At 44.1% G+C, this 284,345-nt stretch overlaps 2 protein-coding genes across 4 annotated transcripts in view; one reads left to right on the top strand and one right to left on the bottom strand.

The window, feature by feature from the left end:
• The window catches only part of LOC124736701 (zinc finger protein 91-like), a 168,667-nt gene extending 154,375 nt beyond the window's left edge, over nucleotides 1-14,292 (top strand). For 2 of the 3 annotated variants that reach the window (XM_047248577.1, XM_047248576.1), the window contains one exon: nucleotides 9,901-14,292. In XM_047248577.1, the coding sequence (XP_047104533.1) occupies nucleotides 9,901-10,660 (760 nt within the window). In that variant the 3' untranslated portion in view covers nucleotides 10,661-14,292. The remainder of the gene's footprint in view (nucleotides 1-9,900) is intronic. The other variant, XR_007009446.1, reaches the window with a different exon arrangement.
• A 57,488-nt stretch (nucleotides 14,293-71,780) lies between these two features.
• Nucleotides 71,781-238,276, bottom strand: LOC124802990 (protein Tob1-like). The gene is made up of 6 exons (XM_047264095.1): nucleotides 238,141-238,276; nucleotides 159,016-159,083; nucleotides 110,811-111,151; nucleotides 94,613-94,677; nucleotides 94,271-94,543; nucleotides 71,781-76,797 (listed from the first exon to the last, which is right to left on the bottom strand). The coding sequence occupies exons 3-6, from the start codon at nucleotides 111,087-111,089 to the stop codon at nucleotides 76,434-76,436; spliced, it is 981 nt and encodes a 326-aa protein (XP_047120051.1). The 5' UTR covers nucleotides 111,090-111,151; nucleotides 159,016-159,083; nucleotides 238,141-238,276; the 3' UTR covers nucleotides 71,781-76,433.
• Between the last annotated feature and the right edge of the window lie 46,069 nt (nucleotides 238,277-284,345).

Raw genomic sequence — 284,345 nt, 5'->3', positions numbered from 1 at the left:
CTCTCATGAAAAGGATTAACATTGCAGAACGCTCCAAGAATCACAATCCAACACTGATGAGCATTCTTTCTGTTCTTTTTGTAGCAGTTTTGGCTCCAACACAAAATATTGTGTCATCTGTGAACAAAAAGAAATATAATCTGCCAGAAATATAATAAAATGGTGTAGTATTTTGTTTTACTTAGGTTGTGCACTTGTTAAACATATCTTGTTACAGTTATTTGCTAAGTCATGGTTAAACACCCTAGCTGGCCTTCTTGTGTGCAAAGTGTTGGCTGCCCATGTGTGAGCAGTTTCTCCAGCCCTCCCCAACTGTGCCCAGGAGTGCCTGTCATGCTATGGGCAAGCAGTTAATCTGGAATAGTTGGACCTAAGAAGTATTCCTATTCTATGAATATGTATTTAGTTTTCTGAATTTATTGTGGTAGTTAGTGTATGTTAATTTTGTAGAAGGCTCTAATACACATAGTTCATTAATCTCTGCACAGCAACCAGCAACAACTCCTGTTGTGTAATGGTGTTCATCCTTAAGTTGTAATTTTCTGATGATATCTTCAGAACGCATAAAGATTATCCTACCACAACAGGTTTAAATCTCATCACGTGGACAGCCTTATACACAGTTTGTTTGGAGGTCTGTTGTATTAACAAAGTAGCAGTTTTGTATGGGATTCCTGTGGTGTAGCCGGTCTTTATGATTTGCTGGATAGAGTTCATATTGCATTTTACACTACAGTGTTGCATAAAAATGATTTTATGTGGGAAATCTAGTTTTAAATTCTTTTTGGTAGTGGGAAAAAGCACTAAAGTGACAGAAAGGAGAGTGGAATTGTAATCTGGTGAAGTCACTAAGAACAGACAATTTATTCAGGAGAGCTGTGGTTATTGGGATGGTATTTGTTTCAGGCATGGAATTGATCATGTGGACAATGTATTATCTGTTGAACACATGCAGGAAATTGACCCAAGGTCAAAGCTGTTGCCTACGTTTAGCTTTTCTGTATTGACCTAGCACTCTGAATCTTCTCTTTGCTGTATTATGTGCCAATTTCCTGTACACTTTTTTCAGATTTATTTTTATGTCCCACAAAGCTCAAAAGCTGCACCTAACACTGCTTTATAGTTCTGTTTAACTAATCTGGCTGTGATTTTGAGAGCAGTATTACAGTTAAGATCTCTCTCTCTCTCTCTCTCTCTCTCTCTCTCTCTCTCTCTCTCACTCACTTACACACACACACACACACACACACACACACACACACACACACACAAAATGAAGTGTTTTCAGGAAATTACTCATGTGTGTTACAAATTCTTAAAACCACATGATCTGTAAAATTTACAAGGTGAATACAGCTCCCTGTTGTTGAAAATGATTGGCAGTTTACTATTTTTAACAAGGGATTCATTGCCGAGTTTTGATATGGCGTAATAAAAACTTAATTAGATTCACACCAAATCTTGAAAAACAAAACTTTAGTACTTCATATGCGCCAGTAGAACTGCTAAGAAAGAGGTATTTGAGGACTAAATGGAATTTTATACTTTCGGAGCTAGAGGGGAGTAATTCACGAAGGGACACAGGGTAATTCTTCTCAATGAGAGGCAGGGCAGCCAATAAATCATTCAAAACTTGAATAAAGGATGGGCCAGATAAAGAAAAAAGCGGAGGAGCAAAATAGGCAGAGGAGCATAGCTGATGAAATCAATGAAATTCTCATTTTGTATATATTGATGTTAGAAACTGCATAGTCAACAGTCAAGACTGCAGGTAAACTAATGCAGAGGGAATCAAGAGAATATACATTCACTTCTGTGACATTGTGTACAGTCCCCATTAGTTATGATCTCTTCTCTTGCTCTCTGTTGTTAAGTGTTTCAATGTGATCTTTGACTGTTTATGTTACTTCTACTCTCTCTCTCTCTCTCTCTCTCTCTCTCTCTCTCTCTCCCCCCCCCCCCTCCCCCCTCTCTCCCCCCCCCTCCCCCCCCCCCCCCCTCTTCCCCCCCCCCCCCCTCTCCCCCCCCCAATCATGTTACTGACATGTTTGTAATTGAAGCCAACCAGTGCACAGAAATGAATAATTATATGGTCAATGTTAGTCATGATACATGTAAAATGTACACCAAAGTAAAAAAACAGTATTCTGGAGAGCCAGTGAAATTGTAGTGCCTTTTCATGTGCAGTGGAAATTGTGAACCAGAAAGTGTGCAGATAAACATAATTGTGCTGTTTCATTTTGAAATGGTTGAACAGGTTTACAGGCTCCAACTTGTGAGATAATTATCTTGATCAAGGGAAGAAAAAAAACCTCTGAATTAAGTGGACTAATGAAAATATTGAGAAAATAGTCCTGACTGTGGTGTCGGGTTATTAGAGATTGCAATCTTTTAGGAAATATCAATGTATCAACTTTTCAGTAAATAGTTGAGTGATATGAATGCCGAACATATATTGGGAGGTAAAATAGTGATACTTTTGATATATTGGATTTTAAATAAAATAAAAATAAGAAAAGTAGGGAGGTTTGAGACAGGAATATGCAGTTTGAATTATTGTATTAAACATCTGTGGTAGTGTATATCTACAAAAGTTTTTAAAGATAAATGTTTAGTTTGTATAGGTAGTATTGCATTTAAAGTTAAGGAAATTTATAGAGATGGTTTATTATACTGTGCGTATGTTAATTTAGATCCAGAGGGAAAGTAATACTTGCAGATTACAAATAATAGTGAGAAATAATGATATTAACATTTCTATGTAATTAAAGCATGGCCCAAATGAATGATCTTCAAAAATATCAGTTTAAATACTAACAGAAAATATCTCCAATGTAAGAATATATTTGTTCTTAAAAAACTGAAAATCATTTAACATTGCTCACAGTGATGATGTTTCCAGGTTGTAGCATGGCTGTTTGGCTGACTTGAATGAAAGTTGTCACTAGATAATGAGGCTGCCACCCTGAAATTTTAGTAAAAAAGAAATATATGATGGACAAGTGTGAGGAGGACTTGTGCTCTGGGGGTTCTGTACCAATTTAATTATGTATATAGACAATAATTTCATATCGCTCAATGACCTGGGGCAAGTCTTTCTGTTGGGCACCATTTCAGCAATTACTCCAGTTATCCGACAGGGGAAAGGGGACTTACCGTTTAATATGGAATTCAAACCCCATATTGTTTCTGGTGACTCCTTGCATCTTGAGAGGTGTAGGCTAGGCTGAAACGAAGACTGAAAAGTCTATGGCCAAAATGAGATTCCCTCCTGCAGCCTCTCGGTTTCTAGGTACATTCTTCCCTGCTAGACCACCAGGCCCAACCTGGGTATAGACAGTTTACCTATAGGTTTTGATGAATGAGTTTGCGAGTATCAAAATATGTGACATGTGGCCATATCTTTTGATTGCATTGACTTGGCAGCTCAAAATTTTTTACACCACTGAGAACAGTAGACTTTAGTGTGCAACATAAAGTTCATTGTGCTACCTGTATCAGTTCCTGAGAAAAAAAAAAAAAAACCTTAACAGTAGGACAGACTTACTGACAGGCAACAAAGTGATCCTATAAGGGTTCCATTTTTACCAATTGATGTACAGAACCATAAAAAGTGAAATGTAACCGTGGAACTGTTATTTAGGAATTTGCAGTGTCTCTTACTTATCTTTCATTTGTGTTGTGCATCAATCTGATATTAGAAATACTTAATGACTCTTAGTTTTGTAAATTTTATTCAACAGAATGAGTGGAAAAAATTTGTTACTTACATCCAATAACCAGTAAAAACAGATAGAAAGCAGAATTATGAAAGCCCAATATATTCTGTAAATTTATCAATATATCGTTGCCACCTTTATAGTATTTTACATGTAAAGAAGATGGAAAAATTTAATTAGCAGAGAAAGCTAAAGAAGCCTTATTTCATCTTGGAAGAACTAACATAAGACGTACAGTTATGGGAACTACGATGCATCACACCTCATGAACCATGGATATTCCAAGGGAGGTGGATTGCACGCCTCAACAATACGGATAACTGTACCATATGTGCAATTGAAATGGTTGGGTATCTGTGGAGCGGCCAGTTAACCTATGGTCCCTGAAGAAGGGCAGCAGCCTTTTCAGTAATTGCAGGGGCTACAGTCTGGTTGATTGATTAATTTGACTGTGTAACATCATGCAACATAGCCTTACTATGTTCATAACGCAAATGGCTGAAAGGAAAGGGAATATAAAACAGCCATTATGTTTTCCAGTAACATGCAGCTCGGTTGTATGAATTAATAATGGCATCCTCTTTGGTAAAAATTTAGAGAGGTAAAACAGTTCCCTGTTCATATACCTGGGTGAGGACTACCGAGGAGAATGTTGTAATCAGGAGAAGTAAAACTATCATCCTAGAAGTTGGGGTATGGAACTTTAGATCTCTTAATGAGATAGATAATTTTGGAAATTTAAAAAGGGAAATAGATAAACTGAAGTTAGATATAGTGGGAATAGCAATGCCGGGAAGTACAGGACCTGTGATAATGTGAGTATAGGGTTGTAAATACAAAATTGGATAGGGTTACTGCAGCAGTAGATCTAATAATGAATAAGAAAATAGGAACATGAGAAAGCTACTGTGAACCACATAATGAATGCATTACAGTACTCAAGTTGCACATGAAGCCAACACACATTATAGTAATAAAAGTTTATACATCCAAAAATTACGAGATTGACATAATGTGTGGTGAGATAAAAGGAAGTAGAGGGAGGCAAAAATTTAATTGTGATGGAGACCTGTAAATTGATATTATAGGAAGGAATAGTGATTAGTATTTAACATCCTATTGTAAGGTTAATGACAATATTATGAAAAGGATAGTTGCTACTCACCATAGAGTGGAGAGTCTGTGGTTACACTGTGACCAGACTGCAAGCAGCTGCACTTGATGGGCGAAGCAGCTGGGTGGTAGGGATAAGGAAGAGGCTTGGGCAGTGAGGGGTAGGGATAGCAGGGTAGAGGTGGAGGGGCAGTAAAATGCTGCTGGTGGGAGCGTACCGGGGTGAGGTAGAGAGAGATCAGGGCAGCTGGGTGCCATTTGGAGGCTAGATGAGTGTGGGGGGGGGGGGGGGGGGGAGTTAAATGACAGTGGGTGCGTTGGTGGAATAGGGGGCTGTGTACTGCTAGAATGGGAACTGCGAAGGGGCCAGATGGGTAAGGAAAATGACTAACAAAGTTTCAGGCCAGGAAGGTTACGGGAACATAGGATATATTACAGGGAGAGTTCCCACTTGCACAAGCTGTGAAGCAACCATTGAAATGAAGAACATTGTGTTGGGGACAGGATCAGCAACTGGGTGATCCAGTTGTTTCTTGGCCGCATTTGTCAATGGCCGTTCATGCAGACAGACAGCTTGTTGCTTGTCATGCCCACATAGAATGCAGAACACTGGTTGCAGCTTAGCTTTTGGATCACATGACTGATTTCACGGGTAGTGGCCCTGCCTTTGATGGGAAAGGTGATGCCTGTGACAACAGACTGTAGTAGGTGCTGGTGGGAGGATGTATGGAACAGGTCTTGCGTCTGGGTCTATCACAGGTATATGAGCCATGAGGCAAGCGGTTGAGAGCAGGGGTTTTGTAGGGATGGGCGAGGATATTATGTAGGTTCAGTGGGCTGCAGAATACCACTGTGGGATGGTTGGGAAGGGTAATGGGTGGGATATTCCTCATTACAGGGCGCAATGAGTAGTAGTCAAAACCCTGGCGGACAATGTGATTCAGTTGCTCCAGTCATGGGTAGTATGGAGTCATGAAGGGAATGCTCCACTGTGGCCGGACGGAGGGACTTTGGGAGGTGGTGGGTGACTAGAGAGATGCAGCCCAGGAGATTTGTTTTCGTACAAGGTTGGAATGGTAATTACGGTCTGTGAAGGCCTCAGTGAGACCGTTGGTATATTTCGATAGGGAACTGCTCATCACTACAGATGTGATGGCCACAGGTGGGTCTGCTGTATGGAAGGGACTTCTTGGTACAGAATGGGTGGCAGCTGTCTAAGTGGAGCTATAATGGTCAAACTGCAATCCACCGTCTAAAAACTGATCCTGGCCTTATAATCCTACCTGCTGACAAAGGCTTCACCATTTGTTTTGGAATGCAAGGATTACCCAGCATAAGGACTCTCGCCAGTTGTCAGAGTCATCCATATACAAACTGTGCCACAGTGACCTCATTTCAGAAATCCAGCAGGATCTCCAGTTTCTCCTCAAATCCTTGGATCCATCCCAGAACCTCTACCTGGAGTCCAGTTCTCTCTTCACCCCTGCCATTCTCCACACTCCTACCTGCTACATGCTTCATAAAGTCCATAAACCCAACCACCCAAGATGTCCCATTATGACCGGTTACTGTGCCTCCAATTAGAGAATGTCTGCTCTCATAAACCATCACCTTCAGTCTATTACCCACGATCTACCCTCCCACATAAAAGGTACCAACCATCTCCTCCACAGTTCTGGTTCCTGCACCTCATGGTGCCCTGCTTGTCACTGTTGATGCCCTTCCCTTTACACTAACATACCTAATACACATGACATTATCACTGTTGAACACTACCTTTCCCAACACCCAACTAATTCCAAACCTACAATCTCCTTCCTAGTCACCATGACCAACTATATCCTGACCCAAAATTACTTCTCCTTTGAAGGCATTACCTACAAACAAATTTTGGGTACAGCTATGGGCACCCACATGGCACCATCCTATGCCAACCTATTCGTGGGCCGTTTAGAGGAATCCTTTTTAAACCCCAGAATCCCAAACCCCTCACCTGATTCAGATTCATTCATGATATCTGTGTGATCTGGTTTGAGGGTGAGGACACTCTATCTACATTCCTCCAGAACCTCAACACCTTCTCCCCAAGTCACTTCACCTGGTCCTCCTCAACCCAACAAGCCACCTTCCTCATTGTTGACCTCCACCTCAAATATGGCTACATCAGTACCTCCGTCCATATCAAACCTACCAACCACCAACAATACCTCCACTTCAACAGCTGCCACCTGTACCATACCAAGAAGTCCCTTCCATACAGCCTAGCTGCCCAAGGCTATCACATCTGTAGTGACAAACTATCCATCTCAAAATTTACCGAGGGTCTCGATGAGGCCTTCACAGACAGTAATTACCTTCCCAAACTTGTACAAAAACAGATCTCCCGTGCCTTATCTTTCCAGTCAACCACCTCCTCCCCAAGTTCCACTGTCCAGCCACAGAGGAGCATTCCCATCGTGACTCAGTACCAGCCAGGATTGGAGCAACTGAATGACATTGTCCGCCAGGATTTTGACTACCTCTGAAATGAGGAATATCCCACCCACTACCCTTCCCCAACCATCCCACAGTGATATTCTGCATCCCACCAAACCTACACAATATCCTTGTCCATCCCTACAAAACCCCTGCTCTCAGCCCCTTGCCTCATGGCTCATATCCTTGTAATATACCCACACGCAAGACCTGTCCCAAACATCCTCCCACCAGCATGGACTCCAGTCTGGTACCACAAGCATCACCTCTCCCATCAAAGGTAGAGCTGCCACCTGTGGAATCAAGTCACATGATCAGCAAACTAAGCTGCAACCAGTGTGCTGCATTCTACTTGAGTATGACAACCAACAAGCTGTTTGTCCACATGAATGGCTACTAACAAACTGTGGCCAAGAAACAGCTGGACCGCTCAGTTGCTGATCATGCCGCCTAACATGACGTTCATTTCAGTGACTGCTTCACAGCCTGTGCCATCTGCATCCTTCCCAACAACACCAGTTTTTCTTAGTTGTGCAGGTGGGAACTCTCCCTGCAATATATCCTACGTTGCCCTAATCTTCTTGGCTTCAAGCTTCACTAGTCATTGTTCTTACCCATCTAACCACTTCCCTGTTTTCATTCCAGCACTACACAGCCATCTGTTCCACCAATGCACCCACAGTCTTTTTACTTCTCTCATTTTCTGCTACCCCCCCACCCATCCTCTCTCTATCTCGTCCTTATATGCTCTCACAAGCAGCACTTCATCGCCCCCTACACTGCTGTCCCTCACCCTCCTCCTTACCCCCACCTTCCAGTTGCTTCTCCCATCATGCACTGCTGCTTGCAGACTGGCCTCAGCAGCCACAGACTGTGGTCGTGTGTGTGTGTGTGTGTGTGTGTGTGTGTGTGTGTGTGTGTGTGTGTGTGTGTGTAGTTTATTTCCGATGAAGCCTTGTTGGCCAAAAGCGTACTTTCTGTTGTGAATAGCAACTAACCTTTTCTTAATACTGTCACATTCCATCCTGGATTTTTCATTATTATAAGGTTAATTCAGATGAAGTCATATCTCATTTGGTTAAAGCCGTAAGATGAATTGGTCATGGCTGAATCAAAGGAACTATTTCATCATTTGGTTTAAGTAAAAACATAATCTGGGTGACTGAATGGTGACTGGACTTGATTAAGAGTGTGTTGTCACAAGAACTGTGATACTGCACTTGGTGTATTATGAGTACCCCTCTTGTTACATAGGTTTAGCTTCTTCTCCAAGGCTTGTGACTTAAGCCATGGTACGAAATGGGTCTGACACTCCTGAGAATATTCTACCACATTTCAGAGAACTCTATTGCTATCCATGTAACTCACACAATACTTGTCATGCAACACTGTATGTGATTTACTAATTTATGCTGTATGTCATTTAAATTTTGTTCACTGCTCCAATCTTGTGCTTTGAGCTTCATCATGTCACTGACATAACATACTTAATTATAGGGGAGGAATTATTATCATCTGATTGGTTCAAAATTTTGCCAAAATATTCTCCCTATCATGGTGCTCTACCACAACACCTCCACACGTCTCCAAAAGTAAGAAGGTTAGAGCCTAATGTGTCATTGGAAGTGAACTCTTTGGAGGAAGGCTTCAGGTTTGGTACAGCCACAGGAACATCTCAACATTTGCCTGAAATGTGCTAGCAAAACTGTAGGAAATCTAGAGATTACAAAACTAACTTGTTTGCAAAAAGAAGTCCTGTGCTTTAACTACTCTGCCTCTTTGCCCAGTGTATGCCTCCTGTTACGTATTTATTTCTCTCTCTTTACGCAAGCTCCTTTTTGTTTCAGAAAGTTCCATCTTTTACATTTTATTTATTTTCACTCTTTTCTCTCACTGTTCATTTTAGCTTTGCTATGGCTTTCAGTTGTCTTTCTACCTCTGTATTTTCTTACCAGTTCGTAAAACTATTAGCTAAAGCTGTCTCGTCCCTGATCAGATATTTTGAGCAGCTTTTCTTTGTTTCTGTCACAAATTTTATTTTACTTGACCTTCTCATCTGCTTTCTGCTTTTGTGTAATATGAAGTAACTACATGTAACTTTTTTGTGTGTAATTTTTCATGCTTTTACTTTTCGTTTTTAATGTTTATGTACCGAAAATGAATTTTGAATGCATTTCTAAATGACAAAGACCCCAAAATGATGGGAGGGAAGTGGAAGTTCATAATTTATTTATTCACTCATATGATATATTTCTTTTTCAAATGGAAAGTCTCTCTGGAGCAGTTTTAATTAGAGTGAAATCTGGATTCACCTTCTTTGAACTATTAGTGACAGCAGTTAAAATTTCTTTATTATTCTGAATGACTTACTGTATCTCTCTGCTCAATTTAACTGGTATAGTTTTTTCATTTCTTGATATGAACAAATGTATGTAGTTGTCAATCTATCCAATCAAACCATCAATCAGTAGGTTGCTGAAATATTATTTCATTTTGTAACATTTATTTCTGTAAGTATTTCACAGCATATTGTCTAAATTTTTGTGATTTGGTATGTGCAGTCTATTTAATCATTTGTAACTTTGACTTTCAGGTGCAATGCATGCTGGAGAACATTTAGTAATACATCAGCATTCAGGAGGCACAAATGTCTTGCTCAAGATGATCTAATGATTCATAGAAGCACACCAAGCACTCAAAGTACTCCTCAAGGTGGTGGTGTCAGTTGCCCAATTTGTGACCGAAAATGTTCAAAGGAAAAATATCTCCTACAGCATATGAAAATCCATACCACTCCAAATACTCCTGGGGGCAGTACAGCAGCAAATGGCATGGTAAGCACTTCAACAACAAATGCTCAAAACTTCCAAATGAAAGGAAGTGATCCTGGAACAATTACCATGAAAGATGATGATGTAGATGTCACTACAGTTGATGATGATGACGACGACGATGATGATGATGGTGATGAAGAAGGCCCCAATGTTACTACATCAGGGGATGGTCCTGGCATCACTTGCCAGATCTGCCAGCGACAGTTCAAGAAGGAAAAATACCTCATACAGCATGTGCGAATCCACACAGGTGAAAAGCCATTTTCGTGTTCTGAATGTGGCCGCTGCTTCTCTCGTCAGTCAGTCCTGTGGAAACACAAGAAGTCACACAAAGGTCCATACAAATGTCCATCATGTCCTCAAAATTTTTTTCAGCCTGAACTATTGCAGAAACATTTAGTTGAGGATCATGGACAAGTTAATGGCATTGATGCTGTTGAACAGTTGCAGACTGTTACAGAGAATGGCATTGTCTGTACAGAAACATCTGCTGGGGAATCTGAGTTTGAAACTGATTAGAAATGTTTTTTCTAACTGTGCCTACTAATTACTCTTTTCGTTTGCTTTTGTTATAATTATTGTAGAATTTTTGTAATTGAAAGGATGTTGAGTCTAAAAGTAAATGTGCACGAGGGCTGCATAACTCCCATTCTTGACTGAGTGCAGTTGCAGCAAGTGAATGGTAGGATGGTAGATTCACTGTGTGCTAATGGCTGTACACATTTTTGTGTGAGTTTGTGTTATCAGAACTGCTTTGATGCAGACTCTTCAAATCCTTCTAAATATTTGCAAAAAAAGTACAGTTAAGATATTTGTGTAGTTAGAAGTACTGTAGGCCATGTGGTGATTGTACTGCACTCTCACAAGGGAAGATTGTTATTGAGAAGAATGAGACAAGGTGCTCCATCGGATATGAAAGTCACTAATCTGTGAAAGGTCTGCTGGCTTTGGTTGAAAATGGAGCATTGTGTCTTGTTTGGCTGAGCCATGAATTATTTTCCCCTGTTCATTTCAAACTTAGGGTAAGCCAAAACTGTACTCAGTTTTGTTTTATTTTTTAGTGTGTTGTTTCTGCAAGATTGCAGTAGTCATTGTGCTAGAAAATAAAGAGAAGAAAGCAATGTGTTAACTGTATTGGTACTCATTACAGAATTGATAAGATTTTTTAGAATGCTTTTGATCTACTATATGTAATATTACTATATAAACATTTTGTACACATGTGTGCATTATACAATATTGGAATTGGTATCTCTGGTTTTACAGAGACACTTTGTTCACTTAATTGGCAAGTTTTACTTAGTGTTAATTGGTAGTGACTTTTATGCAAGGTGTGACGATATTCAGAAAAGAAATACGTGAATGCAGGCTTGTTTAGAGCTATTTCTGTAATAATTATGAAATGTCTCTAAACAAAGTTTGTTGTAACACATGATAAAAAATTTCTTTTCTTTTTTTTTTCTTAGAATAAGGAGCCTACATTTGACGGGATTGTAGTAAATAACTTCTCCTGTGAAAAGTGTGTGTGTGTGTGTGTGTGTGTGTGTGTGTGTGTGTAGGCGCACGCGTGTGTGCGTGCACATCAGTTTGTGTGTAGACAGGCGTGTGTGCGTTGTGTGTTCTAGTAGCATTTACTTACAGACCAGACGACAAATTAGCACAGTCTTAAAATTAAGTGTGTGAGATCAAAGTGTTACACAGAACCTCATGTTTCTTTGAAGTTATGTACATTAATGCAGTATCAGTGTGTAATGAAATTACGTGGTCTGGCCAGTAGATATTTGTGATGTGTTTTTTGTTGTGCAGAATCTTCACCCTGCATCAAAATTTTGCTTACTTATACTTGCCTATCTCACGAAATCTTTAACTTGTATTGCAGTGTGAAGTGTTGTTATTATGAATGACATTTCAGTGCAAGAACTATTGTTTTAAAATATTCATCAGATCATATTTATACAGTTTGCCTGATTATGAAATAAAAAGAAATACTTCATTAGAAACTTACCATCTCCATAACACGTATTGTATTTTGTGCTGCCATTTGAGAGGACAACGTCAGCTGAAAGTTCACTGTTACTTCCAAAATCTTCAAAAATTTAAAAAAAAGTCAATGCATTCTTTCAAAACATTGTGTTCTTCAAGAAGTATGTTGTTCTGTTGAATTTGCTTAATTTTGCAAAAGAGTTGATTGTGGAAACTAAGTAATAGTGTTGCTATATGGTGGTTTCTCTGTTCTTTCATATATTGTGTACTGGTACACGAGGGGGGGAGGAGGGGGGGAACCTCAAGTACTCAATTGCTGAGTTATGATGCTGTTACCCACTGACTTCATGTTGTGTGGAGTGGTGCAGAGGGACACCAACATTGTAAGATAAATCCATCAACTCCTTTGTGAAAATTGTTAGCGAACATTAAACCAAATTTTTCCTTCCTTCTGTTGTGAAGGAGTTTAGTAGACTTGTAGAGTTTTAATTTGATTTCTCCTGCTTTGCTGTTGTTGATAGATTCTTGTAACAGTGCCCAGCGTTACTTAATACATAGTTTTGCATATCTGGAGAGATGTGCTTGGCCTTACCAGTATTACACAGCTTCAGAAGAGTTTCGTGTAACTGATTCCAGTTTGTGAGAGTTCTTTAAATGCAGCATCATGTGTGACACTTTTGAACATTTCAGCATTCTTTGTTGGTTACAATTAAATGTAACCAAAACAAAAATGGAGACATCTGCATGTAGGTATTTACGAGTATTCAGTTACAGAAAATATTGAGAGCCGTGGTTAAATTTTAGAACTGGTAAGTTACAGCAGAATTACGATCAGCGTTATTCATTTGTTAATCTGCTGGAATTGAACTGGAATGATTTGGTTTTAATTTATATCTGTGTTGCTGAATATTTTATCAGTACTGTGGAATCACAATCCACTGTTGAAAGATTTTAAATTTTTCTCTTATATTTTACTGCTGTGCTGTTACTTTTTTAAGTCATTGCATCTGATTTATTTGATCTTCAGGGATAATTGTAGCTCCAGGTAGACTTTGTTAGCAATTTCTCACTTCAAGATTTTTGTTAACTGTATGCTAAATTCACCTTATTATTGTTTCATTTGTGTATTGTAGAAACTTGTGTTATGTGTAGAAGTGTTATTTTTCCACTGGCTAACTTACTAGTTAGCATCAGCATGAGAATTGAAAAACATGCACAGTACAGTAAAATTTATGGGAAACATTATATTCCAATGAAATTAAATGTATAGTTATTTATCTGCACTCTTTCGACAGAAAGCATTATTTTGATGGTATGTGCACAAGAAATCTACTCTTTAATTTAACTTATTGCTTTGTTCTGCACATTGTGGTTGTTTTGTTCTCTTACTCTTGTAAATGCAGAGTTTGTAACTGCACTCAACTGAGCAATACACACTGCAGATGTAACCAGGAAATTTATTCAGTAAAAGCAATGTTTGTAAACCAAAAAACTGAATGTCCATAACATCTATAGAAAACAGCGGATGTCACGAGAGAGAGAGAGAGAGAGAGAGAGAGAGAGAGAGAGAGAGAGAGTCAATACAAACCAAAATTAAATGAGACAAAAAATGTTTTTAGGAATAGACATACAACCTAACCGTAACGAAATATTTTTTTTTTATGGAACGCAAAGTATAATTGTACTTTGGCCTTAGTGTGATCTTAAAAATTGAAGAGGTTGTTATATTATCACAATTCAAGAAGTCGAACTATACTTATGTTTCGAGAACTACCACAACACCTTAAAAAAAAATTGTTTAAATGGCTCTGAGCACTATGGGACTTAACATCTATGGTCATCAGTCCCCTAGAACTTAGAACTACTTAAACCTAACTAACCTAAGGACATCACACAACACCCAGTCATCACGAGGCAGAGAAAATCCCTGACCCCGCCGGGAATCGAACCCGGGAAACCGGGCGCGGGAAGTGAGAACGCTACCGCACGACCACGAGCTGCGGACACAACAGCTTCAACTCTGTGGGTTCTACAACTGTGTGTTCTTTCTTTCTTTTGTCCCTCTCTTCTGTTTTTCTTTTCTTTCCCTTTTCAGTGTTTTTTGGCTATGAATATGTTAATACTATAAATAAAATTTATCTGTAACATAAAAGACTTTTAGAAAATGATTCGCATGTGACAAATCACTTATTATTACTGTCAAACTTCCATTGTTTTGTTTCATTCAAATGATTTATCTTTCCATCTGAATTCAGTAAAAGCCGTTCTGCTTTTGTGACTTGATTCAAATCCTGCATAATGTATTAGGCAGTAAAAGTTCAGGTACCACTTTATGGCTGCACATGCAACAAAGAGAGAGTTGATGTCATCTTTGACCCTAGGATACTCAAAGTAATTCCTAATGTTTATAACAATATTTCGTTACTAGGATCTAGGAACATTAAGCAATGAAAACAAAACCTGCTGTTTAACGTGATTGCACAATTGTTGGTGTAATGAAGGCCAGCAGGTTGTGCCCTTAAAACCAACAATTTAATCACTAACATGTTACAACTATAACATAATTAATACAATAGTTCAATGGGATTAGTTGTTTCTCATCCCTTTGATGATAGCTGTTTTTAATAATAGTGTATTTTTTGAGTTATGTACCAAATTGATAAGTTACCAGATGACACATTCACATTCAAAATGTAGATTACACTCTGTATGTGCACAAATTTAATGGAATCATTACATCTTTTGAACTTGCGTGAGAGAGATATTACATGTGTGACCTCCCCCCCTCCAACCTCTCCCACACACACGCAGAGAATAATAGATACAAACATTCCACATGCGAAAAATATATTAAAAAACAAAGATGCTGTGACTTTCCAAACGAGAAAGCGCTGGTAGATAGACACAATAAAAAAAACACAAACACACACACAAATTTCAAGCTTTTGCAACCCATGGTTGCTTCATCAGCAAAGAGGGAAGGAGAGGAAAAGACGAAAGGTTGTGGGTTTTGAGGGAGAGGGTAAGGAGTCATTCCAATCCCGGGAGCGGAAAGACTTACCTTAGGGGGAAAAAGGGACACACACACACACACACACACACACACACACACACACACACACACATCCGTCCGCCCGCACATATACAGACACAGGCAGACATATGTAAAGGCAAAGAGTTTGGGCAGAGATGTCAGTCGAGGTGGAAGTACAGAGGCAAAGATGTTGAGTGACAAGTGATGTACGAGGGGGGCAAATTGAAATTAGCGGAGGTTGAGGCCTGGTGCGTAACGGGAAGGCTTCACAGTGTAGGCAGGTCAGTTGGTAAATCGCGTGGGTGCTTTCACACGTGGCTCTGCCTTTGATAGTGTACACGTTCCGGGTTACAGGACTGGAGTAGGTGATGGTGGGAGGGTGCATGGGACAGGTTTTACACCGGGGGCGGTTATAAGGGTAGGAGCCAGAGGATAGGGAAGGTGGTTTGGGAGTTCCCATCTCTGGGTGTAACCCTTCTTTCCATCAGTTCCAAACTGAACAATCCATAGCCCTCACCCACCTAATCCTTCACCTACACATCAACTCAGCCAATGAACACACCCGTCAACTCTTCCCCCCCCCCCCCACCCCCCTCCATCAGTCTACTGACTGGTTTGATGCGGCCCGCCACGAATGCCTTTCCTGTGCTAACCTCTTCATCTCAGAGTAGCACTTGCAACCTACGTCCTCAATTATTTGCTTGATGTATTCATTCCAATCTCTGTCTTCCTCTACAATTTTTGCCCTCTACAGCTCCCTCTAGTACCATGGAAGTCATTCCTTCACGTCTTAGCAGATGTCCTATCATCCTGTGCCTTCTCCTTATCAGTGTTTTCCACATATTCCTTTCCTCTCCGATTCTGCGTAGAACCTCCTCATTCCTTACCTTATCAGTCCACCTAATTTTCAACATTCGTCTATAGCACCACATCTCAAATGCTTCGATTCTCTTTTGTTCCGGTTTTCCCACAGTCCATGTTTCACTACCATACAATGCTGTACTCCAGACGTACATCCTCAAAAATTTCTTCCTCCAATTAAGGCCGGTATTTGATATTAGTAGACTTCTCTTGGCCAGAAATGCCTTTTTTGCCATAGCGAGTCTGCTTTTGATGTCCTCCTTGCTCCGTCCGTCATTGGTTATTTTACTGCCTAGGTAGCAGAATTCCTTAACTTCATTGGCTTTGTGACCCTCAATCCTGATGTTAAGTTTCTCGCTGTTCTCATTTCTACTACTTCTCATTACCTTCGTCTTTCTCCGATTTACTCTCAAACCATACTGTGTACTCATTAGACTGTTCATTCTGTTCAGTAGATCATTTAATTCTTCTTCACTTTCACTCAGGATAGCAATGTCATCAGCGAATCGTATCATTGATATCCTTTCACCTTGTATTTTAATTCCACTCCTGAACCTTTCTTTTATTTCCATCATTGCTTCCTCGATGTACAGATTGAAGAGTAGGGGCGAAAGGCTACAGCCTTGTCTTACACCCATCTTAATACGAGCACTTCGTTCTTGATCGTCCACTCTTATTATTCCCTCTTGGTTGTTGTACATATTGTATATGACCCGTCTCTCCCTATAGCTTACCCCTACTTTTTTGAGAATCTCGAACAGCTTGCACCATTTTATATTGTCGAACGCTTTTTCCAGGTCGACAAATCCTATGAAAGTGTCTTGATTTTTCTTTAGCCTTGCTTCCATTATTAGCCGTAACGTCAGAATTGCCTCTCTCGTCCCTTTACTTTTCCTAAAGCCAAACTGATCATCACCTAGTTCATTCTCAATTTTCTTTTCCATTCTTCTGTATATTATTCTTGTAAGCAGCTTCAATGCATGAGCTGTTAAGCTGATTGTGCGATAATTCTCGCACTTGTCAGCTCTTGCCGTCTTCGGAATTGTGTGGATGATGCTTTTCCGAAAGTCAGATGGTATGTCGCCAGACTCATATATTCTACACACCAGCGTGAATAGTCGTTTTGTTGCCACTTCCCCCAATGATTTTAGAAATTCTGATGGAATGTTATCTATCCCTTCTGCCTTATATGACCGTAAGTCCTCCAAAGCTCTTTTAAATTCTGATTCTAATACTGGATCCCCTATCTTTTCTAAATAGACTCCTGTTTCTTCTTCTATCACATCAGACAAATCTTCCCCCTCATACAGGCTTTCAATGTATTCTTTCCACATATCTGCTCTGTCCTCTGCAATTAACGGTGGAATACCCGTTGCACTCTTAATGTTACCACCGTTGCTTTTAATGTCACCAATGGTTGTTTTGACTTCCTTGTATGCTGAGTCTGTCCTTCCGACAATCATATCGTTTTCGATGTCTTCACATTTTTCCTGCAGCCATTTCGTCTTAGCTTCCCTGCACTTCCTATTTATTTCATTCCTCAGCAACTTGTATTTCTGTATTCCTGATTTTCGCGGAACATGTTTGTACTTCCTCCTTTCATCAATCAACTGAGGTATTTCTTCTGTTACCCATGGTTTCTTCGCAGCTACCTTCTTTGTACCTATGTTTTCTTTCCCAACTCCTGTGATGGCCCTTTTTAGAGATGTCCATTCCTCTACAACTGTACTGCCTACTGCACTATTCCTTATTACTGTATCTATAGCATTAGAGAACTTCAAATGTATCTCGTCATTCCTTAGTACTTCCGTATCCCACTTATTTGCGTATTGATTCTTCCTGACTAGTGTCTTGAACTTCAGCCTACTCTTCATCACTGCTATATTGTGATCTGAGTCTATATCTGCTCCTGGGTACGCCTTACAATCCAGTATCTGATTTCAGAATCTCTGTCTGACCATGATGTAATGTAATTGAAATCTTCCCCGTATCTCCCGGCCTTTTCCAAGTATACCTCCTCCTCTTGTGATGCTTGAACAGGGTATTCGCTATTACTAGCTGAAACTTGTTACAGAACTCAATTAGTCTTTCTCGTCTTTCATTCCTTGTCCCAAGACCATATTCTCCTGTAACCTTTTCTTCTACTCCTTCCCCTACTACTGCATTCCAGTCGCCCATGACTATTAGATTTTCGTCCCCCTTTACATACTGCATTACCCTTCCAATATCCTCATACACTTTCTCTATCTGTTCATCTTCAGCTTGCGACGTCGGCATGTATACCTGAACTATCGTTGTCAGTGTTGGTCTGGTGTCGATTCTGATTAGAACAACTCGGTCACTGAACAGTTCACAGTAACACACCCTCTGCCCTACCTTCCTATTCATAACGAATCCTACACCTGTTATACCATTTTCTGCTGCTGTTGATATTACCCGATACTCATCTGACCAGAAATCCTTGTCTTCGTTCCACTTCACTTCACTGACCCCTACTGTATCTACATTGAGCCTTTGCATTTCCCTTTTCAGATTTTCTAGTTTCCCTACCACGTTCAAGCTTCTGAAATTCCTCACCCCAACTCGTAGAACGTTATCCTTTCGTTGATTATTCAATCTTTTTCTCATGGTAACCTCCCCCCTTGGCAGTCCCCTCCCGGAGAACCAAATGGGGGCTATTCCGGAATCTTTTGCCAATGGAGAGATCATCATGACACTTCTTCAAATACAGGCCACATGTCCTGTGGATACACGTTACATGTCTTTAATGCAGTGGTTTCCATTGCCTTCTGCATCCTCATGTCGTTGATCATTGCTGATTCTTCCGCCTTTAGGGGCAATTTCCCACCCCTAGGACAAGAGAGTGCCCTGAACCTCTATCTGCTCCTCCGCCCTCTTTGACAAGACCGTTGGCAGAATGAGGCTGACTTCTTATGCCAGAAGTCTTCGGCCGCCAATGCTGATTATTTATCAAAATTTAGGCAGTGGCAGGGATCGAACCCGGGACCGAAGACGTTTTGATTATGAATCAAAGACGCTACCCCTAGACCACGGGTACATACCGTCAACTCCTATCCCTAATCAAAGTCCTCAATCTTTCCTCTCCCACATCCACATCGGCTGTTCAGAGCATCCTCCTACAGGCCAACTGCAAGTTAGAACAGCATGCCACCCTCCACCTCAAAAAACTATCCAATCTCCTGGTTTCCCACCTTCGGAAAGGCAACTCACTTACCCTCCACAACCTTTCCAACAAACCTCAACCTCCTCTCATTGCAGTCTCTCCCATCTACTCAATCTCCCACTTCCAGCTCCACTCCCCCCAAAACCTCAAAATTCTAGTCAACTCAATCTGGAACCACAGAACCCCAATTCAGTAGTTAACCTTTCCTCCAAACCTCTCTCCCAATCCAAAACCTCTGTCCTATCCAAAGGCCTCACCTTCAGCCCCACTCCCAGATTCAACCAAACAGCCCTCGTCAAAGATTTACTGTCCTACACTTGTATTCTCTGCTGGAAATATCACTTTGCCACAAAGAAAAATAATCCTAATCTTACTCCTAATGATCCAACTCCTCAACACACTATCCAAATTGAACCCTGCCTGGAACAGTTCTGTCCTCCAGCACAGTGGGACCCACCTCCTCTTCCTCAAAATCACCCTCTCCAAACCTTCCAGGAATTTCTCATTTCCAGCACTGCATCTCAATCTTTCTTGAAAAACCTTAATCCTACTCCCAACATCACCACAGCTGAAGCCCAGGCTATCCGTGATCTGAAAGCTGACCGATCCATCGTCATTCTTCTGCGTCAGCTTTCAGACAACACTACATACAAAGTTTGCCAAGGTAATCCCGTTCCTGATGCCCAGGCGGAGCTTCAAGGAATCCTCAGAACCTTAGGCCCCCTACAAAACCTTTCACCTAACTCCATCAACCTCCTGAACCCACCGACACCCCGCACCCCTACCTTCTACCTACTTCCTAAAATTCACAAACTCAAACATCCCGGCCGCCCCATTGTTGCTGGTTACCAAGCCCCCACAGAACCTATCTCTGCCTACGTAGATCAACACCTTCAACCCATTACATGCTGTCTCCCATCCTTCATCAAAGACACCAACCACTTTCTCAAACGCCTGGAATCCTTACCCAATCTGTTACCCCCGGAAACCATCCTTGTAACCATTAATGCCACTTCCCTGTACACAAATATCCCACACGTCCAGGGCCTTGCTGCGATGGAGTACTTCCTTTCACGCCGATCACCTGCCACCCTACCTAAAACCTCTTTCCTCATTACCTTCATCCTAACTCACAACTTCTTCACTTTTGAAGACCAGACATACCAACAATTAAAGGGAACAGCTATGGGTACCAGGATGGCCCCCCTCGTACGCCAACCTATTTATGGGTCACTTAGAGGAAGCCTTCTTGGTTACCCAGGCCTGCCAACCCAAAGTTTGGTACAGATTTATTGATGACATCTTCATGATCTGGGCTCACAGTGAAAAATTTCCTCTCCAACCTCCTTTGGTTCCATCAGATTCACCTGGTCCTACTCCAAATCCCATGCCACTTTCCTCGACATTGACCTCCATCTGTCCAATGGCCAGCTTCACACATCCGTCCACTTCAAACCCACCAACAAGCAACAGTACCTCCATTGTGACAGTTTCCACCCATTCCATATCAAACGGTCCCTTCCCTACAGCTTAGGTCTTCGTGGCAAACGAATCTGCTCCAGTCCTGACTCTCTGAACCATTACACCAACAACCTGAAAACAGCTTTCTCATCCCGCAACTACCCTCCCGACCTGGTACAGAAGCAAATAACCAGAGCCACTTCCTCATCCCCTCAAACCCAGAACCTCCCACAGAACAACCTCAAAAGTGCCCCACTTGTGACAGCATACTTTCCGGGACTGGATCAGACACTGAATGTGGCTCTCCAGCAAGGATACGACTTCCTCAAATCCTGCCCTGAAATGAGATCCATTCTTCATGAAATCCTCCCCACTCCACTAAGAGTGTCTTTCTGCTGTCCACCTAACCTTGGTAACCTCTTGGTTCATCCCTATGAAATTCCCAGTCCACCTTCCCTACTCTCTGGTTCCTACCCTTGTAACCGTCCCTGGTGTAAAACCTGTCCCATGCACCCTCCCACCACCGCCTACTCCAGTCCTGTAACCCGGAACGTGTACACGATCAAAGGCAGAGCCACGTGTGAAAGCACCCACGTGATTTACCAACTGACCTGCCTACGCTGTGAAGCCTTCTATGTGGGAATGACCAGCAACAAACTGTCCATTCGCATGAACGGACACAGGCAGACAGTGTTCGTTGGTAATGAGGATCACCCTGTGGCTAAACATTTCTTGGTGCATGGCCACCACATCTTGGCACAGTGTTACACCGTCCGGGTTATCTGGGAACTTGCCCTTCAATATATCCTCTCTTCCCGTCACCCACCAGGCCTCAACCTCCGCTAATTTCAAGTTGCCGCCCCTTGTACATAACTTGTCACTCAACGTCATCTTTGCCTCTGTACTTCCACCTCTAGACTGACATCTCTGCCCTAAAACACTAATCATCATCATCATCATCATCACCATCATCATCACATCTCTGCCCAAACTCTTTGCCTTTACATATGTCTGCCTGTGTCTGTATATGTGCGGATGGGTGTGTGTGTGTGTGTGTGTGTGTGTGTGTGTGTGTGTGTGTGTGTGTGTGTGTGTGTATACCTGTCGCTTTTTCCCCCTAAGGTGAGTCTTTCCGCTCCCGGGATTGGAATGACTCCTTACCCTCTCCCTTAAAACCCACATCCTTTAGTCTTTCCCTCTCCTTCCCTCTTTCCTGATGAAGCAACTGTGGGTTGCGAAAGCTCAAAATCTGTGCATGTGTGTTTGTGTGTTTTTTATTGTGTCTCTCTACCAGCACTTTCTCGTTTGATAAGTCACAGCATCTTGGTTTTTTAATATATTTTTCCCATATATATATATATATATATATATATATATATATATATATATATATATATATATATATATAAAAAGAAAGATGATGAAACTTACCAAACAAAAGCGCTGGCAGGTCGATAGACACACAAACAAACACAAACATACACACAAAATTCTAGCTTTCGCAACCTATGGTTGCCTCGTCAGGAAAGAGGGAAGGAGAAGGAAAGACAAAAGGATATGGGTTTTAAGGGAGAGGGTAAGGAGTCATTCCAATCCCGGGAGCGGAAAGACTTACCTTAGGGGGAAAAAAGGACAGGTATACACTCGCGCACACACACACACATATCCATCCACACATACACAGACACAAGCAGACATTTGTAAAGGCAAAGAGTTTGGGCAGAGATGTCAGTCGGGGCGGATGTACAGAGGCAAAGATGAAGTTGAAAGACAGGTGAGGTATGAGTGGCGGCAAATTGAAATTAGAAATTAGCGGAGATTGAGGCCTGGCGGATAGCGAGAAGAAAGGATATGCTGAAGGGCAAGTTCCCATCTCCGGAGTTCTGACAGGTTGGTGTTAGTGGGAAGTATCCAGATAACCCGGACGGTGTAACACTGTGCCAAGATGTGCTGGCCGTGCACCAAGGCATGTTTAGCCACAGGGTGATCCTCATTACCAACAAACACTGTCTGCCTGTGTCCATTCATGCGAATGGACAGTTTGTTGCTGGTCATTCCCACATAGAACGCTTCACAGTGTAGGCAGGTCAGTTGGTAAATCACGTGGGTGCTTTCACACGTGGCTCTGCCTTTGATCGTGTACACCTTCCGGGTTACAGGACTGGAATAGGTGGTGGTGGGAGGGCACAGTGTTACACCGTCCGGGTTATCTGGATACTTCCCACTAACACCAACCTGTCAGAACTCCGGAGATGGGAACTTGCCCTTCAGCATATCCTTTCTTCTCGCTATCCGCCAGGCCTCAATCTCCGCTAATTTCTAATTTCAATTTGCCGCCGCTCATACCTCACCTGTCTTTCAACTTCATCTTTGCCTCTGTACATCCGCCCCGACTGACATCTCTGCCCAAACTCTTTGCCTTTACAAATGTCTGCTTGTGTCTGTGTATGTGTGGATGGATATGTGTGTGTGTGTGTGCGCGAGTGTATACCTGTCCTTTTTTCCCCCTAAGGTAAGTCTTTCCGCTCCCGGGATTGGAATGACTCCTTACCCTCTCCCTTAAAACCCATATCCTTTTGTCTTTCCTTCTCCTTCCCTCTTTCCTGACGAGGCAACCATAGGTTGCGAAAGCTAGAATTTTGTGTGTATGTTTGTGTTTGTTTGTGTGTCTATCGACCTGCCAGCGCTTTTGTTTGGTAAGTTTCATCATCTTTCTTTTTAGATATATTTTTCCCACGTGGAATGTTTCCCTCTATTTTTTTTATATATATATATATATATATATATATATATATATATATATATATATATATATATATTTGTGTTTTTGTAAGATTGTGCCCTGACATTTGTTAGCAGCCAGGTAAAAATATATTTATGGAACACTGTTATTTGTCTCATTAAAATTCCGCTGTTCAGAAATAATGCGATTTCCAGTTTTTTGTCAATACTGCTGACAAACTATTCTTCATAGATGATTAATAAATGTGCTCAATGTCTCCAGCTTATGATAGAACTTTCACGCATACGTATTTATGTTCATTGTGGATGCTATTGGATTCCAGGAATATGAGGAAGCAATTTTCTGGTGATAAGCATCACTGATTTGAAACTTCCTGGCAGATTACAACTGTTTGCCAGACTGAGACTTGAACTTGGGACCTTTGCCTTTCGCGGGCCGGTGCTCTACCATCTGTACTACCCAAGCACGACTCATGACTCATCCTCAGAGCTTCAATCCGGCAGTAGCTCATCTCCTACCTTCCAAACTTCACAGAAGCTCTTCTGTGAACCTTGCAGAACTAGCACTCCTGGAAGAAAGGATATGCGGAGACATGGCCTAGCCACAGCCTGGGGGATGTTTCCAGAATGACATTTTCACACTGCAGTGGAATGTGTGCTGGTATGAAACTTCGTGGCATATCCTTTTTTCCAGGAGTGTTAGTTCGGCAAGGTACACAGAAGAGCTACTGTGTACTGTGAAGTTTGGAAGGTAGGAGATGAGGTACTGGCAGAATTGAAGCTGTGTGAACTAGTCATGTGTCATGCTTGGGTAGCTCAGTTAGTAATACCTGCGAAAGGCGAAGGTCCCAAGCTAGAGTCTCGCTCTGGCACACAGTTTTAATCTGCCAGGAAGTTTCATATCAGCTCACACTCCACTGCAGAGTGAAAATTTCATTCATCAATGATTTGACTTGTCACATTTGTTAAGTTTATTTTTCTTATTTGGATGCTAAGTAACATTTCCATACAAATTCAGAATGTGGGATTAGTATGTTGGGTTTGAAACAGCAAAACAATGTAAGAAAATTGAAATTCTGGAGTTAATGGAACACTGCCAAGGAGAAAGCAGTTAGAAGTGCTGGTGAGGCTGCACAGCACTGGAAAAGAGGGATGAGGTGGGGGGGGGGGGGGGATAAATATAGGATTGAAGAAGAGAAGAGCCTATCATAAAAGGGGTTTGTTGAAATCTACACAAGGGATGTCATGGGTACCAAGGGCATGCTGCTCAGCATGTTCAAAATTGTAAAACTGGGATGCCATTGCTGGGAATGACCATAAATATGGCTTTTACGGTAAACAGATGGCTATATTTCTGTTCCTTCATGGAAAGAATGTTCTGCACCAGAGAAAAAGTTTACTTGTATTCCTACATTGTAAGAAATCACTTGACAGTGTATTGGGTTGCTGTTGTCCCTTGCCTGTAGAATGAAGAACATTCTTTATGGCTCCTTATTCTGCAAATATATTCTTTTATTTTTGTTTCCTATCTATCTCTTTGTATTTCTTCTTTCGCTCCCTTTTCATCTCGTGGTTCTCTCTGTTTGTCACTGATCTGTCTTACCTGACAATTTCTGACTTTTCAGTCTAATCGTCCCTTGTATAATTATGTTCATATTCCTGTCACTAACAATGTAACTGGTGACAGTCATTATCTTTGAAATGGCCTACAAGAATGTAATATGGTGGTGTTAAGACATGTTTCCTGCGTGTGAAATATATTTTTAACTATTTCTGACAGCCGTATTAGTTCTGAATGTGTCTGTCTCTGTGTATTAATCAGATATATTTTCTTTTGTGGCAAGTGATTATGACTGGTTACATGATTTACTCTCTTTTTCCTTTGTTCGGTTTAGCTTGCAAGATTTTTAACATCCTGTTCCGTTGAATTTATACCATTCAGTTTGCCATACTACAGTTTAGATTTGTGCATGGAGTGAATTCATTTAATTTAATTGCAATATTGTGTCAGTGTACTAGTTTGGGAAGGTTGAATGATGTACCTTTTACATAAGATACCAACTGGAAAACTGTTGTTGAATGATGCCATGTCACCAACATTTTACATTCCGTCACCAATACTTAAGACTGCAGTTATATTTGGAATAAAGAAGCTGTATTCATATGTAGTAGACACTTAATAATACTGAGAAAATAGAGTACTGACATGGGACATGACAACATTATGTGGCATCGCTTCTTATTTTGTTTCAGTACTGACTTGTCAGTTGCTTGCTTAAAATATAAAATTCAGAAACCTGTTTGCGAGAAAGGTAAAGGGATTTTGTGTCCTGTGGTGCGAACATTGCATCGATGGCTGCAGAATAACTAGGTCATTGAACACTAATTTTTAATATTCTGTAAAATTAAAGCCATATCTCTGTCACAAATTCAGAATGTGGGATTAGTATGTTGGGTTTGAAACAGCAATTATATTTCTTCCAGTGTTTGTTGAGTGGGTTATTCATGATTCGGCAACAGCTTCATTTGAAGTTTGTAAACCAGTTAGTTCATGGTGACAGTGATCTTAACAGGAAAGGTGTCTGCAATCTCCTTTCTTCCAGGAGTGCTAATGCTGCAAGTTATGGAGGAGAACTTTCGTGAAGTCTGGAAAGGTAGGAGTTGACGAACTGGCAGAAGTAAATCTGTGGGACAGGTCATGAGCTGTGCTTGGATAGCTCAATCTGTAAAGCACTTGCTCACAAAAGGCAAAGGTCCCAATTCATCATACTGTTTTAATCTGGAATTTTCAGGTTGGTGCACACTTCACTGCTGAATGAAAATTGATTCTGGGAGGTAAGAAGTGAAAGTTATCATATCAGAGTAGCACCACAATTAGATTTCAGTCTGATTTACAAAGCCAATATGTAGCATAAAACTGCAGCCTAACAGTTATGCATCTACACTGAAATTAATGAGTCCAAATTATGTGAAACAGGAAGTAAAATAAGGTAGGACTTCTTCAAAAAGAAACCCCCCCGCCACACACACACACACACACACACACACACACACACACACACGTGAAGTGCTGTACAATGTGAACATCACTGGTATATCTTTATATGCAGCCAAATAAAAATTTTCACCAGCCATTTTCTTGTGTGCAGTTCATGAATGGAAGTTCAAAGATAGTTAGGTGTAGGTAGGTATGTAAAATGAGCCAAATACTCTGCAAATATGAGTTACACCATAAAAGTTTAAGGGAAAAATTTGATAATATATGACTTTTCACAATCTATAAAAATAGCTAACTTAAACTCATAACTACCCACTTGTCTGAAAAATAACATACCACATCTGGAAGTGGCATTATGAACTGTGTGTTCTGTAACCTCCATAAACTAGAGTCCTTTTGCTGGAGTAAAAAGCTGAGTGGGAGGACTATTCTCTATGCTTCTATGGATGAAGATAACTTTTTTGTGATAGAGGAAGGGGAGGTACAATATGGCTGTAGTTTCTATGGATGAAGATAACTTTTTTGTGATAGAGGAAGGGGAGGTACAGTATGGCTGTAGTTAATTTTATCAGCAGCTGTTCATTCTCTCTTCCAGCCTCCCACCCATGCAGAACCTTCTGTCATGACAAAAAGGAACATGACAGTGAAATGACGTAGCACTCAAGTGAGTAAGCTGACAAATTGGTTAAGACACTGGGCGTGCTTTCAGTCCAGCCATACAGGTCAAGGTTTTTCATAGTTTCCCTAAATTGCTTAAGGTAAATGCTAGGATGGTTTCATTGAAAATGACACAACTGAATACCTTCCCCAATCTGATCATATGCTCTGTCTGTAATAGCCTCTTTTACTGACAGGATGTTAAACTCCAATTTTTGTTTTTCTTCCATACTGTTTAATACAATATCTCTGCAACATTCCTGTGGGTCTTCGTACAAAACAAGACATCTTCCATTGTGTTTGTAGCCATAGAAGGTAGTACTGTTTTGGATAATTTTCTCTTCTATGTGCAACTGGTGAATCACTTTAGAGAGCACTGAAGAATTCTGAAGTGACAAAAAGTTATTCTCCCTACTGTGCATTGTATATCCCAGTCCATTCAGAGTTATATACAGCTTTGTTGTGAGTGTATCAAGATATGGAAGGCAAAAATTAAATACAATCAGAAGTGCCAAGAAATCATTATGTTTACGTTTATCACTACATGCAGTATTAAAATTATGGAGCTTATTTATCATAATGTAAAATGGAGATTGAAATATAAATTTGGAGTAGCTAACTTTTCAACTTATTCTGGTTTAATTCCTGAAAAAATAGTTCACAGGTCAATGGCCAGGTGTCCAATGGGCAAAATGTTTTGGCAACTGACCACGTTGCTATCATCATCAGGTACGCTGATGATGGGTACCTGGTTGCTTGCCGAAATATTGTGCTCAGTTGGACACAACATCTGGCCATTCACCCATGAACTGTTATATCAAATTTGTAGTACATTGGTTTAGAAATACTGTTAAGTATGACATCTTTATAGGCAAATGGGGGTGCTGTAGTGAGGTGTAGGGGCTACATAGTATGTTTTTTATAGGGACTGCACTATGCTATTTGCTGGCTAATGTAAAGCAGTTGTGCTGCTTGCAGTTCCAGACAGGACTTTGATAGCAGGAAAAGGAAGAGTAGGAAAAGTAGTAGGTGAATATGGAATGGGGGTAAAGAATGAAAGAGGAAGCCATCTGGTAGAATTTTGCACAGAGCATAACTTAATTACTTGGTTTAAGAATCATGATAGGAGGTTGTATACGTGGAAGAGGCCTGGAGACACTGGAAGGTTTCAGATAGATTATATAATGGCAAGAGAGAGATTTGGGAACCAGGTTTTAAACTGTAAGGCATTTCCAGGGGTGGATGTGAATACTGACTGCAATCTATTGGTTATGAACTGTACATTAAAACTGAAGAAACAGCAAAAAGGTGGTAATTTATCCAGGTCCCATCTCCTTAAACTGAAAGAACCAGAGATTGTAGAGAGTTTCAGAGAGAGCATTAGTGAACTATTGACAAGAATGGGGAAAGGAGTACAGAAAGAGAAGAATGGATAGCTTTGGGAGATGAATTAGTGAAGGCAGTAGAGGATCAAATAGGTAAAAAGACAAAGACTAGTAGAAATCCTTCGGTAACAGAAGAGATAGTGAACTGAACTGATGAAAGGAGAAAATATAAAAATGTAGTAAATGAAGCAGGCAAAAAGGAATACAGACATCTCAAAAATGAAATCTACAGGAAGTGTAAAATGACTAAGCAGGTATGGCTAGAGGACAAATGTAAGGATGTAGAGGCATGTATCACTAGGGGTAAGATAGACACTGCCTATAGGAAAATTAATGAGGCCTTTGGAGAAAAGAGAACCCAAAAAAGAAAGTGCTAAACAAGTGGCTGTCTGTGATACATTATCTACATGATAAGTAGAACTCTATCCTTTTCATAATATTGTCATAATTCCATCCTGGATTTTCCATTGCTAGAATATTGTTTTTCATTCACACAGTTAAAAGTGCTCTGTGATTGTTTAAACAGAGTGCAGGCAGATATATCAGTTGGAAATATAAAACTAGTATGTTCTGCACACTTTTTTGTCATCAGCTTGCTTTAATTACTGGAAGACCATAAGAATAACAGAAATGTAGGTCATCCACGAGTAAGCAGGCACACTCGTCACTTCATACACTGTCAGCAGCAATTTCAAACGCTGGTCACATCTGGAAAATTAAGTCTGTGTGGCGGAACTTACATGGATTTGATAGTCTTGCCCCTCGGTAGCACCATTCTCAATCACCGCCAGGCTGGAAATTAATTGTACGTTGGATGGTGTTTGTTCATTGGTGTATGCACCACCATATTTAAGTTGACATTAACATGCAATTTTTTCTCTTTCAAAATCTGAATTCTAAGAATGGATACCATTTTTACACTACAGACAATTGTAACTCGATTATGCAGGCCAGCACACAGTCACAGTGGCAAAGATTTCAACTTTGGCACAAACTAAACAGTTCACATTTATCTACAAAGACACAATTCACATTTAGCAAAGGCCTTTAGTAATTGATCACATCATTTAAGTCGGTCCATAACTAACATCACCAAATCCAGCAGTCACCCGCTTCACTGACAGTAAGTAACCTTATACACTTATGATAATCAGGACGCAGTTCAGTCAGAATGTTAATTAATTTTACATCCTCAATTCACTCAAAACTAATTGAATATTAAAATTCATGAGCTTCAGGTGCATGTATTCTCGTGTACAGAATAAACGTAACGACAACTTGAGTTAAACGATCAGAGTGCAGTAGACACAGATGTTACACATCAGATCTGAACCATAGACCGCCTATTTTGAGTGACATCTGACTACTTATAGATGGGTGTAAGAACAAACTGATATTTGAAAAGTACATACATATTTAGAAATCTGGCTAGACAGGAACTATGAGAATCAATGGAACTTTGGATTGCAGAAAATGTTACTAGTTACAAATGTAGAAAAAAAGCATGGACACTGTTTTCTTCTGCAACGTGTTTCACCTTGTTTACATGAGTAGACACCATACTGAAAAAATCTAAAATATATGATATTATTAATTAGTAAGTTAATCAATACTGTATGAAAAAGTTAAGGTACCAAAAGTAAATAGCTCAAGTCCGAAATCTAACAGCAGTTTTGAAAATATCTGCTATGGAAAGTGGGTGTTTTGTCATCAGTCTACTGACTGGTTTGATGCGGCCCGCCACGAATGCCTTTCCTGTGCTAACCTCTTCATCTCAGAGTAGCACTTGCAACCTACGTCCTCAATTATTTGCTTGATGTATTCATTCCAATCTCTGTCTTCCTCTACAGTTTTTGCCCTCTACAGCTCCCTCTAGTACCATGGAAGTCATTCCCTCATGTCTTAGCAGATGTCCTATCATCCTGTGCCTTCTCCTTATCAGTGTTTTCCACATATTCCTTTCCTCTCCGATTCTGCATAGAACCTCCTCATTCCTTACCTTATCAGTCCACCTAATTTTCAACATTCGTCTATAGCACCACATCTCAAATGCTTCGATTCTCTTCTGTTCCGGTTTTCCCACAGTCCATGTTTCACTACCATACAATGCTGTACTCTAGACGTACCTCCTCTGAAATTTCTTCCTCAAATTAAGGCCAGTATTTGATATTAGTAGACTTCTCTTGGCCAGAAATGCCTTTTTTGCCATAGCGAGTCTGCTTTTGATGTCCTCCTTGCTCCGTCCGTCATTGGTTATTTTACTGCCTAGGTAACAGAATTCCTCAACTTCATTGACTTCGTGACCCTCAATCCTGATGTTAAGTTTCTCGCAGTTCTCATTTCTACTACTTCTCATTACCTTCGTCTTTCTCCGATTTACTCTCAAACCATACTGTGTACTCATTAGACTGTTCATTAAGTTCAGCAGATCATTTAATTCTTCTTCACTTTCACTCAGGATAGCAATGTCATCAGCGAATCGTATCATTGATATCCTTTCACCTTGTATTTTAATTCCACTCCTGAACCTTTCTTTTATTTCCATCATTGCTTCCTCGATGTACAGATTGAAGAGTAGGGGCGAAAGGCTACAGCCTTGTCTTACACCCTTCTTAATACTAGCACTTCGTTCTTGATCGTCCACTCTTATTATTCCCTCTTGGTTGTTGTACATATTGTATACGACCCGTCTCTCCCTATAGCTTACCCCTACTTTTTTGAGAATCTCGAACAGCTTGCACCATTTTATATTGTCGAACGCTTTTTCCGGGTCGACAAACCCTATGAAAGTGTCTTGATTTTTCTTTAGCCTTGCTTCCATTATTAGCCGTAACGTCAGAATTGCCTCTCTCGTCCCTTTACTTTTCCTAAAGCCAAACTGATCGTCACCTAGTTCATTCTCAATTTTCTTTTCCATTCTTCTGTATATTATTCTTGTAAGCAGCTTCAATGCATGAGCTGTTAAGCTGATTGTGCGATAATTCTCGCACTTGTCAGCTCTTGCCGTCTTCGGAATTGTGTGGATGATGCTTTTCCGAAAGTCAGATGGTATGTCGCCAGACTCATATATTCTACACACCAACGTGAATAGTCGTTTTGTTGCCACTTCCCCCAATGATTTTAGAAATTCTGATAGAATGTTATCTATCCCTTCTGCCTTATATGACCGTAAGTTCTCCAAAGCTCTTTTAAATTCCGATTCTAATACTGGATCCCCTATCTCTTCTAAATCGACTCCTGTTTCTTCTTCTATCACATCAGACAAATCTTCCCCCTCATAGAGGCTTTCAGTGTATTGTTTCCACATATCTGCTCTGTCCTCTGCAATTAACGGTGGAATACCCGTTGCACTCTTAATGTTACCACCGTTGCTTTTAATGTCACCAAAGGTTGTTTTGACTTTCCTGTATGCTGAGTCTGTCATTCCGACAATCATATCGTTTTCGATGTCTTCACATTTTTCCTGCAGCCATTTCGTCTTAGCTTCCCTGCACTTCCTATTTATTTCATTCCTCAGCGACTTGTATTTCTGTATTCCTGATTTTCGCGGAACATGTTTGTACTTCCTCCTTTCATCAATCAACTGAGGTATTTCTTCTGTTACCCATGGTTTCTTCGCAGCTACCTTCTTTGTACCTATGTTTTCCTTCCCAACTTCTGTGATGGCCCTTTTTAGAGATGTCCATTCCTCTTCAAATGTACTGCCTACTGCGCTATTCCTTATTGCTGTATCTATAGCGTTAGAGAACTTCAAATGTATCTCGTCATTCCTTAGTACTTCCGTATCCCACTTATTTGCGTATTGATTCTTCCTGACTAGTGTCTTGAACTTCAGCCTACTCTTTATCACTACTATATTGTGATCTGAGTCTATATCTGCTCCTGGGTACACCGTACAATCCAGTATCTGATTTTGGAATCTCTGTCTGACCGTGATGTAATCTAATTGAAATCTTCCCGTATCTCCCGGCCTTTTCCAAGTATACCTCCTCCTCTTGTGATTCTTGAACAGGGTATTCGCTATTACTAGCTGAAACTTGTTACAGAACTCAATTAGTCTTTCTCCTCTTTCATTCCTTGTCCCAAGCCCATATTCTCCTGTAACCTTTTCTTCTACTCCTTCCCCTACAACTGCATTCCAGTCGCCCATGACTATTAGATTTTCGTCCCCCTTTACATACTGCATTACCCTTTGAATATCCTCATAAACTTTCTCTATCTGTTCATCTTCAGCTTGCGACGTCGGCATGTATACCTGAACTATCGTTGTCGGTGTTGGTCTGGTGTCGATTCTGATTAGAACAACCCGGTCACTGAACAGTTCACAGTAACACACCCTCTGCCCTACCTTCCTATTCATAACGAATCCTACACCTGTTATACCATTTTCTGCTGCTGTTGATATTACCCAATACTCATCTGACCAGAAATCCTTGTCTTCGTTTCACTTCACTGACCCCTACTGTATCTACAGGGTGTTTCAAAAATGACCGATATATTTGAAACGGCAATAAAAACTAAACGAGCAGCGATAGAAATACACCGTTTGTTGCAATATGCTTGGGACAACAGTACATTTTCAGGCGGACAAACTTTCGAAATTACAGTAGTTACAATTTTCAGCAAGTGATGTGAAAGATACAGAAGACAACGCAGTCTGTGGGTGCTCCATTCTGTACGTCGTCTTTCTGCTGTAAGCGTGTGCTGTTCACAACGTGCAAGTATGCTGTAGACAACATGGTTTATTCCTTAGAACAGAGGATTTTTCTGGTGTTGGAATTCCACCGCCTAGAACACAGTGTTGTTGCAACAAGACGAAGTTTTCAACGGAGGTTTAATGTAACCAAAGGGCCGAAAAGCGGTACAATAAAGGATCTGTTTGAAAAATTTCAACGGACTGGGAACGTGACGGATGAACGTGCTGGAAAGGTAGGGCGACCATGTACGGCAACCACAGAGGGCAACACGCAGCTAGTGCAGCAGGTGATCCAACAGCGGCCTCGGGTTTCCGTTCGCCGTGTTGCAGCTGCGGTCCAAATGACGCCAACGTCCACGTATCGTCTCATGCGCCAGAGTTTACACCTCTATCCATACAAAATTCAAACGCGGCAACCCCTCAGCGCTGCTACCATTGCTGCATGAGAGACATTCGCTAACGATATAGTGCACAGGATTGATGACGGCGATATGCATGTGGGCAGCATTTTGTATACTGACGAAGCTTATTTTTACCTGGACGGCTTCGTCAATAAACAGAACTGGCGCATATGGGGAACCGAAAAGCCCCATGTTGCAGTCCCATCGTCCCTGCATTCTCAAAAAGTACTGGTCTGGGCCGCCATTTCTTCCAAAGGAATCATTGGCCCATTTTTCAGATCCGAAACGATTACTGCATCACGCTATCTGGACATTCTTCGTGAATTTGTGGCGGTACAAACTGCCTTAGACGACACTGCGAACACCTCGTGGTTTATGCAAGATGGTGCCCGGCCACATCGCACGGCCGACATCTTTAATTTCCTGAATGAATATTTCGATGATCGTGTGATTGCTTTGGGCTATCCGAAACATACAGGAGGCGGCGTGGATTGGACTCCCTATTCGCCAGACGTGAACCCCTGTGACTTCTTTCTGTGGGGACACTTGAAAGACCAGGTGTACCGCCAGAATCCAGAAACAATTGAACAGCTGAAGCAGTACATCTCATCTGCATGTGAAGCCATTCCGCCAGACACGTTGTCAAAGGTTTCGGGTAATTTCATTCAGAGACTACGCCATATTATTGCTACGCATGGTGGATATGTGAAAAATATCGTACTATAGAGTTCCCCAGACTGCAGCGCCATCTGTTGTTGAAAATTGTAACTACTGTAATTTCGAAAGTTTGTCTGCCTGAAAATGTACTGTTGTCCCAAGCATATTGCAACAAACGGTGTATTTCTATCGCTGCTCGTTTAGTTTTTATTGCCGTTTCAAATATACCGGTCATTTTTGAAACACCCTGTACATTGAGCCTTTGCATTTCCCTTTTCATATTTTCTAGTTTCCCTACCACGTTCAAGCTTCTGACATTCCACGCCCCGACTCGTAGAATGTTATCCTTTCGTTGATTATTCAATCTTTTTCTCATAGTAACCTCCCCCCTTGGCAGTCCCCTCCCAGAGATCCGAATGGGGGCTATTCCGGAATCTTTTGCCAATGGAGAGATCATCATGACACTTCTTCAATTACAGGCCACATGTCCTGTGGATACACGTTACGTGTCTTTAATGCAGTGGTTTCCATTGCCTTCTGCATCCTCATGTCGTTGATCATTGCTGATTCTTCCGCCTTTAGGGGCAATTTCCCACCCCTAGGACAAGAGAGTGCCCTGAACCTCTGTCTGCTCCTCCGCCCTCTTTGACAAGACCGTTGGCAGAATGAGGCTGACTTCTTATGCCGGAAGTCTTCGGCCGTCAATGCTGATTATTTATCAAAATTTAGGCAGTGGCGGGGATTGAACCCGGGACCGAAGACGTTTTGATTATGAATCAAAGACGCTACGTCTACACCACAGGTACTGAACCAAAATTTAAAGTTTAATTATTGCAGAAGAGAATTAGGTTTGGGCAATTTAAAATGCTTAAACTGTGAAACGGTGTAGGTCACTTCGCAAAATTATGCTGATTAGCTCTCAGTTTTTGCAGATAACAAACTGTTATGCTAATTTCATTTAACTGTAAATTTTAATTAACTGTGCTGTAATGAAACAATAATCTGAATAATAAATCCCAAAGAAATACAACCTAAATAAGAACTTGGGGCTTGTAGGTAACTGCTACATGTTCCTAAGTAAATGTATTAAAATTGAGATAAAATTTAGTAAAAAAGTGATGATTTATGAGAGCAGAAAAATAACATAGGAAGAATAACGGTTGTCACACTAAACAAAAATATAACAGAGATTTCATGAAACATAACTATTCAATAGTAGGACGATATAAATATAGAACAAAATCAAATGAAACAATATGATTCTGTGATGCTGTTAGAGTTTAGGGGGAATATGAAGAGACTGAATGTGAATAGGAGTTGGGATTGAGGAGGGAGACATGCTAGGGTAGTTAGTGCAGTTGTGTGAAGCCACTGTACGAGGGTGGCATTGTGACTGGCGGGATGTGCCTAATGATCAGTAGACCTGACTTCGAATACCAGCCTTTGTACATATTTCTTTTTATTGCTGCAGTCTACATGTATGTTTCTGGTACAAGAAGCCTCGTGTCGCAGTCCTGGCGCCACTACTCCATCCCAACTCACCTTACCACTCCCTCTCCCTCACCCCCTCTCGTCTTTGACTTGCTCCCAAACACACCACCTCCTACACCATCACCGCCCTCTCTCCTCACTCTCACCCTCCCTCTCTCCTCACTCCCTCCCTCTCTCCTCACTCCCTCCCTCTCTCCTCACTCCCTCCCTCTCTCCTCACTCCCTCCCTCTCTCCTCACTCCCTCCCTCTCTCCTCACTCCCTCCCTCTCTCCTCACTCCCTCCCTCTCTCCTCACTCCCTCCCTCTCTCCTCACTCCCTCCCTCTCTCCTCACTCCCTCCCTCTCTCCTCACTCCCTCCCTCTCTCCTCACTCCCTCCCTCTCTCCTCATTCCCTCCCTCTCTCCTCATTCCCTCCCTCTCTCCTCATTCCCTCCCTCTCTCCTCATTCCCTCCCTCTCTCCTCATTCCCTCCCTCTCTCCTCATTCCCTCCCTCTCTCCTCATTCCCTCCCTCTCTCCTCATTCCCTCCCTCTCTCCTCATTCCCTCCCTCTCTCCTCATTCCCTCCCTCTCTCCTCATTCCCTCCCTCTCTCCTCATTCCCTCCCTCTCTCCTCATTCCCTCCCTCTCTCCTCATTCTCTCCCTCTCCCCTCACTCTCTCTCTGTCTCTGTCTGTCTCTCTCTCTCTCTCTGTCTCTCTCTCTCTCTCTCTCTCTCTCTCTCTCTCTCTCTCTCTCTCTCTCTCTCTCTCTCTCTCTCTCCCTCCTTCCCTCCTTCCCCCCCCCACCTCCTCCTCCAGTCTCTCCCTCCTACTCCTCCTCCAGTCTCTCCCTCCCTCCCCCCCACCTCCTCCTCCTCCACCAGTCTCTCCCTCCTCCTCCTCCTACTCCTCCTCCAGTCTCTCCCTCCCTCCCTCACTCTCGCTTGCTCTCTCCCTCCCTCCCCATTCTCTCTCTCTCCCTCTCCTCCCCCTCTCTATCTTCCTCCCCTCTGCTCACCCTCGCCCCTCCCTCTATCCTCCTGCCCTCCTCTCACCCACTCCCCAACCACTATCCTCCTCCCCTCCTCTCATCCTCTCCCCAACCACTATCCTCCTCCCCTCCTCTCATCCTCTCCCCAACCACTATCCTCCTCCCCTCCTCTCATCCTCTCCCCAACCACTATCCTCCTCCCCTCCTCTCATCCTCTCCCCAACCACTATCCTCCTCCCCTCCTCTCATCCTCTCCCCAACCACTATCCTCCTCCCCTCCTCTCATCCTCTCCCCAACCACTATCCTCCTCCCCTCCTCTCATCCTCTCCCCAACCACTATCCTCCTCCCCTCCTCTCATCCTCTCCCCAACCACTATCCTCCTCCCCTCCTCTCATCCTCTCCCCAACCACTATCCTCCTCCCCTCCTCTCATCCTCTCCCCAACCACTATCCTCCTCCCCTCCTCTCATCCTCTCCCCAACCACTATCCTCCTCTCATCCTCTCCCCAACCACTATCCTCCTCCCCTCCCTCCTCTCATCCTCTCCCCAACCACTATCCTCCTCCCCTCCCTCCTCTCATCCTCTCCCCAACCACTATCCTCCTCCCCTCCCTCCTCTCATCCTCTCCCCAACCACTATCCTTCTCCCCTCCTCTCACCAACCTCTGTCCTCCTCCCCTCCTCTCACCAACCTCTGTCCTCCTCCCCTCCTCTCACCCTCTCACCAACCTCTGTCCTCCTCCCCTCCTCTCACCCTCTCACCAACCTCTGTCCTCCTCCCCTCCTCTCACCCTCTCACCAACCTCTATCCTCTTCTCTCGCCCTTTCCTCCTCCCCATCCCCCTCCCAACCTCTATCCTCTTCTCTCGCCCTTTCCTCCTCCCCATCCCCCTCCCTCCCTCTCTCCTCCCCTCTCTCCTCCCTCCCGCCCTCTCTCCTCCCTCCCGCCCTCTCTCCTCCCTCCCGCCCTCTCTCCTCCCTCCCGCCCTCTCTCCTCCCTCCCGCCCTCTCTCCTCCCTCCCGCCCTCTCTCCTCCCTCCCGCCCTCTCTCCTCCCTCCCGCCCTCTCTCCTCCCTCCCGCCCTCTCTCCTCCCTCCCGCCCTCTCTCCTCCCTCCCGCCCTCTCTCCTCCCTCCCGCCCTCTCCCCTCCCTGCCGCCCGCTCCCCTCCCCTCCCTGCCGCCCGCTCCGCTCCCCTCCCCTCCCTGCCGCCCGCTCCGCTCCCCTCCCCTCCCTGCCGCCCGCTCCGCTCCCCTCCCCTCCCTGCCGCCCGCTCCGCTCCCCTCCCCTCCCTGCCGCCCGCTCCGCTCCCCTCCCCTCCCTGCCGCCCGCTCCGCTCCCCTCCCCTCCCTGCCGCCCGCTCCGCTCCCCTCCCCTCCCTGCCGCCCGCTCCGCTCCCCTCCCCTCCCTGCCGCCCGCTCCGCTCCCCTCCCCTCCCTGCCGCCCGCTCCGCTCCCCTCCCCTCCCTGCCGCCCGCTCCGCTCCCCTCCCCTCCCTGCCGCCCGCTCCGCTCCCCTCCCCTCCCTCCCGCCCGCTCCGCTCCCCTCCCCTCCCTCCCGCCCGCTCCGCTCCCCTCCCCTCCCTCCCGCCCGCTCCGCTCCCCTCCCCTCCCTCCCGCCCGCTCCGCTCCCCTCCCCTCCCGCCCGCTCCCCTCCCCTCCCGCCCGCTCCCCTCCTGCCTCTCTCGCCCATACCTCCCTCTGTCCTTCCTGCCTCTCTCGCCCATACCTCCCTCTGTCCTTCCTGCCTCTCTCGCCCATACCTCCCTCTGTCCTTCCTGCCTCTCTCGCCCATACCTCCCTCTGTCCTTCCTGCCTCTCTCGCCCATACCTCCCTCTGTCCTTCCTGCCTCTCTCGCCCATACCTCCCTCTGTCCTTCCTGCCTCTCTCGCCCATACCTCCCTCTGTCCTTCCTGCCTCTCTCGCCCATACCTCCCTCTCCCGCCCATAGCTCCCTCCCTCGCCCACATAGCTCCCTCGCTCGCTTCCTCCCTCCCTGTGGAGAATACGCATACAATTCTCAATGCTGCCTATGGAATGATTAGGTCCAGATAAATGCTGTCCTAAAGCAGTTTTGTTCTGTGGCTGTGTGTTCTTTAAGGTTTAAGTTAAAAGAGCGACCTATTTTGCAGTACATTAGGACACTGTTTTTATAAAACAGAGGTATGTCTCTTCATACTTAAAGCGCACAAATGCATATATGTGTCAGCAGTACTTTTCGTTATGGTGTATTTATTGTTTTTACGCTGTATACAATCTGCGAGTGTATTTATGTTTTCCCCATATTTTGTGCTGCAGATCTGAAGTTGGTCATTATAGGCCGAAACCGGCAATCTGTGATCAAAAAGTTTGTGACCATAGACGAAAATTAAAGGAAATTTATTCTATATACGGGTCACTGTTTTATTCATGACAATGTCGCAGCTTGTGAAACAGCTGAGAAAGATAGCCAGTAACTGTTTAAGGCCCAAGAGGCCACTCTAGTGCAAAATTTTTGCACAAAATGTGTCGTGACTAGCGAAAATGACCTATTTCTGTGCTTAGTGAATTCAGATTTAGTTTTAAATGTGTTGTCAATAGGCCAGGGAACGGTAACTGCTGTATGAGGGAGGGAGAGAGAATGGGGGCGGCAAACGATATGTCTGTGATGTGAAAAAATGAAGGTGGGCGGAGGGGTCGCTTGATATGTTGCTTGTGTGAAAAAGTATTCTCGAAGCGGCACTGAAGATAGTGATATCATTGGGAAGGTCGGTTTTTGGTTTCTACCAGAGTCTTGAGCAGCCGGGTGAGTTATCTGTATGGTTTGTTTCCGATTTTTATTAGTAGGTACCTCACTCAGTGGCGCGAACAAATATGAAGCCTGTGACAGCGCATTTAAGTGTTCTTAGTTGATACGTCCTTTCCTGTTTCTCCGGCGTAAACCGACGATGTTGTCCGCGTCACCAGGAAATCAGTTCGATTTGCTGGGTAGTAAGTTGGGTACAGTTTGTAAGTGGGTACAGTTTTCACGCTTGTGCTTTGCACGAATATCTACCCATGAGGTGCGACTATAAAGTAATGGGACTGATGTGAAAAAGTGTTGCTTACCGTTTTAGTCAAGTTTAGTGTTGTCTCTTCAAAGTAGTTTCCTTCTGATCGCACACACTTTTTCCAGCGTTTCTGCCATTGGTGGTAACATTTCTGGAACTCATCTTCTGTAATATCCTCCAAGACCATTGTCACAGCTTTTTCGACATATTGTGTTGTTTGAAAATGGTGTCCCTTGACCGCCCTTTAGGCTCTTGGAAATAGGAAAAAGTCGCATGGAGCGATATCTGGTGAATAAGGTGACTGTGGTAGTATTGAAATTTGTTTTGAGGTTAAAAATTGCTGTACTGCCAGAGCAGTATGGGATGGCGCATTATCAGCAATGTTGGCACGGACATGAAGAACTCTTTTATGAAGTCTTTCTAAAATTTCTTTGTAGTAATATTGGTTAACTGTTTGTCCAGGAGGCACCCACTCTTTATGAACAATTCACTTGGAATCAAAGAAGCACACAAGCATGCATTTCACTTTTTACTTTGAGACGCGATCTTTTATCAGTCTACTTTGGCGTTTTGTCTAGGGATTGTACTGAAAAAAAAAGAACTTTCATCACCAGTAATAACACGGATCAACAATTTTGGATTGATTTCCGTTTGCTCTAACAGATTGGCTGCCACATTTTTCCGTGACGAGAGACAAAAACACGTGTTAACTTATTACAGCACAACTCACGACTGAGCTAGTGCATCGATGTGCCGCTTGGACTAGAAGCAGCTTATAGACCAAGGTCAAAGATATTGTGCCTCCGCAAGCCTGCAGGGTTCTTGCAAAGAAAATAAGTCTCATTACTTTATTGTCGCACCTCGTATGTCATGAACGTAATTTTGGAGAATGTATCAAGCTTTTATCATGATACCTGCAAAATTGGATCTAAAGTTAATTTCTTTTGGAATATTTGCCAATTTTAGTTTAAAACGACAAACGTGCATTACTCGTATTTTCGTGTATTGGAGAATCGATAATAGTTTTTAATTTTTTATGGTGATGCGTGAATCACATCACCGCACCTCCGAAGGTCCACACAAAAGAATCTGTAGCCAGTGTCAACAAAAACAGCAGTCAGTACAGCAGGTTAGGATGGACTGTTGGAATGTGTTTACCATCCGCAGCGCCGAGGATATGAAAGAAATTGGCACTTTTTTCGAAATTTTTGTATATTCCAGTTGCGAGATACCTGAAAGAGAAAGTAAATGGGTGCAAATACTTACCGTCACACAGTCATAATTAGTTAGACAATCATTTGTTTTTCTTTTAGGCAGTCCTTAAGAAATAGACAAACACTAGAGATTTATATTAGTAGTTTTTGGGAAAGTATGAAACTAACTGTTGTTGTAAATACCGAAATGAGGTATATATACGAATTTGTGGTGTCATCCGATAAGCCGGGCAAAAAAAAAAAAAAAAAAAAAAAAAAAAAAAAAAAAAAAACGGATTAATAGAATCTATCTATATCATACACCATAAGCCATCTAACGGTATGTGACGGAGGGTACTTATGGTACCACTAACTCACTCCCCTACCCTGTTCCACTCTCGAATGCTGCTTGGGGAGAATGTTTCTCAGTAAGCCACTGTATTCGCTCAAATTTCTTGAAGTTCCACATCGAGGTCATTACGCAAGATGTATGTGGGAGGAAGCAATATGATATCCGACTCTTCCCGGAAAGTGCTCTCTTGAAATTTCAATAGTAAACTATATGGTGCACGACGCCTCTCATGCAATGTTGTATGTCGACGATTTTTGCATCTGGTGCAGTTCACGTTCGGCAGCATCTGCCGAACGCCAGCTGCAAGGCGCCATCCAACGGGCCTCTGCGTGGGCCCTCTCCCAAGGCTTCCAGTTTTCTAACCTCTAAAAGCAGGTTGTGCATTTTTGCCGTCGACCCACAGTACACCCCGATCCAGAACATTATTTAGGCGACAAGTGCCTAGATGTCGTAGCACACACCTGTCTCTTGGGCCTTATTTTGGATAAAAAGGTGAAGTGGGTGGCCCACATTCGCCACCTGAAGGCTACCTGCATGAGGAAATTTAATTCTCTCCTCGTCCTAGCCCACACATCTTTGGGTGCAGACCATACTACTCTTCTCCATCTTGATTGCTCTCTGGTTTTGTCCAGACTAGATTATGGTTGTCAGGTTTATGGCTCAGAAGCTCTTTCTACTCTGAAACCACTTGACCATGTTCATCTTGTGGCTATCGGTGCCTTTTGCACTAGTCCAATCGACAGCCTCCTCACAGAAGTGGGGATTCACCCTCTACAAATATGATGGAGCCATCTCCTAGTTTCTTACAAAACCGCAATTCGGCGATTCCCTGACCGTCCCCTGTACCCCATCCTCTTTGCAAACAAGGGACATATCCCTTCTGATACCTGCTCTCAGATGGGACTGCCGGTTGGAATGCATCTCACTACCCTCCACTCATTGGCATGTCTCGAATTAGGACCCACCTAGCCGGCCGCGGTGGTCTAGCGGTTCTAGGCGCTCAGTCTGGAACCGCGCGACTGCTACGGTCGCAGGTTCGAATCCTGCCTCGGGCATGGATGTGTGTGATGACCTTAGGTTAGTTAGGTTTAAGTAGTTGTAAGTTCTAGGGGACTGATGATCTCAGAAGTTAAGTCCCATAGTGCTCAGAGCCATTTGAACCATTGTTAGCCATCAACAGGGCCCTCCGTTTTTTTACTCATGCCTCCCTCCACAGTGTTTTAATATGTACTCATTCAATGAGCAGCCTGCAGGTTATAGACCGATGCAACTCTCGTCACTCTTTGGTCTCTGCTGCCCATGACCTTCTCTTTGACCTCGGCCGTGCCGCTTGTTCATTTGTCTTTCTTTTGGTCCCAAGTCATGTGGGCATCCCAGGAAGTGAACTGGCTGACTATCCGGGTAAAGAGGCAAATAATTGCTCCCCCCCCCCTCTCATTCCCTTTCGTTATTCCAGGTACAAATATATGGATATGCATCAAATCTCGCTTTGCCCGAAAGTGGAATGACATCTGGTGCGCTACTGCTCTCAGTAATAAACTCCTCCCAATCAAGGAGACTACTGCACTTTGGCACTTTTCCGTCTGCCCCTCTCGGAAGGAGTCTACGCACCAGTCATACTCGGCTCACACATTGTTTTCTCTTGCGTAACTAGCCACCCCCACAATGTGGCTGTGGAGCCAGACTGATGGTATCCCATATATTGGTGGAATGTTCCTTTCTTTTGGCCCTTCGTACTAAGTAAAGCCTTCCAGTTTCCTTGTCTTTAATATCAGCAGACGAGTCACGGTGGTTGAACTGGCCCTCAGTTTCCTACGTGAAACTGATTTTTGTGTTCAGTTAAAGGTTTTGCTTTACTCCTGGAGCAGCAGCTGGGACCCATTACCACTCCCCTTGCAAAGACTGCTCTTTTTCCCCTCTTTTCTCTTCTCCTGTTTTTAGATTTTCCCTACCCTTTTATGCCTCACTTTGTAGTTTGACTCCTCTAACTGTATCCGTCCACTTTCAGTGGACACCTCTATCTTACGCAAGTAACTTTTGAATCGCGGGAGTGATGACCTCGCAGTTTAGTCCCATAACAGCCCCTCCCCCCCTCCTTCAATCAATCAGTCTGATTTAATTTAAGGTCACTATGGATAGTTATTCCTAGATATTTTACGGAAGATACTGTTTTCAGCAGTTCGTCATTAATAGTGTAGTTGTGCAGTAACGGATTTCTTATTATTTGTATGCGCAGTATGTTACATTTATTCAAGTTCAGGGTCAACTGCCAGAGCCTGCACGATTCATCAATCCTCTGCAGGTCAGTCTGCAAGTTGATACTGTCTGCTGGCGTTGCTACTTTCCTATAGACAACCGCACTATCTCTGAACAGTCTTAAACAGCTTCCGACACTTTCTACTAGGTCGTTTATGTACACTGAAAACAGTAACGGTCCTATCACACTTCCTTCGTGTGCTCTGGAAATTACCTCTAGATTTTGTTCCGTTAAGGTCAACGTGTGGAGTTCTGTCTGCAAGGAAGTCCTGAATTCAGTTGCATATTTGGTCCGATACTCTGTAACGTCATTTTGTTTCTCAACCGGCAGTGCAGCACGATGTCAGATGCCGTCCTGAAATCAAGGAATATGGCATCAACCTGAATGCTGTTGTCCACAGCTCTGTGGATCTAATATGGGAACAGAGCGAGCTGAGTTTCGCAAGATGTCTTGTCTGCGGAATTTATGTTGATTTTTATGGAAGAGATTTTCATTTTCCAAAAACGTCATAATTCTAGAGCATAAAACATGTTCCATAATTCTGTAACATATTGAGTCAACGACAAAGGGCCTACGCATCTGTCCTACGGCCCTTCTTGAAAACGGGAATGATCTGCGCTTTTTTGCAGTCACTAGGTACCCTTCGCCGCTCCAGCGATCTACAATCACTGCTGCTCGAAGAGAGCAAGTTCTTTCGCGTAATCATTGTAGAATCTTATAGGTATCTCACCTGGTACTGATGCCTTTACGCAACTAAACCATTGGAGTTGCTTTTCCATTCAGCGATCAGAAATCTCATCCGCCATTTCGGCGTCCGTACGATGTTTGAAAGGAGCAACCGTGTTGCGATCTTCCGCTGTGAAACAATTTCGGAATACCGAATTCAGTATTTCGGGCTTCTCTTTGTTACCTTCCGTTTTGGTGTAGTACGGTCACGGAGTGAATGAACGGAGACTTCTAAACCGCTTACTGATTTTGCATAAAGCCAAAACACCTCTTATGTTTTTGATTGAAGTCGGTTGACAAAATTTTACTTCAGAGGCACTGAACGCTTCTGTTATTGCCTTCCGTACCCTCATTTTCGCCTCGTTCACCTTCTCTTGATCAGGTCGGGTTTTACATAACCTGAATCTGCGATGACGATCTGTTTGTTTACGTAGCAGTTTTCTAACACGGCTGTTAAATCACGGTGGACATTTCTCGGAACATACTTGTATCAGGCATATTGAACGGCGCTTCTGAACTTCTTCCATTTGTGCTCCATATCTTCGTTCTTAGCACTGAATATTTGATGCTGACTCTTCAGACACTCTGTCGCTCTTGTTAAGCAAAAATATCTTCCTCCCTTTCTTAACATTCCTTGTAAAACCTGTACAGTGCACTCAAGTTAGCCAAGCTGTGTCTTCGACAGAGGTAACCCTGCAAGTTTCAGCAAAGGCTGCACTAGGACCTCAATCAAGAAAATGTAAGGCGTAGAACGAAGCTGATTTAAAACTCCTCAAATATCTGCAGAAGCACCGATAATAATCCAGTGATCCATGCAGGTCTTCAATAAAATATTTCAATGAGGGTGATTCCATCAGTTTCCAAAAGGGTAGTGATAGGAACAACAGAATGATTTGTAGTTGCAACGACAACGCAAATACCCTCAAGAAATGAAAACAATCGGTTCAGTTGGCTTTTGGAAAACAACCGACTCATTCGGTTGTAATTTTACTTGTTGTTGCTGTCTTCAGTCCTGAGACTGCCTTGATGCAGCTCTCCATGCTATTCTATCCTGTGCAAGCTTCTTAATCTCCCAGTACCTACTGCAGCCTACAACCTTCTAAATCTGCTTACTGTATTCATCTCTTGGCCTCCCTCTACGATTTTTACCCTCCACGCTGCCCTGATGCCTCAGAACATGTCCTACCAACCGGTCCCTTCTTCTTGTCAAGTTGTGCCACGAACTCCTCTTCTCCCAATTCCATTCAATATCTCCTCATTAGTTATGTGATCTACCAATCTAATTTTCAGTAATCTTCTGTAGCACCACATTTCGAAAGCTTCTATTCTCTTCTTGTCCAAACTATTCATTGTCCATGTTTCACTTCCATACATGACTACACTCCGTACAAATACTTTCAGAAACGATTTCCTGACATTTAAATTTATTTTCGGTGTTAACAAATTTTTCTTCTTCAGAAACGCTTTCCTTGCCATTGCCAGCCTACATTTTATATCCTCTCTACTTCGACCATCATCAGTTATTTTGCTCACCAAATAGCAAAACTCCTTTACTACTTTAAGTGTCTCATTTCCTAATCTAATTCCCTCAGCATCACCCGACTTAATTCGACTACATTCCATTATCCTTGTTTTGCTTTTGTTGATGTTCATCTTATATCCTCCTTTCAAGACGCTGTCCATTCCGTTCAACTGCTGTTCCAAGTCCTTTGCTGTCCCTGACAGAATTACAATGCCATCGGCGAACCTCAAAGTTTTTATTTCTTCTCCGTGGATGTTAATACCTACTCCAAACTTTTCTTTTGTTTCCTTTACTGCTTGCTCAATATACAGATTGAATAACATCAGGGAGAGGCTACAACCCCGTCCTTCCCAACCACTGCTTCCCTTTCATACCCCTCGAGTCTTATAACTGCCATCTGCTTTCTGTACAAATTGTAAACAGCCTTTCGCTCCCTGTATTTTACCCCTGCCACCTTCAGAATTTGAAAGAGAGTATTCCAATCAACATTGTCAAAAGCTTTCTCTAAGTCTACAAATGCTAGAAACGTAGGTTTGCCTTTCGTTAATCTTTCTTCTAAGATAAGTCGTAAAGTCAGTATTGCCTCACGTGTTGCAACATTTCTACGGAATCCAAACCGATCTTCCTCGAGGTCGGCCTCTATCAGTTTTTCCATTCGTCTGTGAAGAACTCGCGTTAGTATTTTGCAGCTGTGACTTATTAAACTGATAGTTCGGTAATTTCCACATCTGTCAACACCTGCTTTCTGTGGGATTGGAATTATTATATTCTTCTTGAAGTCAGAGGGTATTTCGCCTGTCTCATAGATCTTGCTCACCAGATGGTAGAGTTTTGTCAGGACTGGCTCTCCCAAGGCTGTCAGTAGTTCAAATGGAATGTTGTCTACTCCCGGGGCCTTGTTTCGACTCAGGTCTTTCAGTGCTCTGTTAAACTCTTCACGCAGTATCGTATCTCCCATTTCATCTTCATCTACATCCCCTTCCATTTCCATAATATTGTCCTCAAGAACATCGCCCTTGTATAGATCCTCTATATACTCCTTCCACCTTTCTGCCTTCCCTTCTTTGCTTAGAACTGGGTTTCCATCTGAGCTCTTGATATTCATACAAGTGGTTCTCTTTTCTCACAACGTCTCTTTAATTTTCCTGTAGGCAGTATCTATCTTACCCCTAGTGAGATAAACCTCTACATCCTTACATTTGTCCTCTAGCCATCCCTGCTTAGCCATTTTGCACTTCCTGTCGATCTCATTTTTGAGGCGTTTGTATTCCTTTTTGCTTGCTTCATTTACTGCATTTTTATATTTTCTCCTTTCATCAATTATGTTCAATATTTCTTCTGTTATCCAAGGATTTCTACTAGCCCTCGTTTTTTTACCTACTTGATCCTCTGCTCCTTTCACTACTTCATCCCTCAAAGCTACCCATTCTTCTTCTATTGTATTTCTTTCCCCCATTCCTGTCAATTGTTCCCTTATGCTCTCCCTGAAACCCTGTACAACCTCTGGTTCTTTCAGTTTATCCAGGTCCCATCTCCTTAGATTCTCGCCTTTTTGCAGTTTCTTCAGTTTTAATCAACAGTTCATAACCAATAGATTGTGGTCTGAGTCCACATCTACCCTTGGAAATGTCTTACAATTTAAAACCGGGTTCCTAAATCTCTGTCTTACCATTATATAATCTATCTGATATCTTCTAGTATCGCCTAGTATGTCCAGCGTTCTTCCATGTGTACAACCTTCTTTTATGATTCTTGAACCAAGTGTTAGCTATGATTAAGTTGTGCTCTGTGCAAAATTCTACTGGGCGGCTTCCTCTTTCATTTCTTAGCCCCAATCCATATTCACCTACTATGTTTCCTTCTCTCCCTTTTCCTACTCTCGAATTCCAGTCACCCATGACTATTAAATTTTCGTCTCCCTTCACTACCTGAATAATTTCTTTTATCTCATCATACAGTTCATCAATTTCTTCGTCATCTGCAGAGATAGTTGGCATATAAACTTGTACTACTGTAGTAGGCTTGGGCGTCGTGTCTATCTTGGCCACAATAATGCGTTCACTATGCTGTTTGTAGTAGCTTACTCGTACTCCTATCTTTTTATTCATTCTTAAACCTACTCCTGCATTACCCCTATTTGATTTTGTATTTATAACCCTGTATTCACCTGACCAAAAGTCTTGTTCCTCCTGCCACCGAACTTCACTAATTCCCACTATATCTAACTTTATCCTATCCATTTCCTTTTTTAAATTTTCTAACCTACCTGCTCGATTAAGGGATCTGACATTCCATGCTCCGATACGTAGAACTCCGGTTTTCTTTCTCCTGATAACGACGTCCTCTTGAGTAGTCCTCGCCCGGAGATCCGAATGGGGGACTATTTTACCTGCGGAATATTTTACCCAAGAGGACGCCATCATCATTTAATCATACAGTAAAGCTGCATGCCCTCGGGAAAAATTACGGCCGTAGTTTCCCCTTGCTTTCAGCCGTTCGCAGTACCAGACCAGCAAGGTCATTTTGGATAGTGTTGCAAGGCCAGATCAGTCAATCATCCAGACTGTTGCCCCTGCAACTACTGAAAAGGCTGCTACCCCTCTTCAGGAACCACACGTTTGTCTGGCCTCTCAACAGATACCCCGCTGTTGTGGATGCACCTACGGTATGGCTATCTGTATCATTGAGGCACGCAAGCCTCCCAACCAATGGCAAGGTCCATGGTTCATGGGGGGAATTTTACTTATCGGTTAAATTATTCATCCATTCTTTTGAGTCAAACCACTGTATGGGAATATCTAGGAATAACCATCCATAGTGCCCTTAAATGGAATGATCATGTGAAACAAATAGTAGGAAAGGCAGATACCAGATTGAGGGGGAGGGGGCTGTTATGGTGTTATGGGACTAAACTGCGAGGTCATCACTCCCGCGATTCAAAAGTTACTTGTGTAAGATAGAGGTGTCCACTAAAAGTGGACGGATATAGTCAGAGGAGTCAAACTATAAAGTGAGGAAGCTAAAAGCACAGTAGAAGGCATAAAAGGGTAGGACAGATCTAAAAAGAGGGATAAAAGAGCGGTCTTGGCAAGGGGACTAGTCATGGGCCCCAGCCGCTGCTCCAGGAGTGAAGCAAAACCTTTAACTGAACACAAAAATCACTTTCACGTAGGAGACTGAGGACCAGTTCAACCACCGTGAATCTTCTGCTGATATTAAAGACAAGGAATCTGGAAGGCTTTACTTAGTACGAAGGGCCAAAAGAAAGGGACATCCAACCAATATATGAGATACCATCAGTCTGGCTCCACATCCACATTGTGGGGGTGGCTCATTACACAAGAGAGAAAACAATGGCTGAGCCGAGTATGACTGAAGCGTAGATGGGATAAGACAGGGGACTCCTTTCGAGAGGGGCGGAAGGAAAAGTGCCAAACTGCAGTAGTCTCCTTGATTGGGAAGAGTTTATTACTGAGAGCAGTTGCGCAGCAGATGTCATTCCACTTTTGGGCAAAGCGAGATTTGATGCATATCCATATACCGGGTGAGCAAAAAGTCAGTATAAATTTGAAAACTGAATATCACGGAATAATGCAGATAGAGAGGTACAAAGTGACACACATGCTTGGAATGACATACGGTTTTATTAGAACCAAAAAAATACAAAAGTTAAAAAATGTCCGACAGATGGCACTTCATCTGATCAGAATAGCAATAATTAGCATAACAAAGTAAAACAAAGCAAGGATGATGTTCTTTACAGGAAATGCTCAATATGTCCACCATCATTCCTCAACAATAGCTGCAGTCGAGGAATAATGTTGTGACCAGCACTGTAAAGCATGCCCCGAGTTATGGTGAGGCATTGGCGTCGGATGTTGTCTTTCAGCATCCCTAGAGATGTTGGTCGATCACGATACACTTGCGACTTCAGGTGACCCCAAAAGCCAATAATCGCACGGACTGAGGTCTGGGGACCTGGGAGGCCAAGCATGACGAAAGTGGCCGCTGAGCACACGATCTTTCACGCGTCTAGCAATATGGGATGGAGCGTCATCCTGCATAAACATCGTACGTTCCAGCAGGTGTTTATTAGCCAGGCTGGGGATGATGCGATTCTGTAACATATCGGCGTACCTCTCACCCGTCACGGTAGCAGTTACTGACGTTTTGCTATCCAGCGGCATCTGTCTGACATCTTGTGAACTTCGTTTCTTTTCTTTTTTTTTCTTCTTCTTCTTCTAATAAAACCCCATGTCATTCCAAGCATGTGCGTCAATTTTTACCCCTCTATCTACATTATTCCGTGGTTTATTAAGTTTTCAAATTTATACTGATTTTTGGATCACCCGATATTTGCACCTGGTATAATGAAAGGGAATAGGGGGCAAGTATCTGGCTCTAGCCAAATGGTCAGCCAGTTCATTTCCTAGGTTGCCCACATGACTTGGGACCCAAAGAAAGACTAATGAACAAGCAGTACAGGCGAGGGCAGAGAGGAGGTCATGGGCAGCAAAGGGTGACGAGAGTTGCATCGGCCTGTAGCCTGCAGGTCGCTCATTGAATGAGTACATATTAAAACACTATGGGGGGAGGCCTGAGTAACAAAACGGAGGACCCTGTTAATGGCTAGCAGCTCTGCTTTGAATATACTACATGATTCCAGCAGTAAATGGTGTTCCATGCTAGTAGGAGACATAAAACCATATCTATCGTTTGGAATCATAACTGTAGAAGATGGTAGCACCCTGAAACTCTTTAAGTATGGGAGATACAAGATACCGGAAAATTATAGGGGCGACAGAGACCTTAGGACCCTGGAATAGGTCGGTCCTAATTCGTGCTCTAGGTACCCTCCAAGGGGGGGGGGGGGGGTGAATCCCCGCTTCCGCGAGGAGACTGTCGATGGGACTAGTGCAAAAGGCACCGATAGCCAGATGATGAGCATGGTCAAGCAGTTTCAGAGTAGGAGGAGCTGCTGAGCCATAAAACTGACAGCCATAATCTAGTCTGGACAAAACCAGAGTGCAATCAAGATGGAGAAGAGTAGTATGGTCTACACCCAAAGGCACGTGGGCTAGGAGGAGGAGAGAAACTTCCTCATGCAGGTAGCCTTCAGGTCGCGAATATGGGACAGCCACTTCACCTTTTTATCAAAAATAAGTTCAAAAGCGTGTCAATGTAAATAATGTCTGATAATATTGTGAATAAGGTTTGTATTAATACGAGAGCTGTGTCGCTTACAGTTTTTTATTACATTTTTTTATTTTCCATTTCGTTATGATATTTTTACAAATTTTCTCGTTTAGAGAGTTCTACAGCATTTTAACAAATTATCAGAAAATCAAAATATTTTGCTTTTGAGAGGTATTTTTGTGAAACTTCGGCATATACTTTTTCAGAAAACTTTGAAATATTAATAATGTGACACATTCACTCTTGACCTGTATGATTTGAGATATAATGGTTCTGGGATGCCTCCTATGAAAAAGCATGGCCAATTTACTTTTCCATTCTTGAAACATTCAGAGTGTATGCTCCATTTCTAATGGCCTTGATGAAAACGGGATGTTAGACGCTGATCTTGCCTTTCTTTCCTTAATATAACAGCGATAACAAGTAGGAGCCAAGATCCCCATTGCACCTTGTTCAGCTATAAGTTGGTCACTATTACACACCTAATTTTATACGATCTTAGGAATAATTTTTCACAGTGGTGAGATTCAATTGAAGAAGCTACGTCTGCATTTTATTATCTGCGCATTTTGTTTGTAAGTGTGAGCTTCTGAGTGATTTTCTTATTTTTTTTCAAAGTTAGATTGCGTTAAGGAATTGTTTATAGGGGCATGAATTTGTTTTTAGCTACTCATAATTTCACTAAATCACAGTTGAGATATACTACTTGCATTGGTAGTGTAACACCAGAAAAAGTAGCCCATTTTCAAGCTCTCCACACTACTCTACTTCGCACAAGTCTTCTAATTTCAGCGTGGTTGCCGTATACTATATGCATTTAAATCTGTTCACTATTTCCAAGACGAGGGCTCTCGATGATTTGCAGCATTCTTCTCTAGCATCACGTTTCAAAAGCTATTGTTTAATTCTGTCTGTACTATTTATCGTCCTTTGTTTTACTTCCAAATACGGCTACACTACAATCAAGTGCTTTCAGATAGGACTTCCTAACATTTAAATTTATATTCGATGTTAACATATCTCTGTTTTTCAGAAAAACCTTTCTTGCTATTGGCAGTATAGATTCTACATCCTTCTTGTTTCTGCTTTCGTCGTTCACTTAGCTGCCCAAATAGTAGTATTGGCTTACTACTTCAGCACCTCATTTCCTATTCTAATCCTTTCAGCATCACGTTACGTGATTCGACTATAGTCCATTATCCTTGTTGCCTTTTATTTATGTTCATATTACACTCTCTTTTGGCAACACTATTCACTCTGTTCAACAGTTCTTTTCCGTCTCTGGCAGAATTACAGTTTCATCAGCAACTTTATTGACTGTTTCTCCCTGAACTTTAATTTCCTTTGTAAATTTATCCTTCCTTTACTGTTTGCCCAAGAAACAGATTGAATAACGCTGGAACGTGCCTACAACTTCACCCCATTCCTTTCCCAACTGCTGCCTCTTTTTCATATTTTTTGGCTCTATACTCGAAGCCTGATTTCTGCACAAATTGTGTTTAACTTTTCGGTCCCCATATTTTACATCTACATTTACATCTACAGCTACAGTGTGTCCCAAGAGGTATGGTCAATATTCAGGGATATGACAGGAAGGCTCAATGGAGCACAAAACTTCATATGGATGTAAGCTCTATTTCGAACGGTTTCCGAGATAGAACTCATTTAATGTACATTTGCTTTTTTGGCTATTGGTGCGCTCATATGTCTTAACCACCGAACATCTTTGACATTTTATTCTGGTCCAACCTACCTCGTGGCTTTCAGCCTTTTTATTGAGGTATCATTCTGCCATTAATGCGGCCTGTTGAGTGCGCAGTTGTCTATAGTGTGCTGTGAGTGAAGTAATGTGAGGAATTGAGAATGTATCAGAGAGATGCATCAGGTAACTATGTTTGTCTATGCACTGGCTAAAACGCCACACGTCTTCACTAACGAAGAATATGCAGATATGGCTTTTGTTTATAACTTCTACGAATGTAGTGCTCCTGCTACTGTCGAAGAATACTCTCGGCGCTTTCCTGCACTTCTAATTCCTGACCATAGAGTGTGTACCAGAGTTTTCAGCACATTGCATGAAACAGGTATTCTTCCAAGTTCCCATTTTTTTTTTACTGGAAGTGTAGTTCAACTATCCGTGGAGGAACAGCAACACATTGTTGAAAAGGGTTCAGCATAGTCCTACTTTCATCACATAGCGATAATGCTTAGAGGTAATTGTTTTGAAAATGCTTATTTTACAGTTGATACTCTGTGAAACGCATGTTGTTACGTTTACTAACTGCTGTACGTGTGTAAACCTAAAAATGTACTGAATAATACATAAAATAAATAACAATATACACACATCAAAAGAAGCTTTGCATCGCCTCGGTTCTGAGAGTTCCGGAACCTGCATAGAAAATTGGAATAGAGATGAACATAAACATCATTTCCTCCCTTTTTATTGCTCATGAAAACCACACATTGCATGTTGTACCATCTTACAGCGAGACCTTCAGAGGTGGTGGTCCATATTGCTGTACACACTGGTACCTCTAATACCCAGCAGCACGTCCTCCTGCTCTAATGCATGCCTGTATTCATCATGGCATACTAACCAGAAGTTCATCAACGCACTGTTGGTCCGGATTATCCCACTCCTCAACAGCGATTCGGCGTACATCCCTCAGAGTGGTTAGTGGGTCATCCCGTCCATATACACCCTTATTCAACCTACCCCAGGCATGTTCGATAGGGTTCATGTCAGGAGAGCATGCTGTCCACTCTAGTCGAGCGATTTCATTATCCTGAAGGAAGTCATTCACAAGATTTGCACGATGGTGGCGCGAATTGTCGCTCATGAAGACGAATGCTTCGCCAATATGCTACCAATATGGTTGCACTATCAGTCAGCGCATGGCATTTATGTATCGTACAGTTGTTACGGCGCCTTCCATGATCACCACATGTCGGCCCCACATATTGCCGCCGGCGCGAGTGGCCGAGCGGTTCTAGGCGCTTCAGTCGCAGGTTCGAATCCTGTCTCGGGCATGGATGTGTGTGATGTCGTTAGGTTAGTTCTAAGTTCTAGGCGACTGATGACCTCAGATGTTAAATCCCATAGTGCTCAGAGCCGTTTGAGCCACATAATGACACCCCAAAACATCAGGGAACCTCCACCTTGCTGCATTCACTGGGCAGCGTGTCTAAGGTGTTTCGCCTGACTGGGTTGCCTCCAAACACGTCTCCGCCAATTGTCTGGTTGAAGGCATATGCGACACTCGTCGGTGAAGAGAACTTGAAGCCAGTCCTGAGTGGTCGATTCGGCATGTTGTTGGCCCCTCTGTACCATGCTGCATGGTGTCGTGGTTGCAAAGATGGACCTCGCCATGGACGTCGAGAGTGAAACTGCGATTCGTGCAGCCTATTGTGCACAGTTTGAGTCATAACATGACGTCCTTTAGCTGCACAAAAAGCGTTATTCAAAACATGGTGGCGTTGCTGTCAGGGTTCCTTCGAGCCATAGTCCGTAGGTAGCGGTCATCCACTGCAGTAGTAGCCCTTGGGCGGCCTGAGCGAGGCATGTCATCGACAGTTCCTGTCTCTCTGTATCTGCTCCAAGTTCGAACAACATCGCTTTGGCTCACTCAGAGGCGCCTGCACACTTCCCTTACTGAAGCCCTTCCTGGCACAAAGTAACAATGCCGACACGATCGAACCACATTATTAAACGCCTAGGCACGGTTGAACTACAAACAACACGAGCCGTCTACCTCTTTCCTGGTGGAATGACTGGAATTGATTCGGCTGTCGGACCCCTCCATCCAATAGGCGCTGCTCATGCATGGTTTTTTTATATCTTTGGGCGCGTTTAGTGACATCTCTGAACAGTCAAATCGACTGAATCTTTGATACAGTATCCACAGTTTTGACATTCCACTCTACACGTTTGTCAGACATCAGCAAAAACGCCCTGTGAGTGCATTAGCAACTCTAGAATCAGTGACTGGGGCTGAGAATGGACCCTTATTCTAGGACAGAGCACATTGTTGTGTAGCTGTACACAATTTGTTTACTTTCTGAATTATTGTCAAAGAAGTTTATAGGTTGTGACATGACAATGTAAGTTGTCAAGATAACGCATCACGTCCTGTTTAGCCAAAATTACACTGAACACAACAATATCAAATTTAAATAGATGGTTCTCTACAAGTTTAAGTTGGCCAATATTACGACAAATCATCCAATTCTGGTTCTAAGCCCGATACTACTTAGGATGACAATCAAGTCTACAGAGGATGGTTAGTTTTTGTGAGAAGATGAGCAAAAGATTACTCAAGGTTGTTCGAGTTCACAGTGGACGCAATTTGGTGAAACAGCAAGTTTACACCTCTGCTAGCGACATTTACCTTAGCTGCGATGAACTGTCAACTGCAGTGCTGCTCTCACCCTCTGAAAATCCTATAAAAAGCTAATCAAAATCTTTACTGATTTTATCAGCAGAAACTTTCCTATGTTTCTCGTTAGGCGAGAAAACATGCAGTCATCCCTAGTCTGGAAATATGGCGATATACGTGTGCATAGATGGAGCAGCGTGTATACTACAATGCCATCAGTTCTCGCAAGAACAATTAACTACGTGGCTGTTTCGTTTCTCTGTTATTGGAGCTCAATGACTCAGCTAATTTCTAGCTGAATGTCAGCCGAAGTGAACGCAGTGTTCATACAAATTTCCTCTTTTGGCGTCGTACAGAGCATGAGGGACCCTGTTCTACATTTGACTCTGGTTCAGAGGAGAGTCCCCGAAGTTTTGGGTCTTGTGTCTTTCGTAGCAAACTGTCCCCCATCTGTGTCCTTTCGTGTTTCATGTCATGCCTTTTTCAGACCAATGGGAGCATTCCTTTCATCTTGTGGGAACTACCTATACCAATCACAAAGGGCTTGCCTTCAAACTGTGTCGAAATTTCACCCCTTTCTACTTCTTCCTAGTTTATTCCAGCCAATAGGACATTTTCTGCCCGCTCCTGACGCCTAAAAGTTACTCCTGTGGATCATGAGACCACCACGGGCATTTCACGTGATCAACTGCGTCGCTCTCCTTGATGTATCGCCCGGCGTGTTAGTTGTCCCTTTCGCCTCCAGTCACCAACCCCTTATAAAAGCTTTCCATTGTACTCGGGCTGTGACAATGCAACTCGCGTCTGTCCCCAAACTAAAACGTTTCCTCCAGCAGCTTTTTCGCCTTTTGTTCATTGACATGCAGGAATTGGGTTCGATGTGTTAACACCATCAAATCGAGTGTCATCCCTTTGCATTACATACTGTACATTTTAATAGGCAAATCTGCTTATTAACACTGAAGTATGTCACATGACGTACTCATCTACTTGTTATGACATATGAATTCTCTCGTGTAAGGTGCGAAACTGACATACATGCAATCTGCCACCTTACACAGTCAATGTCTGTCTTCAGGAGTTCTGCGAACCAGATTGATGCAATAAGTTTTTGATGTGTGTACAAAAAACGTGTTCTACCTCAGAAACCATTCGGAATAGGTCATATGCCCATATAAAGTTTTTTTGCCACATATGATCGTTCCTGTCATATCTCGGAATAATGATCGTTCCTCATCTACTTCACTAGTCACCTTACCTTATATTTTATGCAGCAGGATACTTTTGGTACTGTTGTCTTTATCCTCTTGCCTGTTAAATTCACGAATGACTCATGCGAAGAATAATTATCAGTAAACCTCTGTTTTAGTTCTAATTTTCGGATTTTCTCGTTATAGTCGTTTCATGGGACATACATGTGAGAAAGTAATATGGTTCTCGACTCTAACCAGAATGTACACTCTTGGAATTTCAATAGAAAATTTGTTCATGATGAACAATGCCCCTTACAGCGCCTGCAAGTGGAATTAGTGTAGCATCTTCGTAATGCTTATGCGCTGACTAAACGACCCAGTGACTAAACTCCCTGCTTCCTATTAGATCTTGTCTCTCTGTCTTCTATTATTTGAGCACGTAATGGTCCCACGCTAATGAGCAATACTCAACGTTCAGTAGACAAATGTTTCGCAAGCCACTTCTTTCGTGGATGAATTACATTTCCTTAAGATTCTTCCAATGGATCTCACCTGACATCCCTTTTTCTTGTCTGTTTTGTGTGTTAAGTCTGTCTTAGTCGCTACAGATAATTACCTTTTTTACACTAGTTACTGTTTTCGGTGATTTATCGCCAATTGTGTAATTGTAGACAAATTTTGAGCAGTACCATACGTCTATTTATGTTCAGACTCAGCTGCGAGTCCCTGCAACAATCGTAGATCTTCTGGTGTTGCAACCGTCTTACAGTCAACCGCAACTCTATGAAGAGCCTCATGGAGCTTCTGACGTTTTCCACTAGGGTTTCCACGAGGGCCATTCGGAAAGTAGAGAACGTTTTTTTTCGTTACGTAACCGCGTCTCCTCACCACCACCGTCGACCAACCACTGGCCTCGACACGCATCCACTTCATTTTGGCGGAAGCTACGATCCAATATGGTTGCTTACTGCATAGCTGTTCGACTTCAAATGTGTGACAAAATGGACGATTCCGCCAAGCGTGAGGTGCGCAGTATAAACCGCTTTTAAATGCGAGTGAAGTCCGACCCACCAAAATTTATAGACAGGTAACTGAAGTTTCCGATAATGCGATGAACGAAGCGTCAGTTCGAAAGTGGTGTGTCATGTTTAATGGCGGATGGATAACTGTTCACAACGAAGATCTCTCGGACTGGCCCTCAGTGGTGATTGACGGACTCAAAGCAAGGTTTGAAACAAAAATCCAAGACGACAGGCGTTCTACAATTAGTGGACAGCGTTCATTCTTTCCAGACATTTCTGGAACTGTGTTGTACGAGGTTTCTGGTGCAAATCTGGGCTATAAAAAAGTGTGTGCCAGATGGATTCCTCGAATATCGGCAGACGAACACACAACCAAACGAGTGGCAGCTGCACTGATTTTTCTCAGTCGCTGTGCTTCAACATCTGCCACACAATCCGGACTTAGCCCCAATTGGTTATCACTTATTGTACAAAGTTAAAGATTTTTGAGTGAAAAACCCTATGGAAGTCATGATGAACTTAAAGAAGCCATTAATCAGAGGTTTAACTACTTGGCGGCAACTGAGTTTGCAGACGGCATAGGAAAGCTGGTAAAACGGTACAGAAAGTGCCTAAATTTGAACGCTGACTACGTAGAAAAGTAGCTTGGGTACCAAATTCTATGTAAAATACAGTTTCGTTTAATTATATGAAACAAAAATTTGTCGAAAAAAACTTTATTTCCTTTCTGAGTGATTATCGTTTGTTATAAACAGTAACAGTTCTATCTCATTTCCTTGGGGCGCTATTGAAATTACTTTCTGGTTTGCCAGTTTTGTTCCATTAAGATCGATATGTTGAGTTCTGTCTGCAAGGAGGTCGTGAATCCAGTAACAAAGCTGATTCATTACTCATTAATCTCGCATTTTATTCATTAAATGACATTGTGTAGTTGTATCAAATGCCTTCAAGAATTTCGCAATATTTCTTGCAGGATATTTACTTGAAAAAGTTCAAAGAAAGGCAGCACGTTTTGTATTATCGCGAAATATGGGAGAGCGTGTCACAGAAATGATACAGGATTTGGGCTTGACATCATTAAAAGAAACGCGTTTTTCGTTGGGACGGAATCTTCTCACGAAATTCCAATCAACAATTTTCTCCTCCAAATGCGAAAATATTTTGTTGACACCGACCTACATAGGGAGGAACGAACACCACGATAAAATAAGGGAAATCAGAGCTCGTACTGAAAGATATAGGTGTTCATTCTTTCCGCGCGCTGTACGAGATTGCAATAATAGATAATTGTGAAGGTGGTTCGAACCTTCGGTCATTTTAATAATCTGTCCCAGGTGGTCTGTCAGAATGTGATCCCTATGAACACAGATATAGAAACTGATCTGTTGTACGACTGATTGAACAATGAAAAAAAATTTGGCGCTCATAAATGAGTCATGGGTATTGGTTCCTACAAAATAATTAAAGATTTTTGGATAATTGGAGGGGTCAACCATCTACGGAATTGATGACCTTGGTCCAAAATAACCCCAATTGTATAAAAAGCAAAGGGAAAGAGTACACATTAATAAGAATAGCAAGGATACAAAATAAACAAAAAGAATGGCAATCATTGACAGTAGCACAACTCAACTGAACGTTAGATCAGCTTGGCAAGGCCCGAAAGGGGTGGGAAGGATGAGAGTGACCATCGTGCCAACAGAGTATTCTCTACAATTTATAATCACGGCTGGACGTGTAATGATTGCTTTGATAGGAAGATGTAGATTCCACATGCCATGGATGAGTCCTGTCTTCTGCATCCTTACCCAGAATCCTCAAAAATTTATATTTCCTTAATGCAGTATACAAAATATGCACAGATGAGCTTCCACCAATAGTAATGGCTCGCTGATTAACGAATAAGGTTTTTCCGAGACTCTGCTCCAACACCTCTCCTAGGCGACATCTTTTAGTTGTCTACCGACCTGCCTTCCCATGCACGTTTTGAGAACCGGAATTCTAAACGCCCGCCTAGGTGATATTAACCAACAAACTGTCTCCCCACATTGTGTGTGAGAGAAATTTGCATCTATTATCAGTCCATACGTTGGCAAATGTGAACACCGTATCACCAATTCGGTGGATTTCATCGGAAGATTGAAATATTTGAGGCTGGGTCCTTCAGATTTATTAGCGAATTTTCATGTAGTATCTCTGTTTACTCGAGGCCCTCTGGAAGAGTCCCTTAGTTTGATTAGTGAAAAACTGGATAAGAGTTGGCGAAGCTTTATCGTCATGTGCTGACATCCACGTATTTTTTATTTAACGGTAACTTTTTTTGGATAGAATGACGGAGTGGCTATGTAGAGTCCATTATCACCCAGGGTCGCCAATTTTTTTGGAGGACTTCCTGGGCATGGCAATGAGGACTTCGGCTTTGCAACCAACGTGCATGCTTCTGGAGGTATGTGGATGAAACCTTTTTCGTCTGGCCACTTGGACGTGATGCTCTCAACAGATTTTTGGACCACTTCCGCTGTCTTCATCCCAGCATTAGATTTACCATGGAGGCTGAAAATGATGGGATGCTTCCATTCTTGGACGTATGGTTTACAAAAAACCAGATGATACTTTGGGACATAGTGTTCATCGAAAGCCGACGCACACAGATATCGGTATCTGTATTCTAAGCGTTGTCAGGCACCATACCAACGCAGTGGCGTCCTTAGGACTCTGGTACGCAGAGCATATGCCATTTCCGACGCGTACAGTTTGTCCCAAGAACTTGCGCATTTGATGGCTGTTCTTAAGGAAAATGGATACTCTGAGAAGCAGATTCGTCGGGCTATTGAGTTTGGACCATCACCGGAGGCGCATGAAGAGGAATATACACTCCTGGAAATGGAAGAAAGAACACATTGACACCGGTGTGTCAGACCCACCATACTTGCTCCGGACACTGCGAGAGGGCTGTACAAGCAATGATCACACGCACGGCACAGCGGACACACCAGGAACAGCGGTGTTGGCCGTCGAATGGCGCTAGCTGCGCAGCATTTGTGCACCGCCGCCGTCAGTGTCAGCCAGTTTGCCGTGGCATACGGAGCTCCATTGCAGTCTTTAACACTGGTAGCATGCCGCGACAGCGTGGACGTGAACCGTATGTGCAGTTGACGGACTTTGAGCGAGGGCGTATAGGGGGCATGCGGGAGGCCGGGTGGACGTACTGCCGAATTGCTCAACACGTGGGGCGTGAGGTCTCCACAGTACATCGATGTTGTCGCCAGTGGTCGGCGGAAGGTGCACGTGCCCGTCGACCTGGGACCGGACCGCAGCGACGCACGGATGCACGCCAAGACCGTAGGATCCTACGCAGTGCCGTAGGGGACCGCACCGCCTCTTCCCAGCAAATTAGGGACACTGTTGCTCCTGGGGTATCGGCGAGGACCATTCGCAACCGTCTCCATGAAGCTGGGCTACGGTCCCGCACACCGTTAGGCCGTCTTCCGCGCACGCCCCAACATCGTGCAGCCCGCCTCCAGTGGTGTCTCGACAGGCGTGAATGGAGGGACGAATGGAGACGTGTCGTCTTCAGCGATGAGAGTCGCTTCTGCCTTGGTGCCAATGATGGTCGTATGCGTGTTTGGCGCCGTGCAGGTGAGCGCCACAATCAGGACTGCATAGGACCGAGGCACACAGGGCCAACACCCGGCATCATGGTGTGGGGAGCGATCTCCTACACTGGCCGTACACCACTGGTGATCGTCGAGGGGACACTGAATAGTGCACGGTACATCCAAACCGTCATCGAACCCATCGTTCTACCATTCCTAGACCGGCAAGGGAACTTGCTGTTCCAACAGGACAATGCACGTCCGCATGTATCCCGTGCCACCCAACGTGCTCTAGAAGGTGTAAGTCAACTACCCTGGCCAGCAAGATCTCCGGATCTGTCCCCCATTGAGCATGCTTGGGACTGGATGAAGCGTCGTCTCACGCGGGCTGCACGTCCAGCACGAACGCTGGTCCAACTGAGGCGCCAGGTGGAAATGGCATGGCAAGCCGTTCCACAGGACTACATCCAGCATCTCTACGATCGTCTCCATGGGAGAATAGCAGCCTGCATTGCTGCGAAAGGTGGATATACACTGAACTAGTGCCGACATTGTGCGTGCTCTGTTGCCTGTGTCTATGTGCCTGAGGTTCTGTCAGTGTGATCATGTGATGTATCTGACCCCAGGAATGTGTCAATAAAGTTTCCCCTTCCTGGGACAATGAATTCACGGTGTTCTTATTTCAATTTCCAGGAGTGTACATCGGTGGCCTTTATTCTTATGCTGGGAGCATACCGTTTAAGAGTCGAAAAATTTTAAGGAGTTTTAACATTAAGTGTGTGCGTTCCGTCCACCCTTCCAACGTTAGGGCACCACTCGGCTCTGTGAAAGACGATTTGGGGCTTAGGAAGCCTGTTACACAGGGTGCAAATTTTAAGTTGACAAATCACAATAACTCGAAAAATAAGCTTCACACGAAAAAAATGTGTAGAATCCAAAGTTGATTATTTTCGAGGGGGACATGTGCTGGGGCTAAAATTAGCCCGCCACCCCAGCCCCATGGGGGTGGGGCGGGAGGCAACTTTAAAATTTCGAATGGGAACCCCCATTTTTTATTGCAAAATCAGATTCTACATTAAAAACTACGTACATTTTGTCTTAAACATTTGTTTTGATCCTTGGTAGTTGGCGCTGTAATTCAAGAAAATCCATGTTCTAGAGTTTTACAAATGTTGACCAAAATCTGCGGAAAAAATTAATACAGTATTTGGGTCAACATTTGTAAAACTCTGATTCCTCTCTCTCAAACCCCAGCCTAAGGGGAAAGAGGGAGAGTTTTAGCGAATCAAAATTTACGAAGTAAATAAGTATTTTTATTTATCCGTAACCATTTTCCACGCTAAAATGAGAACATGGATTTTCTTGAATTACAGCGCCAACTACCAAGAATTAAAGCAAATGTTTAAGACAAAATCTACGTGGTTTTTTATGTAGAATCTGATTCTGCAATAAAAAATGGGGGTTCCCATTCGAAATTTTAAAGTTGCCTCCCGCCCCACCCCCATGGCGCTGGGGTGGCGGGCTAATTTTAGCACTAGCAGGTGTCCCCCTCGAAAATAATCAACTTTGGATTCTACACATTTTTTCGTGTGAAGCTTATTTTTCGAGTTATTGTGATTTGTCAACTTAAAATTTACACCCTGTATACAAAATTCCGTGTCAGTGTGGGAAGGCTTACATTGGCCGCTCGATTCGCACAGTTCATGACAGGTGTGCGGAACATCGCCGTCATACGAGGCTACAACGGCCGGAAAATAGGCAGTAGCAGAGCACAGCTTAAACGAGGGACACGGTATGAAAGTTGACGAAACTGTGGTAGTTGCCAATACTTCCGGTTTCTTGGAACAATATAAAGAGGCAATTGAAATTATGATGGCGGACAATTTAATTAATAGAGACAATGGGTTTCCCCTTAGCAGGAGTCCTGTACTATCCCGCATCATAACAGAACGTTCTTCGTTGTGACGAGTCCGAGTGTTCGAAAATCGTCTCTAAGTGCGATATATCGCTACCGCCAGTGTTCTATTAATGGCGGCGCCACCTGCGCAGTCGTGATGGGCAGCGCATCCACCGTGTGCAGTACGGAGGCCAATACAGTATAAGACGTCGATCTGGAGCCTGACATCAGTTCTCAGCGGGACCCGTCTGCAGAAGCAGCGTTCTCCTGAAGATGGCGAACAGCTGTATCGTCATAATACTGAATAGAGTTGATTTTAGCATCCGGCAGAGACTGTAAAGAAATTTGCAGTCCACGTGGAATGGCATCCAGACATCGCCAAACGTCCCCACGAGTAGGACAAGAAAAATTTCTTAATAATGCCTGCCAAATAGCTTCCCACGTGAAGGCAACGAGATGGCTATCTTTCGGCCAACCTTGCTTCCCTCAGTTTTATGGGACGGCCGGCTGGCAAATGCACGGCATCAGGATGTCATTTGAGCGGAGACTCCGAATCGTAAAATAAATTACACTACTGGCCATTAAAATTGCTGCACCGAAAGAAATGCAGATGATAAACGGCTATTCATTGGAGAAACATATTATACTAGAACTGACATGTTATAACATTTTCACGTAATTTGGGTGCATAGATCCTGAGAAATCAGTACCCAGAACAACTACCTCTAGCGGTAATAACGGCCTTGATACGCCTGGGCATTGAGTCAAACAGAGCTTGGATGTGTACAGGTACAGCTGCCCATGCAGCTTCAACACGACACCACAGTTCATCAAGAGTAGTGACTGGCGTATTGTGACGAGTCAGTTGCTCGGCCACCATTGACCAGATGTTTTCAATTGGTGAGAGAATGTGCTGGCCAGGGCAGGAGTCCCACATTTTCTATATCCAGAAAGGCCCGTACAGGACCTGCAACATGCGGTCGTGCATTATGCTGCTGATATGTAGGGTTTCGCAGGGATCGAATGAAGGGTAGAGCCACGGGTCGTAAACACATCTGAAATGTAACGTCCACTGTTCAAACTGCCGTCACTGCGAACAAGAGGTGACCGAGACGTGTAACCAATGGCACCCCATACCATCACGCTGCGTGATTGCCAGTATGGCGATGACGAATACTCGCTTCCAATGTGCGTTCACCGTTCGTCATTGAGTAAACCATCGCAGGCGCTCCTGTCTGTGATGCAGCGTCAAGGGTAACCGCAGCCATGGTCTCCGAGGTGATAGTCCATGCTGCTGCAAACGTCGTCGAAATGTTCGTGCAGATGGTTGTTGTCTTGCAAACGTCCCCATCTGTTGTCTCAGGGATCGAGACGTGGCTGCGCGATCCGTTACAGTCATGCGGATAAGATGCCTGTCATCTCGACTGCAAGTGATACGAGGCCGTTGGGATCCAGCCCGGCGTTCCGTATTACCCTCCTGAACCCACCGATTCCATATTCTGCTACCAGTCATTGGATCTCGACCAACGCGAGCAGCAATGTCGCTATACGATAATCCGACCTTTATCAAAGTCGCAAACGTGATGGTACGCATTTCTCCTCCTTACACGGGGCATCACAACAATGTTTCACCCGGCGACGCCGTTCAACTGCTGCTTGTGTATGAGAAATCGGTTGGAAACTTTCCTCATGTCAGCAGGTTGCAGGTATCGCCACCGGCGCCAACCTTGTGTGAATGCTCTGAAAAAGCTAATCATTTGCATATCACAGCATCTTCTTCCTGTCGGTTAAATTTCGCGTCTGTAGCACGTCATCTTCGTGGTGTAGCAATTTTAATGGCCAGTTGTGTATTACACGGGCATGAGCATAAAACGTAATCCATAATTCTACAACACCTTGATGTCAGTGACATAGGACTATAATTACGTGAATCTAACCTACAGTGCTACTTGAAAACCGAAATGATGTGCGATCTTCTCCAGTCGTTTGATACCCTTCGTTGATTCAGCGGGCCAGTATGGTAGCTGAGCGACTAAATAAGTGATTTAGATCCGCTTACTGACTTTATGTAAGACTGAAACTGCTTAGTGATTTTAGTCGAATTGATCAGCAAAATTTTACTTTCGAATTCATTGAACGCTGATCTTATTGCACTCCTTACGCTTATTTTTGCTTCGTTCAGTATTTGTTTGTCAGTTAAACTTGGACTCCGCTTAAATCTGTGACCAGTATCTCTTTGCTTTCCTAGAAACTTTCTAACAGGGGCTATTAAACCACTGTGTGTGTCTCCCATCCCTTAAAAACTTGCTGGTAAGATACTTGTCTAAGGTATATTGAACGAAGCTTTTGAATTCTCTTCATTTGAATATTTGATGTTGGCCACTCTGCTTTTGAATTCTCTCCATTTGAATATTTGATGTTGGCCACTCTGCAATTCGTACCCTGTCACTCTTGCTAAGCAAAAATATTGTCCTACTCAATAGTTCTTGCAACACCGATAGTCGTTGAAGCTGTCACAACTTTCTGATAACTGATTACCTCCACTAAATGTTCACTGATTAGGAAAATTCATGCCTCTTTGTTGCTAGGAGGTCTAAGATGTTACCACCACAAGTACATTCTTTACCTATTCAAAGTAATTTTCGGACACGACATTCAGATTAATCTTGCACAAATCCTTGTCTGTGGCACCAATTGTGATCGCATGACTCTCCAATTCTACAGCTGGCAAACTGAAGTGGTCTCCTATCACAATAGCATGATCAGGAAACGTACGATATTCTGCAAGTTCTCTTAACGGCTCTGCCACTGCAACTCCTGATCAGATGTCTAGAAAAGCATTCGATTACCACGTTTGACGCACATTTGATGCTTAACACCCTGTATAATATGAAAATGAAACTCCATTCATACGAGACCGTTGCTTCTGCATGTTTAATTTTTTATTTTATTCTAGTGAAATTCCTGTTTTTGTCTATAGAGCTTGAACCGAGTGAGAGTGTGCTGTTTTGCCAGACTGACTTGTATTCGTGAGAAAGGAGGCTCTGCTCCCCATTTGGCTATCCTGACTTAGTTGTTCCGTGGTTCTCCTAAATCCCCTTCAGTAAATGCGGGAATGATTTGAATTACAAGGCTGCCCTTGCCAAACTAAGCACGTAAGGGTGCAAATTCCTGAATATACAATTCTTTCTTCGTACTCTGCAGTACAGAAATATTAATCTTTAACCGTGTATTGTAATTATATATATATATATACAAAATCTTATTTCATATGTCCATTTCTTGTGCACTTGACACGTTCCTCATCATAACAGCTACTGTACCGTGCGATTGATCAATGGAACACGTAACCAACTAACTAACATGGTGTCCAAAAATGAATGTCGCAGTGGCAATTGTACATTATAACGTTTAACAATTTACTACGATACATCAAGTTGAAGGTAAACTAACCTAGTTTTTCTTACAAATGTTGAATATGTGCACCTTTTGCTAAATGGCACACGTCCAACCTAAAATTAAATTATTCCCACTCTTTGGTTAACAAGTACGGAGCAATGGAAGCAATAACTTCTTCATTTCTGTATCTCAACTGTGGCAAATCATTAGTTAATGATGGAACATGGGCACATTCTTTTATGAAGCCCTACAGGGGAAAAAATCTCATGACAGGAGATCAGGTGAACGTGTAGGCCAGCGGAAAAGTGATCTACCATATTGTCCGTTACGACCAGTCCAACGATTAGTGACTTCAGCGTTCAACCACCCTCATATAAAGCGATGCCAATGGGGAGGGGCTCCATCTTGTTGCCAGATAAAGTTTTCAGGTTCACATTCCAATTGGAAAAAGAGCCATTGTTGCAATGTATCCAAGTAAGCCACCCCTGTTATTGTAGCTTCAGTGGAAAAAAAAATGGTCTGTACACCCGACGTCGGGACTCAGCTCAGAAAACGTTTAATTTTGGGGAGTTTTCTTGATATTGTACAGCATCATGAAGATATTCTGATCCCCAGATACAAACATTATGGGTATTTACCTTCCCGGTTAGGTGAAAAGTCGGCTTATCGCTGAACACCACATGATCAAGAGTCATACTCCCACTGCAGCACTTCACTTCCGAAGTTACAATATACACCGCAGGCATCTGGCTTTGAAGCATGTACCAACTGAAGCCGGTATGCAGGTGTGGGTAAATGTTTTGTTAAAATTTTCCAAACTGTCGTCTTTGGCAACTGAAGGTCAAGACTTGCTTTCTGAACAAACTTTTTTGGACCACGAAGGTAAAATGCTCTGGCACGGTCAACGTCCTCTTCATACACTTTTGGCTCACACATCTCGTCGTTTTGAACTGACTGTACCTTCGGCAGATGTTTTTGCCACATGGGCGATAACAATCAAACTTTATATGTAGATTGAAGGGGATCATTTGTCAGCTGGACATTAGGCGCAATCAGCGGTGACGAGCGGAAACGAGTACTGGACGGGGATCCAAACCCCGGATCTATCGTTCACCATGCAGGTGCTAGTCGCCGCTGATTCCGCGTAATGCCCGGCTGCAGCTGACAACAGTGATCCCCTTCAAATTACATATGTTTCGCAGCTGCTGATTCTCCATGTCCGGAAGAACAGGCACCACGCATTCCCGTAATTAAACTTTAAATGCACGCTGAATTGTTATTACTGATTCATTTTTAGCAGACTTAAGAACACAAAACGCTTTGCGCTCACGCCATTTTGCGTGTGTGGCGCTGCAAGCGGGAAAACAATGAACCAGCTTCCGCTTATCTAAATCTGTTTGAGTTATTCTTTAGCTGTAACCTTGAACCAACACACTACAACGCTTACTGCTGATACTATAACATTTTTTCATGGACATCCATTACGATGATATATCCAATATCGTTGTAACAGTGACCCACCGATCTACTACTACTACTACTACTACTACTACTACGCATGAACGACGTTACAAAAGAAGGCTCCTCATTCGAAACATTTCTGCCTCAGTACTGCTGTATTCTTTGACGTACACGTCAGAGTGGAAACCAAGTATTGTATCACTGAAACGATGCTAAAACGCAACATTTTATGCAGCCCATAGCTGCGGCCATTTGCTATGGCACTACATCTCTTTCCATTATTGTTATTGCCGTTGAGATTCACTCCCACCGTAATGCTAATAGTAACTTTAGATCTAAATTTGAACGTAAGTCGTGTGTATAATTTGTATGTGTAACTGTGTCGACGTGCCTGCGCAGTTTCTGAGTAGTGAATATAGTTGAGTGCGAGACAGTAACTTATTGCTCTAATGTCCACCTCAGCGAAAATACATTCTCTGTGTGATAGCAAACCTTTACATTTTTCTCTGTTTTAAAATCCAAGAACTCCATGTGAAGTTACCTGACAAGTTACCCAGCTCCTTTTTCATACTCGCCGTTTGTTCAGCTTCTTTTCGAATGACGTCCAGATTATTGTAATGTGAAACAGTTATGTTCTCGCCTGTGCAATTCTTTCATTCCTTCACCTAATCGTATATGAATTGCAGGTAAACGTGCTACTCGTTACTGGTTTCTCGTTTTATTACATCCAAAAAAGTGAAGAAAAATGGAGACCAACCGCATTGTTTCTTGTGCAGGCAGAACGCTGAGAACTGAAATTTTACGAGCCAATAAAATACCTGTTTCCTTGTAGCATTTACTATATCTAGATTATGTAGTTCCCATGCTGGGTACTTTTGTGTGACGGTGATGTCTGGTATATATAGTATACTGTAACTTGGATATTTGCAGTCATCTGGTTTCTGCTATGAAACGAATATGGACAAAAGGAAAAGTAAATAAAATGGAGGAAATAAGTAATAATTGATCCGATTTACACAGATTGAAAACGTCTCAAATTCTCTGCAGAACTTATACTAAATTAATAAATTATAATGCATGCTGTTTGATAACTAATAAAAAAGGCTAAGAACCACCCGTTCTGAGACGAGTATGAGCGTTTGATGCAGGGAGGAGCGGCCCTCTGGAATCTGAGCGTGCAGAATTTTTATTCATTACATGACTCTCACTCGTCTCGAACAATGCTTATTAGCAACTTGCCCAAACAAACCAGACAATATAGCTTTGCTGTATCACTTTTTCAGATTTGTTGTACCAGTAGACCTTTGATTACAGAAGACAGGAAGGTAATGTAGTAAATGCGTTGATATGATTTTTGTGAATAGGTCGTTGAACATCCTAGTTTTAATTAGAGATGCTTGACTCAGAAAGGTACGATTCATCTACGTTTTAATAATACAAAAAGATGATAAAATGAAGTATACTTACCATCTATGTATCAAATTAATCTACCTAAAACATTGTTGGTACCTAACAATCGTGAAAATTGTGTGTACTTTCTGTCATATTTATTCTTGGGTTGCCGATAGGTATGTCAATATAACTGAATCTACGGTACCAGAAACGGCCATTTTAGAATCTTGTACTCCCTTGTATACGTTTCTGTGGACTGCCATGGACACAAATCAAAACATACTACTTAGTAACACACAAAACTTGAAATCCTCTTTTACATTCTTCCCACTGTTGTGTAGATTAGAGGGCAATTAGTAGGCTAAGCAAATTTCGTCCCTTTAAACAATTTCGCGTGTTTACAAAATAGATAAGGTCTAGATTAGATTACGTTCTAACGAGACCTGAAAAATTGTTTAGATGGTTGCATTTCATCTGCAACTGTGAATTGGTTGTTTTACTATCATACAATTTCTGCCTCAGTCCACTTTCAAGTATTTGGGCATTTGTGGATAATACATCTGTCAAAAATCAGCAATATGTGCCTTACTAGTCTAATGGCACATAGTTTAATTAAAAAGTACGACATTTTCAGTCAAAAGTATAGTGGCCGTTGACACACTTCGTATGCAATCTGTACACGAGAGTAGAAGGACATAATGTGCTCTCCCTGATCTTCGGCAAATACACTACTGGCCATTAAAAGTGTTACATCACGAAGATGACGTGCTACAGACGCGAAATTTAACCGACAGGAAGAAGATGCTGTGATATGCAAGTGATTAGCTTTTCAGAGCATTCACACAAGGTTGGCGCTGGTGGCGACACCTACAACGTGCTGACATGAGGAAAGTTTCCAACCGATTTCTCGTACACAAACAGCAGTTGACCGGCGTTGCCTGGTGAAACGTTGTTGTGATGCCTCGTGTAAGGAGGAGAAATGCCTACCATCACGTTTGCGACTTTGATAAGGGTCGGATTGTAGCATCTTGCGATTGCGGTTTATCGTATCGCGACATTGCTGCTCGCTTTGGTCGAGATCCAATGACTGGTAGCAGAATATGGAATCGGTGGGTTCAGGAGGGTTAATACGAAAAGCAGTGCTGGATCCCAACGGCCTCGTATCACTAGCAGCCGAGATGACAGACATCTTATCCGCATGGCTGTAACGGATCGTGCAGCCACGTCTCGATCCTCGAGTCAACAGATGGGGACGTTTGCAAGACAACAACCATCTGCACGAACAGTTCGATGACGTTTGCAGAAGCATGGACTATCAGCTCGGAGACCATGGCTGCTGTTACCCTTGACGCTGCATCACAGACAGGAGTGACGAACCTGGGTGCACGGATGGAAAAACGTCATTTTTTCGGATGAATCGAGGTTCGGTTTACAACATCATGATGGTGGCATCCGTGTTTGGCGACACCGCGGTGAACGCACATTGGAAGCCTGCATTCGTCATTGACATACTGGCGTATCACCCGGCGTGATGGTATGGGGTGCCATTGGTTACACGTCTCGATCACCTCTTGTTCGCATTGGAGGCACTTTGAACAGTGGACGTTACATTTCAGATGTGTTAAGACCCATGGTTTTACCCTTCATTCGATCCCTGCGAAACCCTACATTTGAGCAGGATAATACACGACCACATGTTGCAGGTCCTGTCGGCCTTTCTGGATACAGAAAATGTTCGCCTGCTGCCCTGGCTAGCACATTCTCCAGATCTCTCACCAATTGAAAACGTCTGGTCACTGGTGGCCGAGCAACTGGCTCGTCACAATACGCCAGTAACTACTCTTGATGAGCGGTGGTATCGTGTTGAAGCTGCATGGGCAGCTGTACCTGTACAGTCTGTTTGACTCAATGCCCAGGCGTATCAAGGCCGTTATTACGGCCAGAGGTGGTTGTTCCCAAGATCTATGAACCAAAATTGCGTGAAAATGTAATCACATGACAGTTCTAGTATATTTGTGTAATGAATACCCGTTTATCATCTGCATTTCTTCTTGGTGTAGCAATTTTAATGGCCAGTAGTGTATGTTGCCTTCAAACGCCTAGATACTTGAAAATGACCTAAGGCCAAATTTTTACAAGTGAAGTAAAACAGGCAGTTGCAAGCGAAATCAACCATTCGAAAAATTCGCTACGGCTGTGGAGCAAAGTTCAATGAAAACCTTGAAAAATTTCGTTTCGTAAATATCTTTTGTGTTTTGATGGCTAGAGTTACGGTGGGATTGAGCTTTAGATGCTTCAATGGAGCTGTTCTCTAGCAATGCTGTCATATTATTCTGCCTTGTTAATAGATGATTGGATGCCGACTTTCCTTCGTTTTGGTATTTTCCCGTGGCTCTGCGAATATCTCGTGAATAAAAACCTGTTTCTACATTTGATCTACGTGTGTAGGAAGACTAGAGAGTGGTCGGAAGGGCAGGGGAGACGAGATGAAAATACGGCAAAAGTTTTATGAATGCACAAAACATTTTAATATAAACTTAAAAATTCGTACAACAATATGAAAAATTATAGACTATTATACACATGTATATTATAGTAACGGGATGGAAAAATCCGTTCTCACTATGACGGCGGCCACTATAAGAGCAAAAAACGTGGGTGCGCCGGCGAGCGGTCGCAACGGACGCAGGGCTTGCGACTGCTAGCCGCGCGAGATTAGAAGAGTCTGGCCTCTGCAAACCTCAGCCCGGCCACCACTCGCGCTGACGTCGACGACGGAGCGCGAGGGGTGCGTCGGGCTGCCGCGGGCGTCACTAGCATTTCCGCCCGTGCATCGCTTCACCTAATCAGCCTACTTTCCCCCTCTGCGGGCAACAATTTCTGCCGTTGTCGAAACAATGACGGCAGAAGTAGTTTGGGAACCACAAGGTTTTTCCCTCTGAACCTCGCCAGAGCTCAACACCCGTATCAATAGAGCACGCGAAAGTCATATTTTCAGACTCGACGTGTCGTAGTGGTTGCTGGGTGAAGATACGAACATCGTTTCCACGACACCAGAGTGGCATCTGCAAATATTCATCACCGACAACGGCGCAAGAAACTCCAAGGTGCGTGTTTTTCTGTTTCAGTACTTGTTACAGAGCGTGATTATCGAACATGTCTGAGATCACAAATTACTACTTTTATCACAAACATTGTGTACGTCGAGACAGCCGAAATAGCCGAGCGGGCCTCTTGCGACGCGACGTTAGTTCGCCCAGAGCTCTATCGGTCCAGATACACATCGGGCTCTAGACGATGTAGTTCGGCGACATTTCCAGGTTGAGTACTTTACTCTTCCGCGGACGCGCAACACGAGACGTCAGTTTTGGTGCCTACATTTTAGAATCTTGCCTCGAGGTAGCATTTTAAATCCTATCGCGGTAAGCTAAATTTTTCAGTAGCAATTAAAAAAAGAAGCAGACATCGCGATGAAGCAAGTGAGGCAGTAAAAGCAAACCGACCGCTGTATCATCTTCTGTCTCGAACCCGTATCTCGCAACCCACGAATGACTGAATTCTCATACAGACTGCAACTGGGTAACATAAATGGTCACGCGGATGCTTCGAGAATCAGCGTACCTGTTGCCCATATGGGACGCAATGTCTGCTTCCGAGTCCGCATTCAGTCACCCGATCACTCGATAGTTCCTCAAGTAATACAGGTTTAAGACGTCTCCGACGGTATTACTGTAGCTGTACGTGGTTACCACATCTCTGTCGTGCCGGCGACGCCAAATAAATTCTTACCAGTCCTCACACTAAGGCAAAATCCGCGACAATGTTTTGGGTCGAACTGGGGTTCGATGTAGCCGAACTGACTGCTCCGCTACGGACACGTTATACGCGATTTAGTTTTCGCGCTGGAAATACTGTATATGTGCCTCGCCTGCACATTAGTTTACCGACGGTCCATAGTTCGCGAAGCGACAGGCAGAACATTAGTCTCCTGGCGAACTTCGCACGAAAATGGTGCAAGGCGTCGATCGCCACAAGAAGCGCTTGTCGCAAACGACGGGAGCATAGTAGCCCCCCTGTATCACAGACACTGTGCGACTTCGGCCAAGTTCGGCGTTCTCGTCGTCCCTGCCTCGTCCGGTAGTGCGCAAATCGCCCGCTGGCTGCGCCACCTCCGCTGTAAGGCCGCCTTCCTAAAGCTAAATTCTACCTCGCTACTATAAATAGTTGTAATTGATATTGACACTGAAATCACGTTAGGTAAAAAAGATAGACCGTCGTCGCCGACTTTGCTATGCCCTATATATATATATATATATTTATATATGTGTGTATTTATTAACGTTACTTCTGTAGCTCCACAAAAAACGGGATGAAAAAGAAAAATCTGACACGGACGTTGTAGATAAAAAAGAGTCAATGTTGCCACTTTCTGAGTTGCTTCTCACAGAAGATATCCCTGTCACTTTCCTTTATTTGCTAGTCATATCTACCGCAAAAACAGTCGGCTGGGCGGAAACTGCTATTGCTTATTCAAAACCAGACGGCAGACGTGATTCGTCGGTTGTATTGTAGACGTGGGAACGACCAGCTAGTTATCTGCTCAACTGTGGCACCATTTTAACATTAAATAGTTTCCGTGGTTTCAGGAAATCATGTACTACAGTTGTGTCAAAAACTATTCTCTTTATATTGGTTTCTGGACTAAATAGAAGCCAAATACATTACTGCATGGATTACACTTATTTATGCACTGATTGTTAAAAGTTACCTAGGTTGCAATGATTTATTTGTCACACAGACTCCTTCTCATTCAACAACACCCACTAAATAAATGAAACCCAAGTAAATAACTGTTCAGATTGTATAACACTTACAACAAAGAACGATAGATCAGTTGAAAATGCTGATAGTGTCTTGAAAAGAGATAGAGATAAGAAAAGGGTAACTGAGGACTGTTGGATTAAGTCATGTGATGCTGAGGGAACTAAATTAGTAAATGAGACTCTGAAGTAGAAGCTGCATTGGTTATTTTGACAGCAATGTAATCCACGTCAGGAGAAGTGCAAAGTAATACACGCCAGGAGAAGGAAGGAGGATATGAAGTGTATGCTGGGCAATATCAATGAAAGCTTTCGCGACACAGAGAGACATGTTGTCGCTAAATGTAAATTTAAGAGCTAGAAGCCTTTTTGAAAGTATTTGTTCTGGGTATAGCCTTACATGGAAGTGAAATGTGGAAAGCAAACACCACAGACAAGAAGATAATAAAGATTTTGAAATCTGCTGCAGAATAATTTTGAAGATTACTTTGGTAGAGTGAATAAGTAATCATGAGATACTGAAATGAAAACGAGAGAAAAGAGCATGATGGCACAAGGGATAGGTTACGAGACATCCCGACGCATCGAGGAGTAGTCAATTTGGTAATGAAGTCTAGGAGGATAAAATAAAAATTGTGGAGGAAGACCGGGACTACACAACAGTAAATAGGTTAAAGTGGATATAGGTTGAAATAGTTATGCAGAGATGAAGAAGTGGACTAGTGTGGAGAGCTGCATCAAAACAGTCTTTGCACTGATGATAGCCCAAACGTCTCGTAGAAGCACAAAATAGAAAAAAATACGGACTATAGTTAATCACAATGCTTTTTGTTTGAGTGTAGTTGTTCGCTTACAAAAGGAAGAGGTGCTTGACACGAACAGCACTTTCAAGTTTTCTGTGCTATGCTTTGATGTTAAGGGAATTAGGAGCTGATTTGCTAAGAAATAAGCATTATCAAAATTTTGTGTCTGTTAATGTGTTAGATGTTGAAAAGCGGAAGTGAAAGCTGCACTGGTCACATATATTTCTGTTTCTAAACAGGTCTTATATTAAAAATAAGAAATAAACGTAACTTTGGTAACTCTGTTTTTATGGATTCTGCAGTATCAGTAGGTAAACGTTTTGCTTAGAGTGCATAGAATTTAGTAATGGATAGTTTGTATAAAATGTACTCGGACGTTCTTATAGGAACTGTGCACAACCGACGAACCCGCATCTCCCTCTGGCCCGATCTCAGTTTGCGTCCATCGCACAGGCAAGACAGCCTCCGCCTTAACACCAAATTTCTTCACCAACAACCGCAAACAACCAACTCGTCATTGCCTGACAAATGACTATTTTTCAGGTACCATTAACCATTTCTTCGTTTCGTTCAGCAACATTGTATTGAAACCAGACCCTATACGTACTTTGAAGTATTAATTTTAATATTATTATTAATATATTAATATTATTATACCAAACATAACAATAGTCAGTATTAAACAAAATATATTTCAATATAAAAACAAATAAAAACAATAGCTATAGCAAATCTATTTTATGTATATATATATCTCTTATGTATATATATATATAATCAGTGAAAAAATAAAGGAACAAATCAAAACAATATGTGTAGCTATGACTAATCTCTATACATGAAGATCTAGCGTAGAAAGTCGAATGGCGCCCGCGGCGGCTAGCGCAGCGGGCTACAATACTGATCCGAGGGCACGGTACAAAAAACTTGAAAAATATTTGAATCTTTCAGCTCCTCCGAACGTAGTAACAAAATAAAAAGCTTGAATCACCGGTGATCTTTTTTTATCTCCATTCTTGGTTTTCTTCTTTTGTTTCCTTTCACTCTCGCAGTTTCTATTTACATGTGGAAGGCGAGCTCGTCGCACACGCCCACCAGAACTTTTTTTTCATTTTTTTTTTTCGTTTTCAAACAACATCGAAGCTGCTCTGTCTGTCGTAATCGAAACACGGGGGCGTGCAGCGCAGGGACGCAATCGCTCAGCGACGCACTCCACGCGCCACGCCCCTTGGTGTGAAGATCAACATATCGTTACAATGTAGAAAAATGGGTAAAAAATATAGATATATTATAAAATATTACTTTCTAGTTTTACAACATAACAGTGGCTTGGCAAACCAACCAAGGAAGGAAAAATATATCATCATGTATGTATATATATTATGGTGTGTGTGTGTGTGTGTCTCAGTTTTTTTTTTTTCTTTTTTAGACGGTGTTGGTTCTAGAGCGACCCGAATCGTAATCCAAGGTAAAGGGTGTGCTCGCCACCCTGCGACTAGAAGATGATCAAGCCGGCTGCTGCTGGAGGGCGGGCCTAGTTGGCTACGAGCAGGTGCTGGTACGGGCTGTGCGCCTGGTAGTGGTGCGGGGGCGGCGGGGGCGGCAGCAGCTGCTTGGCCGACGAGGGCGGCGGACCGTCGGGGGAGGAGGCCGCCGCCGCGCCCGCGCCCGCCCCCGCGCCGGCGCCGGCGCCGCCAAACAGCTGGTGGTGGTGCGGGGGTGGCGGCGGGGGCGCGTGGTACAGCTCGTGGTAGGGGAAGTGCGAGCCGTGCGCCTGTTGGTAGCCCTGCAGGAAGTAGTCAGCCGGCGACAGCGGCCGCGGCGACTGCAGCTGCTGCTGTTGCTGCTGCTGCATCGCCCGCTGCTTGATGTAGTTGCTGAACTCCGTCGGCGACATCCTGCAACAATGTACACCACGTTAGCATCTGTCTCCAACTCAGCCAAAAATGACAGAGCAAAATCCTTATCGCCCAGCTACTGCGATGTTCCACAGTCTACACCAGTCGTTGGTAAACTCATTAGTCAACGGGCCAAATGTCAACAGCAGAATGACTGCAGTTTCTTTTGAAAGGCAACTTTTTTAAAACTTGAACTGTCTAGGTAGGTACGGTGTTATTAACTTAAGGGGGGTAGGACGTCAAACGGGCCATCTTGGAGCAGGAGAGACACCACAGGACTTTTTAATTCCCACTGTCTATACTTTTATGAATAAATTCATAAAACTTTGTCAGCAAGACCAGGAAGGATTCAGGATTCACACTCATAGCAGAGGAAGTTAAAAACATAACAAAATTAACTTTGTTTTACATGTGAAAGTTCATCATTTTTTCACTTAGTATTGGCTGCCCAAATTATCTCTTGTTAGTTCATTATTAACCTAATTATTTTCTTCTTTCGTCCGATCGTATACTTTTTCCCACACTTCAGGAGGAACAGTTTGCCGGCCGCCGTGGCCGAGTGGTTCTAGGTGCTTTAGTCCGGAATCGCGCTGCTGCTACGGTCGCAGTTTCGAATCCTGCCTCGGGCATGGATGTGTGTCATGTCCTTAGTTAGGTTTAAGTAGTTCTAAGTCTAGGCGATTGATGACCACATATGTTAAGCCCCATTGTGCTTAGGGCCATTGCCGGCCGCGGTGGTCTAGCGGTTCTAGGCGCTCAGTCCGGAGCCGCGCGGCTGCTACGGTCGCGGGTTCGAATCCTGCCTCGGGCATGGATGTGTGTGATGTCCTTAGGTTAGTTAGGTTTAAGTAGTTCTAAGTTCTAGGGGACTGCTGACCACAGATGTTGAGTCCCATAGTGCTCAGAGCCATTTGAGCTTAGGGCCATTTGAACTAACCTGTTCCCAAAACTATAGCGGAATAGATATTCCTTCCACTACTACATTTCTCATGAAATTCAGCACGTTAAAAATTACCTGACGCACCTGGCTTCGAAATATTGTCCACCTCGCACTTTCGGAGACATTGTCAGAAGCAGCAAAAGCGGTGCGGATGTCAGAGAGAGCACGTGGGCTGAGTCTCCCGTTTAGTTACTTTTTTAAAATAGACTCGTCCAGGCCGAAAGCGGCCTGGGTGGCCGAGCTGTTCTAGGCGCTTCAGTCTGGAACCGCGCGACTGCTACGTTCGCAGGTTCGAATCCTGCCTCGGGCATGGATGTGTGTGATGTCTTTAGGTTAGTTAGGTTTAAGCAGTTCTAAGTTCTAGGGGACTGATGACCTTAGGAGTTAAGTGCCATAGTGCTCAGAGCCATTTGAACCAGGCCGAAAACCGACCTCTGCGTGTGCCACGAAGTTCCAGTCACCCTTTATGTGAGCGCCGGCACGTTGTATTTTGAGGAAGAGCCATTCTCACAAGCGGACCATACGAACTCCCCCTCACTGATTTGATTCGTATTGACACGCTGTGTGGGGCATAACCAGGACTTCAATAAGTGTGAACGGGAAGACGCAACTCTCAACCATTTTTGAGAAAAGTCGAGTTTGAATATTATAGGTGTGCTTACGCCGTATGCTTTGGACCGCCGCTAGCGTTCACGTCAGCGGGCGAGTGAACAAGCGCTTTGACTTCAGTGACATAATCAATGAGTTTACATCGGTCAAAGCAAGGAAATGGAAAGTATAATTATAATAAAACTACAATTCTTGGAAAGAAATGCGTTCTCACCACTTAATTATAGCCATTCTTCTTTTTTCTAGTTGATTTTTGGACTATTAATAATTTATGAAGAGCAAATTAAATGTGACTTTTAATAACACATTATGTTTTCGTGTGGCTCAAAAATGGTACAAATGGCTCTGAGCACTATGGGATTCAACTGCTGAGGTCATTAGTCCCCTAGAACTTAGAACTAGTTAAACCTAACTAACCGAAGGACATCACAAACATCCATGCCCGAGGCAGGATTCGAACCTGCGACCGTAGTGGCCTTGCGGTTCCAGACTGCAGCGCCTTTAACCGCACGGCCACTTCGGCCGGCTTTCGTGTGGCAAGCACTTAAGTAAAAACGAATATAGGTGCGAAGACATCACGACAGACTTAATTACAATCTAGAAGATAGGTTAATTCCCAGAAAAAACTTTCTCATCCACATCGTTTGGTTGCAGATGACAAGCTACATGTAGTAATTAACACATAAGTGAACCAGAAAATTCATGCCCCCAAAATGTAAAGGTATTTACAAAAAGAAACGATCTATTGTTTGAACTAAACATCCACATAATTTTATAATCACTTAACAAAAATGTTCACATTACACAATAAATAAAAACGAAAACCCACTGACGATGGCACAGTGTTGGCGAAACATGTTTGGGTACTGAGAAACAACGGTGTTTTGCATAACTGGCGGACCTCACATCCAACAATTTTATCTGCAAACACGGCCAACACAAGGAGCTGCGAATCAAAATGATGAAGAAGACTGCGACCAGTTGAACGTAGTCACTGTGAGAGGCAGTGTCACAGCGCAATGGAGCAACGCGTAAACATCAAACTCTGCTACAAATTGGGGAAGGCTGCGACGGAGACACATCGAATGTTGGTGCAGGTGTACGGGAGGGACGCCGTGAGCAGAAAATGTGTTGAATGGTTTAAACGCTTCGGTGAAGGGAAGGAAAAAACTGGGGACGAGCCACGTTCAGGTCTGCCATCGACAAACAGAACCCCAGAAAAGATCGAGAAAGTACGAGAAATTCTGGCACAAGATCGGCGACGGACTCTGGGATTGATTGCGGAGGAATCGGGCATTAGCAAGAACATGGTGCACAACATCGTTCCGCTATGATTTGGGTAAGCGGAAGATCATCTCCAGATTTGTGTCACACGAGCTCACAGACGAGCCGGCCGAAGTGGCCGAGCGGTTCTAGGCGCTACAGTCTGGAACCGCGCTGCTGCTACGGTCGCAAGTTCGAATCCTGCCTCGGGCATGGATGTGTGTGATGTCCTTAGGTTAGTTAGTTCTAAGTTCTAGGAGACTGATGATCTCAGAAGTCAAGTCCCATAGTGCTCAGAGCCACTTCATTTCTCACAGACGAGCAGAAATAAAAACGGATGGAAACTGCTGGTGAACAACATCGTGGCCGGAAGCTGTGACCGAGCGGTTCTAGGCGCTTCAGTCCGGAACCGCGCTGCTACTACGGCCGCAGGTTCGAATCCTGCCTCGGGTATGGATGTGTGTGATTTCCTTAGGTCAGTTAGGTACTTAGTCCCATAGTGCTTAGAGCCATTTGAACACCATCTTCACGGGAGATATCTGGGTGCTATCAGCTCGATCCGGAATCAAAAAGGCAATCGATGTTATGGTGTTCACCGTCTTCCCCGCTACCAAAAAAAATCGTCTGTAAAAATCCAAGGTGAAAACACTGTTGATTGCTTTCTTCGATAACAACAGCATCATTTACAAAGAAATTGTTCTTACAGTTCGAACAATTAATGTTGTATTTTACAGTCCGTTTTGAACGATTGCTATAGCGTATCCGGCGAGTTCGGCCAGAATTTTACAGGACTGGAAAATGTACCCTGCTCCATGAAAATGCCCCTGTACACTGCGGGATCCGTTTGCTCCAGTTCCTGGCGTAGAAGATGGTAACTGTTCCTGAACACTCTCCGTATTCGCCTGATCTGGCTCCTGCGGACTTCTTCCCGATTGCCCGCTTGAAGGCGCGCATAAAAGGTGAACGTTGTGCGGACGTGATTGCCATTAAAGATCGCGTGATAGCCGTTCTGCGATCGATTCCACAGGACGCCTTTGCTTTCCAGAAGCTGTAAGAACGTTGTGAAAAGTGTGTTGTAGCGGGTGTCGACTATTTTGAAGGGCAATAAAGAACATTTGTTTGCAACCAATAACCGCGTAAGTAACGAGCAGCCCTTAGTGGCTCCCCCATCACAATTTTTTATCTTAAATATCTTTGTGACCAATGCCCTTTTGGCATATTTATTATTTTATAAATGGCATATAAGTAGTGCCAGTCTTTCCACGATGATTCTGTACTTATACTCTGTATCATACGGTTTTAGTCATAATTCTGTGACCATGCTATAGACGATTCTTTGATTTGAATTCTGAGGAAGACACTCCTAGCGGTGTTGAAACCCGGTTAATTCGTTAAAAATAGTGACCGAGGGCTGTTTTCTTTCAATTGTAACTATTCACAATCTCTGAACGTGCAGCCATGTACAAAAATTTGTGTGTATCTTTTGTTTTGTTTGTTGTCTGATAGCATTCACCGAACTTTTTAGAGACACCACGTACACAGGAGTTGGGTATGGAAGTCATTCTAGCCGACCGCTGTGGTCGAGCGGTTCTGTGCGCTTCAGTGCGGTACCACGCGGTTGCTACAGTCTCAGGTTCGAAAAAAAATGGCTCTGAGCACTATGGGACTTAACTGCTGTGGTCATCAGTCCCCTAGAACTTAGAACTACTTAAACCTGACTAACCTAAGGACGTCACACACATCCATGCCCGAGGCAGGATTCGAACCTGCGACCGTAGCAGTCGCGCGGTTCCGGACTGAGCGCCTAGAACCGCTAGACCACCGCGGCCGGCCTCTCAGGTTCGAATCCTGCCTGGGGTATGGATGTGTGTGATGTCCTTAGGTTAGTTAGGTTTAAGTAGTTCTAAGTCTTGGGGACTGATGACCTCAGATGTTAAGTCTCATAGTGCTTGGAGCCATTTTTGAAGTCATTCTGCACCTCTTGTATTTATATGATTCTGCGCCCTAAGATTTTCACCTTTTCCGCCCTCTATCGAACAATCTTCAAGGTACTTCGTTTTCTTATGGAAACGGGCTCAGAAAATGGCTCGATGACTTCTTCGTCTTAAAACCACGTAATTTCTACTGTCGCACACTCTGTTATGTGCACCAGTTGTGTTTACCAAACTTACAGGAATACGCTATGACCTTATGTTCCAAACCGATGCATGTCGGAATGTCGTGTAGAGATAAAATGACGACTCGACTGCGAGCGTAGGGACTTGTAAAGGAAGAGCGAGGCTGTGACTGAGCGGTGCGGTGTTGTGTGGGAGAGGCCGTGTGCTGTCCTCGCCTGCGTGTAGCGCCGCAGCCTTGGCCGGGATGGCCGGCGCCGACGTGCCTGGCCGGCACAATACCTCGCGACCTCGCCGGTCGCCGCCGCGGACATCCCGCGCCGAGCCGCCGCACCCCACTGTGACGGCAATCCCCATTCAGCCCGCATCTCGCTGCCAGTGAAACCGTTTTTAATCATCCCCTCAGGGCTTCATAAGCGGCACTCTTTCCCGCGACCTATGATCAGCCTCGGTAGGAGTTAATGAATAGCTCAGACTGATATCCACGGTAGGCAGGAAGTAGCATACAAACACATCAACAAGGCAGGACATATGGAGTATTTCAGAAAGACGAGGGTATCCGAAGCACTTAATAAGGTAGTATGGGCTTATATTAAAAAAAAAACCATGGAAAAAAGACTGGAACGATAATACACTCCTGGAAATGAAAAAAAGAACACATTGACACCGGTGTGTCAGACCCACCATACTTGCTCCGGACACTGCGAGAGGGCTGTACAAGCAATGATCACACGCACGGCACAGCGGACACACCAGGAACCGCGGTGTTGGCCGTCGAATGGCGCTAGCTGCGCAGCATTTGTGCACCGCCGCCGTCAGTGTCAGCCAGTTTGCCGTGGCATACGGAGATCCATCGCAGTCTTTAACCCTGGTAGCATGCCGCGACAGCGTGGACGTGAACCATATGTGCAGTTGACGGACTTTGAGCGAGGGCGTATAGTGGGCATGCGGGAGGCCGGGTGGACGTACCGCCGAATTGCTCAACACGTGGGGCGTGAGGTCTCCACAGTACATCGATGTTGTCGCCAGTGGTCGGCGGAAGGTGCACGTGCCCGTCGACCTGGGACCGGACCGCAGCGACGCACGGATGCACGCCAAGACCGTAGGATCCTACGCAGTGCCGTAGGGGACCGCACCGCCACTTCCCAGCAAATTAGGGACACTGTTGCTCCTGGGGTATCGGCGAGGACCATTCACAACCGTCTCCATGAAGCTGGGCTACGGTCCCGCACACCGTTAGGCCGTCGTCCGCTCACGCCCCAACATCGTGCAGCCCGCCTCCAGTGGTGTCGCGACAGGCGTGAATGGAGGGACGAATAGAGACGTGTCGTCTTCAGCGATGAGAGTCGCTTCTGCCTTGGTGCCAATGATGGTCGTATGCGTGTTTGGCGCCGTGCAGGTGAGCGCCACAATCAGGACTGCATACGACCGAGGCACACAGGGTCAACACCCGGCATCATGGTGTGGGGAGCGATCTCCTACACTGGCCGTACACCACTGGTGATCGTCGAGGGGACACTGAATAGTGCACGGTACATCCAAACCGTCATCGAACCCATCGTTCTACCATTCCTAGACCGGCAAGGGAACTTGCTGTTCCAACAGGACAATGCACGTCCGCATGTATCCCGTGCCACCCAACGTGCTCTAGAAGGTGTTAGTCAACTACCCTGGCCAGCAAGATCTCCGGATCTGTCCCCCATTGAGCATGTTTGGGACTGGATGAAGCGTCGTCTCACGCGGTCTGCACGTCCAGCACGAACGCTGGTCCAACTGAGGCGCCAGGTGGAAATGGCATGACAAGCCGTTCCACAGGACTACATCCAGCATCTCTACGATCGTCTCCATGGGAGAATAGCAGCCTGCATTGCTGCGAAAGGTGGATATACACTGTACTAGTGCCGACATTGTGCATGCTCTGTTGCCTGTGTCTATGTGCCTGTGGTTCTGTCAGTGTGATCATGTGATGTATCTGACCCCAGGAATGTGTCAATAAAGTTTCCCCTTCCTGGGACAATGAATTCACGGTGTTCTTATTTCAATTTCCAGGAGTGTAGTTGATAAAGCTGTGAGACAAGATTGTAGCTTATCGCCGACGCTTTTTAATATAGGTAAAGTCTGGTGATGCTGAGGGAATTAGATTAGGAAATGACACACTTAAAGTAGTAAAGTAGTTTTGCTATTTGGGGAGCAAAATAACTGATAATGGTCGAAGTAGAGCGGATATAAAATATCCTTGCAATGGCAAGGAAAGTGTTTCTGAAGAAATTATTAACATCAAGTATAGATTTAAGTGTGAGGAAGTCGTTTCTGAAAGTATTTGTATGGAGTGTAGCCATGTATGGAAGTGAAACATGGACGATAAATAGTTTGAACAAGAAGAGAATAGAAGGTTTCGAAATGTGGTGCTACAGAAGGATGCTGAAGATTAGATGGGTAGATCACATAACTAATGAGGAGGTATTGAGTAGAATTGGGGAGAAGAGGAGTTTGTGGCACAACTTGACAAGAAGAAGGGACCGGTTGGTAGGACATGTTCTGAGGCATCAGGGGATCACAAATTTAGCATTGGAAGGCAGCGTGAAGGGTAAAAATCGTAGAGGGAGACCAAGAGATGAATACACTAAGCAGATTCAGAAGGATGTAGGCTGTAGTAGGTACTGGGAGATGAAGAGGCTTGCACAGGATAGAGTAGCATGGAGAGCTGCATCAAACCAGTCTCAGGACTGAAGACCATAACAACAACAACACAGTGTGCAAAAGGATTAAGGGGCCACTTTTTTGAAACCCCGTCATTTTTCCCCACTGCAACGCAGAATTAAGAAATTTGGCTCAAATGTGCCTAAAGTCTTCTGTAATTGCAGAAATGTGTGGCGCCCTGTGACGTCACCCTCGGGCTCGACAACGCTTCAAACAGAATCGTGTTGATATACAGACTAGGGCTAAGAAGTTCATGTGAGGTGAAAGGTGGGTTAATGATGTCAAATTATCATCAAATTTCACCATAGTTCTGCTCAGCGCCATCGTGGAGTGTCGTACAATGGGAAGGTCGTCCGCACACTCCAAAACCACGCCTCACCCATTCGCTTGACGCCTCTGCAGTGCAATGCAGTGTCTGCATACCTTCGTTGATCATTTTAAAAATGAACCTGTACAGAGACAACCCTTGACAATTTTCTAGGCGCCTACAGGCAGGCAGTCCCTTCGACACTGCTCAGATTCCGCATAACCGCAAGCAGCCAATAGAGCAGCACTCAGCTGCCACTCAGCTGAATGGTGTCGAGGAGTTGCCTGCCTGTAGGCGTTAGGAATCGGTCAGGTGTTGTCTCTGTACAACCGCGTTTTTAAAGTGCTCATCAATGCTGTATAGTTGGCACCGATGGTCTGGGGGGTGTCAGAGGATCCCCTTGCTGTTTTATTAGCCTCAGACAGGCGCAAAGCAGGAGGGCTGAGAAACTGTAAATACTCTTTACTGCTTCGGATTATGTTCAAATGCTGTCCAATGGTTTTAAAGATCCCTAGTGGTTCCATCCTGTATACTAGAGTAAAAACTGCGATCGCGCTACACCCCAAAGGGGTCAGATGGCATTCAGTTGCGCTGCAACACCACACTATCCTTAAAGAAAGGGACTCGTCCAGGGGGTGTCAGCACTGTCATTGATTGTCAACAACGTCGTTCTGTTGGATACTGCATTGAAAACCTTCATTTTTGACTGTAAAACGTATGCAAATGGACGTCCCAAGGAAAGGGATGCCTCATTGCGCATTTCCTGTCACTTCCTGGGGCCTTTCTGCAACGACTCTGGGCGGCGACATGTCTGAAATGTTTTCTTCGCCCACCCATAAGAAAACTGACGATTTCAGTGCTAAGCACCATGGTGTGTTTAATTATTTCGCACAGTGTATAAAGACGACAGTTTCGCACAATGGAAAACAAAGATTAAAGCGATACATTAAAATAGGAAAAGCCCTTTCATAAAGACCATGGTATTCGCTGACGACCAAATAATTTTACAAGCGACTGACGACGGTATGCAAAGGGGAATCAACACATTGGCTAGACCAGATGTGCTATGACTACAAATTTAATATTTCTCACAAAAAGCCGAAGATTAAGGTTTTGAAGATAAAGTACTTCCAGGTTCTAAAATAGTACTGAACAGTCATGTTTTAGAACGAGTTTCTCATTGTATCATCTTACTCCTTAAGTTGCGACGTTACCTAAAGTTTGGAAGTGACCTGCAAAATAAATTAAGTAAATGTCAGATGATGTTTGGTATAACACAGGGAATACTAGGCGACAAAATACGGAAATAATAACAGAATTTCATAAAGTACTGGCTACATCTATTTTGACATGTGGGGCAGATTCGTGGGCAGTACGAAAGTAAGAGGAAACGTGTACAGGCCAATGAAACAAAGTCTCGGGTAAGAAATGAAGATGCAAGAAGAAAGACCAACAGCAGAGTAATTTGTAGACACAAATCTGAAGCACTTTTATCATTAAATTATTCGCAGATTGGTATAATGGCTGAAAACAGTAAGAAGACAAGTAACTCACGCGCTTGTGCGAATACAACAGCGAGTCGCGTGGGCGTTGTGCCACAGATGAACACGACCCATCGTTCTGAACATTTTTGATGAGTGCAATTATGTCACATCGCAACTGTAACTCACTTGAAGAGATCTGAACGACATAAATTTATTAAATCGTGTCACATGTTCAGTGCACTTATCTTTCTGGAATAATGTTGGTCAAAATTTTTCACTTCTGAGTAGGGGAGAGTGTTGTACCGTGAGGATGGTGTAACTAGGACCAATTGACGTTTCCTGGTCGATGTTTCAATCTAGTGGCTGATTACAGAATCACACGAAGGAATGCGCCCTATGGTTTTTGTTGTTGTGAGTTATCAGTTGTGTTTTGTGCACCGTTTCTAAATATTTTCAGGTCTACATAGTTAAATTCTGTATATTGAAGCTATTCGGAAATATTATTTATTTTTCAGTTACAGAATTTTATTATGAGCAAAATTCTACGTATTTTTAAAACTAATTATACCGTACAAGGAGTGGCTTGCTAAGCAATACTTCGTCAGTCGTACCTTGACATGGAAGCACGTCTTCTACAACGAAGCATGTGGTATTAGGAAAATAACTGAGTTCCTTTAATGTCTTAACAAATTTACCTGCCTTGAAACTGGATACTTGTATTTGTTTTCATAGTCTTCTATTTCAAAATGTATAAGGGGCGTTCAAAAAGAAACGAGCCGGAGGTATAATTACAGAAACCACTACCTGTATGTTGCAAGTATTGACCCTGGCTGTTGAGACACTTGGCGCACTGTGACACAAAGCGGTGAATGGCTGTCTCATAAAATTCCTGGGGCTGCGATTTCAACCAGTTCCGCACGTACAGCTGGACGTCGTCGTGTGAGGTGAATCGTTTGCTCCTTAGAGCCTTTTTTAAGGGGACCAAAAATTGCGTATTCACAGGGAGAGAGGTCCGGACTGTATGGAGGGTGGCCGAAAACCTCCCATTTGAATTCAAATGGGAGGTTTACGCCATTCACATCGGTAGAAGACTTCCAGCTGTACGTGCGGAACTGGTTAACATCGCAACTCCGTGAGTTTTATGAGACAGCCATTCACCGCCTTGTGTCACAGTGCGCCAAGTGTCTCAACAGCCAGGGTCAATACTTGTAACATACAGGTACTGGTTTCTGTAATTATGCCTCCGGCTCGTTTCTTTTTGAACGCCCCCTATCATTAACTTTAAACGGTTTTTGATAACATTTATATTTAATTTGATTTCATTTACTGGTTTTTGGTTTGTAGTAAAGTAATAAAGTAACAGATAAACTATTAATTACATTATTGACAAGATTTTATCGACTGGAATACTTCTAAATTTTAGTTGGTACATGACCATGGTGTACCTTGGAATATTTTTTCACATTTGGTTCAAATGGCTCTGAGCACTATGGGACTTCACATCTGAGGTCGTCAATCCCCTAGAACTTAGAACAACTTAAACCTAACTAACCTAAGGACATCACACACATCCATGCCCGAGGCAGGATTCGAACCTGCGACCGTAGCGGTCGCGGGTTGCAGACTGAAGCGTCTAGAACCGCTCGACCACAATAGCCGGCTTTCACATTTGGAAAAACCGCACTTTTCAGCAGGTGTTTTCGCAATTTCTGAAAAACTGCGGCACACGGAAAGTGGATGCCCTCGTTTAACAATGTAATAAGAAAATATATTAAACTGCCAATAAAGGGCTGGTTATAGATAACGGTCTGGAATCTATTCCAAGGCAGAACATTCTCCGCTACATGGTATCACTAGGTGCTGTATAACTGGTTTATTAATACTAGTACCGTTCATGAAACTACTAAAATGCGTATTTTGTTCCCGGTACACATTTCGTTTTATGCATTTAAGACATCACCAGTACTAGGATTTTCCAGTATGTTAGTTGCTAACAATGTTAATTTGATGTCTGCAAGAAATTTCCAATAAAAATTTACTCTGTGACGTTGGTGCTGTATATTAAACAAAGAGAAAAATGGCACACATCAACTTAGACCAGCGGACAGGCTGCGATGAGTACTGTGTAAGGCAATATTCTTTCGACGGCCAACAAACACAGAGCATAGACAGCCGTGTGGCGGAAGGAAGCGACAGTAAGGACTATTTATTTAGCCGCGTCCCGCTTCATACCTCGCAGACACTCTTTTTATCTGTGTACCGTACAATGGCATGCGTAGCGGAAATGTGGCTGATGATGCAGATATCTACATCTGTATCTACATATATACTCCGCAAGCCACCATTCTCTCCATGTATCTCTACTAATCATTACCTTTCCTGTTCCATTCGCAAATGGAATGAGGGAAAGATGTTCTTTTCTATGCCTCCATAAGAACCCTAATTTTTCTTTTCTAGTTTTCGAGGTCCGTAAACGAAATTTTCGTTGGCGATAATGGAATCATTCTGCAATCAGCTTCAAATGCCGGTTCTCTAAATTTTCTCAGTAATGTTACGTGAAAGGAACGTCGCTTTACATCCAGAGAGTCTCATTTGAGCTCACGAAGCATTGCCGTAATACTCACGTCTGTTACAAATCTAGCAGCCCGCCTCTGAAATGCTTCACTGTCTTCCTTCAGTTTGACCTTGTCTGGATCACGAACACTAGAGCAGCACTCAAGAATGGACCGCGCTGGTGTTCTGTTTGAGGTCTTTGTTATAGATTATAGATGAGCTGCTCTTTCCCTAGAATTCTCTAAGTACACCGAATTTGTCCATTCGCCTTTCTTGCTACCGGCCTTAAGTGCTCGTTCCATTTTGTATGGCTTTGCAACGTTATTCCTACGTGGTAATCGTACTGACTGTGCCAAACAGCATACCACTAGTACTATATTTCGTTTTTTTTTTTTTTACTTGTCTGCAAATTTTTCTATCTTTGGAGGAAGCCACCATTTATCACAGCAAATAGAAGCTGTACGTCATCTTGAATCTTCCTAGAGACACACAATGACGACACCTTTCTGTACCCGGCAGCGTCATTACGAAACAGACGCAGGTTGCTACTCGTCCTACCCGTCAGACTTATGTAAACAGAAAATAACAGGTCTCCTATCACACTTCCCTGAGGCACTCCTGACTACACACTTGTCTTCTGGTGAACACTGGCTGTCCACAGCACGTTGTGTCCTCTTTCTTAAGACGTCTTTGAGCCACTCACGTATCTCGGAACCCACTCTGTACGCTCGGGTCTCCGTTAACAGCCTGAAGTGGGACATTGTGTCAAACGACTTCGGAAATCTAGGGGTACGGAATCTGCCTGTTGGTCTTAATCCACGGTTCACAGGATATCGTGTGTGAAAAGGGCGAGCCGAGCAACTAAATCCATGGTGTGAGTTCCTGCTTGAAGGAAATTTCCTGTATTCGATATTAGAATATGCTTCAGAAATCTGCAGCAAGCTGATGTTAAGGATATTGGTCTCTATTTTTGTGGGTCCGTTCTCTTACTCGCGTTATATTCGGGAGTTACCTATACTTTTACCCAATCATTTGTGACTTTCCACTGGGCGAGAGATTCGCAACAAATGCATGCTTCGTGAGGGGCCATTTCCGAATAGTTCTCTCTGTAAAACCAAATTGGGATTCGATCCAGACCTTTCAGCTGCTTCTCAGTGCCAAGATTCACTTCAAATGTGGCGCGTCGTAGAGGAACGTCGCCAGTAGGGATACGAACGTGCAAACGCGACAGAAATTCTGGCAGGAAGACTAATGGAAGGAGGTTATACACAAAGGAAACAGCCCCTGCCTGCTGATCGCCCCAGAAGATAGCTTTTCAGCTATAGGCACTCTTGCGCAAAAGCTCGGCGGTACTCGAGCGGGGAAAGTGAACAGCCAGTGCGAGTGTTAGTGGCCCGACCAGAACCAGATCCGACTTTCTCCGGCTGGGACAGGTAACGGTAACGCAACATTTTCGTTACCCCGCGTGCCGGCGGTAAGTCCAGAGGCAGTTCTGGGCGTCGTCGGCGTGGCCCGCGGGTTCCATCTCGACGTGAACACTCCCTGCGCCGGCGTCGGCCGACCCCTGCTTTCGCAACCGTGCGTGCCGCGCCGCGACAGGCGGAGGCCGCGCCCTGCCGCCAGCGGCCCTTGCACGGCCACGATGAAATGCCTAGTAACCTAACAACGATCCGGTGCTGTAACCGTATCCAAAACACATAGGCAATCGTCTCTCTGGAAATTCCAAAGATGCTTCTTCGTGTGCCTACTACACTGCTGGCCAATAAAACTACAGCGCTACTTCGAACAAGTACATTTCACGAATTGTGGGTGTATACAATAATACACACTGTCCAGTTACACTAACGTGACCACTGTCGAAAGCCTGAGTAACCACCATTTGCAGCGCGGACCGCTGCGAGACGTGCAGGGAGAGGGTCAGTAAAGTTCTGGGAGAGTACCGACAGGTATCTGAAGCGATTAGACTCCAGTGCAGTAGCCAGCGGCCCTAGATTTCTCAGGTGAGGAACTGTGTCGCGGACAGCCCGGTCGAGATGGTCCCACAGATTCTCGATGGGTTTAAGTCCGCGGAATTTGGCGGCCAGGGGAGTACGGTAAACTCATCCTGGTGCTCTTCGAACCATGGTTGTGGAGATGAAGCAGCGATTGGTATGAGACACTTTATTCAAAAACAGTCTTAATCGCATTTATTATTATTATATCGTCAACCGGTTTCAACCCGACGTAGGGGTCATCTTCTGGGCGTTTACACCATTGGCCGACTGCTGGTGGTGTCACTCCTGTCTACATAACGGCAGGAAACTTATCAAACTATTGAGGGGAAGATTCAAATATTGAGTGTATGGGTAACGCATGCTCTAAGCCAGAATCACACAAACCAGAGGATGGCAATGTGTACATTTCTGCTTGCTCGTCACCAACTCATGAACATTATGGTTGAAATGACTCTGAGCACTATGGGACTTAACAGCTGAGGTCATCAGTCCCCTACAACTTAGAACTACTTAAACCTAACTAACCTAAGGACATCACACACATCCATGCCCGAGGCAGGATCCGAACCTGCGACCGTAGCGGTCGCGCGTTTCCAGACTGTAGCGCCTAGAACCGCTCGGCCACCCCGTAGGAGGTATCGCATGGCTTTTGTTACCTCAGTGTAAAACGGCCATGTTAAAGTGGGGACTCTGCGATAACCAAGATATGTCCCGTGCGTCTGGTGCTAAGTAGATGACGAATCAATTCTTTCTTTGCCCTATGTACATCATCTCCTCAGGCAGTGCGCCTTACTGAAGCGCTACACTTCATTTAAATAGTCGTCATCGACAGGCTATCAAGAGCGAGATGAAACTGTATTCTGCGAGGTGGGAGAGATTAATATTTTTCGTCTGAAAAACGTTCATTCTAATGACACTTCCTACGTAAGTAGAAAACAGTAGAAAATGCAGTTACTCCAAGAGTGACATTTGTGGGTTGTGGGCCGTAGTAAAGTTGGCTTTGAAAAGCGCGCCGCAGCGCATAGCGAAGCAGTGGCCCTCCGTTTTCTGGCGGTGGCGCCGTTGTCGCAATTGAAGGCTTCGGTGTCTCCCTCTAGCACGAATGGGGAAAAGTGGACTGTTCGCGTGGGTTTAAGAAGTGGCTGTATGGGCGCTCGTGAGGAGTTGGCATCAAGAAGCGACTTCTCTGCCGGTGCTAGAGGGACAGCACGCAGACCGCGGCATCAGCGTAAGCGACGAGAGCAGAGGCTCCGTGGTATGGGGCGTTAACTGCTCGTCGCGAAAGGAATATTCGTGAGCGTGGGTCCGCGAGGGACCTAATTTACAGTTCGGCCGTATGCTGTCGACCGGCGAGGAGGTTCTGAAAGTCGGCGCGCCTTCCTGCGTCCGTCGAAACGGCTGGCAGCGGGCGGCTCGGCAGAGCATTTGGAGGTGCTGCGTTGGTTCAGTCCTGGGAGTCGTAACGCACCAGAAGTTGAGTATTGATTGTTAACAGATTTTATGAAGTTTAATTGAATTAAATTTACTTATTCTTGTTAATTATACCAGCCGTATATTTTGGGGGTTTTCCGCCATTCATTCTCGTCTGCCCACCCGCGGAAAGGTGGTAATATTAGAAAGGGTGGTCCGTTTGTCCCCTTTTGAGGACGAAAGGGGGGCGAGTCAGAGTAAATCTGTGGTTCGGATTACTTCTTTCCTCTCCCAGCTTACCTACGGGTTATTAGACTGTTAGCCTCTGCCATGTCTGTGAAAGTCTAAGGCACCAATGACTGTACTGTTTAAAATGCAAGGCACTAAGACCTGATCCATTCTCTCACCTGCCGTAACTAGTATTACTAGACTCACGTGTAAAAGGTACTCTAAGAAAGAAGAAAAATTCCTTGTGCCTCGTGGTAGGAACTAGTCAATTGCATAACGAATTCCTGCTCATCTGGAAGCTGTACAAGCAAGGTTGCTAATGTACGCCGTAGTGGATTTTTTATATTGTTTCTAGACAGCAAGAACTGTTGTGTGTTTTTTTCAATTCAATATCTTTTAAGGCTTTTACTCAACGTGCTTGTGTGTTTTCTTGCCATACAAAAGTTTGCGATTTCATTACGTGTAGAAATGGTTGCCTTGAAAGGAGAACGTCGTAAAAGTTCCTGCCTTGAAAGGAACTGGTTTGATGCAGCTCTCCATGCTACTCTATCCTGTGCAAGCTTCTTCATCTCCCAGTACCTACTGCAGCATACATCCTTCTGAATCTGCTTAGTGTATTCATCTCTTAGTCTCTCTCTACGATTTTTACCCTCCACACTGCCCTCCAGTACTAAATTGATGATCCCTTGATGTCTCAGAACATGCCGTACCAACCGATCCCTTCTTCTACTCAAGTTGTGCCACGAACTCCTCTTCTCCCCAATCCTATTCAATACGTCCTCATTAGTTATTTGATCTACCCATCTAATCTTCAGTATTCTTCTGTAGCACCACATTTGGAAAGCTTCTATTCTCTTCTTGTCCAAACTATTCATTGTCCATGTTTCACTTCCATACATGACTACACTCCGTACAAATACTTTCAGAAACGATTTCCTGACATTTAAATTTATTTTCGGTGTTAACAAATTTTTCTTCTTCAGAAACGCTTTCCTTGCCATTGCCAGCCTACATTTTATATCCTCTCTACTTCGACCATCATCAGTTATTTTGCTCACCAAATAGCAAAACTCCTTTACTACTTTAAGTGTCTCATTTCCTAATCTAATTCCCTCAGCATCACCCCACTTAATTCGACTACATTCCATTATCCTTGTTTTGCTTTTGTTGATGTTCATGTTATACCCTCCTTTCAAGACACTGTCCATTCCGTTCAGCTGCTCTTCCAGGTCCTTTGCTGTCTCTGACAGAATTACAATGTCATCGGCGATCCTCAAAGTTTTTATTTCTTCTACATGGATTTTAATGCCTACTCCAAATTTTTGTTTTGTTTCCCTTACTGCTTGCTCAATATACAGATTGAATAATATCGGGGATAGGCTACAAGCCTGTCTCACTCCCTTCCCAACCACTGCTTCCCTTTCATCCCCCTCGACTCTTATAACTGCCATATGGTTTCTGTACAAATTGTAAATAGCCTTTCGCTCCCTGTATTTTACCCCTGCCGCCTTCAGAATTTGAAAGAGAGTATTCCAGTCAACATTGTCAAAAGCTTTCGCTAAGTCTACAAATGCTAGAAACGTAGGTTTGCCTTTCCTAAATCTATTTTCTAAGATAAGTCGTAGGGTCAGTATTGCCTCACGTGTTCCAACATTTGTACGGAATCCAAACTGATCTTCCCCGAGGTCGGCTTCGGTAATTTTCACATCTGTCAATACCTGCTTTCTTTGGGATTGGAATTATTATATTTTTCATGAAGTCTGAGGGTATTTCGCCTGTCTCAAACATCTTGCTCACCAGATGGTTGAGTTTACGCGTGGTAAACTAAATACGCATTTTTAGCGGACCCTTTCGAATAATTGTGCAGGTACCTGTTGGCCCTCTTGCTGGAGGTCTTGAGCTTGGTGCTGCCGAACTTGGTCTGCGCGAAGGTGGCGGTGGTGAAGGTGAGCGGCGGCGGCGGCGGCCTGGTGAGGAAGGAGGCGGCGACGGGCGACGGCGACCCGGCCGGGCTGGGCGCGGGCTGCGGCGACGCCGAGCCGGCGTGCGCCTCCGCCTCCACCGGCCGGAAGCACTGCGCCTCCGGGTTGAAGGTGCGCGTCACCTCGCGGTCCTCGGCCGACGCCGCCGCCGGGCCGCCCCCGCTGCCGCCCCCGCTGCCGCCCGCCGCCGGCGAGCCCTCGCCGCCGGCGCCCCCCGCGCCCGCCCCCGACTCGCTCAGCAGCAGCTTCACCGCGCCCTTCTCGCCGATCCGGTAGCTCACCTCTCCGGGGTCCACCTGCCGGCAATGGTGCTCTGTCAGCAGGCTCTTCACTATCACAAGTAGGTTTTGCAATGTATTTCAGAAACATCGCATGTTATCTCAACATCCATGAAGCATTTTATCAAACGGGTATAGGTAAATGGCTAAACATAACATAATAAATTATACAGTACGTCAGAGAGTAACCCTCAAAGTTACACTACTGGCCATTAAAATTGCTACACCAAGAAGAAATGCAGATGATAAACGGGTATTCATTGGACAAATATATTGTACTAGAACTGACGATTCCATTTTCACGCAATTTGGGTGCATGGATCCTGAGAAATCAGTACCCAGAACAACCACCTCTGAACGTAATAACGGCCTTGATACGCTTGGGCATTGAGTCAAACAGAGCTTGGATGGCGTGTACAGGTACAGCTGCCCATCCAGCTTCAACACGATACCACAGTTCATCAACAGTAGTGACTGGCGTATTGTGACGAGCCTGTTGCTCGGCCACCATTGACCAGACGTTTTCAATTGGGGTGAGAGATCTGCCCAGGGCATCAGTCGAACATTTTCTGTATCCAGAAAGGCCCGCACAGGACCTGCAACATGCGGTCGTGCATTATCCTGCTTAAATGTAGGGTTCGAATCAAGGGTAGAGCCACGGGTCGTAACACATCTGAAATGTAACGTCCACTGTTCAAAGTGCCGTCAATGCGAGCAAGAGGTGACCGAGTCGTGTAACCAATGGCACCCCATACCATCACGCCGGGTGATACGCCTGTATGGCGATGACGCATACACGCTTCCAATGTGCGTTCATTGCGATGTCGCCAAACACTGATGTGACCTTCATGATGGTGTAAACAGAACCCGGATTCATCCGAAAAAATGACGTTTTGCCATTCATGCACCCAGGTTCGTCGTTGAGTACACCATCGCACGCGCTCCTGTCTGTGACGGAGCGTCAAGGGTAACCGCAGCCATGGTCTCCGGGCAGATAGTCCATGCTGCTGCAAACGTCGTCGAACTGTTCGTGAGATGGTTGTTGTCTTGCAAACGTCCCCATCTGCTGACTCAGGGATCGAGACGTGGCTACACGATCCGTTAATGCCATGCGGATAAGATTCCTGTCATCTCGACTGCTAGTGATACGAGGCTGTTGGGATCCAGCACGGCGCTCCGTATTATCCTCCTGAAGCCACCGATTCCATATTCTGCTACCAGTCATTGGATGTCGACCAACGCGAGCAGCAATGTCACGATACGATAAACTGAAATCACGAAAGGCTACAATTCGACCTTTATCAAAGTCGGAAACGTGATGGCACGCATTTCTCCCTCCTTACACGAGGCATCACAACAACGTTTCACCGGGCAACGCCGGTCAACTGCTGCTGGTGTATGAGAAATCTGTTGGAAACTTTCCTCATGTCAGCACATTGTAGTTGTTGCCACCGGCACGTCAACTTCGTGGTTGTACATCTTATTATAAAATCCATGAAACATTTTATCAGACGGGTATAGGTAAATGGCCAATCGTGACATAATAAATTATAAGTAAGTGAGAGAGAAACTCTGAAAGTTATTTCAAACGTGGTATACCGGGGGGGGGGGGGGGGGGGGGGCGCATCTCGTGGTCCTGCAGTAGCGTTCTCGCTTCCCACTGTCCTTAGGTTAGTTAGGTTTAAGTAGTTATAAGTTCTAGGGGACTGATGACCATAGATGTTAAGTCCCATAGTGCTCAGAGCCATTTGAACCATTTGGTATACGGGTTAGTTAGTTTTGAAAACTGCCGACAGTGGCGCATCGACAGCAATTGCTGAAAAAGGTAGCGAACCAGGTAGAGAAAGTATTTTGTGTGCAGTAATTTGCGCGCTGACAATCGGTAGTGAGTGTGCAAGCAGATCCGTGGCTATTTTCACAAGATACCAACAGTTAACACTAGCCCATAAAATGGTACAAGAAATTGTTCGTGCGTTGCAAAACATTCAGGTCTACCCGGCATTTAAAAGGAGACAGTGGACTGTGTAAGGGACATGATGCTGCGAAGTCCCACAAAGTCTGCCTGTCAAGTTAGTGCACGACTGAACATCCCTCAGACAGGAGTGTGAGAAATCCTTCGTAAGCAATTGAGAAAGAAGCCGTATAAATTGCAGCTCCTGTCAAGCCAGAAGGCACGATGACAAATTGCACCTTTTGCGGTTCTGCACTGATATGTAAAACGGTCTTGAAAACGATGAATTCGCAAGCAAATTTATCGTCAGTCATAAAGGCGCATTTCGTCTTTCAGGAAAGGTCAACGCACACATGCGTAAGGGGAACAAAGAATCCATTCACAACGGTCGAACATGTTCAGGATTCCGGGAAAGTTTACATGCTCTGTGGCGTATCCAACAAGACAGTCGATGGACCCTCCTTCGCTGAGAGAAATGTCAGTGATACCACCAGTCTCGACTTGCCACAATTGTAGCTCATGCTACACCCTGAAGCACAACAGGGATTTCATCTTTCACATTTAGATAACTGTGTACGAAATTACCTGAATGAGACATTGCCACGTTGCTGGATCGGCTGCGTTGCAGCCACTGACTGGAGCTATTCAGATCTTGAGACCTTGCGATTTTTAACACGATTTTATTAGGTCGCTTTCTTGTCTGTCTGTCTGTCTGTCTCCTCGTTATAAATTTTGCAGTTGATTTTAAACTAACTTCTCAATGAGACTTGAAGTTTCAAACATGGCTCAAAACTAAACTGGATGTCAATCTCTTTGTTAGGGCTGTGGGTGGAGATGAAAAATGTTGGTAACAGCTGACGTCTCAGTTGTCCTGGAGGACTGGCGTGTTATGGTAATAGTATCAGAATGCGTTCCGTGCAGAATACAAGTGGACAGGCACGGCTGAACAGAGAGGAGGAGGAACAGAAGATGGACAGAGAGACGAGCAGGATGAGATGCGTGCAATACATGTGAAACACGCGTAAAGGGGCAAAGCCGTCAAGTATCTATTGTATAGTATTTACAAAACCATTACAATAATGATTATCTGTAAAAAAATGCTTAAAATAACGGTTTTATATCACCAAGCACAAAAAATGCAAGAAATTTCTTCACATAATGTTAACACAAAATAAAACGAAATGTAGCAGGATTCGCATACTGCGGCTGGTGATCCTCTAAATATCCTAATATGTGTTAGACATATTTCAGTACATAGGAAAGCCTCGGCAAATAGAATTGACTTTGTTTAATGCTACTCAGTTACTTATCATTTTCAATTAACAAAATACACACATGTGAAACGGCAAACTGAAACACAAACAAACAAAAATCTACGAATTTAAAACCTAAAATAACAGTTTAAAACATAAAACAAATAATCAGAATAAGAACGAACGTTTAGATGTTTTAATTAACTATGTCGAAAATACTTCAACAGCACATTGTGTACAGCTTATAATCCAAAACATGGTATTTCGGAAAGTAGTTTTATTATACATGGATGGGTGTGGCGTGCAAATTCCTTTAATTTATTTTGTAACAAAAGTTTTCATTTTTCAAAATTAATTAATGGTGGTGGGGTATTTTGCCAAATTTCGAACGATTACAAAAATTGATTATAAAGTTTTTGAGAACGTTAACTACATTTCAATTTTTATATGAAAGACATTTTGATATTACATGGTTTCGGAGACATTCGCTCTAAACTCAGCATATGAAATTACCTTTCGAGGCGTGTTTTACTCTTTAAATGTGAAACTAGGCAAAAACGAAAAACAGGTATTGCATTATTTTGACCCCTCTAAAAGCCCACCAAATTTCATCAAAATCGTTTATTTACACCTGGGAATTTTCCCTTGTTATTGAAACGATTCAGATTCTTAACATAGATATTTTGCTTAATGGTTTTGGATGCCTCCCACTAAAGAGACACGTAAGACGCTCCCTGAATACTACGCTATCATTTCCGAATAGCAGAGACTTTCAAAAGTACCCAAAGCAGCAAGCAGCAGTAGGCGAGGGAGTGCCCACAAGTGCATGTCCTTTACCCGCTCAGAGTGCAAAGCTCCCGCTGAAGCCGTTGGACCACTTTCGCTTCTCGGCTGGCCTTGGCATCGCCTCAGACAGCAGGTCCGGTAAACCCGGCTTCCATAGTTCCAGGTACTTTCTGGGTTACGTGTGTAGGGAACTGCTTTGGGTGCGGTTTCAGTTCTACGAGTGTGCACGGTGTACCTCATAAGGACCGCCAGGTGCATTTTCTCCGATGTTTCAGCAGATAATTTTAATTTCGCTTTTGTAATGTATAGCTGGAGTCAGCCCAAACAAAGCTGCTCATCATGTCTTTCATGCGACGCTCAGTATCGATGGAAAGTGTCGTTGTTTTTCCAGTTACAAACAAAATGGTTTTCAGAGCTGAATTTTACATGGCGGTAGAGAGGCCCCAATTTTGTCTAGTGCGATATTTATCTTATCTGAACGTATTAACGGGGACAAAAAAACAAGAACAACAAGTACTCCAACAGAGCCTGAGCAGCGCTGATGCAATGGGTAGCTACCAGTGCGGACTAGGGTGGTGCTGCCACAGGTGGAGTGCTCGCTATTCTCCGTTTTTCAGTTTCCCTGTTAATAGATATCGATAAAACAAGTATCACAATACACTAATACGGGACCGCTCTATCGAATGACCATACAAAATTCCGCTTTAAAAATAATTTTGCTCGTAACGGGGAACAAAGCGACTCTTCCCCTCGACACTAAGTGACACACGAAAGATGTGATGAGCAGCATTTGTTTGAGATGACTTCCTCTATAGATTACAAAAACGGAGTCGCAAATATCTGCCGAAACATCGGAGAAAATGCACCTGACGACCAATAGGACAAACACTCCGTATATAAACCACTGAATTACAGAAATTTTTGTTTCAGTAGTATTCTGAGCTTTTCGACAACAACTAATAATCTGCAGGTGATGTTCACCTTCAAAACATGGACACACAACATTTGCATGTATAAGACTGTTAGTTCGTTTAAAAATTGTAATACCACTAACTTTACGATGTTAACGATATGAGTGAGTAGCGACGTTTTTGTTATGATTTCAATGCTATCGACATCGATGCCAAGTATTCAATAATTTCATAGTATCGTAAGAAGCATGAAAGTGCCTTTACCAGTAGTCTTGAATAGTTCTTGGGAAAATAATAAATAACCTTTTACATTAATGAGACTATAGTGCATGCAGCATCTATATAGTATACACGAAACACGAATACAGTAGTGAAACTTACATATATCTGCAGTTTGAAACAAACAAAACAGATTTCATCAACATAAGAAGTAATATTAATTATTTGCCTACTAAGTTAGAAAAATGGTTCGACTATTGATTTTATATTTGAATTGCTGTAAACGAACATATCATAATTACCATATTTTGTCTAGTACGTACAATGAGTGTTTTTTTTCTTTAAAAGGAGATTATTGTAAATGAATGATTTTGTCTTAAAGAAAATCTTGTAATGATGAATGATAACAGTGGCACATATAGGTAGCATAACAGTTATGTAAAAGCCTATATTTTGTTTGCGGTTACAATATTTGTGATTTACTCTTTAGAGTCAAGATAGTTCATGAAAACATAATATAATGTCCATAGTTGACCTTGTGCTCTAAATAAGTTCTTTTGGGCTCAAGAGAAGCTTAAAAATACAAAAGTAATCAACGCCTTGCGATGCTATCGGTATCTATGATTTTGTTCCGTCGTTATCGAATTATAGATACAATTTTAAACATTGGTACTGATACGCAAATATCGAATCTGGCACTGAAACGTTCCTAGTACTATTATCACTGAAGGAAGCTTAACAGTTTTAATTAATAAAGTTTTAGAATTCCTTCGTAGTTGCAGAAATTTTTGGCAAGGCAGACAAGTAATTAAAGCATTGTTTATCTTATTAATTAACTTATAACATTAAAAAAGTCAATATATCTCTATTACTTAATAGATGTGTCGTCACCGGTCATATCACTTCTAAGATTATAATGTATCCCAGTTATCTGCTGAAAGTGTCATAATCATTTAAAAGAGTTGCTGCTGCATATGTTGTGCAGATATCTATAAATAGGAGAATAAATGGTTTAAATGAGTACTCAAGAAAAAAGATTTTTACAAGTTTCGAGGACCCAGTGAAATGGTGCTAAGTCAAAGGATCAGTACGTTAAACATTTCAGGTTGCAAGTGCTAGTTTTCTGACTGCAGAACAATTTATACCCCAAGTCTGGTATACTTTTCAGTTGTAAGCGACAATATCTTGGTAGATCAAAATTCAAATGGCTCTGAGCACTATGGGACTTAACATCTAAGGTCATCAGTCCCCTAGAACTTAGAACTACTTAAACCTAACTAACCTAAGGACATCACACACATCCATGCCCGAGGCAGGATTCGAACCTGCGACCGTAGTGGTCGCACGGTTCCGGACTGAGCGCCTAGAACCGCGAGACCACCGCGGCCGGCTATCTTGGTAGAATTTAGCATTGAAGTATGTTATTCAGTATTGTTTTGCCATTTGTTTTTAGTCATAGCGCAGGACTGGGCAATAAATACATTGCAGTCTGTCTGTAGAAATGAACAAATCGACTTGCAACGCTCTCAGTATCTGTAAACGTGAACAGTAGCAATGACAAACAAAGCCGTAAAATCAATTATTTTGCATCACGAAGGCCTCCACTAGTCGTTAAACTAGTCGCATAAAAATGAAGGTGGACTCTCCGAAATCACTATTTTAAGCACAATCGGAGAAATAAATACGACACTTGTTCTGCATTATGTGAAGTGTGAAACGTTAGTCGCATATGAATATTAGTTCCGCCTTGGCTAACTGATGTAACTGTGTTACTTTCAAAAAGTCAGACGGCAATAAATTCACTTGCTTCGTACACCCTCTACCTTAAACTTTAGGATTGAAAATCTCACTGAACAAAAAGTAGCCATAGTAAAGAATTGTTTGTCAAATATTTGCAATTTCTTACCAAGGGAGAATATAAAGCAGAAGAGTTAAATTGAATCTGACTGAATCATCGTACACATTAAATCATTCAAGATATCATTTTCTTCGCTTTCGTTTTGTTTCTTTTCTTCCCTCATGGTACTTTGTCGTCTTGTATTTATACCCTTTTTCTTTTGGAAGATTATCGTAACACAAGAGCTGTACTTGTTTTCTTCCGACAATTTATTTGACTTATTCAGTCAATGATAGGGAAACCTACAATTTATCATTGACACCGAAACATGGCGCGGCTTGGCGTATTTCATTGCTCAGATGAGTTCATTGTCGCAATACCAGCGTATTTAAGGAAACTTTACAGTTTCTATTTTACTAAAAAGTGGTCAGGATGCTGGGAAAAGTGTATATACCTTTGACCATAGAGTTCCCAAATATTTAAAATTCACGTTCTCGTAACCTTTGTTGCCATTTACTCTAGAATTTTTCTTAAAAACTACACACATAGTAATCTCGTTAACGATAGTAATTCAGTCCAAAGTGTTGCGTTGTTGTCAGCATACAGCTTCTCAATGTGACGAGCTTCGTTCCAACTGTTGAATTACTGATGTACCTTTTGTGAAAAGGTATTACCGGGGGGAGAGTGAACCTTATAATTTAGTCATAATAATGTCGAACAAATGATGTAATGAAATAAAGCTGTGCTGCTTCTGTTGCTGTACATTTATTTTTATGTTTGCAGCCATTATATTTTTTAACTTCAATTTTTTTGTCTCTCTGCTGTGGTAAAAATTGCAAAACTGGTTCGCTGTGTAATGCTTGGGGCCTGGAAGTGACAAGAAGCTGATCTCAAAATTCCATCGAATTTTAACAAGTAGGTTTTGAGAAAAGGTGCTTTTACATTACGAAAATTTTAAGATAAGGAGTAAAGTATTTTAAAAATGGCATGTAAAATTCACATTGCTGTATCCAGTGATTCGTTCCACCAGCAGCAGAACTCAAGTCACGCCTTTTGTACCGCGAGCGGCGCTACGAGCTAGGAACCTGGCTTCCAGCTCCACGTAGGACCACGCGACGCCGATCGGCCTCTTCCGACTCTGAATAAAGAACCCAACACACCTACCGCAGGACTGCTTCTGCGATGTTCAAGATCGGCGCTCAGACACTGTGGTATTTATACGGCGACCACTGCGACGGACCTTGTCTCTGCGAGGTTTGCTGTGCTGGAAGGATACTAACCTACACCTCACAGTCCACTATGTCGGGACTTGAAGTCGAGTATTGTGTTTGTGTTCTGTGTAACCAGTGTCTTGTGCTTAATAAACGAAATGTGTACCGCGAAAAAAAAGGGGGGGAGGGGTCAAATGGCTCTGAGAACTATGGGACTTAACATCTGAGGTCATCAGTCCCCTAGAACTTAGAATTACTTAAACCTAACTAACCTAAAGATTAACTTCTCATGGTTGGGATTCACAGTCATATATGTGAGAGCTTATTAACAGATAACACATGTATTATCCCCTATTATGCTATAAATAAATATTCCCATCCTATCCTACTGCCCATTACAATCATAGCACTATTTAGTAAGCTGTATGATGTCGACAGATGAAAAGACTTTCGATATAAAGCATATAAGTTGTGCCCTTGGTGTGCACTGTCTTTGCTACCTGCACAGCCAGTATCTTTAGTAAATGTATTTTCACGCCAACTGACTTAGCTCCACATGTTGTTAGTGCACCTGAACTTGTATGTGTGATAGATTATTAGAACGATGGTAACATCGACAGTTCAGTATATATTTAACAACATATTAAGATGTAATATGTGTCGTACTCATCAGATCTTGTGGGACTCTCACAGTCAAAAGGCTGCATTTTGATGACGACATGCTTGAACGCCATGCTCTCCGCCTCGCCTATCGCATCCGTCTCCCCTCCCCCACGCGGATCCTGTACGATCTCATCCCCTTCCCCCACCTCCTCCTCTTCCTTGAAAGGATACGGATCCTGTACACCTCCCACAAACTCGATCCTCCTCATCCGCTTGTCTCCCCCATCCTCTCCCACCCCCACCCGCTGCCTCACCTGTATTCCCACTTCCAACCCGTCTCCATCTCTCCACCCTCTTTACCCTCTCCCAAGGTGGCTTCCACCAGCTCCCCCTCCCTGATGATGTCCTCCTCCCCTCCATCTACCCCTCCTATCAACTTTGATTCCCCCCCCCCCCCACTTCCTGTGTCCTTTCCTTTAGGCACCCTCCCTCCCTTCCTTTTCCTTTTCCCCCGTCCCCTTCCTCCACCCCTCTTCCCCCGGACATCCCCTCCCCCTTCCTCCCTTCCCCCTGTCTCCCCAGCCCATGGCATCTGCTCTCACCTCTCCCTCTCCCCCCCCCCCCCTCCTCCTCTCTTGGCAGGTCCCCAGACTCGTACACGGTTAGTGAACATTTGCGCGCTGGAGATCAATGCCTCGTGTTCTGTGTGTGCCGTCGTTTTGTGCTTAAGTGGTTCAGTGTTATTCGTTTTGTGCACCTACGTTCACGTGTGACAATTTTCGTTTCTGTCTGTGTCCAAGTGTCTGAACAATTTTATCTTGGACTCTACGCCCATGAACGGCACCTTGTATTTTAAAACGTGTTTGTCTCCGTTTATGTGTCCACCATCTTTTTTCTCTAATTGTCTTCATTGTATCTCTGTGTTTCTCTGCGGCCAAAGAGCGGCTTAGTATGCTGCAGCAGGCCTGCCTGTATACAGGTTTCAAAATGACAATAAAGAAAAAAAAAACGACGACCTGTACTCATGTCAGATAGTTTTATTTTCTGACAGAATGTAAGTAATGTACATTTATCTCCAGTTTTTATAATTGAGCTACTTTATTAATGAAATGTTTGCTTAATTATTTATATACACCCTGTGCTTCACTTTTGTATTTTTGTGTTTAGGTAACTTTGCAGTGTTACTTGAAAATGGCCATAAGGCCGAAATTGCAATAGTAACAATAAATATTTTATACAATCAACGGCGACTATGATGTCTTTTAAGTAACCTAAAGACATCACAGACACACCCATGCCCGAGGCAGGATTCGTACCTCCGACCGTAGCAGTTGCGCGATTCCGGACTGAACCGCCTAGAACCGCTCGGCCACAGTACCGCGAATCAGCACACCTTATAATATACATACACTCCATAACACGCCCTATGCATAGACTTTTTCTGTGTATTACTGTCTTGTCTCTGCTATTTCTCTTTCTGCTTTCTCTTCCTTCTTGTTTTCTTTCTTACAAGGGAACCCCCCCATCGCACCCCCCTCAGATTTAGTTATAAGTTGGCACAGTGGATAGGCCTTGAAAAACTGAACACAGATCAATCGCGAAAACAGGAAGAAGTTGTGTGGAACTATGAAAAAAATAAGTAAAATATACAAATGAGTAGTCCATGCGCAAGATAAGCAACATCAAGGAGAATGTGAGATCAGGAGCGCCGTGGTCCCGTGGTTAGCGTGAGTAGCTGAGGAATAACAGGACCTTGGTTCTAGTCTTCCCCCGACTGAAAATTTTCGCATGGACTACTCAGTTAGTATATTTTATTAATTTTTTTCATACACTCCTGGAAATGGAAAAAAGAACACATTGACACCGGTGTGTCAGACCCACCATACTTGCTCCGGACACTGCGAGAGGGCTGTACAAGCAATGATCACACGCACGCCACAGCGGACACACCAGGAACCGCGGTGTTGGCCGTCGAATGGCGCTAGCTGCGCAGCATTTGTGCACCGCCGCCGTCAGTGTCAGCCAGTTTGCCGTGGCATACGGAGCTCCATCACAGTCTTTAACACTGGTAGCATGCCGCGACAGCGTGGACGTGAACCGTATGTGCAGTTGACGGACTTTGAGCGAGGGCGTATAGTGGGCATGCGGGAGGCCGGGTGGACGTACCGCCGAATTGCTCAACACGTGGGGCGTGAGGTCTCCACAGTACATCGATGTTGTCGCCAGTGGTCGGCGGAAGGTGTACGTGCCCGTCGACCTGGGACCGGACCGCAGCGACGCACGGATGCACGCCAAGACCGTAGGATCCTACGCAGTGCCGTAGGGGACCGCACCGCCACTTCCCAGCAAATTAGGGACACTGTTGCTCCTGGGGTATCGGCGAGGACCATTCGCAACCGTCTCCATGAAGCTGGGCTACGGTCCCGCACACCGTTAGGCCGTCGTCCGCTCACGCCCCAACATCGTGCAGCCCGCCTCCAGTGGTGTCGCGACAGGCGTGAATGGAGGGACGAATGGAGACGTGTCGTCTCAGCGATGAGAGTCGCTTCTGCCTTGGTGCCAATGATGGTCGTATGCGTGTTTGGCGCCGTGCAGGTGAGCGCCACAATCAGGACTGCATACGACCGAGGCACACAGGGCCAACACCCGGCATCATGGTGTGGGGAGCGATCTCCTACACTGGCCGTACACCACTGGTGATCGTCGAGGGGACACTGAATAGTGCACGGTACATCCAAACCGTCATCGAACCCATCGTTCTACCATTCCTAGACCGGCAAGGGAACTTGCTGTTCCAACAGGACAATGCACGTCCGCATGTATCCCGTGCCACCCAACGTGCTCTAGAAGGTGTAAGTCAACTACCCTGGCCAGCAAGATCTCCGGATCTGTCCCCCATTGAGCATGTTTGGGACTGGATGAAGCGTCGTCTCACGCGGTCTGCATGTCCAGCACGAACGCTGGTCCAACTAAGGCGCCAGGTGGAAATGGCATGGCAAGCCGTTCCACAGGACTACATCCAGCATCTCTACGATCGTCTCCATGGGAGAATAGCAGCCTGCATTGCTGCGAAAGGTGGATATACACTGTACTAGTGCCGACATTGTGCATGCTCTGTTGCCTGTGTCTATGTGCCTGTGGTTCTGTCAGTGTGATCATGTGATGTATCTGACCCCAGGAATGTGTCAATAAAGTTTCCCCTTCGTGGGACAATGAATTCACGGTGTTCTTATTTCAATTTCCAGGAGTGTAGTTCGACACAACTTCTTCCTGTTTTCTCGATTGATCTGTGTTCAGTTTTTCAAGGCCTATCCACTGTGCCAACTTATAACTAAATCTGAGGGGGGTGCGATGGGGAGGTTTCCTTGTTAGCACCTCCACACTTATATTCACAGTTTGTTATTTCCGCAACCTGTAGATTCTGCAGAGCTGCAGAGCACAAAATGACTGCTTTCCCAACCATTCCACTCAGGATTAAGCGAGATAATAACCACCATTACAAATGCTTCCAACCAACGTTCAGGTATGGATGTTATTATAGGGCTCCTGAGTGATAGTGCGTGTTCTGAACTGAACGGGATTCGCACCGTAAAACCACATAAATATGTGGAGAATCAGAGATATGATATTCAGTCTCGAAACTGAATGTTATTTACTTTGTGAATCCAGAGAAGTCTGTAGATAATCACTTTGAGAGACGCCTACTCGAAAGTCAAAATTCAACACGTCATAATTGTATGGCTATAAAAGATGTTTGCCATGTTGTGTATCTGACCAGATGCCGCCACCATGCAGTCACAACCACTGTCGCCTGTAAGTTCCTTGCAGCAGCCTCCAGATGAGCTCACAAACGTGGACCTCTTCCTGGTTCCGTGCCAGTTCCTTCAGCGTGTGATATGCGTCCGCCGATAGCGTAGACATCCGCCTTTGGAAGCTCTGACAATTGCGGACCACATTGCTTCCGCCTCGTGCTGGTGGACATTGAAATACTTCTGCCCACAAGCACCAAAAGACGGTGCGGCGCAGACACTCAGAGAGTTACTATCAAGCAGTTAGACAGTTCAGTTAAGTGCCTGCAGCCAGCTCAGTATATTACTGTGAAGACTACATTCTGGCTTAGCAGCTGCTAGTTATGGAGTAACAGGACGATCAAGAGTGTCTGTACGATTTCTGTTTGTTAGTGACAATATCATAGACTGCCAACTGACAGCAAAATGATGTATCTTCAACATATCGCGGCCCTGTCAGTAACTGTATAAATATTAATTTTAACTTTAATAATCAACAGCCTCAGTTGCACCGTTTACCTAGAGTTGACCTAGGTTTCAGTCGGGATAACCCAACCTTCTTCAGAATAACGGTATCTATCGTTTGTCCATAGTGGACATCGTCAAGCTAAAACTACAAATCCATAAATTATCGTCAGTCTGTAAAACTTACCTGGAACTGCCTCGGTCCCAATTCGCGACCGCAATGCGGCAGCCACGAGTGCTGCACTGGAACCAGCCGAGGCAGTTCCAGGTAAGTTTTACAGTCTGACGATAATTTATGGATTTGTAGTTTAGTCCACTATGGACAAACGGTAGTTATGGTTATTCTGAAGAAGGTTGGGTTATCCCGACTGAAACCTAGGTAAATTCTAGGTAAACGGTGCAACTGAGGCTGTTGATTATTAAAGTTAAAATTAAAATTATTTATATTTCATTATTTTAGGTTTAGGACATGTAGAGCCACATATCAAACTGGACTAAAGTTATCATTTTGTAACATACTCGTATTAAATGTTATTTGTCATTTATTGCTGTGTCATCACGTTTCTGTTACAGTGCCGCCCTGTCAAACAAGTGTTCAATCACAGCACTCTTTAAGAAACTATAGCAAGGAAACACTTTTCTGCTACCGTGGATGTTTGGGCTGAATTAATAGCAGCAGTCAATTACTACATTCGCAGCATACCTTAAACAAGTTTTCCTGGCTACTGTAACCTTTACTTTACACAAAAACGAAAGAAAAACCTGAAATTCAACTTTTTGCCAACAAAACTCGCACATAAGCGCACTAGGCTGACAAAAGAAGAAGAATATTTTTGTGATTAATCTTCATGGATGGAGCCCTAGGAACGTTCAGCTGTATTTCATTAAGGTTTTTTGCTCGCGTATCATGTCATTTCTGGACACCCAGAATCTACTCTGAAGGAATCAACATGGATTCCGGAAACAGCGATCGTGTGAGATCCAACTCGCTTTATTTGTTCATGAGACCCAGAAAATATTAGATACAGGCTCCCAGGTAGATGCCATTTTCCTTGACTTCCGAAAAGCGTTCGATACAGTTCCGCACTGTCGCCTGATAAACAAAGCAAGAGCCTACGGAATATCAAACCAGCTGTGTGGCTGGATTGAAGAGTTCTTAGCAAACAGAACACAGCATGTTGTTCTCAATGGAGGGACGTCTACAGACTTTAAAGTAAGCTCTGGCGTGCCACAGTGGAGTGTTATGGGACCATTGCTTTTCACAATATATGTAAATGACCTAGTAGATAGTGTCGGAGGTTCCATGCGGCTTTTCGCGGATGATGCTGTAGTATACCGAGAAGTTGCAGCATTAGAAAATTGCAGGAAGATCTGCAGCGGATAGGCACTTGGTGCAGGGAGTGGCAACTGAACCTTAACACAGGCAAATGTAATGTATTGCAAATACATAGAAAGAAGGATCCTTTATTGTATGATTATATGATAGCGGAACAAACACTGGTAGCAGTTACTTCTGTAAAATATCTGGGAGTATGCGTGCGGAACGATTTGAAGTGGAATGATCATATAAAATTAATTGTTGGTAAGGCGGGTACCAGGTTGAGATTCATTGGGAGAGTCCTTAGAAAATGTAGTCCAACAACAAAGGAGGTGGCTTACAAAACACTCGTTCGACCTATACTTGAGTATTCCTCATGAGTGTGGGATCCGTACCAGATCGGGTTGACAGAGGAGACAGAGAAGATGCAAAGAAGAGCGGCGCCTTTCGTCACAGGGTTATTTGGTAAGCGTTATAGCGTTACGTAGATATTTAGCAAACTCAAATGGCAGACTCTGCAAGAGAGGCGCTCTGCATGGCGGTGTAGCTTGCTGTCCAGGTTTCGAGAGGGTGCGTTTCTGGACGAGGTATCGAAATATTGCTTCCCCCTACTTATACCTCCGGAGGAGATCACGAATGTAACATTAGAGAGATTCGAGCCCATTTGATGCCTCAGAACATGTCCTACCAACCGGTCCCTTCTTCTTGTCAAGTTGTGCCACAAACTCCTCCTCTCCCCAATTCTATTCAATACCTCCTCATTAGTTATGTGATCTACCCATCTAATCTTCAGCATTCTTCTGTAGCACCACATTTCGAAAGCTTCTATTCTCTTCTTGTCTAAACTAGTTATCGTCCACATTTCACTTCCATACATGGCTACACTCCATACAAATACTTTCAGAAACGACTTCCTGACACTTAAATCTATACTCGATGTTAACAAATTTCTCTTCTTCAGAAACGCTTTCCTTGCCATTGCCAGTCTACATTTTATATCCTCTCTACTTCGACCATCATCAATTATTTTGCTCCCCAAATAGCAAAATAACTTTACTACTTTAAGTGTCTCATTTCCTAATCTGATTCCCTCAGCATCACCCGACTTAATTCGACTCCATTCCATTATCCTTGTTTTGCTTTTGTTGATGTTCATCTTATATCCTCCTTTCAAGACACAATCCATTCCGTTCAACTGCCCTTCTAAGTCCTTTGCTGTCTCTGACAGAATTACAATGTCATCGGCGAAGCTCAAAGTTTTTATTTCTTCTCCCTGGATTTTAATACCTACTCCGAATTTTTTTTTTTTTTTTGTTTCCTTCAATGCTTGCTCAATATACAGATTGAATAACATCGGGGAGAGGCTACAACCCTGTCTCACTCCCTTCCCAACCACTGATTCCCTTTCATGTCCCTCGACTCTTATAACTGCCATCTGGTTTCTGTACAAATTGTAAATAGCCTTTCGCTCCCTGTATTTTATCCCTGCCATCTTCAGAGTTTGAAAGAGAGTATTCCAGTCAACATTGTCAAAACCTTTATCTAAGTCTACAAATGCTAGAAACGTTGGTTTGCCTTTCCTTACTCTAGCTTCTAAGATAAGTCGAAGGGTCAGTATTGCCTCACGTGTTCCAACATTTCTACGGAATCCAAACTGATCTTCCCCGAGGTCGGCTTCTACCAGTTTTTCCATTCGTCTGCAAAGAATTCAGTTATGGAACAACAATACAACAAAAATGAAGTTTCGGGATGGAAAATGTCGCCTTCATTCCCAACACGGGTTGTAGTTGGCAGAGACGCGCTACTGACCCAGACGGCGAGCTCCTGGGGCAGGTTGTCGAGCACGTCGTGCACCGGTACGCCGGCCTCCCTGGCTGCGCGCTGCAGCACCGGGTCCACGGGGTCCCCCGTCTTGAGGCAGCGGAACGCCGAGCCCTTGAACGGCTTGTCCGGGTACCAGTGGCCCTCGAACTTCTCCTTCAGGGCCTTCTCCAGCTCCTCGCCGAAGATGTTGACGCGCCGCCTCGGCAGCTTGTTGTACAGGTACGAAATGACGAAGTTGAGTGCTACTTGCACTTCGATGTGCATGTTGCTGGTGGGGTTTATCACTATTTTTTTGGTTTTTTACAAAAAGGTTCCGTAGTTGCTTTCTGAAACAGAGAAGAGAGAAAAGTCTCAGTTAGCACCGCATCCTCGTAACACAAGTGAAACATAAAACAATCACCCAATATGACAATAAACATGCGAGACCTCGTGCATAAATATAAAAAAGAAAAATATTAGCTGCTACTCCTCAGACAGATTTTGTTTAATACGTTTATCTGAACTAAAATAATATGTAATTTTTCTACCTCATTACATACTAGAACCGCAAATTAAATTGTCATGAGACAGGTAGTAACTCACGATCATATTTAATATACTACTGGCCATTAAAATTGCTATATCACGACGATAACGTGCTACAGACGCGAAATTTAACCCACAGGAAGGAGATGCTGTGATATGCAAATGAGTAGCTTTTCAGAGCATTCACACAAGGTTGGCGCCGGTGGTGACACCTACAACGTGCTGACATGAGGAAAGTTTCCAACAGATTTCTCATACACAAACAGCAATTGACCGGCGTTGCCTGGTGAAACGTTGTCGTGATGCCTCGTGTAAGGAGGAGAAATGCCTACCATCACGTTTCCGACTTTGATAAAGGACGGATTGTAGCCTATCGCGATTGCGGTTTATCGTATCGCGACATTGCTGCTCGCGTTGATCGAGATCCAATGACTTAGCAGAATATGGAATCGGTGAGTTCAGGAGGGCACTACGTGCTGGATCCCAACGGCCTCGTATCACTAGCAGTCGAGATGACAGGAATCGTATTCGCATTGCTGTAACGTATCGTGCAGCCACGTCTCGATCCCTGAGTCCACAGATGGGGACGTTTGCAAGACAACCATCTGCACGAACAGTTCGACGACGTTTGCAGCAGCATGGACTATCAGCTCGGAGACCATGGCTGTGGTTACCCTTGACGCTGCATCACAGACAGGAGCGCCTCAACGACCAACCTGGGTGCACGAATAGCAAAACGTCATTTTTTCGGATGAATCGAGGTTCTGTTTAGAGCATCATGATGGTCGCATCCGTGTTTGGCGACATCGCGGTGAACGCACATTGTAAGCGTGTATTCGTCATCGCCATACTGGCGTATCACCCGGCATGATGGTATGGGGTGCCATTGGTTACACGTCTCGGTCACCTCTTGTTCGCATTGACGGCACTTTGCACGGTGGACGTTACGTTTCAGATGTGTTACGACCCGTGGCTCTACCCTTCATTCGATTCCTGCGAAACCCTACATTTCAGTAGGATAATGCAGGACCGTATGTTGCAGGAGTATGTGCGTTTCTGGATACAGAAGATATTCGACTGCTACCCTTGCCAGAATATTCTCCAGATCTCTCACCAACTGAAAACGTCTGGTCAATGGTGGCCGAAGAACTGGCTCGTCACAATGCGCCAGTCACTACTCTGGATGAACTGTGGTATCGTGTTGAAGCTGCGTGGGCAGCTGTACCTGTATGTGACATCCAAGGTCTGTTTGAATCAATGCTCAGGCGTATCAAGGCCGTTATTACGGCCACAGGTGGTTGTTCTGGGTACTGATTTCTCAGGATCTATGCACCCAAATAGCGTGAAAATGTAATCACATGTCAGTTCTAGTACAATATATTTGTCCAATGAATACCCGTTTATCATCTGTATTTCTTCTTGGTGTAGCAAATGTAATGGCCTGTAGTGACACATACGGAAAAAGTCATTTATTTGTAATAACTAAGACTAAAAATTCAGGCCATCCACAACCTCAGAAATTGTGACACATTCGGAAAAAAGAGACAAGTACTTGTGATAATCAAAATTTTGCTGTATACTATGCCGTATACTACGACATAATTGCCTACAAGTAATGATAACTAATTTCTAACAGCAGGACGCAACGAAAATCCGCCGATACTCTAGTGCACCGTCGCCAAAATATCCGTAACATACACAGCGTAGTAGCTAGATGTTTTCAAAAGGTGACTGACGATTACTTTTGTTCCACTGAGAACGTAATAAAAGTTCTTTGATTGGTAAAGGTAAGTGAAGTAGGCAAGGTGTTAGCCTTAACACATGACATCTTGAAATCAGCGGACCCGATATCATATTTTTTTCTATATACAGATGAGATGTTTCCCGTGACAATGGGAAATTATCTGACGTTGTCTAAATAAAGAACGGTGGGTAACTCCTGGAGCCCGACACATCGTTCAAATTTGTGACATGGGCCGACCACAAAAGATCAGTATTATGAATGGCTATTGGAAGACTTAAGTTTTGTTGGAAACCTTCCAGGAAGGTGCGGAGCATCTGTAAAGGAGCTAGTTCTTGAATACCTGCAGTGCTTACTGACAGGGCTACACACCAGATGCTGAACAAATGAGATGCGCTGTTGAGATCGAAACATGTCGAGAGGAGCTCGGGGAACTTAAATAGGCATCGCTGGAAGAGAGGCAACACGATTTGGCAAAACAGTGTTTTCATTCGGCGAAAACTATGCAACAGATCAACTGTAGCCATATTATATCTCGCGCAGGGATCATAGAAACACCGGGTAGTATTGACCAGGAGTAATCAGCCTTTCCTACCTACTGCGCGTTTTTGAATCTCTGTCAACAGTAAAATTTTCCAATCGGCCACCGGCTCCACAATAATGGTGAGCTATAAAGTAAGGAAGTAACTTTACTTTATAAAAATTGTTAAGTGGAGTTACAACAAAATCAAATGGCTCAGAGCACTATGGGACTTAACATCTAAGGTCATCAGTCCCCTAGAACTTAGAACTACTTACACCTAACTTACCTAAGGACATCACACACATCCATGCCCGAGGCAGGATTCGAACCTGCGACCGTAGCGGTCGCGCGGTTGCAGACTGAAGCGCCTAGAACCGCTCGGCCACACCGGCCGGCAGTTACAACACGTCAAAGCATATAATAATCATAACTTTCCAAATACTTTACACCAAATTTTTATGGAATGTTTTTAAAATCCCTGGCGCCTACCGCACTAGTGGGCGGTATGGTCTAGGTGAACTACGACTAATCTAGACACTCATTTCTCTTATTATGTTGTTGCCGCGCGGTCTAGGGCGCCATGTCACCGACTGCGCGGCCACTTCCGCCGGAGTCGAGTCCTACCTCGGGCAATGATGTGTGCGTTGTTCTTAGCGTAAGTTAGTTTAAGTTAGCTAAATAGTGTGTAAGTCTAGGGACCGATGACCTGAAGAGTTTGGTTCCGTAGAAATTCACTCACATTTGAACATCATGTTGTTAATAGGACTAGCCCAGGAAACTGCGGGTTCGAGTGGAGTATGCTACTCAAAACTAATAGCAGTAACAAAAACAACAACAACAATACATAAATACGCGCGCACTCACACACACACACACACACACACACACACACACACACACACACACACAGGCGCGCGCTCACACACGCAAACATACTCGCTTTAATAGTGTGACGTTTTTTAAGTATACAAAGCGATACACTTAAAATAATAAAACAGGAAGTTAAAGCCAACTAGAACAGCCGCTACCGTATCGTTAACTTACTTTGATCCATAAGCATAGTATTGTGCTTGGCTCCCTACATAATTTCCGAGAAAGTTCTTTTGATTGGAATGAAACAGATTCTCTTCGACATTATTCAGATACGCGGTATTCTGAGTGCTTGTTCACACGTGAGTACTGGCAGGCTTTCTTGCTTAACAACATCTGACCATCACTAATCATGTAAGCGACAAGTAAAATGAAATTACATCTCATAAAACGAAAAAAAGACACTCTATATTCCTTCAACGTGCAAACCATTGCATATGTGTAATTTCCAGTAGAGCATCGTGTTTATCTACGAGAGTTTTCCTACTTCTTATCTAACTTTTCAAATGTGTCCCAAAATTCTTATGTATCACTGAGGTGAAACAAGTATGGAAATTTCCAGTATTACGAAACTAAACGGTAAAATCGTTGCAGAACCACTGCATAACGAAGTTTCCTTTACCGATTTGATAATACATACGAATACCATACACTCAAATATAAGCTTTTTTTAACATATATGTATGTCTGCAAATAATAAGCTACTTAAATACTGAGTGGAGAGCATTTCCATTACAGTCTTCACCTAGTCTGCTGCCTACTCATCTACATACTTCCAAAACTTAAAGGAAAGAAATACCGTACGCTACAGAACAAATCTTTACTTTTTTCTGCAGCGTATATAAAAATACGGCTGCAAAGTGTATCTGATCCTTCACTGAGCTTTCCGCACGTAGTTTCTACGAGAGCATGGGCGTTCTACATCTTGTGCTTGATTTGTTGTACTGCTCTCTCAAATATCTCTAAAAAATCTATCATTAATTTACTCACTCATCCAACAAACACACACACACACACACACACATATCAACTGTATTCTTCCTTCGGCGTAACAAATATTATTGGGTAAAAATGCACTTCCTAATGACCAGTTCATGTAAAAAATTCAAAGTGTCAAAGTGTGAGTATTCGTTACTGCTTGGCTACCATCCTAAATTATTAGCTACACGTTCCTCAATAAGTGTATTCATGATCTTCAAATGATATAGCTAATTTCAGGGCGGAATTACCATGCTTATGTAAACCTATTTGCCTGTGTGTCGTTTACTTGTCACACGAAACACTGACCTTTATCAAACTCGAATAGCAAAAGTCAAATAAACAAAACAGAGCAACAGGCAATATTCTAGCAAGTGGCCATTGAGGAAGTACTGACCACTTTTTAAGCAGAGGAAACGTTTTCCTGGTGTGACGACTTAAACGCTTCGGCGAACGCTACAAGGATAGACAGTTTTAGCATTGCAAGAACACGTTCAAATGGCACAGGTTCAAAGCTGTAACTAAACCGCATCTTACCTCACTATTCATATTGACTTCACTGGAACGACACTTCATGTTGCATAGAAAATATGCAGATATTAATCTGTTGTAAAAATGGAGAGAAAGAAACATTTCACGTAACGTATGCTCGACAGCTATCTCTAGTATATTATTTTTAACTTACTACGGTAACAATGATAATGCAAGAATCAACATAGATTCTACAAAGTCAAAGAATAACGCACAATGTAACAGCGCCTTGAATGAGTTCTGTACATGAGGCACAGGAACGCTGCAGAAAGTATCCCTAAAATTACCTACTTAATTTACAAACTTACGCCCTACGTGATTTATAAATCAATTATCCAACCCCAGTTTTCTCGCGGAAACAACTATGCAGAAGGCAGATCAATCGATCAGGGAACAGCTAACCTCAGTTTCGCTAGCAGCTTCTACATATAAAAGAGCTTAGTTTTTTTAACTAGTTTCAAAGTGCTGGGATAGAAACACTTCATCAAAAAGATTCACCCTGTTGTTCGCATTCAACACGGTTTGTTTTTGTTGTCCTGTTTATGGTAGGCATATTTTCCGACATAATTAAGGCATTTTCCTCAGGATAAACACTAATAGATGGAGTGCCATGGTCAACCCTTCTGACTATCACAGTAACTCTGTTGTTTTATAATTTTAGTGAGGCAGGTGAAGTATGAATATGTGCCATTAGATCAACTTACTAATTGGAATGCTATAGTACCCTAATTACAGCCAAATTAAAAGAGAGAGAGTTCAAGATGTGTTATACGACAGCTTGATTGACCGTTAACGGAACTCTTAACTGAATTTGGACGGAATGTAAAATTTTTAGTCGTTCCCACTGGAAGATATTTTTCACTGCCATCTAACAGTATCAAATAATAGGAACAACAACAATTGCTTCTGCAGTGCACATGAAAAAAGCTTCAGTAATGTAAGGATCCAATAACTACTGATTCACAAACAGAGTATCTGTTACAATGACCCCTTAATTTCTTCAGTGTCTGTTTGGACTGTTTTCGACTCACAACTGACGGTGCTAACCATAGATTACTAAACCCTCGTGAAATTTACAACTGCAGTAAGATATAAAACAGAACATTTTGTGCTTAATTTGGTTTGTATGATACCATTGAGGATCTAATAATGGTAATTAAATGATTCATAATCTATAAATTATGACTTTCTTCGAATAAAATGTCGAGTAGTAAACTTGACGATGGTTTAGTAGCAATGTAACGTTTCCCTCCCTTTAATGTTCTAGAGTTCAGCGAATTACGGTTTGAAGCACATTTCGATACCATACCCTTCGAAGAAACATCACAGACTATATCGTTAACTGCCAGCTGTGATTTTGTAGTCTGAGTTACTGATAGTACAGTTTGCTGCAATGTCGAGAACGAATACCCAGAAAACCGGGAGCGAAAATTCTCAACCGTCTGTACTGTGAAATATGACGAGAGGCTACTGAGGTCGTACAGTAGTTTTATTTTTATTTATATCTGAGACCTTAAATATTGCCATTGTCTTCGTCCCGAGTTGTCTCACGTATGTAGTTGATATTTATGACTTTAGGAACGTGACTGTAAATGTGTTTCAGTTTTGGTCATAATTTTTTGACGGAATGCGAATCATCAGGAATATTAAGGAGTGTACCAGAAGGAAAAAATCATTATAACCATTAAATAATGTACTAGTATCTACTCGAATACGATGCAAAAATTTGCATCTTAAGGTAATATGATTTAAATTCGTAAATAACTCCATACAGTAAAATGGTTTAAATGGCTCTGAGCACTATGGGACTTAACATCTGTGGTCATCAGTCCCCTAGAACTTAGAACTACTTAAACCTAACTAACCTAAGGACATCACACACATCCGTGCCTGAGGCAGGATTCGAACCTGCGACCGTAGCAGTCGCGCGGTTCCGAACTCAGCGCCTAGAACCGCGAGACCACCGCGGCCGGCCACGGAGGCGCCCTCCATAAAGTAAAAGGGGCAATATAAGCTGAAAATGAAACTTCGATGTTCTTGAAACTTCCTGACAGATTAAAACTGTGTGACGGATGAGGACTCGATCCAGACCTTTGCGTTTCACACGCAATGTCCACACTAGCTGAGCTATCCAGACGAACTCGTAATTCACGAGCTGACGTGCGGGGTAGCCGCGCGATTTAGGGCGTCTTGTCACGGTTCACGCAGCTCCACCGTCGAAGGTTCGAGTCCTACCTCGGGCACGAGTGTGTGTGTTGTCTATAGCGTAAGTTAGTTTAAGTAGTGTGTAAGCTTAGGGACCGACAACCTAAGCAGTTTGGTCTCATAAGATCTTACCACAAATTTACAAAAATTTTACGAGTTACAATCACAGTTTGAGTTTCCTCTTCCCCATTTCCTGATGTTTACGCATGGTGTCCTGCATACTTTGCTGAGCTGTCATTCGTGGCAGACAGGCAATGAGGACATTGCCCACGAAAGGATAGGGACCTGTCAGTAAGCTACAAAGCAGAACAGAATGAAAGATCCGTTCTTTCGTATTGTGTCGCCTAGACTACCTTAGGTTAGAACGTACATTATACTAGCAACTATCGGTATTTTTTTTTCTTTGTTGTTGCCCATTCCACTGGTCTCTTCTGGTCGGCAAAGGCAAGAGTGAAGCAATAAGACAGGTAGTCCCAAATAACGAAAGAATTTTTTTGATGGTGCTGTATACTGTTCCCGTGTCACTCGAAAGAGCCTTCTAAGAGGACTTGAATGACATAACATGCGTGAAAAATTAAATATTATAACAAGATACAGCGCCGTAGTGTCCTACATACCTCGCCACCCCAATCTGACGTCCCTGGATTTCTTTCTGTGGGGAAAGTTGAAGGATATTTGCTATCGTGATCCACCCACAACGCCTGACAACATGCGTCAGCGCATTATCAATGCATGTGCGAACATTACGGAATGCGAACTACTCGCTGTTGAGAGGAATGTCGTTACACGTATTGCCAAATGCATTGAGGTTGACGGACATCATTTTGAGCATTTATTGCATTAATGTGGTATTTACAGGTAATCACGCTGTAACAGCATGCGTTCTCAGAAATGATAAGTTCACAAAGGTACATGTATGACATTGGAACAACCGAAATAAAATGTTCAAACGTACCTACGTTCTGTATTTTAATTTAAAAAACCTACCTGCTACCAACTGTTCGTCTAAAATTGTGAGCCATATGTTTGTGACTATTACAGCGCCATCTGTCACAAAGCGAAAAAAGTGGTCCAACTAAAACATTCACATTTCTTTACGTACTACACGAACATCTAATAAAAATGGGGGTTCTTATTTTTAAAAACGCAGTTGATATCTGATTGACCTATGGCAGCGCCATCTGGCGGGCCAACCATAGCGCCATCTGGTTTCCCCCTTCAAGCTAGACGAGTTTTGTTCTTTGTAGTTTTATCGTTTGACGCTATATCGTGAGATATTTGGCTCGGTCACGATGAATGGCCCAACCTGAATAAGCGTTACCGATGGCAGCGCCGTATGCTGCCTGTTTACATATCTCTGGATTTGATTGCGCATGCCCATACCGCTTTGGCACTTCGGTGTATGACAGCTGACCTTTTTTCAAAGACAGTGCAGGAAAAGGTAATATATTGACAGATGCACTGTATTTTCGGTTAATCTGTAGAAGGAAAGGTGGTTGATAAAGACAGGGGAGGAATGTAGCAATCAGAGGGGCCGGCCAGCGGTAAATTCCAACGTGGCAAGCAGCTGCTGGTGTCTGGTGTGGAGGCGTGCAGAGACACACCGGAAGAGCGGAACAGAACGGCCAGCGAAAGCGGAACGCCCGGCGCGGCGTTGTACGGGAGCGTGTCTTCCGGCCGCGGGAACGGGGGAACAGATCGTTTGGACACGACCAGCCGACAGCCACCGCTCCGTCTCCGCGTTACGCTCGGCGGGCAACCGCGCCGCCGCCTGCAGCTCTGCGCTTCGCGGAGTAAGACTTACTACACACCGCCGAAGAAACGCCCTCTCGCCAGCGGCGGTATGGCACTTGCACTACTCGAATTGCCAAAGTTACCGACCCGTTATTTGCTTCGGAAGCTGTTTGGAGATGGGAAACCAGAAATGACACATTTTTCTCTCTAGTGAATTATTACCGGAGTTATTGATCCAATCATAATTTTGGTTTGTTTACTGAACTTTTTTGATTTGTACCACTCTGCCCTGGGCAATGTCCAGTAGCTTTCAAGTGTTGCAGTTACTGCCTCGCTAATACACGTGTCGTCCCTTTACTAGCAATTTTTCTTATGTACAGAATTTAATTCGAGTCGGCCGGAGTGGCTGAGCGGTTCTAGGCGCTTCAGTCTGGAACCGCGCGACCGCTACGGTCGCAGGTTCGAATCCTGCCTCGGGAATGGAAGTGTGTGATGTCCATAGGTTAGTTAGGTTTAACTAGTTCTAAGCTCTAGGGGACTAATGACCTCAGAAGTTGAGTCCCAAAGTGCTCAGAGCCATTTGAACCATCTGAGGTCATTAGTCCCCTAGAGCTTTGAACTAGTTAAACCTAACTAACCTATGGACATCACACACTTCCATTCCCGAGGCAGGATTCGAACCTGCGACCGTAGCGGTCTCGCGGTTCCAGACTGCAGCGCCTAGAACCGCACGGCCACTTCGGCCGGCCTGGGGCCTCAGATGTTAAGTCCCATAGTGCTCAGAGCCATTTGAACCATTTGAATCTAATATACGGACAAAAAAAAAAAAATTACATCACCCCAGTTCCCAGAATTCCTGAAGATTGCCGCTGACTGTGGATATTGTATCACAGACAGTTCCTTTGACTGTTCAGACGTGTCACTAAAGCCGCCCAAAGATGTAAACAACCATGAATGAGTAGGGCCTATTAGACGGAGGGGGTCCGGCAGTCTATCAGTTCCAGTCATTCTACCAGCAAGGAGTTACACGGCTTGTGTTGTTTGTAGTTCAACGATGCCTCGACTGTCAATACCGTCCGCACTGTTACTTTGTGCGAGGAAGGGTTCTCAACAAGGGAAATGTTCAGGCGTCTCGGAGTGAACCAAAGCGTTATTGTTCGGATATGGAGGAGATACAGAGACACAAGGCAGAAATGACAGATTTTCCTCTCTAGTGCATTGTTACCGGAGGTATTGATCCGATGATAATTTTGATTTGTTTACTGAACTTTTTCTATTTGTACCACTTCCCCATGGGCAATATCCAGTGGCTTTGAAGTGTTGCAGTTACGACCTCGCTGATACAGGTGTAGTCCCTTTACTAACAATTTTTCCTCTGTACAGAATCTAATTCACACGCATAAAAAAAGTTTTGCACACCCCGGTTGCCAGAACTCCTGAAGATAGACGTTGACTGTGGATATTGTATCACAGACACAGTACCTTTGACTGTTCAGAGATGTCACTAAACCCGCCCAAAGATGTAAACAACGATGCATTAGCAGCGCCTATTAGATGGAGGGGGTCCGACAGCCGATCAGTTCCAGTCATTCCACCAGGAAGGAGGTACACGGCTCGTGTTGTCTGTAGTTCAACCATGCCTAGACGGTCAATACCGCGGTTCGATCGCGCCCGCATTGTTACTTTGTGCCGGGAAGGGCTCTCAACAAAGGAAGTGTCCGAGCGTCTCGGAGTCAACCAAAGCGATGTTGCTCGGACATGGGGGAGATACAGAGGGACAGGCACTGTCGATGACGTGCCTGGCTCACGCCGCCCAAGGGCTACTACTGCAGCGCATGACCGCTACCTACGGATTATGGCTCGGTGGAACCCTGTCAGCAACGCCACCATGTTGAATAATGCTTTTCGTGCAGCCACAGGACGTCGTGTTATGACTCAAACTGTGCGCAATAGGCTGCATGATGCCCAATTTCACTCCCGACGTCCATGGCGCGGTACACTTTTGCAGCCACGACACCACGCAGCGCGGTACAGATGGGCCCAACAACATTCCGAATAGACCGCTCAGGATCGGCATCACGTTCTCTTCGCCGATGAGTGTAGCATGTGCCTTCAACTAGACAATCGTCGGAGACGTGTTTGGAGGCAACCCGGTCAGGCTGAACGACTTAGACACACTGTCCAGACGAGTGTAGCAAGGTGGAGGTTCCCTGCTGTTTTGGGGTGGAATTATGTGGGGCCGACGTATGCCGCTGGTGGTCATGGAAGGAACCGTAACGGCTGTAGACACGTGATTGCCATTCTCCCACCGATAGTGTAACCATATCGGCAGCATATTGGCGAGGCATTCGTCTTCATGGACGACAATTCAAGCCCCCATCATACACTGCTTGTCAATGACTTCCTTCAGGATAACGACATCGCTCGACTAGAGTGGCCAGCATGATCTACAGACATGAACCCTACCGAACATGCCTGGGATAGATTGAAAAGCACTGTTTATGGACAACGTGACCCACCAACGACTCTGAGGGATCTACGCCGAATCGCCATTGACGAGTGGGACAATCTTGACCAACTGTGGCTTGATGAACTTGTGGATAGTAAGCCACGACGAGTACAGGCATGCATCAGTGGAAGAGTACGTGCTACTGGGTATTAGAGACACCGGTGTGTACAGCAATCTGGACCATCACCTCTGAATATTTCACTGCATGGTGGTACAACATGCAATGTGTGGTTTTCACGAGCAATAAAAAGGGTGGAAATGATGTTTATGTTGATCTCTATCCCAGTTTTCTGTACAGGTTCCAGAACTCCTGGAACCGAGGTGATGCAAAACTTTTTTTGATGTGTGTATTATGAACCTTTTAATATTCGTTCGTCATACAACAATTATTCCTGATGCCATAGGAGTCAGTGTAACTAACACCACCTACCTGTGAAACTGTTTACTTTCTACACTCGCAACCTGCCACTGGTGGCGATATGGAGTAGGAAGTGAGGCGATACTCTGCATTGATTTTAATAGCTTTGTTCTTCGTTTCACCACGTTGTTGCAATGTATTCCTTTCGATACCTTCTCTTATATCGTATGCTTCATCCCACAGATTTGAAAATGAGATTCTCCCGAAACACGCGCGACGATAAAAGTAGTTTGGCTATGAAGAAAAGAGTCTTATTCAAATTACAGGCTGCTCTATCTCACGTACGTTCGACCCATACCAATCCACACATTTTCGAATGCGCTGACGATCAAAGTTCCGTACTCACTAGCTGCGCTAGACGCGTAAGTCGGTGCAACAATTTGGAAGCTGTAACCATTTAAAGTTGGGTATGATATGACAGTGCCTGTGTTATTTTGAAATATGATGCAAAGCCTTCTTTTCGTGTTTATCCGCCGACTTAGAGCAAGCGACTTTCAAGTAAAATGTCTCCCCTTTACGAGAACATACATAGTGGATGTACGAGTGTTGACACCTGGTTGGCCACGCGGGGTAGCCGTGCGATCCAGGGCGTCCTGTTACGGTTCCCGCGGCTCCTCCCGTCTGAGGTTCGAGTCCTCCCTCGGGCATGTGTGAGTGTGTGTGCTGTCCGTAGCGTAAGTTAGTTTAAGTTCGATTAAGTAGTGTGTGAGCTTAGGGACGGATGACCTCAGCAGTTTGGTCCCATAAGATCTTACCACATATTAAATTAACACTTGGTTGACGACATATGGAAGTTTGGGTCTGGCGGTGAATCGTGCCCGGATAGCCAAATGGTAAAGCGAAATCTCCCGATAAGCGGGAAATGAGGGTTCTAGTCCCGGTCCGGCACAAATTTTCATTGTCATCATTCCATCATACAGCTGATGGTTGTCCATATTCGCAATTGAAAATACATTTAATGCATTAAAAATTACTTTCATTCTTCAGAAGTCGCCATTTTTTCCGCCATACTGCAGGGAATCTCGAGCCTCCACATATTTACTTGCTCCGGATATATTTGGAGTGGCCTGTGTTAGCAGCTTTACCGGATGTCTCTCCTAAGAATCATCAGGATCCTTATCTCTGATGTTTCGGCTCATATTCGCTACTTAGTTTATGTAATATGTACCCGAAATCAGCCTGCACAAATACTCTTCATAACGTCTTTCCTGCGAAGCAGTGTCGACGAAACACATTGTTTTGTTTCCCATTAAAAACCTAATCATTTTTAAAGCGGTATTTTCGTGTCCATTTGATAGAGCGTTCCAAAATTAGTCTAGTGCGATATTTGTTCTATCCATATGTATTAACAGGGACATTAAAACAGGGAGAATGACAGGTGCTCCAGCATCGACTGACTAGCGCTGCCGCACGGCGTTAGCTGACAGCGTGGGTCACGCCGGCGCACAAGACGAGAAGTCAGGCAATGAAGACGTGACGAACAAAGGTTTACCGTCCCTGTGAATTCATATATCTAAACCGAATACCGCTCTAGTCCAATTTAGGATCGCTCTATCGAATGAGCACGTGTAATTCCACTTTAAAAACCAATTTATTTGAAACAGTAAACAAAACGACACTTTTCGTCGATACTCTGCGTAGCGTGGCGTGGCTCTGAGCACTATGGGACTCAACTGCTGAGGTCATTAGTCCCCTAGAACTTAGAACTAGTTAAACCTAACTAACCTAAGGACATCACGAACATCCACGCCCGAGGCAGGATTCGAACCTGCGACCGTAGCGGTCTTGCGGTTCCAGACTGCAGCGCCTTTAACCGCACGGCCACTTCGGCCGGCTGCGTAGCGTGGAAGATGAGAAATATTTGCGTGGGCGACGTCAGCTACACATTGCAAAACCTAAATTGCAAATATATTGTATATATGTATAGTGAATCAAAATTTGCGCATCCGTCTGGCACAGCGCGGTTCCTTGCATTCTAATGGTTCAGAATGTCTGGAGCAAACTTTACAGCCTGCACATATTTTCGCCAGATAACTGACGTCAAAGGAAAGCAATTTTCTAACGGTGTAATCACATGAACTATTATTGTTTCAATGCCACGTAAGTGTGCTGTAATGTTACTACAGAACATCCAATTTTGTGTTAGAATGCCGAGTTCGAGATTTCGATTCCAGGTGTAGATATATCTTTTTCTTACATTTTATAATTTTAGGCGGCGTGATGTCGTATCTTGCTTCTCAATCATTGTATAGCAGTTACAGCGGGTCTTATAGGAAACACGTGTAATTGTGTAATACCAACACAGAAATGGAAGAGGGTATATTTAAAACCTTTGGCGTATTCCATTTCAGTTTGTAGTGTCTATTAACTCCGGTAACGCATCGTCGATGTATGTCAATGCGTTTGGAAAACGCCTGGGAATTTTGATCGTCCACAGACACTGATGAGGAGAAACACCGAAGTCTGCCTTAACGTAAACGCTAGTCGTGTGGAACCACTTTTAAAATGTATTTGTCCTCAGATGCATACCTGTACTTTCCATATTAGTATTAGTTGCTTGTTTCATCGTTCTCTATTCGCCCCTTTGATTTGTGCCTATAATACGAGTAGTTATACAGTTTCCAGCCGCTGGCTTGGTACATTGGACACATAAGCATCTCCGTCGTATTCTGTATTTTCATAATCTCTCCGTCTCCACATTGACCAAATCTTCTCCTTTCTTTTGCACTCGGTCGTTCGCTGCTTTCAGCCACCTGTGTCTTGGTCTTTTTCTTCGTCTTTTTCTCTTACCTTTCATCTCAAGTATCTTTCCGAGTACCTACTTCTCCTCTAGTCATTTAATATGTTCATACGATCTAAGCCTTGCTTCCCCTGTCCTGTCGTTTGAAGGTTCCGCCTTCCCTGTCCTCTCATTCCTTAACGTGTCCATCTTTGTCACTCCAATACTATTTCCGAAGAATTTCATCTCTTTAGCTCGTATTTTACTCCTCTATTTTCCTTTTACTACCCAGGTCTCTAAGGCATACGTCAAGAATCAGAATGTAGTGTGGACAGAACCCTTTTGCTGTCTTGAGAGACATCCTTGCTCCGTATCAGGCTTTTAACACCCTTCCGGAAGGCTTCCGCTTTATCTCTCCCGCCCAGTTATTTTCTGTCGTTTCGTCCATTCTCCTGTATTACACTTACCAGCTACCTGAAACTCTCCATCACCCTCACTCGTTCCCCACTACTTGTTATTCCTAGTTACGACCATCATTCAACACTTTCTTACGCTACGTTTTATGCCATATCCTTGTGCTATTGTCAGCAGTGGTGGATGTGGGGAGAGAGATGGCGGAGCTTTGAGAGCGGATGATCTGGACGTGTGTCCATCAGAGACAGTAAATTTATAAGACAGGATGTCATGAACTGCTATATATATATTATGACTTTTGAACACTATTAAGGTAAATACATTGTTTGTTCTCTATCAAAACCTTTCACTTGCTAACTATGCCTATCAGTAGTCAGTGCCTTCAGTAGTTTGAATCTTTTATTCAGCTGGCAGTAGTGGCGCTCGCTGTATTGCAGTAGTTCGAGTAACGAAGATTTTTGTGAGGGAAGTGATTTGTGAAACGTGTAGGTTAATGTTAGTCAGGGCCATTAGGGATTTTTGAAAGTCAGATTGCGTTGCGCTAAAAATATTGTGTCAGTTTAAGCACAGTAATTTATAATTTTTCTAAGGGGACGTTACACTATTCGTTGCTATACGTCCAACTTCTTTTGAACTTCCTCTTCCTTGTGTATGTGTGTGTAAGGGGGGGGGGGATGGTCCGTCTCCGTCGCGGAGTGGTCAGCGGCTGGTTGCTATGCGGAAGACCCAGGGTCGATTGCCGGTACTGCCAGGGGTTTTTTCTTGGTGGAAGGGCAGTTATTGGGTGGATTGAACCGCGTGATGCCAGTTGAGGAACAGCTCCGAGTCACCAAAGCTAGCGACAACTGGGACAGCGGTATTTTGACCCTATAGCCCCCCTCCCCCTCCTCCTGCACCGTATCCAATAAAGCTATTGGCGGAGAATGACATGGCGAACGGTCGGTACTGATGGTCTCGCCAGTGCCTTTGCCCGGAGTTGACATTACGTGTTGGGTGACAAATTTGATGTCTGCAGTCAGTTCGATTTCCCGGCTGGTGCACTGGCGTACAGCGAGTTCGCTGATTTCGGACTAGGCCGAGGGGCCAGCTGGCGTTCGCGTGTCGCGCCGTGCCGGAGATCCGTCCTAATTGCAGCCCCGCAGCTGCCGTGTTGCAGACAGGGGACGCCCACGGCGAGTATGTGGAGCGCCGCGTGGCGGGCGTGGCCGCTACAGGTACACTCAGTCAGCCTTGTGCAACCAGCCGAGACCTGATTTTTTTTCCCCTCTCTTTTTTTCCAGTCCGTGGAGCGGGCGCTGCGACACACGGCTAGCGGGACAGCTTAAAGCGATGCGGGTACACCGCCCACACTACACACCAAATGACTGGGACTCGTTTGCAAAGGGTCCGATAAGTGCGACTTGCTCCATTACGAAACCTCACCAACTCACGTTTAATAACACTGCCCTCGTCGCCAGTCGTTAATATATTTAGTGTTTCTAACATACACTGAAGAGCCAGAGAAACTGGTACACCTGACTAATATCGTGCAGGGTCCCCGTGAGCACGGAGAAGTGCCGCAACAGGACATGGCGTGGACTCGACTAATGTCTGAAGTAGTGCTGGAGGGAATTGACACCATGAATACTGCAGGGCTGTCCATAAATTCATAAGTACGAGGGGGTGGAGATCTCTTCTGAACAGACTTTTTTGCCAGCCGGAGTTGCCGAGCGGTTCTAGGCGCTACAGTCTGGAACCGCGCGACCGTTACTGTCGCCGAATCCTGCCTCGGGCATGGATGTGTGTGATATCCTTAGGTTAGTTAAGTTTAAGTAGTTTTAAGTTCTAGGGGACTGATGACCTCAGCAGTTAAGTCCCATAGTGCTCAGAGCCATTTGAACCATTTTCTTCTGAACAGCACGTTGTAAAGTACCCCACATATGCTCAATAATGTTCATGTCTGTGGAGTTTGGGCCCGCATCTCGTGGTCGTGCGGTAGCGTTCTCGCTTCCCACGCCCGGGTTCCCGGGTTCGATTCCCGGCGGGGTCAGGGATTTTCTCTGCCTCGTGATGGCTGGGTGTTGTGTGCTGTCCTTAGGTTAGTTAGGTTTAAGTAGTTCTGAGTTCTAGGGGACTGATGACCATAGATGTTAAGTCCCATAGTGCTCAGAGCCATTTTGTGCAGTTTGGAGGCCAGCGGAAGTTTTTAAAATCAGAAGAGTGTTCCTGAAGCCACACTGTAGCAATTCTGGACGTACGGGGTGTCGTATTGTCCTGCTGGAACTGCCCAAGTTCGTCGGTATGCACAACGGATATGAATGTATGCAAGTGATCAGACGGGATGCTTACGTACGTGTCATCTGTCAGAGTCGTATCTAGACGTATCACTCCTACTGACACACGCCCTACACCATTACACAGCATCCACCAGCTTGAACAGTCCCCTGCTGACATGCAGGGTCCATGCATTCATGAGGTTGTCTCTATACCCGTACCCCCATCCGCTCGATACAGTCTGAAACGAGACTCGTCCGACCAAGCAACAAGTTTCTAGTCAACAATCCGATGTCGGAGTTGACTGGTTCAGGCGAGGCGCAAAGTTTTGTGTCGGGCCTTCGGCTCCTAAAGACCATATCGATGATATATGGATACATGGAGATGGTATCTGTTCTTTCGGACATGTCCGAAAGGATAACATCTCCATATATAATTAATTCTATCCGGCCATTGACCTTCTTCTTCTGTGCGGATGAACACGCATTGCCCGAACTCTTACGGGACTCGGTCAGATGAGTGTAGTGGGCAGGGGCACTACGAATGTAGTGTGTGGACATTACGTTGGGAATGTGGGTCTCACGGGGAGCGTGCAAGGGATAAATCCCTGCAGTCGCACTATCCCCCGTGCCCTCGGTGGCTCAGATGGATAGAGCGTCTGCCATGTAAGCAGGAAATACCGGGTTCGAGTCCCGGTCGGGGCACGCATTTTCAACTATCCCCGTTGATGTATATTAACGCCTGTCGACAGCGCAGGGTCTTAATTTAATTACCATTTCATATCGATGATGTTTCTTTGAACGGTTCGCACGCTGTTACTTGTTTATGGCCCAGCATTGAAATCTGGCAGCAATTTGCGGAAGGGTTGCACTTCTGTCACATTGAACAGTTCTCTACAGTTGTCGGTAGTCTCGTTCTTGCAGGATCTTTTTCCGGCCGCAGCGTTCTTGGAAATTTGATGTTTCACCGAATTCACGGTACACTCGTGTAATGGTCATACGGGAAAATCTCCGCTTCGTCGCTACCTCGGAGATGCTGTGTCCCATCGCTCTTGCGCCGACTATAGCCCCACGTTCAGACTCACTCATATCTTGCTAACCTGCCTTAGTAGCAGCAGTAACCGATCTAACAACTGAGTCAGACACTTGTTGTCTTATATAGGCGTTGCCGACCGCAGCGCCGTATCCTGCCTGTCTACATATCTCTGTATTTGAATGCGCATGCCTGTACTAGTTTTTTTGGCGCTTCAGTGTAGCAGGGAAATTTTAAGAATATAGAAGATAAGTCTAGCAATGTGATATAACATATCATTTCCTGGCTGCGCCAGTGTGCTCGCCCTGTTCGCTCTTGTGGACGCCAGGGCCAGTCTCCAGTAGGCCAGGGAAGTGTTTTTGTTCAGCCTGGAGATGATGGGTCGGATTCCCTTTAGCCTCCTAAGTGGGTAACCGTCTGGGCGTGAAGAGCGAGTAATGTTCCCATGACTGTCGGCTTTTTCTAGTGTGACATGAGTGTCACTCATCGCTATGCGATAGTGTTTCATTTTTCTGCCCCTATATCGCAGTAATTGAAAGTAATGGGCTTGTTTGTTTTGGAGGAAAGCTTAGAGTTTTCCTGTCGGGGAGACTGCACTCCTGCTGTGAGAGTTCTTGCCAGTAGAAAGGGACCAGTGAGTCTCATTAGGAGGCGAGCATCCCCGCAGAGTTGATCAGTTTTTCGCAGTAGTGGAGCCGTGGCATCTCCGTGCTTTTGTTGGCATGTCCTCGCTGAGGGCAGAGATCAACGTGCCACCAATGTCGTTTCCCAGGAATCATTAGGCATGACATTTTTGCCTTTTCTGTGCGGACACCAAAGATTGGGCCTCTGTGGCGCCGCCCGAGCAGTATGAGAAAGTCTTTTGCTTTTCCTCCAAATTTTTCGTGGATACAATCGAATGAATCATTCCCACCACTGTGCCAGGAGCGAAGAGTTTGACCAATTCGTGGGGCACTGCTGCAAGTCGGAACCAAACGCTTGTTTGCTAATGTGTATTTTGTATCCCTAGAGTGTGAAGTGCCTGCTGCGTTTCCCTGTTTTTATTTTTTTTATTTATTTTTATTTTTCCTGAAATAAGCGATAGTCTTGTAAGTCACATTATGAACAGCACTGAGTCGTCCCCTACACGTGGAGTTTTTATGTTGGTAGCTGAGTGCGCAGATGGAAGTTTCTTGACTATTTGTCTTCCGACCACTGCCTGGCACTGATTGGCACAGCCTAATTGATGAAGGGGAAATGTAAGTGCCACAATTGCAATAATGCGATACATATTTTGGGCGATTCGTAGCTTACTTGTGCTGCAACGCAACTTGTATTACCTATTTCATTATGATTTTTGTTCTTTTGTCTCGCCAACTAAGAATGCGCGGGCTGACCAGATGAGGAACTCGTTGTCTCCATACAGTCTTCCACATAGCATGCTGTGGTGTCACCGCCAGACACCACACTTGCTAGGTGGCAGCCTTTAGATCGCCCGCGGTCCGGTAGTATACGTCGGACCCAAGTGTCGCCACTATCAGTGATTGCAGACCGAGCGTCGCCACACGGCAGGTCTAGAGAGACTTCCTAGCACTCGCCCCAGTTGTACAACCGACTTTGCTAGCGACGGTTCACTGAAAAAATACGCTCTCATTTGCCGAGACGATAGTTAGCATAGCCTTCAGCTACGTCATTTGCTACGACCTAGCAAGGCGCCAGTACCAGTTACTATTGATACTGTAATAATGTACCGTCAAGACCGACGTTCTTCATTAACGGATTAAAGTATTCCACCATCTACGTCCGTTTTTCTAAGTTCTAATTTCCTTGTCCTGTTCCAGACCTCACGCCAGCCCGCGTGAGCTAAAACGCGTGCCTTTCGGCTTCCTCTAGTAACACGGTGTTGGCTCTCCTGCCAACCACAAATCATGCCGTGCTGAAAAGTGATGTCTCCGAAATTTTTATGTGGGAACTCTTTTAAGCCAATATCCTTGACATCCATTTGTTGTAGAATCTTAGAACATATTCTGAGTTCCATCATAATGAGGTATCTCAAACAAAACGACCCTCCATGGCCACCAACATGGGTTTCTAAAATATAGATCATTTGATACCCAACTCGCACTTTTCTAGCGTGACATCCGAAACCCATGCGTCAAGGCTATCAGGTAGATGCTGTATTTCTCGATTTCCGAGAAGCATATGACTCAGTACCACGCCTATGATTATTATTAAAAGCATGGGTATCAGATGAAATATGTGACTGGGCTGTGGATTTCTCGGTAGGGAGGACGCAGAATGTTGTCTGGGATGGAGAGTCATTGTCAGGTGTAGAAGTAACTTGGGGTGTACCCCACCGAAGTGTATTGGGTCGCTTGCTATTTATGTTGTATATTAACGATCTTGCGGACAATATTAATAGTAAACTCAGACTTTTCGCAGATGATACACAGTTTGAACGACGCTATACAAGTTTTCAGTCAGACCTTGATAAGATTTCAAAGTGATGAAATGAATGGCAACTTGATTTAAATGTTCAAACATATAAAACTGTGCGTCTGACACAACGAGGAAGCATAGTACCCCACGAATATAATTCTAGTGAGTCACAGTTGGAATATGTAAACTCATACAAGTAGCTGGATATAATATTTAATAGGGACATGAAGTGCAACGATCACATAGGTTAAGTCGTTGGTAAAGCAGGTAACAGATTTCAGTTTATTGGTAGAACACTGGGGAAATGCAACCAGTCTAAGTAGGAGTTTGCTTACGAATAACTCGTGAGACTTATCTTAGAATATCACTCAAGTGTGTGGGACCCGTACCAAATAGGACTGACAGCGGATACTGAACGTATACAGAGAAGGGCAGCACGAATGGTCACAGGTCTGTTTCCTCCGTGGGAAAGTGTCACAGATATGCTGACCAAACGTAACTGGCAGACTCTTGAAGATAGACGTAAACTATCTCGACAAAATCTGCTGAACGAAGTTTCAAGAATCGGTTTCAAATGATGACTCTAGGAATATGGAATATACTAAACCCTCTACGTATCGTTTCCGTAGGGATCGTGAGGAGGAGCAGATTAGATTAAATATAGCACGCACGGGACCGAGCGAGGTGGCGCAGTGGTTAGCACACTGGACTCGCATTCGGGAGGACGACGGTTCAATCCCGTCTCCGGCCATCCTGATTTAGGTTTTCCGTGATTTCCCTAAATCGTTTCAGGCAAATGCCGGGATGGTTCCTCTGAAAGGGCACGGCCGATTTCCTTCCCAATCCTTCCCTAACCCGAGCTTGCGCTCCGTCTCTAATGACCTCGTTGTCGACGGGACGTTAAACACTAACCACCACCACCAGCACGCACGGAGCCAGTTCAACAATCATTATTCCCGCTTTCCATACATGAATGGAAGGGGGAAAAGTCTAACAACTGGTACAATGGGAGGTACCCCCAGCCATACACTTCATAGAGGTTTATAGAGTATAGATGTAGGTGTAGATGTATACCCTACAGAATCTCTAATCTTCCCTCTGCTACCGTATTTCACCAATGCAGAATACGAACATTTTGTAGTCAAATGAAGGTACTTCATTTTTTTTGTATTTTCGTTAATCTTTCCTGAGAAGTTTTCGTTGTGAAACTTATAAGTGTGTCGTTTATGTCCATAAACGTCCATGTTTTCCTTGGAGGTGGCGTTTTAGCCCAAAAAACGCGTTCGACTTAAATTTGACAGTAAAACATTGTGTCTCAAGATGACGTATTAACGGTAAAAATATCCTTAACCAAAGCTATAGCTCCTGAACTACTGTTCAAAATGTAATTTAAACCTTGCTTCTATCCGTCATGCCTGTAGTAAAATATGTATGCCTTTCACGTTATACGTATTTTTGGTTAATTATGCCGCGGTGAATTATATACACGATTGATTCCAGAGACTTCTCGACCACTTAAACTATTATGTAGTACGAAAGCAGCTGCTTTGCAGTTACGGCTCAGGGTCATATGGTTGGCTTTCAAGAAATATTTCTTCGAAAAAACCCGAGCTTAGTCTCGAAAATATCTCGGTGAAAGTTTTTTGGCATTAAAGATGTACTCGTACTTTTCGAAACGTAATCAGTGAGTTTTAGTGAGATAATATTTTGTGTTTGCTTCTGCTTATGATGAGTGTAGCGTGATGTAGATTAGCATCCCTTGTCTAAAAGCGATCAAACTGGTACATCAAGGCTAATCTGGCAGGGCTCTCTGACTGTAAGTCCAACGAACATCGGCCAGTGTTATGCCTGAACGTGGAAACCAGTTACGTAACCTCCGAAAACAGGACCCTGCGACGTTGGGGCGTACAGTTCTGGGTTTGCAGTTTCGTCTCAACCTATTGTTATGCAAGTCCGCCCCCGCCTCCTCCTTCCCCTCCCCCACCCTATCCGCCGCCGCAGTGACGCAACGCAAGTCGCGGGACACACGGAAGCACCGGCGCAAAGAGTTTCGGAGCTCGCCCGAGCTACAAGACGAACGAAGACACCCATTTGTTCTGAGCGGCATTTGGCGACCAGCATCCATTAGTCGCGGCTAAATTGTGTCAGGAAGAGAGCGGCGTAGATGCTTTCCGGTTGCGGGAAGTGAAGGACGACAAAAACCGATCAACTTGCTGGCAGTTCCTGATTGGTCGCGGGCAGCCGTCGCTAGACCCCATATTTCCAAGAAGCACCGCAGTCGTTACATCACGACAAGAACAAACGCTGCGGTTACGTAAGACACTTGCAGTTGCACCTAATGCTCGTGTCACGAAGATGAGGGAGGACGTACTTAAAGGCTGAAGAAGTTACATTGCAGGTCTCGGCTTCGTCGTTAAACTTCATCACATCTTTCTGAACGACACAAGTTATGGTAACCGTCCCGGATGATTTCGTGTATGGTGGGTAGCTTACCATGGCCACTGTATGAGTTACTGAGGTACTTGCAAATTACAACACTCTGTAGCGATTATATGTAAGATACATTTACGTTACCAGTCGAGAGTAGCCTTACATAGAACTGCTACGCGGACGACAGAGAACAGATAAGAAAAGAATAGAAGTTTTTGAAATGTAGTGCTGAAGATTAGATTGGTAGGTGAAGTAACGAACGAAGAAGTAAATAACAATAATTTTACGGGACAGTTTGATTAAAAAAAGTAGGTGATCGGTAGGACGCATCCTGGCACATAAAGAAATAGTTAATATGCTAGTTTATTTGTTTTAATCTGACAAGATTGGAGGAAAGTGTGGGGTGCAACGGGGGGGGGGGGGGGGGGGCGGGGGAGTAAGAAGGTGTAGAGGGAACCAAATACAATAAGCAGGTTGAAATGGATGTAGGGTGCAGCTGTTATTCAGAGTGCATAAGGTAAACTAGCATGCAGAGCGGCATCAGACAGTTCTTTGTACTGGTGAATACAACAACAGTGCCAGATTATGCTGGAGAAATCAGTTTAGAATCACTATCGTACTCGTACTTAATAAAAAGAAAATAACACATACGCTGAAATCACTTCAGAAAATTACGTGTCAGTCCTGTCGACATATCTTTGACGATGTCTGTCACATTTTCTTTTTTTTGTAGCTAATTGTCACTGATGTTATTACAAACTGTTGACGGTGAAAAATTAACATCTTCCTTAGAATAACGATCGCTAAATGACTTGAAGACTAGATTGGGCTTCTGGGAACGAACATTTGGTTGTTTTTGGTATGCAATATACAGGATGAACCAGAACTCCCCTGAGAAACTTTCAGGGGTGGCAGTAGAGAGCAAAACAGTAGAAGAAATGTGTATCACCGTAGCGAAAATGGACAGGTGCTCAGAGTTCTGTTGTGCATTCCATAGCTCATATTTACTAGACTTTTATTTTGTTTTGGTCCATCTCTAAAAAAGTGCAAAGTAAAGAGCTCTCAGTAGAAAAGATGAGCAAGTACTCATAGATCTCAAGGTAAGAATTTTAGACCCAATGTTTATTAGACTTTTTTTGTTAGTTGGGGCCGTACTGCCACCTCTGGAAGTTTGTCCGTGGAATTCTGATTCACCTAGTGTATGAGAGAAAACCATGATACGGGAAGTTAGCTTGCAAAAACGTCTAACATTCATAGTAAGCTCTTTACTCTGCAGAAGATGATTACACAGTAAAAAAGTGACGAAAAGAATCGGGCGATACTCAACTAAAGCGTTTTAATAGCAATACAGGAATTATTACAGATATTAAGAGAAAGCTATAATTAAATAAAATGCATAATTGTGGATGCCCTGTGTTGAAGATGAGGAGCATGTTGGATAAAACAGCAAAATATTAAGTTCTCAGGAGTGGCAAGAGGCTCTGTGACTGAGCAGTTTCTCACATTCATCTATGTAACTACGTGCCTGGTTCACCAGTTACACCTGAGTAACATAATACACAAAACTCAAATAACTTACGGGAATTCATCCGAGTGACGTCGTCGACAACCACCGGTATTTAGACAGGAGCACACCCCCCAATTTTCAAGGCATAACTGCAGCAAGTAAGCGCTTTGTAAGGGAATTTAAAACCCAGGTTTTCAGAGAAACTCCGGAAAGGTAACACACACACACACACACACACACACACACACACACTGAAAACACTGGCGCCATCACAAACCTAAGATGACTGACGTCAGAAGTTACTGACAGTGAAATTAGTAACCAGTGGGTGAGGTAGCATTTCTGACAAGGGAGGGAGCAGAATCCAAACAAAAACCACCCTCTCTTTTTAAAAGGTGATTTGCTAATTCAGTTTCAACAGCTTCCATAATAATATTATCCCAGTAGCTGGAAGTGCATGCCAGAATCTCCGTGTTGTTACATTCAATGTTCTGCAATGGCGGATTTGCTTTGCTGTTGTAAGCGTATATGACGCTTATACTCCGTACGTCGGTCCTCCACAGTCCTAATGGCCTGACCAATACCTGACATGCCACAACCACAAGGAATACGGTAAACACCAGACTTACGCAAACCAGGATCATCCTTTAAGGAGCCTGAAAGAATCCTGATCTTAGATGGTAGTCGAAAAACACACTTCACATCATATATCCGAAAAATAGGACCAATCCTGTTCGAAATGCTCCCTGAGTAAGGCTCAAATGGTTCAAATGGCTCTGAGCACTATGGGACTTAACACCTGAGGTCATCAGTCCCGTAGAACTTAGAACTACTTAAACCTACATAACCTAAGGACATCACACACATCCATGCCCCAGGCAGGAGCCGAACCTGCGACCGTAGCAGTCACGCGGTTCCGGACTGAAGCGCCTAGAACCGCTCGGTCACAGCAGCCGGCCCTGCGTAAGGCAAAAAGGCCGTACGCATTGGTGCCACCTCGGTATTATTAGTCATCCGGTGCACAGTTGGTCGATAGTACAACCCACGTCTGATTATAATTTTTGTTTAAATTCTGGATAGAATCCTGCTCTCTCCCTTAGCAAAAATGAAAGGGACTTAGTTAATGCTACCTAACGTTGATTATTTATTTCACCATCAATAACTTCTGACGTCGGTTATCTTTAGTTTGTAACGGCGCTATTGTTTACAGTGTGTTTCAGTGTTATCTTTCCGGACTTTTTCTGCAAGCTGAGGCTTTAAATTCCTTTGCACAGCGCTTACTTGCTGCAGTTATTCCCTGAAAAATGGCGGGATGTGCTCCTGTCGAAATATCGGCGGTTGTGGACGAACTCGCCCAGCATTCCCGTAAGTTATTCGTACATTCTATAGGCCGAGAGAAACTCAGAATACACAAGCAGAGCAAGATTTTCAGGACTGGCGCACATATGGCGGACACGATTTTTTTGCCCGTAACAATTGAAACAGAGCGGTGGTTAGGCACTGACGTACATTCAAGAGCAGCGAGGTTCGGTTCCCCTGTCTAACGGTCCAGATATGGGTATTCTGTCGTTTCTCTGTATGAGTTAAGACGAATTCCGTGTTAGTTCCTCTGAATAACACCGTGGCAATTTTCATCCCCCACGCTTGTCCATTCTGAATTTCTGCTGTACCTGTAATGACCTTATCATCGATGGGGCACTGAACTCTGGTACCCTTATCGTCGTATCTCTCATCTCAGGTTAAAAATGTCTATGTGGCGACGGAAATGCCATTCGTCCACAGAAATAAAATAAGGTAAAGATAGAGTGGCGACAGACATGTCAATCGTCCACAGAAATAAAATAGGGTACAGATACAGCATTCCTCAACCTTAAGTTCGATTTGAACAGCGCAGTGCTTTTCTAGGCATGCTATTATTTGAAGTCATACGCCCCACTGAAGTAACTTACAAAGCCGAGGCACATCTAGTTTAATGTGGTCTCATTTGTCATAACCGTACTTGGCAACGCAGCAAATGGCTCTAGGCACTATGGTACTTAACATCGGAGGTCATCAGTCCCGTAGACTTAGAACTACGTAAGCCTAAGGACATCACACGCATCCATGCCCGAGGCAGGATACGAACCTGCGACCGTAGCAGCAGCGCAGTTCCGGACTGAAGCGCCTAGAACCGCTCGGTCACAGCGGCCGGCGGCAACGTAGCAAATTTCATATTCACGGATCAGTACTAGAGGTAAAACAAGCTATAAGTGACAGAAGGACCACCATGGGATTGAAACCCAAACTTTTGGATTTAGAGTCAGATACTTACTCTCTGATCTACAGAGGCACGGTAGTCCAAAGAAAAGCATGACACCGGAAAAAGGAGAGAGAGAAGTGATGTCGTACAGTGTCTTGACAGAATTTTGCAGATGTTACTCGTCGCTGGAGGCAAATACGTAACAATCTCGTCGTTCGAATGTAGAGACGTCGGACGACAATCGGTGAAAATTCAAATCGTTTCCTTCGGTCAATTCGACCGTGGTTTTTACACTCGAGGTATGGACAATGAGAAGCTGATAAGTTTATTCCAAGAAAGATTGAGTTTGTGGCACACTGAGGATGATAAATATCATCATCGGCATATAGTTAGGAATATATGGACTGATATTACAGCTTAATTGCAAACCACAAGTAGGCAAAATCTTTATCGGAAATTTTAGGCATAATTTATAGCCTCAAAAAATTACTTTTTCAAGTGAGAAGCCTGGAGTATCTTAAGCTTATAGTTACTATAGTGGATCTTTTTGGGTTTTAGTAGGTGAGTAATAGTTGTCTACAGATTATTGCTACTGCTTCCTAAAATTTTATGCCAGAGGATGGCGATTGTCTATGGAGTGGTTTGTAAATGTGGTGTTTGTGTTTCCATTTTTAACTGCTTTAGGTGTTCAGAGTGCCGTATTCTAAACTTTAGGCTTGTCTTGCACACTTTGCTGAATGGCAGTCATTGAATGTTAATTGACGTATGCCGGCACAACTTCAAATAAACAAAGCAAAAGAGAGTGTTGTAATCTTGCTTCTCAAGGTCATCATGAATCATCTCGAGCGTGTAACACGTTTCTTCCTTAGTTTCATACATTTGAGGACTTGTCTCGTTATTCTGATAACTGCGGAAAGAGAATGCAGTACTTGCCACGTTATACGCGAGACATATACAGCTCATTTACATGCATTCGGTGTCTTTTTAATAGCAAAAGCCGCAATGCATCTCTCGTCTCCAAGCACAGAAGCGTCGTGGTATTCATCCCATCCTAGGTTAACATCTAACATACTTCATACACAGAATAGATTAAAGCTAACTTAACCTTGCCTGCTTGACCCCGCCAAAAACTGACGAAGCAGATCGGACGTACCGTGACCAAGACGTCGACCGATGTTATCGGACGACCTCTGACGAAGGCGTCTGGCATCTGTTATCGGTGCCACTAAGTACGCAGCCAAAGGTGGTGCGTAAGCCCGCTGAGGCAACTGAGGCCACGTGGACGCCACGTGCGCACCTGCTAAGGCTCCTGCTTCTAGGAAGCTATCGACGCAATAGCTGCTGCTGGAAGCTTTGCGTGAATAGCTACTTCGCAACGGTTCGCGGTCACACGACCTCACGGCAAGCGATCCGTACCCGTACGCAGAATTATGCGGTAAATGCTTTTCACCAGAAGACGGGCTGTGGTCACGATTAGAAGGCTTTCGTAATAAACAAAAGGCAATATGGACCGATCTCGGTGGTCGGGTGCTTCATGTAAGCTGGTTGCTGGTGCTACAATAGCAGGTAGCAACTTTCAATATGAGAGTTGTGCGAAAACCTTATCAACAATATCTTGCATGAAAGGGGCTGAGAGTAGACGGGCGAAAGTTTGTTATCGCTTGTTGTTGTTTGGAACAGTGAGGTCATGAGACAGCAGTTAGTGTGATCTGTACGTCTGATGAGGTCGTTTAACCCTTCAAGGTCCATGGGGCTATTCGAGAGAAGTAGGCTCTTCATTCATTCTATTTAAAAGTGCACAAACTTAACAGTATGTTTTACAGGAATTAATCAGAATTCTCTATAGGAGACAGATATAATCTTCACTACAGTTTGGGGAAAAGCAATGGTAAATAACCTCCACTAGAACCTTCATGAGAAAAGCAACTACAGATTTTTACATTTTCTAACCATCCTTGGGGTTAAAGCATAGGAAGGGAAGCAGGAGAAGGAGAAAGAGGAGGTAGAGAAGGACAGGAGGAGAAGGCTCTCTCGTGTTTAATGGGGCTGTACAGAGATCCTCACGCCAATGCCATCTCGCAGCAAAAGTATAAATATTCCTTTAACAGATTAAAAATTCTTTTCCTTGCTGCAATGCGGGGTGTTCCCGGAGGAATGGTCAATATTCAAGGATATGACAGGAACGTCCATTCGAAGCAAAAAAACTCTACTAAACATGGGTTCTAGAAAGCATATTTTAAAGGCTATTTTCAGTAGAAGAGATGAGTTTCACAGCAATGAAGATGAGCAAGTTCTAGTAACTCATAAGGTATGCACTTTAGAGGCCATGTTTACTAGACATTTTTTCCTTATACTGGTCCACAATACCAGCTCATAAAGTACGGAAAGCAATGAGGGTGCAGTAGAATAGATTTGTTTCACAGTTAAAGAAGTGCTCATAGGCCTCAAAGCTCTTGAAGTATGCATTTTAGAGCCCATATTTATAGGAAGTTTGCTTCGAATGATCGACCCTGATATATCCCTAAATATTGGCCAGTCTTCCTGGGAAACCCAGTATAATATTTACTTTGCAGATGCGTTTATGTTACAAGCATTTCCACTAGATGTTTTGTTACTTTTTATCTTTTCAAACTTTGTGTTTCCTCATATCTATTTACTGCAATTGATATTAACCATACTTAAAAATATATTCTTGCAATTAATATTATGCTAACTAACATTCTTCATAGATGAGCAGAATTTCTATCTTCTCTTTGTTGGTGTACAGGGTGAATCAGAACTCCACCGACAAAGTTTCAGAGCTGGTAGCATGAACCAAATCAAGAAACAAATGCCTAGTAAACTTGGTCTCTAAAAAGCAAACCTTAAGGGTTGCAAGTATCAGCGCTTGTTCATCTCGCTTGAGTGAAACACATCTCTTCTACTGAAATGTTCTTGCTTTCCGTATTTTGAGAGGTGATAGTATGAAAGACAACAAGAAAAAAAACGTCCAGTAAACATGGGATTTAAAGTGCATACCTTCAGAGTTATGCACCCATGTCCATCCTCGCTATTCTGAAATACATATCTTCTACTGAACAAGTGGTCATAAAGTGTGCATTTTAGAGGCCATGTTTACAAGACTTCTTTCCTCGTTTTGCTCCAATTACTACTTCTGAAATTATGTCGGTGGAGTTCTAGATCACCCTGTATATTGCACTCACACAAACCTTCAACCGAAGACGGTTGACTGAATGACATACGCTTTTTACCTTGTGTTTCCATTTGTTTACCGTCAACTCCGCCAAGTGGACGAATTACGCTACCCCGGGTACTTGAACTGTGTACTAGTACAGGAAAGTCAAAACGGACTTGCTATTATCTTTTTAGTTACGTCACATTTATGTGAATGGTAGACTGTGATACGTTTTTGAATAGGTCTTGAGAAGAGGAACTGGATTAGCGAATAAAAAAAAGAAATACAAGGGCCGGCCGCTGTGGCCGAGCGGTTCTAGGCGCTTCAGTCCGGAACTGCGCTGCTGCTACGGTCGCAGGTTCGAATCCTGCCTCGGGCATGGATGTGTGTGATGTCCTTAGGTTAGTTAGGTTTAAGTAGTTCTAAGTCTAGAGCACTGATGACCGCAGATAAGTCCCATAGAGGTCAGAGCCATTTGAATTTGAATACAAGGCGCTTTTTAAAAAAAGAAGCCGCGCGGGATTAGCCGAGCGGTCTAGGGCGCTGCAGTCATGGGCTGTGCGGCTGGTCCTGACGGAGGTTCGAGTCCTCCCTCGGGCATGGGTGTGTGTGTTTGTCCTTAGGATAATTTAGGTTAAGTAGTGTGTAAGCTTAGGGACTGATGACCTTAGCAGTTAACTCCCGTAAGATTTCATACACATTTGAACATTTTTTGAAAAAAGACGTCTAGCTGATCTATCTTCATAATGAACGAAGTTACAAGAAAGTCAACGATGTTGGTTAATGTCCCCCTGGTAACTAACATTTGCTTGATACTTTTTATTTTGCTTCTGGACAAAGAGCTACTTTTGTTAGTCAAGGACTGGGAACCCTGTATTGGTGTAGCCTCTCCGCAGAAACTCCTCCAGTATGTTCGCGGCTACTGTACGGTCGTCTGTACCGTTGAGGTGTCCGACCGACACCAAGTCCCATGCTTCGTTGGTGATTCGTGTTACAAACCGGACACAATAGGAAGAACCAGGCCCCTTTGATTTTTTCTTTTATCACTCGTTTATTACATCAGAGAAATATACACTCCTGGAAATTGAAATAAGAACACCGTGAATTCATTGTCCCAGGAAGGGGAAACTTTATTGACACATTCCTGGGGTCAGATACATCACATGATCACACTGACAGAACCACAGGCACATAGACACAGGCAACAGAGCATGCACAATGTCGGCACTAGTACAGTGTATATCCACCTTTCGCAGCAATGCAGGCTGCTATTCTCCCATGGAGACGATCGTAGAGATGCTGGATGTAGTCCTGTGGAACGGCTTGCCATGCCATTTCCACCTAGCGCCTCAGTTGGAGCAGCGTTCGTGCTGGACGTGCAGACCGCGTGAGACGACGCTTCACCCAGTCCCAAACATGCTCAATGGGGGACAGATCCGGAGATCTTGCTGGCCAGGGTAGTTGACTTACACCTTCTAGAGCACGTTGGGTGGCACGGGATACATGCGGACGTGCATTGTTCTGTTGGAACAGCAAGTTCCCTTGCCGGTCTAGGAATGGTAGAACGATGGGTTCGATGACGGTTTGGATGTACCGTGCACTATTCAGTGTCCCCTCGACGATCACCAGTGGTGTACGGCCAGTGTAGGAGGTCGCTCCCCACACCATGATGCCGGGTGTTGGCCCTGTGTGCCTCGGTCGTATGCAGTCCTGATTGTGGCGCTCACCTGCACGGCGCCAAACACGCATACGACCATCATTGGCACCAAGGCAGAAGCGACTCTCATCGCTGAAGACGACACGTCTCCATTCGTCCCTCCATTCACGCCTGTCGCGACACCACTGGAGGCGGGCTGCACGATGTTGGGGCGTGAGCGGAAGACGGCCTAACGGTGTGCGGGACCGTAGCCCAGCTTCATGGAGACGGTTGCGAATGGTCCTCGCCGATACCCCAGGAGCAACAGTGTCCCTAATTTGCTGGGAAGTGGCGGTGCGGTCCCCTACGGCACTGTGTAGGATCCTACGGTCTTGGCGTGCATCCGTGCGTCGCTGCGGTCCGGTCCCAGGTCGACGGGCACGTGCACCTTCCGCCGACCACTGGCGACAACATCGATGTACTGTGGAGACCTCACGCCCCACGTGTTGAGCAATTCGGCGGTACGTCCACCCGGCCTCCCGCATGCCCACTATACGCCCTCGCTCAAAGTCCGTCAACTGCACATACGGTTCACGTCCACGCTGTCGCGGCATGCTACCAGTGTTAAAGACTGCAATGGAGCTCCGTATGCCACGGCAAACTGGCTGACACTGGCGGCGGCGGTGCACAAATGCTGCGCAGCTAGCGCCATTCGACGGCCAACACCGCGGTTCCTGGTGTGTCCGCTGTGCCGTGCGTGTGATCATTGCTTGTACAGCCCTCTCGCAGTGTCCGGAGCAAGTATGGTGGGTCTGACACACCGGTGTCAATGTGTTCTTTTTTCCATTTCCAGGAGTGTACATTTTAAGACAAAATTTAGCTACATGAAATATTGCTCCCAGTAAAAGTTAACATAAGCAGTGACAAAACTTAGTTCTCTTAAGAGTTTCTGCTGGCAACAAATTTTAAGGAGGCAATGTAGCGGTTTATATCAATTTAGCTCAAACGCGTAGCTACTGATTGAATCACGACACAGACACTTTAACAATTTTGGCAACAAATAAATAGCGTGAATTTGTACTCACAGTAACCAACTAATCAACAGCCTTGCCACTGAATAGATAGTAGGCCATTTGGAACGAATTAGCAGCACCCAGCAACTAGGGGAGGTAATACCAACAGTCTTTAAATGTCTTGCTCCCCATTAAATAAACAACCTTACAGTAATTAAATTTATAACAAATCAAACACCCTACGCTCCACTCAAACTCTTCAGTGGAAGCCAAGCCAAAATGAAGATTCCATTAACTGACTAGCACTGAAGTCACACTAAAGCTCATCTTTGTGTTCCCAGACATACATGGGGCAAATTTATACAAAACAAGATTTTGAAGGGAGCACGTAAGTAAAACCGGTAGTGGAGCTAACTCGTGCCACTGAAAATTAAGGTACTAGACCGGGGCACAAGGTGGTACACAATGAGTTTGCCTTAGTGCTATATTGCGCTCCAAAATATTAATTCAAATGGCCAATTCAAAATTAAGTACACATAAACCAACATTAATTAACGAGGAGTGACACCAGGTCGCTCGAAGGGATGACAACACTTAATTGAAAAGACGAATGCCGGAGGCGGCAGTAACATCAAACACCTTCTCCGAATTTTAACCGGGAGTCACTTCCCGCTATACAAGTAAACGTTTAACCAAGCACAGGGAAGGAACCCCAAAGAGAAAATTCAAATAAAACCCGCAAAAGATTATAAAGGACAGGGAACCCCAAATATTTAAATTTAAAATAATTAGCTCTCCCCAAAGGCAGTGTAAACGTTAAGGCCACACTTAAGAGGTCACCAAAATTGGTTACAAAAAGTCGTATACATTTGCTCCATTTCTTTAAAAGAAACACAAGGCTGCTTGACTTCTGCTGGACGTCCGGCATGGCTCGTGTAGGATACACCAGGCAGCAACCCAAGCTAGGCGGTCGCAAGGCACGGCGAGCAAAATCAGGAGAGCAGACAGGCAGGCAGCCAACACATATCCTCCATCCTGAACCGGCAGACCGCGTACAACCAACTCCACATATACGTGGTTGCTTCCCACCTCGTACCTCGCGGCATCTCAGCAGCAAACGTCAACTGCCACTCGCCCCGCGAATGCGGAAAACAACAAGGTAAGCAAAGATAAGAAACATCGAAGGATCGATAATGGACATCAAAGAGACTGGCGCGCCAGTTACGAGCGTCACGGCTCAGTGGGGATCAGTGTTCGTACTGTGTTAACCGCTAAATTGAGGAGGCGACAGCAGTCGGTTACCCAGTGGCTTCTACCAGGTTGCTCTAGCTGAAGAGCTGTCAGTTCCGGTGGCACCGCATGGCTTTCCTGGGGAAACGAAAGGCGGCAGCGGCTGTCAGAGCTGTGGGCCCCCGTTCGCACGGCCGCTTCTCCACGTCCTTGGCCGCCTGGTCGCATCCTACTGATGGACACACAAGCCACCTGCCGTGACGGCCCCGCACGCAACACGCAGTCTGCAGCGCAGTTACGTCCCGACTGTACGTCAACACAGCTCTTTCTGTTTACATTATTCCATCTTATCTATTCTGTTATTTTTATTTATTTGCCGGTATTGAATTTTGACCTGCTGCCCGTGTACTGTTTTCTTCCTTTATTAGTATTTCATCAACCTTCACCCCATATGGGTTGTCAGCAGTACAGGGCTATTACAAATGATTGAAGCGATTTCATAAATTCACTGTAGCTCCATTCATTGACATGTGGTCACGACACACTACAGATACGTAGAAAAACTCATAAAGTTTTGTTCGGCTGAAGCCGCACTTCAGGTTTCTGCCGCCAGAGCGCTCGAGAGCGCAGTGAGACAAAATGGCGACAGGAGCCGAGGAAGTGTATGTCGTGCTTGAAATGCACTCACATCAGTCAGTCATAACAGTGCAACGACACTTCAGGACGAAGTTCAACAAAGATCCACCAACTGCCAAGTCCATTCGGCGATGGTACGCGCAGTTTAAAGCTTCTGGATGCCTCTGTAAGGGGAAATCAACGGGTCGGCCTGCAGTGAGCGAAGAAACGGTTGAACGCGTGCGGGCAAGTTTCACGCGTGGCCCGCGGAAATTGGCTCATGCCACAACTGGAGAAAGACAGCACCAACTTCATCTTTCAACAGGATGGTGCTCCACCGCACTTACATCATGATGTTGGCATTTCTTATACAGGATATTGGAAAACCGATGGATCGGTCGTGGTGGAGATCATGATCAGCAATTCATGTCATGGCCTCCACGCTCTCCCGACTTAATCCCATGCGATTTCTTTCTGTGGGGTTATGTGAAAGATTCAGTGTTTAAACCTCCTCTACCAAGAAACGTGCCAGAACTGCGAGCTCGCATCAACGATGCTTTCGAACTCATTGATGGGGACATGCTGCGCCGAGTGTGGGAGGAACTTGATTATCGGCTTGATGTCTGCCGAATCACTAAAGGGGCACATATCGAACATTTGTGAATGCCTAAAAAAACTTTTTGAGTTTTTGTATGTGTGTGCAAAGCATTGTGAAAATATCTCAAATAATAAAGTTATTGTAGAGCTGTGAAATCGCTTCAATCATTTCTAATAACCCTGTACAGTCAACTCGCTCTTCAGCCAAACGACAACTAACTCTAAATGAGATCAAAAAAATAATGAACAGAAAGGCGAGATATTTAGAGTGAACTGAAAAAAAACTTTAAAGGTGGGAATGAAACGGAAATTTTTCTGTGTAACAAACATGAGTTCCTTCGCTTTTAATTAAAATAAAATTTGTAATTGCTGTGTCGATCGAACAAGGTTCAAATGGCTCTGAGCACTATGGGACTTAACTGCTGAGCTCATCACTCCCCTAGAACTTACAAGGGAACCTCCCCATCGAACCCCCCTCAGATCTAGTTATAAGTTGGCACAGTGGATAGGCCTTGAAAAACTGAACACAGATCAATCAAGAAAACAGGAAGACGTTGTGTGGAACTATGAAAAAATAAGCAAAATATACAAACTGAGTAGTCTATGTGCACAATAGGCAACGTCAAGGAGAGTGTGAGATCAGGAGCGCCGTGGTCCCGTGGTTAGCGTGAGCAGCTGTTGAACGAGAGGTCCTTGGTTCAAGTCCTCCCTCGAGTGAAAAGTTAAATTTCTTTATTTTCGCAGTTATGATCTGTCCGTTCGTTCATTGACGTCTCTGTTCACTGTAATAAGTTAAGTATCTGTGTTTTGCGACCGCACCGCAAAACCGTGCGATTAGTAGACGAAAGGACGTGCCTCTCCAATGGGAACCGCAAACATTTGATCGCAAGGTCATAGGTAAACGGATTCCTCCACAGGAAAACACGTCTGATATATTCTATACGACACTGGTGACGGCATGTGCGTCACATGACAGGAATATGTTGTCGACCAACCTAACTTGTACACTTGGCGAATTGGTTAAAAGATTCTTCTACCTTGCCCGATTTAGGTTTTCTTGTGGATGTGATAATCACTTCCAAAAAAGTGATGAAAACATAAGATTTTGTCACATAAACTGCAACAAATGAATGCAACAGTTTCACAGTCACTGTTTTCCCTGTGCTCTGCCAAAACATACGTTTTTAACGTTTTCAATTTTTTCCGTGTGTAGACCGTCAAATCCTGCATATGTCCAAGCAAATCTGAACATGTCCTGGAATTTTGGAGAGCGAAGTTGATTGTGTGTGTGTGCCCGAACTTCGATAATTGTCTGAAAACAAAAAATTAAAATTTTCACTCGAGGGAAGATTCGAACCAAGCACCTCTAGCACCACAGCTGCTCACGCTAACCACAAGACCACGGCGCTACTGAGCCAGTGCTCTCCATAATGTTGCATATCTTAAACATGGACTACACAGTTTGTATATTTTGCTTATTTTTTTCATGGTTCCACACAACTTCTTCCTGTTTTCTCGATTGATCTGTGTTCAGTTTTTCAAGGCCTATCCACTGTGCCAACTTATAACTAAATCTGAGGGGGGTGCGATGGGGAGGTTCCCTTGTTAGAACTACTTAAACCTAGCTAACCTAAGGACATCACACACATCCATGCCCGAGGCAGGATTCGAACCTGCGACCGGAGCGGTCGCGCGGCTCCGGACTGTAGCGCCTAGAACCACTCGGTCACAAGGACCGGCGATCGAACAAGGCACAGTCAGGGAAAAAGCACCACAGGCGCAAAGGTGCGAGCTGGTGCCGGTGCCATAGAGACTCACCACTTGGGTCACGTGTGGCGCTAAGGATGAAATCGACCTCGCCTCGGTCAATTGCCGGCCGAGTACAATCCGCCAATGACCAGACGACAACGGGCAGAAGTCTACTCGGAAGATAGAAGGGCAGCTCTCACTCACTTGGTTACAAATCATCGTCCAGGGCTGACTCAGACAGGGAACGTCGTTTAGTGAACTCTTAGACGTGAACAGACAGTAGCTGTAAACTGCATTTGCTATGTACTGAGAAGTTTACCTACGATTATTTGCTCTCAGCCATTGAGGGTCTGTTCTGTGTTACTTTACGTGCAGAGTTGTAGACTTAATCGTTCAACAAGTCGCAAAGATAAGTAAACCTTTTTAACTCATTTGTGTGACTTTGTTACTAATTTGTTGGAGTGTTTTAGAACCTTCGTTCTCCTATCCTGTTACCTGACCCTGGTGCACAGCTGTGTAATAGTGGCAGGAAAAAATTGTCTTAGCGGTGTACTGCACTAGAAGCCGTTTCACAAACTCACAGCTGTGTAATAGTTGCAGGAAAAAATTGTCTTAGCGGTGTATTGCACTAGAAGCCGTTTCACGAACTCACAAACACGGTCTACTGTAACAGTGGTAACCCGGCCTCCACACCTGTAGCGACGAGGCCTTTACAAAAATTGGCGACGAGGGTTTACAAAAGTAATAAAAGGTATAAAGAAAAACGCAATAAACGTACATTTGACAAATTATGATGCATAATGCTGATGTTAGAAAGACGCACCTCGCTGGCACTAAAACTGGAAGGACCCGCCTTGGGGACGGTATATTATTCTTAAAGGGATAAAGGTTGGTCTTCGAGGCAGGTAGAAGAAAGAAGGTTGAACATGGATGGACAGGTGTGGATGCAAAGATGGGGTAGGAGTGGCTGTTGGGATACAAGACGGGATGGACTAGAAGGTGTACCAGTGAGGACAAAATTTTATGAGGAAAAGGGGCTAGGAAAGAAGGGTAGAAGGACGAAAAAAGGCAATAGGAAAAATATAGCGAAGGGAGGGACAGGGAACCCTGACCAAATGGAACAGCTGGGGTGGGTTTAAAGTTGGTAGGATGGGTAAATGTCTGGATTGAGTTCATGAGCTGGGAGGGGGAGACTGTTGAAGTTTCTTTGACAGAGTATGTGGAGGGTGTGTAGGTACAGGGCTGGTGGGATATATTGGTAGAGGGGCGGCAGCATACTAGAGTTGGAAAGTAGAAGGGAAACTATAGGATATTAGAGTCGAGGCTGTGGATGGTGTAAGTTGTTTGGAGGTGCTCAGTACGAGTGAGGAGAGGTGGGAATTTGATGATTTGGTAAAGGATCCGTGTGGAGGAAGACAATCGGATGCGGTGCGGAAAGTGAGGCAGAGTGGTGGTGGTAAGTTCCTATGGGAACAAACTGCTGAGGTCATCGGTCCCTAAGCTTACGCACTACTTAATCTTACTTAAACTATATTACGCTAAGGACAACACACACGCCCATGCCAAAGGGAGGACTCGAACCTCCGACGGGGGCAGCCGCACGAACCATGGCAAGGCGCCCGAGACCGCACAGCTATCCCACGAGGCTGGCGAGGCCCAGTGCATGGCATTCAAGGATCTGGAGGGAATAATAGAACTTGGGAGGTAAGACCTGTGTGCTATAGCAAGACATGTTACACACACTAGTACAAAATTTTAACTATTTTACATGTACTGGGCTCAACAAAATGAAGACCGTATCCAGCTACCTTGCTCGATCTACTATTCCTCCTCACGGTAACAGCCATTGCAGCCGTGATCGCTAACGGACGCCTTTCTTGATGGCGCTTGCCTCGGAGGTAGTCTGTTCGAATTCTGGTCATAGAATAAATTTGCCAGCGTTTGGCCAGCAAGTTGAGGTGAGCTGGTAGCGTGAAGTTCCTGATCTTCAAGCCTTGTTGCAATGTCCTGGATTAAATTCCAAGTCCCCCCACAGAGCAACTTGGACCGAGTAACGCTGTTGACTGTGACTCGTGTTTACGTACACCTTGAAACTGCACATTCTGCATTCACGGAATCTGGACTAATTCTCTATCTCCAAGTCAAAATGTGCATTTTACAAACGTGTAAAAAACTTGTAGATACATTAAATTTAACGCCCATTGACATTTAAGTCGTTATTGGTGGATCACAAGCTATGATTGGTCGTAAATGAGGAAAGGTAATTGGCTTTTCCCTATGAAAAGGAACAATTCTGGTAATTTCTAGACATGATTTTATGCCGAACGAGATGACGCAGGGGCAAAGCACTGAAATATTTGGGACGATGGTAGTTCAATTCCTTGTCTGCCCATGTAGACTTCTTGTGCTTTCTCTAAATCGCTTAGGGAAAATACTGGAATTTTTCATTTGAGACGGGCATGGCCGCTCTGTTGTTCCATTCCGAGCTCGTGTTCCATCTCTAGCCAATGAGTTGTTAAAGCCTGATCTTTCTTCCTTTCTTGTCAAGTGGTTTAGGGGAAGCATGGATGTCAACTTATACTATATGGATAAAATAAAACTGGCCCAGACAATATTTCATGCACCTCAAGAGAGGCAACCCAACTTAAGTCTTCTGCATCTGCGGTGCATGATGTAAGCTGGGTTGCCTATCTTAAACTGTATGAAATGTAAGGGGCGGTCAAAAACGATTCGTTTGGTGGCAGACGTATATGCAACGTAGCACGACTCCGATGCGGGTGTATAAGGCACTGACATGTAAGCAAGGGATTAGTGTGGCCTTGGTGTCTTTACGAGATTCGTGCGATAATTGCGGGAACGTGAACAATGGCGACGTTATTACCAGACGCGTCGAAATATGGCTGCCGAAGGACAGACACCGATACACGTCCATCAGAGGATGAAAATGTGTATGTGGCAGCACGTCCGTTGAAAACTACCGAGCTGCTACTTCAGGTAACGCACGTCTCCGTAACTCAAATATCGTCAAGCAGATGTTACGTCAACACAAGTGAGAGACGTTCGAGCATTCGACTTCATCTCTTCCCATACGATTATCACGCCTTCTGTCACTTAAAAAACGCCTTGTAGGGCCAACAATTCCTGTCGGACGAGGTCTTGCAGCAGGCATTTACGGACTTCTTCATGCAGCAGGACAGGGTGCTTCACCAAACTTGTATTTTCAACCTAGTTTCTCGGTGGGATGACTGCCTCACTGCCTGATTGGCATACAGATTCTGGACTGCACGGTTTTCGACCGGAAACTTTTTGATTGCCTTTTATATTTTCCGGTCTAGTTCATTTTGAACCCCCCCCCCTCCCCTCCCTGCAGGAAATAACGAAATATATGTCACTGGAGGCAGTCTTTGAATGTATGGCAGTAAATATGTAGCTTCACGGAAGATAACTATAGAATACTCAAAACATTTATACTCTACAATACAGTTAATCGTTGAAATAGCCAAGCTATGGCTATATTCATTTAAACATTTTTTATTTCCGCTTGTAGTAACCACACCTTCATTTGAACTCTGTGGTTCTAAGGAAATTCATAGTATACATAGACGGAAAGTTCTCTCTCAGAATCAGCTTGTGGAAAATGTGCTGTTGTGCGCGCTCAACGTAGATAACATGTTATTTGTTTTCGGACTTCCCGGTGTCCACTCCAGGGCACCTGAAGTGTTTACGACATCGCCCGCACGGCAGTCATCAGAGACGGAGCGTTGCCCAACGCGGCAGGCGTTAAAGCTGACGAATTAACAAACACGGGCTAAGGAAGGTCGGGGTTCAGTGCCCTCGGCTAGTTAGCTCGCCAGAAGGACACTGGACTTCCTACGGCGCTGTTGTGTGCTGACTAAACACGTAACTTGCTTCCGTGCTTACTCGTGCTACATTTGTATGCATATACACGAAAAGCCAAAGCCCTCTTTCCACTGGACGGATGAAACCATATAGCTGCTCTGTATTTACTGACTTGTTGCTTTCGCAGTTTATGAGTGTATTGCGTGTTTTGTGAAATGGTTGCGGTCCTCTGGTAGACTGAGGCAGCTGAAGAAACAGCTACGTCTCCCGACCGCCAGGGGTATACAGTTGGCAATATTGCTGCTGCTATTTACTGTTTTGACTTTTGAAGTTTGTAGTTCAAAGATTAAACTTGGATCTTCAGCGAAATCTCTGTTTCAAAATCATTTGAACCACATCGGAGGACGAGATTAATATAAATTCTTTTACAGAATAGGAATAATTGTCAAGGAGAACTTTTTCATTTAGTTTTCAAATTTTACTTTACTGTCGGTCAGGCATTTTGTATCACTGGTTAAGTGATCCAAATTTCAGTTGCGGGCATCGTGCAGCTCATTCTTGTGGTAAAGACACCCTTATGGTGGAGCAATGAATGTTCTTTTTTGCTTCTGGAATTGAAATTATCCATATAATTGATCCTCTTGAACCGCAATGGATTGTTGACAACAAACTTCATGAGGGAATAAATATGCTGGAAAGCAGTAGTCAGATTGCCCACCTTCTTAAAGAGATATCTACAAGATGATCGTGGGTAAGCACCACGTACTATTCTTACAGCACTTCTTTGAGCAATGAAAACGTCTTTCTTAAAGATGAGTTACCCCAGAACATTAATCCATGTCATGTTGTTGAACGAAAATATCCAAAATATGTCAACTTTCTGATTTTCCTCTCTCCAAGATTTGCAATGATTCTACGTGCAAATGTGGTTAAAAATTGGTTCAAATGGCTCCGAGCACTATGGGACTTAACTGCTGAGGTCATCAGTCCCCTAAATGTGGTTAAACTAAGTTATTTTGAAGTTCCAAAAGTGTTTTTTCCAATTTAAATTCTCATCAATATGGACACCTAAGAATCTTGAAGTTTCGATGCTTTTCATTATTTCCTCATCATGTGTTACCCTTATTACTAGTGAAGTACTTCTAGACATACAGAACTGAATATTTTGTATTTTTTTAAATTGAGAGAGATCATTTGTAGAAAACCAGACAATGATACATTTAAGAATATTGTTTACCATTTCTATTGTTGTTGTGTGTATGCTTCATCCGCAAAAAGAAGTCATTCTCCTTGGTGGGTACTAAAGCGCCAAAGAAACTGGTATAGGCATGCGTATTCAAATACAGAGATATGTAAACAGACAGAATAAGGAGCTGCGGTCGGCAACACCTATATCAGACAAGAAGTATCTGGCGCAGTTGTTAGATCTGTTACTGCTGCTACAATGGCAGGTTATCATGCTTTAAGTGAGTTTGAACTTGGCGTTATAGCGCGAGCGATGCGACACAGCATCTCCGAGGCAGCGATGAAGCGGGGATTTTCCCGTACAACCATTTCACGATTGTACCGTGAATATCAGGAATTTGGTAAAACGTCAAATCTTCAACATTGCTGCTGCCGGTAAAAACATCCTGCAAAAACGGGACCAACGACGACTGAAGAAAATCGTTCAAAGTGGCAGAAGTGCAACCCTTCCGTAAACTGCTGCAGATTTCAATGCTCGACCATCAACATGTGGCGGCGTGCGAACCATTGAACGAAATATCATCGACATGGACTTTCGGAGCCGAAGGCCCACTCGTGTGATGACTGCACGACACAAAGCTTTACTACTCTCTTGGCCCCGTCAACACCGACATTGAACTGTTCGTGACTGGTAACATATTGCTCGGTCGGACGCGTCTTGTTTCAAATTGTATCGAGCGGATGGACGTTTACGGTTATGGAGACGTTCTAATGAATCCATGGACCCTGCATTTCAGCAGGGGTCTGTTCAAGCTGTTGGAGGCTCTGTAATGGTGTGGGGCGTGTGCAGTTGGAGTGATATGGGACCCCTGATACGTCTAGATACGACTCTGACAGGTGACGTACTATGCATGCTGTCTGATCACCTGCATCCATTCATGTCCATTGTGCATTCCGACGGACTTGGGCCATTCCAGCAGAACAATGCGACACACCCCCCACGTCCAGATTTGTTACAGAGTGTCTCCAGGAAAACTCTTCTGAATTTAAACACTTCCGCTGGCCACACACATTATTGAGCATATCTGCAATGCCTTTCATCGCGCTGTTCAGAAGAGATCCCCACTCCCTCCTACTGTCATGGATTTATAGACAGCCCCGCAGGATTCATGATGTTAATTCCCTTCAACACTACTTCAGAGTCCATACCACGTCATGTTGCGGCACTTCGGCGCGCTCGTGGGGGCCCTATACGATATTAGGCAGGTGTACCATTTCTTTAGCTCTTCAGTGTATATTACATGGAAGATCTATTACATAGATAAGGGACAGTAGCTGACCTAACACTGACCCTTGAGGAATGCCATACATGATATCTCCCTAGTCGGAATTACGTCCCCGGGCTAATTACTAATTACAATTGTCTGCATTCTTTTGGTTAGATATGACGTTGTCCATTGGTTGGCTATACCATCAATTGCATACAACCTCAGTTTATCTAGAACATTGTGATACAGTCAGATGCCTTAGATAGGCTGCAGAAAATACCAGCCGGTGCTATTTTATTATTTAATTCCTAAAAGTGTGGTGAGTGTACGTGTAAGTAATATTTTCAGTTGAGAAACTGTTCTGCCGGCCGAGGTGGCCGAGCGGTTCTAGGCGCTACAGGCGCTACGGTCGCAGGTTCGAATCCTGCCTCGGGCATGGGTGTGTGTGATGTCCTTAGGTTAATTAGGTTTAAGTAGTTCTAAGTTCTAGGGGACTGATGACCTCAGAAGTTAAGTCCCATAGTGCTCAGAGCCATTTTGAAACTGTTCTGAAATACAAAACGCGATTTACTAAGGATTTTATTGTTTCTGAGGTGCGATCCGCGGATATCCTCTTTGCAGAACACGGTTAATAGGGACAGAGCAATGAGTAAGCAGCACACGTTGGTGGACGTGAGGGCCAAACAGTGGAGAGCGGCCATCAGAAGTGGCAGACAGGGGGGCAGCAGCGGATCTGCCGAGGAACAGTCTAGACGCGGCTATCAGATGTCGCTGCCGGCCGGTCGAGCTTTCCTGTTTTCTCACCGCGGCCGCCGCTTTCCGCGGCTTTTCCTGGCAGCCTGCCCGCGACTTTGCCTTCACCTTGTCGCCGAACGTACTGCGAAATTCTTCTAGGTTCCTCTCCCGCGTCGGCTCGTGGCTGTAATGGTGTGGTAACACTTCACCGCGTGCAAAATTACTTCCCGACTCTGAGTTCGGTCGTGACAATAACTCACAAAAAGCGTGACGTCGAGAGAAAAGTGTTTGTACGGATGGTGTGGGAAACTGAACAATGGGATGTATTTTCCCACAAATGTGGCTCCATATTTATGAAGGGCAGTCAAATGAAAACCCAACACGTGCCACAACGGGACCATGGAATGATTACATTCAAAAGTAATCACCAAGCTTGTTATGACAATAATCCCATTCGGAAACGAGACGAACAATTCCTGCTTCGTAGAAGGCGCTCAGTCGCTGGCGAATCCACAACCATAGCCATTCTTGCACTTCCTCGTCCGGCTCAAACCTACTTCCACGTGTGATTTTCTTCAGGTCGCCAAAGAATTGAAAATCACAGGTGAAAGATTCGGGCTGTACGAAGGATGTTGCAGAGTCCCCAACCAAATTGCTGAAGTGTTGCTATCTGACTGGCTGCGTGGGGGGCGGGCTTTATAGCGCAACAGGACGATTCCACCCGACAGCATTTTCAACAAAAAAAAAAGAAAAAGTTTCAAAGTGGCTCTGAGCACTATGGGACTTAACATCTGAGGTCATCAGTCCCCTAGAACTTAGGACTACTTAAATTTAGCTAACCTAAGGACATCACACACATCCATGCCCAAGGCAGGATTCGAATCTGTGGCCGTAGCGGTCGCGCGGTTCCAGACTGAAGCGCCTAGAACCGCTCGGTCACATTGGCCGGCACCAGCATTTTGAACAGCCAGGGAACAAACTTTTAAGCCAACAGTGGAAACATTCCACATCTCCCCCGCCAGAGAAGCTCCGGTAAGGTCATATCATGTTCTCGTTCGACTGCAGGGGCTTTCTCCTCATCGAGTTCCTCGAGCGTGGAACAACAGTCGGTGTGCAGCGCTATGGAGACACTTTGCAGAAACTGCGACGTGTCTTAAAGCGAAAACGCCCAGGAATGCTGTTGGACGGAATCATACCGTTTCACGATAGCGCCCGCCCACACACTGCCAATCGCACGAAGGATACGTGCGAGTGTTGAGAAACACTGCAACATGCTCCATACAGCCCCAATACTTTACCGTGTGGTTTTCACTTTTTTTTTCCACCTGAAGAAGGACATGCGTGTATGTTGGTTTCAGTCGGAAGGGATGCGGTTGTGGATCCGTCAGCGGCAGACCACGCTCTAGAAATAGGAACTGATAGACTCGTTTCCTTCTAGGATGAATGTCTTAACGCGTGTGGTGATTAATTTTAAATGGAACGATTCCATTGTCCTGTTGTGGCCGGAGCTCGGCTTTCATTTGTCTGCCCCTTTTACTCGACTCATTTCTGTTTGACTTTTTGTCTGATCCGACAACACAGAGAATAAAGTTACAATATAATGTATATGACATGGAATACCAACAGAATTAGTTAAATCATAACTGGTATAAAACACGTGCCACAGAAATAATAATATTAATACCAAACATTATTATATTCTAATGATATTAAAAGTTAAGTGGACAAGTTAAATGCGAAATGAAGAGTCATTAGAAAGGACAGATTGCCAAAGATATCCATAGGAAACCGTTAACTGCCGAATGGTAGGTTGCTGCGAAGGCATAGCAACAAGGAGTAGTTAACTTGTTACTACAAGGAGCAATAGCAGGGATAATTTGTAGTGGCAGTGGTTGTTTCCTGACTTCTGGAAACTGTGTACGTTAATTGTTTAATATTTTAGTCTGGAGAATAAATTGTTCCTGTCCTCAGTCAACTACGTTTACTGACATTTGCCTACTCTTTATTGCTTAAGAATGTCTAAGGCTTCATCTACGGGACTCGAGTTTGGTAATCGAGATTGTGTATTCGGTTATTATTATCCAGCATAATGTGGCGTGGTTATTAGAGGACTGGAAATTTCATCCAGCTGAGATTAAGTGCTTGAAGATGAAGCTTTAGATCGTCGGTATCGATATCGAACAGACAAAAACCGATGACAAGAGATGAATGAAAAAAAAAAATTCTCTGGAATAAAAGATAACAGGTAAGAGTGTTAGTTAGATGTTGTAGACATTTACAGATGAGAGGATTAGGACAAGGCAGGAAGACGTTCTGGGTGGTAGCAAATCAAGACTGGTGACCTACATGCAAGATAATACAGTATGGGGTGCTCGATGTGACGTCACTTATGTTACTTGAATACCACTTGTGATCAGTTTCAATTTGCGTCACCAGAGAGACAAACGCAGCAATCAGTGTATCAAAACCTATGGAGCAATATTACAAACAATTTTCGAGTTCTATAGCGCTGGAATACATATCTAAAAACTCTAAAAAATACGAGATGGTGACTAACAGTTAGAGAGACTGTGTTAGCAACCGCTTTAGTCTCAAAGTTTTCGATTTAATTCAGTTTTATCCATATTTTCAAGCTGTGAATGTGACTGTATTCAATACACAGGAAGTGTGAATGAAAACGCCTTCATTCATAACTTTTCGTGTGTTTTTTTATTTTTTATTTTATTTTTTTTTTTTAAAATTACAGGTTGCGCTTCGGGCTTTGCGGGTCCATTGTCAGGTACAAAGCGTCTAATACGTAAATTACTTTTGCTCTTCAGTGAGGTGAAATGCGTGTTCCTGTTATGAGAAAGATAGATGTTAGGTATTGTATTTCGTGCATCAAATGGGTGCGATAAGCGAGAAACAGTGGAAAAACAGTGAAAAATTTACCGAACAAACAAAGACGAGCATTTTTAACCTTTTGAGGTCAGCATACGTCGGTTTATTCAGTGCAAACCTATTCAAAAAACAATGTAACAACTGTATTCTCCGCTAATCGTAAGTCAGGACACTTATTAGACCACAGCATAAAATAAGGTAACCAAAATACAGCAGCAGTGGAGTGTTTAAAGTATCATGCCCCAGATGTCCTAACTAATATGTAGGTATACAGGCAGAAATTTCTAAACCCGTTTCCAAGAACACGTGAATGCTTTTCAGACTCAAACACTTTGAAAAATCAGTTATTGCCTAGCATATGCTAAAAACCAAATATATTATTAACAGGATAGAAAATAATTTGGTGATGCTACACAATGAAGCCAATATTAAGACCCTAAATCTACTAGAGCAACTCGAAATATACCATCACAAAATCAAAAAGCTTGAATCTATGTCAAATGAACAGAAATATTTTATTAGCCATAGTTATTTTAGTAATTTAAAAGTCTTATTTTAAATTTAGTCCTTCCATAGGTCAACTTCTTAATATTCAGACCTCTGACCGTGTCTGTGACACTAAGTGATAAACTTCGTCTTCGATCATAACATGTTGAAGTACAGTACAAGTGCGAACTATTTTTTTTTTTAAAAAAAAGAAAAAAAAGAAAACTGAAATGTGTAAACAAATGTGCGCCTTGAATGACGTGATATACGACAATAGAACGAATGAACCAACGTCTACGGATCTCACAAGGTTAAAAATGTTCGTCCTTGTTTGTACGGTAAATTTTTCACTGTTTTCCCACTGTTCCTTGTTTTTTTTCCGCATTTGATTCACGAAATACAAAACATAGTATTTAACTTTCTCAAAACAGAAACATGCATTTCAGCTTACTCAAGAGTAAAAGTAAATTTCGTGTTAACGATTTGTATCTGAAGACTGACCCATAGGATTCGAAATGCATCGTGTGAGTTAATAAAACACGAAAAAATTGTGGGGGTCGGCGTTTTTATTCATACACCGTGTTACGATTCAATGTCTTTATTACTTGAAAGACATCTTAGATTTTAGTTCCCTGTACGTAAGGAAATGATATCGTCTAGACCATTTGTTGTTAGTCATTAGTGAGGCGATTTTCTTTGAAAGTTAGCTACGAGGTAGAGTGGGAAGCAGCTTACCTTGGAGGTGCGTTGCCCTAGCTCAGCATGACGAGCTGTTGCCTTTCTCGATGGAATTCTGCGGTTTTCTGCGAACATACAGACAGAAGACATATCGTCAAAACACAATAAAGCCACTTGCTAGGTCTAAACACGCTCGGCGTCCGAGGCGTTATAACATTCCTGTGCGCAGCTGCGTAATCTCTGCGTCCTGTTACAAGACATAATATCCCAAAGAGAGCTACGTATGTCGCTTACGGCTGTGGACAGTAGCCAGAGGCTGCTGTCCACAGCGGTACGTAGCACGTTTACTCCCTTGAAAGTACAACTTGTGTCTGGCTGTTGTTTGTTGATCCCTGAGAGAACTGACTTGGATACAACTAATGATATATTATGATACACTTTGGAAGTTTAACGATTCGAACAGATACAAAGACCCCGATTATTTTTTAAATTCTTGTGCTGTTTGAAACTGTATCTGTGTTATATGTATTTTATCACTAAAAAAACATAACGTTAAATGGATATGTGCACCTCACCACCTCCTATAGTTTCAAATTCTCTCTCTCTGTCTGTCTGTCTGTCTCTCTCTCTCTCTCTCTCTGTCTCTCTCTCTCTCTCTCTCTCTCTCTGTCACACACACACACACACACACACACACACACACACACACACACATATATGCTTGTGCACACACAGACACACACTGAATTTTTTTTAAACGTGGCAGTTTGAATTCTAACGCAGTGCTTCGAATCAGGAGTCTACAAGCACGGGTTTTCTAATACATAAAATAGCCGTTTCATTACTTCTACAGTTATATCATCTTTGTCAGTTTTTACTCTGATGAAAGGTTCTTATAATTTATACATTTGTAAACGATATAAGTACATTCGAAGTGTACCGAACATATACCTTTTCCCTCAACAAAGCTACGTGACTATACAACTAAAAATAGATATAATATTTTCTTGCAAACGTTTGTCTATGATCATTCATTGAACTGTTGCAGTTGCTGGACACTCCGCCGATCGTTCTTGAAAGCTGTTTCCATAGGTTGTGGCGTTAGAATAATCATATATTGATTATAATGTCACTGACTTTCCATCTTCGCGATCTGAGATATTAAAAATGTCACGTACATTTAAGCAATGACTGTTGCTTGTAATTTTCGTGATGAGGTTACCTTGTAGACTGATAAATCATTACTCTCTCTCTCTCTCTCTTTGTTTTCTTTTCGGCGAGGGAGGGGTGGGGGCAGGTATTCAGTCTTGTGACTGGTTTCATTCTGATCGCCACTTTTTCATCTCCTACAATGTTTTCAAATCAGAATATCACCTACACCCAAAGTTCCCAATTATGTCTTGCGTATGTTCCAAACTCGTCTTCCCTTAGAATTTTTGGCCTCTAATTCTCCACCTAGTACCGTGGAAATTACTTTCTGATGTCTTAACCCCCATCCTGTCGCTTCTTCTGTTTAACGTTTTCCACATAATCCTTGCTTCGCCGATTCTGTGGTGGAGCATCTCATTTCGTATGTTTAAGAAATCAGGCTGGTGTGTATTTAGAAACTGAGAAATGCGTGGAGGCTAAGAAGAGTGAAATGGGCGAGAACGCGATAGGAGAGATGCAGCATCTCTGGACAGAAAGAAATGAGGTGATTGTAATGGGTTAGTGTTGTGTGACAATGAGAGGAGGAAACCGGTTGGTGGCACAAAGCCTACTCTTCTAGAATAACACGAAGGGGAAAGAGAGGCTTAACGTCCACGTCTGACAAACGGATCATCACCAACAGTGTCACATGCTCTCAATTCAGTACGCACTTGGAGAGGTTTCGAGTTTCGTACAGAACATGGGCACAAAATGTGGTGATCAGGAACTGAATGCCACAACCTCTTCTCCCTTTCCGCCCAAATACTAACGATGAAAATTTCTTCAACCAGTGGATTCCATAGCGGCTACTTCCAAGTCAAGCGCCATCGCACGTGCGCGCTTTAGCGATTTCTGCTAGGGATGCAGTCAAAACAGATACGCAGTGGACCCTTCGTAATAGCTCGGACGAAATGAACCTCAAATTACATCTGCTAGTACCTTGTCCAAGACAGCGATAGGAGAGTCCTACATTGCTCTCATCGTTCGTGACCCGAATATGAAACTAACTTCGACTCTGTCAACAGAAATTTCGAGGCGCACATGAACAGCCAACTTTATCTTCTGGCTCCATAAGCGTGCTGTCGAACATGCTGTCGAACGTTAACGTTGAGCGTGCCGAGTTCAACGTACTGCTGAACGCTCAGGAACGATGCGACTTGTGCATACGGTACGTGGGCCCCAACGTGGTATAAGCGATCGCAACGCACTCCAGCGGCAGTTGAGGGATGTTTCTAGTTCGTAAATTACACTGTTTACTCAACGAGCGCGCGCGTAAAATTCCCACGTTAGCTCTATTAAAACGCACATTTCCTACATCGACCATGAAAAAGAACTTATAAAAGTTCCATTACAAACAGTGCAGTACAAATTTGGAATACTTCTCCGCATAAGGTAAACATTATTTCGTCATTCCCACATTTTAGTAAAAACCCAAGGTCAGTCTTACTTGATCACTGTTCCTACCCAGTAGCAGAATCTTTGCAACATGTGAATTACGAAGCGTAAAATAAAAAGGAGCAAAATATCTTTATACAAGTAGCGCAAGCTGTCCTGTAATTAAGCCAATCGAACAAAGTCACACCTCAAACAAAGGTGAACTTATATTTACATAACATCAAATATTATAGCATATACTTATATTAAACTAATAATAAAGTATCAGAACTAAATAAAAACGCGAATGTTAGGAAAAATAATTTGCGAGTGTTAGCACGCGAACCACCGCCCCAACAAAGACTAATTATCGGCCAGAGACTCTACTCATTACGCTAGACCAACAACAGACAGTTACACTTTAAAAACATTGTTTTACGCCTCGCTAAAAACGTTAAACGTAGATAGTTATGTTATTAATTGAAATTTAATTATAACGAATTGTACGAAGAACCATGCGTTTTGGGTGGATCTTCAGTGTGTCGCTGCCTTCAAATAGCCTACCCTCACAATACGCTCGTTACAATAATTCTTTTGCCATGAATATGATGTTTCTCATTAATTTATTGGAACGAATCACACAACTAATAACGGGTTTTCCAGTGATTCTCAGTTTGTTGGTGCTCAGAAACGGCATATATACATACAGGCTTGCAATGAATGCCAATATGGCGCCTCACAACTCTGTACTGAAGGGAGACGGCGTTCATGTGACGTAGGTCGCGTTGTGCCTTCCCATTGGTCAACGCTCAGACGCAAGCTCAGAATACCTGACATGCCAGATGTTGCTCTGCACGTTCGGAAAGACTCCCGAACGTGCTATTCGACGCTGTGACGCCAGAAACTCGGCACGCTCAACGTTCGGATGCACGGTCCGTGTGCCGACGACTTTACGGAACTCAAGCAGAAAAGGAGAGGGCGCGCCTAGTGCGTGGTGGAGCCGCCAATCAGCGTTTAACTGCGCGTCGACTGGCTGCAGCGAGGAAAACAGGCTGGTTGCTGGAAGACAGGCAGTCAGGGCCGTACGGTGGGGAAGTCCGCTGGAGTTCCTGGAAACGTGACGGCGGTCCAGCTCCAGGACGAAGGCATACATATTGAATTCCAAGAAACACCCTGAATGGAAACGATCAAAAGACACTCTCCTTGGATGGGAGCTTAAAATAATTTCTGAATACAAGGAAACAGCGGATGTTAATTGAATACACAATAAGGTGCCTCTTGATACACTAAACACTTCGGATCCCTTGGTTCCGAAAGCACCTACCACACGAGCGCCATAAATTTGCCAACTTTCGATTTCGATTGGCTCCGACATAATGCACTCACGACCACACGGAACAGTGTTCCGACCACGACTGACACTGCACCGGTGCCGTTCGTATTCAAATACAACAGCGATATCTGCAGGTTTGGCTGGCATCTGAATTTATTTTCAAGCCTACATTTCCGGCGGTCTTTCCATATACCTGCCCACCCTCTGTAGATTAACGCGTCCACGTGCTATATTATTCGATAAGACACCATAGCCATCCGCTGTGGCCGAGCGATTCTAGGCGCTTCAGTCCGGAACCGCGCTGCTGCTACAGTCGCTGGTTAGAATCCTGCCTCGGGCATGAATGTGTCTGATGTCCTAGGTTAGTTAGGTTTAAGTAGTTCTATGTGTAGCGGACTGATGACCTCAGATGTTAAGTCCCATAGTCCTTAGGGCCATTTGAACCATTTTTGAAGACACCACGAAGCGTGTCCGGATGACATTTGCGGAAGGCATGTTGATCAAGAAACGAATCTCACCATCTTTCCGTATCATGTCATACCGACTGAGACGCCGCAAAGGTTTAAATCCTCAACCAGCCATCCAGAATTATGCTTCCTGCCCTTACCGTTAATCGTCCAAGGCAAATTCCAGGCTATTTCCTGTGAAAATAATCCAGCCGAATGCCTTTCTCAGTCTTTCCCCAATCTGAATTTGTCCTCAGTCCTTAATAATCTGGCCACAGACGGGACTTACATGCTAATGTTCCTTACATGCTTCCCTTGCCAGCCAAAACTGGGACTGGAATCTTTTTTTCTCTGTGATTTGAACTCCATGTCGAACAGCATTGCGCTAGGGACTTCGACTGCTGAGCACTGTGCTGACGTAGGAATATATATATATATATATATATATATATATATATATATATATGTTAACATTTAGCTATAGCTCTAAGCTACCTCTTTACATCGTCGTCACTCGGACTTAGACATTTACCGCAGCACGGTACCAACTTTCCCTTACACTCATCATAGGAGATCTTCATGACGCAGGCGGTCAGGGAAGGAAGCGACGCTGCTCCCAGCGGAGGTTCGAGTCCTCCCTCGGGCATGGGTGTGTGTGTTTGTCCTTAGGATAATTTAGGTTAAGTAGTGTGTAATCTTAGGGACTGATGACCTTAGGACCTGAGTTTACCGCCAATTCTCTACGCCGGTCTGCAGTTCGTTGTTTGTGCCAAAATGTTGTCCTCATAGCCAGCATTTCAGTTGAGCAAAGAGATGAAAATCAGAGGGAGTCAAGTCAGAGCTGTATGGTGGATCATCACTTGTAAGTAGGCTGTTTAGGTTTTTATGTTGAAAATCACTGGCTGTGCTGTGTGCAGTCTGTGGCTGGTGGGCATTGTTGAAATAGTCGCTATTGTAGTGTTGGGCAGTTGGCGCGTAGCGTTGCGCAGTTGGAGGTGAGCCGCCAGCAGTGGTGGATGTGGGGGGAGAGATGGCGGAGTTTTGAGAGCGGATGATGTGGACGTGTGTCCATCAGAGACAGTAAATTTGTGAGATGGATGTCATGAACTGATATATATATATATATATATATATATATATATATATATATATATATATATATATAATGACTTTTGAGCACTATTACTTACTTTAGAAGAAAGATTAAGGAAAGGCAAACCTACGTTTCTAGCATTTGTAGACTTAGAGAAAGCTTTTGACAATGTTGACTGGAATACTCTCTTTCAAATTCTAACGGTGGCAAGGGTAAAATATAGGGAGCGAAAGGCTATTTACAACTTGTACAGAAACCAGATGGCAGTTATAAGAGTTGAGGGACATGAAAGGGAAGCAGTGGTTGGGAAGGGAGTAAGACAGGGTTGCAGCCTCTCCCCGATGTTATTCAATCTGTATATTGAGCAAGCAGTAAAGGAAGCAAAAGAAAAATTTGGAGTAGGTATTAAAATCCATGGAGAAGAAATAAAAACTTTGAGATTCGCCGATGACATTGTAATTCTGTCAGAGACAGCAAAGGACTTGGAAGAGCAGTTGAACGGAATGGATGGTGTCTTGAAAGGAGGATATAAGATGAACATCAACAAAAGCAAAACGAGGATAATGGAATGTAGTCGAGTGAAGTCGGGTGATGCTGAGGATATTAGATTAGGAAATGAGACACTTAAAGTAGTAAATGAGTTTTGCTATTTGGGGAGCAAAATAACTGATGATGGACGAAGTAGAGAGGATATAAAATGTAGACTGGCAATGGCAAGGAAAGCGTTTCTGAAGAAGAGAAATTTGTTAACATCGAGTATAGATTTAAGTGTCAGGAAGTTATTTCTGAAAGTATTTGTATGGAGTGTAGCCATGTATGGAAGTGAAACATGGACGGTAAATAGTTTGGACGAGAAGAGAATAGAAGCTTTTGAAATGTGGTGCTACAGAAGAATGCTGAAGATTAGATGGGTAGATCACATAACTAATGAGGAAGTATTGAATAGGATTGGGGAGAAGAGAAGTTTGTGGCACAACTTGACCAGAAGAAGGGATCGGTTGGTAGGACATGTTCTGAGGCATCAAGGGATCACCAATTTAGTATTGGAGGGCAGCGTGGAGGGTAAAAATCGTAGAGGGAGACCAAGAGATGAATACACTAAGCAGATTCAGAAGGATGTAGGTTGCAGTAGGTACTGGGAGATGAAGAAGCTTGCACAGGATAGAGTAGCATGGAGAGCTGCATCAAACCAGTCTCAGGACTGAAGACCACAACAACAAACAAGGTAAATACATTGTTTGTTATTTATCAAAATCTTTCATTTGCTAACTATGCCTATCAGTAGTTAGTGACTTCAGTAGTTAGAATCTTTTATTTAGCTGGCAGTATTGGCGCTCGCTGTATTGCAGTAGTTCGAGTAATGAGGATTTCTGTGAGGTAAGTGATTCATGAAAGGTATAGGTTATTGTTAGACAGGGCCATTCTTATGTAGGGATTATTAAAAGTCAGATTGCGTTGCGCTAAAAATATTGTGTCAGTTTAAGCACAGTCATTTACAATTTTTCTAAGGGCACGTTTCACACTTAGCATCGAAAACGCTGTAGGAGCGTCTTCATTAGAAGGTTCTGTTGAGTCGCCGGGTCCACTCGCTGAACAAGATCATCGGTTGACGCTTGCTTCCCTGACCGCCTGCGTCATGAACAACCGTACGTGCTTCAAGTTCCTGCACTATTGCCGCACTTTGCTGTCACTCATGATAGTTACGCTGTATGGGCTGCATGAAACTCAGGCGGAACGCCTCAGCATGAATAAGTCGAATGACAGCACGCACTTCATACCTAGCGGAAGACTCTGTTGTTCTAGGTATCTTTACGTATTCACTGTGTGCTCAGAACCGAAAAATGCGGCGTAACGCCATGGAAGGGCATACTGGAGACACCTGCGGAAAGCTTCATCGGATTGTACTGAGGTTTTAATGTCGTGACCGATCGGACCATTTTTTATAAGCCGCTTAATTTTATGGACTGATGTAGTACGGAAGGCATCCAGATAGCACACATATGCATCTATCCTGAGTGTAGTTGCGGAAGAACATAATTAGGACAGCTGGAATTCTTAAAATACGGTTAACGAAAATCCCACCGGATACACAGAATTGTCTGTGAGACATAGGAAAGTCAGAAAACTGTGGTTGAAGTGAGGGTGTGCTCATTCCAAAAACGAAATTTTGGATCTTTTCCGCTAGGATGAGTGTTGCGGACAGGGGAGACAGATGTAGGCGAGGCTGTGGCGTAGGACGCGGCAGGAGGGCGAGCCTCCGCGGGCTAATTCTGTGTTGTTGACCAGTGAGTCACAAGAATGCCGGACCGGAGCCAAGCGCCCTCCCCGGGTTTTGCAAGCTGTGGCCGCAGCAGCAGCGGCAGCGGGGAAAGCTGCGCCCGCAAATAGACGCGCGGGGGTGGCCGGCGCCGGCGTCGCCGTTTTAGGAGGTTCGCGGTCCCCGTCAACAATGGCCAGCTGCACCACCGAGGTCAAGTTCAGGTCGAGGCCGCCGGGCTCCGACGCTGCCCCCGTGCTTTGTGGAGGGCAGCGCCGCGACTCGATGGCTAGTAACCAGAAAGTATGATGAAAAACGTAGCTTCCGTCCCCAGGCGCCGGCGGACTCATCGGTACCGACCGACCGCCGTGTCATCCATCCAGAGAATGTCTGCCGCTATCGACAGGGGATCTCAAAATGATTCCGCATTTCTAGATTTCCATAAAGCTTTTGACACCGTTCCTCACAAGCGACTTCAAATCAAGCTGCGGGCCTACGGGGTATCGTGTCAGTTGTGCGACTGGATTCGTGATTTCCTGTCAGGAAGGTCGCAGTTCGTAGTAATAGACGGCAAATCATCGAGTGAAACTGAAGTGGTATCAGGTGTTCCCCAGGGAAGCGTCCTGGGACCTCTGCTGTTCCTGATCTATATAAATGACATGGGTGACAATCTGAGCAGTTCTCTTAGGTTGTTTGCAGATGATGCTGTAATTTACCGTCTAGTAAGAGGGCAGAAACTGTAGAGGAAGACAGAGATTGGAATACGTCAAGCAAATAATTGAGGACGTAGGTTGCAAGTGCTACTCTGAGATGAAGAGGTTAGCACAGGAAAGGAATTCGTGGCGGGCCGCATCAAACCAGTCAGTAGACTGATGTCAAAAAAAAAAAAAAAAAAAAAAAAAAAATGGTCATCCGAAGACCAGTATCAGTTGCAAAGCGATTTAGAAAATATTGCTGTATGGGGTGGCAGGTGGCAGTTGACGCTAAATAACGAAAAGTGTGAGGTGATCCACATGAGTTCCAAAAGAAATCCGTTGGAATTCGATTACTCGATAAATAGTACAATTCTCAAGGCTGTCAATTCAACTAAGTACCTGGGTGTTAAAATTACGAACAAATTCAGTTGGAAAGACCGCATAGATAATATTGTGGGGAAGGCGGGTCAAACGTTGCGTTTCATTGGCAGGACACTTAGAAGATGCAACAAGTCCACTAAAGAGACAGCTTACACTACACTCGTTCGTCCTCTGTTAGAATATTGCTGCGCGGTGTGGGATCCTTACCAGGTGGGATTGACGGAGGACATCGAAATGGTGCAAAAAAGGGCAGCTCGTTTTGTATTATCACGTAATAGGGGGGAGAGTGTGGCAGATATGATACGCGAGTTGGGATGGAAGACATTAAAGCAAAGACGTTTTTCGTCGCGGCGAGATCTATTTACGAAATTTCAGTCACCAACTTTCTCTTCCGAATGCGAAAATATTTTGTTGAGCCCAACCTACATAGGTAGGAATGACCATCGAAATAAAATAAGAGAAATCAGAGCTCGAACAGAAAGGTTTAGGTGTTCGTTTTTCCCGCGCGCTGTTCGGGAGTGGAATGGTAGAGATATAGTATGATTGTGGTTCGATGAACCCTCTGCCAGGGTAATCATGTAGATGTAGATGCCAATGGCATCACTGGATGCAGCGTGGAGGAGCTGGAGTCGGCACACTGCTCCCACGGCCGTTGTCATTTTTCCTGAGTTGGAGCCGCTACTACTCAAAGTAGCTCTTCAATTGGTGTTCTAGTTCTCCCACCACGGAAAAATCTCTGCTAGCACCGGGAATCGAAGCCAGGTCATCCGTATGGTAGTCGGCCACGCGGACCACCGGGCTATGGAGACGACGGAAGGTGTAGTAGGGACTGTGAAATTTACTCCACATGTAAGACATGTTTATTTCTATTGCCTATTGTCAAACCACAATTTATGAAAGATGTTTATATTTTATTAATAGGATAAAGTAGGAATAATTAATATTTGTCATGTTGGAAATAATTGTGGTAGCAGGGAATGTCTGCACCAAAGTATTGTTGGCAGGAGAGACCGCATATTGATATAATTTTAAAAAGGGCGGGAGAGACCGCGTATGGATACATTTTAAGAAAAGAGCGGGAAAGACAGCGCGTTGATACATTTTGTAATGGTAGCAGGGATTGTCTGCACCAGAAAGCATTGTTGGCGGGAGAGACCGCACTTTAGCGTTCTTAGGAAGTCAGTAGCACGCGAGATGTGAAGCGAGTCGGTAGCAGGTCTGAAGCGAGAGGTTGAGAGGAGCGGTGTGCCTGCCAGCCACCAGCTATGATTTAAAAGAGTTTATAAACGGATGTACAGAGACATCAGGTAACTATTATCATAAGAGGAACTAAAATTATTGAATATTTTTTTGAGAAACTCAAGACTGCTGAAGGTATGTTTGCGCAATGCTAGTTGTAAGATTATTGTAAAAAGTAAGTCCCATTTGAACGTTTGTAAAATCATTTCATTCAGAATATAATTAATTTTTGCCAGCAATATTGCATTACTGATTATAATCCATCCCAAAAACCATCAGCGTAAAACTTTGCAAAATTTTATTGTTGTCAAGAAAAAGATTAACTATGAATTACGTAACTTCAGTCAAATTGATTAAAGAATAACGTCAGCTTTGCTATTAAAGAATAACGTCAGCTTTGGTAATAAATACAGCCACGTATTATGACAGCCCACCAGCAGCTAATAGAGTATAGTAAAACAGAGTAAGTATATTCATGTCGCAGTTCGATTTAGCAGTCAGATGGCGATCCGGTAACAGTCGTCGAAATAATCAGAAAATCACTTTTAATAAGCAGCATTTAAATTTGTATGCGAAGATTGAGAAGGAGAGTTAATTTCAAAGGGAAGATTTCATTTGTTATTATTAAGCAAGGGACAGAAATCCTAAGGGAAGGTTTCATAGGTTATTGTAGAAGGGAAGGTTGCGTAAAACAGAGATATAGAGGAGACGGGAAGGTTTCACAACAGTCACCTCTGGCAGCAAGAACTGCTCTAATTTTGCTGGGGATATAGGTGAAGAGAGCTTTGATGACAGAGACAGGTACCTCATTCCATGCCAGAGTCCATCGATCGAAGTGGCCTCTGAGTTTTGTCTCAAAATGGTTCAAATGGCTCTGAGCACAATGGGACTTAACATCTGAGGTCATCAGTCCCCTAGAACTTAGAACTACTTAAACCTAAGTAACCTAAAGCCATCACACACATCCATGACCGAGGCAGGATTCGAACCTGCGACCGTAGCAGTAGCGCGGTTCCGGACTGAAGCGCCTAGAACCACTCGGCCACCGGGGCCGGCTGTGAGTTTTGGCGTGTTGGTCTCTCGGCATCCAATGACCAGATGTTTCCAGTGGGAGAGAGCGCCGGGGAACGTGCTGGTCAGGACAAGAGAAGAACATCCTCTGCAATAGGACAGCACGGGCAACATGTAGTCTTGCATTATCTTGTTGAAAGATAGCACCACGAAGACCTCGATGGTACGACACAGCCTCCGACTTTAATACACAGAAATGTAACACCTTATATCGAAATTACCGACTGTGCGAACAAGACGTGATCATTCACCCAATTATATCAGGAAAGTGTTTGACACAGTGCCAAATTGTAGACTGTCAATGAAGGTCCGAGCACACACATTAGGTTCCCAAATACGCGAGCATCTCGAAGACTTCGTAAATAGTAGAATCCAGTATGTTGTCCTGCACGGTGAGTGTTCACCATGGACAAGCGTATCTCCAGTAGTGCTCCAGGGAAGTGTGATAGGACCTCTGGTTATAATTAAACTGACGGTGTTCCGAGTGCTGCAATGCGGGCTGCATACATGGCGGGATGCTGAAACATCGTAGGTATGTTCATTAACCAGTGTGCTCGTGGGGTATGCTGAAAAGATAATAGTTTAACTTTCTGCACCAGGTAAAAATATGACGCTGTAAGCAGTTATAGCCGGCTGGAGTGGCCGAGCGGTTCTAGGCGCTACAGTCAGGAACCGCGCGACTGCTACGGTCGCAGGTTCGAATTCTGTCTCGGGCATGGATGTGTGTGGTGTCCTTACGTCTCCCCTGGTCAACAGTCTAAAAGATTTTACGTCGCATTTTACACTGGTATCCCTAAAAGATTCAGAATTAGCTCCAATTGAAGCCCCATCAACGCCACGACTTTACGCTTCGTTTCTTGACACACATGGAAATCGATGACATATGACGGGGGAATATTCCTCGGACATACGAGACACATTTTCCACTGTACGGTGCTGTGAATGCATGTGTGTCGCATATGAGGTTCTACTCTTCAACATGTTGTGCAGGGAGGATCACTGTACTCAGATTATGTGACAGTGTGGCGTGGTTTCATAAATTCCTACATGCTCGGTGCTTTTTCCTTTGAGGAGATGACACCCCGCGAAACTGTTAGGTGTACAGTGACGTCTGTACGCTACAAGGACCACTTTGTGCAACACGTGATTCCAGCTTTGCAGGAAGGCAACTGTGTCCACGCCACTTTTTTCACGTAAGATGGGACGACGTCACATGTCGCCTGCCAGATGAAAGATATGCTTCGAGAAACTATCGGTAACGAACGCATCATCTTTAGGTAATTTCAAGATGTGTGTCCTTCCATGTGACTTCGGTTGTGGGAATTTCTAAAAGGCAGTGTCTATCAGGGATGTATCCAGATTCTTCACGATCTGAAGGATAGTATACGATGATATATCACTCTGATTTCACCGGATACGCTGTGAGCAATTATCGGCTATGCTGTGTTACGGATGCCGTATTTTGCTGAGTCAGGAGACTATACCGAACACAAGTCGTAGCTTGTGACCAGATCTTAATAAAAGTGCCTGAACCACCATTATCATGTATTTGATCGTCCCTCTGCTGTTCTCGCACCCACACGAAATTTGCTTGCAGCGCCATTTTTCACCTGGTGGCAGAAAGTGGAACGATTATTTTTTCAGCATACTCCGCAACAGCACTGATTTATGGAGATACCTACGATGTTTCAGCGTCTTACGATGTCCACACAGCGCACTGCAACACTCGGAACACTGACAGTTTAACTGTCACCACCTGGTATATAAATGATGTGACAAACAGTATGGGCGGCATTCTGCAGCTGTTTACCAATGACTCTGTGTTGTATGGAAAAACGTCATCGTAGGATGATACAATATTGGTTAGAAAAAATGTTTATTTGGTATGATGAAAGGCAGCTAGCGCTAAATGCAGAAAAACGTAAGTTAATGCAGATGGTCAGGAAATACAATGCCTTAATGTTAGAATACAGCATTAGTAGTGTGCTACCTGACACAGTCACGTCAGTTACATACAAAGGCGAAACATTCAAAGCGATGTTAAATGGAAGGGGCACATAAGGAAGGTAGCGGGGAAAGCGAATGGCCAACTTCTACTCATTGGGATGACTGGGTGTTGTGTGATGTCCTTAGGTTAGTTAGGTTTAAGTGGTTCTAAGTTCTAGGGGACTGATGACTATAGATGTTAAGTCCCATAGTGCTCAGAGCCCATCTACTCATTGGGTGCATTTTAGAAAGGAGTAACTCGTCTGTAAAGGGGAGTGCATAGAGAAGATTAGTGTGACTCATTCTTGAGTATTCCTCAAGTGCTTAGCATACCAATCAGGTTGGACGACAGAAAGATATCGAAGCAATTCAGAGGGGTGTTGCTAGATTTCTTACCGGTAGGTTTGGTCAACAGTAATACAGAGATACTTGGTGAACTCAAATGGGCCTTCTTGGAGGGCAGACGACGGTTCTTTTCGAGAAACGCTACTGAGAAAAATTAGAGAACCGGCATTTGAAGTTGATTGCGTTATTGTACGCAACAGCAAACGTTTTTCCATGAAGGCATTGATCGTCGTGTCTCACAGTGGAAAAAATGTAATAAGAGTTATGGCGATTACTTTTGAAATGATAAACAGTTTACACACTTTCTTTCCATTTGTTGCGTTTACATTTGACTGCCATTTATATAACAATATTTTTCCGAATGTAATTTACATAACATTTCAAGGAAATTTATTGTTCACTAAAAAGGAAACTATTATGTTCTTAAAACGTACTCATGATTTCGTAAATATCTCAGTAGTTTGCAAAAGCTAAACTTATTCTGTCCTTCACACGTGGCATATTTTAGAATCCCAAAATTTCTGATTTGCAACTTCGTGAAATAACTTTGACCATTATTTTACAAATCACGAAAACTGACAACTAAGTTGTGTGCTGACCAGACGCCATTGCGGAGGATGACATGGCGGTTGGTCGGTGCCGATGGGCTCGGTCAGATCCTGAAGACCACTGGATGTTAACTGGCTGTCTTCTCAGCCTATGGTAACACCAGTTTGGAAAGACGTGGTCATCACATTGCTTCCCCAGTCGAGGTCAGCTATACGATCTTGGAGCAGCAACTTCTAAGCAGCCCTTCAAGCCATCTTACAAAGCGACTTGGACCGAGAAAAAAAAAGGAAGTAATTGGTATCGAACAGGTTCCTTCGCAAGACAATCCAACAGGCTGACCGCACAACTATGGACGCTTACAATTATGCGCTTCACTTGTCGTTAATATAAGCATCGTTTCCTCACGCTGAAATTAACCTTTTACGCAAAAACGCGAAACATTGCCCACAACATCTGAAAGGGTTTAATAGGAATTGTGAAACGTATACAGTATCTGTCAACTTTGCTACATGTCTGTCGTGTGAAAAGACTGGTGAAGACAACAAGGGTATATAAACTATATATTTGATAAGGAAATGTGACCACCAATTCAAGTTGACTACTTGGGGAACGAAGAGATGGACGATGGATGGAGAACGCACACTGCGTGGGATGTCGCCCTGGAATCGGACCACACATTTGCCGTTGTAAGGCGAAGCTTGCACCGGACGGCGCAAAACGGGAACTAGTTTCGCAGAGGCGTTCACGACGGGACAGTAGCAGCAACAACGCGGTTTTCATATAACGTGATGCTCCGTCGTCGCGAAGCGCAGCAGGTGCCAGCATACGTTCACAATGTTTCCGCGCTGGCACGGGCGGCAGAAATAGCACAACGGGAGCGACCATGGCGCTGTGTTCACACCAGCGATGCGGCGACATTTGGCAATGGGAGACAGCGCCCCCGCCAGCTCCGGCTGCAGACGCGCGGAATGTTGGCAGCACTGGGGGCGGCCAAGGTGACCTCGCGCGCCAACAGGTGGCTCTGTCTGCCACCACTCTGTTATCTCTGGGCGGGCTGCGAAACACGTGCCCGCCGCGATTGCACGCGGAAAGTCGCCAGGGACAAACGATAATCAGCAAGGCAACAGAGTCTTCAGCAGAACACTGGGGAAATAGCGATAGGTTTCACGTTTTTCATGACTGCACAATTGCTGGTTCGGGACCAAATCCACTCTTACGTCAACGGTCCCAGGATGCAGTCCCGGCTCGAATACAACAGACGGCAAGTAAATGTACTGTTGCTGTGTCTGGCTTTTGAAATGCATACGAGATGTAGAGTTTCTTTTTTCTTTCGGGTCATCAGTCTTCCGACTGGTTCGATGTGGCCCGCCACGAATTTCTTTCCTCTTCATCTCAGAGTAGCACTTGCGGTCTACGTCCTCAATTGTTTACTGGATGTATTCCAATCTCTGTCTACCTCTACAGTTCTTGCCCTCTACAGCTATCTCTAGTACCATGGAAGTTATTCCGTGATGCCTTAACAGATGTTCTATCATTCTGCCACTTCTCCTTATTAGTGTTTTCCACATTTTCCTTTCCTATTCTGCGCAGAACCTCCTCATTTCTTACCTTATCGGGCCACCTTATTTTCAACATTCGAGAGTGCAAATGCAAATTACTGACAATTAAGATGAGAAAATGTTACGTATCATGGGCAATGCTTAATTGCTAAAATTTTAAGTGCCGGAACGCACCTTTTCAATCATATAATACCCCCTCTCCACTCAACCATGAAAATCAGTTTTCGATTTTTGAAAACCTGTGATTAAACTAACAATGATAAATTATTTTTTACACAAGACTGTCGACATCAAGGTTACCGATACGTGTGTCGACCCTGTCCATCAATAGTATGTCTCCCATTGTGACGTTTACTGCTGCCGGCACAACGGCAAATTACAGTTACGTTGTGATTTAATAGCTCAAAGTGTTTTACATAAATCTCCGATGCCGACTTGTTCTAGTGAGTTCAAAAATTCCCTGGGAGACGCCGGAACGCCGCCCCGGGGCTTTCCGGCCGAAATTAAGCCCCGATCAAGGGCATCTGAAAAAAGCAGAGATTTTTAATGAATGTAAGTAACGCTTGTATGTTCGAGAAAGAAAGAACACTCTCCCATTTTTCCGGCATCATAAGTGAGAAACTATTAAGGAAACTCAATAAGTTACTCAATATAACTGCAGAAGTTAACACAGAAATTGTTTTTTTGTTTTTTGTTAAATATGTCTTGTTTTCAGAGCGATGACGACGTTCCAACTAATCGTGAGTATAATAAAACCAAAACAGTCAGGAGCGCTTTTGGTGCCGAAAAATGAATTGTAACTGTTGCGTTCGCAGTGTCATAATTTAGCAAGCCCTTCGCCTTTCTGACGGCTTCATCTTTCAGTGTGCCGTCTGAATGTCTGTTGCAGGATGGCAGCACATTGATCCTCAACAGCCGAAAACGAAGAAGATACTGCTAACAGACACCGGAGAATGGAGCGAAGTCAGCTTTCCAACTCATCCCAAAGGTTATCCATTGGGTTCAAGTCGGGACTCTTGGCAGGGCAGTCCATTTCAGGAATGTTATTGTCCACAAACCACTGTCTCATAGATGCTACTTTACGGCTAGGTACATTATCGTGCTGATACGTAGAATCATTGTCTCCGAACTGTCGCTTCACTGAAAGCAGCACACAATGCTGTCAATTGTGTTCACATCCTTCCGCATTTAGTGTTTTCAGGGGCGCAATGAGGGGATCATACCCTAACCACGGAATACACACCAGTATTGTAACAGCACCTGCCCCGTACTTCGCTACACAAGGTGGCAGATAACGTCCACCAGGCGTTCACCGAACCCAAACCCTTCCATTGGATTGCCACATCTTATATTGCGATTCATCACTGCAGTCATCCACTGTCCGATGGCGTCGCTCTTTTACATTACCTAAAGTGCCGCTTGTCAATACTTACAGAAATGTGTGGCTTATTAGGAGCTGCACGACAACTGCACCGCCGGCCGTAGTGGCCGAGGGGTTCTAGGCGCTACAGTCCGGAGCCGCGCGACCGCTACGGTCGCAGGTTCAAATCCTGCCTCGGGCATGGATGTGTGTGATGTCCTTAGGTTAGTTAGGTTTAAGTAGTTCTAAGTTCTAGGGGACTGATGACCACAGCAGTTAAGTCCCAGTGCTCAGAGCCATTTGAACCATTTGACAACTGCACCCCATCCGTGGTTTAACTGTGGTTGTTTCGATTTTCACTTCACAGACATATCACCAAATGTCGAGAAGCTGCAGACCGGTTGAAATGTGCTCAGAGCCATTTGAACCATTTGACAACTGCACCCCATCCGTGGTTTAACTGTGGTTGTTTCGATTTTCACTTCACAGACATATCACCAAATGTCGAGAAGCTGCAGACCGGTTGAAATGTCCCAGATGGATATGTTGTAAGTATGTATTAAACCGGGGACCTACAAACGACGGAGAGGCTTTGTCCAGCCGTAGCCGTGAGTGCTTCACAACCCCACAACAGGCCACAGCAGTCCACCCACCCCACCGCCGCCCCACACCAAACCAGGGTTATTGTCCGGTTCGGTCCTCAGTGGACAGTGGACCCCTCCCCCCCTCCCCCCCCTCCTCCCTCGGGAACGCTCATACCAGACGAGTGTAACCCCAGATGTTTGCGTGGTGGAATAATTATAGTGTACGCCTACGTGGAAACGGTGTTTGCGCATCAATCGCCGACACAGTGTAACTGAGGCGGAATAAGGGGAACCCGCCCGCATCGCCGAGATAGATTGCCTTCAAAACAATCCGCAGTCTGGCCGGCACACGGGACCTCGACACTAATCTGTCGGGCAGATTCGTGCCGGGGACCGGCACGCTTTCCCGCTCGGGAAGCAGCGCTTTTTTTAAAGTCTAGCCGGCCGCGGTGGTCTCGCGGTTCTAGGCGCTCAGTCCGGAACCGCGCGACTGCTACGGTCGCAGGTTCGAATCCTGCCACGGGCATGGCTGTGTGTGATGTCCTTAGGTTAGTTAGGTTTAAAAAGTTCTAGGGGACTGATAACCACAGATGTTAAGTCCCATAGTGCTCAGAGCCATTTGAGCCATTTTAAAATCTCGTTTTGTTCGATGTTGTTCGTTGGATTTGCTCAGGGCGGACGTCCCATGACGCCAGTTCAAGTTCATCGACCATCCACTGACTCGGTTTTTTTTTTTTTTTAAATTGCAGAGGGATGGTAACCCTCCGACCGAACACGCTGAACTACCGTGCCGCCAACGCGCGTTAGACCGCGCGGCTCGCCGGTCGGGCAATGGATATGTTACTCAGTTGACATACGATGTCTAGTGCATGTTCAAAGTCGCTGAGCACCCCTGACCGTCCCATTCTTCTGTTACCGTTTGTCTATTGGCAAGACAAAACTCTCCGCCTTCTTTTACACTGGTGGATCGCCTCTCATGACATCTAGTGGTTAATTCTGCATTACGCAGGGATGTCTGGAAACTTCTAATGAGATAGTCTACCTCTGTTACAGGCGACCGTATAGCTTAACGCGCTGCGCGTTGGCTTGCGAGATAGGGAGATGAATCATCTCCAGATCGAATCCGCGTAGTAGATGAACGACAGTTGGTGTGGTATACCGGCCAGTCTTGGGCTGTTTTTCGGTGGTTTCCCACGCTCATGTAGGAAATACGGCGCTGGTCTCCAGCAGAGATGGGAAAAAACAGACCAGTTAAAACCGATCCTTGTTTTTAACTAATAACCAGGTAAAAAACAAAATATCAAGTAGCCCATAGCAGCAGTGCTAAAATTTTTCGTTTTTAAATAAACCCTTTTTAAAAAAGGACTAATTTTTCGTAAAATTTGCATTGGTTTGAAATACTGCGTTATTATGGAAAAGTGGAAAAAGCGATCGACGCTATTGTAATAACAGTGCCGAAAGGAACGAGCAACAAAGGCACAGCATAAGAATTGGTACAGCGTTGCTTAGACAATAATGGCCTGTTGCCGTGTGTCGTGGCTTAAGGTGCGTTTGTACATGCAATGTGCAACCCTTGTCCCCATCTGGTCTTACGGTCCGTTCCCGCTCTCGTCGCTGACATCTATTGTATTGCAGAATGCCCCCCAACTTTAGTTCGGAAATATTTTTACAAAGTGACATAGCAATGAAGTACAATGCTTCTTTTGCTTCAAAAGATTAGCGATTTGTCTACCATTTTTACGAAGTAATGAAACAGGAAGGAAATTATGGGACAGTAACAAACTAAAAACATAACAGCAGTTCGCCGATAGTGTGCAATAAAAATAGAAAGTAACTAATCTGCTGCATGTATCTACATAATATGCCTTATGTGCTTGTATCCCTGAAAACGGACAAATTAACACGAAGAACACGTTCTTCAATCTCAAAATATCACCAGTGAGCACAAACTTTTCGCAACGCCGAAATGGTGGTACGATCGCAAATTACAACATGATTTCTGAGTAGAGTTTCAAAAAATTAGAATCAATAGGACAATACTGGTAATCGCCTGTAGTATTAAACCACTTACAACTCTTCGAGAAAAGCAGCGCGCGATGGAGGGACTAAGTTTTTTTTTATTTACCAATTTAATTTAATACGTTGATTGTATGTATCTTGCAACTGTCAGAGTCATTGTTTTTCAATCTGTGTTCGATTTCTACTTTTTTTTAACAAGAAGTAACAGGAATAAAAAACTGAAACTGGTTATTCTGAGCGGATTTAAAAAGTGGTTTTTAAAAAAGGAAAAAAAGCTGACACGATTTACAGACGAGGCTCGTGCAGCTTCTCTCCCGGGGGTAAGTGACGACTGTAGCGAAAAGAAATTTAAAAACAAATTAATTTGTTAAATCGGGAAATTAGCAGACCCCGTACGTCAGGATACACTCTATAATTAGGAAAGAGATACGTCCGTCAAAAGTAATCCCTCTTTCTCTCGACAGGTAACAAGAGTAGAAGCACTGCCTTTACAGCAACATTCTCCTACCTTTGTGCGCGGCAGCGAGGTGTAAGCGTCCGTTGACCTATACGTACGCGCTTTATTTCGGGCGCACAGAGGTATAGTTAATGAGGGCGACTAACTGCTCTATGCCCGCGGGGTGTGCGGCGCTGCTAGAGCGCTATTTCGGACGCGCTATAGTCGCTGGCCTGGAGGGTGGGTTCCTCTCCGATAATAGCCACCGCGACGGGGGTGCGGGCCCTGCGCCGCGCTGCGCGTGCCACTGTGACGTAGGTCAGTCGTATTGATCGCCGCCTCTGACGTCATAGCCGCCGCAGAGCACTTGCTCCCCGGGCGCAGCGAAATCTGCCCGCCGCCGCTGTTTACGCAGATATTTTCGCCCTGCAGCGCCGCGCCCGGCCAGGGAGGACTTTTCGCTGAACCGATACTACGCTTCCCCCCCTCCAACGCTTCGCGGAACGGACCGGGCGTAGACAGGCGCGGTGCATCGTAGTGAATTTCGCAGGTGGAGGCGGCGATGAATGAGAGTGAAAGCGGAAGAGGAGAACAGGCGCGGCTCGGCTGACGACCTTTGTCGCACGTCGGGGCGCGGCCGGTTCGCCGACTCGGCACTGACTGGTTTCACCTCTCCCCTCGCCGTCTCGCTTTCTGAATCCTCTCACCGGCAATACGCCAAAACGTTCGTCGGACAATTTTCAGCGGTGAAAGAAGTACCAGGGTTTGTAAAAAATTGTAATTATCACCTTTCATTTAATAAAAAGAAAAAAAAGAGAAAACAAAACGGACATGGGCGAGTGCGACTCACGCTATGACGGTTCCGTTCGAACTTAATTTTGTATAAAAATAATAATGATAATAACTCATATGGCTTAATGGTCTGATGCATATCTTACTTATTTTGTTTTGTATTTTTAATTTTTTAAATTCTTTTTCATTTTTATTGTTTTTTTTTTAATTTTTGTTCCACAAATTTTATTCATACAGGGTGTTACAAAAAGATACGGCCAAACTTTCAGGAACATTCCTCACACACAAATAAAGAAAAGATGTTATGTGGACATGTGACCGGAAACGCTTAATTTCCATGTTAGAGTTCATTTTAGTTTCGTCAGTATGTACTGTACTTCCTCGATTCACCGCCAGTTGGCCCAATTGAAGGAAGGTAGTGTTGACTTCGGTGCTTGTGTTGACATGCGACTCATTGCTCTACAGTACTAGCATCAAGCACATCAGTACGTAGCATCAACAGGTTAGTGTTCATCACGAACGTGGTTTTGCAATCAGTGCAATGTTTACAAATGCGGAGTTGGCAGATGCCCATTTGATGTATGGATTAGCACGGGGCAATAGCCGTGGCGCGGTACGTTTGTATCGAGACAGATTTCCAGAACGAAGGTGTCCCGACAGGAAGACGTTCGAAGCAATTGATCGGCGTCTTAGGGAGCGCGGAACATTCCAGCCTATGACTCGCGACTGGGGAAGACCTAGAACGACGAGGACACCTGCAATGGACGAGGCAATTCTTCGTGCAGTTGACGATAACCCTAATGTCAACGTCAGAGAAGTTGCTGCTGTACAAGGTAACGTCGACCACGTCACCGTATGCAGAGTGCTTCGGGAGAACCAGTTGTTTCCGTACCATGTACAGCGTGTGCAGGCACTATCAGCAGCTGATTGGCCTCCACGGGTACACTTCTGCGAATGGTTCATCCAACAATGTGTCAATCCTCATTTCAGTGCAAATGTTCTCTTTACGGATGAGGCTTCATTCCAACGTGATCAAATTGTAAATTTTCACAATCAACATGTGTGGGCTGACAGGAATCCGCACGCAATTGTGCAATCACGTCATCGACACAGATTTTCTGTGAACGTTTGGGCAGGCATTGTTGGTGATGTCTTGATGGGGCCCCATGTTCTTCCACCTACGCTCAATGGAGCACGTTATCATGATTCCATACGGGATACTCTACCTGTGCTGCTAGAACATGCACCTTTACAAGTACGACACAAAATGTAATTCATGCACGATGGTGCTCCTGCACATTTCAGTCGAAGTGTTCGTACGCTTCTCAACAACAGATTCGGTGACCGATGGATTGGTAGAGGCGGACCAATTCCATGGCCTCCACGCTCTCCTGACATCAACCCCCTTGACTTTCATTTATGGGGGCATTTGAAAGCTCTTGTCTACGCAACCCCGGTACCAAATGTGGAGACTCTTCGTCCTCGTATTGTGGACGGCTGTGATACAATACGCCATTCTCCATGGCTGCATCAGCGCATCAGGGATTCGATGCGACGGAGGGTGGATGCATGTATCCTCGCTAACGGAGGACATTTTGAAGATTTCCTATAACAAAGTGTTTGAAGTCACGCTGGTACGTTGTGTTGCTGTGTGTTTCCATTCCATGATTAATGTGATTTGAAGAGAAGTAATAAAATGAGCTCTAACATGGAAAGTAAGCATTTCCGGACACATGTCCACATAACATATTTTCTTTCTTTGTGTGTGAGGAATGTTTCCTGAAAGTTTGCCCGTACCTTTTCGTAACACCCTGTTTACGCATATACGCAAATATATGAAAAATTGCCACAAATAATTAATATAGTGCACAAAATAAAAAAGTAACATAAATACGATACAGAACGAAATATAGAAACTGTGCGACGTTTGTGATAATAATCTGCGTAAATAGTTTGTGTTACGTAGATTAACTTACGATACGACCGTATTACATTGCCGCGGGACGGTAGCCGCGCAATCTAGGGCGTCTTGCCACTGTTCGCGGTTTTCATACAAATCTGTTACAGCGTTCCCGACATACTTTCCGTGGGAACGGCGACCAACATATCAGTTTTTTCTTACTATAGTCACTGTTCTATTTTGTCTACTGACTATCGGTTTCGCTACCAAGTATCGCCATCAGGCCATCCCCTGACGCTGCGTGCTGTTGTTAAAGCCGCTTGCGTAAGTTGTTTTTACTACATACAGGATATTTCAAAGTTAGGGCGAACAACTGTTGTTAGATAAAATGTTCGCTGATGCTTCCGGGCGATGCGACGCGTCGTTTTATTGACTTCGCCCGCCCTGCGACGACGGTACTTAACCGAACTAACAGGGTGTACTAAATAGGCTTGCTTCAGCTGCATGCTACCTACGCCAGTAAAGTGATAAGAGTGGTTTTCAGCAAAGAAACCTATAGAATGAGTCTCTCTAAGCGGAGAAAGGTATTTTATAGGCTCCTCCTACCGCGGAGCAGATGACTAGTTTATAGGAAACACATATTGCAGAGTGCCTATGCCCTGACGCCTCTCAAGGGTAAATCAGTTATTAAAAGACGCCTAACTTCGCCGGGAAGAGTAGGAGAACAAAAAAAAAAAAAAAAGGTCCAAATGGCTCTGCGCACTATGGGACTTAACTGCTGTGGTCATCAGTCCCCTAGAACTTAGAACTACTTAAACCTAACTAACCTAAGGACATCACACACATCCATGCCCGAGGCAGGATTCGAACCTGCGACCGTAGCGGTCGCGCGGTTCCAGACTGTAGCGCCTAGAACTGCTCGGCCACTCCGGCCGGCCGTAGAACATTTTGTCTAAAAGGAGTTCCCATGACGTGAACTGTCACTCCTAGTTATTCGTCGCGAAGACTTTGAAACACCCTACATGTGAAACACATATTTGGGTAAGCAAGCTTGAGAATTTCGCGCCACGGTGTGGTCTGCTACGGAAACCGATAACCATTAGACAACATAAAAGTGCGATTAGAGACGGCAGTAAGAAAAAATTCTCTTTTGATTGGACTGAGGTCTTACTAGCAAAGAGAACACATCATAACGTTGAAAAGTTTTCGTACTTACAAGTAGTTTCGGGCATACCCGAATGGTGTGTTAGAGGACCATTACTGTTCACTATATGACCTTTGCATTGATTATGAAGTTTATTCCACACTTAAACAGACGGAAAGACGTGGTGCTGAACACGTATTGGGACCAGTCATATTCATTAAATATCTGGGAGCATGTGTACGGAACGAGTTAAAGGGGAATAACCACATCAAACTAGTCGCCAAAAAGATAGATGCCAGACTGCGATTCACTGTCAGACCCCCTCAACATCTGTAGTCCATCCACGATGATGATAGCATAAAAAACCTTCTTCCGATCTGTACTTGAGTAGCCGCGCGGAGTGGCCGAGCGATTTGAGGCGCCATGTCACGGACTATGCAGCCGCTCCCGCCGTAGGTTCGAGTCCTCTCTCGGGCATGGATGAGAGTGTTGTTCTTAGCATAAGTTAGTTTAAGTAGGGTATAAGTCTAGGGACCTGTGACGTCAGCAGTTTGGTCCCTTAGGAATTCACACACAGTTGAACATTTTTCTACTCGAGTATTTCGTTCTGCCCGGCACATTTACCACTCATCACTTACAGAGGAAATAAGATTCAAGAAGAGCTATGCGTTGTACCACTAGTTCGTTTAGTTATCGAGAAAACGTCAGGCTGCCAGAGAGGCATTATACATCCCGGAAAATTTTAGTGTCAAAATTACGAGAGGGCATGTTCCTAGAAGAGTTAATGGAGGTACTACTTCCTCGTACATGTATCGTACGAAGAGACCATGAAGCGGATGACGTCAGAAGCTCGATGAAGATGTTCGAGGTCGGCGGTGTAGTTTATAGGGAAGTGGCAACACAACAATCAGACTTTGATTTCATAAGGAAGCTTGCCAAGAGCTGTTTTTCCGGGTGCCTTTCCCGGCTGGAACGAGGAAGGGGGAAGTGGCAGATGAACACGAAGTATTCTCCGTCACATACTACAGACTAGCTTCTAGAGTGTAGCTGTAGACGCGGACGTGGACCTAGTGAGATCTGGCGTCCGATCTGCACCTCTGCCGGGCCGAATGCGGCAGCAGCGAAAATGAGTTGGCGCCAGCCGGAGGCGAGAGCGGGGTGCGTAGGCGTGGGCGTGGCCACTGCGGCGTGGGCGGCGGGGGAGGCAGCAGCTCGATCGACCCGCGGCCTACCAACTGGTCCAGCACCCCCGCGGCCAACTGGGTCACAGGCGCCTGCCTCACACCTCGTCGCTAGCCACCCGGCCCAACTAAACCTGCCTGCTCGACTACTTGCATCCAATCGACCTCTGTAGCCGAGGCCTCTGACCCACGCCTGTACTGCGACGCTCCAGTTGGAGGTAGCTGGTTCGAATCCAGGTGGCTGATTACAAGGCTTATGATAAACATCTCGAGCATGTCATATCGTACAAGTATTTAGTAGCAGCAATAATGGGACTACCACATGCAACCAACATTAGAGAAGGCGAATGGAAGATTTAAGAGAACGACGGTTCAAACCCACGTCCGGCTATCCTGATTTAGGGTTTGCGTGATTTCCCTAAATCGCTTCAGGCAAATGTTGGGATGGTTCCTTCGAAAGAGCACAGCCGATTTCCTTCCCTATCCTTCCCTAATCCGAGCTTGTGCTCCGTCTCTAATGACCTCGTTGTCGACAGGATGTTAAACACTACTCTCATCCTCCTCCATGATCCCCTCATTTCGTTCGAAGCTTCGGTGCTGTTCCAAAGGGGTTGGCTGTTCGAATTTTAGGGGAATAGCAAGTGGACAGAAGCGTAACTGGGAATTTGTATTTAGGAGGGAGGCATGCTACGATATTCCGTGCAGTTGTGCAAAACCACTCTGCCAGGATGGCGTAGTGGTTAGTGCATCTGCCTAGTGAGCAGGAGGTCTGGGTTCAAACCTGTTTCTTGCTAAAAATTTTCATTCGCCATTTCAGTTCTCTTATATACGTCATTGACTTAAATTTGTTGTGAGCATTTCGGACAAGTGAAGAACTGTCTTTGTTGCCGTGTGTATGGAGTTTACAAAGAATAAATAAAAGTCCGCGGTATTTAGTTCAATATTCCTATGTGGTACCTATTCAATGTGCGCCAGTGTTTGGATGTCTCGATCCGTTTTTAGTCATAGGGGCCTGAAGATGACGCTAATGAAGCGCCGAAACTGGTTGCTAAAACAATTGCTGAAATAACAAAAATTTTGGGATGAAGTACGGCTCCTGGTATCATTTTTCTTCGAGTTACTGGTCAGCTGCAGTCCCGTTTTCATATGTATACCATGGATGTACAAAAACTTCACATACAAGGTATTCCCAAATTGTCCTACACATTCGTAGGAATTGAAGACTGCGCTGGATAGATGAAAATCACAGCATAAATCCATGTCCATAGACAGAACATCTCCGCTACAGAAAGGAACGTGAGAAGTTGTTTTCGTTGCTGGGTGAAAGAGAAAACTCTACTATGACTGGTAATTACTACGTTTATCAAGAACTAAGTAATGAGGTAACAATGCCGGGAGCTAATGCACTCGCGAGAAGTGCAATATTTACGAATCACAGCACAGTTATTCAGTGCCACTTATTCCACTGATCGTCCGCATTCGTTCCACTTCAGCAACAAATCGTAGGTCCTACAGAACGGGATGTATACTTACATGAGAACGACTGTAAATCTTTACGCGATTACCCACAGTTCAACGTGCACCACGTTGCAACTCTGACTTTTTACATGCACAAAGCACTGACAGTTGTGTGAATCACGTAGAGTTGCAGGAAAAATCCTCTGACCGACCGTAGCTCGTGCCAAAAACACTCCTTTCAGGCCTGTGAAGCTACGCCCCATTTACAGGAAATTACGATTTTTTTAAAATTTTGCACAACCTTTCGTGAGATACCTTCTTTCTCATTCTATCTTTAGTGTAGTACTCCTGCACTGCGCAAATCATGGACTACAGTGGAAGCAACATGATACCAAGATGAATGCGAGTTTTCCATATTGTCTCCGGACCTTGATATTTATATTTTTGTGCGGCCGCCTCCGTAGTCTGGTGGTTAACTTTCTTGGGCAGTGGCGCTGAGATCCCGGGTGCGATTAGTAACTGCCTCATATTGTTCTGCTGTGGAAGGTTTGAGACGGGGTGGATTCAGCCTCGTGAGGCCAAACGAAGAGCTGCTTGATTAAATAAGCAGCGAAAGTGACAGGAAAGCAGGTGAAGTGAGTTCAAATCGAAAGGCAAGTACGTAATGTAGGTTTTCTTTAGGATTCTGCCACGACTGTTTCATCTGTTATACTGCCCAAGATTGTGTAGCGTGTCATTCACATCCTACGCTGACATTGATCAACTAGTACTACATTGATACATTTCAAACAGCATCCAGCCCGGTTACGAGTTAGGCCCCGAAACTCTGTTGGCTATTCACGGGGACCTGGCTGTCAGATCGCGTGGGTTAGTGCGAAGTACCGAGGTCTCATCGCTTGTCCGGAGGCCCTTTCTTCGGAACGTAACTGCCCATGCTTCTCCTACTGGCGTGCAAGGTAAAATGGGGCACTTTGATAGTCGATGCGAGGGGCGGATGGCAGGGCTATGTAGGGGAGGGGGAGAGGGTAGGGCCAGAGGACAGCTGAGGACAAGACGCGTGCGCACCGCATGTCGCAGCGTGAGTCTGCCACGTTTTGCTGAGGTGAGATGGAGCCGATCTCGCGTGATCTGACTCGGAGTTGTCAGCAAAGAGTTGCGCATGCGGGCAGAGGACAGATAAGTCGTGCGGCGCATTGGCCAACCGCACGCGCGGCCGCCCTTGACACGGTGGCACACTCACGCTGCGACATGCGGTGCGCACGCGTCTTGTCCTCAGCTGTCCTCTGGCCCTGCCCTCTCCCCCTCCCCTACTTAGCCCTCTCCTCCTCCCCCCCCCCCCCCCTCACATCGACTATCAAAGTGCCCCATTTTACCTTGCACGCCAGTAGGGGAAGCATGGGCAGTTACGTTCCGAAGAAAGGGCCGCCGGACAAGCGATGAGACCTCGTTACGTCTCACTAATCCACGCGGGTACACTAGCTTATCGCCGTCGAACGCTGGGGCACACTATTAAAGCCTGTTTTTTTACGAGCGACGTTGAAAATCGAGCATTCGTGTTGTGCATGCGTCACATGCCTGCGTGTTTAGCAGGCAGCATGCACTTTGCGAGTGGGTCAGTAACGTCAATGGTGAATCGTGCCGAGTGTAGAGTTCTGAAGTTGCTGAATACTGTGTTTACACAGGAAATGGTGCGCTGTCGTCGATTGCTAAAACCGAAATTTAGCCAGTTCTCTCTGCATTTACTCCTGTTATAGTAACGATTTTCGTGTCATCTTTACCTTCGTTTTATTGATATCTTTGTTTCGGTAACACATTGCAGCGATAAGGACTTGTATACTTTTTCTTCCGGAGAGCTCCTGTGAAGTTTGGGAAGTATGCGAGAAGTACTGACATAAGTAGAGCCGTAAGGTGGAAGCGCAAATGGTGGCCGGATAGCTCCGTTGTAAGAGCATTATCCATGGAAGACAAGGTTCCAGGTTCGAGACTCGCTCCGACACAGTTTCAATCCGCCAGGAAGTGTTTGGAATTTTCTTCTTTTAAGTTCTCTCACTCTGAGCCGCGAGGGCCGATCTGTGATAACAGATCTGATCCTGCGAGATCCTCACAGTGTGTGATTTTGCGTTGTCGTCCACGATTCCATTCGTACCGGATAACAGAATGCACTTCCATTGATAACCTCACTGGTGGTACAGTCCGACTGCCATTTTGATGTGTACTCCAATAAACTCGGGCGCGCTGGTGTGCTGTGGGTGTGAATTCATGTGGCGTATCTTTACTTCACCTGGCGCACTACCATCTTCCCTTTCGAAATCAATGACGAAACTTACTTTCGGAACGTCACCCGTATAGGATGGCGTGCTGACAGACAATGCCTTCGAATTTTTTTATTCTGTTCTCATTATTAGTTGTGTTACACGTCATGCGTATTACTCGGTCAACTTCCTCGCTTTGCCGTCTCAAGTTGGAACCCACTGCTGCCACAGGGCTCCAAATTTTGGCTTGTAACATGGCGACGTGTAACGTAACTATGTCAGTGTATGAGAAGTAGCGTCGGCCGGTGTGGCCGAGCGGTTCTCAGACCACGCGGCTACCCCGCGAGGCCCCCAAATATGTGGACATGAAGAAGAAGGATGTAGAATGTCAATAAAGATTGTTTTATTCAAAAATCTTAAAGAGTTTTCACATAAAAGATTCGGATGCATTACTTTTCAGCATGCCTCTGCAATTGCAATCAACTAGCTCTTTTTGTGTGGTTCAGGCTATATTTCCCCAAGTTCACAATACGTCATTCTATGTCAGTTTTCATTTTCTTTCCTTTAAATGTTTGGATGTTTGCTGTCAGAGTAATGACGAGAGAAATTTGGAATAGTGCAAGAGCCAGTATTACAAAGAAGGTCGGTCGGTGGAGTACGACGAAGCCAGTATTCTACGAAGCGTCTTTTTCTACGGTGCATTCCATTGTCCTGGATCGGCGTGACTGGTGGTGCTGTCAACCCAGCGGATAATAAGGAGTTGCCTCATGGACGGAGAAAGTAGCAACCGCTAGATGTGCGCTAACGGCGGTATGACGTGCAGAATTACCACTTAGTTCCAGCTGCTTATGCGGGGTCGTGATCTGCGTTGCGCCTTGTTCGCCTGACAGCTTCGCAGGGCAATGACTCGCCGTTTACCAACCAGCTGATGCTATCTCTCTTACAACGGGTACCGCATTCGACAGGTGTTAACGTTCTACACCCGTCCACAATTCTGTGCGGGTTTGTCTGTTATCAGGAGAAGTGTATCTGTTTAGTCATCACGTATCTGCCTAGGTAGTCGCTGTCGTGAACTGACAGCGTCAAATGGCTCTGAGCACTATGGGACTTACCATTGAGGTCATCAGTCCCCTAGAACTTAGAACTACTTAAACCTAACTAACCTAAGGACATCACACACATCCATGCCCGAGGCAGGATTCGAACTTGCGACCGTAGCGGTCGCGCGGTTCCAGACTGAAGTGCCTAGAACCGCTCGGCCACACCGGCCGCCTGACAGAGTCACTCAACCAGAGGGAGAACCGAAATCTAGTAGCGAAAGAAATTTTTATCTTTTTGGTCTGTGAGGACAGGGTAAAGGATTGAGTACAGTTCCTGATAATCATATTTCCTGTCAATGTCCAAAGGTCTGCATCATCTCAGGCAGTGTTGTGGGGGGGATTGTTGTCAGTTTACTAATTGATTTGATATACTTTTCTATGTCAATCTTTTCACGCGAGAACAGCCCAGACACTCAGAGTCCTTAATTATTTGTTATACATATTCCAGTCTGTGTCTTCCCCTACAGTTTTTTGCCCTCTTCGGCTCCATATAGTACTATGGACGTCATTATCTGCTATCTTAATATCTATCATCCTGTCTCCTCTTACAGTTAATATTTTCATCTATTCCTTTCGTCGCTAATTCTGTTGACGACCATATCATTTCTTACGTTAGCAGTCCACTTCATTTTCAACATATTTTCTGTACAACACTTCTCAATGAATCGTTTCTGCTTTCGCGGTTTACTCACACACCACACGACACGACACAGTTCTAGAAACCCATTCTCAGGAATCTGTTTCTCAAATTAAGGCCTTTGTTGGATACTAGCAGATTTCTTTTAGCGAGGAGTGCTCTCTCTCTCTCTCTCTCTATCTCTCTTTATCTCTCAATCTCTCTCTTTGCTTGTACTATTTCGCTGCTTATACCACCCCTGGTTCGTCCGTCGTGTGTCATTTTGTTTCCAAGTTAGTAGAACTCTTATATTTCATCTTCTGTGTAGTCCCCAATTTAGATGTTAAGTTTCCCATTAATCTAATAACTTTTCCTGCTCCTTAAAACTTTCGCAGTTTTTTTCTCTCCATTCATAATCTGTGCTCAGCAGACTGTTCATTCCGTTCAGCAAATCCTGTAAGTTTGTCTCTCTTTCAGGAGGATAGCGCTTGCCACCAGCGGATATACTTCACCCTCAATTTTAATGTCGTTTCGGAGTATAGACCTTCTGGTTACAAAAGAAACAGTACATTGCTGATATCATCTTTACGCTCTTCCCACACGTCATTTCGAAAGCAAGGCGATCATTTCAATATGCTTCACAAGCCTACGCAACAGCCGTCCGCGTCTTTTTCAATACTTTAGTTTGATCCGGTAACAGCGATAAAAGTTGGTTACAATGTTCGTATTGGAACTAGAGAATACACAAATGCATTACGTAGGACAGTATCATGCGAGATTAAGAGCGAAACATATTATAGGTATGTACTGAATCTCAACTTCGTAGTTTTTTATGACGTTCAGGCACATATTAGCTGCCCTAAGATCTAAACAAAATGCTTCAGCGGAAATGTAATCGCAGGATTCCGAAGACATATGGACGAGATAGTAGCCACTCTCGCATTCTCTAGATAAGGAAAACAATGAGGAGGCTTGTTGCGTGATAGAATTTCACGATGGCTGATAGTATTAAGGTTCAAATGGTTCAAATGGCTCTGAGCACTATGGGACTTAACATCTGAGGTCATCAGTCCCCTAGAACTTAGAACTACTTAAACCTAACTAACCTAAGGACAACACACACATCCATGCCCGAGGCAGGATTTGAATCTGCGACCGTAGCAGTCCTGCGGTTCCGGACTGCAGCGCCTAGAACCGCACGGCCACCGCGGCCGGCTAGTATTAAGGGCCGCCTCCGTTGCTGAGTGATCGGCCCGGGTTCTATTCCCGATACTACCAGGGATTTTTCTATGGTGGGAGAAGTGGAACAGGGTACACTCAGAAAAGTGGTGCCAATTGAGGAGCTACTTGACCGAGTAGTGGCTGCTCCAGGTCACGAAAACCGAAAACGGTCGAGAGAACAATGTGCTGAGGCCATGTCCCTCCATACTGCATCCAATGACGCCTCTGGCGAAGGATAACACGGCGGTCGATGGGTACCGATGGACCCACCAGCGCTTTTGGATGGAGTTCAGATACTATTGAGGACGGCAAACCACGACAGGCATTTTCTTTCCCTTCGAAACACCTCTTAATTTACACAAGATATGTCACCAGGAACCACAAGATGTCCTCTGAGGTACCAAACATCCAGAAGAGAGGGACTATGGATGGAGGATTAGTGTTTAACGTAATGCCAACAACTAGTTCATTACAGACATGCGCTAGCATTTGGAGTGACAGGGAAGGAATTCGTCCGCGACTTTTTCAAAGGAACCACCCCTGCATATAACTGTGGCCTAGATTGTCATACGAGGATTTGAAACCCACTCCTCTTGAGTGTCAGTGCATTTTCTTAACGCTGCGACACCTCATTCGGATCAAAAGCTCCAAGATAAAGACGTAAATACATTCATTCAAGGTGATGTACTTCAAATTGTGTCCAAATGTTGACTGCGAAGACGTGAACGAGCTAACTGCTGCACGATAAAATCAAATTTAGTGATACAAAATACTCAGACTAACACTCATGGTCCGCTAGTAAGAAAATAACTATAATTAAGAAAATTACATTCATTGACGTGTGACATCATAAGATCATTAAGAGTGACGTAATACGCGAACACATTGTGAACAAATGAAGTGAAGTATTATAAACGGTTGGCAACAATATATTTGAATAAGTATTATTTATTGCATTGTTGGAGGTATGGGACTGTCAAAACAGTGATGAAGATGTAAGTGTTAAACTGGTCAAGATTGTAAATACCACAACACCCTAGAAAATAAGACCAGATAAGACATTAACGTAAAATTCTCTAAAACAATGTATTTTCCACCTCTTCTTCGTCTCAATGAATCGTGGGTACAAGATACGAAATATGATGGTTAAATTTTGAGAGAGAGGTTAGTCAACAACAGACCACGTAAAGAACGAGACAGTGTGACAACAGATAAAATAGAGGGAACTACATGTGAAATACTCACGTTGTTAAATAGATCTATTAGTATATGGTATTTTGTTTATTACTTTAATTATAATAATTAATTTCGGCTACTGCCGTCATCGGGTCCAAACATAGAGCTTCTGAAGCACAGTTCAGTTTCAGTTTCAATAGGACTTGTACCAAAACGGTGAGTCAGCTGAAGCAAATGAACGAATTTAGTAATGTAGACCGTTTTATTCCCAAAAACGGAAAAATTATGTGCTGCCGCACCAGGTATGGAGACATACAAAGAATGGAAAACTACGACGGTTGCCCAGAAAGTAATGCACATAATTCTTTTTCTCAGCCGAAAACAATACTTCGAATGTATTATTTTAAGTCTACTGTGTGAGCGCGCTGCGTTTCCGTCACTTCCGACAGGTAGCGTAGCTGCAGGACAGTTTCAAATTGGCGTCTACATCTGCATATATACTCCGCTAGCCACCAAGCGGTGTGTGGCGGAGGGCACAATTCGCGCCAAAGTCATATTCCCCCCCCCCCCCCCCGTCTTATTTCCCTTATCTTTGAATGATGATCATTACGCGATTGGAAAGTTGATTGTAATAATATTGTAATAATATATGCTCTACATCCTCGGAGAATATTGGATTTCGGAATTTAGTGAGCAGCCTCTTCTGTTTAGCGTGTCGTCTAACTGCAGTGTGGCCCACTTCAAACTTTCTATGAGATCTTTAACGCTCTCGCGACGGCTAAATGTACCAGTCACGAATCTTGCCGCTCTTCTTTCGACCTTTTCAATCTCTTGAATCAAACCCAAGTGGTAAGGGTCCCATACAAACGAACAATAAGACTGGACGAACTAACGTATTGTAAGCTATTTCCTTTGTTGAAGGACTACATCGCTTCAGGATTCTGCCAATAAACCGCAATCTAGAGTTCGCCTTACCCGTTACTTGTGTAATCTGATCATTCCATTTGAGATCATTTCGAATAGTCACACCCAGACACTTGACTGGTGTTACCGCTTCCAAAGACTAATCATTTATTTTGTACTCATACATTAATGGGGATTTTCGCCTTGTTATACGCAGTAGGTTACACTTACGAATATTGAGAGATAACTGCCAGTCATTACACCACGCATTTATTTTCTGCAAATCCTCATTGATTTGTTCACAACTTTCGTGTGATACTACATTCCTGTAGATTACAGCATCATCGGTACACAGTCTAAGACCGCTGTCAATACCATCAACCAGGTCATTTATATAATCGTAAAAAGCAGAGGACCTATTACGCTGCCCTGAGGCACACCTGAAGTTGCTCATCAGTGTGGAACTGAGTCGAACGCCTTTCGAAAGTCGAGAAATACGGCGTCAACCTGGGAGCCGGTATCTAGAGCCTGTTGTATAGCATGCACAAAGAGGGCCAGCTGTGTCTCGCATGACCGTTGTTTCCTAAAACCGTTCTGGTTTCTGCAGGTGATACGAGTTATAAGCGTTATAAGCCATTTGTGGAAGACATTTTGAGGACGATGAGGAGGTGATTCACACAGTGGAGCACAGGCCCCGCCAACAAGTCAAGGGTTGGTACCGACGGGGCATACAGGCCCTTGTTTGGGGCTGGAGGAAGGCCATTGAAAGGGGATGGAGATTTCGTGGAAAAATAGGGTGTGTAGATAAAACACCTTTCTTTCTTTCGCTACTGCCTTTATCCCGCATGGTGCGCAGGGTCGGTAGGGTTAAGTACGGATTTGGCATGGTTAATTTTTAAGGGGTGGCCGGATGTCCTTCCTGCTGCCACCCCATACGCCCCTCCCCCCCCGCCCCCCCGGGACGGAATTACTGTACGCCAGCTGTCTGCGTATAGTGTAAATCGTGAAAGAGTGTGAATGTCTGCGAGTCGTGGAACTGAGGTGGGACGTGGGGACCAGACCGGTATTCACCTAGGAGGATGTGGAAAACCGCCAAAAAACCACATCCAGCCTGGTCGGCACACCGACCGTCGTCGTTAATCCGTCGGGTGGATTCGACCCGAGTCCGGCGCGCCTACCCGAGTCTAGGAAGCAGTGCGTTAGCGCTCTTTTTTTTATTTTTTACTCGTTTTGTTGGATATAGTTCGTTGCGTTTGGTCGGGGCGGACAGACATCTGTTCAAATTGGTCGTTGGTTCCCTGACTCAATTTTTTTATTATAGAGAGCACGCAGCCCTCTGACCGAACACGCTGAGCTACCGTGCCGTCTCGCTCTCGACTATCCTGGCGGGTTGTGTAGATAACATTCATGTGTAATTCTCATTACGCTCAATAAAGAATTGTCGAAGAAAAAAAATGCGTTGCATTACTTTCTGGGCAACATTCGTAGATCATAGAAGTCGCGAAGGACAGTCCAATTATGAAGGCTAAAAAATTGTTAAGCTTAAACTATCACGTACAGTTGAAGCAGGAGGAGGAGAATGCGTAAAATACATAGGATAGAAATGTTTTACTGTTAGCGTAGTTTATACATTGGTGATAATTTTTGACAAGTGAAAATTGCGTGTAGAACATGGACAGGGACCCAAACGCATGCCTACTGTCGCAAAAGAGGGCGCATTCCTTTTTCGCTTAAGTCCTATCACACACATTCTGCTGCATTCTGCTAAGGAACCTGTAAGCATTCCCGCAGCACTCTCGTGGCGCTTTACGTAGCTGACCGGGCACAAGACGTGATGACGACGGCCGCTCGGCAGATACGCGGAGACTTTTACACTGTCCTCTGTGCCCGCAGTTGCCGCAAGGTCAGGCCGCGCGCAGCTGTTTGCGCGCAGGAAGCGCTGCCGAGCTAATGGCCTACGTACGCAGGAAGGCGTCAACAGGCCGTGACGTCACGTGCTGCGCTAACAGGCCGCGCGTGGCGCGTGCCGGGTGGAATATTCCGCGGCGGACCTCGCCACGCCGTCACGTCCTGAAGAAGATCCCCACAGCGGCCCTGCCCCCACCGCCGCCACCCACATGACCCCCACCTGCCGGTCCCGACGCGGACACGTGACCGCGGCCTGGCTGGCATGCGGCCCGGCCTCGAGCCTGCTCCCGTCAGCGAGCAAGCGGGCGGCTGCACTGCCAGTGCTTCCCGACCCTCTGCGCTCTACAGCCCATAGCTCCATTGCTACATTATAAAGGGTGTTACAAAAAGTTACGGCCAAACTTTCAGGAAACATTCCTCACACACAAAGAAAGAAAATATGTTATGTGAACATGTGTCCGGAAACGCTTACTTTCCATGTTAGAGCTCATTTTATTACTTCTCTTCAAATCACATTAATCATGGAATGGAAACACGCAGCAACAGAACGTACCAGCGTGACTTCAAACACTTTGTTACAGGAAATGTTCAAAATGTCCTCCTTTGGCGAGGATACATGCATCCACCCTCCGTCGCATGGAATCCCTGATGCGCTGATGCAGCCCTGGAGAACGGCGTATTGTATCACAGCCGTCCACAATACGAGCACAAAGAGTCTCTACATTTGGTACCGGGGTTGCGTAGATAAGAGCTTTCAAATGCCCCCATAAATGAAAGTCAAGAGGGTTGAGGTTAGGAGAGCGTGGAGACCATGGAATTGGTCCGCCTCTACCAATCCATCGGTCACCGAATCTGTTGTTGAGAAGCGTACGAACACTTCGACTGAAATGTGCAGGAGCTCCATCGTGCAGGAACCACATGTTGTGTCGTACTTGTAAAGGCACATGTTCTAGCAGCACAGGTAGAGTATCCCGTATGAAATCATGATAACGTGCTCCATTGAGCGTAGGTGCAAGAACGTGGGGCCCAATCAAGACATCACCAACAATGCCTGCCCAAACGTTCACAGAAAACCTGTGTTGATGACGTTATTACACAATTGCGTGCGGATTCTCGTCAGCTCACACATGTTGATTGTGAAAATTTACAATTTGATCACGTTGGAATGAAGCCTCATCCGTAAAGAGAACATTTGCACTGAAATGAGGATTGACACATTGTTGGATGAACCATTCGCATAAGTGTACCCGTGGAGGCCAATCAGCTGCCGATAGTGCCTGCACACGCTGTACGTGGTACGGAAACAACTGGTTCTCCCGTAGTACTCTCCATACAGTGACGTGGTCAACGTTACCTTGTACAGCAGCAACTTCTCTGACGCTGACATTAGGGTTATCGTCAACTGCACGAAGAATTGCCTCGTCCTTTGCAGGTGTCCTCGTCGTTCTAGGTCTTCCCCAGTCGCGAGTCATAGGCTGGAATGTTCCGTGCTCCCTAAGACGCCGATCAATTACTTCGAGCGTCTTCCTGTCGGGACACCTTCGTTCTGGAAACCTGTCTCGATACAAACGAACCGCGCCACGGCTATTGTCCCGTGCTAATCCATACATCAAATGGGCATCTGCCAACGCCGCATTTGTAAACATTGCACTGACTGCAAAATCACGTTCGTGATGAACACTAACCTGTTGATGCTACGTACTGATGTGCTTGATGCTAGTACTGTAGAGCAATGAGTCGCATGTCAACACAAGCACCGAAGTCAACATTACCTTACTTCAATTGGGCCAACTGGCGGTGAATCGAGGAAGTACAGTACATACTGACGAAACTAAAATGAGCTCTAACATGGGAATTAAGCGTTTCCGGTCACATGTCCACATAACATCTTTTCTTTATTTGTGTGTGAGGAATGTTTCCTGAAAGTTTGGCCGTACGTTTTTATAACACCCTGTATATAAGGAACACCTCATTAGTACCGACCTATATACCTTTCGAAAGAACGTGTTGCACTTGTCAACAGCAACATTTTATTATTTGCATCTGACGTGATAGTTGAAATGTTGTGGCAGAACCAGATATTGAACCTGGATTTCCTACTTTTCTCCGGCAGTCACCTTACCTTTCGTCTTCTATGAGTCCCTCCTGGCATGGCCCAAATTCTCTGTCTTGACATAGCTACATAGCTCCCGGCAGATGAAGAGTGTTTTTAAGACACTGTTTTCCGCTGTCGTGTTTACATGTTAGACTGCGGCCTTAGTGGCGTCGACATCGGTGGTTTTTCGTCGACGGCCGACATCGCTCGAAGACGGCCGACCTTTTCAGATCAGTACACCACTATGTACACGCTCACACTGCAGACAATCTCATCACCTAGCGTACAGACTTTGAACGACAGCCGGTGGAATTCTAATCAGTTTGTTGTCTTCGGTCTAATTAATTTCTTGATTCAATTATATTTCACATTCTCACACATGCGCAGTTTCGCAGTCCTCTCTGGCAATCCAGATTTAGGTTTTGCATGGTTCCCCTCATCATTTTCTTTGGGCCTTTGTCCCGCTTCAACGCGGTTCTAGGCGCTGCAGTCCGGAACCGCGCTGCTGCTACGGTCGCAGGTTCGAATCCTGCCTCGGGCGTGGATGTGTGTGATGCCCCTATGTTAGTTAGGTTTAAGTAGTTCTAAGTTTAGGGGACTGATGACCTCAGATCTTAAGTCCCATAGTGCTTAGAGCCATTTGAACCATTTGAACGCGGGGTCGACCCTGTTACTACGGTTTTGGCGGCAATGTTAGTGGCAAAGGGTTGCCGGATGCCCTTCCCGTTGCCACCCCTTGGGATGAGAATTAGTGTACCCCAGCTGTCTGTGTCTAGTGTAAGCCATGAAATAGTGCGAACGTGTTGCAAATGTCTGCGAGTCGTGTAACTGAGGCGGAAATTTTGGACCAGCCCAGTATTCACCTAGCAGGATGTGGAAAACCACCTAAAAACCACATCCAGACTGGCTGGAATACCTGCTCTCATCGTTAATCCGCCTGGAAGATTCGATTCGGGGCCAGCGCGCCTACCGTCCAGGAAGCCGCACATTGCCTACCTTGGCGGGTCATTTTGCCTGGTTCCCTTGAATTGCTTAAAACAAATTCCAGGATGGTTCTATTGAAAAGGATGCATCCGATTCCGTTTCGCAACGCCAATTCGAGCTTGCAGCCCGTCCCTAATGGTCTCATCACCGATGGGATGATAAACCCTACCTAACCTTCCTCGCTCCCTTCCTGGATCGTGTTGTGCATCCGAAGCCCTAGGTCACGTCCCAGTTTCGAAATTCTGATGTGACGTGGCACGGAGCCTGCCGGAGCGTAAGTGGATGGTAAATTAATTGTGTCGTCGCGTCGCCTAATAGGCTGTAGCGGAAGCAGTTGCCAACAGAATTAGAGCCCGGCTGTTCGCGAAACGTTTCTCCACTACAGAGCCGTGCAGCGCGGGAGTCTTCCAGCGGCCGGCGTCGCCCCAGCTGGCGTAATGTCGCCTTTAAAAACCGATGCTCCGCCAGACAATGAGGCGGTAAACCACAAAGGCGGCTCGCCTCGCCGCCTCTGCAACCGCTGTGAAACGCCGGCGAGACATGCTGCGGCAGCTTCTCTCCTGAGACACTAGCTGGGCTCCGCAAGACCGCACCTCGTAAAGAGCGGCGCCGCAGTTGCGACACCGCAGTCCTGCTCCAGAGGAGAGCAGCCGGCTTCACGCCCACGCATGAACGTTTTGGTTTAGTTCTAGCTAGAGCTATGCAGGCTACAAAAGTTAACCTCAGTTAAGATCGTACCCGCGTCACCTGCACGTTGGGTGTGTTGCGTAGCTATCGGGCGTACTTCACAAAGATCGCTTTCTTTACTTATGCGAACAGATTCCCCTAAAAACTGGAAGCACTGAACGGCCTACAAACCAAGAGAGGATATATAAAAGGCTGGGTAACCTACGGAACACTTCAGTTACCACTATTAAAGTTCCAACCCTCGTATACCGGGTGATCAAAAGGTCAGTATAAATTTGAAAACTCAATAAATCACGGAATAATGTAGATAGAGAGGTACAAATTGACACACATGCTTGGAATGACATGAGGTTTTATTAGAACCGAAAAAATACAAAAGTTCAAAAAATGTCCGACAGATGGCGCTTCATCTGATCAGAATAGCAATAATTAGCATAACAAAGTAAGACAAAGCAAAGATGATGTTCTTTACAGGAAATGCTCAATATACCAACCATCATTCCTCAACAATAGCTGTAGTCGAGGAATAATGTTGTGAACAGCACTGTAAAGCTTGTCCACAGTTATGGTCAGGCATTGACGTCGGATGTTGTCTTTCAGCATCCCTAGAGATGTTGGTCGATCACGATACAGTTGCGACTTCAGGTAACCCCAAAGCCAATAATTGCACGGACTGAGATCTGAGGACCTGGGAGGCCAAGCACGACGAAAGTGGCGGCTGAGCACACGATCATCACTAAACGACGCGCGCAAAAGATCTTTCACGCGTCTAACAATACAGGGTGGAGCGCCATCCTGCATAAACATCGTACGTTCCAGCAGGTGTTTATCAGCCAGGCTGGGGATGATGCGATTCTGTAACATATCGGCCTACCTCTCACCCGTCATGGTAGCAGTTACTGACGTTTTGCTGTCCAGCGCCATCTATCGAACATTTTGTGAACTTTGTTTTTTTTTTATTGGGTCTAATAAAACCCCATGTCATTCCGAGCATGTGTTTCAATTTGTACCTCTCTATCTACATTATTCCGTGGTTTATTAAGTTTTCAAATGTATACTGACTTTTTGATCACCCTGTATATTCTTTAACGTCGTTTCTTGTTTACAGTATCAACTTATTCCCAAGAATTAGCTGTTTTCACTCAGTTGATACTAAGCAGAAATTCGATCTGCTTTTGGACCGCACCTCCTGGACTCTTGTACAGAAAGGCAAGCGGTATTCTGCTGCATCCATTTCCTGTAAGCTACCACAAGAATTCAAAAATCTTAGCAGTAATCCATGCGCTTACAAATCCATGTTGAGGAGTTCCTCCAAAAATTAAGCTAATCCCTGTGTTACATTGGCGATTTGCGTTTAAACTTATATCTTGTCGAATTTTTAGGATTCGTAAGCATTTTATCTATTATTACTTTTTTGTTGTAATTTTATACACTGACACGTTCCATGACCATGAAGATTTGCGTCTCGATTTGGTCCTACAGAACTAGACGCGTAAAATAAAATTTTAAAAAAATCAATAGGAGATGCTGGTGAGAACTGGTGTGTATAGCTCTCCGTAAAGTTGTGGTTCGTTTCAGTCCGGAACCACACGGCTGCTACGGTCGCAGGTTCGAATCCTGCCTCGGGCGTGGATGTGTGTGTTGTCCTTAGGTTAGTTAGGTTTAGGTAGTTCTAAGTTCTAGGGGACTGATGACCTCAGACGTTAAGTCCCATAGTGCTTAGAGCCATTTGAACCATTTTTGAACAGTTGTAGTTCAACTGCTTATTGCAGCTGGAACAAATAATTTCCAGACATACGTTTAAATGACGTATTTCCTTGATCTGACATGACGAATTCTTTTCAACGTTTGTCGAAGTATTTCTTTTGTAGTAGGTAGAATCACATAAATACTATCATATTCACAATGGACACTGATTGTGTGGGAATGGGAGAACACCCTAGTATTATAAGTAGAAAACCCTTTCTGAAGTTGTCACTCTATGGACTTCTGTAATCAGTACCTTCGCACTTTCCAGTGCTGAATCGCTAGCACCATCCTGCAGCCTGTCATTGTTGTTGCGAAAGCTATAAAAGCCGTTAATAATCAAACTCATTCGTTACAAGTGGCTGATAGAGGGTACATTGCATCAGCTACAGGACACTCGCCATATGTTCAGCGTAGAGCTGCCAGATGTCGAATGACGGAGAGTCGGTATCATATATGAGATCTTTCCTTGCTGGTGCTGTTGTTCTGTATGAGGAACGTGATACAACATTCACAATCTCAGCGTAATATAGTGTTACTTAATGTCCGTCTAAACAAAACAAAAACTTTGCTACTGGTTCAAATCCATTCCATTATTTCGTTTCGAATATTCTACTATATCGCCGATCAGGCAATAATACAAACATGTAAAGACTAATCGTCTCTGTTTTTTATTTGACTGGTTATTCACAAAGACAGGCGCTGATAAGTATCCACAACGACACTGACGTGTCTTTTCCTAAGACGGTTCCATTCGAACAGCCCTCATTACTTCAGTTGTGTATATTGCAGTCACTTCGCATTAGTTTACAGCACACTCTGTGCTTCTAGCAGTGTGTTTGTATACCTGAGGAGGTTCATAACATATTACTTCCTGAGAGGATATAAACAGGAGACTGCAATTGGAAAATGTGCTGTAATTGTAGCTCTGCATCAGCAAGGCTGTTCTCACAGGACAATAAAAGTTGGCATAGCCGATCTACAGTGGTGTATACAACACAGCGGTGCAAGCAAACTGGAGCCAATGCAAATGTTTCGCGATTTGGAAGACGCGGAATTACATCATACAGGGAAGATCAGTTCATATGTGTACAGAGGAAACGTCACAGTACTCTTACTGCACGTGAAATTCACTACGAAGTAAACAGTATGCGAGCGGCTCCAAACTTTGTCTCTACAGTGCAGCGCCAGCTTCGTGAAGAAGGTTTAAAGGAGAACATAGAGGCCAAAAAACCTTTATAACCCAGACGAAATAAGATGAAAAGATTGCAATGGGCACAGCAACATAAAAAATGGAGCATGCAGCTATAGCCCAAGGCGTTATTTACGGAGTATTCTAAGTCTGAACTATTTGGAAGCCATTGTCGAATGTTTGTTCGTCGACTTCGTGGAGAACGTATGACGGGCCAGTACGTGACACCAATGGTGAAGTATGCTAGAGGGTCGGTTATGGTGTGGGGATGTTTTTCGAGTAATATAGTCGATGATATAGTGAGAACTAATGGAACATTACAGAAGGGAGGATATCACAGGTTACTGATCAACAGTGTAGTTCCATCTGGTCCTGAGTTTGTTCTGCAGCAGGTCAGCAGGTCAGTGGTCCCAAATGTACTTCTAAATTGTGCAGAGGGTACATCAATATAAGAGAGAAGTGTGGGGAACTGAAGAATATGTCTTGGCCAAGTCGGTCACCTGACTTGAGTCCCATTGAACTCATATAGGATGAACTTCACAGGGAGGTGAATCTCATCTAATGTTGAAGATCTATGGAATAATTTACAGAGGTGCTGGACTGCAATATCTGCAAAAGCACAACAAAACCTTTTCTTCAGAATGCCAAGAGCATGTGCAGCTGTTCGAAGGCAAAGGGTGAAAACTTTGAATAGACTAAAATTTAAACCATATTGTCTTTTACTTAATAAAAGAGAGAGAAAATATTTACTCTGTTGGTCTATTTAGTTTGTACTATGTGTTTGTACATTGAAATAAAGTATAATGTTTTTATCATGTGTGATTGAAAACTTTTGACACACATGTGTTTAAGAACATGCAACGTCGGATTCAATTATGTGAATTACGAGAGAGAGGCAACTTTCAACAATTATTTTCTCATAAGTTTGCGTTACATTTTGAGCACGTTGCTCACCTCCATCGCTTGAATAGCCTCGATGAAATGTAACGTACGATTTTCAGAAATACCTATGGAAATAAGTAATTTTTCAGAAATATTTGACACTCTGCGTCCGTGTACAGTGTGAGATGTGCTCTCAACGAGGCACTTGGAGCCGCGTAATAGGATTAGGAACGAGGATCGCGATTAGCAGAGCCTCGCAGCATTAGCGTAATGCGGAGGCCGTTGTTTGGTTTGGAAACAGGCTGTGGAAGTAACGAGGCAGCCGCTCGCGGAAATGTAATCGCATAATGGAAAGGGCAGCCAGGCCCCAGAGCGAATGCATGCCGACCTTTCCGTGGCTCGCAACGTATCGGTCAATCCGACTAATTAACAAACATTGCCTCTAGGGCAGGTAATGAGCATAGTAATACCGCTGATATCGCTAACTAATGTGTTGGAATTTTGCAAGCTTCATGACATCGTCGACTTCTCTAACCACAGGTGACAGAGAAATATCTGACTCAAGTTCGACAAAAAGGAACAGACTGAAATGTAACGTAGCGAGAGGTAAATCCTGTGATGTAAATGAAACCATTGAAAATGGCCGAGTACTTACATATAGGTCTAATTTCCAAATGGTATAGCATATTTCAGCCCAAAGCGTTCGTTTGAAGAACCCTGTTTGTATATTCACTCAAGAATGTCAGTTCATATAATGATAATTTGCCCTTCATGTTTATCAGCGAACAACAATCTTGAATGTGTAAAAACGAAACTGAATATAAGCACCTCCAGTAGTGCTTTAAAGAAACCGCCTTGCAGCGGATTTTCTTGAACATTATCCTTTAACGGATAAGTAATAGAATCCAGCAGCACCCATTAGGGGTAAGATGAATCATTTGACTGGTAAGAGTATGTAAGGAAGTGGAATACTGTTTTGATAATTATGTAGTGTGTGTAACGCGAAAATCTACGAAATTCCCTACGGATTTAAACAGAGTTAAGTTAATTTCTGTGCCTACTTTTATCACATTATTAGCCACTGTACAGTTAATGGGGGAGGGTGTTTTTCATTGCATCTGCAGACAGAGGGAGAGAAGAATGACTCTAGATATTCTTCTGCTCACCCTGTAATCTCTTTCCTTACTCGTAAGGTCTTTACTCAAAATATACGAGAAGGCAGCAGAAAGTTTTCAGAATTAATCTGTATTTAAAGCATAATATATACGAATAATAGCAGTTCTGGCAGTTCTGTACATTCCATAAAAAAACATATAATTTTTTTTTGAGTTGTAAGAATCGATATGGGATAGTGTTAGAGAACATTGGCTAGTATTCAATACTATACCTGTATTTAGAATGGGTATGGTTGAATTCCATATTCAACCTTTACGATTAAAGTTTCCTGTGGCACACAGGTCAAGCTGACTGCAGTTTTACGCTGTTTTCCACACTAGTTACGGCAAATATTGGGTTGTTCCCCAATATCGGAAAATATGGTACACAAACAGTCAAAACACAACAACATGGAAAACGGTTACACAATTCACATAGAGATGGCATATACGACTTCTCTATCGTAGGGTACCTGACGACTGTGGCAACAGAAAAGGCATCTGGCCGTAAAGAAATAATAAAATAAATTTGTAAATCACGAAAACTGCGAGCCCTGTATGACAGGACGGACGCCAGCAAACAGCGACAGAGTTGTAGTTTCGGCGTCACCAAAGAAAATTACTAGAAGTTTTTAATTAATTTCGAATGTAGTTTTTATGAACCATCTAACATTCAACACTAATTTTTAACGACAGTTTTTATTACGAGCAAAAGCATTTCTTATTTTTTGTATTTTGCCCGAATAAATGTGGCGAACACAACAAAGCTTTTACTTTTAGATGTACGAGGCATATTCGGAAAGTAAGGTCTGATTAGGCGCAAAATGGAAACCACTGTGAAAATCTCATGGAACTTTTCCACAGATTTGTTGGGCAGTGTCTTTAGTGTGTCTGTTGATCGCTTCACGTCGCAATTTTGAGTTCAAAGCGCAATGTGATCACATAGAAATGCCTAAAACAACAGTGTCTCCCGCCAAGTATGTGTATCTGGTGAGAGACATCGCCTGAAGGTATGCAGCCCACATAACATAAATGTCATGCATTAATCTCTTCAAGACAATTTCCAGCCGCATTCTGCAGGAGCAATGAAAACGCTCCTGTAGCGTTTTCGATGGGAAGTGTTTGATCACCCACAACACAGCCCTTAATTGGCTCCCTCTGCTGTTCATCTCTGCTCACATGAATTGCTGACTACGATGACAACATTTTGGCACAAACAACGAAAGGCAGACCAGCGTAGAGAATTGGTGATAAAAGATTTATGATTTTCACTGTGGTTTTCACTTCGCGATCAGACCTTACTTTGCAAACATCCTTCGCATCTCGCACATTATGCGACATGGCACTGGCTGCCTAATTATTAATTATCAAGCTGCATCCATTACTATTGTCGTTATTTCTGTTGTTATTACTACACTACTGGCCATTAAAATTGCTACACTACGAAGATGACGTGCTACAGACGCGAAATATAACAGACAGGAAGAAGATGCTGTGATATGCAAATGATTAGCTTTTCAGAACATTCACACAAGGTCGGCGCCGGTGGCGACACCTACAAGGTGCTGACATTTGGAAAGTTTCCAACCGATTTCTCGTACACAAACAGCAGTTGACCGGCGTTGCCGGGTGAAACGTTGTTGTGATGCCTCGTGTAAGGAGGAGAAAAGCGTACCATCACGTTTTCGACTTTGATAAAGGTCGGATAGTAGCCTACGGCGATTGCGGTTTATCGTATCGCGACATTGCTGCTCGCGTTGGCCGAGATCCTATGACTGTTAGCAGAATATGGAATCGGTGGGTTCAGGAGGGTAATACGAAACGTCGTGCTGGATCCCAACGGCCTCGTATCACTAGCAATCCAGATGACAGGTATCTTATCCGCATGGCTGTAACGGATCGTGCAGCCACGTCTCGATCCCTGAGTCAACAGATGAAGATTTTGCCAAGACAACAACCATCTGCACGAACAGTTCGACGACGTTTGTAGCAGCATGTACTGCTCGGAGACCATGGCTGCGGTTACCCTTGACGCTGCATCACAGACAGGAGCGCCTGCGATGGTGTACTCAACGACGAACCTGGGTGCACGAATGGCAAAACGTCATTTTTTCGGATAAATCCAGGTTCTGTTTACAGCATCGTGATGGTCCCATCCGTGTTTGGCGACATCGCGGTGAACGCACGTTGGAAGCTTGTATTCGTCAACGCCATACTGGCGTATCACCCGGCGTGATGGTATGGGGTGCCATTGGTTACACGTCTCGGTCTCCTCTTGTTCGCATTGACGGCACTTTGAACAGTGGACGTTACACTTCGTATGTGTTACGACCCGTGGCTCTACCCTTCATTCTATCCCTGCGAAACCCTACATTCAGCAAGTTAATGCACGACCGCATGTTGCAGGTCCTGTACGGGCCTTTCTTGATACAGAAAATGTTCAACTGCTGCCCTGGCCAGCACATTCTCCAGATCTCTCACCAACTGAAAACGTCTGGTCAATGGTGGCCGAGCAACTGGCTCATCACAATACGCCAGTCACTACTCTTGATGAACTGTGGTATCATGTTGAAGCTGCATGGGCAGCTGTACCTGTACACGCCATCCAAGCTCTGTTTGACTCAATGCCCAGGTGTATCTAGCCCGTTATTACGGCCAGAGGTGGTTGTTCTGGGCACTGATTTCTCAGGACCTATGCATTCAAATTGCGTGAAAATGTAATCACATGTCAGTTCTAGTATAATATACTTGTCCAATGAATACCCGTTTATCATCTGCTTTTCTTCTTAGTGTAGCAATTTTAACGGCCAGTAGTGCATTTTGTCAACTTCAGCATTTTGTAGATTACGGACTTGAATAGTTCGGGGTTTTTCTTAGCCTCCCACGGCTCCACTGGTAGGAATTTCGGCGTCCTCGGTTTCCACTAATCAGTTCCGCAGCAAGTAGCAGTTCCTGCCAGAATGGTAGGCGGCACTTGTAAGGTTCCCGCTCTAAAGGGAAGGGAAGGGGAGGGCAGGGAGATGAGCCGGAACACGAGTCAGACAGCCAGTGCGCAGGAAGGCCCGTGGTGGCCAACGTGCCTTGTGCAAGGTTGGGGTGCGGCGTGGCGGCCACCAAAGATAGTCACGGAGCTGGAGGGGCGGCAGTGTCACGTGACCAGCCGACCGGTGACGCAAGTGCGCGTCCAGTACTTGCGCAAGCGGCCGCGGCCACGGCCGGCGGCGTGACCATTGCACTGCCTAGGGCTGCCGCTCTGCGCTCCACCAAACACCGGCCGGTGCGCCCGTCGGGTCGTCACAGATATTGATTGCTCGAAGGGGAGAGGTGTGGCGCGCTGCGGTCGCTGCCTCCGGAAATAGAAGCGCGATCGCCGGCACTGCAGCGGCAACGCCGGCACGGAGCAACTCGCCGTGACGGGAATGCGCCGTTGTGGCAACACCGCCCTATATTGTATGCAGGAAGGAGGGCTGATAGCTGCCGCAAATTGTGCTACTTGCGCGCAGGTAGAGCTCGAATGGCGCAATCAAGCGGTGGGCTTCACGCAAGGAACGCTGCTACGTAGTTTTTTAAGAGGCAGACTTTTCCACGATTTTTACAGTAGCATAATTAATTCAGTTTTCTAAGTAAGTTATATTATTGTGCGTAAAGAATGTATACTGATACCGTTGCCTACCTTTTATGTCTTAATATTTCTTAGGCCGGTATTACACTATCAAATTTCTTTGTCAAATATCTTTGTCCAATATCTTTGTCAAAGATATTTGATAGTGTAATAGAGAACTTTGTCAAATGTCCAACATTTGATCAAATGTAGGGCCTCGCTGTAGATTTGATCAAAGAAGTCGCTTTTCTTCTGTTCACTGCAGTGTGACATGTTACCACATTCTAACAACCCTACCACAACAAAGGTCAAAATTTTAATAACGATTGTGGTGTTGCTCACGCTGCTAAATACTACATTTTCGGGCAACATCAGTTATATTATGTGGCAGGTGTCATTAGAGCACAGTTAATAGTCATTTCATGTAATAATCAATAAACTAGGCACTCATCTTTTTGTGTTTCCCACGCTGGTCTCGTATTATCATGGCTCAATCGTTGAAAATCTAGGTGATTATGATTCCAAGCTCGGATGCAAAGAGGCCTAGGTTTTATTCTGCTATATTCAAAAGTTTTGTAGATGCGCTTCTCAAACCATTCTTGGAGATTAAACCTTTCAAAGTTAGCACAATGGTGATATAAAATAATAATCAGCACTCGGAATTTAAGTTACACTTCCTTTTAATTGCCATTATTGCAATATCACGTAAACACAAATCATCACTTCACAAAACAAAACATACTTGAAAACATCTTCCTCACAGTCACTATTAAAGTTCACATTTTATAAGCTGACGACAATATTCGTGTTTCCAACATGACATCCACGACTTGACTTTCTCAAGGTCCGACTCTCTAACAACTCAACAACTAAGTAACTATCGCTTACGCGCCCAAAAATCAGAGTTACAAGTACCTCAAAGATCATAGTGACAAAAGAAAGAATGCACATAAGAATAATATCATTGCAATATAAACATATCGATGTATCACAAATGAAATCAAATCTGAATGTAGTCTCAGAAATATGTCAACTACTTTGCAGAAACACAGTAGAACATAGCTGGTATCGAGAGGTTCAGGTGAGGTGCCGTAACGGTTGCGTAATTCAAGTGCCATTACAACATGGATCGCTAGCATCGCTGCAGCATTCTGTCGTCTGTAGTGTTTTAATAAACATTGCTGGTAAATACAATTGGTGTGTGCCGACAACTACAAAATTAATAGAGATGTATGAAGCTGATGAAGCGCTTTACAACGTGAGGAACGCTGAATACAAAAATAGATTAAGATTGGAGACCTGACCTGATCTAACCTAACCTAACGTAACCTGACCTAACCTAACCTAACCCTCTCCCGTAGCAAGGAATCGGAGTGTTACAGTGAGCCTGTCTTCCGCAGATGTAGCAGTTAAGTGAATATTGTGCTTTGTGATATGAGGATACACTTTATTGAGCACATACAGAAATGTAGCCTCATCCATTCTTAAGTAATTGATGTATGACTTGACGTCCTCCACTATAAGCTCACATGACAAGTTTTGTTGAATGCTTTTATCGCGTCGTCGTAAAACCCACGGCTTCACCCAGGTATGTTTACTTTTTTCCCCCCGCTTCTCTTCCGCATGTGCACACAGTGCAATTGTGGTACATGCAACTGCTGCGGTGAATAACAAGTTGTTGTTGTCAGCCATCTTGAACTTTGACGAAAAATATGATGACAGTGTAATACCCCTTCTAGCGCTACGTCAATGTAAAATATATTTGACGGAATATTTGATCACATCTTTGATCAAATCTTTGACAAAGAAATTTGATAGTGTAATATCGGCCTTATGTTTGATGGAAGTACGAGGGGCATTCAGTAAGTAACGTAACACTTTTTTTGTGAAAGCTGGTTGTTTTTATACAGGATTTCACTACAACACATTAATCTCCACATTTTTTGCTACAAAACCCTATTTTTCAAAATGATCCAAGATCTCCGCTCAATGCAATTGCCTTACGCCACCTTACTGGGAGGTACCCCCATTGTACCAGTCTACTGTTCGATGTCGCAGTCTTGCTCCATCAGTAACCTCTCCATCATCCACGTATTGCTTCCCGCAGACTGCATCCTTCCATTGGCTCAAACAGATGGAAGTCGAAGGGTGCGAGATTCGGGCAGTAGGGTGGATGAGGAAGAACAGTCGTGAAGTTTTGTCAGCTCCTCTCGGGTGTGCAGCCGCGCGGTCCGAGGCGCCTTGCCACTGTTCGCACGGCTGCCACCGTTGGGGGTTCGAGTCCTCGCTCGGGCATGGGTGTGTGTGTTGTCCTTAGCGTAAATTAGTTTAGGTCAGATTAAGTAGTGTGTACCCCTCGGGACCGATGACCTCAGCTGTTTGGTCCCATAGGAACTTACCACAAATTTCCAAATTTCTTGTGCGCAGACTAATGTGAGGCCTTGCGTTGTCATACAAAAAGAGAAGTTCCTTTGCATTTTTCTGGCAAGAGTCACAGCTGTGTGTGACCGGCTGCCACGCAGGAGATAGGACAAGTTTGCGTGCCTAGCCCAACGACTCACCATGCTTTTGTTCACTGCCAGGTCTCCGCAGACATTCTGCAAGGGTCTATGAACATCTGGGATGCTCTGGTTTTCCGGCAAAAGACACTGAAAGACAGCTCTCTGCTTGGAACCCATCTCCATTACAGACTCCATTTTTAAGGCGAGGTATAGCACCGCCACCTACCAGAGCTTCTTGAAAATATAGCGGCTGAAGCGAGATTATTCCACGATATTCCTCTACAAATTCTGCATTTTATCATCCGAAATGGGCCAAGGAAAAAAAAGTGTTGCATTACTTATTTAACCCACTCGTAGTTAGAATTTGTGTTAATGGAGGAAAAGCTTTGTATACCGATATAGATCATTGTACTTCAGCAAAGAAAAGATTTTGTTCAAACAACGGGAGGAGGGTGTCAAACTACAATTCCAAAAGAGGCAGAGGTCAATCTCCAATCGGTTCAAAAATTTTTCCTCTCATTCATCATCTTTCAACTTTTTTAGTCATTTCTGTAAACGAAAAACACTGATTAGCACCTTAGGTTGCAGTGCACGTTAAGATGTAGGTAGCCTATAGCTGGATTGGTAAATCAGTGCGAGGGTCGGAGAAAGACAACGACCTATCATTTCCAAAAGGGCCATACCCAGTAAAGTACTGCTGTGTACAAACCAACCTTGGTTCTCCAGACAGTTGTTTTACCTTTTATATTTCCATCATGATGCACTGAGTAAAAGTTGATAATAAGTTATTATTGTCGAGTTGTTCACTCGCCGCCACGCCTTGTAGTTACGAGTGGTTAAGGCAAAAGTTACAAGTTTAATCCAATACATTCATGCAAGGAGGACCAAATTTCAAAGACAGTGAGAACGACATCTTTTCTATGACCTTGCACTATACGCGCCCCTGTAGCCGCCGCAGTCTGTAAGACATTCCAATGCTGTGACGCACAGCTCGGATATAGCTGGTTCGATTCCTGATGGTATAAGAAGCGTTAAGTCCGCAGCCCTTTCTGCCTGTATATCATGGGGTCCCACGTTCGATTCCCGGTCTGGTCGGAGATTTTGTTCGCTCAGGCACTGCACGTTCATGTTGTCCTCGTCATTATATCACTGTGAACGACGCACCATTCGCCGAAGAGGCATCAAGTAGAAAGACTTGCACACGGCAGTCAAACTACCTCTGCAATGCCATAAGATCATTCATTCATTACTGCCAATATTTGACGGGAGAGGGGAGAAGAGGTGGTGGCATTCTGATCACCAGACACTGCATCCATATCCTCAGTTACATTTCAAACCTCTTCGTCCTGTCACACGAAGGGAGAGTATGTTTCATTGTTCATAGCGGTTCATCCATCGTTCGAAAGGATTTCCCCGGGTGCTATTTAAAAGTAGTAGCACTGTTACCGGTGCTTGGTTTCACTGTGTTCCTTTTCTCTTGTCGTCATCATCACCACCGCCACCACCACAAACAACAACAACACAAACATGACACTAGTCACAGCCAGCTACGTGCAACAGTCACATTTAAAACAATTGATCATTGGTATCAATTAAAAACGCCAGTCAGTATCCGTTCGTGGCTATCTGAATACTGTTTGTATGAAGTTAATAAAGCCGAGCAGAGCTTTAGAAAATATTGTAGGTCCTTGAAGCCTATTATTTTTTTTGTAGTTTGTTGTTTTTTCCGCATCACACTTCTAATAAACTTTAGACAACACGAAGTCAGAGGTAGCAAATATAAGGTTCGCTGAAATAGCCGTAGAACTACTGATCAGTAGAACTAGCCATATACCTCTCGTTGATATTTCCTACAATGGCATGTTGTATGGTAGTGATGTACTTAGCACTGAAACACTGATTTTGATTGCAACTAGTCTACTGTTATGTGCACTCCAGCTATTTTAAATTCCTAAATTTTTAATTTTTGTAGGGCATGTTTTAATTTCCGTACAGATTAAATCAATGTGATGCCATACGTAAATCACAAGAAGTCAATAGAAGACGGTTTTTTTTTGACGGTGTGTAGGGCGAAAAGTGACAAGAGGCAACAACAGGCCCACGAAAAGGGTGTTTCAGTAAAGTACTGGATTCTACGATATGCACTGTGTCAATAGATCTATTCAGACCAGTCAACGAAGACGAGACGCGGTAGAGGCTGAACAAAAAATTACAGACTGTGAGAGAAGCTGTTAGCATGCTCTACAGTTAGCTGGACACAAATACGACTGCTGCAAATCAAGCGATGTGTTGAAACGGTATATTTGATAATCTTGTATATGAGAAGGAACATCCTAACACGTGTACCCAACGAGCACAAGGGCTATGTAAGATGTTCTATAGCGGTTGTAACAGGTAGGCCGACAAGTGCAGATATTTCCTTGGCAGGGAGGACGTTATACTGAACAACGTTCGTTACTGTTTATGTCATTTTCAGACTAATAATGATAGAAATTACAAGTCGTAAGGTTTTAGGTTTTGTTAGCGCTTCCAAGTACATGTGGCAAGAGCAAACCATTAATGCTTATTTCCTCCTGGGCAGCAGGTCATGTGTCGAAGTGTGGTCGCATGGATGCCGAACGGTTAGTCTACATTGACAGGCGTAGTCCACTTAGTGGTGCAGTGCGAGCGTACAGAAAACATCAGGTCGTAAAGTTTTTGATATGTACGTGAGAAGACTGTTCGACGCAGCGAAAAAACCACCAACACACTTATGTGTCTACATATTAAGGTACTACACATAAAAATATCTACACTTATCCGCATTACATCCTGCTGTCATCGATGCCCACCTATATTGTGACAGCCAGGCACTAGGGTTTACCGACGGGAGTGGCGGCGGCGTAAGAAATTGCAATACGACTCAGTGTCGCCTCATCAACCGCGTAATAGGCGCGGTGAAACCGCGGAAACCCGCGGTCTAGAAATCGGAAGCTGGCGTTTTGGTGCGGACCGCGCACTCCGTCATCAGGAAGTCCAGGCGCCAGAGCGAGCGAAAGCAACCCACTTCCGACACGCCCTTGCAGCGCGGAGCGAACTAATTAAGCAATTAGTGCGAGCCGGTTCCTAAAGTTATCAGCGCTTCGACACGCCCCGGGACAAAGGGTGGCCAGCGAGCCGTCGGCTGCACCTACTGTAGCTGAAAACCGTTTCGGAACGACTCTGTGCGCTGTTTGGAGTCTTAGGGCGCAGTCTTTTCTCAGGACACTGAGTGGATTTTTAAATCTTGATAAAATCCTGCGACGAATCGAAAAATTAGTCACATTAATTTGTTCAGACCTTTTTTGCTTTTACATTTTTCCTTAGCGCTGTAAGCCAACTTTCGATGAACAGTATGGCTCCAGCCAAGCCTAGAACGGCAGTGTTTACAAAATAATTTATCCCTTCACTAGGGGCAGGGACCGTATGCTTCATATAACGGGAGGGCTTTCTCGTTCTATTCTTTACGTGTTTCCGGACTGTTTTAGCTTCGTTCTTGTAGCAAAATCAAATGGCTCTGAGCACTACGGAACTTAACATCTGAGATCATCAGTCCCCTAGAACTCAGAACTACTTAAACCTAACTAACATAAGGACATCACACACATCCATGTCCGAGGCAGGATTCGAACCTGCGACCGTAGCAGTCTCGCGGTTCCGGAATGAAGCGCCTAGAACTGCTCGGTCATAACGGCCGGCGTTCTTGTAGCACCCACGTGTAAAACGTCAAGAGCTCTGAGTTACTTCCACGTTCCGTAGATCCTTTGTACGATTTTTATCGATAAGGTGTGGGACGAGTTTGGTTACTGCCTACGTGTGTGGCATAGTCATGAAGTTTTAACTTTTACCTCGAAATAAAGTAAAATTACATAACTGAATGTTTGTTTGTTTGCAGCTACATGTGTAGAGGCCTGGTACACACCATAATGTCGTAACACGTCGCTGTGGGAGCCACAACGAGAAGTTGCAACTTGTCTCCACTTTATCTATGAGACGAGAGTTCCTGTGTTGGCTCCCAAAGTTGCGTGCTACGATATTACGGCGCAGCGGCTTCGTGTCCACCAGGTCTGTACATACGTAGATGGCAACAAATAAAATTTTAATTGCGTCATTTTATTTTGTAGAAGTGGTAATGCGAACTATATGATTATGTCTGCTATTCATAATTCGTCTGCGAATTTTGGAAATTTGTGGTAAGATCTTATGGAACCAAACTGCTAAGGTCATCGGTCCCTAAGCTTACACACTACTTAATGTAACTTACGGTAAGGACAACACACACACTCATGCCCGAGGGAGGACTCGAACCTCCGACGGGGGGAGCCGCGCGAACCGCGACAAGGCGCCGTAGACCGCGCGGCTACCGTACATCTGCGAGTATGGGTACATGCTGGCCATTTTCAGGTTACTAAATGAGACACTGACATATTTAATAAAAATTAACTTGGTCTTTCTTTTTTATATTTCCCTGTTCTTCTACGCGGCCGGCATTGTTATACGGGATAAGGAAACATTAGTGGTAGTTGGAGGCTGATACCCTTCCTGAGACCAATATCCGTGCGTCCTGAGTAAATGTATGTTTACGAGTAAGAACATGTGATAAATGTTTGTGTGGCATGTATCTGAAGCGGGGCCCGTGGGTAGCAGACTCGTATTCACCTAGATGGAGTGGGAAACCGCTTAGAAACCGCATCCAGCTAGCTGCAGCAAGCCTCGAAAATAAACTTGGCACAAATGGAACAGCCCAATCTGTTATATTGAATGGACCTATATTTTTCCGTGTGTGCCGAGTTAATTTTAGCCTCGATGTTGTCACAGGGAATATTGGAAGTGGATGGTTTACCCTTGCTATTGTTCGATGTGAGAATGCCTCCCTACCTGGATTGGAATCCTTCGCCGACCGAGATGTCATCGCCTACAAGACCTGGCATTGTGGAATAGATGCTAAATTCCAATCTAGACCTAGTTATGTTTATAGTAATATGCCTTTTACATTGTATACCCGCTCATGTCGTAAAGTTAGTAATGATGAAAAAATACATGTATGGATGAAAGGACTTGGTGTACTGGTTAATACGTTAGGCGGAGTCTGAGAGGGACGGTCTCGCCTCCTCGTACCCACAAAGCTCTGGGCTATTCGGACGGGTAATGAGAATGAATAAACTAGCCTTTATATTTAACACACTTAAATTTTTGTTTTACTACACCTGTTATTAGCTTCTAATACGTGTGGATATTCATCTGTGGAATACAAGGATCTATCCAGATTGAGGATTTTTGGGATGGATTTAAAGCTATTATATGGCAAGGGGGGTTTTAACTAATATTAGATAGGGAAAGACTAGGATTTGAAATGGAAAATTGTGTTCACTCATTCGCGATAAGACGCGATGCTGGATTAGTAATAAGGTGGGTTTGGCTGGATGACTCGCGGTGACAAAACAGCATAGCATTAGAGAATAGTTTATAGCAGCAATTCACTGCTTCAAAATGTGCTCTGCAGTACTATTCTTACTCAATGTGTTGTTGACTCTCATCGCAGCGGTTATGATTACTTCGTTGGCAGTTACAAACCAACACAGTAGCTTGTTGATCTAATCAGCCTCGCAGATGAAATTGCAGTAGTGTCCTAAAGGAAATGAAGAAGCAGTAAAGCGATAAAGGAATGTAATTTAGATATTTCTACGTGACTATGGCTCTCAAGAATAGGAAAATTATTGAGAGCCACGTTCCCAAGATGAGCTGCTGTCGAATTGATTTTCGCGTTTGACATAGGACGTAAGTAGAGTTGAAATGATCATCTCTGGATGGTCAAGCGTTAAATATAAAGTTCTTGAGGTGTGACTAATTACCACAATAATGCATCACTTCAAAACGGCTTCAGAGCGGAAGTATCAGTAGCGCTGAAAAGAAATAAAGGTCGAATAACTTTCCCAGATAGCTGCACACGTTAGCACTCCACATCCGGGACTAGGGGAGGGGCGGTGGACCCGGACCAAATCAGCCAGGTAGATTAACGACGAGAGCAGGTATGTGAACCAGTCCGGATGTGGTTTTTAGGCGGTTTTCCACATCCGATTAGGTGAATAGTGGGCTGGCACTCTCAGTTACACGATTCGAAAACATTGAAAAAAACTTTCATCCGACCACCATCTACCGCTAACACTGCCAGATCTAGTAATTAACATGCCGACCCCCAGAAGATATGGCATAAAGACCAGGAAGAAGAAGAAGAAGTGCACATTTTTTTTTCTTCTTCATGAAGTTTCGTATGTCTTTTTCCGTTTTATTCGAATGCGAGGAATATCCGAAATCGGTTACTATCTACTCCATCTGCCCTCATCCTCTGGCGCACTTCGTGATGCTACAGCTGTAATTCCGACGGACCAGGCGAGGCAAAGACCAGCGGAGAAAGGACGATATCCACAGGAACAAAGCCACACCAAAGAGGCGCTTAAGAACGCAGGGTGACGTTGTATCATAATCTGCAGGGCAGAATGCACGCGTGCGGTCTTGGCGGCTAAGCTCTGTGCTAATACTCGCACTCTGCAGCAGCTGGTCTCCGTGTGGCGGATATTACTCCGCCTCTAAAAGCGGACGCTGCAGAAATAGGCGCGCGACCCCGTTGTGTTCTGCAAGCGCCACGCTCAAGTTACCAGCCTCAAAACTCCTGACACCGTGCGGGAAAGATTGTCTATGGGGGTGGATGGTGGATTACGAGTGGGAGGGGTCGGGAGGGGGGAGGTAGTCACCGCAGGGGAAAATTCACGAGGGTGAGAGTACGCTACTGCCCGCCAAGTAAGTGACTGATTTGATGCAACTGCCCATGTATCCTCATTGCGATGCGTTAATATACAGAGGTATCATAAATAGCAGCGCAAACTGACACAATTGAAAGTGTGCGACGTTAGAAGCAAAACCGCCTCAGTAAACGAGTTCACAAACTTGAGATAATTTCGAATTGGTTTGTAAACACCATATTACTCGTAGTTACGAAGGAATATGGTAATGATTAAGAAAAGTGATTGGGCACTGTTTTAGGCGTATAGATGCATTTAGCGAACAAGAAGTACAGTCGTATCCTTTTGTGTAAGAGCCACACTTTCTGTACGCTTGTAACTGTAGAAGGAGGTATTCCAAAAAATAGTCCGTAGAGTTCAATGCACTGAGCTTAGAATAGTTTCGAACGTCAGGTAATTTGCAGATTTTTAACGGGAATTTACAATTCTCTACTCTAGTTCATCGACCGTGTTAATGGGAGTGCTGTACACGACGCTTTTATTGTGATTCTGGACACAAAACACTTAAGGATAGAAATGATACTGACATTTGATGACCAACTACAGTTTAAAATATTGAAATCTGTTCATGAATTTCAACTTAACTATATAATAGATAGATGTACTACATACAGCGACGTGTGAAAATTTTGCCGGACCGGAAATAGAACCTCCCCCCCCCCCCCCCGCCTTATCATTCAGACTATCCGGACACGTTCCTTGACCCGATTCAAACTTTCATATGTCATGCACTTATCTCTTTCTTCTGACAGATTATTAATTTATGAGCCATATTCGCACATCTCGTGCTTCCTGTGCACGTTTTAGAACCGAGACAATGAGAAATCACAGACAATCGTTGTCACTTAGGCGGCTGCTTGCGATAAGCAGGAAATCCGCGCTCGAGTCCCTGGTTCGACACAAATTTTTGTATGTCGCTTTTGGTAGTACATCTATACCTATTACAGTTAAGTTGAACTGCAGGAATAAACTTGGAGACGGGTCACTTTATCATGTAGGCCAGCTTCCAGAGCCGGCCGATATGACCGAGCGATTCCAGGCGCTTCAGTCCGGAACCGCGCTGCTGCTACGGTGACAGGTTCGAATCCTGCCCCGGGCATGGATGTGTGTGATGTCCTTAGGTTAGGTAGGTTTAACTAGTTCTAAGTCTAGGGGACTGATGACCTCAGATGTTAGGTCCCATAGTGCTTAGAGACATTTGAACCAAACCAGCGTCCTGATCTACCTAGACGGGTTCCTTGTTGACCACATCATTGTGTTCGACGTCATTTCAGAGAATCAGTAAAAGGAATGAAGAAAGGAAGATAGGATTTAGTGTCTTACAGACGGAGCAGGTGCTCGGATTGGGGAAGAATGGAGAAGGCAATTGGTCAAGTCATTTTCAAGTGAGCCATCACCGCGGTTAAGCGAATTATGGAACCCACGGGAAACCTATATCTAGCTGACCGATCGGGAATTCGCACCGTCGACCTCCCGAACGCGAATCCACTGTCTTCGCAGTTTGTCATTACATTCGGTAGTCGTAGTGAAGTATGTCAGTGTCCCGTCATTCATACGTCACATAATTCGACGTAGCTCTACATCATCAAGCATCCTCGATGGAAGACGACGAAGGTGAAACCGGAGGTAGTTGCATTCCTTGGGCTGTGTGGAAGAATGTGTAATGAAATAAGACGATCGCCTAGTAGTCTTAATCACACACTCCATGGAAAACTTTGCTCAAGTGGAGACTGATACACATACGGCGCATTTAGGCCTAATTCTCTCAAAAAATGACAATAATTGTCAGTTTCATAATAATCGTGAATTGATGATACCTTCACAAATGAATCCCTAAACGACTGATTTGAGAATCTATGTTATTTCTGTCCGCTGTAAATTGTTTCATTCTGCGCCATCAACTGATACAACCCGTAGAATTTGCCTAGTGTCGCGAAAACATTATGATATGATACATTTGAATGTGACAGGGCAACATACACTTCTAGTTTACGATGCAAACATTCAGGCTTCAGAGTGTGGTGAGGGTTAAATTGACTAGTAGACAACGGGGCTATTTGATGACCGTATTAGCGCCTGCTTCTTTTCCGATACTGGACTGTGTCGGAATATTAACACATGTTTCATAAAAATTCATCAAATTGCCGTGAAGGTACTGGGAAACATGCAACCACAAAGGTGTTGTTGCACTCCGAAAGGGAACGTCCTATGCGAGGAGTGGCGCAAAAGAACTGAAACTAATAGTGCAGATTTCTCTACATGCGCTAAATATATTCAGTTAATATGGTTCAAATGGCTCTGAGCACTATGGGACTTAACTACTGTGGTCATCAGTCCCTTAGAACTTAGAACTACTTAAACCTAACTAACCTAAGGACAGCACACACATTCATGCCCGAGGCAGGATTCGAACCTGCGACCGTAGCAGCAGCGCGGTTCCGGATGAAGCGCCTAGAACTGCTCGGCCACAGCGGCCGGCTTCAGTTAATAGAGATCGCTTTGTTAGCAGGAACAGCTTGAGTCTCTGTTCGCACCGTTCTCTGCTCAGAACATTTCTATGCGTCGTTTTCCTTGCCGTTTGGCAGGAGTCCTGCTGTTTTCGACTTCCGACATTTCCAGGACGTGTCTGCTGTAAATCGCTCATCTTCAGTAACTGAAATGTTCTATTTGGATGACAGATGTCACAACGCAAGGACATGGCATGGTGTTCAAACACAGAGACGAACAAATACAGAGCGACAAATACTTTCTTAGTAATTTAGTTTTATTTGTCAGTATTTGTGTGGAAGCATTTAATAAAGAGCGTGGGGCAGAATGCGTGGAATGTGGGGAGGGAGGGGGGAACACGTACGCCGATTCAAGAGCGCTTCGAAATACAGCTTTCCCGCATTTGGAGCGTTCCAGGTAATTCTTCTAGCACGGCGACGCTTGGGCCAAAAATAGATTCGCGGCCCTTTGGGCGAACTTTCTGGGAAACTTGCAGATCGGGGATGAGTCACCGCTGGTCGGATAATTTTTAGCGTCCGGCGGTGACCATGACGGTCTGACGTTTACTGGTTGCGCCTCACGCACGCTGCGTTTACCGGACGCGTGGAAATAGAACGCGTGTGTAATGCACCCGCAGGACACGCGGAACCGAACGCGGCACAGTCTAGCAGCACTGGCTAAAGCCGCCTTCCCGCATATCGCAATGCCCGTGGTGTCATCACTCTATACTGCCATCTGCAACTGCTCTAGATACAGGTGATTAATTAATGGAAGTGTTCGAAGAAATATCAAATCGTTAACTAATAAACAAGATACCACCGTAAGGGGTATATTCGCAGATATGCGATTCATGCGATATATTTTTGACTCTTAGAACCCGTTACGGTGTACTGGGACTATTTAACAGAAATGAGAGTAACATCAAACATTGCCGAAAGAATCTTAATAAGACTTTTGTAGGTCCATCGTTTTAGCAGGACGTCTCTGGGACGACGGCCGTTTACTATCGTGACAAAAAATAAAAACGCCTACAGCCGTCCTTATGATTTTATTTTATTTTGTCGCTACCAGTTTCGGCGCTTAATTGCGTCATCTTCAGGCTGTTTTGATGCGGTACAGGTTGATACGATCCCCATGCATAACCCATCAGTTGCCATCATTCCTGGATTCGCAAATAATGTGTCAGCACTCCAATCATCCATGCTGTATAGTCCATAATCGGCATGTCAGTCAGGCAAAATCACCGTGAGCATGCAAAGGTCATCAGTCCCTAAGCTTACACATTACGTAACCTAAATTATCCTAAGGACAAACACACACACCCATGCCCGAGGGAGGACTCGAACCTCCGCCGGGATCAGCCGCACAGTCCATGACTGCAGCGCCCGAGACCGCTCGGCTAATCCCGCGCGGCACTGCACGCTCTCGTCCAACGGGAACCGTCAACCCTGCGAGTCCTTTTTAAAGAGACAGAATGCGCGATATTCGAATGGAGAGAGATCAAAACTATTTGGCGGGTGCTGAGGAATCTGCCTGGCTGGCCTCTCAGGTTGACCGGCGTCTCGTGTCGAATCGAGACCAGCACGGAACTTAGTGAATCGTTTCACAACGGTCGTTTTCGACAGACATACTGTCCCATACATATTATTTATTCTCCGATGGATGTCTTCCTGTGTTTGTGCTTCAACACATAAGAAGAGAATAACAGCACGTTGGTCCTGTTTTGACACATTTGGTAATAACGTCGCCATAGTTCAAGTTGCCGCATTTGCCGCCCACACGATGAAAAGACAGGAATGCCACACTAATCCGTTACGTATATCTCGGTGCTTATATACCAGAGTCGCACTAAGTTTCATATATGCTGCAATAACACAAACAAACGAAATCCTTTTGGTGGCCTATCCACTGATCGCTGGTGATACTGTCGTCTACAGGAAATTATCGTCTTTCGGCGATAGAAAATTTAGAAAGACATGGACATAATTTTCACTGACTGAATGGCAGTTCTCTGTAATGGTTCATAAGGAAGCCCCACAGTACCCAGTTATGCGATTAGTGCCAAACATCTGCAGCAATCCACATCGTTTAAATATTTAGGGATAGTATTATGGAGCTGTATGAAGTGGAACGAACCCTAAAATCAATGTTGAATTAATGCAAGGTTTCTGGAACAGAGAAGTGCGTCTGTTTCCAAAGCCTAAAGAACACGTCCGAGAAATTCACTTTGGTAGTGATTAAGTAGTGCAAGCAGAGTTGATGTTATGGCTCTGTCAACAAAGCCAAACATTCTACAGTGACGGTATCTACAAACTGGTCTCTCGTTAGGAGGAATGTGTTCGTCGCCAGGGTGACTACGTCGAGAAATGAGTATGTTGACGTAAAGATTATAGACGTAGAACATTAACGTTTGTTTAACTTTAAAAAAATGTAAGAGTTTTCACACAAAAAATCGGAGGCATTTCTTTTCAGCAAGCCCTCGTATATGTACGATGTAATGAATTTTACTAATTATTGTGCCACTGTCAATGAGGTCTCTAGATGGAGCACTAGCCAATAATGGCCAAGGTGAAGGAAGCCACCGCTTCTGGAATCTGACCGAAGCTATTTAGTGAAACTTCCAGAATGTGATCAGAATGAGCGAATGGGATGCTGTTACAGATATTATCTTCCCGGCGTTCACGTTCAAGATGAGTCTGTCACGAAGATGCCCTGTACGTGTGACTGGCGTAACAGGGTTGCGCTGCCACAGTCGCCGCGCTTAGTGCTAAACTCTGGCGTATAGTGGTCGTGTTTGCCGAGTTCCGCCAACGGCGGTCTTATCTGTTGGGCGCAGGGAAGGGAGACAGCGCCGCACACCACACGAAACCAGTCGGCAAGCGCTACGGGCCAGCCGGCGCTCGCCGACGTCGCCATACGTGTTCGCCGATGCAGTTACATAGGTGTACAGAGTTTTGGGCCAGTCGGTATAAACGGCAATGTCAAAATTTGTTAGCACACCATTCATGACCGGGGTACCAAATGGCAAAATCCAACAAGATAATGAAAGACCGCACACGGCACTTCACACTACAAATGCCTTAAGGAATGTACGGATCATTGACTAACCTGGCCTGTCCTCTGATTTGTCACTCACGTTGCGTGTCTGGGGTGTGATGGAAGACGTAACTTTCATACTAGCCTCAAGTCGTCGGTCATCGTGAGCTGACGTAGTTTCAGTCATTACAAAACATTAGCATCCACCGTACAATAAATACAAGAGTGCATTAGTCCTCGTGGGGAAGATACCTCGTATTGAAGTCGGTGTTGGTTATCGGTTTCAAATTGATTCAAAAATGGTTCAAAAATGGTTCAAATGGCTCTGAGCACTATGGAACTTAACTTCTGAGGTCATCAGTCCCCTAGAACTTAGAACTACTTAAACCTAACTAACTTAAGGACATCACACACATCCATGCCCGAGGCAGGATTCGAACCTGCGACCGTAGCGGCAGCGCGGTTCCAGACTGTAGCGCCTATAACCGTTCGGCCACACCGGCCGGCGACGGTCATAATAACATCGGCTCCAAACGAAAACAACAAGAAATGTATGAAGTCGTAACAAGTACCACAAGATTTATTGTACAGTCTGTTAAGTTAACGAGTGGTCGGCATTACACACAGATGGTAAAGATACTGACTATGTTCTTTCACAACCCGTCAGAGGGAACCTTTACTCTTGATGGAATGTCCATAGAACATCAGTTTACTTTGAGTTCTTGACCAAGATACACAAGAAGAGACATGAGTGCAGCTTACGGGACGCCTTTATCAAAGATATTTGATACCGACTGCCAAATTCTGGTTTAACGAGAAAAATGAAGACAGGATGCAGCAGGGGTTTTGCGGCGACTGGAAAAAGGAGAAAGGTGTGCAGGTACTGGATTGTCGCTCACAGTCGTGTGACGTTAATCCTATTGAAAATGTATGTCTTATACCAAAAAGAAGTTGCAAGGAAGAAAGATCTTCACTCTGAAACAGCTGTCAACGCAGATTCGACGCATTTGGAGGTATCTTCCAGGTGAATACGCGGAAAACTTGGTTTCAAGCATGCCTCGGAGATGCCAAGCAATTGTCGACGCTGCGGGTGACTGGACGTAAAATTAATTGTAACTGCATTTTTCTTTTGTTCATATATGATGTATGTATATGTTTTAGTTTGTTGTCAATACATTTTTCTACTGATTTACCCGACCACGATCTTACTTAAAAGACTCTAAATACTCAACATTGCTCCCCACAAATGTTGCTGCCGCACAAGTTGCGTACACTTCCTTAAGGCGATCACTTCACAGAAGAACTGGGGAGATTCCTTATACAGGACACAGATGTTCCTTCTTTCATCCTTGTAGCAATGAATTAGAACTCTGTCGACAGTAGCTTGGGCGTTGGATCTTTGTTTTGCTTTGAAAGAATTGTGTCCATCTCTCTTGCACGCAGAACACTAAAGAGTCATCTCGCTGGAATCGTCCAGCCAATAGAGAACAGTTGCAAATATTGTTCTTGGCCTAACGAAAGCACTGAATACACGCCACAATCTGCAATACTAAAGCCTGTACGCCATGTGTAAACGTAAGGATCGTGCCGATATGTCTGGCGCCGCAGCTGTTGCTTAGTGAGACGTTCGTGCACGCAGGCAGACGCATCTCCATACACTTGTACACCTGCGACGTCAGGCGATGCTCGTCGGCTGCCATAAAGCCGCGTATGACCAATAAAAGTCGCCATGAAATTAAGACACGCCAGACAACCGATACAAATGTCGCCATTAAGCGTGGCCACGCACGCAGGGGCAACTTGCAGCGTACGAGCTAACATCACCCTTTGGCGCAATCAACACGCAGACATCCCCACTGACCTTCCGTCGTCCTTCTGTTCTCAACAGTTTGCTTCAAAATTACGCCTCACGAGTTGCTAGCACTCGAATTCTTCAATTTCCTGACATATTTTGCTGGCTCACTAATTAGCTCGCTCTTAGCGTCCATGAGATCCCAACTTCCGTACAAAACGATGCCAAGGTTGATGACGTGTTCCTTGACTCGCGGAACAGATTCAACTAAGAGCGACACGTTTCGTCACGGTATCGTTTAATCGGCGAGAGCGCGTTACGGAGATGCCCTACGAACTACAGCGGCAGAGGCTGCAAGAGAGGCATTGTGTATCACGGCGACGTTTGCTATTGAAATTCCGAGAGCGCACGTTCTAAGAAGAGCCGGGCAGCATATTACTCTCTCACATACACCTAGTCGATTGACCAAGACGAAGTCAGACAAATGAGAGGCGATACGAAAAATGAGAGGCGATACGAAAAATGAGAGGCGATACGGCGGTGTACCGACAGTCTTTCTCTCACACATCATTGGCGAACGGAGAAATTATAGCGACGCCAGGAGCTCCTTTTGTCACACACTGTAAAGTTGCTTGCATAGTGTAAATCTAGATGTAAGGTATTTATCCAGTTCATTCTCACACAGTAAGCTCACATAGTAAACTGGCAACTGTCGACATTTGGTTTCAGTATCTTTGCAAAGACAAATGAGAAAAAAATACTGTTTAGAGCATGTTATTTTCTATTCGTATCTCGCCAATTAAGCAGAGCAGAAGACGATGGGATGAGTTCATCGATGTACCGATATTTGTTATTTATTTCTCAACTCGCTTGACTGAAGGCTGGTATACCACCGTGTACACAAGGCGACCTCCGCATGCGCTGTTTCAGCCGGACGTCGTCCCCGTTTTGCTATCACCTTGCTGTATTTTTTCCCCGCTGTGGCATATCTGGAACAACGACAGCAGGTTGCAGTTCACCCCGGCACTGCATATCACCGCGACACGTTACGCAACACCTGCCATTTGTCGTGGAGCGCTTGTTTGCCGGAAAAGCACTTCCTTTCACTATATTACCGTCGGGGGAAAGCACCGCCCGTTACGAGTGGGAGGCGAATATTGCATGGATTTGGAACCCTGGTGACACGTAGTGAAGCAGATGACAGTGAATCCAATATGGGAGAAATTTCATCGACTTGTAGCTGAAATAAGTGGTTACAATCTCGCGGCTCGGCGTGTGACAGGTGTCGTCACTATGAGCCATACGTCTTAGAACTTTTCGAGTTTTTAAAACAGATTGCGTAAGATTTGAGGAGTAAGGGTTTCGACCTAGGCTGTACTCGTATTTGACTAGCAGCAAGTAGTCGTCCGCACAGGTAATGAGGCGAAGCCATCGTGTGTTGGTACAAATGGCACAGTAGCGGAGCAAAGTGGTATGGGGAACGGTGATCCAAGCGTAAAGATTACAGTTAGTGACGAGATGGCAGAATTCATTCCCCAGAAGAGAGCACTTTCACAATAAATACTAAGCAAAGCAGGCGACAAGTAAGGAACGGGATGGAACGGGATGAATCGCTTTATAAACTTCCTGCTATAATTATGTTTTAAATGATCTGAAAAGAAAAGATATGATGAAACAATTCCTAGTGTGGTGTGATGCCAATAATAAGCGGTTGCACGAGGTTGTTGATATTCTGATACTGAAATTTAGTACAATAAGGATTGGGATAGGTTTGGAAGACATGTGCGACTTATGATGAAATTAATTATTAAAATTTGATTATGTGCGTCACTGCCTCAATTTTTATCTGAAGTAGACTACTGGGACTAGTGGACTCACTCCACATCATGAGTGATTTTTGTGCAATATGCGTGGCTGGAGGGATGAGAATTTTGCACGAGTAGTTCATTTCAAGCTGACATTACGTTAGCCTATCTTACTTAAATAACAATTCATTGCATCACTTTTATTTAAAAGACTCTTGAACCATGACCCACTTACCTTCCGGGACATGCAAGTAAAGTTCTGAAGCGATAAGAATTACGTCTGCAAGGGACTAGGAGAAGCAAACAAAATAGCACGTATGACGCCAGGATCAGACAGACGTCAGCTCAGGGGTTGGTACGAGTAACTACGGCTTCCAAGCAGCTCTCTGCGAGGCGTGAGTGTCAGGGAAATCCTAGAGGTAAAGTTCCAGGGCAGTACACGACTGAAAAAGCAGGTAGATCGCAACCAGCGCGAAGTCCAGGGAGTGTACCCAGTAGAGAAATCTTCTGTCCAGGTTCACCTACATCTGTATGTCCACACTTCTACTTAACGGCGTGTGGCGGAGAGTACATCCAGCATCAACCTTCTTTCATTTACTTGAGTGCCATAAAAGCATATCACTAAAAATTTTCGAAATATGTTTGGTACATTGTGAGATACTGATGAATGAAGAAGAAGGAGGAACCAGGAATTGTTGGAAATAATGCAATAACATAAAATTTTCCAGAAAGGGCTGTAATGCGTCTAGTGTGCCAGAGCACCTACGAGTTAAATTTGTGACGCCGAGGTGCCCAGAGAAAAAAAAAAAACATCTGTTTCGCAGACTCCAGGAGCAAAGCACGAATGGACAAAGACCTACAACAGCAAAAGTAATGGAAGGAAAAAGCCAGACAACATAGTTACTAGAGGCAGGTTCTAAGGTCTCTATAGTCGAGGAAAACGGAGATTAATGTGCCGTCGACGCTTAGGTCATCAGGGACTGAGCACAAGCCCGTATCGGGGAAGTATGGCGATAAAATTTGCCTTGTCCTTTTCAAAAGAATCTTCGAAACAACTTAAGGAAACCACGGAAAATCTAAATCAAGACAGAGGGACAGGAATTTGAACTGGTGTCGCCACCCGCTCCACCCTCTCTCCCAAATGCGAAGCCATTGTGTAACCACGGCGCCATATCGCTGTTTTCAATTCAATGTACACCTTGAAGTGAATAAGTGTAGTCGAGAGATATCTTCCTCTTAAATGCGCAGTTTTTTTTGCCCTTGAAGAGATAATGTTTGTAGTACTGTATAATTAGCCAGATAACTGTTTGCACTACGAGGATGGAACTCGACAAGAGCGCAAACGCTTTGCGAATTCTAGACGTTTATGGAGCTGGCTCGTGGAATTTCAATGAGGCAAGTGCGATTTTCTCACGCAGTCTGGATGATGTGCGATAATGGACATTTGGAAGATTAACGCAAGCATTGCCGTGACGTGTTATCGGTTATCGCCAACCTGGCCACAGATATCGACCGCCGTTCTGACTTGTACTGGTTAGGCCCGTCGCTTGCCAGCGTTGCAAAATGTTCTGCCAAGATAGCTGACAATAGTCGCCGGCGCTACAAAAAGAGGAAAGATGAAGATTTAACGCCACTCTTACATCTCTGGAGAAGGAACACCAGCTCGATTGTAGAAGAACGCACGTGGCCTATTTTCTAAGTCATCTGGACACTTTCCGGAAATGATTTGAGGAAGTCATAAAACACGGATGTCTCTGGGACTGAAAGTAAATTTTAACTGCGCTCGTCGTCAGTACGAACTGTGAGCACCCCGCTCGCTGCAGCAATACTGTCAGTATCTGTGCACCAAAACGCCTGTTACGTTCATGACGTCGGGAAAGCATACTTTCCGTGTATGGAATAATCCAGAGCAAGCTTTCCGTATGATCAGATGACCAGTAGGCGTGGAATGAAGAGATCGTTCAGGAACGTTCCAAAGTTGTTGGCTAATCAAAAATGGCTCAGTTTCAAAGAAGATGACGACTTGGTGCGACCACTCGAAAGATATTCTTCATTGAAGCCTTCAAAAATAGTTTCTGCTTGCCTGATGCCTTTCGCGGATGGGAGGAAGCATCGGGCGAGGAAGCATACATCAGGCTACAGCGACTTTTCATTATGATAGTGCGTCTGTCAACACGTTATGGGAAGCGCTGAGAGACAGGACAACTTTTGATGAAACGAGGAGACGAAGACTAGGGTCTAAAGTCATTTCAATGACGGCGTCGTTACAGACGGAGTACAGTCTCGGACTGGAGAAGGATGGAGAAGAAAGTCGACCGTGTTAATGCAAAGAAATCAACAGAGCATTTTCCCTAATAAAACTTGGGGGAGCCACGGAGAAACTAAATCTGTCTGGGGTCGATGCATCTATGGGCTCCAGTTAAACAGCGTAATATTTCTTCTGAACTTCAAATGCTGTTTCTACGTTCGGCACACCTCCTGTTACCAACTTTAAGAAGAGAACCGCGACTGAGGGACGCAAAGGAGCAATTCCCGGCCTAATCACTGCTACGTCATAGAAGTATCTGTTCAAGTCACGTGATAAAAGTGCTACCAGGAAGAGGTCGCTGGAGTTTTTCGGGGTGGGAGATGTGGTAGGGGGCAGCGTTGAGCAGACTAACGGCCTTCAGGATAAGAAAATTCAGTCCACGGAACGATCGGATTTGTCAACAGACTCACCTGTCTCCTATGAACTCCCATTCTGAACAGCGGTAATGACCTGGATATCAACGATGGGGTTACATCAGACTTGAGTGATGGAACGTGCATCTTTAGTGATGAAAATGTCTCTGGAGATACTCGCGTAGAAACGCGGTTAAATGTGTTTAGTGCCAAATGTGGGTACACAGATAGCATCATGGCTGACTGAGCCACTCACGTTTGCGATTTCTGTAAATAAATTTTGATTTGATGTTTATTCAAAATATTTAAATACGGAAGTTGCTGTCTACCAGTCTGTAGTAGCTCATCAAGTTTTATTATGAGTTTTAAAAGATTTTTGTGACGTTTAAGGAGGGGACAAATTGTTAACCCACTTTTATTTTATAATGTTTTTGTGAATATTCGTTCCCGAATAGAAATAATAATAGTTTTTCCTCTTGTGAATTAGTGAACTACAATTTTTCCAAAAGAAAGTTTAAGCGAAAAATAAAAGAAGGTACCGTCTGTAAGAGACTTCACTAGTATTTTCAGAATTATTGAGCATGATTTTTTAGTATCTTTTAGTGAGTAACAATGATAGAATAGCCCAGAAGCTTCCAACAACAATAGCATTGTCCTCCGTAGGACATTTATTATTACAGCTGCGCTATGGAAACGTAGATCCGCTGAAAGCACATGAGAACGAAGTAATCATTTCTACGAAGCTTAGGATAATCACTGCTGAGTTTCAGGAATAGTTAAACATCTTCGCTATGAGCACAGTTTTCACGAACAAGTGATGCCTTAGATTTAAGTTTATTTGAAGTTTCCAGCGGTTGTTCTGTTTTACATGTAATCGCGAATGTTGTCAAGGAGCATAGTTTTTTGAAGGAGTAGGTGTTGTTCTATGACCGAAGTTAACGTACAAACAATGAGATGGAAAGGGCAAATAAACGGCATGTTTTGCTGTATTCATCCTTTTTTTAGAATTCTTTGGTGTAGCAAAGAGACTACACGGCATTAGCCCGTCCTATGCTACGCGTGTAGGTATATATAAACACGTATGGAGGTCGAGGCAGGCACGGAGATAATACGCACCACTAACCCACAACAACAAGAAAATCTCTTCAGTGTATCTGTCTCTGACGTTAGTGATTCAGTGCAATGCAATAATTTCTTAGTTAATCAGCGAATGGCAGGAGCTCCCAGCACGACGACCTCGATAGGAGTGATGCATAACCCACTAGCGCGCAGGCGCGCAACACAGAAACTGCGACGACTCGGGAAGCACAATTCAGCCGCATGAACTGAGAGCTATAATCGATCACCGTCCATTGAGAACGTCTCTGGTTACACACAAAATTTTTCCTACGGCAGTATCTCAGAACCTGCCGATCGGGAACTGCGTCAGGTGCACCTATGTATTCTTGACACAGGAAAAGCCTATTTGGGCTACTGCTTTCACTCATTTCCGTATGCCGTAACAACTGCAATGAGATCGACGAACTTTACAAGAGCAGAAAATCAAATCCACGCCAAATTTTACAGAGCGATCTACACAAGATGTCTTCACTTCAGAGTTACATAAAATGTTTGTGCCGCGTGCACACGTAGCGAGTCACATTTTATGGCGGGAAGAAGCGTGGCTATAATAGCGTGCCATAAAACAAACTCGTGTTTGTATCGGAAGTTTTTCAACAATAGAAGACTCTAAAAGTATGGCACAGGCAACGATCTGAATCGCATTTTTATGGAGGCGGATACTTGGCCATCTCTGGTAGTGAACGTTAGGGGCATGAGCCATAAATAACAAGAAGATATCACGTCTTCTTGCACTGTCTGCTTTTCGAAGTATTGTACAGCTAGGTACTGCAGGCATGTAAGCTGCGTCGATATGGAAGCTCTCGTAATTGCCGGCTGTCTGTATGGCATTACTCCTGTTTTAAAAATGCTCTGTAAGGAATGGGGTACGTACAGTGTGTAAACTTTTAGATGGCAGATCTCTCCCTAGTCCTGAATCGGTAGAAGTCGGTAAACGTCGGGAGGCTTCGGTAGGCACGCAGTTTCGACTGCTGCCAACATTCCGTAGCTGACTGTGTTGTTTGCGATACGTGTTGCGAATAGTGTTAGTAGTGAAGAAATAATAGAACAAAACGTCATGCCTGACGCGGCACTTTTTCACGCATCTGGTTGTTTACCACGTCATATCTCCTGAATTATATGTCGTAAAGAGACATAAATTTGCCGTCGCATTTGCTGATATATGTGGATACTGTATGCGAAATATGCTGCGATTAGAGTTAATAGTAACGAAATAATACATTAAAACGTCATGCCTATCGCGGCAGATTTACGGTATGTACTGTGAAAATGTAGTAAGCGACAACCTTTTTTCCTTTCATTATTTTGTGGGGGGTGTCAGCGAGAAAAATTTTCGTAAAGGTTTGAAATTGTATGTAACGTTTGTTGCTAGTCGCCAAGTGCTCTCATTCTCAAATAGTGGATGCATAAATCTGGGTATTTTCCCGCGGTAGCATCTCATTGTTTATGACGTCATATCTCCCCAAGACTGTGTCTTATTTCTTTTTTTTCGGCTAGGAACCTTCGTGGGCGTACGGAGAACAAATCACCGAAATTTCATCGCAATCGGATGAATGGTTTAGGAACGCACAGAGGGCAGACATACATACATTCATTTTTATACATAGAGATTGACAGTTACGTTATACTATATGACCTGTTTAAATATATTTAAATTTTATAATTAATAGTTTAACATTGCGGGGAATGAAATAAAATGAAAAAAAAATTGCGAGCAGTGGGAATCGAACGCAGGTCCGTTGCATTACCAGTTTCTACCTAACCAATTGCCCTACGCATGCAACAGTGACCTAACTGTTGAAACATTGTGTATTACTCTTTTTGCGCGCTCGTAGAACAACTCACCAAAGTTTCAAAAATGGCTCTGAGCACTATGGGACTTAACATCTGAGGTCATCAGTCCCCTAGAACTTAGAACTACTTAAACCTAACTAACCTAATGACATCACACACACATCCATGCCCGAGGCAGGATTCGAACCTGCGACCGTGGCAGTCGCGCGGTGCCGGACTGAAGCGCCTAGAACCGCTCGGCCACCAGAGGCCGGCCACCAAAGTTTCATTGCAATCGGATGACTGGTTTGTGGGCGCATAGTAGACAAACATACATACATTCATTTTTATATATATATAGATTTTAATGTACATGACGATTTTAGTTTCTTTTACGAACAACATTTAAAGCGAGTCTACTTCCAAGCCTTTCGTCTGCTTTCGTGTAAGCTTGACGCGCAATTTGTAGTGACAGCACTGCAACTGGTAGGCGTGCCTTGTCCCGCCCCCCCTCCCCCCCAGCGGTTCCTATCCCCTCGCCAGCCAATGCTTGCTTCCTCCTCTCCCCGCGCTCCCCTTACAACTCTGCCGTCTTACAGTTAACACACTGTAGATGTAGTTTATTCCTTCGCTTTCGCAGTCACAGAACTGGCGCCCATAACTAGTGCGCAACTGAGTGACAGGAAATAATAATATAAAAAATAATAATATGTTTTCCAAAAGTGAAATAAAACTTTCATACGAACTAAACCATCGTGAATGTAGCTATTTTTGAAATAAAGGAAAAGAGTGACTTCTCATGCTTCAAGTTGATGCCTTGGGGATAGCTATAACCACATCAAAATAAAGTACAATGAAATTTTATGTTACTTAAGTATCTTTGGTTCAAATATCACGTAAGCTGATAAAATTTTTTTTGAAAGACATCATGTTTGAGCCAGTGACTTTTTATTTCCACTATTGCACTTTCGGCCTTAGGCCATTATCAAGTGCAGATGTTTTGGCTTTGAGCCATGTCAACTTTATACACGTTGACACATTTATATGTCGTGTATGAAGTTGACATGGCTCACAGCCAAAACATCTGCACTTGATAATGGCCTAAGGCCGAAAGTGCAATAGTGGAAATAAAAAGTTTAACAGTCACTGGCTCAAACATGATGTCTTTCAAAAAATTTCACATGACTGTGAATCCCAGTTATGAAAAGTTGATAAAAAAATATATTAGATAACAAGTTTTATAACGTACGTCCAGTTTGATTCACTCCCATGTAAAATGGCCATACGATTGAAACTGTAATCATGTTGATCTAAATTCAAAATGAAAATACTGTTCTCCGAACAATAGAGTCATCGCAATATTTCCACGAGAAGTAAAAATAAGAGACTGTCAGAAGAACCCAAAATATAATAAGTGGAATAAATTTACAAAGATATTTTCACGGGGTAACATGATAAAAGCAGGCAACTCACAAGTTTAAATGGATCCCTTGAATGTGGGAAACGAACCAAAAAGTACTGGAAAATTATATAGTAAGAATATTTTTCGGGGTATGCATTTTCACCTCCATAGTTCCATGCTGTACGGCACATGTGGACTAGTGATGCATGTTTACACTTGTAATTAGTGACAGCAAGAAGAAACAGGTACAAAGAGAATCTTTTGGTATAATTAAAGGAGAAGGAATGCAGCCAGGAGCTGTGCAACTGTTGAAAAATGAAAAGAAAATACACAATTTACAGTCTGATAGTTTCGGAGCTCTTTATTCCGTTTCTGCCACCAACTTGATATCTATATATTGTGCAGGTCAGAATTGGAAATCCGTTTATACTTACTTAGACCAAAGAAGGAGTGAATGCTAATGGAATTGTGTGGTGAAACTAAAGCAATCTTATGAAAATGAGTCAAACAGCTACTGAAAGACAGAAGACTGTAACGAAATATAGGAAGATCAGCAGAGGATCGACGGCATGTCCAGACAGTAAATAAACGTAACACATTTCGGATAAATTGACGAAAAGACTCGTTACTATTGGTTTACACTTTTGCCTATAGATCATTGGAAACGGTAACGACCGTAATATACGTAGGAGTAACTGCCTGGAACGATTTAAAGTGGAATGACAACACCAAAGCAGCTATAAGAAGGCTGAGAATCAATAGAGGAACCGCGAGGAAAGAAGAGGCTGGTCAGTCTTGGAGCCTTATCAAACAAAATAATACTATTCGATGCCACACGGGATTTGTTTTTACTGGCGGAATTAGTTGTACGTTAACAGTGATACCCAGCAATGTATACATGTTTACTGATGAATAGGTGGTCGATATACACTCTGTATACGGGTTCACTAAATGCATAGGAACAGTGGTGCGACGTCGCCTTGCTGAACTATTCCCTCAACGACAGCACACAGTACTTTTCCATTACTCTGTTTCTTGTGTTGTACGTTTGATAATTGGCTTTTACACTACTGTGAAGGTATTTGTGAGGGAACTTAAGTCATTGGGAAACAAACTCTAGAAATTATAATTATATTATTACTCCCTAATGAGACACCGGAGACCAGGGGTTCCTTATGTCAAAATAAAAGAAAAGCACTCCATCTTCAGACCACAAGTGGCCCATCGGGATAGGAGGGGCGTGTGGTCATCACACCGCTCTCCCGGTCGTTATGCTTATGACAAAATGCTTACAATATATTGAGTATAGCACGACATGTGTAACAAGCGTACACTGTAAATAATTTTGGGTGGATATAATTGGAAATTTTGAAAGAAGATTGTATTCTAGTCACGTAAGTTGGTAGATACAACCAGCTACGAAGCTGTACGGCAGCTGTTGTTGTTGCGTAAGCTGGAAATGGAGGTACGTTCCGCTCGGGATGGTCACCATTGCGGAACTCGGAAAGTGGTTAGCGCATCCGTCACTTTCTCACGGCCTCTGCGGCAAAAGAGAGGAACTTGCCGATCGTGATCCTGGCCGGGGGGGGGGGGGGGGGGGGGGAATCCGACGAGTGACCTCTGCTGCTGAGGATCAGTGCAACGCGGGCGAGCCTAGATGACAGGGGCCGGTTGCGTCACTTCTTACATACGCGTCTCACCATGCGCCGACGTGGCCGTCCCAACAGATTAGTGGGCTGGCGCGAGCGACGTGTCCGCCTCTTTTGTATCTGACGAGTCATCACTTGCATCGCATTCATCTTATTTGTGAGCAGAAAAGCTGACACCGGAAACGAAAACAAACCTTGCATCACAGCTCTGCAATGGGTGATACAATGACCCTATTTATGAGTTCAACATCTCACTCATTATGGAGTGTGCCGACTCAGTTTTTCAAGCACGCAAATTGAAAGCTACAATACATAAAATGGATAGCAAACGCAATCGTTGCGGCCCAAGTGTCCGCTGATAGTGTGTACGTAGCTTGTGCGGCGATTTGTGTTAAGAAATGAGAAAATTTCTCTGCAAGAGTGTATACAAAAAACAATGTTGCACATTAGAGATAAACCGAACGAAGTTGCGCTGTCGTTAACAGATTTTCATGAATTAGGGATTGGGTGTTCCGTGCTTTCTCTAAATTAGTTTAGGCAAATGCGGTGAAGTTTCTTTTCACAATACCACGGGCGACTAAATGTGTAGCGGTAAATATGTAAATTTCCGCATATATAAATCATGCTTCTTGATCTTAACCATTAACGTCCTTGTTAATGTGATCCACGGATAAATAGAGCTACTGTCACTATTTCTACTAACTGGGTGGCGAGGGTGTAAACATGTGCGCATACAGTACTTCATATACTTGCGTAAATGCTATAAAATTATCTAAGTCAGTTCCGCGAAAAAAACAGCTTTGGACGAATCAGTGTATAGTAAATGTACCATGAAAAATTCGAAATATTTGAATTACACTCACGTCATTAGTCATTAACGACCTAACGCGGAATTAGAGAACGTTGGAAACGTCGTGTTTATCACGTATTATTTGGCACTGAACCAGCTTAAATTCAAAGGTATCTTTATACTCGCATGCTAATTTTTGTTTACATATGTTACTTTCATGTCACATTGGATATAAATATTTCCAGATTAACGCTAAAAGTTTGTTAGAATAATACTAACAGGATTTCGAAATAAAGGAATGGAAGTCAGTAAGAAACATTCTTCGTTAATGTTGATTTAAAAATCTTATGATTCAAGACATTCTTGAAACATGTTTTCACGGCACAAAATAAATACTATTTATACCACATTGATGGCTATCTCCAAACAGCTCTGTTTATTGCGTTCCAACTTAATTGCAATCGATTTGCAAGCCACAAAGCACTCTCTTGACACACAAAATACGGGAATCGACGTGTAGTACTTTCGTAAATGTGTAAACTGAACATGAAGCTGTTCTTCTAGCCAGTAACAAATGTAAAAACACTTTAACTAACTGGATCAACAAAAATTTTTCAGATGCGTAATGTCATTTTGAAGTCAAGGGACGTGGCTTAGGAAATTTAGCGCAGCAGTGCAATATTTTCTACCGGTTGCTTTTTAAAAGCATTCTCCGTTTTGTCTCGCATAATTGTGACACACATTGGGAATTCAATGTTATTTTTAGAGTTTTGCGTCTCCTCATAACAGCTGCTTTCTGTTATAACGACTTCGATGGTTTCACGAAAATAACACATTGCTGAGGTCGATTACTGGTAAATTTGTCAATAGTGAATTGGTGGTGTCCCTAATTCAGGCTGCTAGTCCTAGCACGAAATGCGAACTAACAGGCTGTACAAATTAAAACTATCGGGGAAAATACTAAATTTCCAATTTAAATACACTCGTGTCATCTATCGTTAACGTCCCTAGTGCAGAATCACAAAATGGGGAAGAAAACGCCGTAGTTATTACATTTTATATCGCACTGAAGCAGAATTCATTTAAGTGTGTCTCCTTCTACTCACAACTTACTGTAAAACTGGATTGTTACTGTGACATGACGCTACATTGGCATTTCACCAAATTAATACAAAACTGTTGCTATACATACATCAATACGATTCCGAAATTCAGAAATTGTAACCAGCAAGACGTATCGCTTCTCAACTTTTACTTAAGGGCGTAACGCGTCTACTGATTCGAGGTATTTTTACATCAATAATTTTCAAGTCGATGATGTCTTATAGTCCGTGATAATCTTGCCTAATTCCACGCTGTGGGACGTGGCTTAAGAACCATGAATGAATAAGCTGAAGAACGGATTAAAGAAATATTTCCAACCTGCTGCTTACTAGCAGTGCTTATTGATTTGTTTCGAATTATGCTGTCCCACATTGCAGCATGTCGATGAACCACACCGAAGTGTTTTATTTCGCAATTCTCCGTTCGTTTTAATTCTTTGCATCTCTTCGCAAACGCATTTTGCACTTACAGAGACCGTGATGTTGCTATAGAACAACATGTTACCGTAGTTAATGGTCAGTAACTTCATTCGCCAAAGGTAAAGAGGTTGCGCCTACTACCCAGTCTGCTTCTGCTAGGCAGGAAACGCGACCAGGTGGCTGTGCTGCACCGTGCTCACGGACTGCAGTGGTGTTTTAAAAGTCGAAGGTGAGAGCGAGTTTGCAGCCAGCCTCGACTGTGACCTTCCTGATTCGTTAACAGCCGTGTCGCACTGCGGTGCTTCTGCCGCCAGCTGACCTTGAGAATGCCAGGAAGCTCCGAGTACATTTCTGATCGAAGCTGCACCTACAGAGCAGCAGACGGTGTTTATTCCCGAACAGCGCTGCAACTATGTCGTTAGAGGGATGTAGTATTGTCACCTGCATCATGTATGGAAATATTCGCTACGTAAGCACTGTTACCATATGTCAACTACGTTTCTTCAAATTTTTCGTAAAATGTGACTGCAGGATCTCTAACGACTGGTGTTATAACCAACTGCGGCGGAAGTGATGAAACGTTCTAACCAACGGCACTTATTAGTTGCTATAAATGAAGCACGTCTCGACAGGTATACATCTCATGTAATTCTGTGGGACGGAACTTAAACATGTTACAGCACAAGTGATCTAAAGGCCGAAACATCAGCAGTTATATTTTCTCAGTAGATTGCTGCCATACGTGAAGTATGCTTCTCAGGCTGCAGCGTATTGGAAATTTTCGTTCACATTTGTATTATTTCCATATGTGGAGTATGTTTCTACAGATGTACATAATATGTGACTGCAGCTATTCAATAGGATACTATTTAAGTCGTTGCAGGAAACTGATGAACATATCTAACTACTGACATTTATTAGTTTTTATAATTAAAGTACGGCTCAACGGGTATGCATATTCTGTAATTCTATAGAATGGAATTGAGACATGAATGGTCGGAATATGGTTAGGTATTCGATTACTGTAGACTGTTGCCATATGTCTATTGCTACAGACTGTATGACTGTATCTTAAGCATCTCTATACACATGTAGTTATAGTATCATTACAGGAATACTCCGGGATGGGACTGAAACGCATTTAGGAAGAAGTGACCTAATGGTCTTCAGCGCCTGTTTGGCACATATTGATGGTTCGAATACGTGAAGTTTGTTTCCATTGAAGTATACAACACTATGGCATAGAACTGACGCTAATTCATGGAGAAGTCACCCAAACGTCTGATTACCAGCACTTATTCATTCATGTGTGTGTACCGACATATGTGAAGTATCGATTCACAGGTATAGGATTCGTATTGCTGAAGAAACTGCACGGGCTAAAATTAGAAACTATTGCAGGGATAATGACCTAAAAATATGGACATCATCACCTGTTTGTTCACATATGGATGGTGCCCGTTTGTTAAGCATGTCTCTACAAATGAAAATATCACGTGAATGCGAAAGTTGTATGGCACGCAGCTGAAACTTTCTTAGACAAGTGATTCGTATGTGTAATCAACAATCCTCATTCGTTCAGGCCTAGATTTTGGGCATCAGAGAAGTGCGGTTGTGTAGACGTGCACGAATCCTACAGAAAAAAGTTACGGAGGTCTTATCATCAGCACACACTGTAGCACACAATTTTCTCGTAGCTCAACCTAGTACAGATTTCATTTCTAAGTCTTGTAGAGCGAAGTATCTTAGGTAGTTCCGCCAAGCTATACGCAGCATGTTTTTCACGAAGAAATGTTGCTATAACGCACAGAGCTCTCCGCGTACGCTCGGAACGTAATTTGAATACGGTATCAGTTCACACTAAAAATATTCCTTCGGCACACACGAGGCACGCTGGACTAGCTGATTCGAGTACTCACCTCGTCTCGAACAGCCTTCCTCTTCGCCGCTCGCAGCGCTTCGAGAACTGCTCAAGCCGACGACGACGGTGAAGTATAAAAGTAGAAAAGTATAAAAAAAGGAAGATAAGCGCTTCCACGCGTTGGCGGCGGTCGACCTGCGACTGTAGCGGCGCGCCGCGCGACGCCCGCTTTTATCAACTAGCGGCGCGACGGTGGCGCCGCGGCGGCAGGCCGGTCAACCGCCGTCCTAGTATCGAGCCACGCGGGCGCGCGCCCGGCAGAGCGGCTTGCGGGGCTGCCGCGATCATTACGGCCGGGCCGCGCTGCTCCTAGCCGCGCCGGGCCAACTCCGAAAGGCGCTGCCGTGCCCTGCCTGCTGCAGTCGCGCGGCAGCGAAAGTGGGCTGGGCCGACGCTTGCCTTCCCTGTCTATACGCAGTTATTTACTCGCTAAGAGTAACTACTTGAGAGACAACCTTTGGAGGCCCTAACATATGGTACAGAAACTTCCTGGCAGATTAAAACTGTGTGCCGGACCGAGACTCGAACTCGGGACCTTTGCCTTTAGCGGGCAAGTGCTCTTCCAACTGAGCTACCCAAGCACGACTCACGCCCCGTCCTCACAGCTGTACTCCTGCCAGTACCTAATCTCCTAACTTTCAAACTTTACAGAAGCTCTCCTGCGAAACTTGCAGAACTAGCACTCCTGAAAGGAGGAGTGCTACTTCTGCAAATTTCGCAGGAGAGCTTCTGTAAAGTTTGGAAGGTAGGAGACTAGGTACTGGCAGGAGTAATGCTGTGAGGACGGGGCGTGAGTCGCAATTGGGTAGCTTAGTTGGAAGAGCACTTGCCCGCGAAAGGCAAAGGTCCCGAGTTCGAGTCTCGGTCCAGCACACAGTTTTAATCTGCCAGGAAGTTTCATATCAGTGCACACTCCGCTGCAGAGTGAAAATCTCATTCTGGAAACATCCCCCAGGCTGTGGCTAAACCATGTCTCCGTAATATCCTTTCTTTCAGGAGTGCTACTTCTGCAAGTTTCGCAGGAGAGCTTCTGTAAAGTTTGGAAGGTAGGAGACTGGGTACTGGCAGGAGTAAAGCTGTGAGGACGGGGCATGAGTCGTACTTGGGTAGCTCAGTTGGTAGAGCACTTGCCCGCGAAAGGAAAAGGTCCTGAGTTCGAGTCTCGGTGCGGCACACAGTTTTAATCTGCCAGGAAGTTTCATATCAGCGCACACTCCGCTGCAGAGTGAAAATCTCATTCTGGAAATATGGTACAGAGTCATCAGCTGGCGACGACATTCTCCCATGCCGACCAGTATAACTACTAAAACTGCAACGCCAAGACGGATAGCTAATAACAAAATATTACTTATTCTGCCCACAGAGTATCATATAGTTAAATTTTTAGGTATTTTGGGGGTACAAAGAGTGCGAAATGTAGTACATGGAGCTGCCACTTTCGGCAACAACTCTGGTTCTAGGCTGCCATAGTAGAACTGAGCTTGGACGACAGATACAGGACTTTATCAATCGCTGTGACTGCTGAGTGATGGCATAACAGCCTCTTGGCAACCCACGATGTTTTCATTGGCTCACAGATCTACAGAAAGTGTTGACCAGGAGAATAGTCAACCACCCTCAGTATAAGATTAGGTCAGGAGAGCAGGGGCAACATGCAATACTCCGGTGTGTTGTTGAAAGATAACGTCAGGGAGACCTCGTAGATAGGGCACAGCAACTGACCTTCAGACGCCAGAAACATAGCTCCTGCTACCTAAATTACCGACTATGCCAATTAGAGCCGCTCGTGCTGTGTATCTACTGGTGCCACATACTGTCACGCCAGTTGCTAAGCCTGTATGATGATGAGTACAATCTGGCAACGTTCGTTCTCCAAACAGTTTACACATACGTACAGGGTAATTAAGCTGCGCTACCTATGGGTTTTAGGCAACCTGAGCAAAGCGCGTTTCAAGGTCAGTTTTGTAAGTTTTTCTTGAATAACTCGAAAACTATGACCTCTCGTAAAAAAAGTACCCCAATGTAAAATTGAACTTCATTAAATTTTCTACAGGAAAGTCATATTCATGTTTTTTTTAATAAGTCAGAGTATATGAAAATCTTGCACGTGGTATTTGAAGGAGTTGCATGTTGCATAAAAGCTGTAGGTAGTGCAAGCCGAATCGCCCTGTATGTTGCCTTCGTAATTCTGTACGCAGAATCGTGACTTGGACTTGTGTGAGATGACGATGTGGTTCTATTCCTCTGTCCAGCGTTGTTGTTGGACCTGTCGCCATGTGTACCCCTCTGTCCATTGCAACGTCAGGAGAAGGCACATAATGGTAGTCAACCTAACTCTCGACAGTGCTCCATACGTCCTTTGTCAGTGCAGACAAACCCATTTCCTGAATCAAGTTACTTGATATGAATGTACAATCCTGCATGACTGAGTAAACATGTCTGTCCTCTCGGGAGGAAGGAAGATTATGGTTTGACGTCCCATTGACATGGTGGCCATTAGAGATGGAGCACAAGCTCGGACTGTTTCAATGACAATGAAGGAAGCATCCTAGCATTTGCCCGAAGCGATTTTAGAGGAATTATGGAAAACAAAAATCTGGATGGCTGCACGCGGATTTGAGCCTGGCGTCCTCCCGAACGCGAGTACAGTGTTCTAACCACTGCGCTAGTATGCTCTGTCTGTCCTCTCGGGTACTAATCGAATGTCTGCTGGGTGGTGATGGGTACATCTGACTGAATGGCCAAACAGGAATTTCGTCACTGCTCTTTCGACAAAGAACCTAGTACAGTTGTGCTTTTGAACTTTATGTAGTAATTCAGGGATGGCACATCAATATAATAACAATCCTTTCAGCCAGTCTTAGTATACTGCTGATCCATGTTCGAAATAACTGTACTTCATTATTTATGTAAGTCGAGATCTGGCTTGTGGGATTAGGTGACAATATAGCTAAGCATTAGTAGTAGTTGACTTTCGGAAATTGTCTGTTGCCTATCGGAGCATCCAAATGATTTTGTAACGTCGCGTAAGACGTAAAACCCCCTTTATTCCCGCCATCAAGTATTTTACACCTTGTTTTTAACGTTTTTCCAACTCACTACTTTAATTTAAATTACTACTGTCACCGTGTCACTGAGTTGCTGCTTTGCCTGACCGCGAGCGGCGTTAGCAGCCGCATATCGATATATCCCCTCTTGTAGTATCGTTGCTCGACTGCTATTACTTCTCGGTCGTCTGTCGTAAGAGAGTGCGGGTCGCGAGTTCATGTCTGCCATTCAGTTGGAACGCGTCTGGAGCGCAGTCCGGACCTGCCAGTCGGGGAGTTGCAATGCGGCACTAGTGCAGTCGGGTTGGAGCAGCAGTGAGGTCTGCGTCGACATGGCTCGCCCGACCATTGCCGCCACGCATCACTTGAGCCTGGCCACGGTCTTGGTGGATCGTCGGTCGGTCGTCCTACTGTACGACGCGATTTGGCTCGCCGATCGTTCATGAGTCGTCTGGGTGTGTGTGCGTGCATCGATTCCCGATTTGTCTTCGTACGTGCTTAGTTACTGTTGGGTATCGTTGAGGTCTTCGTGCAAGTGTTTGTGAGGTTGTGTGTGTTGTTGGCGTTATTTACACTGACGATTATTTTAGATGTTGTCGGCATTCTGAGACGAGTCGGTCGGTTGCTGCGGACCAGCGGAATTTTCTGCCTTGTGGCCGTTAGTGTTCCGGTTACCTGCCCTGGGCACTAACGTAATTTCAGGCAGCGTCCTTTCCACCTAGTTGTGATATATGTTTTTTAATTATTTTATTTGCTATTTTAACTGCATTTTTATTTTGTTTTTAAGATTTCTTGTTTAAAGGCCTTCAGCCATGAAAGAGTTGCATTTGGTAAACGTTCGGCTATGTGCCGCTTTCGTTGTAAATGTTTTATTCAATTACAATAAATTACAATTAGAAGGTGAAACTGACCCCATCTTATTTGGCCCTTTCCACAATCCTAATTACTTGTTCTGCCCAGCGGGTTTAGCGGGCGTCTCTTCTCCTTCTCTCTCTCTCTCTCTCTCTCTCTCTCTCTCTCTCTCTCTCTCACACACACACACACACACATGTGCTAACGGCCTTGCCACAGTGGTAACACTGATTCTTGTCAGGTTACTGAAGTTAAGTACTGTAGGGCTTGGCTAGCACTTGGATGGGTGATCATCGTGGTCTGTCGACTGCTGTTGGTAAGCTGGGAGCACTCTGCCCTTGTGAGGCCAATTGAGGAGTTACTTGACTGAAAAGTAGCGGCTATAGTCATGAAAACTTACAATGGCTGGGAGAGTAGCGTGCTGACCAAATGCCTCTCCATATCTGCATCCATTGACGTCTGTCGGGTGCGGATGACGTGGCGGCTAGTCGGTACCGTTGGAACTTACGAGGCCTGTTCAAAGATAGTTTAGTTTCCACGCAGAGTGCAGCAGATATTAATGCAGGTATTTTTATATGTGGTAACTTAATATCTACTCACAGCAGTGTGTTGGTTGTTTTTTCTCTTCCCACAGACATGTCACAAACTTTACAATCAGCTGTTTCCTGCACGGTCATACTGCACCACTAACTGGACTACCCATGTCAGTATAGACTACCTATTTTGTGTCCACACATCAAAATTTCAGCACCTGACCTGCTGCCCAGGGAAAATCAGCATTAACGGCTTGTTCTTAACACACCTGCTGGCAGGTACTAACCTACCTAAGCACATATGACTTGTAAAGGCCATAATTATTAGTCTGCAAATGATATAAATACTGACGTAATATTATTCAGCACACCGTTCTGTCACCAGTAGTAATATCTGCAGTTATAGCCATTACATATATTCCTTGATAGATAGTCAAATTAAGGCACTAAACAGCAGGAATGACAGGGAAATGGAGGAACAGAATAACAAAATTGACAGTCTAATCAAGGCACAAATTAGCATGACTGAGAATCCGATCAAGGCACTGAGTACTAAAATTGATTGTAAAATCAAAATGTAAAATGAATCAAAAAATTGGTAATAGTGACAAGAAGGAGTAAGTTTTAAATACTGGAATTAATTATGTCAAAATAGAAGTGCACAATCTGATTATTAATGTTATATTTGTGCAGGGTTAGATAAATGATACCAACAAAAGCTTTGATTCAGAAGTAGAGAAAATTCAGGAATTTGCTGAACCTGTGACTGAAATGAAATTGAACGATAAAGTGTCCCTCTTCAAAGCTGATACTGTCGATGAAAATAGGTCAAAATCTGAACTTCGAGAAAAGTCATTTCTGATACTGAGACAGAATTAAATAAACAGGATGTTGTTCGCAAACAGAAGTGTATCAAAAATACTTGCGTCATTCACTGTAAAATTTGTGATCTTGAAAAGAAAATTAAAGATAAACCCAAATATCTGACATAATTGCCATAAGTAAGATTTTGGACAGTGAAGAGAAGTTTGATCCACATGAAAATCAAAATGGATGGCACCATATCTATTTTCTGAAGAATTCAAAGGAGTCTTTCGTGGAGACATAACTGATCTGGCAAAAATTAATGTGGTAATAAGTAATATAGCAGGAGATCGAAGCAATGGGGGTCGGAACATAAGTGATACGTTACGACTGCGTAATTCAAAGTTGAAGGTGTGGAAATTGGGCCTGTGTATGTGACAAACGTTAATTAATTATCCTACATAGTAATGAATTATGAATTAGATTATTACTAAATGAAACAATAATCATAATTAGTTCGGTTTATTCCATTAACGAACAAATTTGACACGCAATGATAATACTATTTTAGTAAAACTTAAGCATATATGAAAAATGGGTCTGGAGTAATATTCTAATAAACGTGTAAATGATAAAACTGCAGCTGCGAAGTTGTAGCATGAGTGTCGTGGTATTAGTAGAAAAGAGAGGAAGTATCAAAGAAAGGGAGTGTGCTGAACCTATGGTTGGGTTAAAAGCGAGCTGGTCACTGAATATGAAGGCAAGCCTTCGAAGTGAAACAGGAAGTTATGAAATGTTATAAAATGATTTTAATGTTCCTATGTATCGTCTCACGGTTGCGGTTCGACCTCACCATAGTAAACTGTAGATGGAGGCTGAAGTTGCAGAATCAGTCATTGGCGACACACCAACGGCCTTCGCCAACGGCCAACTGCGAATCAGCCCGAACTCACTCTAAGTCCCTCGGTACATCTGCTCTGGCGGTGGACTGTGCGGTCGAGACCCTAGGAGGTGAAGCGATGATGGCTGTTCATGAAGAAGTAGTCTTCGAGGCTCTCTCTCAGGAAGAAGTAAGAAGAAGTATGGGTAACTTTGCACTGAATATTTGCTAGAGAGAAATCTCACATTTCCGCCTCTTCGCTCTTTATTTAGACTGCCTAGATTACAGATTTTCTGAGCACCTATCAGCAAAGTTGTTTTAGAAAACACTGCTCCCCTCCCTTGGGATATTCTTTAGGCGGTTTACCAGTAACGCGCGTCCTAACACTTAACTCTCAACATAGGCACCTCACTCTCTTTCCGTCCCTCTCTGTAGCTATTGAGGTGTGTCCTCGCCAGCACAGTGGAGCTTCTCTGTAGTTTGTTTATATTAGCTAGCAGTTCTTATGTTGCAGAAACGATTGTCTTTTGTGAAATCAACGTCCAGTGGCATCTCACGCCATCATTGTACGAGTACGAAATAAATGCCCAGTCTTTGGAAGCGGTAAAACCGTCAAGTATCTGGGTGTGACTATACAAAGTGATCTAAAATGGAACGATCAGATTACACAAGTAACGGGTGAGGCGAACATGTAATGGCAGTTGTGGGGATGGCGGATAGTCGTCTTCGGTTCATTGGTAGAATTTTGTTAAGATGTGGTTCATCTGTAAAGGAGACCGCTTCTAAAACACTAATACGACCTATTCTTGAGTACTGCTCGAGCGTTTGGGGTCCCTATCAGGTCGGATTGAGGGAGGACATAGAAGCAATTCAGAGGCGGGCTGCTAGATTTGTTACTGGTAGGTTTGATCATCACGCGAGTGTTACGGAAATGCTTCAGGAACTCGGTTGGGAGTCTCTGGAGGAAAAGAGGCGTTCTTTTCGTGAATCGCTACTGAGGAAATTTAGAGAACCAGCATTTGAGGCTGACTGCAGTATAATTTTACTGCAGCCAACTTATATTTCACGGAAAGGCCACAAAGATAAGAGAGATTAGGGCTCGTACAGAGGCATATGGGCAGTCATTTTTGCTCTCGTACTGTTTGGGAGTGGAACAGGGAGAGAAGATGCTGGTTGTGGTACGAGGTACCCTCCTCCACGTACCGTATGGTGGATTGTGGAGTATGTATGTAGATGTAGATTGCGGTTTATTGGTAGAATCCAGAACCGATGCAGTCCTTAAACAAAGGAAATTGTTATAATACTTTAGTTCCTCCAGTCTTAAGAGTATTGTTCGTCTGTATGGGACACTTACCACCAGGGTCTGATTAAAGAGACTGAGAAGGTCCAAAGAAGAGCGGCAACACTCGTGACTGGTACATTTAGCCATCGCGAGAGCGTTCAAATCTCATAGAAAGTTTGAAGTGGGACACGCTTGCAGATAGACGACACGCTAAACGGAAGGGGCTGCTCACAAAATTCCAAAAACCGGTCTTCGCCGAGAATGTAAAGCATATATTATTAGCACCAACTTTCAAATCGCGCAATTATCACCATTCAAAGCTAAGGGAAATTAGAGTTTGTACTGAGGCGTTCAGACAGTTGTTTTTCCCTCGCGCGATCCGCGAGTGGAGCAAAGGGGGGGGGGGGGGGATATGACTTTGGTACGATTGGGGCCTCCGCCACACACCTCTCGGTGGCTAGTGGAGTATAAGTGTAGATTTAGATGTAGATCATAGTGTCCCAAGACTGCGGGTTCCCACTCCATTGCCGATATAACTTCTATAGCATCTGGTCCTTTCTGGAGTAGACGCAGCTTTCTATATTTTATTCACAATATTACGTCCTTGGACTTCCTAAAAACAGCGTTCCTTCTATTCCACTTCTGGGCCGTAAGAGCGGTGGTGGTTAGAGGCCTTACGTCACAAATGATCTTATCTGTGCCTGCAGTGCTATGGGCACCCAGTGGCGGCGAGCCACTGACATGTCTGGCTCCCAGTGCTCGTATCGAAGAACCACTCGAACGGTAGTGGTCTATGTGACTCCAAAGTTCTATTGCCTCATCTCAGCCTGTTTTCAACGTCCTCTCACTTATACACTGAAGAGCCAAAGAAACTGGTACACCTGTCCAATATCGTGCTGGTCCCCCGCGAACACGCTGAAGTGTCGTAACCCGATGTGGCATGGCCTCAAGTAATGCCTGAGGTACTGTTGGAGGGAACTGACACCATGAACCCTACAGGGCTGTCCATAAATCCGTAAGAGTATGAGGGGTTGGAGATCTCTTTAGAACAGCACGTTGCAAGGCATCCCAGATACGCTCAGTTAATATTGATGTATGGGGAGGTTGGTGTTTAAATTCGTAAGAGTGTTCCTGGAGCCACTCTGTAGCAATTATTGGCCTGTGGGGTGTTGCATTGTCCCGCTGGAATTGCCAAAGCCCGTCTGAATGCACAATGGACATGAATGGACGCAGATGACCAGACAGGATGCTTTCGTAACTGTCATCTGTGAGAGTCGCATCTAGACGTATCAGGAGTCCCATATCACTCCAACTGCACACGCCCAACGCCATTATAGAACTTCCACCAGCTTGAACAGTCCCCGCTGACATGCAGGGTCCATGGATTTATGAAGTTGTCTCCACACTCGTACACAACCATCCGCTCGATACAATTTGAAACGGGAATCGTCCGACTAGGCAACATGTTTCCAGTCATCTACAGTCCAATGTCGGTGTTGACGGGCCCAGGCGAGGCGTAAAAATGGCTCTGAGCACTATGGGACTCAACTGCTGAGGTCATTAGTCCCCTAGAACTTAGAACTAGTTAAACCTAACTAACCTAAAGACATCACAAACATCCATGCCCGAGGCAGGATTCGAACCTGCGACCGTAGCGGTCTTGCGGTTCCAGACTGCAGCGCCTTTAACCGCACGGCCACTTCGGCCGGCGGCGAGGCGTAAAGCTTTGTGTCGTGCAGTCATTAAGGGTACACGAGTAATCCTTCTGCTCCGAAACACCGTATCGATGATGTTTCGTTGAATGGTTCGCACGCTGACGTTGATAGCCCATCACTGAAATCTGCAGCAATATGCTGATGGATTGCACTGCTGTCACGATGAACGATTCTCTTCAGTCGTCGTTAGTCCCGTTCTTGCAGGCTCTTTTTCCGGCCGAAGCCATGTCGGGGATTTGATGTTTTGTCATTCCTAATATTCGCGGTACACTCGTGAAATGGTGGTATGGGAAAATCTCCCCTTCGTCGCTAACTGGGAGATGCTGTGTCCGCCGACTATAACACCACGTTCAAACTTACTTAAATCTTGATAACCAGGCATTGTAGCAGCAGTAAGTGATCTGACAACTGCGCCAGACAGTTGATGCCGACCGCAACTTCATTCTCCGCCTGTTTACATATCTCTGTATTTGAATATGCATGCCTGTACAAGTTTCTTTTGCGCTTCAGTCTATAAGGTATGGAAATTCGAATAAAAGGGTACAATAAGAGTAAGTTACATTAGTTGTCTACCATCAATCACTAGTACTGTTTACGTGTCACGTTTCTCATTGTCGATTAACCATTCCAATCTACTGGGCCTTTGTCTTATGATTTTGCAAATGTTATGAGATTGTTTCCGTAAAAACGGTCACGTAACGTAAATACAGGCCAAATAACTTTTAATGGATTAAAACATAAGTTCTTTTAGTGAGTAATGGTCTGTGCAAAAACAGAATCGTTTATAGCGGAAACGTATAATGAAGACAACAGGGGTATAAACTCTGTGAAACATTTCTTTGAGACTTATGCGTAGTTCAGGAGGATGGCGCACCTACAAATAGACGCTCAGGTACAGGAGTTGTCTGGGAACTTTAAAAGAAACTCCAAGAAGATTCTAAACGTTTTGTAGGTGGCAATCATAAAAATGTTACTACATTTTTGGAAAAAGTGGATAATGTGAACAACTTGAGAGGAAATCGTTATTTCCGCTTGTTTAATAACAGTAATGATGAAAGTAAAGTGAGAGAAATGATAATGAAGGATAACGAGTCAATATGATATGCTGAGGACATGGAGGATTTAAATCAACAAGACCCAGTGGAGCAGTGGTGACCAGCTTGCTTATAGCCAAGATCTACTGTTTACCCTGTGCGATGTAACAATTTTTTATTTTATTAACATGGAAAACATAACATTGAAATAACTCTGACTAACTACTTATTCACATTAGTGTGAGCACTGCGTCTGATTATCTTTCGGTAGATTAACCAAGTCAGGTTTGTAGTCGGAAATTTGCCAACCTTAAAGAAACCAGTGTATGAGCGACCGTCAAGCGAGAACGATGTTTACTTTTTGTTTGTTTTAAGCAGGAAAATGCTGATTCACATGAATATGTTGAACCAAAACATGAATGTAGTTGTTCAACACATTTCTTCAAATGTGGTTACTTCTCGTGGAAATCAGTGCCCAGAAATCTAGATCAACGGATGACCTTGCTTTTAGAAATATATCGCAACGCAAAGTAATAATTTCGTTTTGCAGTATCATTTGATCCATTTGAAATGTATCTGCTAATTTTTTTAGACATTTAATAGATGTCACTATGATCAATGGAATTATTAAACGGACAACTGATGAATTCCGCCGGCCGTTGTGGCCGAGCGGTTCTAGGTGCTTCAGTCTGGAACCGCGCGACCGCTACGGTCGCAGGTTCGAATCCTGCCTCGGGCATGGATGTGTGTGATGTCCTTAGGTTAGTTAGGTTTAAGTAGGTATAAGTTCTAGGGGACTGATGACCTCAGATGTTAAGTCCCATAGTGCCCAGAGTCATTTGAACCATTTTTTGATGAATTCCGGCAATTTCTAAAAATTTTTGAAAGCGAATTTCGAAGTCTGATACCACTGTTTTAATTTCTGCCGTGTGCTTGTCTGGAATGAAATTGTAGATATGATGCTCTTGTGTATGATGCTTCATGTTTACAAATTGTTAAATGTTTTTCATCTCGATGTCAACTATCCTAGGCGCTGTTAGACTTTGGAGTGCTGCGGTAGAACTCATCATTCCCGCTAATGTTTTATTCTTGCTTTGTAATTCCAGATTTAATGTGTTCAGTTTTCCGCTAAATCTGCTAACAATGCTAAATCACAGTGCCAGTATAAATGACGCAGTTGCTTATAAGAAGTTCAAGAAATTTTATTATTTCGTCCAATAGGTATCCAAATCTTTGCAAAAACTTGCTTCTACCCAGCTATCTCACGTCAGCGTGCAATGCTAAATCTGGCTCCTTCTCATCTAATTTCCGCTTAAAGAGTCACCTTCGGAGAGATGTTTTCCTTTTATGGAATTTACAATCTCGAAACAAATATCCATCACATTTTGTGTCACTAGTCTCATACTAGCCAGTGCTTGTTGATGAATTACACAATGGTAGCTGCTGAAGTCTCGAAAGTCTTCGCTTTTGCGAAAGAGAGCAATAAAACCATTGTGAATACCTACTGTCATTGCAGAAGCCGCTTCAGTCGTCACTGAGGCGAGTTTGTACAATCTTGCCTATATATCTTTGAATTCCATGAATATATCAAAGCCGAGCGTTTTTCCTTTGAAGGATGTCATAGTTAGCAGTTTTTCTTTCGTCGACAAATCTTCAAAGACCATCAGAATAAAAATAAGTAATTGTGCGCTATCAATGACATGCGTTGACTCGTCAAACTGTAGCGAAAAAGCAACACAGCGGGCAATGTCTCTAGTAGTTTTCATTCATCGTTTCGATACGGCGAATCACAATATTTCGAGACAGCTGTAAACCATGAATAACATTTAATTTAATTTTTATTTTTAAAATTCACGAACAGAGAATCTGATACTTCTTAGAACATTTCGTTGATGGATTCTCCATCGGGAAAAGGATTCCATTTTAGTGCAACTCTGTGACTTACCTGCAAAGAAGCTTCAGTTGCAGCCTTACTTTGCTCAATTGGCCTAGAAAACGTGTTTTCTGGGACTGTTTGTTACGATTTCAATGCTTGCAATTTACTTCATCTTATTTTGCTGTTAGATATATACTATTAATGGTGTTAAAACGTCGCTCTAAATTTCCTTTGCCACAGATGTGTTGCATATTAAGCAGCAACAGTTTTCTTTCGCCATACTAAAGAAGTAGTCCTTTCCCCATTCTTGGTGAAAGTGATATGTTTATGATTTCTGGCTGTTGAAAATTCACGCAGTATTACGAACCGGAAACTACCTATTGTTGGGGCCGGTGGAAAAGTATTGTAGCTGCAGTTGTCAATTAGATCAGTAGCCATAGGAATGTTGACAATTGCTGTACAAGTTTGTCAAGTTTTTCGAGTAAAGTTATAAAATATTGGTGGTTTTTACAAAATTGTGTACTGTATGGGAAGATTTCCTTATGCATATACCCCACTTCTGCTGTGACAAACAATGCAATCCAACAAAACCTGTGGAAGTTTGGTGAAAATAATCTCAAAACCGTCCGAAATCACGCCGTTTGACTTGGTAGGTGGGTAATTTGGTTGAGTCGCCGAGTAAAATAATATAGAAAAAACTATCTTACTCTATTTGATGCACCTTCAGAAGCATTTCTTTCTTCTTTTGAAGTTAGTTCAGCGTTTCTCTTCAACCACTTACCGTAGCGTACGAGGCGCGGTGCATAGTCTAATCGTGATTCACATCGGTAGTTGTTGGCGTCGTATCTCCGCTAGTCTCTGTTGTCAGCTGACGGACTGACAGCAGCCCCATACCCGCGTCCCACGTGCTTTCCGTCTAAATCCATCTCGTGCCGAAAACAAAAGAGAGGTACTGTGTGAAAGACAGAATAAATAACGTGATGGAACGACGATTGAAAAATGATTCAAAATTATACGCACAGCAGTTCGTAGTTACTCTTGCACAGTGTGTTCTATGTATCTTTTACATGTAACTATTATTATTAGGTATATTAAACTTACAAGTTTTTTGCCTTGCAACGATCGCCTGGGCTAATAGCCGCGAACGACCGGTCAATCGCGATCGACCAGTTGGCCACCCCTGCAGCAGAGGGTTCGAACGAAGCAATGTCAATAAGCGAATGAGGAAAACTAGCGATTTCATACGTTGTGGACCAAACACACGAGGAAACGCTTTCTTTCCTCAAAAGTGAGAGACACACATGTAATAGAAGTAGGAAGTACCACATACCAAATAATGACAGAGACTGTGCAGTCATTGCAATATTTGTATACAGGATGAATCGCTCCTGGCTCGTAATAAAAAGAGTGACAGCGCTGATGCTGGGACTCTTGCAGACTGCAAGTGTAGCAGGCCGATAAGATGGACACCGTAACTACAGCAGCAAGGTCAGTGGTTGACATCACTGTGTCAAGCGTGGAACCTGGTCTACTGAATACTGATAACATATCAGTCGGAAATGGAAATACATTAATGAATAAAGAAAGAAGTGATAACAACAGTTTATCTAAAACCATATCAGAGGAGTTATGCAAAAGTAAGTCATCAGGACTGCTTAATTGGTTAGAACAGACTGACGATCTGTACAAAGGTCTGCAGCAATTAGAATGGTAAGAAATGAAAAGGGAAGCAGCGGAGTGCATCCTGAACCGTGAATTTACTTTCAAAACTTTTTCTTAAGAATTTACTTTATTTACTAGCTATTAATCAAGAACATTAACACATTTAATCACACTATGTGAGCGTGGAAGTAGTTGCCAGTGGGTAACTGATGAAAACAAATTAAATTTCTTTCAACAAATGTAAATTTTATTCCTAAAAGCCCTTTTTCTTAAACAGATTTAAAATTATAACCAGAAAGCACTCTCTAAATATCAAGATACAATTTATTCAGAGGCAGAAAGAACAAATTTTGACAGTATGAGGTTTCTGGCTGAGAACCTTGCCGCTCCCTTTTGACACGGCCGTAGTCACGACCGCTCACAACAGCCTCTGAAAGACTACACTGGTGCAAATCTGCAACACACCAGATTACTTTAAACTAAAAATTTTAACAACTCACGCAAGCACATAACTATGCACCCCGTAGGAGGGACGGAAATGGTACAAAACACTAACACTAAGAAAATTAACTTGCGACCGAAGGTGCAACTTGATTTTTAAAAAAAACTCTTACTGTGGAAGGGTGGCAACTTTATATACTAAAATGATCATTTAAACAAAAACCCATGAAATGCATTCTTACATAAAATATACAAACATGCTCTACATTACACATATACCGCCTCTCAAGATGATAGGCGAGATAAAAGCATATTTCAGGAATTCGGCCGTTACACTTCAAGCAGTAAATTCGTTAACACCGAATCCGACAAACATGACAGAACCAGCTATTAACGTACGGCAGACCGACAGACAGACAGACAGACAGACACTAACTGCCTAACAAATGAGGACGAGAGAAAGACGAGCAAGCTGGGGACGAGAGACTGACCAAGAACACAAGTACAATTTAACAAGTAAATGAAACAACATATCACGAATCACTTAACTTCTAACAAACTGCGATATCTGGCGAAGACCTGGCGCAGACCCCCAGAACGTTCTCCCGAACCGTCTTCTGCCATCCGCTTCAACGGACGCAGGAAGGCGCGCCGATCTCCCGTCCTACGGCGTCGCAGCTCGCACCGGCCAGACCGATGTCGCAACTCCTGTTGCTCTCGTGTCGGCCGCGAAGCCACTACCCCTAGCTATACGGCGCGGCCCACTGGACTCACGTGGCGACCTCACATGCGCCGACGCTCAAGACGGACAAGTCATCTTGTGTCTCAGTGCGCGACAGACCAACCGATCGATCCAACCGCCAATGACCATTGCCTGAACAAACTCGATCAGACTGGCGGCCTACTAGCACTCCGGACGATAGACAGAGACACTGACTGCCCCACTCTGACCCGGCTGACCAACTGACTAGACTCGCCGAGACTGACACACTGACCGACTGCCGAGCTCATAGCGCCCCTTAAATGCACGTGAACAGGCAACCTTTCTCCTTTCCCACCAGAGGGAGACACCAAAGCTGCGACTGCCACAGCGGCGCCACCGGCAGAAACGGAGGGCGACTGCTTCACACTATGCGCTGCGGTGCGCTCTTCAAAACAGCAATTTTTACCACGGCTCAATCCAAAGTATGATGTCAGTCGAGACGGAGGAGGCATGGTGTGCAGTAACACAAGTATCGTGCGTAATTCGTATGCTGCTAACGGTAAAATAGGATGTGCAGGGAAATAATAAGCAGTGTGCAAGGTACATGGCCTGCTGATAAAGAAATTATTTGCAATGAAGCAAGAAAAGCTGCAAATGATAGGCAGAAGGACATCACACTATTAGCATCGCAAACCAAGTATTCCTAGATAATGAAGCAGACATGAAAGAAAAATTTCGAAATTTGCGGTTAGATCTTATGGGACCAAACTGCTGAGGTCATCGGTTTCTAAGCTTACACACTACTTAATCTGATTTAAACTACCTTACGCTAAGGGCAAGACACACACCCACGCCCGAGGGAGGACTCGAATCTCCGACGGCGGGAGCCGCCCGGCCCATGATAAGACGCGTCAGACCGCGCGCACGAAGGAAACTGTTGTAGAAAGATGTTATATAAATCTGGGAGATTGTATATGTGTCACTGAAATCCATGATGATAATTATGTGATATATGAAGGTAATTAAGCTAAAGTTGCTGTCTTGAAAACCAGTGCCAATAAAAGCCCCAGTTGTAATGACTGACACAATGGAAAAAGATAAAGTTAGCACACTTGATTTACTGTCAATGCAAAAAATCAGAAATTAAAACCAAAGCAGAAAAAACGAAACCCCCAGACATAACTATACATGCTGAACAATTATAGAAGGTGTGGCGATCAGAAAACCAAAGCAGACCTCCAGATAAAGACATACTGTCAGTGAACAACATATCCTAAAATGAGTTTAAGGTCGACTAAGATTTGTTGTAGCGTGATCAGTAAAGTGCTCAGAACAATACAGGAAAACAGACTCTTGTACCAGTACAAATATGGAATCGGCAACGCCTATACAGGGTGTTACAAAAAGGTACGGCCAAACTTTCAGGAAACATTCCTCACACACAAAGAAAGAAAATTTGTTATGTGGGCATGTATCCGGAAAGGCTTACTTTCCATGTTAGAGCTCATTTTATTACTTCTCTTCAAATCACATTATTCATGGAATGGAAACACACAGCAACAGAACGTACCAGCGTTTCAAACACATTGTCCTCCGTTAGCGAGGATACATGCATCCACCCTCCGTCGCATGGAATCCCTGATGCGCTGATGCAGCTCTGGAGAATGGCGTATTGTATCACAGCCGTCCACAATACGAGCACGAAGAGCCTCTACATTAGGTACCGGGGTTGCGTAGACAAGAGCTTTCAAATGCCCCCATAAATGAAAGTCAAGAGGGTTGAGGTCAGGAGAGCGTGTAGGCCATGGAATTGGTCCGCCTCTACCAATCCATCGGTCACCGAATCTGTTGTTGAGAAGTGTACGAACACTTCGACTGAAATGTGCAGGAGCTCCACCTTGCATGAACCACATGTTGTGCATGTTCTAGCAGCACAGGTAAAGTATTCCGTATGAAATCATGATAACGTGCTCCATTGAGCGTAGGTGGAAGAACGTGGGGCCCAATCAAGACAACAATGCCTTCCCAAACGTTCACAGAAAATCTGTGTTGATGACGTGATTGCGCAATTGCGTGCGGATTCTCGTCAGCCCACACATGTTGATTGTGAAAATTTACAATTTGATCACGTTGGAATGAAGCCTCATCCGTAAAGAGAACATTTGCACTGAAATGAGTTGACACATTGTTGGATGAACCATTCGCAGAAGTGTACCCGTGGATGCCAATCAGCTGCTGATAGTGCCTGCACACGCTGTACATGGTACGGAAACAACTGGTTCTCCCGTAGCACTCTCCATACAGTGACGTGGTCAACGTCACCTTGTACAGCAGCAACTTCTCTGACGCTGACATTAGGGTTATCGTCAACTGCACGAAGAATTGCCTCGTCCTTTGCAGGTGTCCTCGTCGTTCTAGGTCTTCCCCAGTCGCGAGTCATAGGCTGGAATGCTCCGTGCTCCCTAAGACGCCGATCAATTGCTTCGAACGTCTTCCTGTCGGGACACTTTCGTTCTGGAAATCTGTCTCGATACAAACGTACCGCGCCACGGCTATTGCCCCGTGCTAATCCATACATCAAATGGGCATCTGCCAACTCCGCATTTGTAAACATTGCACTGACTGCAAAACCGCGTTCATGATGAACACTAACCTGTTGATGCTACGTACTGATGTGCTTGATGCTAGTACTGTAGAGCAATGAGTCGCAAAAATATTACCTTCCTTCAACTGGGCCAACTGACGGCGAGTCGAGGAAGTACAGTACATGCTGACGGAACTAAAATGAGCTCTAACATGGAAATTAAGCGTTTCCGGACACATGTCCACATAACATCTTTTTTTTATTTGTGTGTGAGGAATGTTTCCTGAAAGTTTGGCCGTACCTTTTTGTAACACCCTGTATAAGACAACAAGCATCTGGCGCAGTTGTTAGGCCTGCTGCTACAATGGCAGGTCATCAAGATGTGAGTGAGTTTGAACGTGGTGTAGTAGTCGGCGCACATTCAATGGGATACAGCATCTCCGAGGTAACGATGCAGTGGGGATTTCGCATATGACCATTTCACAAGTGTACAGTGAATATTAGGAATCCGATAAAACATCACTGCACCCGGTGAAAGATCCTGCAAGAACGGGACCAACGACGACTGAAGAGAATCGTTCAAAGTGACGGAAGTGCAACCTTTGCGAGAGTTACTGCAGTCTTGAATGCTGGGTCATCAACAAGCATCAAGCATTCTTAGATACTGAATCATACATTAGTGGAGTGTGTCAGTCATTTCATGAATGCATGAAGACTAAACCAGGATTCTTGCCAGAGTTGTGGGTACAAATGGGAAAGCTAGTAAATTTATAAAAACAGAAGTTCTTACTGCATAAAAAGTTCTCAGTTCACTTGCAAAGTCAAATACGGATAAAATTACAAGCTTTTCATGATAGCTTCCACCATCATCATCAGGGGTGATAATGATGATGAAGGCTATCATCGAAAGCTTCGAATTTTATCCGAATTTGACACAGCGAGTGAACCAAGAACTTATTACACAAGGACTCCGTCTTGAAAAATTTCGTATCCAGAAGTTCTTACTGATTTTAAAATAAAAGGACGTGAATTTGAGTATGACTTCTTAGTGGTTCCTGAACTTAGTGAAGAAGTGATTTTAGGAATTGATTGACGAATGAGACAACATGTAATTATTGAGTCTTAAGGCCAATTTATCAGGACAGACAAGTATTGAAAGCTTTAGATGTGTAATTTGAAGAATTAGAATGTAAAAAGAGACTACAGTTTAATTCTTGCAAACAGAAGTCAGTTCTGGAAACGCTAATCTATGTAACAGCTTTGACAGTGGCCTAGTGAAAAACCTAAACAGTACTGAGAAAATTGAGGATGACTTTAAGAAAATAGTTCATGAAATACCATACCTTACCACTGTACAAAAATCTGGATTACAAACCGTTAAAAGAAAGACTCATAACAAAGAGATTTGAGCACTGCGTGGAAATATTACCTCACAAACTGTTTCTTGTACATGCTTGCCCAGTTCCAATATCAAAGAATTAAGTAGTTCAACAGGAAACTGATAAAATGATAGAATGGGATGTGACTGAAAGGAAATGGGGAAATGACTTTGAAACTAAGCAAATGTGAGTGTGTTAAGAAAGGAATAAAGGTTCTGGGCAAATAATTACCTTGTCTGGGACTGGCAAAGGTCAAGAAAAATTAATAACAATTAACAAGTGTGCACATCCTGAAAACACGAAACTACTTTCAAAAACCTCTGCAGAGTCTATCACAAATTTTTGGAGGGACACAATTCCAATAATCAGCATCTGAACATACTGTTAAGAAAAAATAATGATTTTGTCCGGACTGAAGAAAGTCAGTCTGCTTTTCAAGATCTAAAAGAGGAGTTAATAAGGAATAATGTGCTACATCATCCAAATTTATCTAGAAACGCCAACAGCAATTTTTACGCTGCAGATGTAAAAAAACGGCCAATAAATAATGGACCAGAAGGAAAATTTCATAAAACGATTGCAGTAGCGATTCAGACCTTGGCAAAAGTGAGAAAAATTATACAATATCTGAAAAGGAAGCACTGGTGATTATTTGAGGTTTTAAGAAGCTCGGAAATTATTTTTGGGGACGTAAAGTAAAAAGTGACAAAACGAAGGTCAGCGTCAGTCGAAATATCATCTGTATTTTATTGCATTTTTTGGATCTAGATTTCAGCTAACAGCACAGCTATCATCAGTGCTTTATAGGCAGTCACGCTAACTCAGCATAGTTATAACGACACATATTGAATTTAACTTTGGCACGTACAAGCATTAGTCAGACTCTCAGACAACAGCAAATACCCTAATCACCGGGAACAATCGATGTAGACGCTTATAAGAGACTTCTATGCACCAAATTCTGCATGAAGGGAAAATCATTGAGGGCGCCGAGATGAAAATTTTGTGGAAGACCTCTTGTCACGATCATTTTAGAGCGACAAATAACGGGAAGTCAGTGCTGAAATAAACGTCGAGTTCACTTGTTAATGTGTGGACTTTTTTTCTCAAGGATACTAGGTGTCGGCAAATAAAAACAGTTTGGCCCATTAAATTTTGGGCATGCAGCCGCTCAAATAAAATTTCTTCCACTTATATTTCGTCCTCGAGTCGTCCGGCCATACACAGAGTAATTCGCAAAACTTGCGACTTACCCTGAGGATGGCTGGAAGATACGCGGACGAAATATCAGTGGAAGAAATTTTATTTGAGCGGTTGCATGCCCGAAATTTAATGGACTATTCACTACGTCGCGTAAAGTTGAAAATGGACAAAAACAGTTTGCACTGAGCTGTATGTGCGATTTTCTTCCTAATGTGATCTGAATTCAAAAAACGGTTTCTGGGCCGCCATTTTTGGGGAATACTTTAAATTCGACAGGAGAACGTGTGGAGTATGCCAGTGTATGACGAGTATGTCAGATACTGATTGCGGGCAAGCATCACCGTTTGTTGTACAGTGCGGTTAAGAGTTACAATTCGCAGGGTTTCCGAAACCTTTAGGGGCAAAGTCATAGAAGGTAGAAGGTGGGAAACTCAGTACATTGAGATAACGAACCAATGGGCTGAAATGACTATTTAATTTTGTTGTTGACAAAAGCAGTTTACGCTTTACAGTGACATTAACGCTCGAAGTAACTGTTCAAAGTGGGGATCTCCAGGATAAAGTGTCTGTTGCAATCAACTCCGAATAATATTTAGTTTCACTCTAATAGCCATGTTGTTTATTGTACATTGGGACGGGCAGACAGCACTCAGCAAAGCAACTGCTTTCTACTTCCATTCAGTTTTGAAAAGTCAACTTTTCACATAACCCAATACCAAAAAAAGTGCGCAGGAGTGAAGACCGCTGATTGTTCTGGCAAGGAGACGGGAATTCTTCTTCCTGTCCAACGGGGAGAATATCTATTGTTTAAGTACGGACGAACGCCAATACCGAAGTGCGATGGAGCTTCGCCATTTTGAAACCATGATGACCAAGAAATATAGTATCCTACAACTGGAGAAGCATGTTCAAAAATAATAAGAATGTTTATATGTTTGTGTCGTCCCGAAGGGAAGTGCGGAAATATCGACTCTGAGAGTAATATATCCAAAAGCCGTTATAAACATATAAAATAGCTAGTCATTAAAATTGCAACACCGAGAAAACAGTATGAAACAAACGAGAAAGTCTACTACATGCTTTGATAGGCAAATTTCAAAACAACGGCACGCAACAGATAGGAGCAACCGCATCAGCATTCTGCATGTATCGAAAGACTACGCAGCTTGTTTCTCATTCGTAAATCGCACTTGAATATTTGTTGTTTGTTATAAGACTGTGTTACGCACCGTATAACAGCATCCCCGCGCGACTAGCACCAGAGAGGACAGAACACAATTCGCTCGACCGTGCGTGAACGTTCGCCAACGGTGCCTCCACTCGCGCCACGCCCGGGATTGGGAACGCAGATGGCTCCGTAAATATTAGTTTGTGTGAAAAATGATGCAGAATTTTTTGATTTCTTTCAGTATTATTTGTTGTTGGCCTTCTTCTTTTTCTTTCTGCGTGAATAAGGAATTTGCCTGATACGTCCTCTTTCTTGGGGTTGCTGATCTATCCACCCTTCTCTCGGTCTTCCTATAGATCTTTTGGCCTCTGTCGTCTTCCATTCATCTGCCATTGTCTTTTCAGTTATTCCGTGTACTCCAGTCTCCTCAATTAAGCTTCTTCTCTGTTGTCAGCATTGTAAGTCCCGTCGGAAGTGTGTGCGCAGATACTTTTCTTAAGAATTGCATCTTTGGTGCTTCTTTGCTCATTTCTTTTTCTTACATTCCACGGCTCGCTTTCGCATATCCCGATTTTTCCGTACATGCGGAAAAATCAGACCGTATTCGTTTCTGACCACCGATTCCACACCTCAAAATACTCGGTTTCGAATCGTCATCCGCTTGAACAATGTTAACCCTGAAGATCTGGGATAACATGTATAACTATCATATGTGAATAAGATTACACCACTGTTAGTGGTTCGTTAATGATATCGTTGTTGTGTATGAGGCGGAACTATGAGCCTCATGAAAAAAGTGTGACCCGGCTGAGTCACGCAATTTGACTCTTAGTATGATCACGAAGGGTGGCCATTAATCGCACGCGTTGGTCACGTAAGCTGACGTGAGGACCAATGAACTATGGTTCAAATGGCTCTGAGCACTATGGGACTTAACTGCAGTGGTCATCAGTCCCCTAGAACTTAGAACTACTTAATCCTAACTAACCTAAGGACATCACACAAATCCATACCCAAGGCAGGATTCGAACCTGCGAACGTAGGGGTCGCGCGGTTCCAGACTGTATCGCCTAGAACCGCTCGGCCACTCCGGCCGGCAGCAATGAACTATACTTGACGGGATGCATCTGCAACATCTTAGGTGATTAGGAAGTTACTTGGCTTTAATTCAGCATCAGCGGTGAACGTCGACCTTGACTTTGTACGTTAATATTTACAAGTGCAGTTATAGACTCAACTGCGAATACTTTTTACAATTCTGATTGCTTCAGACATATAGATCAATTGTCGAGGCATAAACTGTATGTGGCGCCTGGCTAGGTCGTAGCTACTGACTTAGCTGAAGGCTACTGGCGCCTCTGCAAATGAGGTCTCTGAAGGCATAACAAGTTAACCATTCCTATTAAAGTCGGCTGCAGAACTGGCCAGTGCGCTGGCTTGTCTCGTGAGACCAGCCGAGTGGCGGCGCTCGGTCTGCTAGCGTCGACAGTGGCGACTCGCGGTTCCGCTGTGTACTGACGGACCGCGGCCGATTTGAAGCCTACAACCTGGCAAGTGCGGTGACACCACACGTCTCAAAACGCACACACACAAAAAAAGAAAAGTAGCACCAAGAAGGAACTATCCGGATGGGGCAGAAGTCGGTAGATGTGATGCACATGTACAGGCAAACAAAGGTACACAATTTCAGAAAAATTAAATGACTTGTTCAAGAGAAAGGGCTTCATAAATTGAGAAAAAATCAATAACGGGTTGGTCCACCTCTTGCCCTTTTGCAAACAGTTATCCGTCTTGGCATTCATTTATAGACTTGTTGGATGATTCCTGATGGCCGTCAGAGTCGTCTACAGACACGTCTTCGGCCTGAGATCTCATTGATTGGAGTAGAATGTCTTCAGTGATGAGTCCCACTTCGAACTGAGTCCCGATGACCAGTAAAGATGTGTCTGGAGACGCCACAGGCGGCATTGGGACACCAACCTGACTGTCGCTCGCCGTACGGCTCGATATCTAGGACTGAAGGTCCGGGGTGCCATTTCCTTTCACAACAAGACCCCTTTGGTTGCTACCCAATGCACCCTTGCAGCATAACAATACGTCGACGATATTTAACACCACGTTTCGTTGCCCTTCATGGTAAGCCGTTCTGGACTTACATTTCAGCAAGATAATGCACGACAGCGGGAGTTTGTTCTTCTTGTCTTCGAGCTTGCCAAACCATACCTTGGTGAGCAAGATCGCCGGATCTCTCCTCAACTGAGAACGTTTGGAGCATTATGGGAAGGGACCAACTGGTTCGGGATTTTGACGATCTAACGCGCCATTTGGGCAGAACTGTGCACGATATTCCTCAGAAGGCCTCCCAACAACAGTATCAATCAATGCCAAGCCAAATGACTGCTTGCATAAAAAAAGTGGAAAGTGCCTTATTGACTTGGACAATCTATCTGAGCCGTGGTAAATATTGCTGTTTTGAAGAGCGCGCCGGAGCGCGTAGTGTGAAGCAGTCGCCCTCCGTTTCTGGCGGCGGCGCCGCTGTGGTAATCACAGCTTTGGTGTCTCCCTCTGGTGGGAAAGGGGAAGGTTGCCTTTTCACGTGCATTTAAGGGGGCTATGAGCTCGCCAATTGGTCAGTCTGGGTGAGTCTGGAGTCAGTCTGGGGTCAGTTTCTCGTCCCCAGCTTGCTAGTCTGTCTCTCGTCCGAATTTGTGAGGCAGTTAGTGTCTGTCTGCCGTCCGGAGTGTTAATTTGTCTTTCGTTCGGATCAATCTTTAAAGCCGGATAAATGGGAGTCTTTCCACTCCGCCAGTAACTCAGCGAGTGGTCGCTCGGTCGGGGCTTAGTTCCTGCATCTGAGTCTGTGCGTTAGGCCGCCAGTCTGCTCGAGTTGCTCAGACAATGGTCATTGGCGGTTGGATCGATCGGTTGGTCGGTCGCGCACTGAGACACAAGATGACTTGTCCACCTTGGGCGTCGGCGAATGTGAGGTCGCCACGTGAGTCCAGTGGGCCGCGCCGTATAGCGAGGGGTAGTGGCTTCGCGGCCGACACGAGACCAACAGGAGTCAACCCACGACACCGGTCTGGCCGGTGCAAGCTGCGACGCCGTGAGACGGGAGATCGGCGCTCCTTCCTGCGTCCGTTGAAGCGGCTGGCAGCGGACGGTTCGGGAGACCGATTTTGGGGTGCTGCGCCAGGTCTTCTCCAGAAATCGCAGTTTATCAGAAGTTAAATGATTGGTGATATGTTGTTTCATTTATTTGTTAAATTCTACTTGTTTTCTTGGTGAGGTCTCCAGTCGCTTTGTTTTCGGGTCGTCCCACCATTCTTCTCCGTTTGCCCACCCGCGGGAAGATGGTTATTTATGTATTGGGTGGTCCGTTTTTCCCTTGTGGAGTAGGGGCGGGTTAGAGCAACCTGCGGTTCGAGTTGTTCGGTAATCTCCCTATCAATCTGCCGTACGTTAGTAGCTGCCTCTGTTATGTTTGTTGGATTCGGTGTGTTAATGAGTTTATTGCTTGGAGTGTAACAGCCTAATTCCTGAAATATGTTTTTATCTTGCCTATCATCTTGAGAGGCGGTGTATATGTGTACTGCAGAGCATGTTACCTAGTTTGGCCAACCTTGTATAATTTTATATAATATTTATATAATATTTCATGGGCTTTTATTTAAATGGTCATTTTAGTATATAAAGTTGCCACCCTTGCACCGTAAGACTTTTCTTAGAAGTTAAAATCAAGTTGCACCTTCGGTGGCAAGTTAATCTTTTAATTTTAGTGTTTTGTACCATTTCCATCCCTCCTACGGGGTGCATAGTTTGTGTTGGGTGAATTGTTAAAACTTTTAGTTTAAAGTAATCTGGTGTGTTGCAGATTTGCACCAGTGTAGTCTTTCAGAGGTTGTTGTGGGGGGTCGTGACTACGGCCGTGTCAAAAGGGAGCGGCAGGGTTCTCAGCCCGAAAGCTCATACAGTCCAAAATTTGTCCTTTACGCCTCTGAATAAATTGTAACTTGAAATTTAGAGGGTGCTGTCTGATTATAATTTTAAATCTGTTCTTAAAAAACGCTTTTATGAATAAAATTCCCATTTGTTAAAGTCAATTTGATTATGATTTCATCAGTAACTCCCTGGGAACTACTTCCACGCTCACATAGTGTGATTAAATGTGTTAATGTTTTTTATGAATCGCTAGTAAGTAAAATAAATTTTTAAGAATATTCTTTGAAAAGAAATCCGCAGTTCACTATGAATCTCTTTCTCTGGAATAAATCATCCAATTTTTCTGAAATTCTAATCATTTATTTGTCTGTACATCTACACGACATCTAACGATTTGCCCCCACTCAGATAATTCCTTCAAGGTGCGGTTTTTGTCTTATAGCGTATTATCTGTTACCAAATATACAGGAAATTTTGACCAATCTGTGCTATTAGTAAAGTAGACGTTAAATTGAAAGCATGACATATCCATAACGTGTTTGTGCAGGTGGTCATCTGGGGCAACAACCTATAATAATAATAATAATAATAATATGTTTTTTCTTAAACGTACTGAAAACTGAGAACGTTTTCTCTGCTATGTGTGTTTCGAGTTTATTGCCAGAGCTATTGCAAATACCTATTTTGCTCTTTCGATTATTATAGACTTAAAGAAGGTTTTCCTTACGAATGAGATTTATTTATAAACTGCTTACAGTGTTGGTAGGGGATGGAGCAACCATTGTAATCAGTGAACATACATACTGCTATAGGTCACGAATTATTTGACTTTCTTCGCTCATAACACGCAAGCATTCTCAAATATTCATATATTCATTGCCGTAGTGGCAACAGGCTACAAGTTAAATACTCCACTTAGCGCCATCGTCAGAAAGAGAGAGAGAGAACGGAATTTGTACATCCCCACCTGTCTGCGTTTAATGTTACTTCACGTACAAATGTGAGAACGTTCTGTAAAAGTTTGCATGTTGTGTAATTGAGGCGGGACGTGGGTACTAGCCCGGAATTCATCTAGTCGGATGTAGCAAAAAGCCTACAAACCACATGCTGGCTGGTCGGTTATCGAGCACTCGTCGTAAACCCGCCCGGCGGTTTCGATCCACAGCCGGCCCCGTGTCCAGGAAGCGAGGGTGACCCTCTTCGTATGCATAAAAAAACGCGTGACATTCGTGATTTTTTTCTGCTAGAATAAAAACCAAGGCTTACACTTTTGTCTGAACTCGGACACTCCCTGTAACCGCTGCACCAGGTGGAAGGATCCATTGCAGCTGGAACACTGGTCACCGCCGGGAATGCGAGAAGCCATCATATTGTACCTGTAACAAAATAATTGGAATGTCAGATCCCTTGATCGCGCAGGTAGGTTAGAAAATTTAAAAAGGGAAATGGAAGGTTAAAGTTAGATATAGTGGGAATTAGTGAAGTTCGGTGGCACGAGGAACAAGACTTCTGGTCAGGTAAATACAGGGATATAAATACAAAATAAAATAGGGGTAATGCAGATTTAATAATGAATAGGAAAATAGGAATCCAGGTAAGCTACTACAAACAGCATAGTGAACGCATTATTGTGGCCAAGATAGATACGAAGCCCACGCCTACCACAGTAGTACACGTTTATATGCCAACTAGCTCCGCAGATGACGAAGAGACTGATGAAATGTGTGATGAGGTAAAAGAAATTATTCAGATAGTGAACGGAGACGAGTGTTTAATAGTCACGGGTGACTGGAACTCGATAGTGGGTAAAGGAAGAGAAGGAAACGTAGTAGGTGAATGTGGAATGGGAGTAAGGAATGAAAGAGGTAGCCGCCTGGTAGGATTTTGCACAGAGCATAACTTAATCGTAGCTAACACTTGGTTCAAGAATCATAAAAGAAGATTGTATGCATGGAAATAGCCTGAAGATACTGGAAGGTCTCAGACAGATTATATAATGGTAAGGCAGAGATTCAGGAACCAGGTTTTAAACTGTAAGACATTTCCAGGGGCAGATGTGGACTCTGACCACAATCTATTGGTTATGAACTGTGTGGTGTCATAGCCAGACATCACACTTGCTAGGTGGTAGCCTTTAAATCGGCCGCGGTCCGGTAGTATACGTCGGACCCGCGTGTCGCCACTGTCAGTGATTGCAGACCGAGCGCCGCCACACGGCAGGTCTAGAGAGACGTCCTAGCACTCGCTCCAGTTGTACAGCCGACTTTGCTAGCGATGGTTCACTGACAAATTACGCTCTCATTTGCCGAGACAATAGTTAGCATAGCCTTCAGCTACGTCATTTGCTACGACCTAGCAAGGCGCCATTATCAATTGCTATTTATCTTGTGATGCATGTACCGTCAGACCGATGTTCACCAATTATGCATTAAAGTTACGTATTCCAGAAGCTACGTACCTTTTTTACTAGACTCAACTCCTTTAACTGTTCCAGACCTCACGCCAGCCTGCGTGAGCTTAAACGCGTGCCTTTCGGTTACCTCATAGTGGTTTGGCTGTCTTGCCAAGTCACAACAAACTGTAGATTAAAACTGAGGAAACTGCAAAAAGGTGGTAATTTGAGGAGATGGGACCTGGATAAACTGAAAGAATTAGAGGTTGTACAGAGTTTCAGGGAGAGCATTAGGAAACGATTGACAAGAATGGGGGAAAGAAATACACCAGAAGAAGAATGGGTAGCATCGAGAGATGAAATAGTGAAGGCAGCAGAGGATCAAGTAGGTAGAAAGACGAGGGCTAATAAAAATCCTTGGGTAACAGAAGATATATTGAATTTAACTGATGAAAGGAGAAAATACAAAAATGCGGTAGATGAAGCAGACAAAAAATCATACAAACCTCTCAAAAATGAGATCGACAGGAAGTGCAAAATGGCTAAGCGGAGATGGCTAGAGGACAAATGTAAGGATATAGAGGCGCATATCACTAGGGGTAAGATAGATATTGCCTACAGGAAAATTAAAGAGACCATTGGACAAAAGAGAACCACTTGCTTGAATATCAAGAGCTCAGATGGAAACCCAGTTCTAAGCAAAGATGGGAAAGCAGAAAGGTGGAAGGAGTATACAGAGGGTCTATACACGGGCGATGTTCTTGAGGACAATATTATGGAAATAGAAGAGAATGTCGATGAAGATGAAATAGGAGATACTATACTGCGTGAAGAATTTGACAGAGCACTGAAAGACCTAAGTCGAAACAAGGCTCCGGGAGTAGACAACATTCCATTAGAACTACTGACAGCCTTGGGAGCAAGATGTATGAGACAGGCGAAATACCCTCAGACTTTAAGAAGAATATAATAATTCCAATCCCAAAGAAAACAGGTGTTGACAGATCTGAAAATTACCGACCTATCAGTTTAATAAGTCACGTCAACAAAATACTAACACGAATTCCTTACAGACGAATGGAAAAACTTGTAGAAGCCGGCCTCGGGAAAGATCGGTTTGGATTCCGTAGAAATGTTGGAACACGTATGGCAATACTCATCCTACGACTTATCTTAGAAGAAAGATTAAGGAAAGGCAAACTTACGTTTCTAGCATTTGTAGATTTAGAGAAAGCTTTTGACAAAGTTGACTGGAACACTCAAAATCTGAAGGTGGCAGGGGTAAAATACATGGAGCGAAAGGCTATTTACAATTTGTGGAGAAACCAGATGGCAGCTATAAGAGTCGAGGGGCATGAAAGGGAAGCAGTGGTTGGGAAGGGAGTGAGACAGGGTTGTAGTCTATCCACGATGCTATTCAATCTGTATATTGAGCAAGCAGTAAAGGAAACGAAAGAAAAATTCGGAGTAGGTATTAAAATCCATGGAGAAGAAATAAAAACTTTGAGGTTCGCCAATGATATTGTAATTCTGTCAGAGACAGCAGAGGACCTGGAAGAGCAGCTGAACGGAATGGACAGTGTCTTGAAAGGAGGATATAAGATGAACGTAAAGAAAAGCAACCGAGGACAATAGAACGTAGTCGAATTAAATCGTGTGATGCTGCGGGAACTGGATTAGGAAATGAGGCGCTTAAAGTAGTAAATGAGTTTTGCTATTTGGGGAGCAAAATAACTGATGATGGCCGAAGTAGAGAGGGTATAAAATGTAGACTGGCAATGGCAAGGAAGGCGTTTCTGAAGAAGAGAAATTTGTTAACATCGAGTAAAGATTTAAGTGTCAGGAAGTCGTTTCTGAAAGTATTTGTGTGGAGTGTAGCCATGTATGGAAGTGAAACATGGACGATAAATAGTTTAGACAAGAAGAGAATAGAAGATTCCGAAATGTGGTGATACAGAAGAATGCTGAAGATTAGATGGGTAGATCACATAACTAACGAGGAGGTGTTGAACAGACTGATGACCATAGATGTTAAGTCCCATAGTGCTCAGGGGTATTGAACAGAACTGGAGAGAAGAGAAATTTGTGGCACAACTTGACTAGAAGAAGGGATAGGTTGGTAGGGCATATTCTGAGGCATCAAGGGATCACCAATTTAGTATTGGAGGGCAGCGTGGAGGGTAAAAATTGTAGAAGGAGACCAAGAGATGAATACAGTAAGCAGATTCAGAAGGATGTAGGTTGCATTAGGTACTGGGAGATCAATAAGCTTGCACAGGATAGAGGTGCATGGAGAGCTGCATCAAATCAATCTGTGGGCTGAAGTCCACAGCAGGTCGGAATGGCCGAGCGGTTCTAGGCGCTACAGTCTGGAGCCGCGCGACTGCTACGGTCGCAGTTTCGAATCCTGCCTCGGGCATGGACGTGTGTGATGTCCTTAGGTTAGTTAGGTTTAAGTAGTTCTAAGTTCTAGGGGACTGATGACCTCAGAAGTTAAGTCCCAGAGTGCTGAGAGCCATTTGAACGATTTGAAGTCCACAGCAGCAACAACAAGAAGACATTTTCAGTATAATTTCTATGAATATACATAGGATAACTGAAAAATATTAAGTTTTAACAAAATGGTAACGCGTTTAACAAATGTCATGGTTTTCGCTCAAAACATCGAGACAAAAGCGCGCACCGAAAACATACTTTTGAGGATATCGCAACAGACAGACACTTCAGTTTAGGCTGTCAGCCTAAAATTCCGATCAAAATCGTTTTACCGTTCTCACGTTATGTTTCACGCCCACTTAGAAAATCGGTTTCGAAAAAGACGCGGATAAAGTTTTGGATACATTTTTTTAAAGAATATGTTAAATATATCTTTAGTCAGCGATCCGTGGACGCAAAATTCATTTTTCCAGATCCAGAGAGAGGTCCTTTTCCGCGTTCTTCGTGGTCATGGTGGTCCTGCGGGCCCCTTGGGCAGCTTCTGTCATCCGCTGCTCTGCTCGCTCGCGGCGCTTTCGTGCAGACGTTGTAACAGGCTTGCCCGACCTCAAGTTCCAGCACGTTCATGATTTATTTGAAATTACGTGCTGCCACACGGGCTAAGATGTCCACTATTATTTCTCGCTGTGAATGATTTTCGGAGCTATACAACATATACAGGTGGCCTTGTAACTCGATAATGGAATTTCTAGTGAACGTAGGATGAACACTGCAGTAAAGTAGACACCCCAGAGAAGAATTAAGGAAAAAATTGACTTTCTGAAACGCAATGTCTTTGTGTCGTACAAAACATATAAATGGAAAGAACATATGCCCTTTCCGTTTGTAGCTACGCATTGATCTTATCTGTATGGTGGAAATATATACAAATAAAGAGGGTAGAGTTATAAATTAAGATTTGACGGTTCGACATTGATTAATAGCTTACTCACTGGGCGAAACTCGTCCCCATGATCAAAGTTGGTCTGTAAATCTAACACACATCACAATGGTGGAAAATACTGAAACTATGGTTGTAAACGTTTTGTAATTACGCTCGAGCACTTTGTTAACTTTTGTGTAATGTACATTACGGCAAGAAAGGAAGAATGAATTGATTGTTGGTGTTAATAACGATCATCCTCCTTTACCTCCTCTGCATTACTGCAGGTGACGTGTCACTGAGCACATTTGTTCTGTGCATGCAGTACACGTGAGGCGCCTATTTGTGTCCACTGCACTGTGTGGGATACGAAGGTTCAGTTATAGTTCATTAACCTGCTGTCTTCAAGCTGATGTCCCCAGCGCAGAAAACAGCACGCAGATCGTAGGTTCTGTATGTTGAGGCTGAAACTGACTTTTAGCGAGGTTCTGTTCTGAAATAATGTATCACTTCTTTGGGATGCCACTCGCGTATTTTAATATAGCCACACGAGAAGACTACATGATCTTAATACAACACCTTCTGATACAGCAAAGTACATGATCAAACACAATGTTTACGAAAATGTACCTTTGCACGATTTGTGGCACGTGTCTGTGCCTCATGACTACCGGAGTGAATCTTTTAATAGTGAATACTGGCAAACACATCCTGCCACAGACAACATGACTGTACATCTCGACTGCCCACTCCAGAGTGACGAACAGGAACTTAAATAAACATTGGAAACACATCCTACGACAGACATGTCTGTTCTTCTCGACTGCCTAATCCAGAGTGACGAACAGGAACTTAAATAAAAATTTGTAACGCATCCTATGACAGGCAACATATCTGTTCTTCTCAATTGCCTAATCCAGAGTTACGAAGGGACCAATGACCGTAGCAGTCTGGTCCCTTTAATCCCACAAACCAACCAACCAGAGTTACGAAAAGCCCGAAACACTTCGCGCGCCACACCAGAAAAGGCGTGACCCGAACGCTTCCGAAGTGCTTCGTCTGCAATTTCGTCTGTCTATTGTTTCTGATTTAAATTGTTTTTAATAATTCTAAAATGATGATTGATAGTCAGCTGTTGAGAGATATTTATATTAAAAAGTGAAGTCATTCCAATGAGTAGTTTAATTAATAATAGTAACTATACTTTATCGTTTTGGTGCCCTTGCTCCGAACACAGCAGCCAATCACAGAGCAGTAGCATTATGCAGGCGGTCTTTCTCACGGGAATGGTACCGAATCTAACCTCTGTCACAGGTACCTCACACCACATTTCGTCATCCATATACTTCTTGCATCTCCACTGCTCTGGGAACAGCTTCTTCGAGCCTAATATGATGGCTGACTAAGAAAAAAAAAAAAATGGTTCAAATGGCTCTGAGCACTATGCGACTTAAGTTCTGAGGTCATCAGTCGCCTAGAACTTAGAACTAATTAAACCTAACTAACCTAAGGACATAACACACATCCATGCCCGAGGCAGGAATCGAACCTGCGACCGTAGCGGTAGCTCGGCTCCAGACTGTAGCGCCTAGAACCGCACGGCCACTCCGGCCGGCTGACTAAGCCAGAAATATTACAAGATACTTAGTTATTTTCTGTGTTAATTTCATTTGCTTAGAATTCTGAGATAGTTTCAGAAAGAACCTTAAAGCTCTGTGAAAGATTGGTTAAAAAGTGTGTTGGTTGATAGGTATTTCAGTTGTGCGTGCAGCATTAGTTCAAGGACAGTACGCTCTTGAATACCGTATATGTTTCATGAGTAGTCGTAAACGGGCAGGGATGTCCTTGTGCTGTCCCGTTTTAATATATCGATCCCTTGCGCACCGACTACGCCGCGTCGTCTACGTAAACAGGTCAGGAAGCTCGGAGCTAGTCTCGCCTTAGATCGATCTTCGCTTAGCGCCAGCCGTTCTGTTTGCGAACTCCAGCGCTCGCCTGCGACGATGAGGTCACAACCTCCAACCACGGCGCAGAAGCGCAGTGAGTGTCGCAAACTCGCTTCGTCTCTGTATGGGTTGACTTCTGAAGGAAATACGATCCTTGCTATCGCAGTTTCCTGCAGCGCTTTGTCCCACTCATGGCCTCTTTTCCACAGTTTTCATTTCTGTGCGGTAGAAATTTGACACAGAAAAGCACATTTCCAAATCAGAGGAAAGACTCCTGAAATTGCTTACCTATAGCTCGAACTAAACTGCTGCATTTCGTACAACATTATTCCGTCTTCTTAAACTCGTATAACGTGAAAAACCAGAATCAAATCCAGACCCGCTCAAATGCTCTTCGTGCTTGGAACATATGGCTTCGAAAGGCTCTGAGCACTATGGGACTTAACATCTGAGGCCATCAGTCCCCTAGAACTTAGAAGGACATCTCACACATCCATGCCCGAGGCAGGATTCGAACCTGCGACCGTAGCAGCACCGCACTGCGGACTGAAGCGCCTAGAATCGCTCGGCCACAACGACCGGCTTGGAACATAAGTAGAATAATTAACGCTGAAACTTACTTACCGAATCGCCGATATCAACAGTAACGAATCGTGCTTGTCTTTTTCTACAGATTCACATCGAAAATCTGTGATTTATTTCGTCTCGTAGAGTTTATTTTCGTGGTTCAAATGACTCTAAGCCCCTAGACTTAGAACTAATTAAACCTAGCTAGCCTAAGGACATCACACACATCCATCCCCGAGGCAGAATTCCAACCTGCGACCATGGCAGCAGCGCGATTCTGCACTGGAGCGCCTAGAACCGCTCGGTCACAAAAGGCTTCGTGAGTTCTGCAAAACCTGTGGCGATAGAAAGTATGATTTGTTAATAGTGATTGAATCCCCAGGTTGTAAATTGACTTTCCGGGCCGGTCGTTGTGGCCGAGCGGTTCTAGGCGCTTCAGTCGGGAACCGTGCTGCTGCTACGGTCGCAGGTTCGAATCCTGCCTCGGGCATAGATGTGTGTGGTGTCCTTAGGTTAGTCAGGTTTAAGTAGTTCTAAGTCTAGGGGACTTATGACCTCAGATGTTAAGTCCCATAGTTCTTAGAGCCATTTGAACCATTTGTCTTTCCGGATGGGGGACGTATATGTACACGGTCCAGTAACATTATTGCGACAGCGCCTACGTTCCACGTCAACGTGCAATAACCACTCACAGACGGCAGGTGGCAGCATTAACAGTGGAGGATATTCACTACTGGCCATTAAAATTGCTACACCACGAAGATGACGTGCTACAGACGCGAAATTTAATCGACAGGAAGAAGATGCTGTTAAATGCAAATGATTAGTTTTTCAGAGCATTTACGCAAGGTTGGCGACGATGGCGACACCTACAACGTGCTAACATGAGGAAAGTTTCCAACCGATTTCTCATACACAAACAGCAGTTGACCGGCGTTGTCAGGTGAAACGTCGTTGTGGTGCCTCGTGTAAGGAGGAGAAATGCGTACCATCACGTTTCCGACTTTGATAAAGGTCGGATTGTAGCCTATCGCGATTGCCGTTTATCGTATCGCGACATTGCTGCTCGCATTGGTCGAGATCCAATGACTGATAGCAGAATATGGAATCGATGGGTTCAGGAGGGTAATACGGAACGCCGTGCTGGATCCCAACGGCCTCGTATCACTAGCAGTCGAGATGACAGGCATGGCCGTAACGGATCGTGCAGCCACGTCTCGATCCCTGAGTCAACAGATGGGGACGTTTGCAAGACAACAACCATCTTCACGAACAGTTGGACGACGTTTGCAGCAGCATAGACTATCAGCTCAGAGACGATGGCTGCGGTTACCCTTGACGCTGCATCATAGACAGGTTAGCCTGCGATTGTGTGCTCAACGACGAACCTGGGTGCACGAATCGCAAACCGTCATTTTTTCGGATGAATCCAGGTTCTGTTTACAGCATCATAATGGTTGCATCCGTGTTTGGCGATATCGCGGTGAACGTACATTGGAAGCGTGTATTCGTCATCGTCATACTGGCGTATCACCCGGCGTGATGGTATGGGGTGCCATTAGTTACACGTCTCGGTCACCTCTTGTTCACACTGACGGCACTTTGAACACTGGACGTTACATTTCAGATGTGTTACGACCCGTGGCTTTACCCTTCATTCGATTCCAGCGAAACCCTACATTTCTGCAGGATAATGCACGACCGCATGTTGCAGGTCCTGTACGGGCCTTTCTGGATACAGAAAATGTTCGACTACTGCCATGGCCAGCACGTTTTCCAGATCTCTCACCAACTGAAAAAGTCTGGTCAATGGTGGCCGAGCAACTGGCTCGTCACAATACGCCAGTCACTATTCTTGATGAACTGTGGTATCGTATTGGAGCTGCGTGGGCAGCTGTACCTGTACACGACATCCAAGCTCAGTTTGATTCAATGCGCAGACGTAACAAGGGCTTTATTACGGCCAGAGGTGGTTGTTCTGGGTACTGATTTCTCAGGATCTATGGACCCAAATTGCGTGAAAATGTAATCACATGTCAGTTCTAGTATAATATATTTGTCCAATGAATACCCGGTTATCATCTGCATCCCTTCTTGGTGTAGCAATTTTAATGGTCAGTAGTGTATAATCGTATTTTAAATATAAACCTCGGATTAATCTAATTTGGCACTTATGTCACTGACTGCTGCCTTTATATGAAACTATGAGGGTCGTCAATAAGGAATTCCCCTGTATTTTTTTAAAAAGCCATTAATGTATATACACAATCGCCCTTGTTGGTTCACATATGATGTTTGTTCTGTGCGCCTGTGAAGTTTCGAACCGTTCTGGCAGGTGGCAGAGCCTTAATACAACGTCAAAATGGCGGCTACATACGACTCACGTTAAAAGCAGAGTGCTGTTATTGAATTCTTGTGTTCAGAAAAAGAAATCGTGATGAACTTCCATAAACGTTTGTGTGCAGTGTATGACGCTGCTGATGTTGAAAGGAGTACAGTTGGGCGATGGGTAAAGAAAGTACAGCCTCAGGAAATGCAGAAACAGAGCTCCATGACCAGCCACGCTCGGGACGTCCAGTCACAGTCTCCGCTTCAGACATGCTGAATCGTGCGGATGCCATTATTCGTGCCGACCGGCATATCAACTCGACAATTGCCTCTACATTTGTCGGTCAGCATTGGAAGTGCGTCTGCAGTGATCGAGACTCTCGCATATTCAAAGAGGTGCTCGCGATGGGTTCCACGTATGCTCACAGCGGACCACAAGATTCAAAGAGAGGCCATTTCGTCTGAATTGTCGGAGCGTTTCGAGACCGACGGAGAGGCCTTTCTGTTAAGGATCGCTATGGGGGACGAAAGCTGAGTGCACCACTTTTCACCGTAAACAAAAAGGCAGTCCGTGGAGTGGCATCATCCTTATTTACCACAAAAGAAGAAATTCAAAACAAACCCCTCTGTCGGAAAAGTCATGGTGACAGTATTCTGGGTTTGTGATGGCGTCATTCTCGTGGATGTGATGCCAAGAGGCTCAACCATCAATTAAGAGGCATACGTGAAGACTCTGAACCGTTTCCGACGTGTTTGATCAAATCCAGCAGAAATCTTGCTCCAACACGATAATGTATCCCTACACACAAGTGTGAGGGCCCGGGAACACATCGCCAAACTGGGCTGGACATCATTGCCTCATCCAGCCTACAGTCCAGACCTGGCACGATCGGACTTCCATCTCTCTGGACCGATTAAAGATTCTCTACGGGGAACACACTTTGAAGATGAGGAGAGTGTCAGTCATGCAGAGAAAACATGGCTACGCCTACAGGACAAGAGCTTTTACCAGCAGGGAACACATGCTCTTCCATAACGTTGGCGTACGGCTATAGAACTTGATGGAGACTACGTGTAAAAATGGGACGTGGACAAGGCATGTTGATGCATATTGTTACCAAATTCTGACTCTTAACAATAAATACGTTCTGAGGAAAAAAATGTGAGACATTACTTACTGAACGAACCTCGTAGCTGAGTACCCGGCATTGCCGGGGAATGTATTTATTCCACTCTTCTATTAGACCATCTCTTTCCCTTCCCTTTATCTGTCCAAACCTCCTCTCTCTTTTGTCTGTACATCTCCTTGTCTTTCCTTTGTCTATCAATCTCGTGTCCTCTCCTCTCTCTGTTCATTACCCCTCCCCCTCTCTTCGTCCATCTTCTCCTCCCCCTATCTGCGTCCATCTACTCCTTCTGTCTCTCTGTCCACCTCCTCTTCCCCCCTTCTTTCTCCGCGTCATCAACCTTAGCCTAAGAGGAGATTGGTCTTGCCACCGTTTATAGTATTTCTTTCAGACCGTAACTCATATGTGGACCAATTTTGGATGAAATCACTGCAGAGGTTTAGGACGAACTTTTTACCCGTGGCTTTGCGCGCATATGCAAATGTCAAATACATTTCACATATATATTTAACGTAGGACTGGTACTCCTGGTCCCTCTCAGTTACATGAGTCGCAAAGCTTTCGGAATCATTCTCATACTTGAAACTTTGAACATAGCTGCTAAGGTTCAGTGACCGTGTCAAAATTATATTAGAACACAAGACTCCTTGTTGCAACCCTTGTTCACAGTACGAGCAGCCCTTAGCGGCTCGCCATCTCACTTACAACTATTCATGACGTCGCCATTCCGGCTTAGATCTTTTTTAATATGTGACTTGTAAATACTGCATCTTTTTCCAGTCAGTACAAATTTTATTAATGTATTATATACTTAATATGTTTTAGAACAGTTAGTCTAATTCTGAAGACGACGCTCATAGTAGCGTCGAAACCTGGTCAATTTTGACTTAATATTTGTGGCCAATGGCTTATTTGTTCTAATATAATTCTCATACTTGCACATGGGATAACACTTGACGCAGACATTTTTGGAGAAGGCGCAGACAGGAAGGGCGTCCGCCCTCCCTTTAGCACTAACATTGCCAAATACAGATTTGGGTGCCAAATCCGTGACGATAAGGGACAAGGCCAGGTTAAAGACGAAGGAAGACAACATTTCACACTGAAGCCATAGGCAGCTCGAAGCCATGCATTCGCAGATATCGTTTGCAGACCCGCATTTTCTGGAACGTTTTTGTTTCTACTGTCGTATCAGTTTTTGCTATTATGACGCACACTGTACCAGCATTGTATTCATGTTTCAATTTTTGCACCGTGCTCAGTGAAACTCACTTGCAGAGAGAGCCCAACGATGAAGCTTTAACAACTTATACGATTATGTTGATGTCGGTTTGGTACCCTTGCTGAACAAGATTACATAGCAATATATCAATTTGTATTCGGTGGCCATTCGATTTAAAACACTGTCAGACAGCGCTTCTCGTAAACAATCAGCAGGCGCGTGTCATATCCATGTCAGTGCGTGAGAAACAGAGTGCTGTTATGGAATTTCGAATTCGAGGAGTTCGTCCACAGATGGAGCACCCTCACCTTCGGTATCATAGTGTCAGACCACACAAGAGCGCTGCGATATCCGCAACAAATCGACGCCTTGGGTTCACTCTCTTCGACCATTCTCTATACAGTCTGAACTTGGTCCATCTGATTTTCATCAGTTTCCTAAGCTTAAAGAACTTCAGGACTTCACTTCAGTATATGTAGACATGTCGAATAAATATGTAGAATGTGAATAAAGTTTGAGGCATTACATTGCAGCACGTTCTCGTGCTATGCTCATATTCTGTGCGAATTGCTGATGGATTATTGCGAAATTAGCATAAAAGGACTGGTGTCTGCTTTGGCCTAGGAAGATGTTCTATATAAGGAATGAAGAAAATACTGCATCATCTTGCAAGTGGATTCTCCGCACAAGTGGGGAAAACCGCATTGAGAGGAAGAAAACGGAAGTTAGCTTACCTGTGTAATTAACTATGAAGAGTCACGTTTTCCTCAGGAACACAAGCGCAGCTCTTGAATTAACGTCGCACGGCGCAAGTGTCTCCTTTTGACCTTCAGACAACCCCGAGCCAAAGAGACGCGCATTTCCGGCTTTTTTTGCCATTAGTCGCTTTGGCTATACTGTTCATCTAACAACGTTTTCGGAATTACGTTTATTTAAAAACTCTACTCGTACTGCAAATTTTCGTCATTTTGATGAATGAGTTCTACCAGACTGATTATGTCACGTTTTCCTCTGTAAAAAGCCTTTTTGATGTTCCAATATAAACTACATGCCAAGAAAAGAAGACTTGTCATTCACTATTAAAACACAGTCACATTCGTAATAAGGATTATTTCTTACGTGGTAGTAACCACCGAGGAATGATCTGTGATTGCGCATCATGCGTGTAATGGGACTTACACCCGTTTTTATTCACTTCAACATTCTGCATTCGAGGTTTTTTTTTGTATTCGTCCGGAATGTTTCCTTTTACTCCTCATACTCGTCTTTTCGTTCTCGTCTTGCCTTTCACGTAGTCAGACGGCCATAGGTAACTATTTTTACGATACTCCGTTGAGCGCTGGTCTTCGAATAATCATAGGTTAACATCGAGTATAGATTTAAGTGTCAGGAAGTCATTTCTGAAAGTATTTGTATGGAGTGTTACTAGAATGGAAGTGAAACATGGACGATAAATAGTTTGGACAAGAAGAGAATAGAAGCTTTCGAAATGTGGTGCTACAGAAGAATGCTGAAGATTAGATGGGTGGATCACATAACTAATGATGAAGTATTGAATAGAATTGGGGAGAAGAGGAGTTTGTGGCACAACTTGACAAAAAGAAGGGACCGGTTAATAGGACATGTTCTGAGGCATCAAGGGATCACAAATTTATCATTGGAGGGCAGCGTGGAGGGTAAAAATCGTAGAGGGAGGCCAAGAGATGAATACACTAAGCAGATTCAGAAGGATGTAGGTTGTAGTAAGTACTGGGAGGTGAAGAAGCTTGCACAGGTTAGGGTAGCATGGAGAGCTGCATCAAACCAGTCTCAGGGCTGAAGACCACAACAACAACAAATTTGAGGTTCGTTGATTCACTCTGCAGTGGAGCGTACGCTATGGCGAAAGTTTTGTCAGATTCATTCTTTGAGCCTATCCGAAAATCGAACCTAGACCTCTAATTTTATTCATTTATTATGCCTGAAAGTTGTACAACGACGTACATTCCATTGCATATGGAAATATTCATTTTGGAAACAAGCCATGGTCTTTCCCCAAACTATTTCTCAGTGACATTTTTCCTTAAAAGCTGCTAATCTATCAAGGTATGCAGGAGAACTTAAGTTCAGAAAGTAGGAGAGAGAGGTACTTGCAGAACTGAAGTTGTGGAAGGCGGATCGTTTGAGTCATGCATGGGTACATTTGAAGGGCTTATTTCAATAGTGGTACAAGTCCATTTTTGCTCATTCTGAGATACAGAGTCCTATAGTTAAATGAGAGCTGAAAAATCTGCAGTTGAGATACCAGAAATATTCAAGTATATAATCGGTCAGTAAGTTTCTCAAGTATTTCACTGTGTTTAATTTTAGTGTGTCTCTTAACACCGTCCTCCTGATACTTTTTTTTCTTCTCTTTATTGAGTTTCGATTCCCCCTGAAGGTGGCGGGCTGGCAGCAGCTTATTACGCCGCTCTTTAGCATACAGAATTTGTTTTAAAAAGATGAAGGTAATAAATAAGAAAAGCAGGCGATAAAATCGGTGACTTAAATGGTAAAGTGGCGGAAAATTGTGGAACTTAAAACATAAAACAAAGGTTTGATGATGCTAATAAAATACACAGGAAGCAGACAGGTAAAATAATAGACAATTAAAAAACACGGCGACAGACTGGTTTCTGTTCGCAAGAGATCTAAAATTCACACCCAGCGACAGCATGATTTCTGTTCGCGACACTTTGGAAAGACGCACAACACTGAACACTCACTTTAACACTGCACTAAAAAGTTGGCAGAAATATGACATATCACAGCCGAGGGCAGACGGGGGGAACCTGGACACATGATGGGAAAGAAAAGGGGGGAAGGAGAGGAAAAACGAAGTGTGGCGGGGGGGGGGGGGGAAGAGGGGAAAGGAGCCGATGGAGGACAAGGACCCATAAGGGGGGGGGGGGGGGGGGAGCAGGGCAGCAGACGCGACAGGGAGTCGGGAAAGGCAGATGAAGGGAATGCAAATGGACTCAGGGGGGGGGGGGGGAGGGGAGAAGGGAGGCAGAGGAAGGTTAGGCGGGGAGAAAACAGGGTGGAAGGGGGGGATATGTTTTCTTTGGTGGCTTTCTTAATATATCGCAAGTGAGTTATTTTTCCTGATGAGGGCGGGAGGCTGAGGTGCAAACTTCTGCAAATCGAAGTGATATAAATATATTTTGACATATCATTCCTTAGGTGCTGTAAAGCTACAATTATGGCTTCAGATTCTTGAGACAAACCAGTAGATTCCTTGGAAACTGAAATAAGTGCCTTGTAACAAGACTTCTGTCATCACCTGCGGCCTAAGACTAATTCTTGTAGATGGCGTTACTCTCCGCAAAACTAGCAGCTGCTAAATGTCGTTTCTGTTGTAATCTAGCAGATTTGTCATAAGGTGACAACATCGTACTGTAAGTACCACGCACTATCGAATGAAGCAGCAAATTCGCTGTTGCCACTCGCAATTCATTATTTACGTGCGTGCTATTGTTGGCGTTGTAATTGTATCACACGTTCTTCACATTTAATGTTTCTAATATGTAAAAATGTAAAAATCGTAGAGGTAGACCAAAAGATGAACACACTAAACAGATTCAGAAGGATGTAGGTTGCAGTAGGTACTGGGAGATGAAGAAGCTTGCACAGGATAGAGTAGCATGGAGAGCTGCATCTAACCAGACTCAGGACTGAAGACCACAACAACAACAATATGTCACTGTGATTACTTAAATGAGCGCAAAATGCTCTGGTGTGTAAGACTTAAGGACGAAAGTAACTTTCGGATGTTGTTTCACTGCCTTGTAACGTAGCTCGATGGAAATTGGACCACACCTAGGCGGTATAGTGCAGAACCTAACTGAAATTAGTGCACAATGAGATGAACGAAGATGACATTTTTATTCAAAGGTAATTATTACAGTGAAGTCACCGTGATTCATGATAGTTTCATGATAGTCCCCTGGATATTACAAATGGTGGGACATGGTTCTTATAGGGTTTGTGAACAACATGGACGCCACTGCATTGCTCTGCAACGTGCTCCCTTGGAGGGCACGAGTTTGGTAAGGATTTCTTGTTATAGGGTGTTCCATTCCCCCAGCAGTATGGCTGACAAATGGTGGATGGTCGTCGGTGCATGTGAACGAGCTGCACTGCCTCTCCCCAACGCATTCCACACGTTCTCGATGGGATTTAAGTCGAGGGAACAGGTAGCCCAGTCCATTCGATGAATACCTTCTTGGTCCTATAGTTCCTCCACCTGCGCTGCTCCATGTGGTCGCTCGTTCTCATCTGTAAAAGTGAAGTAGAGCCGAATGCACCCTTGAAAAGGCGCAAATGGGGGAGCACAGTGTCACAGTAACGTTGACAAGTGAGTGTCCTGTTGACCAAGTGGAGGTTCAAATGGTTCAAATGGCGCTGAGCACTATTGGACTTAACATCTGAGGTCATCAGCCGCCTAGAACCTAGAACTACTTAAACCTAACTAACCTAAGGACATCACACACATCCATGCCCGAGGTAGGATTCGAACCTGCGACCGTAGCGGTCGCGCAGTTCCAGACTGAAGCGCCTAGAACCGCTCGGCCACAACGGCTGGCCCAAATGGAGGTCAGTACACCCATGCAACATTATGTTTCCCCACAATGCTGGACGTCTCTTCGTATGCCGAGAGTGGGAGCACCTAATGCACTCATGAACATTGTCAAACATGCTCTATTTGATATGTAAACATGACGGAAAAGAACGTATGACCGCTGAATATATTTACACGTGTATCTGTGCATAATACTTTGAAACGTGTTGAAAAATAGAGTTTTTTGTTGTATTTTTTTGCACTGACTACATTACAGACGCCATCTTTGCTCCTGTCACTGTTTACGAAGCGTAATGGTGTGTGTGATGTAATAGGAGAAAAGAGTGATCCTGTCGCGACTGGAGGTATTTTTCATTTCACATTTACGTTTTTGTTTGTCGTACAGTCAGAGACCTCCAGATAGCTATGAGCAACATAAAGAAACAGTGTTTTGTTTTTGTCTTTTGCTGTCAGATAGTGCCACAGGTTACCCAAAAATCGTAACACAACACGTGCAAATCGTGTTAATTCCCGTAAATTCACTTGATGAAGGAGACTTGAACCTCAGAGAGTCATGGAAATAAATAAATATTGTGACTAGTAACAGTAAACTTCTTGCTTCATTCGATACCCTAATAGTCGCTGTAAAATCTAATCAAAATGTTCACATTTGAAATATCATGAATTATACGTTCTCCGCGCGGGATAGCCGTGCGGTCGAGGGCGCCTTGCCACGGCTCACGCGGCTGGCCCCGTCTGCGGCCCGAGTCCTCCCTCGGGCGTGGGTGTGTGTGTTGTCGCTAGCGTAAGTTAGTTTAAGTTAGAATAAGTAGTGCGTAAGCCTAGGGACCCATGACTTTAGCAGTTTGGTCCCATAGGAACTTACCACAAATTTCCAAATTTTTCCAATTACATGTTCGTAGGGTTCCGCAGCTCAGTCTGTAAAAATGGAAACATTATATGACCACTTTGTTGTCCGTCTGTGTTTCTGTTTGTCTGTCAGTCCGACTGTTAAGACACCTTTCCCTCAGGAACGGGCAGAGCTAAGAAGAAATTTACACCACATTCCAAGGTCTGCCATCCCTTGGTACTTAAAAAAATTAAGCTTCTAAGTCAATGCAGTCAAAAGATCCAGCCATTTATGTCACATATTTTGATACTCGCAAACTCTCATCAAAACCTGAAGTAAATGCATATATGTCGGGCCTGGTGGTTTAGCGATGCTGGAACGGTAGTTCAGCGTGTTCGAGTGACGTATTCAACGATGAACTTGAAGGCGTCTCACGTGATATCCGGCCAGACAAAATTCTGAGAACAATGACAAATACAATTTTTAAAAAAGCCAGTAAAGCGCGTACCTGGTTATTGAGAGGTCACAGTATCAAATTTAGGTAGGACCGTAGATATTGCACGCTTCATTTTAGCCTAGTCTTCTCCTCTCAACAACGTGAGGAATCACTAGAAACAATACGTGATTCGGACTGCACGTTAAACTGTAGGTGTCCTTCCCCAGTAGGATAACTGCGGCGGAATAAGGATACGCAAGTGGCGTCCGATAGAAGACTTGCACCAAGGCATTGAGCCACACGAAATTATTATTATTTACATACATAAATAACTGAGTACCCAACTCTGCCTGGGTATGTATTCCTTCCATTATCTCATCTCCTCCTTCCCTCTCCTTGTCCATCTCTTCCGCTCTTCTTTCTGTCCATCTCCACCCTCAGTCTTTATCTCCTCCTGTATCTCTCGCTATCCATCTGGTACTCTCCCCTCTCTCATGTGCACCTGTTCCTCCCGACTCTCTCTGTCCCTCTGCTGCTGCCCCCTCTGTCCATCTGCTTCTTTCCCCTCTGTCCATATCCTCCTCCTTTCTCTGAATGGGTTTCCTCCTGCCTCTGTATCCCTTCCTCACTCCCTTGTTTGTGACAAAATAACTCACCTACAACCGTCCTTATGATTTTGTCTTATTTTGTTGCAACCAGTTTCAACGCTTCAATGCGCCGTCTTCAGGCTGTTGTTGATGCGGTACGGGTTGATGTGATCCCTATATATATCACATCAGTTACCAGCATAGCTGGATACGCAGAGAATGTGTCAGAACTCCAACCATCAACTCCCAACTCCCTTTACTTCTTCCTTCCCCTCCCTCTGTCCATCTCCTCCACCTCTTTTATCTGTCCATCTCTTTCTCTTCCCTTTCTTACCCATTTCTTCCTCCGCTCAGTATGTCCAGCTCCACCTCCCTCATATCTGGATGCATGTCCTCCTTACCCCCTCTTTCTGTCCATCTAGCTCTTACCCTCACAGTATTTCATTATGGATAGTCATATATAGACGAAGTTTGGTTGAAAACGATCCAGGTTTTTAGGAGCAGCTTTTTATGTGGGCAGTGCTGGAGTACAGACATGTCGCATATATTTCACATAGCAAATTTCGTCCTGCAGTTTCGTTTTCACGCAGCTAAATCTCTATGACGTCATATCTTCTATAAAATGACATAATTGTGCAGGTACATTCAGTGATATATTTTACTGTCTGTGAAATGCATTGCGAATCGAGTTATTAGCAGAGAAGTAATAAATTAAAACATCATGTCTCATGCAGAAATTTTACTGCATTAACAGTGTAAAAGTAGCCAACTTTTTTTTCCTTTCAGCATTTTGTGGAGTTTGTTAGCGAGAAAAGGTTTCTTAATGGTTTGGAATTATGTGTAACATAAGCTGGAAGTTGCAAGCTACCACTTGCTTTAATCATAAATATGTGTGTGAGTGATGCTAAATATTATCAATTTTACATCAAGAAAAGTATTATCATCTCAATAATCTTGAAATCGTGAGCTACACCCTTAATTTTTGAATATAAATTACTGTATTTACTGATGACACTTTTGTTGCCTATTCCTTTGGTCACTTTCAGAACTTAAATTAATAATCAAATTAAATAATTTTAAAAGATTGAACCTTAAATTGCTGGTGTACTCATGTACCATCATAATGAAATAAAACAGTGAATAGTTGAGGGAGTAGGAATGACAAACATAGTGTACTTACGTTTACAACATAATTACAAGTTTTATTAATGTTGTATCCTAGCCAGTAATGCCACCCGAGCCCGCTGCCAAAAGGTTGGCAGCATCAAAGTTCGGACGCCGTCCGCATAAGCAGCGCCAGCGAGAGAGGAAATCGCCGCAAGTCTGCGCGCGCCACCGCTGGCTTCTGGCTTCTTAAGCGCTGGAGTCGCGAGCGCTAGGACAGTTCTGTATTCGCCGCTCAGTTGTATACTCGCTACCGAATTGTGTACTTGCTAGTCAGTTGTGTGTTCATCGCAGCAGAGTTGTTTGTCGTCAGCCGACGCTGACCTAGCCGCTCCGACTCAAACTAGACGGATCTCTGTAGACACCGAGTTCACTACTGTGTTACTGTATCTTCATTAATAAAAGATAAGTACCGACTTTTATTTAATATGAGTGTTTGGGCTTTCATCTTTCTGTTCACTGTTCCAGCGGACCGGTCGGCCCGCTATTAAAAGTGTGGCGGTGACTTCGTAAGCCATTTCTACAGCCAAGTGTTTGTCGCT

The sequence above is a fragment of the Schistocerca piceifrons genome, chromosome 1 (assembly GCF_021461385.2).
Source record: "Schistocerca piceifrons isolate TAMUIC-IGC-003096 chromosome 1, iqSchPice1.1, whole genome shotgun sequence".
Classification (NCBI taxonomy): Eukaryota; Metazoa; Arthropoda; class Insecta; order Orthoptera; family Acrididae; genus Schistocerca; species Schistocerca piceifrons.
The sequence above is the reverse complement of the archived record's forward strand: the minus strand, read 5'-3'. Positions and strand labels throughout refer to the sequence as shown.

Excerpts from the sequence above, each read along its gene's own strand:
- LOC124802990 (XM_047264095.1), bottom strand. The coding sequence starts at position 111,089 with ATGCACATCGAAGTGCAAGTAGCACTCAACTTCGTCATTTCGTACCTG. Across the intron at positions 94,678-110,810 it reads CCCAGGAGCTCGCCGTCTGG|GTGGACCCCGGAGAGGTGAG; the intron begins GTCAGTAGCGCG and ends CATTGCCGGCAG. Across the intron at positions 94,544-94,612 it reads GTGAAGCTGCTGCTGAGCGA|CGGGGGCGGCCCGGCGGCGG; the intron begins GTCGGGGGCGGG and ends CGGGGGCGGCAG.